Source organism: Panicum virgatum, chromosome 5N, assembly GCF_016808335.1.
Source record: "Panicum virgatum strain AP13 chromosome 5N, P.virgatum_v5, whole genome shotgun sequence".
Taxonomy (NCBI): Eukaryota; Viridiplantae; Streptophyta; class Magnoliopsida; order Poales; family Poaceae; genus Panicum; species Panicum virgatum.
In genome coordinates, this window is record NC_053149.1 from 63557437 (window position 1) to 63814047 (window position 256611).

Consider the following 256611-nt stretch of genomic DNA (forward strand, 5'->3'; position numbering starts at 1 on the left):
CTTCCTGGTCAAACTTCCAGTTTTTCAACGCACGTGCATCGGGGGACAAAGCATCTGTACTCAAATTCTCAACCATTTGATTCATTTTAAGTCGCTCCTTGCACACTGCCAAGTGCCTACGACAAGCGCTTCTACCATTCTCTCGATTAGCAGCTAATAGATCCAAGCAATGAATGCATTTAGCTTTCACAATTAAGTTTCCTTGATAAATTGGCTCAAACTCTTTCCAAACACCAGATCTAAGTTTGCGCTTTCTAGTTGATCTAGGTGCATCTAGACAAAAAGAATGCAAGTACTAATCAGGATGGTGAATTTAACATAGTAACTTGAAATAATGTAGCTGGTAGAGATGGTGAAGTCAAATCTAACCTTGTCCAAGAACACGAGAAGTCAATATTTCTGCATCATCAAGTGGTACTGATTCATCCCTGATTGTTGAAGGGGACCTCAAGTGCTCTGCTCTATAATGGCCCGTCCTCGGTGACATTAGACGCCTCTTCAGTAATGGGGACATCACAATTTGCTTCCTCGGTGACTTCCGTCTCAACAATGATTGTATTCTTGCCACACTCCTTGATGCTGCAGTTGAAGGATCCTATAGTCTTCTTTGCTGCTCTCTTGGCACAACCTGGCTGGTATAGTGGTATATATATTAGAACAAATATAAAGTATGCATAACAAAGTTCTGGTTTACATGTAGCTAGAGGAGCAAATATAATGTCACAATGTTCACATAATAGCTATAGGAAACACATGTTCACAAAGCCCATAATAATTTAGAGTTTAAGAATCAAGATACAGCTAACCATAGATATTCAGAATTGAAGAGTGCAACACAGTAACATACTACAATGGAAAAACAGTAGAAAATTGCAAAGAATGATTAAAAAGATGCAAGGCAATGGAGATTTTGAAAATAGCATATAGATTACATGCATGTTTTGATATACATCAGAGCATGAATATCAATATGACAAATAACTGAAAGGAGAAAGTAAATTCAATGCTACTGATTCATTTTCTTTTTGAAAAAAAAAACAATCCTACGTGTGATCTACAGCTGAGTAAATGCATATATGATGCCTATATTTCATAGCCCAAGTCAAGCACCAAGTCAAGAGTCTTTGCTTTCTTATTAGCTCACTAGAATCTCTTGTTGCTCTGAAACTGCCTAGGTAGTCCAGGAAGCAAAAACCAAATGTAAAAGCTTATGGAAGTACACCATGCAAAAGATGAAGAAATAATTATCAGGTAATACTAGTTCCTCTAGGCAACAACATCCTGCCTAAGATTATTCTCCCCTAGGCTAGAATGCACTACCACACTGGTTTATACACTACCACACTGGTTTATACAGAACTAGTCAAGCATTCAATAACTACAATAACTACAGATAAATATTGCTTAAGGAACTGCTTACACTTCTTGGTGAGGTCGAGTTGGTTGAAGTGGAATCTGAGTTGGGTGAACTCACTCTCCTGTTTGTGATCCCCGTTGCTGAGTTGGGTGAACTGCAGGATCCAATTCGTCGAAGGGGTCCCAGTCAGAGCCCTCCTCCCCATCCTTCCCGTCCTCCAGCACCACCATGGAGGAATGCCAACCGAACAGATCGGCTCCATCTACCGCCTCCATCGGGTGGCCCAGCGAGTCGGCGAACCTCCTGACGATGGAACAGCACCACCATGATGCTTAAAATTCGGATGATGGAACTTATAGATGGAATTCAGATAGAAGAAACCAGGTCGATCCAAATTGATCTGAGCTCCTGGCTGACCTTCGGGTGCTCAGCGAGTCTCCCCGTGCTGCTGGAAGTCGTTGGGCTTCCTGTTGGTGGCCTTCTCCCTCCTCCCCGCTAGTGGCCTCGCCGGCCTCGCGCATGGCGGCGACAGGGAGGCTGAGCGCCCGTATGTTACGCGTCCGCCAGTGGCCTCGCCGGGCACGTTAGCAGAGAGACAGGCTGCGATGAGGAGCCCGTCACCCCGCCTGGCGATAAGGAGGTAGGCGAGGTAGGCGGCGCGTTGAGCCCTGGCTGGACGGCGGAAGCGGCGGAGGGGATTGCGGCGAGCCGGCGACTACGGTGGCGGCGGCCGCCGAGCGACGGAGGGGAATGCGGCGCTGTGGTGACGGCGGCCGCCCCTAGGTTTTGCGGGTCTTGCGGGTTCCCTTCTCTTGTCCATGGCCTTCGCGGGCTGCTAAACATTAGGCCACAAAAGTGTTGCAGCTGGGCCGCATTGGCCACGAGCTTTGTTTTTGCAGGGCAGGTTTGCGGGATCGTTTTAGAACCCGCCCCGCCTACAATCTGAGTTGGGGAGGTAGCAAGAATCAAATATAAGCCAGAATATGCATATGGAGCAGCGGGATCACCACCAGAGATACCACCTGAGTACGTGTGATCTTCGCTTTAACTTTGCAGCGTTACAATTGGAGTTTCTGAAATTGCATCCTAGAGTTAATTAACAGAAACACCATGCTTCTTGCAGTGCAAACTCTCATTTTTGATGTGGAGCTACTGGCATGCAAGCAGAGGAAAGGCTCGAGCAAAAATAGCTGGTGTTTATCGCCTGACGAGCGTTAGCATCGAGACCGATGACTACGAAGCACAGGTCTTGAAATGTAATGCAAATAACAGAATAAAAACATGCAGTGGCGAATTAGATGGATCTATCAAAGCACCTTCTGCTGCTTTGCATATTTTCTCTAATCGTCATCTGTATCTTTGCATCTGCACAAGACTGTTCAAAGTTCTCGAATGGTCTACCGGAGTCTCTGCTGTAAAAAAACATACTCTGCGTCAACTAAAGCACTGCTTTACGGTCAATGCCGAGTACGCCTGCAGACTATTCTGGCGCTGGCGCAGGGTTTCAGCCAATGCAGGGAGTGATTTGCCAGTCCACTCTGCATTGACTGATACTGGCCAGACGAGACGATTGCTCTGCAGGGTCATTCCCAAGGTTTCGTTGCCAGACGAGCTTTGGAACTGTATAGCCATGAAAATGCAGGAATTCAGGTAAGGTGGCACAGCTAAGGCAGGGTTTAGTTCCCAAATTTGTTTGCACTATACCCGTCAAATCAAGTTTTCGAACACATGCGTGAAACATTAAATGTAGTTGAAAAAAATAACTAATTACATAGTTTAACTAATTCATACGAGATGAATCTAATGATGTTGATTAATTTATAATTGGATATTATTTATCAAGTAATAACAAAAACATGCTACAGTACCCAAATTCAAACTTTTTCACCAACTAAACACCCCCTAACAAGTGCCCCACCCAAATCCAAACTTTTTCACCAACTAAACACCCCCTAACAAGTGCCCCGTGCTTGTGCAGTCAATAACTGGTATCAGTGACATTTAGGTGCAGCTTCAGGCTAAACAAGAAATCCCACGAGTGCGATAGAGACCAAGCAGCCTGAGTCTGAACAATTAGGTGCAGGTTATAAAGTAGCTAGTGGTACGTACACATTGTATGTGCAGACAGGTATATGAACATAATATTTCTGAGCAGCCAACTCTATACAGGCAGTCTTGGTTGATCACTCACTATGATGTATGATCGGACAAAAAAGACATTGAACTTCAGAAAACAACAGTATAACATAGCTTTACAACAGACCAGCCTCGAGTTCAGACTGTTCTTTTTTTTGGTATTATAATACAACCCGCTGTAGATTACTGCACAAGCAATGATGACTTCTTGGATCAAGTTTGTCTAACAAAAATGCAAGAAAAATCTAAGTTAGAATTCCTAAATCCTAATTAGCGATTGATCTCACAAGGCTTAAAGATAGCGAAGCTTCTCTTGTTTCTTGAAGTATCCTAAACACATTTTCCCATTGCAGCCCACTCTGCAAAAGAATAGGGCATCCACCACCTGTAGACATCTGGTTTGCATCATAATGGTGATGTCAATGGCGGAATGTCATATGATGTGCGGAAACGAACACCGTTTCCTATGTTCCTTGATATTGGGCAAAGCCAGCAGAGCATATTAGGACCTAGTACCTGTATAAGAAAGATAAAAAAATGTTGGAAGGCGTTTGGTAAATAAATGCTCCCCTCAAGCAATGGACCAACGATTGCAAGAGTATACTCGTAACTCAAGGTTAATATGAAAATCTCAGTAATGAAATGGTTAATGTGAAAAATGACGTAAACACCGTCAAAGATAAGGCTACACAAGCAATTATCTGGAAAATGGCCTGACTTCAGTTAATCCTTTGAATAATGAATAGACAGACAGAAAAATGCCCAAGCCAGACAGAGAAGAAGTATGGATATTATCTGTCTAGCATCTTCAATCCAGGCAAAGATTCTTTATACAATATAATGAATCAAATTTAGAATATTTAGTTATTTACATACTAATGCACTTAGTCTGATTCTGGGGGAAAGGTTCTAAAAAAGAAGTATGGAAAATAGTTCTCACCGAAACAAGGTTCTCATAGACTCCAAGGTTATAAGGATGATGATAAAGGTTTCCCGCCTTTTCAGCCAACCACATAGCTCTAACTCCTTCATGGTACTGCAAATCATCAATGCAACTACCATTAGTCCATTACTCAACATCTACAAACAATAATATTCTCAAAGACAAGTGATACTGTTTCTCAAACCTCAATAGTAGTTTTATTGTGTAAGACGAGGTAAACATGCCAACCCAATAGGACCATCAGTGCCAAAGCTAAAGGGCACAGAAGAACCCCGCAAACAATCTGTACAATATATAACACCTATGTTACTTAATCAAACATAACTTCAAACGAGAATTTCAGTTGGTGTTTGATTTGCTGGTAGCTGAAACATCCTTCCAGGGCTACTTACAATAGATGTTCTAGGAGAATCACTGCCTGGTTGTTCATCTTTAGGCAAATGCATGGCACCCCCTATAATCAGAACCTGATGTAAACATGAATAACTTTATGCACAATCTTTGAGAAGACTTGGTTGCTCAAGGAAAGAAAAAAGAATAACACATACCATAGAATAGAAGCATGCAATTACAGCATACAAAATGAAGACTAGAAAGATTTTGTAGTTCTCGTGCCCAACACAGTTATTGATCCATATACAGTGGTGGTCCTGCACAGAAAAAGGTTCGAAATTGCAGTTAAAATCAACAGCAGAAATAAAATGGACTTGCACATAGTACTAGTCATAGTAACTACCATTCTCAGAACGCATCTTTTGCAGACACGGCAATGGTGCGCTCGAGGAGGTTTATAATGGGAACATTTTTGGCAGTATCTCAAATCACTACCCTGCAATAATAATACATCAAAATTTCAATCAGCAGTTAAAAGGGGATACAACAGATATACAAAGGTATGTTCCTCTATTGCAATGAAGATATCTAGCACTCCAACTAATCAAATTCCATCACAAAGATTCTTCCCTTTTCACATTCATGTCAAATAAAAACACCAGGAAATGTATTTGATTCAGATTCTTCCCTTTTGTGCTTCAGAATTATTGCTGTGAAGAAAAACTCAGACAAGCAAGATACTGTGCCAAAAGTGGTGCTTAATCAATTCACAGGCAATCGCCATGTAGCCGTACACAAATTCCTGGACTAGAATATACCTTGACCAATCATTAAAGTTAAGCAGCAATATAATTATAACCACTGAACCAAGCAAAAGGAAAGACAAACAATGCACTCCATTGTCTTCCATGAGCACTCAACCAAAATATGACACTGATTCAACAATCAAAATCTTGTTCCAGGCCTAATGGGCGATACTGAATTATCGATATGAATTCCTCAAAGTCCTGGAAACAATTTGATTTATAATTTAATTTTCCTTTTAAAAGCTCAACTAATCAGAATGGTACTTTTTAAAGCCATAGCAAAAGATTTCATTTCTTCTTGTAAAATACATGGCGGTTGGAATAATGCATTGCTTATGTCATTGTAAATTCCAATGCTCCCTTGGCACACTCCACCTGGTACGGGATTACTAGTGTTCATGCTTGATCTACACCATAACACCAAAGCTACGCCCGTGGTCAACATAAGGTTCCCACTTGGAGCAATATGCATAAATCGTCGCTCCATTTGCTCAAACCGATTATTGATGATCCGTGGACAGCGCAAGGATTCAGAGCAAAGATCCAATCGCCGAGGATGTCCAGACGTCCAGTAGCCCAGTAGGCAAGGACCTCAGGCGAAACTACCAATTCACCAGATCTTGCTTGCAATTAAAGTCCGAAATCTAAACCCAAGATCTCAACTTTGATACCAAAGTCTCTGACTCTAACGACAAACTGGTAGTACCATTCGACTACATAGATCCAAACTTCACAGCACGCCGCGGCGGCGCCCGCGAGATCTGCAGTGTTCCATGGTCCGGACAGAGGAGGGAGACAGGGGCGCAAGTACCTTTCGCTTGATCTCGTGGATGGGGCTCTCGGCGTCCTCGACGTCGGGCACGAAGGATGCCGGCACGCGGCCCGGGTCCCGCGACACGGCGACGGCGTAGGTGGCGACGCAGGCGGCGGCGAGCGCGGTGAAGGCCGCGGCGTTGGCGCCCCCAGCGGCCGTGGTGAGCCCCAGCCACGCGGGGATCGCGAGGAACACCGTGGTGTAGTAGACGTACCCGATTGCGGCAAGCACGGTGAGTATCGGCACCGTCACGTACCCCGGCCGCCCCATCCGAGCAGCCGCCGCGGCACGGCGGCAGCCTAGTGATCCTCCTCCGTCTGGCCGCGGGGGCAGGGCATTCCGAGGAAAGCAAGCCCTCGCCGGAACCGAGCGAATTGGTTTGCTAGCTGCCGCGCTAGTGTTTCACGCAGGGAGAGAAGCGCGGGGGTGGTGGCGATCGGCCGATCGCCGTCGCGCCGACGGGTCGAGTGAGTTGGGGTTGGTAGCGCGTGGACACCCGGCCCGGTCGCGCGTCTCCATCATGTCAAAGATGGGGGTTTTTACATTTTTACCATTATAACGGATGTCGCTCATCAGATTATCACTCTTAGAATGACACCTACATCTATACCAGCGGAGAGAAGTTTAAGTTACTTTTTTACCACATTTGCTGATGTGGTAGCCACGGCAGCAGGCCACGCGAGCGCCGAGTCCGCAGTGTGCCAACGTCGTGCTCCCGCCGTTACTGCACGCTGGACCCTGTGCTTGATTTTAGGTACCCGCTGACCAGATTCTTGAAAAATCCCTTCTTGCTGAATCCCAGAGCATCAAGCAATGTATCTAGCTCATCAACCCGTAGCATACAAGAAGGGCGGAGGCCATGGACGCCGCCGCGCGCCTGGATCCGGAGGCCAAGTCCATCGTGCCGCGCCGCCAAGGCCACCGTGCCGAGCCGCCATGGCCACGGGCGGCAGGGGCGGAGCGCGGAGGCCGCCAGATGGGGAGGGAGGAGGAGGCCGCCTCGCCTCGCCATGGCCGCCGTGGAGGAGGTCCTCGCCGCCAGCTGCAGGGCGCGCGTGTCGAGCTCGCCGCTAGCTACAGGGCGCCGCTCCTGTTCGAGCCCGCCGCCGCGCGCCTGCTCCGCATCCTGCCCGCGAGCGCCGGCGTGGGCCACGCCGCCATAGCGTCTGCGCCTGCGTCGCCGCCGCGGCCCCCGCACACGCCCGCCGCCTGGCTCGCCGCCGCGGTGCGCAGGCCGCCGCGGTCTCTGGCGCGCACCAGCCGTCGCGCGCCGGCCGTCGCCCGCGCGAGAGGGAAGGGAGAGGGAGGGGTGCGCCTGGCCGGATCCCGGGCGTGGCTCCTCGGCCCGGCCACCGGCCACCGGCGAGATCAGGGCGCATTGCCGCCGCCTCAGCAGGAGCCTTCTCCTCCACCACGAGCTTGCAGGCTTCGTCGAACACCTTCAGGAACGCCGGAAAGGCGCCGGCAAGGTGGGAGACGAGCGCGGCAGCGGCTTGGGGCGAGGGCGGGCTAGAGGACGCGGCCAGGGACTTGAACACGATCCACGCGTCGTCCGAGCGGTCCTCGGCGACGACGGCGAGGAGGTCGGACTCGAGTGCGGCGGCGGCCGCGACGGGGAGCGTCTTTCTGGGGGCGGGGTCATGGGCCGGGGGTGGGGGCTGCGGTGGCGGTTGGGGCCTCTGACGCGGCGCGAAAATGGAGTGCTGGAGGAAAGAGGAGGAGGAGGAGACCCGCGCGGCGAGGGGCAGAGGTAGCCGGCGCCGGAGGCGGAGTAGGGCGCTTATTTGGCGGCGGTGTTTTTGCTGTCGAGGTGTTCTGTCGGAGGGTCGGGCGTACCCAGGCGGGAGTCGGGCCCAGCGTGCAGTAACGGCGGGAGCACGACGTTGGCACACTGCTGACTCGGCGCTCGCGTGGCCTGCTGCCGTGGCTACCACATCAGCAAATGTGGTAAAAAAGTAACTTAAACTTCTCTCCGCTGGTATAGATGTAGGTGTCATTCTAAGAGTGATAATCTGATGAGCGCCATTCGTTATAATGGTAAAAATGTAAAAGCCCCCAAAGATGGAGCCGGAATCTGGAACGGTACGGTACAGCTTCACGCCTTCACCAACTTTTTTTTTTTGCGAGGACACTTACTTTTAATTAATATTTTTCATACAAGTTATTTAGTGGTTGAAAGTGGTTCTTTGTGATTCTTGACAACAACAAAAAATCATGTACGAAAAATATCAACTTCTAGTCGTTTAGGAAGGGTGGAAAAGATGAAAGAAATGGGAACCAATAATAAATAATAAATAAAATAGTAGAAAGAAATAAAAATGGAATAAGGAAATAAAAAGAAAGTCAGTAGGGCCTGCCGAGTGCCTATCTCACCGCGAATAGACAGCAACGATAGTAGAAGGCCCAGCCTGCCTGCCACACGCGAAGACCCATTACCAACAAAACCTGGTGGGCACTCTAAAGAAATAGAGAAAAATTATAAATTCTTATAACAATTAGAAATATCCAACCAATAATCCAACAACTCTAATTATAATAACCATCGGATCTGTTATCTTTTCTAACAAATTACTCACATCTGTTATTATGAAAATAGACTAAAGTAACCCCCTAAACATGTATATAAATTACCCACCTCTGCCATTAAAAAAAATCTAAAGTAACCCCCTAATCTTTCTGTAAATTACACACCTATGCCATTATAAAAATAATACAAATACCCCCTAAATTAGCATATAAATTATTCAATTAAGTCATTATTATTACAAGTTATGTCGGTACCCTGTAGCAGGGATACCTACTCCTACTGCAGGAAGGCAGGACTCGTGTAGTTATCCGCAACTGCGCGCCAAGGAGCTGAGCAGCCGGACCCCTGCTGTCCGGGCTCCACCTCACCAGACCAACGGCCCTGAACCCGCCCCTGCTCGGGGAAGGGTCCGGTGTCACCACGTGTCCCCCGAGGAGGGATGCTCAGCACCAGCGGCCGGAGGCACGGACCTCCCGTGGTGGCTCCGGGACCTCCACGTGTCTCCCGGACCCCCTAAGCGCACGCGCCAGCACTCCGCCCAGGAGGGGTCCGGAGCTGCCACGTGCCCCACTACCGCTAGCGCGGGCGCAGACGCGAGTCTTCCGCCGAAAGTCTCGCCCACCCACCGCATTTAATGCGGGAGGCTAAGGCGTGCTCTGCCGCCACATAGCACGGGGCAGCCTTTGCCAGACTCCACTATAGGTCGCATATTACCAAGGTGCACAGTGCAGCCGCTGGCGCCGCGCACGCGGTGTACGTTAGTCTGCCGCATTAAATGGATACGACGGCATGGCCCTTTCCATCATGCCGCCTATGCCGCAAGCTACGCGGCATGAATAGCATGCATGGCGCAGCCTACCCGGCTAGCTGCAAGCGCCGCACCAACATGACAGGGCAAGACCACGCCGGTCAGAGGATCTACGCCGGTCAGTACATCCATGCGAACGAGACAGCAAAATCCCAGAATAAGATCTTCCTCAGGCGTAGCACCATAATAGCGCTAGGCTCTACGTTATTTAAATACATCCACATTGGGCCCACCTGTCGGGGTTCCAACGGCTATGTACGTGCCTCTCTTTGACTATGAAAGGGGAGCACCACGCTAGTCTCAGGACAAGTGGACTCACACTCTCTCCCTCACACTCTCAGCTCACCAGCTTCTCAGCTCACCAGCTGGAACCACTCTCGAGCAATCTCTTGTGAGCACAGGCAATACAACACACAGTGGATGTAGGGTATTACGCTCCGGCGGCCCGAACCACTCTAAACCTTCTGTGTTCATCGTGTTCTTGCATCTAGATCGGACTAATCCTAGGTACCCCCGAGTTCATTCTCCCTCAGGGCTTAGGCGGGTGCATTCTGCCAACCGGTTGGGTTTACCACCCGACAAGTTAAATTACTCATAAATTCGAATCTAAATTATATAATTATAATAATATATTAAAGTGCACTAATATAAAATTCTAATATTATTATTTATATAAAATACTACCTACGATATATGTACCATATATTCATGTATGATGGAAGAGATAAGAATACCAATTCACAAACAAATAGTTCAACTAAACATATATTGAATGCATATGGAGGTGCACAAAATGAAATCTATTGTAACTAAATAATGAATATATATATTAAAGTATATGTTAGAATATTTAATAGATGAAAAGGGTGTGAGATAGATAATTATAATTACTAACTTTATTTTTATATTAGTTCTAATTAGCCCGTGAGGGAGCACGGGTTGATAGACTAGTAAGATATAATTTATGATAATGAACAGAGTGATGTACAGTAAAGTATATTATAATTTTTAAGTAAAGATACAATGATATGCGAATTTTTGAGTTTTCAATACTAGCCGCGCAAATGTGCGTATTATACACCTAGTCTGTAATGGTAAGATATATTCTTTGGGGAGTATATGGGGCCTACGGGATGCACCATCTGTGCGGACAACACATGTTGCATGATAAGAGCACTATTCCAGGGTTATATAACCCTAAGAATGATAGATTCAAATTTGGGGACTTATTGGTCATCGGAGATGTTATAAAGATGAGGATTCTCGGATGAAAAGGAGGGTTGGGATGATTCTGGTTTTGCTTTTCAATAAAGTTTACATTCCACGCAACATCATCGTGAAAGAAAAGGTAATATTCTTCTTGTAATACACAAATATTCCACAAAATTATATCTTTCTCGGTCAGCACTGATTTATGTACCACTTCTCTTAAATAGCTTTCCATATTTACTGCAACTTATGCCCACCAACTATTTTCCCAAGATATCTAGTATTGAGAAGTTGGAGTACCGTGGCACTGACTTCCTAGAAGCGGCACAAGTAGTGTGCTACCATTTCTTCCATCGAGCTTGAGCAGCAGGAAGGGGAGGCCTCTGTGCCCGAGAAGCGACGTGTACGATGTGGTCTGCGCAACACGAAGGAAGTCGCTCCTGTTCATGTCTGGTAAGCAGACTGGATGCCATGCACCCCGAACAAGGACTGCATCGGCAGCACATCGACGATGGAGAAAAAGTCGGTGGCAAGCGCGACGTTGGATGTGGACCCGTCCGTGTAGGATAGCGACACGAGGCCTCGTTGCAGGACGGCGGTGGAAATAAGATTGAAAATAATTGAAAATATTTTTCGCCGATATCCATCATACCTCACGCTTGATCCACACGTCAGGATTGAGGTACGTGGGGAACAGGTAGACCTATAAAAATTACAAGTTAGAGAATGATTTCTCGTAAACACATTATTTTAAAAAAAATAGTACAAATATTTAAATTAAAAAGGGTTGGAGGTACATCTAAAATCATCTATTTGCGCCTCTAATGTATGTACATATATAGGGCAATATGTACAATCCAAACACATTGATACAAATAAAATTCTACCATCTACACTTATAATTGAGCTCTTTCTTGTTGAACAAAGGGCGGGCGATACTTGCAGGTTCCCTTTTTTGCTCGCTCCCATCTCAAGTGCAGTTCTGATGATTGATCCGGTACGTTGCATACTTGCATCCCTCAAGTGAAAGCGAAGGGAAGGGATTGGAAGAACCGCGTCTGTCTCAAGATAAAAGTGCTCTGCCTTCTTCGATATCTTAAATTCCCAGCCAGCACTGCATGCTTCTGGCTATATTTGATTGGGATGTCCTCCTTGCAAAGTTCCAAGCTGTCTTGTCTGCGCTACAACCAAAGCAGACTCGGGTGTGTTTATATCCGCGAGTACACTGTAGCACTTTTTGTTTGTTTGTGGTAAATATTATTCTATTATAGGCTAACTAGGCTCAAAAGATTCGTCTCGCAACGTACATCAAAACTATGTAATTAGTTTTTTTATTTACCTATATTTAGTACTCCATGCATGGGTCATTTGCTATATTTAATGTTTCGATGTGATGGAAAGTTTGGAGGAGTTTGGAGGAAGTGAACACAGCCTCGATGGAGTTTGAATTTGCAGTACTTGCTCGATCATCCAAGTTATAGGCCTCATTTAGTTGCGCGTGTAAATTTTTTAAAATGGAATCTTTTCACATTTGAAATATTAAATATAGACTAAATATAAAACTAATTACAGAACTCATCTATAAACTACGAGACGAATCTAATGAGCCTAATTAATCTATCATTAGCGCATGGTTACTGTAGTAATTTAGTGTCTAATCATAGTCTAATTAGGCTCATTAGATTCGTCTCATAATTTACAAGCAAACTATACAATTAGTTTTTTTATTTCGTTTAGATTTAATACTCCATATTAGTTTTTTTATTTCGTTTAGATTTAATATTTCATGTATGTAAGATTTTTTTTCGATATGATATTTTTGAAATTTTAAATTTTGCAACAAAAAAAAAGATAGATGGGTCATGGCCAGAACGTTTTCCGAGCACGGCAAGTACGTACGTATCCTGTATCCATCGATTATGAGTTGTTTGCAGTGCTTGTACATTCTCGAAGAGTGCCTATCGCATCAGTGGTTCGGTGTGGCTCAAGAAGTGTTGTTTGTGTGGAGTCACTACTACATAATATTCTTTTGTTCCAGGCCATTTGTCCCGGCAGCCTTTGGGTCTGGAACAATAGGTGCCTTTTGTTCCGGGTCCAACGGCTAGCCGGGCCAGCGGGGGATAGGGGCCTTTTGTCCCGATTGGAGACACCAAACGGAACAAAAGGGGGGCTTTTTGTCCGGGTTGGAACCACCAACCGGGACAAAAGGCCCCCCTTTTGTCCTGGTTGGTGTCTCCAACTAGGACAAAAGACATTGGCCCCCTTATCCCCTTCCCTCTCCCCCCGCCCGAGCCAGTCAGCTCACTTGTTTCTTGCTGTTCTCGGCTCGGGAGAGAGGAGTTTTTGCTCATTTCTTCACCACATTTGTGAAGATCTTTGATTCCCCGTCCATCCATCGGCGCTAAAGGTTTGGGGCTTGTTTTTCTCTTCTTCCTTGGCTTGTATAGCTCATTTCATGCTTTAGAAATAGAGAAAATGTGTAGCTAGCTCATTTCTTGGACATTTAGCTAGATTGCATATGTAGGTGTGATTTTCTTTTAGATTTAGATGAGTATGTGGATAATAGAAATTTTCAGAATGAGTGTAGACAATTCATGTGATGTACTTGTATACATGACCATATTTTGGATAGAGAATTCTTTCAATTAATTAGAGATTTCTTGAGGATTAATGATACATTTCGTCTTTTTTATATGATTTCATTGTTATTTGCAAGAGTTATTAATCTGATCATTGTAATTGTAATAGTAAATAATTTTTGCATTGTAATGGTAAGAATTTATAATTTTGTGGAAAATAAAGATATTTTTCAGTAAAATATGGCTTCAGCAGCTGGAGAGAGTGGCGCCAGTGGGGGTGATCGTTGTCCTTCTGGAGAGAAGGGCAAAACTCGAGTAGGTCGTCGGTCCAAAAAAAACTAGTGCTTTTCATAGGGCAGCGCTCTGTTATTTGGAAAAAGAATAGAGAATGCATGGCAAGGGGCGAGGAACCTCCGTTTGATCTTGAGGATTTATTGCGGCGTTACGGTTCGTCACCACCAAACTCGGAGGTTTCAGCTTCGCCATCTTCTTCTGCGCCATTAAGAAATCCGTTAGAGCATTCTGCGTTCCAACGCAAGGACGGTTGAAAACCTATGTGTTGTTGATCGAATTTTTAAGCTTCATGTATAGTACTCCTTTGTTAAGTTGTGTAATGGATTAAGTACTCCTTTTAATTAATCAAAATGTATGATGGATATTGCATATCTTTTAATTATTTTCATGTTATGTTACATTTAGTTTAATTTAGGTTTGATATATTTTATTTATTCGATACGTGTAAAGAATTCAAATCGATTTATTTAAAATACAGATGGACCGGCAATGGATGTACAATGCTGACCGACGTTCGAAAGAATTCATTGATGGCCTGCATTATTTTTTGTCTGTGGCCGAGGCAAACAAGCAGAATGGTTTTATGTGCTGCCCGTGTGTTCATTGCAACAATAACAAGGATTACTCATCTTCAAGAATCCTACACAGCCACATTTTCGCAAATGGTTTCATGGAGAATTATGTTTGTTGGACGAAGCAAGGAGAACAGGGGGTTACCATGGAAGACAATGAAGAAGAAGATCTTGACGACCACTTTCCCGGGAATGCTGGAATCGGTGCATTCGATGACGATATTCTCATGGAAGAGCCCGAAGGAGATGTAGCAGAAAATGATCCCATCGACGATCTGGGGCAGTCATTGCACAATGTGCAGGCAGACTGTGAGAGTGAAACGGAGAGGTTGAAGTTCCAGAAATTGTTAGAGAACCACCATAAGTTGTTGTACCCAGATTGTCAAAATGGATTGAAGAAACTTGGCACCACTTTGGAGTTGCTGCAATGGAAGGCGACAAATGGTGTATCCGACAAGGGATTTGGTGAATTACTCAAACTTGTTAAAAAAATGCTTCCTAAGGACAATGAATTGCCTGCCACAACGTATGAATCCAAACAACTTGTTTGCCCTTTAGGACTGGAAGTGCAAAAGATACATGCATGCCCCAACGACTGCATCCTCTACCGAGGCGAGTACGAGAATTTGGATGCATTGTCCCGTATGCAGTGCATTGCGTTACAAGATTAGAAAAGATGATCCTAGAGATGTCGAGGGGGAGCCTCCCCGCAAGAGAGTTCCTGCGAAGGTCATGTGGTATTCGCCTATAATACCACGTTTAAAGCGTCTGTTTAGAAATAAAGATAATGCTAAGTTGATGCGATGGCACAAAGAGGAACGCAAGAAACACTCGATGTTGAGACACCCCGCTGATGGGTTGCAATGGAGAAAAATAGATAGAACGTACCCTGAATTTGATTTGGATGCGAGAAACAGAAGGTTCGGTTTGAGTACAGATGGCATGAATCCTTTTGGTGAGATGAGCAGTGGTCATAGCACTTGGCTTGTGACTCTTTGTCTGTACAATCTTCCACCATGGCTCTGCATGAAACGAAAGTTCATCATGATGCTAGTGCTTATCCCGGGTCCAAAGCAGCCCGGAAATGATATTGATGTGTACCTAAGACCATTGGTCGAAGAACTCTTATTGCTCTGGGGCGATGAAGGTGTACGGATGTGGGATGAATACAAACAGGAAAACTTCAACCTACGAGCATTGCTGTTGGTAACGATCAATGACTGGCCTGTTCTTAGTAACTTGTCAGGACATTCGAACAAGGAATACAAAGCATGCACACATTGTTTAGATGATACCGATAATATATGGTTGACTCATTGTAAGAAGATTGTATATATGGGTCATCGTCGGTTTCTTCCCATCAGGCATGCGGTACGAAAGAAGGTCAAGCATTTCAAAGGCCAAGCGGACCACCGAACAAAACCGATGCACCGTAGTGGTAAAGACGTCTTCAATATGGTAAAAGATCTAGAAGTTATTTTTGGAAAGGGATCTGGTAGCCAACCTGTTCCGAACAAAAATGGAATGGCGCCCATGTGGAAGAAGAAATCTATATTTTGGGAGCTACCATATTGGGAAGTCTTAGATGTTTGTCATGCAATTGATGTGATGCACCTCACGAAGAATTTTTGCGTCAACCTGATAGCATTCTTGGGAGTGTACGGAAAGACAAAAGATACAGTAGAAGCACGTCAAGAATTGCAATGTATGGAAGAACGAGATGCCTTCCATCCACAATAGCGAGATAATGGACGACAATACTTAAGTCCTGCCAGCTATACTCTTAGCAAGGAAGAGAAAGAAACCATGTTTGACTGCTTGAGCAGTATAAAGGTTCCATCTGGATACTCATCCAATATAAAAGGAATCTTAAATTTGGCAGAGAAGAAATTTACAAATCTCAAGTCTCATGACTGCCATGTGCTTATGACCGAACTTCTTCCGGTTGTGCTGCGGGGGATTCTGCCTGATAACGTCCGGTTAACCATCGTGAAGATATGTGCCTTCCTCAACGCAGTTTCTCAGAAGATAATTGACCCGGAGAATTTGATAAATCTGCAAAACGATGTGGTGCAATGTCTTGTTGGCTTTGAGCTGATATTTCCACCATCTTTCTTCAACATCATGACACATCTTCTAGTGCACCTTATCAAAGAGATTGATATCCTCGGACCAGTATTTCTACACAATATGTTCCCATTCGAAAGGTTCATGGGGGTACTCAAGAAATGTGTTCGTAATAGAGCTCGTCCAGAAGGAAGCATCGCCAGTGCCTACGGAACTGAGGAGGTCATTGACTTTGTGTTGACTTTATTGATGACCTTAAACCGATTGGAGTCCCTGAATCGCGATATGAGGGGAGACTAACTGGAAAGGTACATTAGGAAAGAAATCTTATGTCTGCACAGATGATTTCTCATTCAAGAAAGCGCATTATACGGTTCTTCAACAATCATCCTTGGTTGACCCATATATCGAGGAACACAAGAAAATTCTGCTCTCCAATTTCCCGAAAAAGTCTGAGGCATGGATTACACTGTGAGCACATGAACACTTTCTGCAGCTGGTTGCGGAAGCATCTAATGCATAACATGGATATAAGTGATCAACTGTTCTTATTGGCTAGGGGACCATCTTGGAATATCTTAACATACCAAGGGTACGAGATAAATGGAAACACATTTTATACGATAGCCCAAGATAAAAAGAGTACCAACCAAAACAGCGGTGTTCGTATGGATGCCACGGACAATAATGGAAAAAAGACACATATTACGGCAACATTGAAGAGATATGGGAGCTGGATTACGGTCCCAATTTCAAGGTGCCTCTATTTCGTTGCCAATGAGTTAAGCTATCTGGAGGAAGGGTAACAAAAGATGAGTATGGGATGACAATAGTTGATCTCAACAATCTTGGGTATAGAGACGAGACATTTGTCCTAGCCCAGGATGTTGCTCAGGTTTTCTACATTAAGGACATGTCCAGCAAGCCAAAGAAGGGGATAAACAAGCAAAAGGATGAGTCTAAGCGACACATAGTTCTATCAGGAAAGAGAAACATCGTTGGAGTGGAGGACAAGACAGACTTGTCAGAAGAATATAATAATTTTGTTGCCATTCCACCTTTCAAAGTAAATGCTGATCCATGTATCCTGCTAGCCAATGATGATGCTCCATACTTACGCCGTGATCATAATCAAGGGACATTTGTGAAGAGAAAGTCTGTTACCGCTAATCCTTCATGTACTTGAATCATTTTATATTATTATATAAAAACATAATCGCAATTCGAATACTTTTATTATATATGTACTGTACAATTATACTTTATGTGTTATATATATTATTTTATATATTTTTCACTTAATTACCAGACTCAATTATAATTTTCATTCAATAATGGATTACTCAACTAATTTTATTTATTTCATGAAATTACATTCACATTAACACACTATACTCTCTCACTAACACACACAATCTCACTAACACAAACTATCTCTCAAACTCACACACTACTCATTAATATCATGAAATTGCTTAATTTTATCAAAAATTCACTTTTTAAACGTTAATATCGTGATAGAATCCACTTTCTGTCGAAAAGCAACAGTTTGAAAAAATTTGTTCACATAATATATTTTTGCATGGTCAAAATAACAAATATGATTTCAAAAAAGTTAGATATTTCATTGACCCAATCACTTGAATGAAAATTAATTATTTTTGTTGCGTGTATCAAGTTTATATAGAGATAAGAAATTTTGTTCCATAATTTTTGGAATCATAATTTTATTAACTGAATTAACAATTGAAAGCCAATTTTAAAAGAGAAGTAAAAAGAAACAAAAACAAACAAAAACAAACATAAGATTAGGCGGGAACGAGGGAAAACGGGCCCCTTTTGTCCCGGGTGGTAGATCCACCCGGGACTAAAGATGGGCCGCGGGCTGAGAATTTTCCCGGCCCGCCCAAAAACACCTTTTTGTCCCGGGTGAAGCCACCACCTGGGACAAAAGGGGGGCCTTTTGTCCCGGGTGAAGCCACGACCCGGGACAAAAGGGCCTTTTGTCCCGGGTGCTGGCTTCACCCGGGACAAAAGGCCCCCCATATATTTCCTTCCTCCTTCGCCCTTCCCCCTAACACTTGGCTTTTTTATAAAACTTCCTTTAAGTTTTGTTTTAAATCCAGTGAACTTTGAAAATAGATAGAAATTCGTAGAAAAATAAAAAAAATACAAATACAAATGTTTTGAGTTCTTTACGAGTAGATCTACAACTTTTCTTACAAAAACTTGTTCATTTGACCTCTGTTTTTAGCTCTAGATTAAAAGCAAGAAAAATAGGGGTTTAATTAGATCTCTATCTAGAAGCTTTGACCACCCTTCTCTTTTGGGTAGTAGCTTGTACATGCAAATTTTAACTCTCTGTAAATGTTTGAGACCCAATGTTACCCTCTAGCTAAAGTTTTTATTTAGTTTTTGTTTTATGCCTAATATTGTAGATCTATTTATATCTCTGTCAATATGTCATGTATGCACTTGAAACTTTTACAACATGTTAGTTGTGTTGCTTATAGGCCACAGAAAAAGTTTGATGATTTTTAGTGGACCCAAACTAGTTAAACTAATTAATGGTTTAAGTAATTGAACTAAATCAAGAAAAATAATTTCTGTGCTAGGAAAAATTCCTTATTTTTACCAGAGCCTATAAACAACTAGTTATGATTGCTAGAAAAATGTGAACACTTGAAGTGCAATATAACTGTTTTTAAAAATCAGTTATGTTTTATGCCTTAATAACTTGTGTTATTTTTCATGTCCTGTAAAGTTATCCATTAAATCTGAAAAATTTGCAGAGAATTCCTAACGTCCGCCATCCCGGCCCGGACCCCGCCGCGCGAGCCCAACGTCCCCGAGCGCCGCCGACCTCACGCCGCCGCCCAGAGCCCCGCGTCCTCCGGCTCGCCCCGCCGTCGCCTGTGCGCGCCCTCGCCGTACGTGCGCCACGCGCCGTTCTGGCCTTGCCACTGCAGCGCCCAGCCGGCGCCGCCGGCCGGCGCTGCCCTGACCCTTATGTGTTTTATTTGTTTAAATTTGTTTAGAAATTTGTTTAAATCAGTTATGTATGTATGTGTAAAGTGAGTTTAAATTTTTTTTAAATATTTCATGTATATTTCTTGAATTACTTAGTGAAAAACCCGTCTAGAATATTTCATATATAGATGATTTCAAGTTTATTTCTTGAATTACTTAGAGAATATTACTCGACCTCGTCCATCGATCGGTACTTAGAGAAAAAACCATCTAGAATATTTCACAGTCGATACTTAGTGAAATTATAGATAGAATATTTCGTGTATATTTTTTGAATTACTTAGAGAATATTTCTCGACCTCATTCATCGATCGGTACTTAGTGAAATTATCGATAGAATATTTCTTTTATATTTCTTGAATTACTTAGAGAATATTTCTCGACCTCATCCATCGATCGGTACTTAGTGAAAAAACCGTCTAGAATATTTCATATATAGAATATTTCAAGTTTATTTCTTGAATTACTTAGAGAATATTACTCGACCTCGTCTATCGATCGGTACTTAGTCAAATGCTCGCAAATATGTGGATTATTTAGAGAATTTGTAAGGGTTTTATTTGTATTCATATTTTAGTTACGATGGACCCGCGACACACAGACGCAGAAGACGAACAGTTTCTGTTGAATATGATTGGCGAAGGTCAAGGAGATGTCCCTGAACAAGCTGATGATGGCAGCAATACCGACATATATTTGAATATGTCCGGTGATGGAATTGAGCCACCATCTACACAGGATGACGCTGCTGCTGAACAAAGTGCTAATGTACATATCACAACTATACTTATTTGTAGTGACAATCATATTTTCATCTGAATCTATATGAATACTATGAATGTTTTTTATAGCCGTCTGGATCATCGTCGCAGCAGAAAAAGACGAAGCGAGGCCCAACAAAAAAACTGGAAGGGCGGTTCATTATAATGGAAGTTGGTCCAGATGGCGAACCGATCGCTCCAGAAGCTGCCGCCAAAAAATTCATAAGACAATCCAGATGTATTGTTAGGGACCACATCCCGATCAGCTTCAGGCTCTGGAAAGCTTCCAATCCAAGCGAGGAACGGGATGCGGTACCCGAAAGAGAAAAAGAATGGTGCTGGCGGGAGTTTAAGAAAAACTTCACGGTTCCAGCTGAATCCGAAGAGATATGCAAGCGCTGGACCCTGAGTAAGATGGCCGAACAGCTGCAATCATTCAAGAAAATTTTGACGAAGAAATATATCAAGACCGGGACCACACCCGTATTTACCGGCGAGCTCGAAAAGCTCAGGGGTCACTGGGATGCATTTGTGGAATACAAGTCTTCAGAGCTTGGGCTTCAGAAGGTGCAGAAGGCCAAAGACAATGCCTCGAAGAAAGTGTACCATCACACTCTAGGCCAAGGAGGCTACAAGCTTGCAATACCCAAATGGGAGAAGATGGAGCAGGATCTGCTTGACAGAGGCATCCAAACTGCAACCATGAACTGGATTGAAAGGTCAAGGACCTGGTTTTATGGTCACGGGGGAAGCTTGGACCCATTGACAGGTGACTGCATCTATGGGCCAAACATCCAGCGAGCAGCCCAGAGATTACAGGAGGCCATACAAGCAGCGGCCGAGGGAACATTCCAGCCGGATAGAGAGAGGGACGAGCTGACTTACGCCCTTGGGAATCCAGAGCATCCGGGCCGCACAAGAGGTAAAGGCGTGGTTCCGTGGAAGTATGGGTTCAGGGATTACATTGAATCATATAGAAGCCGGCAAAGAAGAAAGAATGATGAGCGGGAGCACTTGCGAAGGCTAGAGGAACGGCTCATGTCACACGATCAAAGAATGGAGGAAGAGGTTCAACGCCAAGTGGCCATAGCATTGAGCCAGCAACAGCAAGCGCAAACGGTGCCTCCAGAGCCTAATGTCGCAGCCGATCACCTGTCTCAGCGGAAAAGCAGCTGCGCTTCCACAGACGTCGCCGTCGCCGAGCCAACGGGGATCCAGGCCGCAGTTGAAGCATCGGCCCCGCAGCAATTTCCAGTGGATGAGATCACCCAGCGGACTCCTTGTGACCTGCAGACTACCGTTAAGAACTTAATGTTCACTGTTGCGTACGGTACCGTCATGCCAACCCAACCGGCGCGTGTACCACGGGCAGAAAATTCCGCCTAGATACACAAGAGTTGGCGTGGAGCAGGTGTGCCAGGGTTGGGAGACGCTCGAGCTTGATATTCCTGGAGGCGATGGGGAGAGGACACTAGCAGAAGCCATTCATGGCTACATCCTATGGGATAAGCGCTACATTGTCCTCAAGTCGGATGATCAAACACCAAGACCGGCATCTCAGCATGCCTCTCCAAGACCGGCATCTCCGCAAAACTCCCCAAGGGCAGCACTGTCTCGGCAAGGTTCACCGGCACATTCTCCATCACCATCATCTCATGCGCCGATGAACACTCAAGCATCACCGTCGCCTCCATGGTCACCCCCTCCGCCGCCGGCAAAGAATCAGAAACAGCAGCCGGCAAAGAAGGTAGCTGCACCGGCTAAGGAGCCTCCAAAGAAGAAGGAAAAGGAGAAGAAAACCAAGGAGGCTCCTATTAAACCCTGGGACATGAGCCTTGAAGAATGTGATCGGATAACTCAAAAAAGAGTTAAAGAGCACTTCAAGCCGAAGCCGGAGCCCGAGAAAGTGATAAATCCGATAGATTTGAAATTTTTTAAGGGAATGTGCGAAGTAAATAAGAGAAAATTCATTCCGAGAGACCCCCCCCTTAAGACTACGAACGCACAATTATCAAAACTACTGAGAAAAAGAAGAGACAATCAAAGTCGTCGTCGTCCGACGTTCCACAGCTCGAAGCCCAAAAGAAACAATCAATAGAGCCTCTCGTAGTGGGACAGACGACGCAAGAACAAGACTTTGTTACATTTTTGAAAGAATCAAACCTGACGGCGGCTCAGATTGCAGGGGGAGAAGATATTCCAAAGGCCGATGTGGTCGTCAAATGGACGTTTGAGATGGCCCCCGAAGTAGTGTCTGTGCTTCCAACGCAAATGTATAAGCTGCACCAGCACTACATGCGTGCGATGGCCGATTGCATCTTCATGCAGGGCGCAAAGATTAAAGATGACGATTTCTTACGGGGGGAGGCCATTATATGGATAAACTGAGAAGAAATTTACCAACTATTCCATCAGGAGGCCCTCGACATCTCTATGGTCGGCTTGTGGGTTCTGTAAGTATTTTACTCTCCTTACGTATTGTTTTGCATGATCTCAACATACTGATCTCTTGATTTATTCGGTATCATGTAGAATGGAGATACATACTTGCAGAACAAAGGGATACTCCCACCTCGGCTTCATCGACCCAATTACTTGTAATTGGAGGCTTCTACGTGACAATTCCGATGAGATATTCAAAAACTTGTTCAAGTACATAAGCGTTCATCACAACAAGCAAATGATATTGTTTCATTACAACTTTGCGTGAGTGATTCCTTCTGTCTAACTCTTTCTATTCTGTAATCGAATTGTTTAAACCTTAACTACCAAGAACCGCCTCCGTATAATCTTGCAGTGAACACTGGGTCCTAATTGTCATAATTCCCGAGAAGAGCCTACTCGTGGTTATGGACTCATTGAGGAGACCTCCAGAACAATACGAAAATCTTCTTAACATGATGAAAAAGTAATTCTACCACTACTCCGTCGATGACCGATAATTTGAATCACTTTGTTACTTGACTATAATTGTTCTAATCATGCACAGGATTTGGAAAGAATTCGCTAAAAATCATCCGGGCAAATTTGACAAAGAATTGAAGATCAAGACAGATTTTGCAGTGCGCACTTGGATGATTCGTTGCACGATTCATTAGTTTTATTATATATTCATGTAAATACCTGATAATTTCTTCTCTCTTAAAGTGTATGAGGCAGAAACAAGACACTGTATTGTGCGCATACTATGTATGCGAGAACATCCATGGTGTGGTAGGTCCTCCAAAGGGCTGGACAGATTGGGAGGAGGAAGTAAGTAAAAAACTTGTTAATATTTGAACTCGTATTTTAATTAGTCGAAATTAATTATCCCCTTTTTCCATAGGTCGAGGAGATGCGCGATAAACTCATACCGGAGGAAAAGATTATGGCGATTCAAGAACAATTCTCCGAATTTATTGTTGAGCAAGTCATCGATCCAAAAGACGAATTCTACTATGATGGAATATCTAATATTGACAATCGCAGCAAATATGACAATATACGCGTATATATGTAATTAAGAACGAATATACCTATGTAAATATATATGTGTTTGTATGTATTAAATTTCTATTTATGAGTATGTATGTATGTATTAAATTTTCAAAAGGCGAATTCTACTATGTAATTAAGAACGAATATACCTATGCAAATATGATGGAGTATGTATGTATTATATATATAAGCACTGCAATAATATATATGTGTATATATATATATAATATTGGTCCTAGACATTTTCATATGTAAATGAATTCACATGTATAGATATGTGTATACATATATATATATAAGTGAATTAATTTATATATGAAAACTATCTATGACAAATATTATATAAGTAACTATATATATATGTATATATTAGTGGAGATCATAGACACTGAATTCCAATACATAAGTTTAATTGAAATACAAAAATATAATTGAAATAGAAAAAGAATTGAGAAAAGGAAAACATGAAAAAAAGGACCTTTTGTCCCGGTTGGTAACACCAACCGGGACAAAAGGGTGTGCCAGTCATGTGGGCTCTGGCAGCACCTTTTGTCCCGGTTGGTGTTATCAACCGGGACAAAAGGTCCTCTTTTGTCCCGGTTGCCACACCCGGGACAAAAGGGCACCCTTTTTGTCCCGGACTGGCATTACCGGTTGGGAAACCGGGACAACAGGGGTTTCCCATCCGAGACAAATCAACATTTTTGTAGTAGTGAGTTGAGTGGAGAACTAAAAGCTGACGTTCTGGCTTTACGAGTTCATGATGATAACATTTACTCGGATGCAGGCTGCAAAAGGTTTGGTTAGTTGTTTTCAGAGCTAAGAGAGGCCGGAATCAGCCATGACACATGCGATCTAGCTAGGTTTGATGTGCCAAACATGCAGCTCACTGCTAGCTTGTAGTTGTATCTCCCTTCCCCAGGATACGGCTCTTCCCAGTATATATATGCCACAAAAAACATTATAATACTTAGTATAGATTAATTAATAACACAAGACAAAGAGGCGAAAGTAGAATTTCTCATAGACAAAAGCGCTACTGTAGAACCTTTCTGTATTATACTCAGCACCACAAGCCCGTGTCGGTCGCTTGTTTTATCACATTGTCGGCAACGTGGGATGACACAAGCCCTCCTGAACATTCTTTTCTGCCAGGTCATTGTTCTGTTTCCACGGACCAACAGAGCCCCCAAAACACTCGTTTCCGCACAAACAACACAAGGCGAGGTGGCATCGTCACATGCTCAGATTGTCTTTGCTCTCTCTCGGCTGCAGCAAAAGCAATCTGGTGATACATGCACGAATCCAAACTCCAAGCGTTTCATGTTTGCGTCAGCAATTCAGCAGTCTGCAAATTGCTGCAGAATCATCTGAGATGCAGCACCGGAAGTTCAGAACTAACGAAAAATAAGCGAAGAAAAGTCAAGCTTCACCCCGTACACTGTACACAACCCTACGGGCTCAGTCAAAGAGTGAACACATCAGTACATGGCACACTTAATTTCCAGCTTACACTACAACTGTACATGCCACACACGCACGCAGTAGTAAGGTAGCACAACTACTGTAGCCCACTTTGACCACTAATTAGGTGTATTAAATCAAGGTAATTTACAAAACCAACTCTACAGCCCTGTGCTACTTCATGAGACGAATCTAATACAACCTTTGACCGCACAATTAGACGATGTTTACTGTAGCTCCACTGTATCTAATCGTGGATTGATTAGAATCATTAGATTCGTCGCGAAAAATTATGTCCATTTATGAAAAGGTTTTACAAATAAATTTCATTTAGTACTTCATGCATACAATATTCTTTTTCGTGCTAATAGTACTACTCTAAACCAAACAGGGCCCGTTTGGTTCCCTAAGGTTATACTACAAGCAGCGCCGCAGCGACGGTTCCTCCAGGCCCAGAGCCGTGACCGCTCGCCAAGCCGCGTCACAGCATCAGGCCGAGCCGCTCACTGGCGACGTCGCACTTGACGGGAGCGAGCCCAACGCGGCCGCGCTCCAGGTCGTACTCCACCCACAGGTTCATCTGATGGTGGTGCCCGATCACGTACGCCGTCAGGGGCACCATGTCCGCGTTCCCGAACGTGAGGCACCACACGCCGTCGCCCCCGCGCCGCTCGCCGGGGACCTTGTACAGCAGCCTGTCCCCCGCCACCGACATCTCCGCGCCCTTGAACAGCAGGGACACCGCCGGGAGCCGCGCCGACGGCGGCGGGCGCCCCTCGGGCACGCGGAAGCAGGTGTCGAACGCTTGCTCGAACGCGAAGTTGGGGTCGTCGACCGCCGGGAGGAGGGGCTTGGTTTGTCTCAAGAACTCGGCTTTCAGGGCGGAGTAGGCGTCCCCGAGCAGGAAGGTGAACTGCGTGCCGGAATCCACCATCGTCTGCCCGGCCCCGGTGTGGTCCGGCGCGAGCACCGACGCCGGGATGGGCAGCGGCTTGCCGCCGACGCGGATGCCGAGGAGCTGGACCGAGTAGGCCACGCGGTCGAAGTAGGGGAGCGGCAGGGCGGGCTGGTACATGGGCGTGTAGTTGAGTGGCAGGAATGGGAGGTCGCTGTGGCCGAGCAGCAGCACGCCGGCGTCGTCGCGGTCGGAGATGCAGTACGAGAAGCGCCGCGTGCTGGCCTGCGACACGAAGGAGAGCGTGCCCCGGTTCATGCCCAGCAGCCCGGCCGTCGCGACGCCGTCCGGGGACGAGTCGTACGCGGAGGACATGCAGCCGAACGCGGAGCGCAGCGGCGGCGCGTCGCCGACGGCGAAGACGTCGGTGGCGAGCGCGCCGTCGGAGGTGGACCCGTCCGCGTAGGACAGCGACACGCGGCACTGGCGCGAGGCCCCGTCGCAGGACGGCGGCGCCGGCAGGTCCCGGGAGCTGCACTGCGCGGAGCCGCAGGGCACGGCGGCGAAGGTGCGCGAGGCCCCCGGGCGGAACGACGCGCCCCTGGGGGCGCTCGCGTTCGCGCGGCGGCCCGGCGCGCAGAGCAGCCACGACAGCTCGCTGCCGGTGTCGAGCACCATGGTGACGTTCTGCGGCGGCGTGCCGACGGCGAGCGACACGGTGAGGCTGACGTTGTGGTGGAACCGCAGCTTGCTCGGCCGCCGAGGCAGCGCCCCCGCCGGCACCTGCCGCGCCCGCAGCGGGAACACGCGAGGCCTCGCCGCGGGCCTCGGCGCCTCGGCCGCCACGGACCACGGCCGCGCCGAGACGAGGAGAAGGAGGAGACAGGCGAGCAGCGGGGGCGGCATGGTGGTGAGTGCGACCTGCGGCCGGGTCCTATGCGCGCATGTGATGCGAGGGGTGGCGAGTGGCGACGCGTCCTGGTGTTGGATTCGCGAGTGGGGTTTCACGGCCGGCCCGGCCTCCCGGGGGATTTTTATGGGCGGGGTGGCACGCCGCGGGCGAGGCGGGGGCGAGGAGAGGAGTGCCCGGCGGCACAGTGCACTGGAGTGGTGGCGATTGGTGACGCAGAGAGATGGAACGGGCCGACGGAGACGGGGATGGGACTATGGGAGCAGCCGAGGAGAGGCGCGTGACGCGCAGCTGTCGCCGGGAAGAGGAAAAGATGGAGAAAAAGTCGTATCAGTCATTGTAGCACATTGTAGTATTTTTGTTTTTGGTAAATATTGTCCTACCATGATCTAAGTAGGCTCAAAAGATTCGTCTCACAACGTACATCAAAACTATACAATTAGTTTTTTTTTATTTAACTACATTTAGTACTCCATACATGAATTATTTGCTATATTTAATGTTTCGATGTGATAGGAGATGTGATAGATGTGATGGAAAATTTGGAAATTTGTTGGGAACTAAACACACCCGAAGCCGCGTTCTTTCGCCTGTCGTCTTGTGGGCATCGCTACCTGAGAGCGCCAGCTGGGGCTAGCCCCGCCCTCTATCGCCCTACGGCTAGCACTGGTGCATTTTCACTGCTGCATGCGGTAACCTGCACGCTCCTGGTGCCCACTAGTTTTTACCGCTCCGTGCCATGGGTAATGGTGGTAACGCGACGTGGTCTAGTGGTTTCTTTACCGCTCAATAAGATATTTAAATTATTTAGTTTAAAATTGTATAAAATTACAGTCTGATCTTTTAGAGTCCGGTTTTTAGATTTTCTAGTCAAAATCTTAGTCCCTTTATCACCTCTAGCCATGGTACACACGTTACCTCGTGGACGTGCCAACATCTCAATAAAGGTGCACACGTGCCCCCAAACAATTCGTGTTGGCTGTGTTCGCTTAGCTGTGGCTGGTGGCTGGTGCTGATTTGTTATGAGAGAATAATACTGCTGGCTGGCTGTTAGCTGGTAGCTGGTGCTGATTTAGTACGAGAGAATAGTACTACTCGTTGGTTGATTGATAAGCCAAACGAACAGGACGAATTGTGTTAGGTCCAGCTTGTTTACTGTTGCGTCTTTGGCGCCCTCGGTCCCGAGCATTGGTGGAGCAATTCATATGGCGCGTTCGTGCGTGCGTGCGGACGCAGCGCGCGGCGACCGGCGAGCTTGGCAGGCAATTGATGTGGCGTCGTACTGTACTGCACCACTGGGTGAGCTGATCGCGATCTCGCACAATGGTTGCGTTTCATCAGAATTCAGATGACGAGCCTACTCCGATCCATCTAAACCCGACAGGTTCGACTCGCACTCGCAGACTCGCCAGCTAGTGTGTGTGATCTTTCCGCACGGCCGGAACTTTGGGCGGCTTGTAGTATTATTTGCGCCGAAAACAAGCACCTTTCGCTAAAGCACTCGACTAATGCACATGTACATCCCATGATTGATTCGCCATAGGTACTTGTCGTCAAGAACAAACACAACTCGAAAGATATACATGGCCGGTGTGCCGGGTCCAGGTGTGGCATTTAGGGCACGTTTAGTTGTCAAAAGTTTTTGGCATCTTTTTTCAATACTTATTACGAGTATTAAACGCATACTAAGGGGTGTTTAGATGGTGAAAAAAATTGAATTTGGGCACTGTAGCACATTTCGCTGTTATTTGATAATTAATATCTAATCATAGATTAATTAGACTTAAAAGATTGGTCTCGTGGTAATCAGTTAAACTATATAATTAGTTATTTTTCAACTAAATTTAATACTTCACTAATGTGTACGAAAATTCGATTTGATGGTTATTGTGCGAACTTTTTCGCAACCTAAACGCAGCCTTTATAAAACTAAAGGCCTTAGGCTTCGGCTGCAGTTTTCACAGGCTGTGCTCACTTCCCTCAAACTCCTCTAAATTTTCCAAACTTTTCATCACATCGAAACATTAAATATAGAAAATGACTCATGCATGGAGTACTAAATGTAGGTAAATAAAAAAACTAATTGCATAGTTTTGATGTACGTTGCGAGACGAATCTTTTGAACTTAGTTAGGTCATGGTAGGACAATATTTACCACAAACAAACGAAAAAATGCTACAGTGTACTACAGTGTCCGCTGTGACTTTTTCTACCATCTTTTCGCGGAACTAAACACACCCACAGTGGGGTTAGGTAGAAAAGTGCGTGGAATCCTACCTAAGGAAGCGTCCAATCATGAGTACATCGGAGTTATGCCCTCATGCTGTGTTCGTTTCCCCCAAACTTCTCCAAATTTTCCAAATTTTCCATCACATTAAAATCACATCGAAACATTAAATATAACAAATGAATCATGCATAGAGTACTAAATATAGTTAAATAAAAAAATTAATTGCATAGTTTTGATGTACGTTGTGAAACGAATCTTTTGAGCCTAGTTAGGCTATAATAGGATAATATTTATCACAATTATCACAAACAAATAAAAAGTACTATAGTGTGCTACAGTGCCTCCGATATGACCTTTTCTGCCAGATTTTCGCGTATCTAAACACACCCCATCCATGTATATCCACCCACCACCGGTGTTCGCTTCTAAAATTTCTCTCTACAAACTTCACTATTTACCTAAACACACCCCATCTACCGCCAGGACTCTGCACTGCAGCTGCAGGGACGGACCATCCATGCATATCCACCCACCACCAGTGTTCACTTCTAAAATTTCTCTCTACAAACTTCACTATTTAACTATCACATCAAATCTTTTACCTCATGCATGGAGCATTAAATATAGATAAAAAATGCATAGTTTTGATGTACACGACGAGACGAATCTTTTGAGCTTTAGTTAGGTCATAGTAGGACAACAATTACTACAAATAAATGAAAAATGCTATAATATGCCACAGTGTACGATGTGATCATTTTTATCACTATTTTACAAATCTAAACTGGAAGTTACCAGCAGCGCACCACGTCCCGCGTACGGGGTGCGGTGAATGCGATGCCTGCCTTCCGTCCGTTCCAAGCAGGGGAGGAGGAGGCAGGCAGGCAGCGCATTCAAGCTACGTAACCGAAGGAAGCAGTACTCTGCCGAAGCCGCGCGCGGCGTATAGCGGTATAGGGAGATCGAGCGAGGGAGCCTTTTGCGCGCCGTGCGCAAGGCATTCATTCTCGCCACCCGTCAGCGCGACGCGGTTTGCCGATTCCGGCTCGCCGCCGCCGCGCCGGCCGGACCCGACCCTTTTTATGTGCCCGGCCGTACCCTCACGCGGCGGCGCCGTCCTAGCCGGTGTAGGCCGGGTGCTTTGGTACGTATGTTAGCTTAGCTACAGTAATCATGAGGCTCTCCGCTTTGATGGCGAGCAACTCGCAACTTTGTTGAGTCGGGGTGCTCTACCATTAGGCCGCAAACTAATTTGTCATGGACTCGATCTTGGTTAGCGCGGGGCATGAATTCGAAGAACCACCAGTGCTGCAGCAGCGGTCGAGAAGATTATTTGTCTCCGCTGTTTGTCCTGGCCGGCACGCTTTGGTCGCTGTAAACAAATGAAGCCGCACGGAGAGCGTGCACGCCGGGCACCGGGGTTACAAGCACGAATGGCCTCGGAGACGGCGTATCACCTGTTTCTAGTACGTAGAAAACTGCCGAATGCCATGGGAACAATACAGTGGTAAGGGGGAAAAAGCAAAGGGAATGGGGAACAAGACGCAAGGTTACAAGGACCAAACACATTCATGGTCGGCCAGCGTCGTCGTCACCCACCCAGACCCCATTTTAAGGGGGCGACCTGCGCGCGCTACTAGTTTTTATCAGCCATGGTCATCCACTCAGTCTACAGTAGCACTAGAGGAGTAGCTGCAGCTGGAAACAGCGCGCAGGCCGCAGGCGCAGCTGCAGCATCTCCGTCCGGCGACGCGGATGCAGGATTGCGACACACAGCGGCGTGGCAAGCCTAGATGGTTGTAGGAGGCGCTGGCCACACCTTGTAGGCATATTTGAGCAGTAGTGTACTAGCTCCTTCCTCTTCCTCTCTTTAGGTCGTTTTCATTTTGTGTAATCACAACCGCGTGTTCTAAGTTTTTGAGTGAGTGTGAACCACTCTACGTCGCTGTAAAAGACTTGTAATCATCTTCTTCTTAATACAAAGAAATGCAGCTTTCCTGTGTTTTCGAGAAAAAATGGCGGCGTGGCCACGTGGTGACATGCTTCTTAATATCGGTGACTTCAAATGTTACAGCAGGTCTCGCCCCCTGGTGTTACTAGACGATATCGATTATTCAGGCCGATGTGAGTAGATCGATCATGGTTTCTTGGTTTGGCAGTAGGATCCAGCCGTCCAAGTTGCCGGCCGCCCAGGCCCGCTCGCTCGCCTTGACTTGTCGCCCGGGGCCCCATTCCCCGGCTCCACGGCGGCTGGTCGGAGAGGAAGACGGCGGCAGGTCCCGCGGACCGATCGGGATCACGCCGAGCGGGGATTAATCCATATCGTCGGTCCCTAAACGCCATCAGATCAGCAGCAACTGAGCAGTGCAGAGTGATTATATTCTACTGTCATAGAGAGCTTGGTCTGATGAGGACGAGCTGAGCATCATCAGCTAGGCCCATCTCGTTCTCGTTCCTGCACGGGACCGGGGCGAGCAGCGTCAGGGACACGTGATGCATGCGCTGTTCTCCCAGGATCATTCTACTAGCAGCTGCCTTCTGAATCGGGCCCTGCAGGGGGACCTGCTGGGTTGGTGGAGCAGTGGCGCGGCGCAGCACGGGCCGGCAGGCGCTGCTGCTAGTCGACGGTGCGTGGAGCCATGGATCAGCTCGGTCTAGTCGCACGGTTGGGGGTCGCTCTCTCGCGAGGGCGCATGGCTCATGCCGATGCGCCAGGGGATTCCGGCAATCATGCAGCGGCGGCTGCCCGGCCCGGGGAGGTCAGCCAGCCGCCTGCGCTCATTCATCAGCACGACGCCGTCCGCCGGTTTTCTATCGCCCGTCGTCTCGCCGGCACCTCCTGTCCTCCGGACGCGCCGGTGCTCCACGCTCACCTATGTGCGCTGAGCACGCGGTGCCGGCGCAGCCACACTCGCCCCGCGCGGGCCGTCAGAACCCTAACTAGCTTGCTATCCGTGGCCTGGTAAGATGAAAACCACTAGCTAGTGTTGTACAGTACCATGAGACCATTGACACCAGTGTAGTAGTACGTGTGTCTTGGTTAGCGCGGGCATAATTTTCTTTAGAAAATTGCGGTGGGCAAAGTGACCGCAGTCAGCAGGGCGCGGCAGAGAGCGGAGCACTGAAGAAGATTTGCTCTACTGTCTGTCCTGGCAGTGGCAGGACCCTGATCATCCCCTGTAAACAAAACGCGCTGAAGATAGTCCACCGCTGTCAGCAGGGTTACGAGCACGGATGCCTTTTCTTTTAAGAGCACGGGTAATCCCCCTACTAGTTCTGGTGGGGAACTGCGCACAGGCAGAAGTGTTACAAGGGAAGACGAACCCACTCTTCCAAGACACCGTTTCGTGGGGGCGGCGATCTGCTCGGAAACACCCGTTCTATCCTACCATCCACGGCTACTGTAGAGCGCGGGATACATACAACTACTTCTAGCATCTGCGAGCTACGAGCCCACGGTAGACAGTATAGCTGGAAACAGCAACTGAGCCTGCGGCTTTCGCGGACAAACAAAAATCGTCACGAAACGGAACGCTGCTAGGTCCGGGCAACATGCTGCTCGTCTAGTCCTGTCATCATCTTGTTTCTATCTCTATGATTGAGACTTTGAGAGTTTGAGTCGATAGAGAATTAGCGATCCAGATATTTTCACAAGCACGGGGTGGTCTGGTAGTAGCCTCCAGCTCCGAGCTGCCGGCACCGCCCTTGACTTCCAGCCGCCGCCGAACACCGCCCGTGCCCGCGCCCCGCGCCGGCTCCACGGCGGCCGGCTATCCGGTGAGGACGTACGACAGCAACGCTCGCAGACTAATCGTGGGGGTTGGCAGCGCGCCATCAGCAATCATAACGAACTAAACGCTCCGGAATGATGGCGCCGAGCGGACTCGCTGCGCTAAGAGCAAGTATTATGATTGAGCCGGCTGAGATCCTCCGTGGCAGAAAGAGAAACGAGGAGACAGAGCGTCGCGGGCGTCTCGCGGAGCGCCCGCTCCCGGTCGGCGGAGAGGCAAATCGCGCTTCCCATTGGCTGAAAGTGTTGCAGTGCATTGAATTCTGACGGGACCCACCACAGTCGCACGCCACCCCACCGCAGCTCCCAGCCGGCAGCCGGCTGCCGGCGAAATCATAGAACCTGCTCTAACGCGCTAGCTACGCATGGAGGATGAGCCATGGCTTCAATCATTCGGCGGAGATAGGCCCATCGGACATCGGCACTGTACTGGCGAACAAGAGACCACTGGGGCACTGGCATGCGGCGCGCTGCTCCTCTCAGGATTATTCTAAGGGCCCGTTTAGTTACTAAAAATTTTCACCCAAAAATTTTCAACTCCCCTTTGAACACATATATGAAGCACTAAACTTAATTAAATAACAAAACTAATTACACAGTTTGGATGTACACGACGAGACGAATCTTTTGAGCCTAATTAGGGCATGATTAGCCATAAGTGCTACAGTAATCCACATGTGCTAATAATGCGTCAAAGGTCTCAAAAGATTCGTCTTGTGGTTTCCAAGTGAGTTCTGAAATTAGTTTTTTAATTAATATTTGAAAAACCCTCCCGACATCTGGTAAACACTAATGTGACGCACAACTATTTTTGTTTTTGGGAGCTAGCTTTCTCGGTCGGACACGGCTGTGGTTGGGTAGGTGAAGTCGTAGTGCTGCACAGCCGGCACCTGTGCTGCTGCAATGCAATGCGTGCAGCCATGGATGGACCATCCATCCGCCCGTGCCATGCCAGTGCCACGCCATGCCATGGTCCATGCCGAAGGATGTGGACGGCGGAAGGGCCAAGGACGGTGCAGCCGTGCGGGTGCAGCGCTGGATCGGCTCGATCTAGCTGCACTTGCACAGCTGGGTGTCGCTCTCGCTGCTGCAGCACAGTGCGTGGAGAATGGAGATGCTCTCCTTGCTCCAGCAGTCGAGAGCAGCCCAGGCCCAATGGTTTCCGGAGATCAATCATGGAGAGCTCGCGCTAGCGCGTTTGCGTGTAGATGTGGGCGCACGAAGCAGCTGAGCTGCCGCGGCCGCTGCCCGGGGTCCGGGCGCTCAGAGCTGCCTGTCTGCCTGCGTGCCCGGGCCGAGCATGACACCTCTGTACCGCACTGCTCGGGGCGAGGGGGGCTTAATTTGGTGCCGGCCGTGGGGCCTTTCGCCGTTATGGTGCGCCGCGGCCGGAACGGCAGCGATCATTATGGCCTGCCCCCCTGAAAAAGATCTCACGGGCTGTTGGCTGTACACCCGTACTAGCCGAGTGGTTCCTGATCCCCAACAGGCCAATTGCTCTCGGCTGCCGGTGCATGAACCAGTTGATTTGATCTTGATCCATCGGCAATTCGGCATCACTACGTGATTTGGGCGTGGCACCGGCCACATGACTAGCTTTCTTGGCCGCTCAGCTATGAGGGTGTTTAGTTACTAAAATTTTTTGATTTAAAGGTCACATCGATTGTTTGACCAAATGTCGGGAGGGTTTTTTGGACACTAATTAAAAAACTAATTTCATAACTCGCTTGAAAACCGCGAAAAGAATTTTTTGAGGCCTTTGACCGCATCATTAGCACATGCGGGTTACTGTAACACTTATGGCTAATTACGCACTAATTAGGCTCAAAAGATTCGTCTCATCGTGTACATCCAAACTGTGCAATTAGTTTTGTTGTTTAACTACATTTAATGTTTCATGCATGTGTTCAAAGAGACAAAAAAAAATTTGGCCAAAAAATTTAGGGAATTAAACGGCCCCTATGTACCAAAATTTGATTAATCTAAATTAAGAGATTTGTCAACTGTAAAGCAAGCTGTCAAGATGGCCGAGTTGGTCTAAGGCGCCAGTTTCAGGTACTGGCCCGAAAGGGCATGGGTTCGAAACCCATTCTTGACATGCTCTTTTTCTGCTCTTAACAGTCACATAGCGTTATGTTTTTTTTTCTACACATGGCTGGTTATACATTGCTTGAACTTTTTCTCTCTAGAAGAAGTAGATAGAGAATACATGCTTCAACTTAGGAAAAAAATACGAGAGAACACATGGGCATGGGTTCGAATCCCATTCTTGACATACTCTTTTTCTGCTCTTAACAGTCACATAGCGTTATGTTTTTTTTTTGTTTTCTACACATGGCTGGTTATACATTGCTTGAACTTTTTCTCTCTAGAAGAAGTAGATAGAGAATACATGCTTCAACTTAGGAAAAAAAATACGAGAGAACACATGCTTCAACTTATAAAGAAGGCTAATAAACTGCTAATAAGAAGTCTTCCATAGTTTAGTTTTCTTTTGTCACCTGACGGTTTCATGTGCTCTGACTTCCTACCTTGAACACACCTGGAGCTTCGTCGTAGGATCAAATTATTTCGTTCACTAAAATAATATACCCGCTACTTAAACAGGGAGCTATGGAATTCATACATAACATGTCAGAATGATGAAACTTGGCTATGGCAAAGTTTGCAGCCGCTCCAGTTCTTTTCTAGCGCGGCACTTGCGCATGGGCTGAGCAGATTATTGCAAGCAACAGTCTGCAGAAACAAAACACCAAGGCGTTGCTGTACCAACTGCTCGTTGCGGCGAAACAAGGCGCCAGTTTAGCGTCCTATAAGGCTATGTTTTGTATTTTTCCAGTGGATGATTTTAACATGCTGGAAGCTTGGAACTGATGAACTCTTCTTCCAGATTTAGGCGATGCGTGTGCAGTGAACTAGGGCTACTTGAGATTCACTTTTGGTTGGTGAGTGGTGACGCCTGATGGACCTTTCGATTTTTCTGTCTTCTTGTCCTCAACTGATGGATATTGACGTCAATAGACATTGTATGATGCAAATTGACAATAAGAAAGTTCACAGCTTGTTCAATTCTTTTCCAGTAGGAGTTTACGTTGGCTATTACAGTCATCAGTACTGAGTGAATGCGTAATCAAATACATTAAAATACTTGCTGAAATATCTCTAGCAAAGGAGCATCAGCTGAACTCGGCACACGAATGCGCTGCTGTAGTGCTGTACTCACTGTACATCCGCCACGACCGCGAGGTCGCGGCGATCCAGTGCTCCTTCCTATAGTCCTACTGCCATCCTGGCGCGGAGGCGGAGGCGCACCCCCTTGAACCCGCGCTGCACCACGCGGGGCCGCACGAGCTTCCCGTCCTCGTCGAGGATCCTGACCTCGTAGACGCGCCCGGCGACACGCCGGCCGAGGCCGATCCGGCCGCCGGGGAGATGGCACGCGACGAGGCCGTCGCGGTCGCCGGCGCCGCCGACGGGAGCCCGGCAGAGCGGGCAGGTGCCCCTGGCCTCGAGCCACGGCGCGACGCACTGCGGGTGGTATACGTGCTCGCACGGCGTGACGGCCGCGCTCTCGCCGGGCTTCAGCTCCTCCATGCACACGGCGCAGTCGCGCCCCGCGCCGCGGACCGTGACGGTGGGCAGGGGCGCGGGGGTCCGGAGACCGGCCTCCGGGTGGCAGGCGTGCAAGAACGCGCCGGCGTCCACGACGCCGACGATGCCCTCCAGCGCGGCGACGGGGAGGCCGCAGCGGGTGCAGCCGGCGACGGCCTGGGCGCCGGGTCGACGGAGGCGGCTGCATGCGTAGCACCAGAAAGACGCCTCCATGCCGCTGGTGGTGCCAGGCATCGTCAACGCCAAGCGATCTAAATTCTGAGGAGCGAAGAAATTGACGTTACATCCAAGCGGCCGAGCCCAACATATTATATGGGTTGCAATTGGACTCCGGCTCGGAGAAACGCCAACACATCGAATCCGATTCTGGGCCGGCACGGACACTTTTGGTGATTTCAGCTCAAAAAGGAATTCCGCTCAAAAATATCGGAGGCTGTAAGCGATGCGGGTTGCACGGGTTTAAGGGAAGCTTAACCCGAAGCCATGAACTCCTGCAACATATCCTATCTATCTATCTATCCATTTCTATACTACTAAGGTGCCCGTGCTAACACTACGGATAAATTTCAGACGTACACCAAATAACACATGATCCATATAGTCCAAATTGAGAAATATATGCTACACACAAAGGACAGTTATTATGTTGATTAATTACACAAACACATCCATAGAGTAAAATCACAAACGATTTAGAACTTCTTGAATGTCTTGAGGTATATTATCTTTAGCTTCATTCCCTTTGAACTTCAGTAGATCAATTAAAAATTGGTTCCTTAATGTATCTCCATTCTGCAAATGCATTATCACGATAAATATTAGAAAGCATAGGTAGAAACTAAATGTAGCACAAAACTTCAGAGCAGATTAGAACGTAGTTACCATAGATATTAATGGCAAGCGTTTACCATTCCAATTGTGCATGAAATTAATAACCAAATAGACTGATATGTTCCTACAAAATAACACATGGTTAACTCTATGAAGGCAACATAGCAACTTACCAAGAGAATTTATAGGATAATGGGAGTACCTAAGAACCTTACCAAGAGTAAATTTCAGGACATTTTTGCATGGTCTCAAGAATGGAGCATCCGTACCTGCAAAGATAAGTTTAAAAGCACAATTAGTAAAAAGGAAAAGAACTTGACAAAGAAACAAGTACTTTCATACATTAAGCCTGTTTAATAGCTGTACAATCATGCTCCCTGAAAAAAGAGTTCTCAATCTAAAACCAGAGCATGATCTGTATCATATAAAACAGCAGCAACATAAGAGAGTGCAGGCTGTATTGCAGTATTACTATAACATATCTTCCATGTGTGTTGGAATATAAGTGAATTGCCCACCTCTCCCCATCAGCTTAAGCTTTTGGGTTGAATTGGTCGGTGCATGTAACTCAATATGGTATCAAAGCGACGAAGCCAGAGGTCTCGAGTTCGAATCCTGGTTAGCGCGATTAAATAAAATAATTGTTGCTCGCTCCTATTCCACGTTTGAGGCCTGAGGGAGCCTCCACATGAGGGGGAGTGTTGGAATATAAGTGAATTGCCCACCTCTCCCCATCAGCTTAAGCTTTTGGGTTGAACTGGTCGGTGCATGCAACTCAATAATGTGCACTATCTGTAATTAGCCACCTGGAAATATAAAATCAAGAAGCCTAACTGTCAGCAGTTTCAGGTTTGGCAAGCGCTCCAAAATCCTTGTAGTAAACAGGCAACAAAAAAATGAGTGCAATGTGGGCCACTGCAATTGCACACAAAAACAAAAGAATATGTATGGAAGTAGAGTAATTTGAAAATTGTAGCATACCAAAAATAGAGTAGGTCAAGGTTATATATACTTTGTAATGTCACCAAAGCAATTAGTGTGAAACCGTTTCTTTATGCAGGAGTAAAGTTCAGAAGATGTGGCTCTGATGCTTTCCTATTAAAGCAATCGTGTCTTCATGCAAACAAGAATTCTGGTAGTATAAGACAATAAAATAAACTGGAATTAAATTGTCACATGGAAGCAAACTATACCCAGTTCAACTAAACAGCAAAGGCATAGGAGGCAACTTACTAATAATTTGTAGCTTTTGATCGGAACCAACAAGTGTCTCCTGCTGTCCGTTTGTTGCTCTCCATGTCCTTGTAATCACCTAGCAAACATATGGCATTAGCATCATATCAGAAAACGTGAAACAGAAGAACTCACAACTGAGAGAAATTTGCCAAAAAGAATCACGGCAACCAAGCAGTTGGCAGTTGTGAGGAGAGGATGGCACGACTGCTCCTCTGGGCTTAGACTGCCTTTGTCCTCAGCTGCGCCCATTGTTGGGTGAACTGAACCAAGAGCCTTGCTTGGGCTTTTTTCTGGTGTGGATGTATAAGGGAGTTTCTCAGGTAGAAATGAGATTTTCAGTTTTTAAGAGGATTAAAATAGCAGATGTAAAAGAACTTTAAGAGGATTCCCTGGACACAAAGATCGTCCTCAAGCACAAGCCAAGCATCATTGAGCTTCCTAGGTCATTGTACTGACAAAAAAAATATATATGCAATGAAGTCTGCACCATCCTAATTATCAGATAACCATGCAAAATTTAACACCAATCAAAACACTCCAATCATGACTCTATTTTTTTTTGTATACAACAAACAATGCTTGGATTGTCAAGATCTATCAATAAAACATGGATCAATGGAGCAGCAAAAACAGTGCATTGTATATGGAAAAATAAACACATTGCAGACTTGATGACTGCACCACAAGAACCCCTATCCATAGATTTGTTAGTGCCTGCAGGTGTACTTATCTGCAGGTGTACCAGGGATCACAAGAGTTGTATTAAGCAAGCTGGCCACAGCAACACCATCACAGATCTGCATTGGAAAATATTAGTTAATAATTACGCAATGTAGTCTGAAGATTCTCTGGTTCATGCACTGTCATGAAGCTGCAGAAGAAAAGAAAAAACTACTCAACACTGCTTTTTAACTTTTTAGCATGGGTGAAGCATCTGAGTAGTTCCGCCAGAAGTCTAGTTATGCAGAAATGATTCTAAGTTGCAAAGTGGTACTTCCAGGCTTCGACGCACACCTCTGAAAATCCTTATCGCTGATTGCAGACTTGCAGTCAATCTCACAATATGTGCAACAGACGGTCCCTAATCCAAAAACCAAGTACAATCACCATAGAACAAGTCCGCAAATGTCTTTACACATCGCATCACCACTCCAGCCTATAGTGATTTAGTACAGGGTAGAGCCGTTTCCCTTAAGTTCCCATCCTGGCTTACCATACAAATCCTTAAAGACAGAGAGTGCTAGCTGGTTGTTTATAAGCCTATCTAGTTTTTATTCTGAATTTGTGATCTTAAGTGTGACCAAAATCAGTATATTTTTTCCATAAAAAGAGTAGTGATGCTAACTGGTTACTCTATATCCTGATCCACGAATATTAATCAGCCTTATGCCTTTCACCAAGTTATGGCTTTTCTTTTTCTTTTTTCTTTTCCTTTTCCTTTTCTTTATTTGTAGTCATTAGTCAAGAAAAGAAGCTGGACGGTCACCAAACTTCTATGATGATATGCAACAGTACTATCATCTAGTACTTGGAATATAATAAAGATGAACTAAAATTCTAATGAGGGCCTGAACCAATAGATGTGTCACGGGTGAACTAATTCATCTCTGGCCATGTCAGCTTGCAATTTTGCAATTTTTTGTATCTTCAAAGTTATGTTTGATGCCATTGCAAACCGTTGTTCCAATCCCGGCATATTGTTTACCAAGCTGACTTCAAATCTAAAGAGCTAATGAGATGTTTCCCACAAGTTCCCATCCTCGCAAATCGAATCAGAACAAATCAAATCGAATGGGTGTTTCAGGTGCTGGAACGGAACAGCAGGACTAAAAACCAGGATCCCGTGCTCGTCCCAGGAGGAAGACAAACAGTAAAAGGAACAATTGAACCAACAGAACGCTAGCTTGATTACTCACCGAGTCGGGGGTGGGGGTGGAGGAGCTTGGAGGCGCCGACTGCTCGGAGCCGGCAGGCGCCGTGGGCCTCGCGTAGGGGAGCCGCGGAGCGCTGGGGGAGGCCGGAGGGGCCCACCATCCGGTGCGCTCGGAGGCCGGAGAGCGAGGGGAAGATGGAATCCCGGCACGGATCTTCGTCGGCGGTGAGCGGCGCGGTGGCCGTGGACCTCGCGCGGAGAGCCGTGGGGCGCGCGGGAGGCGAAAAAGCCGTGGAGCCCAGAGGCAGCTGTCCCCGCCGTTGAGCTTGGAGGCGCCACGCTCGCGGGTGGGGCGTGAGGGGCCGACGAGCCCGGAGGTGCCTGTGCTCGAGGTTGGGGGAGAAAGGAGCGAGCGGGAGCTCGGGCGGTGCTTCGCCCAGGCGCCGCGCGCGATGGGAGCGAGGGCGACCGCCGGCCGGCGCAGGCGAGCGGCGGCTAGGGCGGGGGCGCACCGGGGAGGAAAAAAAAGAAGCTACGGGAGAAAAAGTCGCCCCCACGATTCGAACCCGGCTCGTCGCAGCGGAAGGCGGGCGTGAGGACGCGGGGGAGCGGGGCGGGGGCGGGGGATGCGTTGAGTCGGGAGATCCGAGCGATCGTGACCGTAAACTGGCGTTGAAGCCTCTGAAGTGTAATCCGAGTCGTCCAATTCAATGGTGAAGTAATGCTGTGTACAAATTTCTAGGTACACAACGTTGCGGGCATCTCAGCGGGGGTCGATTTTATTGGTGGCCATAGCAAAGTTTAATCGGTGCTTTTAAGGGAGGGATGAAGATCGAAAATTGGCTCCATCTTACCCCTCGCATTGAACCCACATGTAAAGTTAAGGGAGGTGGGAAGGGAGATAGATCAATAATAATTGAAGGCTATAGGATGTTTTTGCCGAAATGTTATTTTTTTTCTCAGTGCCACCGCACCTACCCGCCCGTGTACCCTTACCATGCTTCCCCGCCTTGCGCCAGCCTGGGGACGGTGTGGCCCTGGCCACGGACGCCGGCATTAGCGTCTCTCCGCCCGCTCCACCGGGCACGACGGCGGCAGCCTTCGCGACGATCATCATCTCGAACGACAAGCCCACGGTGGATGCCGAGGAAGACGCCGCCACCGCCGCCCTGCGCGTCGCCGTTCACGGCTTCTTGCCACCCTCAGCTCCACCCCGCCCCCTCTCACTCTTTCTTCAACCTCTCCTCCCTGTTCCACTCCCCATCCATGACCTCGGCGGATCGCTCCCTGCTGGTGGCGGACGAGCGACGCCGACGCTCATCCTTCTGCCAATGCCGAGGCCTCCGATGACATTGAGGGGCTTCGCGGAGCGCCCGGTGCCTGCACGCAGCCGCGACGCATCTGCCACGCGTAGCCGAGCACGTCCAAGCTGCCGGCGACACCTCCGCTGATTCGGATGCATCGATACCCCCGGTCCAATCCAGCTTCACCACGAGCTTCTCCGTCGCGAGCTGAACCTATGGCTCCCTGCCGGTGCAGCGTTCACTACTGGAAAATTTGCTAAAGGTACCGGTTGAATAGGCCCTTTGGTACCGGTTATTGAACCGGTACCCCGAAAGTGGTACCAAAGGCTCAAGTCTTTACCGGGTAAAATAACCGGTACCTAAGGGCTCCTTTGGTACCGGGTCAAAATTCCACCCGGAACCAAAATATTCACGCAAAATATCCTTTGGTTGGGATTTGAACCCGTGACCTCTAGCCTCGTTTGTTGCTCCTTTACCATCTCACCTACGCAACAGTTCTAATTGAGAATGAGATATTTTCCTTTTCAAGTAATCCATGGACGAGCCTTAGGTACCGGTTGTAGGATCAAGAACACCGACTAGAGGGGGTGAATAGGCGATTTAAAAACTAAAACCACAAACACTAGAGAAATTTAATTAGTAAAACAAGATAGCCCTATGTCTTATTACTACTACCTCTAGTTTGGGTTTGCAACTTAGGATGACAAGATAAATCACAATCTCTAGGAAAGTAAAATGCTCAAAGTAAATGAACTAAACAAGATGAGCAAGAGAGATAACCGGGCTTGACACAAGAATTTATCCCGTGGTGTCGATAACTTGCCGGTCACCCCTAATCCACGTTGAGGTGGATTCCAAGAGTCAACCACTCCTCTATCAAGAACCCTCTTGATCTTGAGCCAGCTTGAATCAAGAAACCACTCCACAACTCGATTCCACTAGAGTTGCTCTTCACCACTCCGGTGAGGTGAGCACAAGACCTCTCACAACCGAAATCGGGGCTCCTCAACAATCTCCTTGGAGGTGCTCCACGAAATCCACTTCTCCAAGCCGTCAAGGGAGCGGCAACTCCCAAAAGTAACAAGTCGATGACGCTTGCTTAAAGTTTCTATAGTGCCACAAAGCTCAAACTCTTGATGCAATGCACTAGGATGCTCTCACACTCTCAAAGATTCAATCACTAAGCAAGAATGTGTGTGTGAGAGAGAGAGATGGCTTAGCTCTAATGTATCAAGAAAGTAGTTCAAATGGCCAAAAGAACCTCCCAATGGCCGGGCATTGGGTATATATATATACATCCCCTCAAAAACTAGCCGTTACACTCCATTCTGCGAAATCACGGACCGTCCGCGGTTCAAAAACCGGACTGTCCGCCGTTATAAACCAGTGAGTCAGAGTGCAATGATTGTGTGTCAGAACTAGCCGTTGGAACGCTGGTGGACCGTCCGCACCCAAGGGGCGGACCGTCCGCGGTTCAAAGTTCTGAACCAACGTCTTTGGTACATTTTGAAAAAGACCGGCGGACCGTCCGCGCCCCAGGGGCGGACCGTCCGCCGTTCATCCTTGAAGTCCAACCAGAGATGCAACGTCTCTAGTACAAATCTCTAAATGATAGGCGGACCGTCCGCTCCCCAGGGGCGGACCGTCCGCTGTTAACCTTTCTTTTTCCACCAGAGACGAAACATGTCTCTGGTACAACTTTAGTTAGAGGGGCGGACCGTCCGCTCCCCATGGGCGGACCGTCCGCCCTTCATTTTTCCGCCCCACCAGAGGCAGACAACCTCTCTGGTACAAATTCAAATTATATGGCGGACCGTCCGCGCCACAGGGGAGGACTGTCCGCCCTTAGGCAGTTAGCTCTCAAACTTTAGATCTTTTTCAATCTTTTCAAAACGTCGTTAGCCCTCATGCATGCATCTAGACATTTTGAGCAAAATGGCACTAAAAACCCATCAAGCACGAGTATACGACCCCTCTTGATAGTACGGCTATCTATCCAACAAACCCGGTCATTTTTCATCCACTAATCGCCTTATGACCGGTAAAATACAAAAGCCCTATTTGATACCTTTGCCTTGAACCCGAGCTTTGCATATCATTTCCAAAACTGCATATGATCACAATCAAATCCTTTTCAACCATGGATCAACCTATGCTCATTATCTCAAATGAAATCATTAATCCACAAACCGTTGTCATTAATTACCAAAACCCGAATTAGGGGCCTAGATGCTTTCACCGGTTGGTAACACCAACCGGTTCCTATGGCTCCTAAGGTACCGGTTGGTGTTACCAACCGGTACCTTCGTCTATAGGTACCGGTTGGTGGTACCACCCGGTACTAATGTAAAAGTTACCATCCGATACCTAAGGCTCATTCATAACTTCTACCCACCCCCAAAAGTATTGGTATGAAGATAAACTGTTACCTATGCCGGTTCATCTTCATACTGGTACTTTTGGGGTAGACCTAAGGCTTGTTTTCTAGCCATGGTTGCAGCCATGGAGCAGCTCGAAGCCGACCGCCACTGGGCCGATTCCGACCGGAACTGCACCTTCCCGTCGTAGGTGAGCACATCTGTGGGACCCTCTCATCCTGCTCTTCCTTTCCCCCACCCCAATCGAGTCTCTAGGCCCCTAGAACTCTAGCAAGAACAGCCGCCAAAGAGCTTGTCCGCCATGGCCAGGACCCAGGGAGCTTCCTATGCTTTCGCGAAGAACCCGCTACATAAGTCTGTAATGTTTGTAAGTTGTTTCATGTCATTAGTTGATTTATTAAAAATGGTGAGGACTATGTTGGATGTTGTTTGATTGAATGGATGAGTAGTATTTTACCATAAATATGTCATATTAGAAGGTAAAGAGACATAATAATTGCACTGTTAATTTTAATGTTCAAAGGGATTGTATTGTTGAAAGCTTTTAACCACTAATGGGCTGTGCCTTCTGTGTTGGCTCTAATTAGTTACATTACATCGTAGAATTAGCTTGATGGTTTCAAATTGCATATTTATCTCTATGACGACTTCTATAATATGTATTGCAATTATTATTACCAATGTCCTATTACGATGATGAAATAAAAGTTTTATAATATTCATTTTTGATTTCCTATGTCTAACTCTGAAAATAATAATCGCAACACATCTTGACTTTCAGATTTCAAGACTTCGTGTTGAAAGGCACGCAAGCTGATTTTAAATTCAGAAAATGTGTCTTGAAAATATTGTAGTTCTTATTTTTTTCATGATATCAAACTTAATGTGAAGAACAATAAATTTCTTTTTTAAAAAATAATTTTAATGTGTGTGATGCTAAATTTATTAGATTTTTTTAAAATAAGTGCATACCATAAGTATAAATGTATTATTTATTAGTTTTTTTGTTATTGTTAATTATGTTTTTCAAAATACATGCGCGTCGTACGTACATTTTACTAGTCATCATTAATCTTTAGATTTTATTAAAACTCGTTATTTTTAGATGGGGGCATACTCATATTGGCGCTGAAGCAACTAAAATCTTTTTTTACACGAACTATGGCGAACAAGATGCCACCCTGAACTTTGGCACTAAAAGTGTGGCGAAACATAGATTACAGAGCAGAAAGGTACAACTCAACACAAAAAGAAAAATAACATAGAAACACAACTTGTACAATTCACTCAAGATTCTAGTTCCATGTACCACTTCTGATAACCCCCATGATACTTCTATCGAGTACATTACCTATCTTAACAAATATCGTATCCATGTATCAAATCATAGTGCAATAATGCTTTTTATAGCATCCTAAAGCTGGAAAACGTGTCTAATAAGGCAATAGAAGTCCATAAGATCAAATAGCATCAAGAAAAAACTTTTGTGTCGTAGAACTATGTCACGAACCTGGAAGTTGCCTGCGTCCCGCACGGCGGAGAAGACGGCGGCGCCGCCTCGAGCAGGCAAGGAGAGAGAGAGAGATTTAGGGTTTGCATTGTTTGATGTCCTCTCTGTTAGCAGTTGGCACGTATAGGAAGATAAATGTCTTTCCATACATGGGCTCTCAGCCCAGTGACGGCACGCAAGCCTAATACTTCCATTACATGGCCTCGGGCCCATAAATATTCCATGACACTCCGTCCCCCTTAGCAGCATACTCATCCCCTATTTGCGTGTGATTAGCCACTGAAGTTTGCAGACTGGAGCACAAACACACCTGGAAATTGGCCGCGTAGTGTGTTCATTTTCTCCCAGGATGCCTAGGTGCTTGGCAAATCCTGCCACTGCACCAATCCAAACAACTGTAAGGATCACTGGGGTGTCCGACCCTAGAGGGGGAGGGGGTGAATAGGGTCGCTAATCGCTTTTCTATCCTAGGGCTCAATCTAATTGCATAAGATAAACCTAACACGTCCTACACATGCTAGTTATGACTAAGGTTTATCTATGCTACCCTCTACTTACCCCAAAAGACTTGCAACCTATAGTCAATCCTAAACAAACTAACTAGGAAAGTAAAGGTAAGCAAGAAAGAGTAAATGCGGAAACGTAAAGCGGTAAGTAAAGCGGTAAGGGAGAGGATATGCAAACTCCCGTGAAGACACCAAGACACACGATTTAACGTGGTTCGGTTAGGACACCAAAGTCCCTCCCTACGTCCACGGCCACTTGCTCACAAAGAACAAGTGTGATACCGAGTCTCTTCGCTTGATCACCGTCTTGCCACGCCTCCAAGGCTCCCGACAAGCAAAGGCTAAGTGACACCAAGTCACAAAGACGAGGTCACCGCCACCGTCTATCTCGAAGCGTCACCACGGCACCGTCTTCACTATCTTGGAGCTTTAACACCAAGTAGGGGCCTCCTTCCCCGCACAAAGTGTCGTTGCCACTCCACACCAAGTCGGAGGGTCACACGACGAGTACAAGTGTTTGCTTGCCGCAGCAAGACTTCTCTCAAGGGAGCTCTCGCAAGAACTAATCCCTAATAAAGCACTAAGCACTCTAACAAGTGTGCTTAAGCCTATATGATGTACAATGAAGCTCTATGGTGGTTGGAGATGATCTTTAGCTCTAGTATACTTCTTTGAACTCCAGCACTCTCAAATGACCCGGCCTTGGGGGTATATATAGGCAGCACAAGCAAATATAGCCGTTGGAGAAAAGCTGCCAGAAAAACGCTTAATGCCGGTTAATCCGATGCTCCCCAAATCGCCATCGTCGGTTTAACCGGTGATACTAAACTGCCCACTGAAAACTAGCCGTTACGTGTACGGGCAATCAACCGACGCAATCGACCGGTGTATGTAATGTTAGCGTCGGTTTAACCGGTGAGTGCAACTGTCCTCTGATCCTTGAAAAACAAACTCTCTGGACAACTGCACCGACGCCATTAACCGGTGCATCATCGGTTCATCCGATGTATGCATTTTCCTTGGTCTGCTTCTGCCATTGCACCGACGTATTCAAACTTCCTATCGTCGGTTCATCCGGTGCCAAACCCTAGCCCGCAGGCCATCTCTGTCATTGCACCGATGAGTACATTTTGCCTTACGTCGGTTTAACCGGTGATACTAAAACTTCCCAGACGTGCTCAAGTCAATGCACCGACGTGTGTAATTTGCTTGGCGTCGGTTCAACCGGTGACTTGATTTCTTTTAGGTTCAACCGTAGGACGCGGCCCTTCGGGCCTAGCTTTTAGGTTCAACCGGTTCAACCGTAGGGGCGGCCCTTCGGGCCTAGCTTCGCCTCTCTTCTCTTTGTCATCACTTGAACCTAAAAGCCTGAGTATATCATCTAAGCAAACACATTAGTTTAAGTGTTGCGTGTGTCATCAATCGCCAAAACATTATATTGAAATATGGCATGAGAGGCCATTTTCGCTACAACAACACAAGCTTGTTGCCCAACTTCTGAAATCATTGCTGCAAAACCTGCACTAAAACATACCCACAAGGACAAGATATAAACTGAAGATCATTGTCAGCACTTACAGAAGTATTAGGTGGCAAAGGCTTTCTTCAGGAGCGACACATGCACAATCGGATGTATTTGACTTTGCACAGGTAATTGGAGTTTATAAGCGACGACGCCCACTTTCTAAAGAATCAGGTAGGGCCCAAAGATTTTGCAACTCAGTTTCGGACTCACCCTGCGCGCCATTGATTGTTGGGTATAGGGATGCAAAGTAGACCCAATCGCCTACCTCAAATTGGCTTTCTTGCTAGTGTTTGTCGGCCTGGTGCTTCATGCGTTGCTGGGTCCCTAACAGATTTTGCTTGATGAGTTCACACATTTCAGCTTGCTCTGCCAGCCACTATTCAAGATCTGGAACAGAGTAGTGAGTTGTAGAAGTGATACCGAAGTGTCTTGGTGGATGCCCGTAGAGAACCTCAAATTGAGTCTTGCCATGAGCAGAGTGGGTTGTTGTATTATATCATAATTCAGCTAAAGCCAACCATTGGGACCACTTTTTTGGGCAGGATTGGACCATACATCTGAGATATGTCTCGAGGCACTAGTTTAATCTCTTAGTTTGTCCGTTCGTCTGCGGATGGTAGGTGTCGGGGACCACGATTAGGGGCACCCTAATCGGAGTACTAAAATCACCCTAAAAACGCAAACACATATTAGGCAACTGAGCCCACGAAGGCCTACAACCTCCTTCCAATCTGGAAGAAAGGAAAGAACTCAAAAAAGCCCAGCACGCGGCCCATCCGCACCCCCCTCGGACCCGCGGGGTGATCTCCGTCTCGCTCGAGGGCTCCCATCGACACCCTCGAGCCTACCCTCGGGGAGGCGAATCTTCTCCGCCTCGCTCGAGGGTAGCGAACCTACCCTCAAGCGGGACGAATCGTCTCCGTCTTGCTCGAGGCTACCCCTCGACGAAAAGGACAAACGGCCCTTCCACTCACCCGCCCGTCGTACGGAGGTATTAAATGCCAACAACTCCTCCACAGCGCCCAGGTCAGACGGCGTCAGGCCGCCATTCCCCACAGTGGTTGTGACCGGAGTCCTGTCCTCCAACTCCGGTCACCGCTCCGCCATCCCAAACGTTGTGGCAACACTGTGGGAACCTGCGACGCGGTACGAGACGTGTTCGGCATAGCTCCCATTACTATTCTACCAACTCCTACTGTCCGGACTCCACCTCACCACACCAACGGTCCCGGACCCGTCCCCTGCTCGGGAAGGGATTCGGCATCGCCACGTGTCCCCCCAAGGAGGGACTCTCAGCACTAGCAGCCGAAGGCCCGGACCTCCCCCCTCGAGGGGTTCGGGACCTCCACGTGACTCCTGGACCCCCTTAGCGCACGCGCTAGCACTCCACCCAGGGGGGCCCGGGACCGCCACGTGCCCCACTACCGCTGGCGCACATATATATGCAAGACCCTGGCCTGCAAGGCCCACGGAACGCCGCCACGCCACACCTAGAAGACGGTACACCCTACAGCGATGACCACGCCGCCTGCTGGGGCTGTCAGGATGCCGGTGCGATCTCCGCAAGGCCGAGGACGATGCCCAAGACGATTGCCATGCCCGACGTCATGCCCCACAGTGTACTTCCCACAGTGCTAGACCACTGCACCCCCGCGATTCGGGGAAAAGATGACGACTTCCATGATCCACTGCGCATGTACACCGTCCCTCCTTGTGTCTATAAAAGGAGGAGGCGGGCTTCCTTTAAGGGGGGCGGTCGGCCCATTCGGTAGGACACAATGTTTCGTACTGCTAGCAGAGCACACACGCTCCTCTGAAACCCGATTTTGGCACTCGCCTCAACTCCTTCTCTAGCAGAGACTTGGGAGCTTCCCTCCTTTTCTCGCCTCGCCTGTACCCCCTACTACAGGCACCTCCGGTGCAAGATAGTACAGTGCTATCGCACACCTCTTTGTTGGACGTACGGCCCCACGGCCGGAACCAGGATAAACCCGTGTGTTACTGTATTGCCTCTTGCATCAACATCTGGGACGAGGAACACACAAAATCTGGGTCCGGACCACCGAGTCAGGGCACCGACAGTAGGAGGAACTCATATTTAGGGTAGTATCAGACAACCGAAAAAGCTCTTGCCATAGTGCACTAGTGAAGACTCGATCTCTGTAAGTGATGATGATCTGAGCAGTGGCGGATCTAAAGGGGGGCTGGGGGGCTCCAGCCCCCCTAGAGCAGCTAATCACCTTTTAATTACTATAGCAAAAGCCTCAAATCACTGTTAAATCTTCTTGCAAATTAACATCTCTATTGTTTTAGCCCCCCCCGGTCTCCCATCCTGCATCCGCCACTGGATCTGAGGTAGCCCATGCAACTTGTAAACATGACTGATGTAGAGTTGTGCCACCGACACGGCCAGCTTAAACTCTCTAGTGTGATGTGTGTGTGAACCAACTGTATCACGCTTACTACTGGTCTTAGGTAGATCAACAACAGGGTTATGGAATTTGGGATGTCGCTGCTCACCATTGACCATGGTGTGATGGAAAGAAGAATTCTTCCCATCGGCATGCTGGTAGTGTGTTGCGAACTGGTGGCCGTTGGCCCGCTCCTCTTCGCGCGGCGGTGCCTGAGGCTAGCCCTACAAATGGGTTGAGTGGAAATGGGTTTAATGGGTTATGCTTTGATATGATGTATGTTTAGATGGGTTAAAATGAGTTGTATTAGTTAATAGGATGGGGTGGAGCGGATTCTATGTAAATACGGGTTGGAGTGGACTGAAATAGATAGTTTGTGCAAAACAATATGACTACATATAAATGTTGGTCCTATATTAAGAGCCGAACTCTGGAAATAAAACATCGCGTTTATACTATAAATTTTATCAAAATTGACTGAAATTGATCAAAGATGGCTCAGTATGACTAGTAGCTACTCTGTGCAAAGCAGTGTGATTAGATTACACGTGGGTTCCACATTAAGAGCCGGATCCTAGAAACAAAACTTCATGTTCATACTATAAATTTTATCGAAATTGACTAAAATTTATTGGAGATGACTCAGTATAACTAGTAGCTACTATGTGCAAAGGAGTGTGACTAGAATTACAGGTGGGCCCACGTCAAGAGTCGATCTTTGGAAATAAAACCTCACGTTCGCACTATAAAATTTTATCTAAATTGACTAAATTTGTTGGAAATGACTCAGTATGACTAACAGCTACTCTGTGCAAAACATGGCTAGAATTACAGGTAGACCCCACGTCAAGAGCTAGACCTTGGAAATAAAGCCTCGCGTTCACACTATAAAATTTTATCGAAATTAAATGAAATTTGTAGAATATGACTAAGTGTGACTAGCAGCTATTTTGTGCAAAACAGTGTGGCAAGACCTACACTATAATTTTTTTGGGGAAACAGGTTCTTATTGGGTTGTAACTATAGTTTGGCTAATAGTTTATTACATTATGAGCTGAAATGTTTGGTATGGATTGGTGTGTGGTAGTGGTGGTTTGGAGTGAGGTTGATAATATTAATTTCCCTCATGAGAATGGATTGGTGTGGGTATAATTTGGTTCTCAACCCATTTGCAGGGCTACTTGAGGCGAAGCAGTTACTGCTTTCAAAGCCTCGATGTGTGATGTGAGATTCTTCATCAACGTACTGAGAGCTCGTTGAAGAGTAGATCAGCGTTAACGCTCCATGCATGTGTTGAAGTCGTCGACGGTGGTCAGCAGCTTGAGTTGCCTAGCCTGAAGAGCCTTCACTTCAGTGACCAAGAGGTCAATCTTCTCTTTGACCGTCGTCATCCGTGCCGTCAAGGATGGCGGCTTCTTCCCGCGAGGGCGGTGTTTTAGAGGTGGTGGCGGCAGCGGTGGCTGGCTTGGCGATATGGGTGGTAAGACTGTGGTGGCGTCGATGGTGGGTAGCGGCGCCAGGATCAACTCACCGGAAGAGTAAGGTCACCACGTTCAGGAATTACAGGATTCGACAACAAATTGAAAAAAAATACCCCTGATTCGTCCCCAAACCACACACCACTCCGGTGGGACTCGAACTGCTACACAATGTAGTCGAGGCTCTAGAACCAAATGTCACAAACCTGATAAACTAGAGGGAAGTTGTCGACGCCACGCACGGAGGAGAGGAAAGGCGATGCAGCCTCGAGCAGGCAAGGAGCCAGAGATTAAGGGTGAAGCGTCCCCTCATAAGAGAAGACTTAAATGTGCTACAAACATCAGTCCCAGGAGGCTGATGACACATTTATTATATCAGATGGTTCATTACCGTACAACTCTAGGCGGTAGTGAGCAGAGGAACGCCACTATCGCGAGGATTACAATCCACACACACGCAACGATATTAAAAACAAAGAGAAAATCATCAGAGTCTGGCGCCATGCGGTATCTCCTGCGGGTGACCCTAATCCACAGGCAAGGTTGGGTGCAGGACGGTACCCTTATTCAACATCGTCGGGTACAAAGTCTGGATCTTCCTCTGTAAAAATAAATAATGGGGTGAGTACAAACATACTCAGCAAGTCCAACCACACCCACGGAGGGGGGGTATAAATAGAGTATAATGCACAGGGTAAATCAAGGATAAGGCTAGGGTTTGATTTGCGGAAAGCAATATTTTATGCAGGGGTTCATTTGAAAGAAAACATTTCTAAAACCAGTTTTCTAATACCGAGTAATACAAAGGGTTGGTCCACACGGGATCCAAGTTTTAGACTGCTACCGGACTCCTCATCCGCCGTAGCACACGGCACAATTGCCGGACACATTTCCAAAACAACTCACGCCAAACCATCCCAAAGTAAACACTAGTTGTGAGACCACACCGTAACTCGCCCAGTACCGTGGGCATGGACTATTCGAATAGGTTTCAACTCTGCAGAGATGTGCAACTTTACCCACAAGTGGGGTACCACAACACGATCACCTTAGTGTCGGTGCAGATCCCAGCAAAGCCATTACCCACCTTAGCTAGACCTGACTAGCCATCACGGGATGCACCAAGGGGTCATCGACCTTTCACCTAGGTTTAACCGGGGCATAAGTCACTCGGGGCTTATCCCTTCTCCTTAGTCATCCGTTGCTCTCAGCTCTCCCGATGACTATCAGACTAACCAGTGGGATTTATGCTACGCCGTTGCCCATTCAACGGTCGAGTGGTTTGTACGATAGTGGAGTTAGGTGAGATGTAACACCAACTCGGTCCTTAGGGGTGACAAGATGGATATCTCCCTTCCTTGTCCTGCCACACCGGCACGAGCACACCAAACGGCAGATCACACTGAAATGCCATCCATCCCATCTAGACTCATCTTTTGAAAATCCACTTTTATCTCTTCCCATACACACACCTTTTCTTTATAAAACAAGTTGTATAAAGTAGCAGGTCCTAAGCGTTCTAGTATCGATTAACGTCCAAGCAAAATCAGATATTAATCTAGGTGGTCAAGGAATGGTTATCACAAATCAAGGGGTGGCTATCCAACCGTGTTTTTAGCAGGCAAAATATATGCAAATTTTATAAAACAAGCCAATAGGTTGTGTTTATAAAAACTAGGACAAAACATGCATCAAAGGGTGGGATTGAACTTTCCGTCTTCGAAGCCTTCGGGGAGGTCCTGGTCGGAGCACTGTCCTTCGGGCTCGGGGTCGTGGAACTGGTCCTCATTTGTGAGCTCGCGGTACTGCTCGTCAACAGGCTCTCCTTCATTCACACCGTGGTCTACGACACGTACAAACAAACACACAATCAAGAAAAAGAAATAAAAACTTTATTGTTGAGCTCGATTCAGAAATAATTAAGATATGGAGTTCGGAGTAATATTTTTGGGTGGTTTCTTAATGGCACAACCCAAAACTATATTAGAAAGGTGTGGCAAGGTTTCGGGTCGATCGGAGTTGTTTCGGGTCATGAAATGATAAGTCTTACGGAGGTCTAGGGGTTAAACAAGGAGTTAGGGACCTATTTGTAATTATATTTAAGGAGGCAGGGGCTTGATTTGTATTTTAGAAACTAACTGGGTCATTCTAAAAAGGGTTAGGGGCTTATTTATAAATATGTTGCCCAGTGGAGGGGTCTGTTTGTGAATATCATACAGTGCAGGGATGTTTTTGCATAAAAGCCAAAAGGTGGAGTGATTCTTTAATAAATATAATAGAAGGGAGGGGGTTATGAGCAAAATGCCCTGTCTTCCCCTCTTCCCTCGCGCTGGAAAACAGGGGAGGGGGACGGCACTCGCCGGCGGCGCCCGGGCGGCAGCTCTGGGGTTCGGGAGCGGCCAGGAAGAGGGGGAAAAGAGGGAGACCCAAAGGGTCGATTCCCCCCTTCGATTTTGGGGAAAGAAGCTTGCAGGGCGGGGTTTCATGGTGGTGGCGCGGCAGCAGGCGGCGGCGGTCATGGAAGCGGCACTGCAGGGCTCGTCGGTGACCAGGACCCGGGGGAAAAGGAGGAGGGGATCTCGGGGATCCCAATGCCTACCTTGGCTCGGGCTGTGGTGATGCGGAGAGGGGAGCTCCGTGGTGGCCGGCGTTCGGGAGTGGCGGTAATGGCGGGTGGCGGTGTTAGGAGGTCAAGGAGGCGGCGGCTCGTAGTGGTGGAGCTCGAAGGCGGGGCAGGGGCCTCTTTATAGACCAAGTAAGGCTGTGGGGAGGGCGGCAGGGCGGTGGCCGTGGTGTGGCCGACCGGCGAGCCTCACGGGCGGAATTAATGGCGGGTGGCCACGTTAGGTTGTCGCGGAGTGGCGTGCAGCGGCGATGGCATCGAGGCCGCTCACTGTGGCACGTGGAGGGGGAGGCTGGGCGCTGGCCTTGGCGCGAGCGGCGAGGCGGCGGCTCTATGGCGGCGCTGTTGCTAGGCGACGCGCAGTGCGGCGGGTGAACGTGGAGCAGTGCGTGGGCGGGACCGGGGCGGTCGTGTCCGTGCGTCGAGGCGGCGAGCGGCGTGGTGGCTCAACAAGGCGGGGTCGGGCGGTGCGTATGTGCCGCGGCGTCGGCGAGCGGCTCTGCGGCGTCACGGCGGACGGCGCGGCGGGTGGCCTGGGTGGAGCACGTGGAGGGGAAGGCGGTGGCGGCTGCGCTGCCCAGGGTGGCTCGGTTAGCGAGGGCAAAGCGGGTGCGTGGGCACGGCTCGGTGCGCCTGGCGCTGCGTGCGTGCGCGCGTGCGCGTGCGCACGGGTAGGCCGTGGCGGCGCTCGCACAGGGGCGGGGCGCTCGGGCTGGGCAAGCGGGTGGAAGCAGGGAGCGGCCGGGGTGGCGCGCGGGGCAGGCAAGCGGGGGTGAGTGGCGTTCGGGGCGCACGCGCGGGAGCGAAGCAGAGGAGAAGGGGGGAAGCGGGAGAAGGAAGGATGGGGAAGAGAAAAAAAGAAAGAAAAAAAAATGGAAAAAGGAAAATGGAAAAAAAAAAGAAAAAGAAAAGAAAAGGAGGGGGGAGAGAGGGAGGGCGTGTAAGGAACATGGCACCATTTATGTCATTTCGAGTGATTTTGGTGATCGAATGACAACACAACACTTGGACTAATATGATTGTTAAGATGACAACTCTCAGGCTTTTAGGTTCAAGTGATGACAAAGAGAAAGAAAAGATAGGCGTAGCAAGGCCCGAAGGGCCGCCCCTACGGCCAGGTTAGCGGACGGGGGTCGAGGGGGAGCCGCCCCTCGCGGGTCTCAGGGCAGCGCCTTGAAAGCTCTTCGGTCTGAAGCACCGGAAGAACCGACGCATGAAGCATCGGTGCATCCGATGGTTGTCGGAAGAACCGACGCCATGGCAGAAGAGAATCAAAGCCAAGTCAGCTTATGGGCACTGGATGAACCAACGGGTCAAAAAGGGGCATCGGTGCATTGGGCGTCCTATGTTCCAGAGACGATGTCAAGAGCCCAGGAGAAGATTCTTCAGCACCGGTTCAACCGACGGTGCATCGGAGTATTGCGTCGGTGCAATGACGTCAGCGCCCAGGAGAAGATTCTTAAGCACCGGATGAACCGATGATGCATCGGTACAAAGCATCGGTTCAACCGGTGATCACTGCGTCAGCTGTCAGGAGTTCAACGGCTACTTCGGGTTATGTGTGACCGGAAGAACCGTCGCTACCTCAGCCAGAGGCATCGGTTCTTCCGGTGATACGCAGATTTTCAGCTGACCGTTGGAGCAACGGCTACAAGACTTGGTGGCCTATATATATATCTCACCCCGGCCATTTGAAGTTTGCTGGAGTTGCTGGACATCCCACACACACCCAAGAACATCTCCAAGCCATACAAAAGCATCAAGATCATATCCTTAGCCCTTAGCACACTTTGAGAGTGTTGTGTAAAGGTTAGCTCTTAGTGAGTGTGATTGCAAGGCCTTGAGCCTTTGTGCTGTGGTTCTCTAGTGAACCAAAACAAGAGCTTGGTGCGCCGGCACCTTGGAGCGTGAAGCTCGCCGGCAATGTCATCGACCCTCCGACTTGGTGTGGAGCGGCGACAACATCTTTGTGCGGGGGACGTGGAGACCCACATCCTTTGTGGAGAAGCTCCTTAGTGGAACCCGGGGCCAAGGTGACCGTGATTGTGTTCACGGAAGAGACTTGGTGGCCGAGTAGCAATACTCTTAGTGAGTGCTACAACAACGTGGATGTAGGTGTGCCTTTGTGGCTAACCGAACCACGGGATAAACACCCGCGTCAAGAGTTTTCTATCTCCTATCCCGCTCTTTAAGCTTCCGCATTTATTACTTGCAACCTTTGTGCCTTTACTTTCATAGAGTAGTTTCTTGTTAGAAAAGGCTATAGGGTGCATAACTCTTTTGGGATAGGGGTTTCACACTAGAACAACCTAGTTGCATATCTAGATAGCTTGTTTTAGTTTTAGTTTTGTGCAAACTAGTTGGAGACATAGGTCTAAGTTTTTTAGTGCCTAATTCACCCCCTCCCCCTCTTAGGCTAGAGCACCCGATCACTTTCAGGGCGGGATTCGCGCCGATCGCGGCGCCGACCGCGACTGCTCGCGCACGCACTTCGGTCGGGCGTGGCGCGGCGGTCGGTGGTTCGTGACGCGCGGCACAGAAAAAGAGCGGGCCGCGATAGGGATTGGACATCGGGATGTTCGGAACAGGGACAGTTCCCGAAATAATGGGGTTAGGGATTTAGGGAAAAACTTTGAGCTTGACGACGAAAACTCAATTTTGAAACTAATTAGCGCACGATTTAACTCAGCGAATTTTGGGATGTTACAAAGGACCTGTTTGGGAGAGCTCCACCTTCAAAAAAACAGCTCTGCTCCACAAATTTTACTCCACTTTTGGGCTCCACTCAAGCAATTTCACTCCATCATGTTTGGGAGAGCTCCACTCCACAAATTCTATAGGCCCAGTTCCATTCGCTCCGCTGGCCCAATGTGCAAGCAGTGGCCCAGCTCAGCCCATCTAAACTCCCACACTTCCACGCAGGCCCTGCTTGTCAGGTTATCTTCCCGTTCTTCCTCTTGTTACTGTGTGCAAGTAGATCTTCCTGACAGGCGGCGCCGTCAGCGGCGGTCCTCGGTAGGCGGTGGAGGGAGAACCAGCGCCGTGGGCGAATCTTCCCGGCAGAGGCGGCATCGAGCGGCCCCTTGGGAGGACTGGAGCTCCAAGCTGCTAGCAATGGTGGGGCGGCACGACCCAAGCTCGAGCAACGGTAGGGTGGCGTGACCTCGAGCTCGGGCAGCGGCGGGAGGGTCCCGACGGGCGGTGCGACCCGAGCTCGGGCAACAGCGGGGCGGCGGGAGCAGCTTCGGCGGGCGCGAGGGGCCCCGGTGGGCGGTGGCTGTGCGGCCCCTAAGGTGGTGCCACGGGTGACGGGCGGGGGGGGGGGGGGGGATGTGCGACAGAGGGAGGGCTCCGGCGGGCGGCGAGAGGTGCTCCAGTGCGCTGCGATGGAGGAGACCGCAAATGTTGACTGGAATAGACCAGATTGAAATATATTTTGTGTAATCAGTGGCAGTGATGGATAATTTCACTCAACTCCACCAGCTTCAAGAAATGATGGAGCACCTCTTGAGGAGCTCCAAAAAAAGTGGAGTGGAGTCAGTTTTTGATGGAGTGGAGTGAAGCTGGTAGAGGTGTTTGGGTATATTTTTGTGGAGTGGAGCTAATTTTAGTGGAGGAGAGTGCTTCCAAACACCTTCTAAGGTTTTTTGTTGTTCGATGTCCTCTCTGTTAGCATGTAGAGGAAGATAAACGTGTTTCCATACATAGACTCTCAGTCCAGTGACGGCACGCAGGCCCATACTTACGCCTCCGGCCCATGAGTATTCCGCGACAAACTAGAGCGTTACACGGTCAACATCTTACAGTCTTTGACTCCGTCTCAACTGCATAACTCGAGTGTACCCTTGCTGGCCTTGCAGCTACTCAGCTTCAGAGCCTAATGCATAAGTGTAGCTATCATCACGAAATGGTCAATCGCGTAGACGACAGAAGTTCACAGAAAAGCAAACATAACGTAAGCAAGTTCAACAGGTAATCGGGCTGAAATCAGAATGCCTACTCTAATCCATGTCCATGGTCGCTAATTCGCCAAATAAAAGCGAGCATCACAATATACAATGCTAAAGTTTCGCCGCCGGGTTGATTAACAAGATGCTGACGCATTTGCACAGGACGCGCGGGTGGCATACGCAAAGTGGGCCGCTCGATAGAGGAAGCTAATGCAATCCTGCACTAGAAAACTCGACCATTTCTAAGACCACACAAATCTTGAAAACCTGATGACGAGGATAGGTCAAAGGGTCTTTTGAATGCAGCCGCTGGCTCGTGCTATTTACGTTTGCACCCATATCCAAGGATCATGAAACATACTTACATACGCCATTGCCGTGATCAGTATACACAACACAACCAGGCCAAACCGCCAAAGTTACCTGCAGGGTCATATTTACTTGAAAGGGGAAAAAAAAGAGACGAGCTACGATTATCCAGTCGCTTTCTAAAGGTGAAACGGCACATGGATCATGGTGTCGCGGACCGCCACCTTCCATTCGCGGGAAGATCACAACTTCACAAGACGTCCCTTCCGGGGCTTATCCAGAATTTACCCCCAAGAATGGAAGCTCGCCGCGATTTTCTTTTCGTGGAGTCCACGTCGGGTGCCGCATCTCCCCAATCCGCCTCCGCCCTCGCGGTCGCACGAGCGAATCTAGGGCCTGACACGTGGCGCGCGCCTCCAAGTGCCGGGCCCACTTGGGCTCTCTTTTACCGCCGGCCCCACCTTTAACCCTAATTTCCAATTAAAGAGAAGACTAAGAGCAACTGCAACAGATTGATTTTTCACTTTCCCCTTTCTCATTTTATAGAGGAATCCCCCATTACAATTTTATCTTATTGGGGAGATGTGTTCCAGCATATTGATTTTTCCCTTTCCCCTTTAATTCATGAGTGGCCAGGATCTTCTCATGCATATAGATCTTGTGGCTAGGAATGAATGGATAGAAAGGGAGAAGGAAAGAGAGAATGTGGAATTCCCCTTTAAATAGAGGAGAGGGGAGGGAAATAAAGGGAAAAGGGGAATAGGAAATAGGGAAAATCAATCTGTTGGAGCTAAATTTTTTCCCCTAAATCTCTTTTATGGCTAAAAAGTGGAAAGAGGAAAGGAGAGAATCAATCTGTTGGAGATGCTCTGAGGACTACTCCACCTACTAACCTCGCAGTCTCCCACGGAGTAATTAACATTTTTACCCACCAACTGTTTTGTAAATGAATATACGGGGATAATCGTTAATCTTGATCCCGTTCACTAAAAATAGTTTTTTAAAGATTTTCACTAAAAATAGTAAAAAGACAGAGTAAATTCTTTGCAGGCGGCGGGCCCCGAGGGTCAGGCTGGTGTAATAACTGCGGCGCCATCGTCCGCGATAAAAGTTATAAACCCTAGGGGTTCTTGCGTCAGGGGAGATATCTGCCGTTGGCGTCTAGATCTGACGGTGGCTGCGCCGCGGAGGCTCGTGCTTATCACTCCGCCGTCTCCTTCCTCGGGCTCGCTTCCGCACTGCTCCTTACTCTGTGCTCTCTCTCTCCTCTCCCCCCATCCCCCTTCTCGAGCGGCACGAAGCTTCCGACGCCCGTAATGGCGGAATCGCCAGCCGATCGGAGTCCAATCTGAACCTGAGCGCTCCCGAATCGTGGTTTCCCGTCCCGATCTTCCAGAATCCCGAAGAAATCGGTGGTGGAATGGCGGCCTGCCTACCGATCGGGCTGGTGCCGCTCGATTCGATGGTGCTTTGGCCTGGCGGCTCGGGAGAGCTTCATCTCCTGTGACTGCGCCCTTCTTCTCGTGCTAGTTGGTGCAGGGTTGGATCCTGCAGAGCGCCGCCTTTACGCCGCGAGGAGGTAACTGGGCTGCGGTGTCTGTACGCGCTTTCCATTTGGGGTTCCGGTTTGTTTATCCTCTCATTCTGTGCGATTTGTGTTCTTAGGGTTGGTTGGATAATGAGCGCCAGCGCCGTGGCGATGCGTGCGGAGATGGGCGGCGGCGGTGGGGAGGAAGAGCTGGAGGATGAGCTTGACGCGCTGCTTAGTTCCGGAGCCGGTGGTCAGAGGCGGCGCCCGGTGGATGCGGGCGAGAGGGAGAGGGAGCGGGAACTCAGCATGTTCAGGAGCGGGTCGGCGCCGCCGACCATAGAGGGCTCCCTGAATGCCATCAGCGGCCTGCTCCGCGGCGACGGGGAGGTGGCAGTGACGGCTGCTCCGATTCCTGATGCTGAGGCGTCGAACGGGCATGGTGGACTCCTCTCGGAGGAGGAGCTCCGAGCTGACCCAGCCTACCTGTCGTACTACTACTCTCACGGAAATCTGAACCCGCGGCTGCCACCGCCGGTCCTGTCCAAGGAAGATTGGCGGTCAACCCAGCGCCTGAAAGTTGGGGTGGTTGGGGGGATTGGGGACAGGCGGAAGGCGGGGCAAGAGGACGCGGGACATGGGACGGGGATTGCAGGGGGCAGGTCTCTGTTCTCACAGCATCCTGGTTCTGAGCAGGAGGATGAAACCAGGAGTGACGGAGGTGGTGCTGCAGAGTGGGTGGATGGTGGAGGAGATGGGCTCATTGGTTTATCGCTTGGGCGGCAGCGTAGCTTTGCAGATATGCTGCAGGTCTGATCTTATTTAGGTTGCAAAAACCTTCTTTATTTTGTTTCTGTTTTATTATATCTTGAGTGACATTGAGTTTAGTTATAAAGAAGAGTTAGGCTTAATAGCTTCTACCTGGTGCATTGTTCTGGTAGCTACACTCAACTAGTAGTTAGTTTAGCGGTATTATCCATGTGAACTTCAATTTGGATGCATGGTTTTGAATTATTTCTAGATGGTTTAGGCTGATATTAATAAATTTCTGGTACATGTTATTCTTATTTGTGGAGTAGCATGGGCCATGGGGAGTTTAGTACTTTTATTGGTAAGTCTACACAGTTCTGCCAAATCCCATTTTAACACATTCTTGAGATTTTGTCTGTATTTTTTTAGAGATTGATATCAAGTTTTCTCATATAGTTAGAGACCAAATAAAGCATATTCTTGGTACTTGAACCCGCATGTGTGTCCTGATAGTATTTGCTATTAAATAACTATTTTTAAAATTTTCATGTTAATGTTTGTAGTGTGCAAGCTTGAGTTTCTATAATGCTAGTGCAAACATTGTACATTATTACCACGTCTAGTTTATAAATTTATGCTTCAGTCTACCTGTGCCTTTCTGTGCCTTTTATTGGACATGCATCATATTTAGTTTCATATGGGTTGTTTCAGGATAATATTGGCCGCAGAACACCTATTTCAGAGCATCCCTCCCGGGCAGCCAGTCGCAATTCTTTTATTGACAATCAAGAACCAGTGAACTCTGCTGAGAACCAATATTCTATGCATACTGATATTTTGGATGTGCATCATCCTGCTGGGAATTTGCAAAATGTCAGTGGTCTTCACAGCCTTAATGCATCCACCTCCCAAACATTTGCATCTATTCTGGGTTCATCTGTTTCCAGAAATGCTACTCCAGATCCTCATTATGTTGCAAGGATTCCTAGCCCTGGGCTTCCACCTGTTGGTGTTAGGATTACTTCCAATGAGAAGAAACTGAATTGCTCCTCATCGCCATTCAACACTGTATCTTCAAAAGCAGTTGGCGCTGATGATATTTTATCTGCATTATCAAGTTTGAACTTATCAAAAAGCGGTACTTTAAATGGAAATAACAATATCAGTCGATCAAATTTTCAGAGAGAGACAATTGACCAGCAGAAATTTTCTCTTGACTCGCAAACTGCTCATGTCAATAATAAGCAGCACCCTGTGATGTTAGAAACTGACGATGAATATTTGGGTATGCCATCGATGTCACAATCATCCAATTCTTCATTTGCTGACGTTAATAACGGTGTGGCTGGTCTAGCAGAGTTAAGAAACAGTACCAACACAAGGTTAGATGGGCATTTGGAAATGCAAAGATCTTCTACTTTATCTTCTCGTTCATATCAGAAATCCCCATCATCTTCTAATGAAAGCCGAGGTGGTTCTCCTGCTCAACATCAGAACTTTGACACTATAAATTCAGCCTTTTTGAATTATGGGCTCACTGGATATCCACTCAGCCCAGGTTTGCCTTCTATGATGCCTCCTTTGTTTGAAAGTGCTGCTGCTGCATCTGCTATAGCTTCACTTGGTGCAGATTCAAGAAACCTTGGAAACAGTATTTTATCTTCGCCTACATTGAGCCTAACTGATATGCATAACCTTGGTCGAGGTGGTAATCAAGTTCCTACAGGTCTTCAGTCTCCTCTCTCTGACCCGTTTTATGCGCAGTACTTGAAGGCAACTCAGTATGCAGCACAGGGAGCTGGCAGCTATGGTGATCCTTCCTTGGAAAGAAGTTACATGGGTAGCTCATATGCTAATTTAAATGCAGTTCAAAAAGCTTATATTGAAGCTTTGCTTCAGCAGCAGAAACAATATGAAATGCCACTTCTAGGCAAATCAGCTGTTTCAAATCATGGGTACTATGGCAATTTACCTTTTGGCATGGGCATGCACCCAGGAAGCCCATTGGGTAGTCCTGTCGCTTCTCCATCTGGTCCGGGCAGTCCACTTAGGCTTGTTGAGCGGAATATGAGGTTTCCGTCTAACCTAAGAAACTTGGGTGGCTGGAATTCTGATCCAAGTGGCTATATTAACGACAACTTTCCATCCTCGCTTTTGGACGAGTTTAAAAGTAACAAGGCCAGAAGTTTTGAGCTTGCTGAAATCGCGGGGCATGTGGTTGAGTTTAGGTATGCTTTGTCACATAGTATCATTTTTTATTACAGATGTACACCCTATATATCTTAAATCTAATAAATGGCTCGCTAGTATCTTGATGAGCATGGTCTTGTATTTATTGCCTTCACAAGTCGACATGTTCAGGAAAGGTCAATGCTGCAAATACACCTTGAGTTTTCTTTAAAAAGAATGAATCTGATGTAGAGTTTGTGACCACTATGCTTACTAGCTGAACTTGTTCTACTAAAGGTAGTTCTAGACGTCTTGGATGTGATATGTGCTGATCTTCATTGATTTTGCAGTGCTGACCAGTATGGAAGCCGTTTCATTCAGCAAAAACTTGAAACTGCAACAGTCGAGGAAAAGAACATGGTCTTTGAGGAGATCATGCCTCATGCACTATCGTTGATGACTGATGTATTTGGAAATTATGTTGTACAGAAGGTATTCTTTCTTACACTGAACTCTCTGTTAGGATGAGAATACTTATTGTTTCACCATTTTCTCCAAACATGTTCCAAGGTTGATCAAGGATTCAATCACTTACACGTGTTATTTTCCTAGTTTTTTGAGCATGGGAGTGCAGAACAGAGGAGGGAGTTGGCTGATAAACTATTTGGACATGTATTAGCTCTCAGTCTTCAGATGTATGGATGCCGAGTTATCCAAAAGGTACTAAATGATTCTTGTCTTGCTACTTAGCCACTCATACAATCAGTGTTGCAAAGAGTTATCTTTCCTTAAAAAAAACACATCGGTTATAATAATTACCTGACCCAATCTATATGCACATCACTGAAGGCAATAGAGGTGGTTGATTTAGACCAGAAAACTAAGATGGTTACTGAGCTTGATGGTCATATCATGAAATGCGTACGTGATCAAAATGGAAACCATGTGATCCAGAAATGTATTGAATGTGTCCCAGAAGATTCTATTCAGTTTATAATATCGACATTCTATGGTCACGTTGTACCATTATCCACCCACCCTTATGGCTGCAGAGTCATACAGGTATACCTTTAAGTTCTGCGCCTAACTGTAAGTTTCTTCCCTTCTCGTGTTGATGAGATTCACGGTTTTCTTGTCGCTATACAGAGAGTACTCGAACACTGTGCTGATCCAAAAACACAGCAAATAGTCATGGATGAGATATTGCAAGCTGTTTGCATGTTGGCACAGGATCAATATGGAAACTACGTTGTCCAGGTTAGTACTGCTTTCTGATTTTTTGAACTGGTAGTTTTATTTCCAATCCTTAATAGCTATATATAATTTTACGTATTCTGGTTCTTGTGTATGAATAAATATTTGCATTATCCTTATATGCTTTTTACACAAGCATTTCAACTGGTGACCTGTACTTATATCCTTTTCTAAGAACAGCAGGGGAGGCCCTGCTATTTTTCTCTTGTTACATTTTTTAAAGTTAAATCCACAAACGTCTATAAAACCAGGGTTGGAGTAACAAAGACACACAAGGTCTACAAAGCTGAAAGGAAAGGATTGGAATAACTAGAGACATAACAGTAGAATAAAAAAACTAGTGTTCTTAATGCACGCATATTGTAGGCTCCTTCCCTCCATAGATGCATATCTGCATAAATCATTCTCTTCCAAAGGTGTTTATTTGGGAAACTTTATCAAAAGATGCATATATTTATTTGGAACCAAATATGGAAGTCCAGAGGGATTTGCTTTTTGAACGCCTTTTTGGCAGGTCAGGTTATCTCTGTTAGTTGGTCCAGAATTAGTCCTTTTATCATATGTGAAACCACTTTGGTGGTAAAAAATTTACAGCTAGAGACTCAAGAGAATGATGTTGACACGTTTCAATATCTTTTAGTACTGCAGCCTTGAACGAATACATTTCAGATTGGCTGAATGGGTGTTGCACTATTTATGATCTCTCTAGGAAAACTGAGATTAGTCTATGCATATATGCAATTGCATGGCTAATTTTACTCAATTTATTACCTTAGATAAAACATGCTATTAGAAAACCTCATGTGCTTGTCGCCAGCAATCACTTTCAACTTGTAACATACTGATATACCATTCTTATGCAGCATGTTTTGGAGCATGGGAAGCCTCATGAGAGATCCATCATTATAGAAAAATTAGCTGGACAGATCATTCAGATGAGCCAACAGAAATTTGCCTCTAACGTTGTTGAAAAGTGTCTAACATTTGGCGGACCTGCAGAGCGAGAAGTTCTCATAAATGAAATGCTTGGAACCACTGATGAGAATGAGCCTCTACAGGTTTGAATTTTTCTCTTAACACTCAACATGATCATAACTTGAAATTTAATCTCTATATGGAACCTTCTTTCAATGGAACAAAATGGGAAATTTTTTAGAGGAATTGTTTTTTATTCTTTGTTGTTGTAGCATCACTGGCGGAGCCTGAACCCGAGGGGGGGGGGGGGGGCAGCCTTTGTCAGTTGAGCTGCTAAACCAATGAACAGCATCACAATTACTGTTCAACTAATAGAAATTTTGCATGGCAAGAGGGGGCCATGTCCCTCTATGGCCCCAATGAGGCTCTGCCACTGATTAGCATAGTAATTGCCGCCTGGTCCCAGACATGAAAGAATTTAGTTCACACCAGATATGTGTGAAAAATAAATCAAATGGTCAGTAGGATATTCTAAAGCATATTGAACCCATGGTCACAAGGGAATTGTTTTAATCTCTTTTGAAAGGCATGCTAAACCCACCAATAGCCTTTGAATGTTTAAAGCTTTTGAAAACACCGATCTCAAGAATTGTAGTACAAAATTTAACATTTAGGATTTGAGCTCCTAAATTTTCTATGCTAATAATTTAGCAACGCTGCATAAACAAATTGGATAGCTAGATTATTGCAAATTAGCCTTCTTTTTTTAGTTAGGTAGCCTATTTGCTAGCTATGGCAGCTTCTTTGATTCTGAGTAAGGATAACTCAAAATCCTTTTTCTTTTAACCTATTATACAGGCAATGATGAAGGATCAGTTCGGTAACTATGTTGTACAGAAAGTACTCGAGACATGTGATGACCAGCAACGTGAGTTGATCCTTTCACGGGTAAAGGTCCACTTAAATGCTCTGAAGAAATATACATATGGGAAGCACATAGTTGCTCGTGTAGAAAAACTTGTTGCTGCTGGTGGTAAGCTTCGCTACCCAACTGCATTCATCACTGAAATAACTAGCTGCAGTATTTCTTTCGATTAATCTCTTTGCTTTTGTAATTTTTGAACTGTTTTAACATAGTTCTCCTTGCAATTTAAATCCAGAGAGGAGGATTGGACTTCAATCACAAATTCCTTCTTGATGGCGTAAAAATGACCATGTACAGCTAACCATGGCTAGACAGATGTATCTTCTGCCTTCTGCTTTGGGCTGCTACAAGCCGAGCTTAAAAATAAACATGTTGTACTAAGAAGTCTGTACATTTTGTAGTATGAGCTTATAGTTATGCCAAGACGAGGCTCAGACAAATTAATCTTTACCTGATGCTGCTGCGGAGAATAGGCGTTCTGTATAAGTTGTAGGTGTAAAGAGAGGAGGAAAGTCTATATTTTGCGACGAGACTGTACAAATCTGCGATCCTGCAAGAGTTAGCGTCTGCTTAGGATAAGGTTTCATTGTCCTCCATGTTTATCACTAATGGGTTTGTAATACTGAATAACTGATGTAACAATTCCAGCTTCTAAAGCCAGATGCGTGTTTTTGTATGGAATTCCTCTTATCATGAGCTCGTGCTGGGTTAGCGGCATGCAAGTTTCTTGTTTCGTTAATTCCATGAGGTGTCATTTTCGTGCTGAAGTGTTGAGCCCGTCAATTCTTCCCACCCTATTGGCCCTATTGATTTTTTTATAGATGCCCTATTGAATTATTGATTGGGATGTAGTAGGTGTAAAACTTTTGACATGGTTGTTTGTGACGCCGGAGTATTTGTTTTATCTTGCTATATGATGCTATCAATCATCAATCTCGGCTCATATAGAGAAGCAAGAGATAAGGTAGAACTCGCATCACTAAACATGGCTCACCAGTCAGCTGAAGCAACAGCAATGTTTCCTTTTCCCTTTCCCAATTTAGTAAGGCTAGCGCATGGCTAAATGCCAAACCCTTTTCGTGGCCACATTTCAACTCTACCCATCCGCGCGACACGGACTTGAGTTGCGTCTGCGACACCAACGCGCGCCATGTGAAGTTTGGCGACGGCGCCCGTTTTCGGGCAATTCGGAACCATCCCTTCTCTGCTGACGCACCAAAACAAACCAGATCGTACTCAACAAACTCGTCAGGATTCCAAGAACGGGCTCTCCTCGGCTCCTCACCATCTCCGCGCCCGCCAAAACTCCCTTGCGGTTCGGCCGAGACACCATGCGTGCCCCGAGCGACCCGCTCCGCAGAGGACGCAGCGGCGCCGCGCCCACAGATCACCGCGACACCGTCAGAAACCCGAGCCTCCTCGGCCTAGGGTTGAAAATCCGTCCCGACCGGCTCTATTTACCGTTTAAATCGATCGTAAATCGTTTTCGTGGAAAAAATAGGAAAATAGAAAAACAAAACGGGAAAACAGGCGGGAACGGGAACGGTTGCGGTGTTTTCCCGACCGTTTTCACGGTTCCCGTTTTCAGCCGGGAAAATTCCCGCGGGAATTCCCGTATTTATCGTAGTCGACTGTGTTACCTGTGTTGGAAACGTGAATTGTTGTTTGCATGTGTTACAACGTGAATTGTGAATTCGTGATTCACTTTACCCGTGTTTCTTAGTTATACAAGTCTTGTTTCAATGTTATTTATGCATAGTTGTAATTATTTTATCGAGTTAAATGTTTGAAGGGGTTGTATGTATTTTTCTGTTTTGAGTTATCGATTCCCGATCGTAATCGACATGTTCCCGACCGATTGATTCCGTTCCCGATATCTCGTAATATCGATTTGTTTTTCCGTCCGTTTTTTCCGTTTCTGTTTCCGTTCCCGACAAAAAAATATAATTGCGGGAATATTTTCCCGAAGGTTCCCGACTCATAGCTACCTCGGCCGCGCCCGCCCCGCCACGGCGGAATATGTTATGTTATCCCCACGCGCCGGCCGGCCCCACGACGCCCGCGCCCGCGCCCGACCCCTCGTCTTCCTCCTCTTCGCCGCGCCACGCTGACTGCATGGGCGCCGGCTCCGGCGCGTCCGGCCGCGTGCTCGAGTGGGAGGCCGGCCTCCCCGACGCCTCTGAGCTGACGCCGGTCTCGCACCCGCTCATCACCCCGGCGCTCGCCGCCGCGTTCCGGATCAACATCGCGGGCGGCGCCTTCCCCCCCGCCGCCGCCTCCCCCCTCGACGACTCCGCCCTCGCGCACGACTCCCCCACCTCCCACCTGTCCTTCCACTGCCACGAGGAGGAGGACGTCGAGGAGGAGGAGGGGGGGGGGGGGGGTGGGAGGCCGAGGACGCCGCCTCCGGGAGCGGCGCGTGCCGGGGCGGGAGGGCCGGGAAGAAGGCGAGGATGGTGTGGACCCCGGAGCTCCACCACCGGTTCGTCGAGGCGGTGGCGCACCTCGGCGACAAGGGCGCCGTGCCCAAGGCCATCGTGCGCCTCATGAACGTTGAGGGCCTCACCCGCGAGAACGTCGCCAGCCACCTCCAGAAGTACCGCATCTACCTCAAGCGCACGCGCAGCCCCCCCCCCCCCCCCCCCACGCGGCAGCCGCCGCCTCCGTCCTTCCTGACGGCGTACGGTTCCCCCTTCAACCCCCACCCGCCTTCTGACGCTTCCAACCAGAGAGGTTACTGCTCGTTCCCCTCCCGCGACTGCGAGAAGCTCGAACGCGACCACGCAGTAAGTCCTACATTATGGTTTTCAAATTTCGAAAACGCTTTCCGTACAAAAGTGAAACCACTCGAAGGAGATCCAGTATCTCGATTCATTTCTATTTCTTCATGTGAAAAATGATATTCTCGTCTGTCCAAAGGCAAATATAACCTGTGGTAAGCAATTCAAGTACAGAACTGCAGATACATCTGAAACAAGATAGAAACGACACTTGTTACACTGCGTTCGTCTCAAAATTTATCAAGCCATGGCCAGTGGATGTTTGTTCCAAGTTCCATAACACACTTACATTTGGGTCTCGTTTGATTTTCTTTGGATGTTCGGAAATAGTATCGTCTTCCTCTGCATTAAACTTGCTTCCGTTGCTTAACACAATTATAGTGAAGGAGCAAATCTGTTTGCTGATTTATTGGTACCAGATACTCTAAATCTAAAACTTAATCGTTTCAAAACAAAAATCTAACACTTATGGCAACCTTCTACTTTGTGAAATTAGGAAGCTAACTTTTATGTTTGGCATAGATGGCCCATCATTGCCAAATCAAAAGTGTATCAGTTAGAGCATCTCCAGCAATTTGGCAAATCGAGTTGCCATCTTTGATTTTTGGCAAAAACGTTAAAAATACTCCTCCAACAGTTTGGCAAAAGACTTGGCAATTTTTGGCAACTTGGGAAAAATCAGCCTCCAGCGCGTAAATATACGCGCGCGGTGCGCGGTTGGCATTGTGGTTTCTAGTCAGGTGGGAGGGTGAAAAAAGAAATAAATAACAGAGAATGGTTCCTGATTTAAGTTTTCAAGATGTGGAAGGGCATAAATATAATTTTGTTTTTCTCTCAGGGTTCCTGATGTAAGTTAGATTGGGTTTGGCAAGTAAATTATGCCAAACTGTTGGAGATAAACTCTTTTTTTATTTGGCATATCTTTTTAGAAGTTAGCAAAATATAAGATATGCCAATTAAAATATGGCAAACTACTGAAGATGCTCTTAGATAGCAAATTTTAGTAGTACAAAGTGGTGGGCAGATAGCGAACCAACTTTATGCCCACTACAAACTCGTCTCAAAGAGCATATTAGACTAGTATTAGTTATTCGAGTTCATTTTCTGGGAACTTGTGTCGCCTTTGTATGATGATAATCCGGATTTTGTTAGCTGATGTTGATCTGATGGGTGTCTGGCTGGTGTCATGGGTTCAATTGACTAGAAAATTGGTCCCACAACAGGAATGGGGCATGTTCTAGTTTCTCTCAAAAAGGGGATCAGTTTCCCGACATCCGTAGTTAAAGAATTTTGGAATTCCTATCTGAAGATTTGAGGTTGGGTTATTATAAACTAGAAGCATTCCTGTGTAGAAAAAGTTTTGGATCGTTTCGTTTCAGGTTTCCTGGTTGATCAATTTAAATAATTTTGTCATTTCGTTCGGGGTTGTTCTTCTGCAAAATTTTCCATGCTTACTGATGCTCTGCTTTGCAGCAATCTACCACTGATGTTTTGCTTTGATTGACAATCTTTTGCTTTTTACATAGCATGCACTTTTATCGGATTAAAATGCCTAGAAGGCAGTACTTTGCTGATATTGTTGTTTGCGCTGCTGTCAATGACCCCACATGAACCTCTTTTACTTCAGCAATGCCTCCTTTCTTTTGAAAAACCGACACACATCATGGAGGTAGTAGCCAAGGCAAAGTGGCTAATCTTATACTTTTCCTTCCTTTTTTTTTGAAACCAGCATTTTAAGTGACTGATTCTCTTTGCCTTGATTTTATACCAATTGTTTAGCTCCAGGCTATGGGATGGAAGCGCGCCAAAGATGCGTAGTGACAAATAGCTTATGGATATGAGTACGCCATGTTGTTCAGTTAGCCCATAGATGTTTCTCATGAGGTATTACCACAGTGGAGTGAATGAAGTGCAGCAAATAAACGACGACGGTGCCAACATCACTAATGGAGCACCTGCCGGAAGACCACAGTTTTGTGTGAGTTTCTAGTGTTTGTTCTCAACATGTGAAAAGTGAAATTGTGTGCCACGGGGTTTGTAAATTCTTCTTCAGGTCTTGCAGCGTGGGACTCGTGTTGGAGTACATGTATCCTGATGCAACAGTACGATGCTATTCTCTTTGAGTTGCTGGCAACTCTGCTTTTTGCCAATCTAGATAGATGGATTCTGCAATCTACAGAAGTTGTATAGCATCTGCAAGACTGCAACATGGTGATCACTGATCACGTACAAGCTTGAAAACCATTCCAGGTAGCTGACCACAATCGAGACACACGGATCATTGCCTTCTGGACTGCATGTTGCCACCCGATGATCGCCTCGTCTCTGCTGTCAGACGCGGCCGCGGTGGCCAGCGGCAGTTGGAACACGGCAGAATCAGTTTAGCTTTCGTGCGCGGCCCGGGACGGGCTCATCCAAAGACCTCGCGTTCCCGGCAGATGCGCGACCGGCGCCGTGCGCTGCATGACCTGGGCCGGGCTGGAGATGCCCGAGGATGGCAGAATCAGTAGGGGCCTGATTGGTTGCTCGCACGCCGGCTGGCCAGGCTCTCTAGATGCAGGCTTATCCTGTTTGGTTACCTGCGCCAGCGTTGGAGCCTGGTTCTGCACATGCAAAAAGCAGGCCAGAGCCTGGCTCGCCCGGAACGCAGCGAGCGGCCGTTTCCGGCGGGCCTGCCTCGCGCCATGCATTGCCTTGCACTGTTAATGATATAATTAATATATTATTAGTATATATTAACTGATATTAAGTATGTTAAAGAATATTAAGCTATGACCAAATGAATCAAAGGCTATTGGACTATAGTCATACAAATAAATATTGTGGTGATAATTATTTTACTATGTTTATCTTGTGCAACATGTCTTTATGCGGGCAACCAAACACCATCTTCTTTCAATCTGGTTGGAGTGAACCATGCAACCAAACAAATAGCTCTTGCATATGCACAGCCTGGCTATGAGGAGCCTGGTACTCTTATGCGAGCAGTGGCGGAGCCAGGGGGGTGCTGGGGGTGCTCCAACCCCCCTACTCCCATGGAACCCATGGAGCCCCCCAAAGCCCTCCCAACATTTTTCAAGCATGAGTGAAGAAGAGGAAGAAGAAAAAAAAAAGAGGAAGAAGAAAAAAAAAGAAGGAGGGAGGAAGAAGAAAGGAAAATGAACTCCCCCTCAATTTAAATCCCAGCTCCGCCACTGTATGCGAGCCAGGCTCTCTAGAGAAGAGAACCAATCAAGTCCAGCTTCCCTCACCCTCCCCGTGATCCCTGCCGTGCTCGAGGGTACTATGATTTGTTTGGGAGTACTCCATTTCAAAAAAAAAAATCAACTCCACTTCATCAATTTTTTCCATTATGTTTGGGAGAGCTCCACTCCATAAATCTCATAAGCCCAGTTCTCTCCACCTTGCCAGTCCAGTGTGCAACCAGCGGCCCAGCTAGACCCATCTAAACTCCTCTCACGCGAGCCCACTTATCAGGTCATCTTCAACCTCAACCCACTGTTTCTTTCTTCCTCTTCCCCTGGGAGCTAGCAGCTGATGCGGGCGTTGCCGGTGGTGCATCCCAGTGGGCGAAAGGCGGCGCGCCCCGACCGACGGAGGAGGCGCTGGCGGCGGCACAACCTAGCGGGCGGAGGCAGCGCACCCCTGTGGGCAGCGGCGGAGGACCTCATGTGGCGAGGTATGGCAGCAGCCATACCTCAGTTATCAAAATCTGTGTAACTTCCCTTCAAACTCGAAAGCATGTGAGGCGCAATGGTGCGGCTGTGCCTCTCCAAACACGAGGTCGCGGGGTCAATTCCCCATCCTGTGCGCATTTCCTCCTTTTTTTTATGCTCATTTTATGTATTTTATTCTCTTCCTACCCTGAGTTTCTGCTAATTTTATGTGTTTTATTTTTTTTTCTTTTTTCTTGCCATACCTTAACTTTCAACCGTCCTCCGCCACTGCCTGTGGGCGTCGGCGGCGTGGGGGCGGGGCAGCGCGAGTCTGGCAAGCGAGAGGAGGGGGAGTGTGGCAGGCGGCGGCACGAGCGCGGCTCGGCAGCGGAGGGCGCGACGGCGGCGGGGCCATGGGCAACGGAGGGTGCTGGAGACCGAGGGAGGGAGAAGCGTCTATTAACTTTGTCAATTTTTCTTTGCTGAAGGGTACGGGATACACATGTCCAGTGGCATGGTGGGTAATTTTCACTAAATTCATCAGCTCCAAGAATTGGTGGAGCACCTCTTGCTCCATAAAAAAGCTAGAGTGGAACTAGTTTTTGGTGGAGTGGAGTGGAGCTGAATAAGATATTTGGATATTTTTTCATGAAGTGGAGCCAAATTTGATAGAGCATAGTGCTCCCTTCTGTTATTTGTTAATTCAGAGCGAGGAGCCACCGTCCGCTGATGGCGAGCGGGCTCTAGTCCACCTTGGCCGAATCCTGCTGCCGAGCGACGACAAAACTGTTTCGCCAGCCGCCGCAGCGGCGAACTTCCCTGGTCAGCTTCCGGCGGCGTCTCTGAAAAGCTTTAGATCCAGCCCGCCCGGTATAACCGAAGGTCTCCAAAACACAGCAAGTCATCAGCGACATGCTGAACTTTCTGAACGAAATAGACGATAGCGCCGGTGAATGTCAGAAACCAGCTGTCTAGCCTGACGTTACAAGCAAACACGAGCCCTGAACATGAGTTCGTCGGATCTAGCTCTCTGGCCTGAAGCCCTAAAATGAGCGTGTGAGTGTGAAGCGATTGAATCTGAGGCCACAGGCATGTGCAGCTTGGTATCATGACTTGTGGTTCACGTCGTAGGCGCAAACTATCCGGATCTGGCTGGCGTTCCGTTGAACTGCGTACGTGGGATGAGATGCAACCAACTGCGTGACGAAGGAAATGGAAAAGAAAAGAATGCAATGTTGGAAGATCAAGAGGTCAGTAACCTTTATCTATCTTATGTGGCCAATCATTGCTCAAAGATTGCAACGTCTTAACCACTCTTTGACTAGAGAAAACCGGCAACTACAAGGGTTGGCCAAGCATTGCAAGCTGGACATCGATTTTTCATGTAAGGCGGATTATATTTCTTAGAGCTCTAATATTCAAACACCTGGATTGTGAGCTGAGAGTGAGAGGTGTCGCCCCTCTGAGGCCGATGGTTGATGATGAGTTGACCTGGTGTTGTAAACAAACGACACGATCGGATCCAGAGTCTGTCCTATCCTAATTTAGGCTATGAGATGTTTGCAGCCATGCCATTAGCAATCGGTCACAGTAAAAGCACAAGTTGCTTACACCCCCGTATAGTATCAATATCTTCTGTACTACATGATTTATATATTTTTAGTACACCACCGAAATTCGGTGCCGACTAGGTCCTCTGTTACGCCTAGATCCTCCAACTGAAACCAACCAAAAAATTCAGTAGTCCCAGTACTGCCTTCCAGGGCACACTGGAAAGAAGAAAAGAAAGAAAGAAACTAGAGGTCAGCAGCTAACTGATCATGCAGGGAGGGAGCTGAATGATTGGCGGGGGCGGGGGCGCGGGCGTGAGTTGTATGCGCATATTTGCATCTGCGCGTTTCCCTCGAGCCGCCTCCTGCTGCCCCTCCCTCTGTCCTCTTTCCTACTGCTGGTCATCCTCCTGCCTGCCGTTCCCATCCATTTCTTTGGAGTTCTGCCCGTCAACTGCACGCAGCCTGACCAAGAACACCGCGCCTCCGTCCGATCGGTGGCCACCGAATGCGGCGGGCGCCGAGTTGCCGACTAGGATCCTTACCCCCAACTGAAAACCAACCAAAAAATTCAGTAGTCCCAGTACTGCCTTCCAGGGCACACTGGAAAGAAGAAAGAAAGAAAGAAACTAGAGGTCAGCAGCTAACTGATCATGCAGGGAGGGAGCTGAATGATTGGCGGGGGCGGGGGCGCGGGCGTGAGTTGTATGCGCATATTTGCATCTGCGCGTTTCCCTCGAGCCGCCTCCTGCTGCCGTCCTCCTCTGTCCTCTCTTCCTACTGCTGGTCATCTCCTGCCTGCCGTTCCCATCCATTTCTTTGGATTTCTGCCCGTCAACTGCACGCAGCCTGACCAAGAACACCGCGCCTCCGTCCGATCGGTGGCCACCGAATGCGGCGGGCGCCGAGTGCGATTTGACGAGCCCAGGGATTATAAATTATGTTCTTCAAATAATAACGCAAAGAGATAGGGCGAGTTGACCGAACCCCAGCTCAGCTTCAGCACGATGCGTGGGCAGATAATAAAGCCTTCTTTTGCAAAGAAAAAAGAAAATAAATTAAGAGATAAAGCCTTCACACCCACAGGATCAATTCATTAGCCACGGCCAATCACTGTTAGGGTTTAGAAAAAGCATGCCCCTGACCTACCTACTAACTGGTAGCCTCCTCCTGCTGCTGCTGCTTTGACTGAGGATTAACTTTCTCTGAGGCGTGGCCAGCGTATTACAGTAATTGGAGTGGGGCATTTCTTTTTTTTCTTTTTTCCTTTGCTAGTATTAGGTTCTTTCGAGATGCCTTCAGGAATGCATATTTAGGCTGGCCTAATCGCTTAGCTGCCCATTTGTTTATGGCCCTGTACTGCGCAGAACTACCAGGCCTGCTGTGATTTGTATAAGCTTATTAGCGTGTCAACATCTGCGGTGTTCGGCGCCACGCCATTACGAGCAGGGGAGGACGGCTGCCTGTAAACGCATTCGTTCACTTGGTAGGTCCATTACGAATCTCGTGGTGTATTCGCTTAACGCAGACGATGCAGTAGCAGTGTTTAGTTTTCTCGTAGTTGACGTCTGCTCATGACATGATTATATGTCATTTGCTGGTATGCATGTCAGTATGTGTCGTCTTAATACGTCTGCTATTGAGTTAAGTCGTCTGTTTTTTTGGGGTGTACTATGATTTTAAAAGGCCAAAGTTCAAAAAATTGATCAACAAACAAACAAATTGTATGCAGAATACTGTGTAAATGTTATATTGGTATATTCGTATCTACAACATCCATTAACATAAAATTAATTTTGCAGAAATTACCAATGCATTGTGAAATTATTAACAGTCAAAGTGTACCTCGAACCACTTTTTAAACCCAACGCCAATTTTATGTTGTACTCTCAAACCCAACACCGATTTTAGCTTGCACTACCAATCCGAAGATTTCATTCAAAAAGTGTTACATCCAACATCTTTCAACCTATTCGGCTGGCTAGTGGCTAGTGCTGATTTAATTTGTTGTTAAGAGAAAAAATACTGCTGGCTGGCTGATGGCTGGTGCTGATTAGGTATAAGAGAAAAACACTGCTGACTAGCCGAACAAAGTGTTTCATCCTACCACACGATCGACCACCTATATAGACGGTTTTATAATGACAGACCTAGATGTAAAAAGGCAGATCTTTGTTAGATATTAGATATGCGGATGCAACACTCCTAATTTGTTTGTTCTTTTAGAACGGTTCCTAGTTTGTTTGAAACGGGCACTTCGGTAACAATTCATATGGATAGGTTGAGAAAATAGTCTTTTCGCTCAAAATTTTGTTAACTCACGTTTTATACTATGTTTTATACTATGGATGGTTTTTTCTCCTCAAACGACCAATGCAAGCTCAAAATGTAGATTCTTGTGTAGCCACGAATGGAGGCTTTCGAGGGGAAGCAAAATCGTCGCGCGTGAGCATTTCGACGGCAGGGTACAAATCTGGTACTGATACCGGATGAATTTCAAAGAATCAATCGCAGTATGTATTATATTACACAATCCTTCCTTTCGCGTGACATTATGTATTGTACACCGGACTCTGTCACCGGCGTGAGACCGACGGGAGAGCGGGGAGCCCCACATGTCGGCGTCAGGCCGCTGACAGCCACCCCACGCGCAAACCAATCAAACGACTTTAATTTGGTTTCAACTATTGCTGCGGCTGCTACCTTCGCTCCTACCCGTTGAACGCACCACCAAACCATCCCTGTTCTAACTTCTACCACCCCAAAAAAAAAATCAACTCTCCAAATCAAAGCTTTGACAAAGCGCACGAGAAGAGGAAGAGAAGAAAGAAACGGCGTTGAACGGTTCAGCAGCCGTGGCGGACGGAGCCTCGCCGGCGCTCCTCGTACCAGCAGATGCAGCTCAGCGCGACGAGCACCTCCACGATGGCCGCCTCCGCCTTCTCCTTGTCCGCCCACCGCAGCGTCTGCAGCGCGTACACCCGCGGCGCGCCGTCGAACCGGCGCGTCCGGTCCATGTTCCGCTCCGCCTGCCACTGCGCCGTGTCGCGCGCCATGGGGCCCAGCCACGCCATGATGCGCTCCACCGCGTCCTTCCACCCCCGCGCCAGGCCCTCGTCCAGGGGGCCCGGGTCGCGCCACCACTCCCGCAGCTTCGACCGCACCGCCGCCCGGAGCTTCGCCGGGAGCATCTCGTACATCTCCGCGCGCTCCGCGGCGGCCTCTTCCTGCCGCCCCTCGGCCTCCATCCGGAGCAGCTCCTCCGCGGACACGATCACGTTCGCGTACTGCTGGTCCAGCCCCGCGCCGCCGACGGTGCTGGGCGGCGCGTCCAGGACCTTGCGCCGGTCGGTGGGGGATTTCTGGCCGGACGGGCGCACGCCGATGATCGGGCACGAGTTGCTCATCGGCGGGTGGACGCGGGATGGGCCGTCGCGACGCGTGATCGGACCCGACGACGCCCTCGCCTTCCCCGACCGCGGGTGCAGCAGCTTCGATAGCCGGGTCTGGACGCTGTCCGTGGTGGCCGCCGGCAGCGGCGGCGGGAGGCCGGGCACGAACGGGCCGAAGATGGTGCAGATGCGGACGAACACCGCGCAGGCGGCGCGCGCCATGAGGCCGACGGCCTTCTCGTAGCTCTGGTTCCACAGGGACTCCTCCTTGAGACGCTTCACCTTGAGCCGCTGCGTCTTTAGCTCTTGCCGGAGCGACTCCGCGCCGATCGAGTCCCCGGCCTGCTGCTGCTGCGCCGCTGCCACCGCCGCCGCCGCCGCCGCCGCCTGTGGGTGCTGCGGGATCGGCCCGCTGAGGCGGCTCCATCCCCGGACGTTCATCTTCCGCTCGGTGGACTCCATCTCGTCGAGCGCCTCCATTTCGGAGCAGAGCTTGGCCGTGGCCGCGACGAGGCGCTCCATCTTCTTGGCCTTCACCCTGAGCCCCTTGGCCAAGAGCGGGTCCAGCCGCGCGTCGTGCTGCCCGTCCTTGAGGGACCGGTACACCCCGCCGAAGTCGAGGCCGCACCGCAGGCCGAGCCGCGCGACGGCGGCCGCCGCAGCGTCCAGCGACACGACGAGCTCGGCGCAGGCCAGCCGGAGGAGGAACGCCTGGTCGGTGGAGTTGAGGTAGGCGACGCCCGGCGAGCGCATGGCGTCGGAGCGCAGGCGGGAGAGCTCCTGGTCCGACAGCGACCGGTGCAGCGACAGCAGCTGGGACATGGCCGCCGCCGCCTCGAACGCCAGGATCCCCAGCGACGCCTGCGGCCCCGCCGGCAGCCGCAGATCGACGGGCAGCCACGGCTTGTGCACAACCATGGATGAATGAATGAGACGAGTCCCCCCCTCTCTCTCGCAGCTCAATCTCTTGTTCCTCCTGCAACCACCCCGACCGAAGCTCCCCTCTCCTCAATGACTAGCTAGCTATATCACCGGACATGAGGAAGAGATTCCGCTAGGCAGAGCTTCACCGCTGTTCGCTGGTACTCCACGATCCCCCAACCTCCACGCGGTTTTGCGCGGGTACCGGTTTGGCTGGGTCGGTATGGGTGACACTCACTTTTATACCGCCGCTGGTGGACTGGTGGTGATCTAGCCGCTAGCTCTTTCACGCTGGCCCAGCGATCAGCGACGGCGCGCGCGCATCCAACTTATTGCCGCTGCCCCTGGAGCTGGAGAGATAGCAAGGCGGGGGTGGCGATGGCGATGGCGATGGCGACGGCGACGGCGTCGCGAGTTCTGATAAGTAGCCGAGCACGAGGACGACACGGACGCCCCGTGGGAATGCCTGGCCCGGATGGTAGGCGCGCGCTTACCAGACGATGCAGCGTTGGTTGGATCGTCTTGATTGGGGGAGCGCCGGCTTTTGTTTATTTATTCCTGGGATCGGGTGGGGGCTTCGCGAGCGAGCGAGCTCGTGTTATTTTATTTTAAAGTAATTCAAATCACAAAGCCGGACGGGGATGAGTTTGGCCTGGCCCGGTCCGAGGTTACGGACAAAGCGAGTTGCTTAACCCACTGGATTCGAGCGTTTCCACCACTAACCAATCAGTCGTCGGTCTCTGGGAGCGAAAGGATTCTTATCGGCGAAAAAATTGACATATTAGAACTGTAAATATTAACCACTCACGGGTATGTCACTTTCTGTGAATGATACTGTGGGACTGTCTATATCTATGAAATATGGTTCCGATGGCAAAACTGTAAAGACCAAAATTTGCAGTTCCATTTTTTGCAATTCCAGACTTGAATCCCGGAGAATTTGTGCCTTTCTGGGGCTGAGCCGTGCCGGAACGCAAGGCGCAAGGTTGACCATCACCTGGGACAACGGCGGGAATTCGGAGGTTTTACTACGGGTTCGTTCAAACCGGAATGCGCGTTGAACGTCATCGGCTTGCTTCGCGAGTGAAGCTATGCGTTTATGGCTACGAGCCTAGGCCATGGCTGCGTTCACATACCGCCGAAAAAAAATGTTGTCGCCCATCCTTCTCGGTCTCCTCTTAAAATTCTGAAAGCCGGAGGGCATGCACATGGCCGGGATCAGCGTTCAGCTGAATCTTTGCATATGCAGCAAGGCACCTAGGGTGGTGCGTGTTTTACTTAAGAATTAAGTTCTGATATAATTTAGCTAGACAGTTAGTACGGCTGCATGGAAGAAAATTGCTGTGATGAATCTAATATAAAGTCTATAAATCCGTTCCAGCACTAATGCTGCTTTCCATTTCTGTTCCGAATAAAAGTTATAATAACGCCTAGAATTGTGTAGGCTACTCCCTCGATCAAAAAAAAAAACAAGTCATCGTAAGAATTCTAGAACAAATTAACAAGAAGGTAAAATGATAATATTTGTCTCTATTTATTCTCATATTTAGCACTAATTGATTCTTACATTCACATGCACTTTCTAAATAAAGTAAGATGATTTATTTTTAAGAATAAATTTTCAATATTAGAATGACTTGTTTTTTTAGAAGGAGTGAGTACAATATAACAGTGACCTCAAGGAGTGCGGTCTCTCGCTTTTCCACACGCTCACCCAGGAGGTAGGCGCTACAGCTAGCCCTGACTCCCTGAGAAAGTTCAATGTCAAACCCGATTACGATAGATAAAAACAAAATATGATTAGCTAGTAACAGCAATAAAATGTTTTACGAATCTTCATCATACTTTGCATACGAGATCATTTTTCCAACCGGAGATTTTACAAAGAAAAAAAATCAAGGTACCCCTGCATATCGGCTATTTTATTCTTTTCAAATAATAAAAGTCATTTAGGTTATGAGAGTTGTTTACCCATACAAGTCAATTAGCTTTACCATAGCGAAGTCAACTTGTGACTGAGCATGGCTCATCTGTTAGATGTCTTAAGGTGGAATTTTCCCACTCAAATTCAGGTCTCTTATTCAACATAGAAGCTTGTATTTACAGCTAACTATTCTTTCGCTAGCTGGTAAGCGATGAGGCCGTCAACAATAACATAATTGAGGTGGTTTTGTCAATCTCAAGATCTATCAATACAATCCATCAAGGTATTCATAATAGTAGTGTGTACATGTATGTGTGTTTGTAGGGATAATTCTTACTTCATAAAAAAGTCAAACGAACAGTACTGCCGTCAACAATAACATAATTGACGTGGCTTTGTCAATCTCAAGATCTATCAATACAGACAGCAGTATTGTTCTTTACATAATTGATGTGGTTTGTCAATCCCCGATGCTATGTTCGCTTGGAATCCCCGATGCTATGTTCGCTTGGCTGTGACTGGTGGCTGGTGCTGATTTATTATGAGAGAACAGTACTGCTGACTGGTTGGTGGCCGGTGCTGATTTAGTATGAGATAACAGTACTGCTGGCTGGTTGACTGACAAGCCAAACGAACAGAGCGACATATTAATCTAGTAGCTTCACAAATCACAACAAACACACGTGGAGTGATAGCATTGGGTAGGAGTACCAACAAAGTCTACTGTATCCGCGTCTACGACTAAATTTCAACTCCCGCGCATTCCGGAAATGGCATTTATTCATTAACCTTGTAGATCGGTTCATTTTCTCCTCCAAGTCCAGGGTTCCATTTGTCCGTTTATTATTTTGTAAACGTAGAAACTTTCCACTTGTTTAGTCAGACCAGCTTGTAGCCTGCCTTCGTTAGTGGATCACGTGTCCCTGAGAACTATTTTCCGCCATGGGCTAGCATTGAAAACTTGTAAAAACATGTAGATATTGAGTAGAAGATTAAGAATACGTTGTTATAATCTAATTCTCCTTTTGGTATTAGTACATGGTTTCAATGTAATATTTTAAGATGAAATGAGCGTGACTATTAGTTCCTGAACTTGTGCAGATATCTTACCCAGCCCTAAAATTACTTTCGCACTTCCTTAAACCTGTACGGCCGTCTAAATTACCCTCAAACTTGCATTCTTTGTCAAACCTAACCCTCTAAACTTTGTTTCCGTTCGAGGGGCTAGGTGAGACAGCTGTGTAGTAAGTTCGAGGGCGTTAGGTGAGTCGCATGCAAGTTCAAGGACTGTAAAAAAAGTAAGCTGCAAGTTTTGTGCAATTTATTTTGTTTTAATATATGTAAAGATGTTTAAGAAACAAGATAGCAACGATTAAGCAACCATGATAAACCAAAAAAAAAAGGTTTGCGATGTAGACTGAAATCATTTGAGTAGAACCTCAGAGGTTGCTAGAGATTGCTGCTTTCTCGCAAAAACATCAATTAGAACCCTTCTATTCTCGCCGCATGTAAGCTAAGAATTTAATTTGTTTTTATGTAATAACCTTTCCTCTAACCGTCTATGAGGAAACTAATTGCGTGAGATACATATTTGCTGCCCCATGTATATAGTGCTCGTGCTCCTTCCATACGACGAAGAGCCACACGTGGCACGACTATTATGTTTTCTCCAAGATTCTCATCAATCAAAGAAACTTTATTTTAAAAACGGGCAGTGTCAATTAGTTAGTTGTTGACCTGAAATCAGCATGGTCAGGAACTCAGGATACACACCGTGCGTCATCTGAACTTCATGGTTTCGAGCTCCGAGTTTTGTATAGTGTTTTCTCTTTTGTACTCGTTCGTCGGGCACCTTCCTTTTTAACATAGAAGACAGCTCTCGTGTCGGTTCGTTAAAAAAATAACTTTATGGTTTCATGCTGCTTATGACAGCACCCTACCAACTAAGGGTGTGTTTAGTTCATGAAAATTTTTAGATTTGGGCACTGTAGCACTTTTGTTATTATTTGGTAATTAATGTCCACTTATGGACTAACTAGTCTATCAACTCGTGATCCCGCACGGGCTAATTAAAATTAATATAAAAATGAGGTCAATAATTATAATTATCTATCTCACATCCTTTTCATCTAGGGAACATATCAGGTGCAAGCCAACCTCTCGTTGCAAACCGTGTAAACTCCAATCTAGACCACCGAATCAACCAATCTAGGCCACCGAATCAACATTCAAGGGGCATGTGGGGATTGAGTAATTTTACAATTAACCGCCCGCTATTGGATTGGGTAATCACACTTTTGCAAATGCCTCCTTCCACTCCCTCTGCGCCTCCCGTTGGATGTTCATCCGGTGGCTCAGATTGAAGTTTGCAGGGTTTGCACAAAGAGGTTGGTTTGCACCTGATATGTTTCCTTTCATCTATTAAATATTCTATCGCATACTCTAAAATATATATTTATCATTATGTAGATACAATAGATTTTATTTTGCATCACAACTCCATATGTATTTAATATATGTTTAGTTGAACTATTTGTTTGTGAATTTGTATTCTTATCTCTTCCGTCATACATGAATATATGATGACATATATCATGGGTACCATTTTTATATAAAAATAATATTAATAATAAATTAATAATGATAGAAATAGTAGTTTAGAATTTTATATTGGTGCACTTTAATATATTTTTATAATTGTATAATTTAGATTCAGATTTATGAGTAATTTAACTTGTAATAATAATGATATAATTGAATAATTTATATACAATTTAGGGGAGTATTTGTATTATTTTTATAATGGCATAGGTGGGTAATTTACACAAAGATTGAGGGTTACTTTAGTTTTTTATTATAATGGTAGAGGTGGGTAATTTAGATACATGTTTAGGGGATTATTTTAGTCTATTTTCATAATGACAGAGGTGAGTAATTTAATAAAAAATAATAAATCTGATGGTTATTATAATTAGAGTTGTTGGATTGATGGTTGGATGTTTCTGATTTTTGTGAGAATTTATAGGATTTCTCTATTTTTTAAGAGTGTCCACTTAGAATTCAAAGTGGCTTCATGTGGAGGCTCCAAAGAATTCATCTCGTCATTGCCAATTGAACTGTGTAGTTAGTTATTTTTTTAACTATATTTAATGCTCCATGTATGTGTCTAAAAATTCGATGTGACGGATACTGTAGAAATTTTTTGGAAACTAAACAGGACCTTACCGAAGCTGAATTTATCGCCGTGGTTGCACAAAACTGTCGTCACGTCGTGTGGTGTCCAGGGACGTGTCTCAGCCTCTCAGGCGCTAATGCCTCTGTCTATGCTAACTTCTGATGCGATTCGTCTGATCATCGATCATCGGTAAAATTGAAGAAGCTATCAACTCCGTTCACTTCACCAGCTGACAGCTATGAAAAAGACAGAGGGGGTGTTTAGTTGGTGAAAAAATTTGAGTTTAGGTACTGTAGCACGTTTTGTTTTTATTTAATAATTAATGCCCAATCATGAATTAATTAATATCATTAAATTCATCTCGCATGAATCAATTAAACCGTATAATTAGTTATTTTCTCCAACTGCATTTAATGCTCTATGCATGTGTTCAAAAACTTGGGCTGTGTTTAGTTCCAAAAAAAAATTGCGCAGTACCCGTCACATCAAATTTTTGAACACATATATGAAGTATTAAATGCAGTTGAAAAAATAACTAATTACATAATTTAACTGATTCCTACTAGATGAATCTAATAATGCTAATTAATTTATAATTGAACATTAATTATCAAATAACAACGAAATATGTTATAATAGTCTAATCCAAACTTTTTTATCAACTAAACACCTCCTTGATTTGATAGCTGTTGTGCGACAAAATTCGAGATCTAAACGCTGCCAGAGTCTGGACGTTGGAGCCTGCTCACCGGAAAGGATGGAAATCGGAACACTCGTCGTTCATGGGCCCGTTTGGTTTGGAGCAGTAGTTGTAGTACAAAAATTTTGACTAATAATTAGAAGTACTAAATAAAGGTAATTTATAAAACTAACTCCACAACGCTGCGCTACTTCGCGAGACGAATCTAACGAGGTCTTTGATCGCGTATTTGGAGGACGGTTACTGTAGCATCACTGTAGCCAATCATCGCTTAATTACTATCATTAGATTCGTCGTGAAAAATTACACTCATCCGTGAAAATATTTTGCAAATAAACTTCGTTTAGTACTCCATACATGTGAGATTCTTTTCTCAAAAATTGTGTGTGATAGTTGTGATAGATAAACCAAACAAGACCATGACTGTCATGCGTCACATCAAGCCGCAAAGATTTGTCCGATCCCCACTCCGTCCTGTTTCCTCGATTTGACCCGACTTATTTTTGGGCGACTGCGTCTGACGCCCCGTTTAGTTACCAAAAAGTTTCACACTATCTGTCCAATCAAATTTTCGGACAGCATAGAATATTAAATACAATTAAAAAATAATTAATTATACAGTCTAACTGATTATCACGAGCCGAATCTTTCAAGATTATCCATAATTTAACATTATTTATCAAGTAATAATGAAATGTAATATAATACCAAAACACAAATTTTTTCACCAACTAAACACACCCTCTGGTAGAGGCAGAGGGGAGGACGCGGGGGAGAAGAACGCAGCAGAAGCAGCTGGTGTCACTGCTGCTCCTACTGCTTTCGCGCCTTTTGTCACCCAAAGTCTCAAGCCCAACAACGTGTGGGCTCCCCCGACCTGCCAGGTCGTTGACGCGATTGGAAACGGGACAGAGGCTGTGTTGTGTTTAGTTCTCCAAACTCCTCCAAACTTTCTAAATTTTCCATCACGGGTGTGTTTAGTTCACAAAAAATTCGCGAAAAAGTTGCTGTAGCACGTTTCGGTTTTATTTGACAATTATTGTCTAACCATGGAGTAATTAGTCTCAAAAGATTCGACTCGTCATTTACAACCAAACTGTGCAATTAGTTATATTTTGTAACTATATTTAATACTCAATGCATGTATCGTAAGATTCGATGTGATGTGCGTCAGTGAAAAATTTTGGAAACTTTTCACGGAACTAAACACAGCCCACATCGAAACATTAAATATAGCCAGGGGCGGAGCCAGGATTGAAACATAGAATGGGCCAATTTACTAATTCCGACAATCAGAAGGGGCCACACCTTGTTAATGAGCAACATTAGTAATGAGATTAGGAAATTTTATGTGTAGTTACACCAACGTTAGGGGGGCCATGGCCCCTGCCCGCCCCTTTGTCTCCGCCTCTGAATATAGCAAATGACCCATGCATGGAGTACTAAATGTAGATAAATAAAAAAACTAATTGTATAGTTTTGATGTACGTTGCAAGACGAATCTTTTGAGCCTAGTTAGCCTATGATAGAACAATATTTACCACATACAAACGAAAAGTGCTACAATACTTTTCACAAACACTTTTCGCATCCTTTTCGCAGCTAAACACAGCCAGGTTGTGTTTAGATCCGTAAAATGGTGGTAAAAAGAGTTACATCGGACACTGTGACACACTGTAGCATTTTCGTTTGTTTGTGGTAATTGTGTCCTACTATGACCTAACTAGGCTCAAAAGATTCGTCTCGTCGTGTACATCAAAACTATGCAATTAGTTTTTTTATTTATCTATATTTAATACTCATGCATGAGGCAAAAGATTTGATGTGATAGGTGAATAGTGAAGTTTGGAGAGAGAAATTTTGGAACTAAACAAAGCCCACAGCCCGAGAGGAATTCGTACGCGGGGACAGAAAAGCGCGGCTGCCATGATGCTGCCTGGCAGTCCGGCCACTGACAGTGACGGCGGGACACAGTGACGGCGGGACTCCTTGGCTGTGTTTAGCCTGACCACAGCGGAGGGAGCGAGAGCAAATTTGCTCCCTCCTCGTTTCCCACACCCTCTCTGTCTACAGTGCTAAACAGTGCATCTACAGTGTCAAACAGTGTATTTGCTCCTTCATTTGCTCCCTCCACTGTGGACGGTCTTAGTTCCAAAATTTCTCTTTCCAAACTTCACTATTCATCTATCACATTAAATCTTTTGTCTTGTGCATGGAGCATTAAATGTAAGTAAATAAAAAACTAATTGTATAGTTTTAATGTACACGACGAGACGAATCTTTTGAGCCTAGTTAGGTCATGATAGGACAACAATTACCACAAACAAACGAAAAATGCTACATTGTGCTACAGTGTCCGATATGACTCTTTTTACCACCATTTTACGGATCTAAACACAGCCCTTGTACACTACTCCTACGATCGGTATCAGTGACCCATGATTTGGATCGTACTCCTTTTTTTCAAATTATAGGTTATTTCGAAAATTTTGAAGAGTCAAATTTTTTCAAATTTGACTAAATTTATATAACAAGGTAATAATAATTATGTTACCAATTAAATATCATTAGATTCCTATTTTCATAATATACCTATTTGATGTCATAAATTTTGTATTTCTCTCTATAATTTTGATCAAACATTGAGATGGTTTGATTTTCCAAGATTCCTATTTTCCAAGATTCCCAAAAAAAGTTTGCGCAATACCTGTCACATCGAATTTTTGGACACATGTATGGAGCACTAAATACAGTTGAAAAAAATAACTAATTACATAGTCTAACTGATTCCTACGAAATGAATCTAATAATGCTAATTAATACATGAGTGGACATTAATTATTAAATAACAACAAAATGTGCTACAGTAGTTAAATCTAAACTTTTTCACCAACTAAACACCCCTAATTGAAAGCTGAAGCGCATTCGATGCGAAAGTACGCTCACGCTGGCAAGTAGTGCTGCCAGAGGTGAGAGGACGGACAGGTCAGACAATCAAACAGATTTACAGTCTCCGGTTTCACGCCGGTCAGGGTCAGGTCGCCGCGCTCCAGCCTCCAGGCAAAAATAATTCCACGAGCGACGGCGGCACGAGCGTACCTCGCACGTACGGACGCCCCGTACCACGTCAGCGTTTGCGCGTGTCCCTGGCCACCCAGCGGCACCGCAATAATTCCGTCGCCCTCTTGGCGTCTCATCTGAAAGCGGGAGCGGTTGAACCGTTGCTTAAGTAGTAGTAAACGCCCCGTCGCCGTCGGACCGGAGCCCGCGCGGGGACGCGCACACACGGAGTTACGTAGGTCGAAAACGAGTGTGGAGCGGCGGCAGCGAGGTGGTGGCCGACGGGGTGCGCGTGCCACCGCGGGGGTGGGCGGCGGAGCCTTCCGTGGCATTGCGGATTCGCGCGCAGGTCAAAGGCGAGCGGGCGTTTCAGACGGGGAGAGCGACGGCGGCGCACGTCGATGCGCGTCGCCGGGGTGCCGAGCTCCGGACCGGAAACCCCGCGCACGCAAGTGGACCGCTCGGAAGGCAACGAAACCAAGTTGCGCGGCGGACGGTCAGGGGAGAAGCGGGGATTCTGGCCGGTTCGCGGCGTTACGCTTACGACCTGGTGGAAATCAGAGATCGCAGTGTGGCTCGTCGCATTGGACTGGGAGTCTGGGATACTGGGTTAGTAAAAAAGTAACCAAGTTTTTTCGTCGTCGTCGTCGTCGATAGCTGCTGTGGCGAAAGTGAGGTCCAGGGTCAGGCGTCTTCAGACCTTTTTTGAGAGTGAGGGACTCATGCCCAGAAGGCCAGAACCGGTTCAGCTTGATGAGGAGCAAGCTTGTAGCTAGCTACTTCAAGTTGTCGTGCGTGCAACTTCGCTTCGATTGCCGGTTGGGAACTTGCTGGAGGTACACTGGGTGGTCTTCGACGGTTCGCAGCTGACCCTACTTACTCTTGACTGTCCCAGGCTTTGGCTTTGCATAGCGCATACGTCGACGGTCGACGACTGAGTCCCGAAGCCTTCCGTACCGGAGACGGAAAGCTGTGGGTTGGCACTTGCCTTGCCATCGTATGAGAAGTGCGTTTTTGGTAACTCAGAAGTGGTTTCGGCAAATCAAGAGGAATGTTACCTTTTTTTAACATCATAAGGCAAGTTTTTATTGATCATATAGGACGGTTACATCACGTGCAACAACACTCAAAATAAAATCTAGAGTTTCATCTAACCAGGTACAAGAAGTTTTAGAAATAAAAACTTGCCTAGCCAAACCATGAGCGACCATATTCGCTTCACGGTCACCATGTTTGATGGAAGTTTCAGTGAAGTCTCGCCACATTCTCATGCATTCATCATAGATTGCCGCAGCCGGGGTAGCTGAGAAACCCCCATCTTGTATTGTTGTCACCACTTCAAGGCAGTCAGTCTGACATACAACTTTGTTTGCACCAATGCTTTGAGCCAAGAACAGACCATCATACAAAGCTCAAGCCTCCGCCATATGAGTATCAACCACATGAGGTAGGAACTTATTTGAAGCAGCTATAACACCTCCATGGTTGTCTCTGATCACGACTCCTGTACTCCCACCGTGTGAGTACTCATCAAAAGATGCGTCAGTGTTCACCAATAGTTGTCCTTCAGCCGGAGGCACCCATCCTTTGTCTGGTCCTTGCTGCTTTTTTCATTGACTGCTTATAATTCATCGTTAGTGCAACTATAGACATTGCCGATCTATGCGGGCTTTGAACTTGTTCACCATGGACAATTTGTCTTCTTTCCCACCAGATATACCAGCCACCAGTTAATAATAGCTCGGTGAAACCAACCTCAAGGCCGTTCACCATCCAGACTCGGCTTATAACAGAGGCAAGAATTTCCGATGCCGACTAAAGATTACCCGACAATAGCTCAATCTCCCTCCAAACTCCCATAGCCCGCCAAACAGCTTGTGTCCGACCACAGGTGAACATCATATGCTTAGTATCCTCCTGATCTGATGAGCACAGCGGACAAGACAAATCATCACCAATGTGTTTCCCAGTGAGGACTGCACGACATGGTATGTGATCATGCAAAATCCGGTGCCCATGAATCTTGATCTTCCCCTGGACATCAGCTTTCCATAGCTTTTTCCAAATTTCTCTCCGGCAATCTGCTCTATGAGCCTGGCTGCCTCCCTCATCAAATTTTTGTGTCCATTGGCAGTGATATGCCGATTTTATTGAGAACAACCCATTCTTGTTGAAGTGCCACGCCACTAGATCCTATCTTTCATGTACTAAAGGAATCTGTAGTATGCGGTGTACATCAACCGAGCTGAAGATTGAACTCACCAGATCAACATCCCATTGCCCTGTTAAAGGGTCTATCAATTCATTGACTCTTGTAATAATAGTTCTTCCTCGCATAGTTTGTACCTTCAAGTTTGGACTGTTAGGAATCCACTTATCCTCCCATATATTAATTTTTGATCCATCACCCACTCGCCAAATATATCCTTGCTTGAAGCACTCAAGGCCATCCAACACACTTTGCCAAGTATACGAACTCCCTTGTTTTGGTTTAGCATTCAGCAAATCTCCATCCGGATAGTACTTGGGCCGAAGCACACGAGCACATAAAGATTCAGGCTCGGCCCTGAGCCTCCAAACCTGTTTAGCCAACATTGCAAGGTTAAAACTTTGCAAGTCCCGAAAGCCCATGCCTCCTTTATTTTTTGGCATGCAGAGTTTCCACCATTGTTGCCAGTGAATGCGTTTCTGTTCCTCACCATCGCCCCACCAGTACTGAGAAATAGCATCTGTCATCCCCTTGCATACTTTATTTGGGAGTCTGAATACCATCATCGCGTAAACTGGGATCGCTTGAGCAACAGATTTTATCAAGATTTCCTTCCCTCCTGAACTGAGCAACTTCTCTTTCCAACCTGATATTCGAGCACGCACACAATCAATCAGTGCCGGAAACAATCAGTTCTATCAACCCCGACCAAAGCCGGTAAACCCAAGTATTTGTCAGAGATTGATTCAGTCATAATATTAAGACTATCACAAACTTCTGCCTTCTCCTCTACATTCATGTTTCTGGAGAAGTAGATACTAGACTTGCATTCACTTATTTTCTGCCCTGAGCTATCACAATATTTAGTCAAGATACCATTTAAACATTGGGTCAGTTGGATCCATGCCACTCCAACTTCTTGAAATTGGATTTCATGTTGAAATCCATGCCATTGAGTGGCATGATTTTGAACATGAAACCCAATTTCACGGAGTTGTGGTGGCATGAATCGAATTTTCCCTTAAACATTCTGCATTCCTCCTATCCGTCTTCATGAGAATTAATGAGTCATCAGCGAATAATAAGTGTGAAATCTGAGGACTATTACGACAGACTTTAACCACCTCTAGCTCCCCTCGATCTTCTGCTCTTCTCAACATACAGGATAAGCCTTCAGCCACCAACAAAAATAGATAAGGGGACAGGGGGTCACCTTGACGTATACCTTTTGTTGGCACAAAAGATTATGTTTCCATTTCATTAAACCTCACATTATAAGAAACAGAGGTAACACAGGCCATGATCAGGTTCACCCACTGCCTGTGAAAGCCCAGCTTCAACATAATTCTTTCCAGATAGTTCCATTCAACTCTGTCATATGCCTTATGCATATCCAGCTTGACAGCACACAAGCCAAATTTCCCCGTCTTCCTCTTTATAAAATGAATGCATTCACAGGCCAGAAGAATATTATTTGTGATTAGGCAGCCTTTCACAAATGCACTATGTTGTTCACTAATGATATCAAGCAAGATCAATTTGAGTCTGTTTGCAAGCATTTTGGATATAACTTTGTAAACAACATTACACAAACTGATCAGCTGAAACTGTGCAACCGTTTTTGGATTCTCCACTTTTGGGATCAGCACTACAATAGTATTATTCCATCCGCTCGGTATCGTGCAAGAATTAACAGCTTGTAGCACCTCAGTTACCAAATCATCACCAAGCATTGACCAAAACCTCTGGTAGAAAATAGCATGCAGGCCATCTGGCCCCAGGGCCTTCAGGTCGCCAATATTAAATAAAGCCTCTTTTACTTCCTGTTCCGTATAGGGTAACAATAACGCCTCATTCATATCATCAGTTACCTTACATGGAATAGGCTCTAATACCGAGCTGTCAATCTCTCCATTCTCTCTTGTAAATAGGTGCGCAAAATAATTCTTGACCATTGCACACATAACACCATTATTCTCTTGTTTGACGCCATGATCATCTATCAGACCCTTAATTTTATTCCTTCTCCTTCTCATAGATGCGTATCTCTGGAAGAAAGAAGTATTACGATCACCATGTTTTAGCCAATTAGCACGCGCTCGCTGAGCCCAAATCAGTTCCTCTTGCTCCATGAGAAATTCAATCCTAACAAGAAGCTCTTTTTGGGCGGCCAAATTTTCATCCGTCATCGGGCCTCTACGTTTTTGTTCTAGCTCTCTTTTAAGCTTCTTCATTCTTCTCATTGGACCTTTGAGTGTTTCTCGATCCCAAACATGGAGTTCGTCATGAACCAAGCTTGTTTTCTGCATAAAGCTCGGCCCCTCCTCACGGGCAGATGTGTGTGCCCATGCCGTCTGGATCATGGCTTCCACTGTCTCCTCTTTCAACCAGCGGGATTCAAAGCGCTTAGGGCTATGCTTCACACCATCATCCTCCAACCCCTCAGTGTCCAAAAGAATCGGTCGGTGGTCAGATTTGACCATTCCTTCATGAGTCAATTTTGCGTTCGGGAAGAGCATATTCCATGCTACATTAGAGAGACCACGGTCTAATCTTTCCCTTATTTTCTCCCTCTGCCAAGTGAACATATCTCCATGAAACCCTAAGTCCGAAAGATTACAGTCCCCCAGAGCCTCATGGAACGCCTGCAACTGACGATCCGTCCTCGGCCTGCCTTCTTCCTTTTCATGATTGAATAGAATTTCCTTAAAATCACCAAAAAAACATCCATGGTACCTGTGAAACATCATGCAGGGATCTAAGAACTTCCCAGGTCTTCTCTTTGTGCTCCCACCTCGGTTCTCCGTAGAGACCCGTCAATCTCCATTCCCTTTCCTCCTGCACAACAGTGTCGATGTAATTCTCCGCCACACCAAACACCCTGATTTTATTCTCACTTCGCCAACACATCATCAGACCCCCACTCCTGCCATCACTCTCGTGACAGGCAAAACGATCACAGCCTAGCTTCCTCATCAGAGTCTCTGCCTTAGCTTTTCCCAGATGTGTTTCATATAGAAAAAACACATCGGGTTTCGTACTCCTCTGAACATCTAGAAGAGCACGCACTACCCGGGCACTTGCGAGCCCGCGACAGTTCCATGCTAGGATTTTCATTGCGCCCGGTCACCCTCCTCGAAGGAGAGCGCCGATCTAATAGTAGAGTTTTTTTGTCTCATCATCACCTCCCCCATTCCTCCTAGGCCTCTTCTTCTCCTGCTCCTTCACCGGACTCACCTCACTACCTGGCACTGTTGAACTTTCTAAAAGATTAACCTGCATCGCCACACGTCCACTCTCATCCCGTGCGTGTGCTTCTCTTTGTTTCGCACCCTTCTCATCAGCATCCTTCCCTGTCCCATGGAAAAAAACCATGTCTGCCACATCATCATCTGCCCAATCACCACGGCCAGCAAAACGACCTGCTCCTCTTTCCCGACCTCGGCCCCTTCCACCACCTCTAGCATCATCTCTCATAGCGGCCAGAGAAGTAAAGGGGACGCACAGCCAATCCCCCCACTCACAATTGGATTTGTTATGAACACCATCACCACATTCAGTAACTTCATGACCAATCATGCCACAGTGGAAACAAAATCCAGGGAGCTTTTCATACTGAACTAAATACGTCATTCTCTCCTTTAGTGTGATTGGAACCACTCGCACCAGCGGTTTATCGAGGTAGAACCAAACCCTAGCCCAAAGAATGTTACCTTTAGTGTGTGTATGCCAGTGTGTGTGAGAGAGAGCGCTTGCTTTTCTTATTATTTTATTTTTTAGGGTTTTCTTATTATTTTATTAGGGGAGCCGCATCTGCTAGCTGATATATGCTGGCCCAGGCCATCAGGTCAGCTTGCAGCCCAATTTGCCACTTATGGGCATTTCCCTGCGCATCCATCAATGTCGCATCCAGAGTCCATGGATCGTGATGGGCCTGAGTACATGGATCGTGATGGGCCAAGAGCTGGGGGTTGTACCAAAAATAGTAATGCACGTACGGGGTCTTCGGCCCCAAAATGCCCGAAATACGACCCATCATATTTCCGTCTTTCACTGGATGGGTTCCCTCTCTCTTTCTTTAAAAAGCTGGGCAAGGAATCACTTCAAAACAAAGAAAGCAGGATAAATAAAAAATAAAATCGAGACCTTTCAGTTTCTCCCGCATGGTGGCGTAACAACATCGAGTCCTTTTAATTCGTCCTCTGCATACTGCGACGCTCTCTCCGGTGTGTAGCCTTCTGGAATTGGATATCGAATACTTGCGCTTTTGGTTGCAGTATTATCAAGGGGTGTGGGGTTGATGTAATAAACTAATAGTGCACTTAAAATTTTGAATGTTGCAGTTAGACAAATCCGATCGGGATTTGTTGGGTACGTGCCTTGCCTTCTTTCGTTTGCAATGCAATTGGAGGTTCGTCATCATTTTTGAACAAGAACAACCATGGTCCCTGGATCTACTACCACCCAAAAACATGGCGCTGGCCCGACCGATGTTCTTTTGATGGTGGCCGCGACAGGCTTAAAGTGCGGTTCTTGTAGCACCGAGGGGCTTGATGCTTGTGCAATATAGTTAGTCTCTCTTAATAATAATTGCGTTTTTTCTATGGTTTATTTATTTGTCTTTGTCTGTAAGTAGTGATTGTCAGTTTTTTTTAGGTAGTGGCTGCCGTCTTTGATTGAAGAAGAAAAGCAGTAGGATTTCTACATGTCTTTAGTTTCATGTTAGGTTCTTATGTTATAAGCTTTGTGCTTTATATTCTGGTCGTAGAAAAAAGGTAGAAAAGGACGGAGATAAGCAGATTCAGCTCATCAAATGATTAATTATATATATATATATATTTAGCCCACATATTCCGTAGACTTTGGGATTGCATTTTATAGGGATAACATAAAAATCTGAAACCCATAGCGCTTAATGTGCTTTAGAAAGTTGGAGCAGTGGATTGTTTAGAATAGTAGTGAAGCTGCTGATCTAGAGAGCCACATACCGATATGGGGCTCTAATAATAACATAAGCTAGCTGTCTAGCACATCGCTCTCAGCCAGTTGTTAAGTGTTTGGTCCCAGTTTCCCACTGAAATGTAGGAGTATAGCAATAGCAACTTAGCAAGTCTCTCTTTCCCCTCAAAAAGCACGACCTTATGTTTTTTATATCATCATTTGCCTCCACGAGTCGAAATTGAAACATAATTTCTGAATTTTGAGTGGAGAAAGCAAAAGGTAGGCAGGCGAACGTGCATCACGGCGTCGTCACTGACAGTGATTTCCTACGCGTCAGACATGATCTTAGGGCTAAGAAAATCGATAAATCCTTCTTCGGGGCCCACCCTCCTTTCTCCGTACGTCACGCTGCGGCCGAGAGAATTGAATGCCGTACGTTGTGCGTGTGACAGCGATCGCGGCGCATACATACTACCCACGGAACGGGCGCGCTCGCTCCTTCCGTGTATGCATAGGAGTATGCTTGAAAGAGTCACGAAACGGTTGCCGCGCCATCAAGAAAGGCTCAATGCAATGCTAGTAGACGCTAGTGGTGCTGCTGGCACTCGGCGCCGAGCATGATCTCCATCCAGTCAAGAAAGAGCGGCGCAGGTCAGATCAGGTAATCAGGACTTTGGTTTTACTTGGCCGTAATTGCCTCGATGCCGTGCTAGCCGTGCACGTTCAAGCGTGGCCTCTCTGCCAAACTCTTCGGATCGACGACGTGCACTCCCATGCACCGAGATACGGCGTGTGCGTACGGGCAGCGTGGCCCGTCTCATCTGGACGCGTGGCCGCGGCGGCGCGTGGGGGGTGCGCGCCCCGCCCGCTTCGAGCGAGTCGGCGAGTCCTCTCCACGCCGGCCGGGCGGGCGGTGACTCAGCGCCGGCCACGGCTTTCGGCGCGTGGCCGCGTGCATGCACCGGCAGGCACACGCCGCGTGCGCCACACCACACCGGTCACCGGAGCCCCGCAGCGGCAGGCAGATCTCGGCACGGAGTGGCTTCTCCCTCTCCCTCTCCCTCTGTGCGCTCGCTTTTCCCCAGGTTCACCTCCCCTCCTCGCCCCCGCGGCCTCTCACCAACGTGGCCACGCCAGCGCCCAACCACCGCCCGCCCGCCCCCGCCTTCCCCCCACGCAAGCCCTCTACACGTGTCCACCCGTGCCGCGACCGACCACCCTCCCACTGATTGCGACCGCGTGTCCCTTCTCCTTGACTGCACCGTCCCCTCCCGCTCCGGACCTGACTCTCTCTCCCTGGCAGGTGGGCTACGTTTCGAGGTGCCCCACGTGTCATCGGTAGGGCAGAGGAATATGGAGCCCGGATATTTTAGTGAGCAGCCCGAGAGACAGAGCCCATGTGGTGGGGACCGCCCCAGGCATCAATAAATTAGCTGCCGAGCCGGACTGCCCCACCGGAGAGCGCCACGTGTGTGACGCGCGTCGTGGTCGCCGTTAACATCAAGCTCCCCGTGGGCCCGACCCTGCCCGCCTCGGAACCCGATGGCCACCACGTGTCGCCCACGCTGACCGGGATATCGCCACGCGTCCAGATCGGGCAGGGGCGGACGGCCCCGATGCGCCGGGCCCGGACCACGCCGCAACAACTGTACCTGTCGAGGCGCTGCCCGTGACGGTGACGGGCACGGGCACGGGCACGGGCACCTGCCCCTGCCCGCCTTGCCTCGGCTCCTCCTCATCTTCCTCCCCCGCTCTTCTACTGTCCCCGAAGCCTTCTTGCCCGCGTCGCCTCGCGCTTGCGCTGCCTCCTGTTGCCGCCGCTTCTATTGCCATTCAGTCCAGTCCGTTCCTGGGGAGGAGGAGGTGGAGAGGGCGCGCTGCTTCGCGTGGCAAGCTTGCTTCGTTTAGGCCTTACGAATTGCCGAGGGCGACAGCGACGTGCTCGTCGACCGGGCAGAGAAAATCTAGGGAGGCTTGGGCTCGCGAGACGCGTACGTGCTCTGTGGGAGACAGCCACTTGCTCTCGCTGCCAATGGCTGAGATCTGCTGCGAGGAAGCCAAGTCCACGCCGGCCACCGCCGTGGCCGCGGCTGCAGCGGCCGCCGTGGCCGTCGCCTCCTCGGCGCTAGAGAGGAGGCGACGCAGGTTGGAGATGAGGCGGTTCCGCATCGCGACCGATCTCGACGCGCCGGCCGAGGAGGACGTCCGCGCTGGCAAGCGGCTGCGGCTGGCGCGCACGGCGTCCGGCTCGTCCGCCGACGCCGTCCCGGATTGCAAGAGGCCGGCCCTGCCGGAGCGGTTGCCGAGGTACGGGGTCAGCTCCGTCTGCGGCCGGCGCCGCGAGATGGAAGACGCCGTCTCCATTAGGCCGGACTTCCTGCCCAGCGCCAGCAAGCACCACTTCTTCGGCGTCTTCGACGGCCACGGCTGCTCCCACGTACGGCAGACTTATATGGGGCCTGGAGCGGTTTCTATTTCTGTGCGGAGTTCAGTATGCTGATCGCAGTTTTCGCGCTGTTGCTGTAGGTGGCCACGTTGTGCCAGGACAGGATGCATAAGGTCGTCGCCGATGAGCACAACAACGCCGGCTCTGGCGAAGTGGCGGCGTGGAAGGGTGTGATGGAGAGGAGCTTCGCGCGATTGGACGAGCAGGCCACGAGCTGGGCTAGTCGTCGCAGCGGCGACGAGCCGGCCTGCAGATGCGAGCAGCAGATGCCCTCGCGGTGCGATCACGTTGGGTCCACCGCCGTGGTCGCCGTAGTCAGCCCCACCCACGTCGTAGTCGGCAACGCCGGCGACTCCCGCGCCGTCCTCTCACGCGCTGGCGCGCCCGTCGAGCTTTCCGTCGACCACAAGGTACGGTGTGCTCGCGCATCACGGGGCGTTGCGCCTCTTCCCCACCTGCATCCTTGGTAACTTCCATCCACGAGCTTGGCGTGCTGATCAATTTCCTGATTCGTTCAGCCTGACCGGCCTGACGAGCTGGCGCGCATCGAGGCGGCGGGCGGTCGCGTCATCTACTGGGATGGCGCCCGTGTTCTCGGCGTCCTCGCCATGTCTCGAGCCATAGGTAAGCTCCGGTTTGAATCGCCCGTCACGAAGTCGTTTGTGCCACTCGCTGGATTTGAACTGACCGGCGTACGGGCGCGCAGGCGATGGTTACCTTAAGCCGGTCGTGTCGTCGGAGCCGGAGGTGACGGTGACGGAGCGCACCGACGAGGACGAGTGCCTGATCCTGGCTAGCGACGGCCTCTGGGACGTCGTGACCAACGAGATGGCGTGCGAGGTCGTCCGCGCGTGCTTCCGTAGCAACGGTCCGCCGGCGCCGGCCGCTCGGCCGGACGGCGCGGCGCCGCCCGCGGCCGACGCGGACGCCGAGAACGGATCCGCGGTGGTCAAGGGCGTGAGCAAGGCGGATTCCGACAAGGCGTGCTCCGACGCGGCCATGCTGCTGGCGAAGCTGGCGCTGGCCCGGCGGAGCGCCGACAATGTCAGCGTGGTCGTCGTGGATCTCCGCCGGGGGATATGATTCTTGGAGCAGAGCAGAAATCATACGCTCCATGATTGCTTGCTTTAGCTCCTTTTTTTTTTTTCAAATCCACAATCTAATTCTTCCCCATTTTAACCACCCTTCCATTTTGATTTAGTCTTAATAGTAGTAGTTCCTGACCAGATGAAGATGAATATAATAGACGCTTTTCTTCTCTCAAACGAGGAATTGAAGCTTTAGCTGGAACAAGGAACAGGAACGGCGAAATGCTGATCTAGGCCTAGCAGCATTGCAGCAACCATGTACTACCAATCGATAAGCACAACCTTTTGGTCGTAGATTAACATGCCAGAAAGTGTTGATTCGATCCTCCGATAAAACTAGGGCCATATTTAGTTGTTTACATGTAAACGCATGTTTAGTTTAGTTCTTTACATGTAAACGCAACAACGTCATGTTTAGTTTTTTACATGTAAACGAAAAACCCTGTAAACGCATTATTTTACGACGGAATTTTGCTAATTTGAAGTATTAAATGAAGTCTATTTACAAATTTTTTTCATAGATAGGTTGTAAATCGCGAGATGAATCTAATGAGTCTACTTAATCTATGATTTGCAATAGTGATGCTACAGTAATCATCCGCTAATTATTGATTAGCCATGAATTAATTAGCATCATTAGATTCATCTCGCGATTTACAATTCATCTATGTAAAAAATTTTGCAAATAGACTTCATTTAGTACTCCAAATGATCAAGATTCCTTTGCAATTTTTTTTTGCAAAATGAACGACCCTAATTGATCAACGGGGAGAAATGGCTACAAAGTTGGGTGGGAGCGTGAAAAAGGCTAAGGCCTTGTTTTGTTTGAGGGATTTTTGTTGAAGTCCCTAAGACTTATGGCACTTTGAAACCAAACAGGTGAGATTTTTAGGAATTTTTTTAGAGTAGAGATTTTTTTTAAAGAAGACTCATGAGGAGCTTTTTAGCAACTGTTGGCTACAATTACACCTAATGCCCCCTACCCTATCCAGGCCCCCTCCCCACCCGATGCGCAGCCCCGCACTCCCCACCCGACGCGCAGCCCCCCACTCCCGTTTTCCTCATCCACAACGTCTGCCTCCCCGTTCCCCTCTCCCGCGCCTAGTTCTCGCCGCCGCCGCCACCCTCGCCGCCCGCCTGGGCCTCCGCCGCAGCTGCTCATCCCTCCACTGCCCGCGCGTCTCTCCGCCGCCTGGGCCGCCGCCGCAGCGCATCGGGAGGTGGCCGCTGCGCAGCTAGTCCCGGAGGAGGCCGCGCATCCCGGATCCGGCAGCCGTGCGTCCGCCATGGCCGGCAATGACGAAGAGACAATGGGCTTCTTCTCCCAAGCACACTCTCACCAGAGATTCGACACCGACGCTGTTGACGTCGACTTCTCCCAAGCTTCTTCTGCACATGCTGGAGGTTCGCTCGGCGGCCTTGCCGCGGGGGGCGGTGGGTCTCGGTGGCTTCGATCTCAACTCCGGAGCCGATGACTTCCCGGATTTCGATAGGTACGCACAAATCTTGCGCCCTGAAGATGGATTTGTGCACGGCCTTCCACCAATTCGCCCCGGCAGCAGATCCAGCGGTCTTCGCGGAAAAACTGGAAGAAAAGCACGCGGAGGAGGAAGTGCAGGAGCAAGCGGAAGCAGATCCCAGAACAATGGCGCGGGATCAAGCCGATCGATGCGGGGGTCATCCCTCCCGGATCTTCTCTCGGCACAGCAGTCCCTGGCCGTTCTTGAGGAGGTGGCCGGCAGACCTCCATGGGCTACGGCGGCGATTTCTCTACCGGCCTTCAGTCCCCCATGTGTTACGCCGGGGACTCCTCTGCCGGCCGTGGCTTCTGCATGCCACCCGGTGCTTCACTTCCCAGAGGTCGAGGCCGTGGAACGTCCAGAGGTGGAGGTCGTGGCCGCGAGCGTCCATCATCATCCGCAGCAGATGCAAGCGACGCCGACGATGATGAAGACATCGAGGACGAAGATGAGTGTGGACCTGATGGAAAGGTAAAGATTTAGATAAATTTACTGGGTTGTTTTGAACTGAATTTCATTATGCCTCTGTTTTGAACTTATGAACTAAGTTTTCTTTACTAGAACAAGTTTGACAAGGCTAGATGGACAGAACAAAATACATTTATATTATATGAAATAGTTGTTGAAGAACTTAGGGATGGAAAATGTGTGAAAGGAGCTTGGACAACTAGAGGGTACCAGAATTTGAAGAACAAATATTTTGAGAGGGCTGGACTCAAACATACAACCAAACAAATTAAAAACAGATTCACTACGTTGAAGACAACTATGTTCCACTTGCTGTACCAAGATCTGAAGGAATTGGTACAAATGAAAGTGATAGCGCCGTGATGAACCTATTCCGGGATTGGGTTGCAGATGGTTTGTGGAGTTTGAAGTAGTAGTGCTTTTTGTGGTTTATTCGTGTTGCGGAAGACATTATTTGTAATAATGAGCACCATTTCATTATGGTTTACTTTATTTGTGATTTGTATTAACATTTGTACTGAAATAGTAATGCATGCAATGCATGGCGCGCATGGAGAGGGTCTGCATGCAGTGCATGGCGCGCAGGGAGAGGGGTGGCGCCTGGGCACATGCATGTAGGGAGAAGGGGTAAAAATGTCTTTTGAACACACCATTTAATGAAGTTTAGTCCCTTGCCTTTTGGAAACAAACAGGGTGGGACTTTTTTTTAGACCCAGGGTCTTTTGGAGGGGCTAGAGTCTTTTGTAAACCAAATAGGGTCTAAAATACTTCGGGAGTAGTAGTGACCATGACGGCAACAGCATGACTAGTGGTGCTTCGAGCACGTTAAGCGGGAGCCGATCGCGATTGGTTTGCCACGGCTGGATTCGGGGACCCGAGCGGTAGATTTTTTTTATCACCGTCACATGTGGGTATAATGCCCCGCCTTCGCTGTCCCTTTCCCACGTTTGGATCTCACTCTCCTGACCTCCCTTTCCTTCCTCTCTCTCCCGGTCCTCTCCCCATTCTTCTGCTCCAAATGCATCCCGGTGGGGCCGCGACGGGAGGAGCGGATCCCGGCAGGGTCGGCGGCGGGAGGAGCGGCGAGCCGGCGGCAGGGCCGACAGGAGGCGCGGAACCGACGCGCTGCGGGCCGGCGGCGGGAGGCGCTGCAGGCCGGCGGAGGGGGGAGGCACTGTGGGCCGGCGGCCGGGGAAGGCGCTGCGGAGACGGGTTGGCGGCGGGAGGCGCGGCGGCGCTCGCCCCCAGCGCCGCCCCGGCAGATCTAGTTTTTTTTTCATTTTTTCTTTTTTTAATTCATTTTTTATCTGAGTTTTTTTATGTAAAAAATTTCTCTTGTAAATTTTTTTGAATTTTTTAATTTATTTCATATCTTTTTTCAAATATTTTCTTGAAGGTTCCCTCTCCCCTAAATTTTCTTTGAAAAATTTCTGCTCTCTAATTTTTTTCTTGAAAAATTTTCTGCTCCGAATTTTTCCTTGAAATTTTTGCTGCTGCTCCAAATTTTTTTTTGATTTTTCTCTATAATTTTTTTTCAAAAAATGACAAAAAACTTTCTATAAATAGAAAAAATGCATGGTCGACCGCAAATTAGCCTGTCCCATTCGGGGACAGATTAGCAAGCCACAGGCAAGATGCTGATCGATCCGTGGGGCCCGGCGGTGACAGGACCTGGCCGGCTGGATGAGTGAACGGGAATGCTCCGAAATTCTCGTTTACGGAAATATAAAAACGGTCATCTTTCCGGAGGCCGGGGCCCTGAATGATGCAACCGACGAGCAATGGTTGGGGCCGACGTGTCCAGCCTTTCGCTTTCGCCCTCGGCGTGCGCTGGCGCCCGGCGACGACGCAGCACTTGCCTGTGTATGTTGGGGTTGGGGGCGGCGATTGACCGGTGGTCCGTTAGGCGCCGCGAGGCCATTATTGGAGGCCCGCCGCCGCGACGCACCAGCAGCAGCGCCACACGCGGCTTTTGGCCCGCCCGCGACCGCGACGGCCGCGAGCGGAAGGAGCGTCGCGGCGGCGGCGTGATGGGCCGGGCCGAGCGTTTCACTTACAGGTTTATACCCCTACCGCCCGGCAGGGGGACGGCAGGGGGCTGGCCGCCCGTTTGCGGGGCGGCCGGCCCCCTACCCCCTGTCGGGCGGTAGGGGCTTATATGTAATTAAAATTTATGTTTTATCATATGGAGGCCCCTACCGCCCGGCAGAGGGCGACAGGGGGCCTACCGCCCGGCAGGGGGGCGGCAAGCTCCCCCCAATATAAAAGCCGAGGTCCCCCCCACTTGCATTTGCAGCAAACAACATCCATATAAGGAAAAAGGAGAGACGTGAGGTGAGGGAGGGAGTTGCAACAGCGAAGCCCTGCCGGATTTTGGATCCGAACCGCAGGTAACCAATATTTTTCAATTTTGTCATTCTAAATTTTTTGTATTTTTAATTCTATAATTAGTGTTTTTTTATAATTGTAACCGCTTAGGGTTCGGATTAGTAGTTATAATTGAAGTCGTACCATGGTTTTAGAAACTGATTTAATTAAAATTAAGTCTTTGGATGGCTAGATATGTCGAGCAAGGTGGCGTTTCAAGTTCATTACGGTGATTTCTATAGAATTACTCGTAATTCCTATGGAGTAAATCTATCAGCATTGGAACGAAGACAGTGCAGTCTAGATAAACCCCTAGAGAGGAGTTTTGGTTCCATACGCAAATGGCTTCACGGGAAGTTCAATGTGAATCCAAAGACTCATTTGCTTACGGTTCATACCGTGACTTTCTGGGAAACAAATGGGGATTTATGAGAGTTGACGCTTATAAGTAGTACAGAAGAATGGAAACATTACATGCACGCAGCTCTTCAAAGAAGGTGGCCTCTCGCAATGGTAACTCAGATTCACCAGAAGGTCGGTGATTAAGGTGAAGGATCCACACACACAACATATGACTGGAATGAAGAGTTGGAAGAGGATAAATAAGAAGAGAACGTACAAGCTACAGAACCAGAACCAGAACCACAAGGTTTAGCAGATGAAGGCGAGCGGATACATGGAATTGTGGAGGACATGGAGAAAGAAGACCAGGATGCACAAATAATAGAGCAATGTGGGAACTCATCGGACGATGAGAACGATGAGCGCTACCCAGTGCTACGTGAATGGCGTGAAGAGGGTTTTGGGAATCTAGAGGTACAAGATATTAGATGTCCGGAGTTTGAATACAGAGTGAATGAGGTCATACAAGGGGCAAAGTATCGTACCATTGAAGATGTGAAGGATGTTGTGAAGGTCTGGGCTATATCTCTGAGGAAGGAATTCAGAGTGTTGAAGTCTAGCATCAAAGAATACGAGGTGAGGTGTGCAGATAGAGACTGTACATGGCGAGTGCATGCCTACAAGGGAAAGTTCAAAACACACTGGGAATGTTCAATTGTTACACCATATACTTGTTGTCGGTACCTCTGGACTAGGGTACCCCCTCTTACTGCACAGCTAGGCAGGACTCGCGTAGTTATCCGTAACTACGCCCTAAAGAGCTGAGCAGCCGGACCCCTGGGGTCCGACTCCACCGGACAACGGTCCCGGACCCACTTTCGCTCGGGGACAGGTCCGGTGTCACCACGTGTCCAGGAGAAAGAAGTGCTCAGCCAAATCAGCCGGGGGCCCCGAACCCCCCACGGGGTCCCCGGACCCCCAGATACTATTCGGACCCCTCAGCAGGGAGGGAACAGACAACCCGCCCCGGGGGGGGGGGGTCCGGAGCCGCCATGTGTCCGCACGCACAGGCGTGAGCGTGGCCGCGAGGCTTCCTCGGGAAGACTCGCCCACCTACCGCATTTAATACGGAAGGCGTTAAGAGCGATCTGCCACAGCAGAGCCCGAGGCGACGTTTGTCAGGCTGTACTGTTGATCGCGGGTTACCAAGGCGCATAGTGTAGCCGCTGGCGCCGCCCACGCCACGCGCGTCAGTCTGCAACGCCAGTTAGACACGACAGCTCGGCGACGGAATATCATAACGCCTACGTGGTAGACCCAACACTCTACGCCGCAACCTACACCGCCTCAACGGGCACCTCGCCGATGGGACAGGTGAAGACCCCTCTCGGTCAGAGAGTCTACAGGGCGATGAAGCGTATCTAGAAAGAGATTCGCAAGGCACTGTTAATGTCTTTTTGATGGTAAAATATGCATCCTTGTTGGGCCCACCTGTCGGGGTCCAATGCTTGTATACGCGTCCTCCTTGCGCTATAAAAGGGGGACACCCGTTAGAGGACTCAAGTCTGAAAAAGGGGCTTGGAGACAGAGGATAGACTCATCCACGAACTCTAGAGCAATAGAACTCTCAGTGGACGTAGGGTATTACGCTCTGGCGGCCCGAACCACTCTAAATCCTCGTGTGTTCGTGTGTTCTTGCTTGACGAGTAGATCTGAGGAATAGCTTGCACTTTCCCGAGTAACCACCCTCTGGGATTAGGCGGGTGCACCACGCCACCCGGCTGTGGCCCTCCTCTTAGTGCCACAACATCTGGCGCCGTCCGTTGGGTTCGCGCAAGCGTTGGCCAGATCTTCGCTCACCTCCTGGTTTCTGAGGTTAAGCTCATCCTCTGCTACGATGAAGAGAAGATGAAGAGTGGCACGGCGTCACCTACGCCGCATGCCCTGGCACCGAGGCAGCAGTGTCCTCGGTGTGGTGGCGCACGGCAGCGGCGCCTGCTGTGCGTCGCCACGGCGACACCTCAGGGCCGGCACGGTGGCGCGCAGGGGCGACGCCTGCTGAGCGTCACCCTGCGACACCTTAGCGTCGGCTCAAGGTTTTCTCTCAAGCAACCACAGGGGGTCCCCTGCGGCGGCTCGGCGTCGTCTCAAGGTTTCCTCTCAAAATAGAACCTGGAGCCGGCGGCTGTGGCTCGGGAAGGGTGTCTGTCGCCTTCTCCCTCGCCTTGGAGCTGCTGCAGACAGGCGTCGACCTCCACCACAAGGCGCGGGGGCCCTGTGCCAGCACCAAGGTGGAGTCGGCGAACGACCGCCCTTCTCCACGCTCCGTGCTCGTCCAAACGAGCACCCGCCCTTCCGCTGCGACAGGGCGGCAAGCCAGCTTCAGCACATCGAGAGCAGCCATCGGGCTGGCTTCCGTCGGCAGCTAGCAACGGCAAGGCCACTCCTATTCAAAGTCAAAGAATTTGTTCCCATGCTATCTGAGTGTGGGACAGTTCTTGTGCAGGGAAGAGCCCCGCAAGCTCCCGAGGTGATGCTGGATGAAGCTGAGCAAGCACGTCCAGGGCGCCTTCGCCCCCAACGATTGGGAAGAGCCCCCAAGGTGGCAGTTCTACTACGGTCAGGAACGTGCATGCCCTACAGGGCGACAGATGCAGGTTACCACTAGATAGGATTGAGTATGTTTCTCCTTTGTAAATGATATGGTGCCTACGTGTGGTCTAGAGCGGTAAAGGTCCGCCCTTATAAACCCGACCTCTGGCTTCATCGCACAAACAGGTGACATCAGCAAGTGGTCCAGAGCGGTAGAGGTCTGCCTTCGTAATCCCGACCTCTGATGTACACCACGAATCAAGTAATAAAGGGGATTTGCTTCCTCAGTCTTATCTTTACATTAACTTAATTGCACTCGCCCGTTCAGCTTGCATGTTTTTCCTTCTCCCGTGCGGGGTCTTTTCTCTTTTCGCTAACAATCCAAATTGAGTTACTGGCTTGTGATCAGGTTGGGATGCCCCTTCTAGCTGGAAGGTGGTCTAAACTCCTAGGGACCTGCTCCGGAGAAGTGGTGCTTGTATCCTGGGGTGAAGAAGTTTTGCGTAGCCGCTTAGCCTGGTAATGTACCCTAAGCCTACGCACTTCACTGCCCTGTTACGAGTACCCTAGTATCCGAAACTGCTGTACCTAGGGGTCCGGACTCTTTCTAGTATAAGGCGTGGTTTCCTGTGCCTTACCACGAGGTCCGGTGTCGTGTCTTGTCGGATTGATGGCGACAGTCACCTGGAGCCGGGTCCGAGGAAGTGGTGCTCACTCCCGGGGCGGTTCAAGGTCCGTGCAGCTGCTCAGCTTGGTTCCGTACCCTAAGCCTGCACCTTCACCGCCCTGCGGAGAGCACTCTAGTACCTGGACCTGGCAACAAGTGCTATGACCTTTAGGGGGTCCGGAGCACCCGCTCTCGACATGAGCGTGCCAACGCAACCAGGTTTGCGTCGGAACACGACATGAAAATGGCCCCATCTGCGGGTTCGTACCTCTCCCGATGCGGGCCCGGGGGCCACTGTCGGTACCTCTGGACTAGGGTACCCCCTCTTACTGCACAACAAGACAGGACTCGCGTAGTTACCCGTAACTACGCCCTAAAGAGCTTAGCAGCCGGACCCTTGGGGTCCGACTCCACCGGACAACGGTCCCGGACCCGCTTCCGCTCGGGGACAGGTCCGGTGTCACCACGTGTCCCGGAGAAAGAAGTGCTCAGCCAAATCAGCCGATGGCCCCGAACCCCCCACGGGGTCCCGGACCCCCAGATACTATCCGGACCCCTCAGCAGGGAGGGAACAGACACCCCGCCTGGGGGGGTCCGGAGCCGCCACGTGTCCGTAGGCACAGGCGTGAGCGTGGCCGCGAGGATTCCTCGGGAAGACTCGCCCACCTACCGCATTTAATACGGAAGGCGTTAAGAGCGATCTGCCACAGCAGAGCCCGAGGTGACTTTTGCCAGGGTGTACTGTTGATCGCGCGTTACCAAGGCGCATAGTGCAGCCGCTAGCGCCGCCCACGGGATTGATGGTGCACCTAAAGAGAAGTGGTCACTTATGTATGACACAGATAGGAGGCGTTATGGGATCGAGACGACCAACCATGTTGAGTGTTACAATATGGTAATACGTCGTGTTCGTGGATTTCCTCTTGTTGGCATTATTGAGTTCATCATATATGGACGTGTAAGGTATTTTAGGGAGCGGTACGCATCAGCCGCTTCCTTACTTCATGATCCAGGAGTGCGTTTTTGCGGAAGGGTCAATGAGTACATGGAAAAAAAGATGGAAAATGCTCGATTTCACTCAGTTATATCGATGGGCACAAAAGAGCAAAGGTTTGAGGTATCATGCAGGGACAGGACCGGACAGGGTGTCCGCAGACAAAGGGTAGTTCAAGAAGTTTTGATAACCATTGACGGGAGGGTGTTCTGCAGATGCCAGAAGCCAAAGGTGCATCACTTACCATGCTCCCATGTCATCGCGGCTTGTTCTGTATCTGGGTTAGATGCTGCGTCATATGTTTCTCACTATTTCACAAAGAAAGCCGCTGCACAGATTTGGTGTCATGAGATATACGACATCGGTATTCTAGGACCATTCACTCAAAAAAATTCCCATCCAATGCTCATCCCAGATCCAGCTATGAATAGGGGCATAGGCCGACGACAGACGCGTCGTATCCAGAACGGAATGGACGAGTCCGAGGTTGGAAAGAAGAAAAAACGTTGCAACTTGTGTGGAGCAGACGGACACACTTACAAGGAGTGCCCAGAGTTTTCAGTACCCACTGCTGCTGCCGAGGCTAGACCTTCCAGGAATCCGATGGATGGATCGGCTCCACCTACAAGAATTCGCCGCATCTAGTTGTGCACGTAACAGTTTGCAATGTATTTGTGTGTACGAAACTAAGTATATTATGTATATACTATGTCTAGATGTCTTGTTTAATTAGTTGGCAGTGTGTATTTCTCTCGAATTTGGTTGTAACGAATGAAACCTTCAATGTAATATGTTATGTGGTATTTTGTTTAACGTTTTATTTATATTTCGTTCATTGTATCTTATGAGGTATTGTATCATAGAGCCACACGAGGTTCAAGATTCATAAATAAATATAATCATTGCAATCAAACATAGCAAACATATAAGTATTGCAATTAAAGGTACAGGAGGTCTGCCGTCCTGTCACAAGTTACATCACAATCTAAAACCGATGAACATCATATGTTATAGATCATGTCATGAAATCATCTAGGTCGTCATCCCAGTTGACAGATGGTGGAGGTGCAGGTGGTGTAGCATGACTTGACGAACCTCTCGACTTTCCCTTCTCTCTTTTCTGGTTCTAGATTCATGTACAGGGGGACAAACATCATGTGTTGGAGGCCATAGTTTTGGGGGCATGAAGTCATCCATATCGTCATTCCAGTTAACACAAGTTGGTGCTTGAGGTGGTGCAGCATTACTTGACGAAACTCTTGCCTTTCCCTTTCTCTCTTTTCTGGTTCTAGGTTCGTGTACAGGGGGAGGAACATCATGTGTTGGAGGCCATAATTTGGGGGGCATGAAGTCATCCATATCACCATCCCAGTTAACACAAGTTGGTGCTTGAGGTGGTGCAGCATGACTTGATGAATCTCCGGTCATCTGTTCTTGCGGAGGCCAAGAACTATCACCCGAAGATCTTTTTCACCTCCTTCGTCTAGTTTGCGGCATAACTCCACCGAAGATACATACCAATTTACGGAAATTTGGTATCGATTTGTTAATCAACTCCGTGTCCACGGGGTAATCCTAGCATATAATTACACAATAATTTTACTATTTCGTAAATATGGATTACAAATGACGAATTAGAACTGAATAAGAGTTACTTTAATGTGCATCTCATACACCTCTGACCGCATCCATATCTTACAAGTACTTTGTAAGAATCCAATAACATTAGGATGATTCGCTAGTTCACATACCCTCATGTATATCTTCTGACGTTCTAACAGGTGTTCTTTTACATCTTGCGTTGTAATACCTCGAAACAATGTGAAATCTTTAAACTGAACTAATTTTGACAACATCATCTCTATCGTACCATCCGCTAATACATCCAACTTCTTACTGATTACAAGATGTATCATGATCTCAAGTATTATACTAGATTTTTCTTCGGTCCATGAAAATCCTCCAAAATTGGAGACAGCCATTGCCTTATGCTGCAATATTTAGAAACAAGTTTAATACTATATTTCACTATCCAAAACTTAATTATATTTTAATTTATAATTCATTTAGAAACAAGTCTGTAATAAACTTAAATTTTAATATTGAACTGAAATTTTAATACTATAGAATTAATTAAATTAAATTATTTTACAATATTAATAGATTCATACGTAACTTACCTGCAGATCACAAGTGCGGAATCCGGCAGGGCTTCGCTGTTGCAACTCCCTTTTTCCCTCTAGGGATGTTGTTTGCCGCAAATGCAGGTGTTGGGGGGGACCTCGGCTTTTATATTGGGGGAGCCTGCCACCCCCTGCCGGGCGGTAGGGGTCTCCATGCGATAAAACACAAATTTTAATTATATATAAGCCCCTACAGCCCGGCAGGGGGCGGCAGGGGTATAAACCTGTAAATTGTGAAACGGAAAATATATTTGTGTAAAAAATGATTTTGAAAAATATAAAAATAAAAAAATGACGCGGCTGGCTGAGTGTTCCGGGGTGTTGCCGCTAGTGGCGGAGCCGGATCAAAGAATTAGGGGGCGACCTTTGTAATTGAGGTGTTAAACTAATATATAGTATCAAAATTATTATTCATCTAATGGAATTTTTGCATGGCAAGAGAGGCCATAGCCCACTTTGGCCCACGCTCGGCTACGCCAGTGGTTGCAGCGACGGCTACGGTGGGCGGTGGGGTGGGTGACTGTGTGCTGAGTCGGTTCACGTTGAATTATTGGTTCCCGTACGCGTCCTCCGGCGGCATGCCGGCGGGCAGCGCGCTCAGCTCCCATAGAAATCGGCGCTGGAGCGGGGGAGGCGACGACCATTTTTTTCTGGCTCCCCCTCCCGCGCCGCGAAGTGCCGGGCACGACGGGGCTGGTGGTGGCGAGGCGGGCGTAGAATTGACACAAAAGTGAGCGCATCGCCGTTGGAGATCTAGGAACGGAAGATATCGCATGGATATGTCACGGCTATCTACGGAAGATATCGCATGGATATGTCACGGCTATCTACGGAAGATATCGCATGGATATGTCACGGCTATCTGCCGATCGCAAAGGCTTGATGGGATGGGAAAGGAAGGGAGGCCATCGACCCATCGTGCTGCCGAAAAGCGGGTTTGGGACGCTCCTGGCTCCCGCGTGGCTTTTCTTCCCGTTCGGCAGTGGCAGCGCCGCTCGCCGGGTCGGCTCCAGCTTCCAATCATGCTTTTGTTTCCACCATTGGGCGGTGACATATGTGCACTTGCCAGTTGGGCACAAAGCCACTAGGGAGAGCATAGACTCCGATGCTGCTCTCCTATGACCGAGGCTGCTGGTGTGACTGTGACCGACTGACCGTGCCAAACAACAATGGGAGCCAGTGACTCTACGTCTCTACTGTCCTGTATGCTGCTAGTACTTTTTGAGAACCCTTCTCAAACCTGTGTCCTCCCGAATAATTTCTACCTTCCGTAGTTCCGTTCATCTTTCGTTAGACAAAAGGCTCGGCCTCGCTAGAAGTACTCTTTGTTAATTGGGTTTCGTAGCTGGTGAATATAGTATTCAGAAAACTATGAGCAGGAGATGCTGGAGTTGATTCAATTATTCAGCCCTTTTTATTCCTAGTCTAGTGGATCGCGTATCATTCCGTCTGCTTCCATTATGATTATCTCTCAGTCTCTCTTGGAGCAAAGCTGAGAAGCTTCCTTCCTTCCTTCCTCGTCGTACAGAACTGGTAGATCAGTGATTGTTGGGCCTCTACTACAGAGTTCTCATGGTCTTTGTATAAGTGGGCTTTAGAGGAAAGAGGCCTACTTTTATTGAGCCTCTACTACTTTTATAGGCAAGTCAGGTCAAGTCAACCAAAGCAGTGAAGTCTCCAGCTACTCACTTTTTGAAAGGGATGACTCAACTAACCGAGCTATATAAACCTTTCCACATATGCGGATGGCAATTCGAGAAAAAGGAATTAAAGGAAAGGTGATAGAGCCCACTGCCCACATACGCCTGATTAACATGTTAAATAAACCTTTCCAAAAAAAAATATGCATATGCATTTGATTAGGATGAGAGAGTTGTAATACTATAGGACTTAATCGAATTCTAGCAGTACTTCAATATAATAAAATCCGTACCCTTTTTGGATAAATTTGATGAGTTATCATACATGTTGTGATGGTAAAATCACCATATAGATGAATGGCAAAACAATTCCATGTAACTTTAAAAAAATCATGTTATTCATAATTCCATGTATAAATTCGATTATTCATCGCTTACTTTTATTGTTAGAGCATACTATCCGATCATAGGTGAGATTTTATCCTAGGTTCACCTAGCACCTTGTGCAATCCTACATGATTTGGTGGGGTGATCTGGCCAGTGGTGGATCTAGACTTTAAAAATCAGGTGCACAGAACCTCTGAAAAATATTTTTTTGCATTTAATCATATTCTAAAAAGTTATTATGGCTAGTTTGAAATATATATTAGTTTTCAAGTTAAAAGTCATAACTTAAACATACATTCTATCTCTCTTTAAACAATAGCTTCTCAAGATTAGATTATAAAGATTTGGCATGTCTTATGTATGGACGTATACTGCTTTATTTATAGCTTATGTTAGTTATTATGTAGCTAGCACATAAAATATTTATATGTGTGATATTTTGCTCCACTATATGATTTGAAATGTTGCAGGATATGATTTCTAACACTGAGGTAGAGTAAGACTTTTTTAGCTAGAACAATTTATTATGATACTAGTAAATATACATGTGCATTGCTACAGGTGATACTGTGAAGCATTTATTAACCTTATCGGTTTTCATCACGATATAATTAAATTTCACATGACAACATCTTGATTAAAATTCTTTTAAAACAATTTTTTGACCTCTAGCACTTCTTAATATTTTCATACATGCCACCCATCCCTCTTCCCAGAAATTTCCCTATTATCCTTCATGATGCTGGCGTTCGCAATCTTGACTTTAGCAACGAGAGTGTCCACCATATTAGCATGCGCGCTCGTCACGACAACTTGGTCTGATGAGCGAGCTAATCCTTCTTTTGCTCACCAATTGTTCGCTCACAATATTTTCACCAACTTTTTTGTGTGGTTACCTTGTGAAGGACGTCTTCGTGTTAGTGGTGCGCTCTACCTCATCCTCCTCATGTTCTTTCCCTTCCTCTCTTACTAATCATCTGTATATAAAGAAGATAAGGCAACATCGATTCCAAATCAGAGGAGACTACAATCTAGACGTTAATTTTGTCCACTTTCAGTTCTATATCTGATAAAAAAATTTAATGATCAAAATCAATAATAAATTATGAAAATAGTTTGATATTTAGAAATAAGTAGAGATATTATTTAAAATGTTAGAAGCCAATATTTAATAAAATTTTATGATTAAGTTAATATAATATAATTTTTATACTTTATGTTAAAAATATATTCATTTTATTGCAAAGCACTATGATTAAAAGGTCAATGCTAGTAAGATGCTCCAAATGGTGGATCATAAGGTGCCAACTTTTTAAATATTTTTGATACCGTCAATCGAAATATCATCTGTTATAAGCACTAAATCAGACAGTTCGTATCATTACTTTTTTAGTCACATTTTGTAAGCCACTGTCTAAAGTCGAGTTGGAGAAGACACCCTAACTTGTTTGTTAGATATATATTTTGTAGATATGTGACATTTTTCTTGGCGGAATTTTGCTGATTAATGTTTATATGAAATGCTATTTTCTCACTTTATTTGCTAAAGTTTCATATTGTGTACCTATGTATGATTTGGATCAATAACCAAGATTGAAAAGATTTGGTCCAGTACGATAATAATTAGATGAGAGCTCAATTTAATCGGTATAACACATTTTTAGCTACATAGGATATCATTAAAAGGTGATCAATTAATTTTTATTATTCATCTATTATGTTAAAAGAAAAGATATTAGACTAAAAATAAAAGGAAAGACAATTATTAAAATAAAAGGCATCACAATTAGCTGATTTATATCTACTGAGCATTCACTGTTCACTCTTATTCTTAAGTAAGGTTATCAGAAAAGCTCAAGATTTACGAGCTATTTATAATTGATTTGCTAAAATTCAATTCAAGCTAAGCTATACTTAGAATCAAACCAAGCTTGGATCTAATCTGGAGTTTGGGGGATCCAATGATCTGAGATTGAGGTACTCAATGAAACTTTGAGTATTTCGGTTTGCGTGGATATGCATGCACCCTACTACCTTTATTAATTAAATTTCCAACCATCAAAAGTTAAAATAATATAGCTGTAGGCTAGATCTATCCATTAGCTAGTGAGCTACTGTGTTGCACAAACTAAAATAGGTACAAAATAATACTCCCTCTATTCTCTTTTCTATTTTGGTAGTTCTGTTTTATCTTGGTACAATTATCAAGAACAAGAACTTTACTTATCATCTTATTAATCACGATTCATCATTTTCGATGTTATCTTATACTTACACTAATATTTTTCAAGAAGTTACTATGCACGCCGTACTATTTCTAGGATATCAATTGAAATGAGAATAATTTAGTTTTAAAAATATAAGTATCAAAAGAAAATAGAGAGAATAAAGCTAATATCCAGATATACTTTATTTATTTATCTATTAAACTAAACTTATCTTTTGGACTAATCTTAGTTTATAGTTTTTGGAAAAACTGGTTCTGTACCGTTAAAAGATCTCAAAGTTAGATATATACCATAGTTATCTCACTGATATGTGAGGCTCACATAAATCAATGACACGTGGATCACAATAGTATATATATAATTTTGGGTTTTTTAATGATACAGATCTAATTTTTCCATAGTTTTATTGTGCTATTTCTAATCCTCTAAATTTGGTAACCGAACGATGACTGTTAGAGTGTCCTTGTCATTGTCAGGCTCGAGTTCTGCTCATTGCCGGCCTCAGGTTCATCTCCTTCCTCCGTTTCTCTTCTCAAACCTTTCCCTTCTCTCGAAGAGAAACTCTCTCCCTGAATCCTGATCTCCTCCCTTGCTCGAGATCTTCCTTCCCTGGCGGCGACGACTGCGCGAGCGGCGGCCCAGCCCTTTGCCGGCGACGAGCGCACCCTCCAGGTATGCCGCGCCCGCCCCCTCTCTTACCTTGTGCTGTGCGAGACGGAGCACCCCAAACCCTAACAAAACTATCTGTATTCGGATCTGAATCCAGTTACAATATATTGAGCTACCTACTAACTTGGATTTCGTTTGCAAGAACAAGAATTATCGGGTGTACATGTGTACACCCATGTCTTATGTTGGGTCCGCCCCTGCCAGCAGCCAATGCCCGTGTTAGGATTCTAGTGGTTATGCAATGCGCTATGCATTTAAGGTTTCTCGATTGGTACTTTAGCGCCATGGTACTCCTTGTTGATGTTAGACATGGCACACCACCACACCGGCACAATTGCACATAGTGTGCTTTTGCGTAGACGTATAGTGGGCCACTTAATCATCATTTTTTGTGTTAAGTGCTGGGGTGCTTGTTTAGACTTTCATTTTCTACACACTGCAATTTTTTGGTTTATCTTTTGAAATAACCTTCTCTTTAACAGTGTCCAGGCAACATCACTTTTCGCACCTTGTTTGGTTACATACATGTTACTTCATGGTCATGGCTGCAGGATTTCATCATGATTGATTCTGTTCATGACAATATTGTGCTGTACAACTGTGTCAAGGACATCCTTGCACTAATCAAACCAGTAGAGGACGATAGAAGCAAAAGACTATCCACAATTCAGGAGCTGGAAAATTGCATCCAATCTCTTGCATCCTTAACAGGTAACTTACAATTTTTTGCGATTACAACCAAAACCTTCTCGATTGTGTTTCAACTGCAACTCATAATCCTGATATAAGTTTAGGTGCACTTATAATCCTGAAGATAATTCTTTTCACTGTGTGTGCATGTTTTATCGTGGAATTTGGAGGTAGAGTACTGAAAGATACTCATACTAGAAAATATTTCTGGAAGCTAATCACATATTCTGTTGTGTTCATAAAGATCTTCCAGGTTATGTATCGACACAGTAAAGAGTAGAATAGCCATTTTCATCCCTCAGGTTTCCCTTGATGTTCTAATTCATCCTTTAACTATTGGACTTGCCACTATACATCTTAAACTTTCCATGGTCTCAACTCCACCCTAGTCTCACGTGGCATATCGTGGTGTACCAAATGTTAGCGAACTCTCCTCTGGCCTAATGTTGCCTGTCTGGCATGCCCTGGCCCTGCATGGGCCGCCTACCCTGCACACCCGCACATGCCTGCCATAACAAGCGCGATCACATAGGTAGTAGGTGTTTGTGTTAATGAGAATGGAGCTGCACAAACAGCAGACGGTGGACTTAATAAGCTGAAAAGTTCTTGTACTATTCTTAACAAACACATCAGTTTTTGGAATATCTTGGTGACAAAGGATAAGTTTTGTACATTTATGATGATAAAGTTTCTATGTCTCGCTTTAACGAATTTTCTGTTACAGGTGCTGCTGTCAAACCATTTGGGTCCTTTGTATCAGATCTTTACTCAAAATCGGGTGACTTAGATTTATCTGTTGAGTTCGGAAATGGTTCAAACCTCCCTATAAACAAGAAAAAGAAGCAGAATGTCTTGAGAGAAGTTAGGAGAGCTTTACGAGGTAATCTTTGTTATATTGCTTCTAATATAGATAAACATGTATGCTATATTGCACATCAAGCATCCATGAAATAGCTTTAAGCATAATAATGATATACTTGCGTTATCCCAGATTTTTTGGTAATAATGTGACAGTTTTATTCCTTGTTTGCTTGATTTGCTATTATAAGCACCATCATTATGTGATTCCAAACTATTATACAACTGTCTAATTCAAACTTGGTTTTATTGCTTTTATTGTGTTCAGGTTTTGCTGGATATATTCAGTTCATTCCTCATGCAAGAGTTCCGGTCCTTCAATATGTGAGCAACCGCTATGGCATATCCTGTGATATATCAATCAACAACTTTGCTGGTCGAATTAAATCCAAAATCTTCTACTGGGTGAATACTTTAGATGAGCGGTTTAGTGATATGGTTTTGCTGGTATGAATCGAGTTAGCTAAAGTATTTGCTGCCACATTTTTTTGGTAAGCTGAATGCTCAGCATAATCTTTCCTTCCAGATCAAGGAATGGGCAAAAGCTCAAAACATTAATGATCCAAAGAGTGGGTCCCTCAACTCCTATTCCCTTTGCCTACTTGTCCTCTTTCATTTTCAGGTATTATTTCTTATGTCAATATCTCTCATTGTTCTTGACTTATTTATGGTTTCACTAAATGTTTTGCTTATTCTTGCACTTTTTACATCGAATTTTTTAGACATTGGAGCCACCAATTCTACCACCTCTGAAGGAGATTTATGAAGGGAACATTGCAGAAGATATTACAGGTTAAATGAAATTTGCTTTGCATTTGATTATTATCTAGCATAATTGCATGGCAGCGCTAGTTTTTTACTCAGTCCATTCACATGCAGAAGCGGCATTCTATAATGAGCAACATCTCGATGAGCTTTGTGTCACAAACATAGCAAGATTTAGACTCCAGAACAAGCGCCAAAGAAATGAAAGTTCTCTTTGTCATCTACTTGGGTCTTTTTTTCAAAAGGTACTGAACATTGAGAACCCACTATGCTGATTAAGTCGTCATTTTGTGATCATTGTAGGTGCTACCTTTTGCTGTTCACATCTTGGTAAACCATGATGTTCATGTTTCTTAATGTTATATTCCTTTTATCTCTGTTAGGCCCATTGACTCATCTGCTAGCCCATGCCCATCTTGGGTCTGTTTTATGCTCTTCATCATCATTACCTTGATACAAGAGTTGAATATGTCTTCTCTTTTGGGGTGAGGTTGGGAGGGTAAAGAAGCTTATGTAGGGTGATTTGTTGTTCTTGGAACATTTCTTATTTGGCATTGTGGTGGTTAACTGGTTATCATCCATTCTGCCTCACATTGCATTTCTTTATCCTTGTTGATTTGTGTACATTTGTGGACCTGGCTACTTCAAAAGTCAGCATTGACAAAATACCCTGGTTCTAAATAAAATTGAAGTAACTCATTACAAATATTTTGTAGTTATAGTGCACACATTTTACTAGAATTGGTTAGATTCTCCTTGACCAGCAAAATTCTTCAGCATAGCGTAGTGCAACAGCCTGTTGCAGGGCTGCCCTCGATTTGCCAACTGAGGTTATTTGTTTAAATTTAGGGGTCGACTAAGCCAAGAATTCCACAGATTTTTTTTATTGTGGGATATCATTTTTTTTTTGCCAAAAGAGCTAATCCCATCTTATGCTATTAGTTTATTTTGATATGTTAAGATATTGTTGGCATAAAATATGTAAGTGATTTGTGACATCTCCTTCCAACATTATTGAGTATTATGTATTTCCCTTATCAAAAGTGTACAACTGTTCAATCAAAAGGAACTACAGCATTTCTTTATTTATTAACCAAAGAGAAACAAGTTTAGCTGGTTAATATCATATTCTGATTAGTGCTTTCATTCCTTGCAGTTTGCTCATATCAGTGCCTTTCCGGACAATGTCATATCTACTTATTCAGGCCAGATCGAGCGAATCCAGGACAACCCAAGTTGGATGACCAAATCTTACCATTTATTTGTAAGCCTGCCTATGCAGTTGGTGGTTGTTGCTGATCTTAATCTTAACCTGTATACTTACATCCCCATCTGTTTGCCATGTTTTGTTTAGGTTGAAGATCCAGTTGAGAGACCGGATAATGCAGCTAGAGCGGTTAGTATGAAAGGTCTTGACCGAATTGCCAGTGCATTCCATGATGCTCGCCGCAAGTTGGACTCCCTTGAGCATATCGACCGGAATGAATTATTGGCACTGTTGTGTACCCCTGGTGTTTGCTCGAAGCTTGGTGGGAGAGTCCTAGCTAACTCTTACACAAAAATTCCACAAAGGAATCACCAGCATACAAGAACAGGAGGGCGCACAGATCGTGACCAAAATCTCCAGGTATCCAGGTTTACTGGAACCAGAACAGTTAACAAAACCACCCCCCAGGTGGATACTACAACGCACAAAGCAACAGTACAATTTCGTAACCATGGGCAGGTTACATCAGTACGGAGAACAGCGGCTGCACACCTGAATCGCAGTCAGCAGAATTATACCACAGTACATCAGACGGCACCATACCAGAATCATAATCTCCCACAGGTGTATTCTGCTCGGTCCCAAATGGCTGTACCATACCAGAATCACTATCAGCAGGTTTATGCTGCAGGGTTTCAAACTGAAGGACCATACCTGAGTCATAATCAAGTTTATGGTACAGGATTCCATACACCAAGACCATACCAGAGTCATAATCAGGTCTACCAAGCAGGGTTCCAACCAGCAGGAACATATCAGAACCAGAGCCAACAGGGGCGTACTCCAGGGCTTCAAACCTCGGGTCCGAACCAGAATCAGCAGCGGCAAAAGGGATACGCATCGAATCAGCAGGCTAATAGGCGTGCTGTGACAAGAGTGAGGTACGAGCCAGTTCGTGGACAGTTCAACAATGGATCAATGCGTGAATCGCAATATCAAGCATCAAACAGTGCAGCTTCTCAAAGATAGGGATCGATGCCGATAGCTCACCAGTATAGGTAGACTCAGGAGTATAGTAACAAACCTTCTGACTTTTGCATTGCAATATTCATCAATGAATACCATCTTCAATTTTGCCCAACAACGGGTGTCAACTTTATGATATGAAACATGGCTTTTGCCTGCAATCTCTGATATAAGCCTTGTGTTATGTGGATTGAGGCATCACAAACTTGTATTCCTGCATGACTCTCCTTTCGTGTAATCTTGCTGTAAATTGCTGTTTACTTCACTACTTCAGCCAGCTTACTTTGGATCTACGTAGAGCCTTTCAGAAAAATTCATCTACCGCATATGATATACAGTAGGTAGAACACAGGCTCATTTATATTTTATAGTAACCGTTTATCCAAGTCGTTAGAGACTTTGCATCATGTAAATGTAAACTATTATGGGGAGCAGGTCGAGAGAGCAAACTAGTACACCACATCGGAAGCTCGACATAAAGAAAATCAGAACTATTTTACAACAAAGTCACCAGACTGAGATACCAGGCACGCGTAGACGACGAACAGCATACTAATTAAAGATGCCAAGTCACTGACATGACAATCGATGATGGCACGATAACACTAGACCTTCATTCCTTCTTTCCCATGCCATGGGACATGTTGTAGACGCCTCTTCCCTGCGCATCAAGCACGCCGGATGCCTCAGACACGAGAAGAAAAATGATGTGCTAGCCTAGCTAGTGGTATTAGTAGCAGCATGCTAGATTTGCTTACGATGAGGAACAAGCTGGAGGCGGCCAGGGCGAGGGGGATGCCGACGGACGTGACGGCGTCGTACCGGCCCTTGAGGTAGGTGTGCTTGTGGACGTTCTGGAAGTGCCTCTGCAGCTCCAGAAGCTTCTCCCTCGGCCGGAACGGCGGCTCCAGCTCCGGCATCCTGCAGACGAGCAAATCCGCGTCGATCGACGGACCAAACCAAATCATGGGGGCATCGAGTTGCACACTGGCATGCCTGGTAGGGAGTGTGTACCTGGACTCCTGGAGAGCTGTGAGACGATGATCTGTGTGTACCAGGGGCAGGAAGAGCTCCAAGTATAGCTCGAGGAGGCAGCAGCGAGCGTTGCCGAGAATCACTTTCAGGGCCCCGGTTTTCTGCTGGAAGCTCCCGGAAGCAACTGGACGAGACGACAGACGACGACAGACAGACAGACAAGTAGTATATATTTTGCAGTTTTGCATCTGGGCCATCAATCTCGGAATGTGGACTAAACTCACATCTCAGCCGTCCGGTTGGATTGGCTTAGCGCCAGCGTTGCTAGCCCAGGAACTGCACTTTTTGCCTCTGCCGGTCTTTGCTGCCCGCAGCTTCGTCCGAACTTCCCGTTATATGTCCACGAGATAATAATTATAATTAGTATAGTAAAATCTTTCACTAATTATATTGTATTGTAGATTTTCAAAAAACTTAATTTTATTATTGGCAGGGGCCGCGCGAACACGTACCCCCTCTACTATAAATTATGACGTCCACTCTCCTACTTGAGGAGATAGTAGGCGAGAAATTTCGATATTTAACCCTAACTTCGCAGGCCTCACGTGTTCTAACACTACGTTCGCAAGCCTTTCGAAATTTAACATCGTGCCTGCGAAGTGTTTCGAAACAGGGGTTTTTCACCTATTTTCCATTTTCCCTCTATTTCCATTAATCTTTGCCTTTCCCAGCCAGCCTAAAAAGACCTATCTACCCTTTGCCTTATACACTTGAATCGATCAAGAGGGATCGAAGCCATCATTCTCCGTACTTCAGACTACAGATCTTACAGGCCTTGTTTTTTCAAGTGGACTGATGTTGTTTTCCCCCCAAAAAATTTTGACAGCATATGGCCATAATTTTTTGATTTAGGGATGACAAGTTGCATGATATATATATAACATACAATAGCACATAAACATTGCAATATATGTAGCATCAGATAGCATTAGGGGCCTCCTAAATAGCACATAAACACATGGTCACAACATCATCCAGTTCCACAAAAGCAGCCATGAAACATAGTATTGGGGTTCATAGTTCCCAACAAAACCAGCAAGACAAGTTTAGCTAAACATAACAGTTTTGCATGAAGAACATCATTTTTTTTGCCTTCCTTGGAGTAATTCTTCTTCTTCACAGCTAATTGCTTCCTCCGAAGGGGGGTGACTGCCAGTAGTAGGAGAGGTCGCAGTAGTAGTAGGAGAGGTCGTAGCAGTAGTGGCTTCACCTTCCATGGTTAATGCCAGCTGCTTGAAAACAGTAGAGAATTTTGCAATGTAGAGATGACAACTCATAGACATGAAATTTTAATCTTATTAATTTGTTAAATATCTGACTTCGAGTCATAGGACCAGGACTTGTGGTGATAGTAGTTCTCTGTATGTTGGCACAAGGACTTGTTTGGACTTCCAAACTTAAAGCAGTTTGGCTACAAAAATCAGGTTACGTGAAGCTAGGAAAAATATAGAAACAGTAGGAATAAGTCAAGAAAAATTCAGATATGTATCACCTCCTTGTGACAGGACCAGGACTGTTGGTCATAGAAAAAATATGTCCAACAGCTTGCGGTTCAGCAGCATTACTTGTCGCTTGCTTGTGCAGGATCGTCTTGTGATGCAACCTTCTTCCTCTTGCTGCCACGGCCAGGGGGGCCTCCCAACATTCCCTTTGTTTTGCACGGCTCTTCCTGCAAGAGTTAAAATAAGAATTATGAGATGTGCTTTTATCAATGTACATGAAAATGTAAGAGATTACCTCTTTTAGTTCCCGTTTAAAGGGCATTTCGGTGAGGTAGATCTGTGGCCAAATGCTAGGCATCCCTTACACTGGACCTGGTACAAGCCTTTGCCCCTAGGCTTGTTTCCCTTATCCTCCATAAAGCTAGGAAATCTGTTCTTTTCTTTGTCTCCCAACTGTCTCTTGGAAGAGGTGGCAACAACTTAAACCCAAGTTCCACACGTGGCCATTGAGACTTGTCAGGGAAATGGTCTGATCACCCCAGCATATGCTTGTCTAAACATTCTAACAGAATAGTAGTCGTGAAGGTATTCATCCCAAGGAGGATTTTCTTATTGTGGTAATTGTGCCAAGCATGTTGGCATGGTTTTCCTGACACTTGCCACTCTCTACAAGTGCATACATGGTCTTTAAGGTTGACTACATGCCTTATGACTTTGTGGGTTGCAGTGATCTCAGTGACTTCTGCTTCATCCCTTGCACCTTCTTTGACCTTTAAGTGTTTTGAGCTCTCTACTCAGTGCATTAAGTTGACGAACTACACTGGTAGCATGATATTGCCTGCAAATTTTCCCCCTATTCTTCTCCTTTTTGCATACAACACCATGAACTTAGATCTGAGGCTATCTGCAATATCAGTTATTGGAAGGTCCTTAATATCCTTCACCCCATTGTTCCACACCTCAGCCACATTGTTGGTAATAGCATCACACTTTATCTCTTCTGAAAACATGCTCCTGGACCATTTTAGACTATGGTTTGTTCTCAACCAAGGCGCCACCTTGTCACTAGCTTCACAAATCTTATTCATCAGGTAATCATGATAATCTGGCTGACAAGTCCTAGCTGCAGGATACATCCTTCCAAATGCAGGACCTTGAAATTGTTTCACAAATTCTTCATCAAGTGTAGAAAACATTCCCTATGCTCTGCCCAAGGAAAAACTGTTTTGACAGCATTTGCTAATCCCTTGCAAGCATCTGAACTTATACACAGAACTGGGGGGGCAACCTATGGCCTTTTGCAACCGTTCCAGATTGGCCTTGTTGGGTGGTAGTGTTCTCAGTTAGCTTGTTGTGTTTTTTTTTCGCTTCTCTGTAGGTGTGAGTGTTGTTTTTGGTCTCCCACCCTTATTAGGGAAGTACGTCTGTACTTGGTCCATTTTCTAGTCTCTTTCAATATAAGAATACACAGCTGTCCTATCATCCTGTGCATTCGAGGAAAAAAAATGTTCTGTATATAACAATGAAATATCTTAAGCCTTAATCACTTATTGTTACCGATATAGCTTTTGTGGGAAAAGAATCCTGGCTTGTCTAAAAATAAATACACTAACATGTTTTTTTTTGGAGCTATTCAAGAACTTAATCTTATTTTTATGGTTACTTCTTAACCAGTTGCTGTGTTCTGCTTGGTGCTTGGTTGCCCTGTGAAATTTAGTTATGGGAATCTTTGCTTATCCTTGACTTACCAAAACTAATAATAAGTGGTTTAAAAAAGAAACCGCTTATTGCAAACAGAACATCAGTAAGAGCTTTGTTTTCTGCCCCCTTATTTTTTTTACTGAAGCTCTTTCTAAATGCAATTTCGATTGCTTATTCAGGTGTTGCTAGATATATGGAGTTCATTCCTAATGCAAGGGTTCCAATAATTCAGTACATGAGCAACCAATATGACATTTCCTGTGATATATCAATTAACAACTACCCTGGTCGGATGAAATCCAGAATCTTCTACTGGATCAACACCATAGATGAGCGCTTTGGTGATATGGTTTTATTGGTGAGCTTTATGTAATCAAGTGACTTTCTTTCGCTGCTACTTTTTGAAGTCCTGGATTCACTCAAACTGTTTCCTTGCAGGTCAAGGAATGGGCAAAAACTCAAAATATTAACGACCCAAAAAATGAAACCCTGAACTCATATTCTCTGTGCCTACTTGTCATTTTTTATTTTCAGGTGTTATTTCTTACTCAAGATGTTATCGAGCTTTTCTTTACTTATAGTTCCATCAAATTTATAGATTAAAGCCTACCTCTTATTCTTTACTTTTACATCTACCAGAGATGTGAGCCTGCAATTTTGCCACCTCTGAAGGAGATTTATGATGGGGATGTTGCAAAAGGTAAGTCTGATTTGGCTTCATCCTGATGGTTGTCTGGTGTGTCTGCGCCTGGTAATTTACTCATAGCATTCACTTGCAGAAACGGTGTTTTATGATGAGAAATATGTTGATGAGGTTTGTGCGGCAAATATAGCAAGGTTTCTACACCAGAACATGGGACAAAGAAATCAGACCTGTCTTTCACTTCTGTTTACATCTTTTTTCCATCAGGTATCTGAATATATGCTCTACAATTTTTGCATATCAACTTTATCCATTTCTACTAAATTCCAAGTATTTCCTTGTGTCATTCAGATATGGGACAAAAATACACTGTCCATACTTTTACTGTGTTTCCTTTTATCAGTAACAGAAGTTGACTGTTTTGGCTATCCTACATGAGCTCTTTGCCATATATAATTGGGATAAATAACTGGCTTAGGACTCCTGTCAGGGATGCACAAGTGAAGAAACTGGGGACCCGGGAGTGCAGGCTTAGTGTTGCTTATCAAACTTCCTCAATCTACTTCAGTGGGTTATAAATAAAATGAAGCCAACTTGTATAAAAGCCTAAACTAAGTCATGCAGAACTGCATTATTATGTTGTTGGCAAATGAGCTAATTTCTCAACTTTACAGAACCAGTTCTCTTTTCTTGCAGCTCAATATCTTTTCAGTAAATGTGTGTTTAAGATTATAAAAAATGTTTAACATAGCTAATTTAAGAACACACTGTAGTACATGTGTCTTATTCCTTCACCTGAGAGAAGCAACATCAAGTGATCTTATATTACTTATAGTTTTTAGGCATCAGTGGCCTTTCAAGTAAGGTTATATCCACTTATACGGGCCGGTTTGAGCGAATCCAGGACAACCCAAGGTGGATGGCCAAATCATACAGCTTGTTTGTAAGTATTTCCTTCATGGTGTAGTCTGTCTGTCTTGGTTGATTTTGTTAAAAATTTCACATATTCAAATACCACCTTTTTTCTCTATTATTGCCTAGGTTGAAGATCCGTTTGAGAGACCTGATAATGCCGCTAGAGCAGTTGATGCGGAGGAGATGGAACGTATTGAGCGCGCTTTCAATCATATGAGCAGTAGGTTTGTTGGTGGTGCACTCAATGACCGGGACGAATTGGTCTCACTGCTGTGTACACCTGCTGTTGGATCTAGTCTTGGGAGAGTCAGGGCCAACCGCTGCACAAATACTCTGCCAAGTTGTCAGCTGTATTCACCTGCACCAGCCAACCAATATGACAATCAACATCACCAGCAAGCCAGAGGTTCTACGGGAAGCAGATCAGGCTCACAGTCACAGGGGTATGCTACAGGACACCAGACGGCATGGCCTGACCAGTATCATAAACAATCGCAAGCCTATAATGCAGAGGGCATGACAGCAGGACAATTTCAGAATGTCCATCGTCCAGAGGCTTATACTGCAGGGCTTCAAACAGCAGTACCGCTCCAGTACAATGATTATGCACGGTCACATGCATCAGGGAGCCGAACAGTAGGCCGATACCGGAACCAGCAGCAGAGAAGGGAGTACTCGCCATACCAGTATGCTGGCACTACAAGGCACGAGCCTGCAGGTGGACACTGGTTCCACGATGCACCAGCACAGGAATCTGGGTATCAAGCCTCCTCGAGCAATACAGCTTGGCAATGGTAGCAGCCATTCTGTCAAGGCGCCAGCTGCATGAACTGACCAATAGAGCGTCTCAGGATAGCAGCAGTTCATCTTCAGCTTTTGCGTGATGATATGCATGTATTTATGGTATTAGCATAGCTTTTGCCTGACTATGCATCAACTTATGGGTGCTTAGCTCATACCGTAATGATGCTGATATGTTAATTTTGAACCTATCCCTTATCGCAGTAAAGCCTGGAACTTGATATCTTCAGTCAGTGTAATATACGCTGTAGACAAGTTGCAGTTTCATTACTCGACTATGTTTTTACGGAACCGTCTCAAAAATCTTGCATTCAGATTTCGTCAACCACATGTTAATGATTACGCAGAGTGTGGGCAATTCTGATTACGCAGGTTCTGCTCCTGTGCCTCTTTCAACCTAAAACAAGTTTGATTGAAACTTAAAGGTGGCCCCCTAGTTTATTTATTTATTTGATATTTGATATTTTTCATTTCATTCAATTTCAATAAGTAAAACATTGGTTATAATTTTTATGATACAAATTGGTAGGGGCCGCGCGAACGCATACCCCCTCTGCCACAAATTATGACGTTCACTCTCCCATTTAAGGAGATGGTAGGCCAACGCTCTTCCAAAGTGCAATGGAAGCCGTTAACCTAGGCCATGAGCCTTCTTGATCACCCATAGACCCCGTCAAGGTAAGTATGGCTCAAGGTTGCATCCAGCTCTTGCTTTGTAGCCCCTTTGTGTTACCACCAAGATTAGGGAACCTATACGGGACTAAACGGATGCTAACCCCCGTCCTTCCTACAAGTTGTTTACGGCAGCCATATAGCGGGAGATCCTCGACAACATGATCCAGTGAAGTTCTTTCGTTATTCCGCCTGTTCCTTTTGGGCACCAAAGCCCATCGCAGTTGGTTAAGTCCGTGGGCTAAAGGGGATAATATAGTGCAAGCCCATTGCAGTTGGGTTAGTGTTGACACGGCCGAAATCACCTACTGTAGCACTTGAAGCTGATTTTCTCTCTCCTATCCCCCTCACTGGACCACAAGAAATTCTTAAAAAAAAAGCCCATTGCGTGCATGTCGTGGGCGTCTATGTTGTACTGTGTAACTCTAAAAAAAACTAGACCACAAGAAATTGCGGCTCCATTCATATGAAGCGAATACTGAACAAGCTTGCGTGGTCCTTCTGTTAAAGTTGATACATCATCTATTTTTTCTGTACACGGATGGGATGGGTACTTTACAGTTGATACTTTGTCAGTTGATACAAAGTAAACGCCTGGTGCATATACAAATCTAAAACATAGACTGACAAGGAAAAGATATGTGAAAATAAGGCCATTGTCACATGTAGAGGGGGAAAGGTCGTCGTTCTTGCCCCTGGAAAAATAACTCACTCTATTCCAACTTTTACTATGCTAATACAACAAAAAGGAAATGCCACGTATCAGAAATTACACTGGCCATCATTGTACACATGAATATCACCAATCAAATTATAGTTACAATTTTAGACCTTCACCGATCCTATCTACGGAACAAATGTTAGTCTCGACCAGGGTTAACGAAACCGGTGGGAACCGGTCCGGGGTCCGGTTTGACTGGTTACCGATCAAACCGGTCCGGCCCGGTTACGGTTCGGGCCGGTATCAAACCGGCCCCAATTCAAAATTTAAATTTGAATGTCAAAAAAATAAAATTCTCAAACGGTCATACCGGCCGATAAACCGGTCTACCGGCCCCAATTCAAAAAATTTAAATTTGAATTCAAAAAAATAAAAAATTCCCCAAACCGGTCATACCGCCGGTAAACCGGTCGGTATACCGGTCGGAACCGGTTTTGCCACATGCGATTTTGAATTTGAATTGAATTCAACCGGTTTCTGGTCAAACCGGTCCGGTAAACCGCTACCGGAGGGCGGCGGTTTGACCGGACCGGTCGGATTTGGAAACCCTGGTCTCGACAGCAGCTCTTGTGGTCAGTTCTAACGGTGCTGGAAAAGTTTTGATCTGCTGAGCAGTTTGAAACTCCAAAGGTGTCAGCTAATGCACCATAGGCTTGTCACACATCAAAACCTTCCGACTCACGTATGGGCCTTCTGCAGTGTCACGTATTGTACCACGCCACCCCATGGCGTTTGTTATTTCTTTGATCAACCTGTATAATTTCTCTCCGGTCACGAATGTAAGCCCTACCACCTGGTCTGAGTATGCGATCCATCTCCAGCAAGATGCTTGAGATGTTACACCTATAAATCAAAGAGAACATTGTCAGATGCTGATCAGATATCTTACATACCAGTAAACTGGTAGGGAAAAGCTTCCTAAGTACCGATATACCAGAGGCATATTTACAAATTTAGTTTAACTAGATGTAGATCATGTGTCTTAACATTCACCGGTGTTCTGTTAGAGCACAGAGTTCCTTTTTTCTGTTTCGTCACGGAGTCGGATGAAGCAAACAGAAAAGACGCAAAGAAATTCATTATGAAATGAAATAATTAATAAAGGACTCCTACCTTTTCTGTTCCTTTGAGAAAAGACCGGATGCATGCAGTAGATCATACGTCCTCGGGTATGTGTCAAATGGTTCACACCTGTTCATGCAGATGGTAAAAAAATGGCAGCATGAGATTCAACTCATGACAAAACTTTCAATGCTTTTAACTAGTAGCCACATAAAGTAATGCAGATATTGCCACTTAGAGATAGTTATATTAAAAACAAACAAAAACTTGATAATCATTCTAATCAGACGCTGATTTGGATCTACCGCAGTAGATAATTTTAAATCGACAGAAAATAGGAATCTTATTTAATCATCCCAGGATATAAAAGTGGATACCAGTCATGTGCCACTCCAAGAAGCCCCCGATCATAGATTACAGGCAGTGTATTTGGCTCAGTAACAGGAACAACATTCATCACCCAACAATCAAATTTCCGGTTGATCAGGGCAGCTGCAAACCTATATAATGAATTGGCAATAAAAGTAAGAATGGGAGGAATAAACAAGATCACAGTACATAAGCGAGTCCATTTTCATTATAGTTGCGTCTGGAAAGTGCAGCTAGCCAACACCAAAGTGAATGAAATACAAAATATAAAACGAATATCCAAGAAAGCATTGTACTAATGAGTTCTCCGATTGTAAACATTCAACCTCAAAAGATCCAGTTGCATTATGCAGGTTATCAGTAACTCAAGTGTATGGACATTTGAACTAAATATAGCACAATGCCTTGAAACATTTCCTTGAGAAAAACTTAATTTTGAATATTCAATTTCCCGTTCAGAAACATCCTTGTTCAGATAATCTTCTTTATCACCTACAGATTTTGTTTAAAATGCCAGTGACTTTTGAGGAAAATAACCAATAAAGATGTGCTTAGTTGCGTATTCTAGCTGTTATTCTTTAATTAATCCTCAAAACTGTGCCAGAGCAATTAAAAGGAAGAACTTTGAGCAGAAAATTACCCTCCAAATCCAGCCCTCATGTCCATTACATTCCGAAGTTTAAACTTTCTCCACTTAAAAATGCGAATATAACCTTCAAGTATGTCATCCCAAAATTTTGTTTCTGCTTTAAAAAGCTCATTCTTTGATGAGTAGGCATCCATTTTGACGCCTTGAAGCCTCTTTGGAGGATCCATTAGACGTGCAGGCCACTGGGCAGGAGTTAGTCCTTTGCCAGTTTCAGGAAGTCGACTGATACATGCTTTCAGATTAACATACCTGAGGCAAAATAGAATATAAAGCATGGCAAGGCAAGTGTCCTCAAGAAAATACATAAATACATGAATAAGTCCCTTGTGAAAAATGAAAAAAAAAGACAGAATATGTCCATATAAACTTCAAGATAGCATCAGTGTTGCTACCATGCTACCAGAGCTGATATAAAAAATAGAACCAGCAGCAAAGAGGACATTAAATTGAGATTTCACTAGCAAACAAACAGGTTAAGATGAGGTACACACATACCAGACGTCATCTGGGTTATCATCAGTATTACAAAGTGGAGGTTTGACAGCCGGATCACGGTTCATGTAGCATGTGTTGTTTACAGGTTTCCTCCACATAGCAATATAACCCTCTTTCTTGACAAGCTCCCAACAAAGTCGGGCAGTGAGGTCCTCCATCTCTACACATAATTTTGTCTATCAGCAACAGTTTCAGGACATACCAACAAAAAATCGCATACCACTAATAGTAAGACTATCAAACTGGTGAAGCATGAAATCCAGGAAGAAGCTCATAATTGTGTGTATTCCATAAATGCTTGCAGATATTAGATAACATCTAAGAGGATTAGCCGTTTCATCTTTTTATGCATCCAACTCTTCCAAACACTTTACATGAAGACATTCCTCAGTCGCAAAGTCAACTTAATCAGGTAGCTTTTTCATCTTATATATATATATATATATATATATATATATATATATATATATATATATTATTATAAAGACCATCTTGAAGTTAGGAGGCTGCTAATGGGTTAGTGGATAGTCAGGACAATGCATCAAGCTAATAGCCTAATACTTATCATGTTGTTTGCTAATTTATGTGAGGCCACCTAATAGTTACAAGATGTTTGGTTTGAGGAATGAGGTGATCCATCACCTTATCAATCCTCACATTTTTGTTTGGTCTGAGGAATGAAATGTGTCGATCCATCACCATCTCATCCCTCACAAGGGCGTACCCAGTGCCGTAGGCTTCCCGTACTGTGCGGGGTCTGGGGAATCCCTCACAAGCATATTCTTAATTGAATTATGAAGAATGGAGTCATCCCACCAAAATTCATCGGATGACCCCATGATGGACAATTCCATTCTAGATGAGGTGATCTCTCGAACCAAACACTCTATTAGTGTAAAGGATGAATTCAGGTGAAAACATATACAGTGCAAAAAATAACCACTTCACATCAACAAAAACAAATTATGTTTATGGAATAATAAAATGAGTTTGCTTATGGAAAATCTTGAACTTCATAGTTCATACTAAAAGAAGAACTACTGAACTCAAAACATGAGTACTATTTTATCATCCTAATAATGAAGAACTACCACAAGAAAGTATAAAATACCTTTCCATGCCTCTTGCTGGGCCTCTTCATGCTTATAAACAGGTTGGGCTGCCCAAGCAAAGTAACCGCCAGCTCTAAGCAGTCTATTAACCTCCAGGAGCAGGATTCCATCTTTAACAAACAATTGTGATAAGAAGGCGTAGGCAAAATCAGAAACTGTATAAACAAGAGGCATATCTATGTACGGAGTCAAGTTTAACTGTAAAGTATTCGCATATGCTTAACAATAACACTTATCCTGTATTCTTTCAATAGTATAATGTCCTTTAACAATAACAAATAACTCCAAAGTTTAACAATGGTGAACTTTCTTACTACAATAATATCATCCTCATAGACTAAGCGAAAAACTTGGGGGAAATGGGTCAGAGGAGAGATAAGTAAGCATTCAGCTTGACTTCAAAATACAGCATGAAAGGTGACGCAAAAAGAAAGAAAGAAAGAAAGATGGAAGTATTCAGAAAAATAATATTGTGTCACAATCAGAGCTCACCATCACGAGTCCAATTGATTCGACAACGCGAGCAATGAATAATATCAAAGCTTGGCTGGGATATAATAATCTGTGTGTTGCAAATGCTGCTACCATTGCAGGCACACCACGTTCAAGAGCAACTGTATCTGATTTCATGAAATCTTTTGGAGCTATGGACAATGTCAAGACGTCACGTGAAAGTAAATATGCACCAAAACTTGCTACTCCACAGCCAACATCCAGGACAACTCTAGTGAGATCCAAATGCAACATCTGGTATCATCTGGATTGACAGAGAGAAACAGTTGCTCTACTTGAGTCAGAGTCGTGAGTAAATTTCAACCAACTTTAAGAGTTTCAAAACCAAACCTGGGAAATCTGGTCTAGGTATTGATTTGCTCCATGAATAACTGAGTTCCTCCTCCAGGAAATCTGAATTTATCTTAGCCTTGGTAATCCAATTCTGCCCTCCTTTGTCGTCAACCAATCGTGTGTGAGGAACATTGCTAAACCACACCTGCCACTTATCCTGTATTCTTTCAATAGTATAATGTCCTTTAACAATAACAAATAACTCCAAAGTTTAACAATGGTGAACTTTCTTAATACAATAAATATCATCCTCATAGACTAAGGCGAAAAACTTGGGGGAAATGGGTGAGAGGAGAGATAAGTAAGCATTCAGCCTGACTTCAAAAATACAACATGAAAGGTGACGCAAAAAGAAAGAAAGAAAGATGGAAGTATTCATAAAAATAATATTGTGTCACAATCAGAGCTCACCATCACGAGTCCAATTGATTCGACAACGCGAGCAATGAATAATATCAAAAGCTTGGCTGGGATATAATAATCTGTGTGTTGCAAATGCTGCTACCATTGCAGGCACACCACGTTCAAGAGCAAACTGTATCTGATTTTCATGAACATCTTTTGGAGCTATGGACAATGTCAAGACGTCACGTGAAAGTAAATATGCACCAAAACTTGCTACTCCACAGCCAACATCCAGGACAACTCTAGTGTGAGATCCAAATGCAACATCTGGTATCATCTGGATTGACAGAGAGAAACAGTTGCTCTACTTGAGTCAGAGTCGTGAGTAACTTTCAACCAACTTTAAGAGTTTCAAAACCAAACCTGGGAAATCTGGTCTAGGTATTGATTTGCTCCATGAATAAACTGAGTTCCTCCTCCAGGAAATCTGAATTTATCTTTAGCCTTGGTAATCCAATTCTGCCCTCCTTTGTCGTCAACCAATCGTGTGTGAGGAACATTGCTAAACCACACCTGCAGTTAATCAGATTATATTTTATTAAATCCTTTAGCTTGGAAAAATAAAGTTTGTTCAGCAAAATAAGCTAAGTCAGTTCAATTTGATCAGCTGTACACACATTTGACACATCAAATGCACCATCAAACATGTACCAGTTTTTTTAGGTTGCTGACAGAATCAGATGAGAAGGCCAGCCATAATAATAAGACAAAACAAGACCAGAGTGAAATCATGTTACTGACACATAACCATGAAATTCGATACAAACATAAGCTCCGTGACCATTAAAAACAAAGGTTCATCCTCAATTCTCGCCTAGATTGCAGATGAAGGTCAATTTTACTGTATCAGTATGACAGTATCTACTAGTAACATTTTATAACTTAAGCACGAGCTCAAAAGTGTTACTCCTAATTTATCTACTATTGAAAATTCAAGAGTGAACACCAACGCGTGCTCACCTCGTCTCTGCTCTGAGGCCAGGGAATGGGCGCTTTGTACCCCTTGGGTGCCGGCACGAGGCAGCTGAGAGCCTTGTCCTTGGCAGGGCAGTGCCGCTCGAATCGCTCGCCGCGCTCCGTTGAGGGCAGCCGCTTGATCTCCTCCTCGTTGTCGAGGCAGGGTATGTACTCCCCCATGCTCTCCGGGCAGAGAGGGAACCTCCCAATCCGCACCCTGGGCCCGCCGCTGCCGCCGCCAGCGTCGCCAGGTTCCTGCGGCGCGGCCTCGACGGTGGCCAGATCGGAGTCGTTAGCGCCAACGCTGCCGACGTCGAAGTCGTCCCGCATCGCGCCGTCATCTCCGACGATGCCGAGGCGCGCGGGCGGGGGTGGGGGAAGGAGGGGAGGCGGCGGCGCTGGCGTCGGCGGCGGTAGCGAGGGCGGGGGCCAGGCATTGGGAGTAGGAGATGCAGGCGGGGCGGTGGAGGTGACGGGGATCAGGGACGGGTCGAAGGAGATGTTGGCGTTGGGGGAGAGCACAACGGCAGGGGAGCGGGAGGAGGAGCCGGTTGCCAGCGAGGAGGCGGCGGAAGAGAAGAAGATGAGGCGCGGGGAGGCGTCGTGCCAGTGGTAGCCGACGAGGAAGGCGAGCGCGACGGCGAAGGCGAGGACAGCGGCGCGGAGGACGTGCGGGCCACGGAGCATGTCAGCGCCGTGCGCGGCCAGGGCCTTCATGGCTGGGCCCTCGGGCCTCGGGGAGTGGTCGGCGCGGCGCGGTGCCTTGCGTCCCCCGTCTGCGTTCGTCCCGGGACGATGCCGGACGGAAGGGATGGGATCGCCGAAGGGCGGTGAAGTCGGGAAGAGTGAACTGGGCCACTGCAATATTATTCTTTTTTCTCGAGGACCCAGCTGTCAGCAGGGGATACGGATATCTGGCAGCCGTGTTACACGGGCCGTACGTGTATGGAATGCTCGTAGATCTCGGCGGCGCACGATCGGTGCTGCCGTGCTGGTGCTGCCGAGCTGGTGCTGCTAGCGCCGGCGATGGTCTCCTCGGCGGCGTAGCGTTGGTGGCTCTCCGTGGTGAACTGGGGTCGCCGACGCCGGCATGTGGATTTGGAAGAGGAAGACAAACGACGATGGGCCAACTTGCCGACACTTGAATCTGGGCTTGTGAATGTCGTGAACATGAACGGGCCCACAAGTCTAGCAATGTGTATCACTAGGCCCATCTTTATTAGGCCTGGATCTATGGGCCAACGTCTATCGCTAAATTTAGGCTTTTTTGTTGTTACTGAGCGTAATGGGATCGTATCTGCAGCAGCTTTGTGTTTCTAGGGTCCGGTCTTAAGCTGCGCTTCTGATTTGTGTTCTGCATGACAGCATGAACATCTCCCTGGGTCCTTTGCATCACTAACGAATCCTGTCTAAAAATTAGAGAGAAAATAAATGCGAGCTTGCATGTTGGATCGGATATTTAGACATCGAGTTGCAAGAAGTCGGTTCTACCCAACTTCATTTGGTACCGAATGAAGTTTACATTCCCAAATGAAGTTGCCAGGGAAGTTTACGTTCCAACCGCACTAGTTTGTTATATACTCTCTTATCCTAAATTACAACTCGTTTTGGCATTTTTAATACATAATTTTTACTATATATTTAGACATAGTATACATCTAGATGCATAGTAAAATATATATATATATATAACCCATAAAAACAAATTATAATTTAGAAAAAGAGTAGTATATTTAACATGTTATATACAAAAACAAACAGAGATAGACACCCTGTGACCCTCGACCCTAGGCAGCCTATTAACTTGTAAGCTCAAGCACAAGATCCGTCAAATCTGTCATGTATCTAATGTGGTAGACATCAGGGGCGAAGCTAGAAAATATCTTCGCCGGTATCAGTGCAGAGAGTAGACATCAGGGGCGAAGCTAGAAAATATCTTCGGCGGTATCAGTGCAGAGTACTTAACACATACTTATGATAGTGTAATTCTACAATTCCATATATAATATAATGAAAAATAAACAGTGATATATATCATATTGTTTTACAATAGCATTCCCTTTACAGCTTCAATTTCTCTCTACGATTATGGCCATCCATCTTGTGAAAATGCACAATAACATCATCATTTGGAACGGTAGCTAGAAATCCTTGTTCCACGAAGCATACGATGCAATCATTCAAAAATTCATCACGAATCCGATTATGCAGTATGGTCTTCACAATTTTCATCGCTGAAAAGCACCTCTCCACTGATGCAGTAGCGATAGGAAGAACAAGTACGAGCTTCAGTAGACGATATACCAAAGGAAAAGAAAGATGTTTAGTTGTCTGCACCATCATCCTACCAAGCTCTGAAATACTATTCAATTTGACAAATCTTTTATCAGCTCTCACATTATCAGTGTAAATAGGAAGCTCACGAGCAACATCTTTTAGTTGTGTTGAATCAAAATCTTCTAGGTATGACTGAGCCAACTCCATCAAACTCTCAAATTTGTAAGCATCAAAAGAATTCATGGGATTAAAAGAAGCGATCTAGGTAAGAAGTTTAGAGTTCACCTCATCAAAACAATCATTGAACTCTGCAAGTTGCAAGTCAATAACTGGGTTTAGACAGTCATATCTATAGTGTTGATAATTTGTGCGGTTAGTCTTTTTCCCTGGCTTATGCCGATCTATATAGTCCTCGTCCATATCCAACTTAGGTATTCCATGTTCTTTACTCTCCAATAAAGATTCCCAACTATCATCTCTAATTTGTTGAAATTTCTGCTTGGTTAATTTCACTTGTATCATAGCCTTTAAGATATCTTTCAGCCTGTTCGGCTGCGATTGTTTGGCTGGGATGGAGCCAGCCAGCGCTAGTTCCGTCCTCGCACTCGAGTCGTGGTTGACGAGTGAGTGACACCGCCTGTCTCGCTGCAAGTGACATCAAGGCGGTTGCGGCTCTGCCTGTGGCGACATGCATGTAGCACCAGGCAACCAGCGCTAGACGGAATCAGCGCTGGCTGGCTCCAGCCCAGCCAGCGCAAGCGCAGCCGAACAGGGCATTTATCTTTCCTTTGCAATGACAATGATAAAGCATATGCATGTCCTAAAATAAGCAACATCAAATGCAAGTGGAAGACAAAGTCAAAATCCTTAAGATAGTCTATGAGACCACGAGCTTGACGTCTCTCCGCATCATTTGGACCTTCTTTTTCAACATATCGCAGCACATCAATAACTTCAGGGAACAAATTGCATAGACTCTTAAGGGTTTTATAATGAGAACCCCATCATGTGTCTCCGGCTCTTTGAAGGGACTGTTCTTGATTTAATCCAGCTTTGTATTCGCTCTGGCTCCATTAATAACAAAGGCTGGGCTAGGAAATAAGATCATTATGTGTACAAGTCAGGAATAATTGTTTTTCATGAGTTTACTATAGTTATAAGGATCAGTTCACCAAATAAACCCCTCTTAACTCCACTCCTGATTGATAATATGGATCCGCCATCGAGACAAAATATAAGTATGGGCGCCTTGTATACCTAAAGGACAACATATTTTTCATGTTGCGTTCATGCTGTTACAAATTCTAGATCACTTTACTCTAAACAATATTTCGATGTAGAGAAATTATATCTCTATATCTAGATAATAAAAACAATCCATATAATCTAAAGAATCGAAAGCTGGGTTCATTCCCTAGCATGAGAGTGCGCCACGTCACCAGCCTTTCTCGGCCGTCCGATCAGGTGCGCGAACGGTCCAGATCGCACATTTCACAGTCATTTTTGCAAAAAAAAAACTTCTTGAACTTCAACAAAATAAACTAGCAGTCTATCATCCTCTCTCATAAATTTTTTTGAAGAAGCCCTCAACTTATTTTAGAATCAACCCCCGCAGTCCAACCTACACGGTTCAAGGAAAATTACAAAGACAACCTTAAGTTTTCAAAATATCAACACATCATCTCGGTACTCTCTCAGGATTTCTTTCAGGAAAACCCTTGGATTTTAATTAAATCAAAACACAATCCATTCCATTCGTTACTTCTACGTGAGCAGCATAATATTATATGTACAATTTGAACACCAAAAAGCATTTAAATCAAAAGTACTACAACATAGCATTTGGTTAAAAATCAAAAGTTACAATTGTAAGCATCTAGGCCCTCTAGGTATGTTTCGGTGATTAATGACAACCATTAATGTGACTAATGAGTTTGTGCAGCTTAATGAAACATTATCGCTCATTTGGTCATTTGTTAAAGAGGCCCCTCAATTTCGTTATTCAAAAAGGCGATCTCGGTATTCAACTCAAATATGTATCAAGACTAAGGATCTTTCTAGTCCTAAGTGTCGTAAGGTTAAGAAGGACACTTAGGTTAGTATAGATTTTATAGTTTTGTAGTGATCGCACTATTAAGAGGGGTTAAGGCCAAGTAACTTGAGCATGGACATGGTCAATTAAAAATGGATGCACACTATGGTCACTCAGGTTCTAAGAAGTTCAAATAAGTGGTTTTCAACTTATATCTCAAGAATATTTGGATTTCATTCAAAGACTCAAATCAGAAAAGGCAAAATCAGAAAAAGTTTATACACCGGTTTAACCGACGACTCAACTTTTCTATACGTCAGTTAAACGCAGTTATCAGAGTCTGGACAGGTTCTATATACCGGTTAAACCGACGATGTTTGAAATTAACGTCGGTGCATTAGTCCAGAGTTGGTTTTTTCAGGGTGTTCCAAGTTCTATACACCGGTTAAACCGATGATGTTTAAAATCAAACGTCGGTGCAATAGACCAGTGAGATGGTTTTTTTGGGGATTTCAGAAGTTGTACTCACCGGTTAAATCGACGATGGATTTGAGTTAACGTCGGTGCAGTTGTCCAGAGAGTTGGTTTTTCAGTTGATCAGTGGACAACTACACTCACCGGTTAAACCGATGATATGTCGGTTAATCTGCCCAAGTTGTAATGGCTAGTTTTCCAAGTGGGCAGTTTACATTCATAGGTTAAACCGACGCTGGCTATTGGAGGTTCGTCGGATTAACCGGCGCTAAGCAGTTTTCTGGCAGCTTTTCTTCAACGGCTCTATTCGTGTGAGCTGCCTATATATACCCCTCCAATGGGTCATTTTGCTCTCTCTTGACACCAGGCAACATTCATACACTATACTATTATTGAGACCCACCTTGAGCTTCATCTTTCACACATTTGTTCATTCAATCACTCAAGAAGCAAGACTAAGGACTTGAGTAGAGAGAAGCTTGTGTGCATCCATTCTTGGTGATCGGTTCTTACTCAAGTGAATGCCCTAGCTTGTTACTCTTGGTGATTGGTAGCACCTAGGCGATCTTGGTGATTGAAGGTGTTTCTTCCGGAGCTTGCCAAGGATTGTGGGAGCCCGAAGAAGTTTGTACGTGGCTTGAGCTCCACCACGCCGGGATGGTGAATGGAGACTCTTAGTGAGCGCCCAAGTCTCGGTGACATAGGAGGTGATGAAAGGATCGATGGACCAAGAGGGGGGGAATTGGGCCTCTTTCAATTTCTAAAACAAAATAAAGCAACCTTAACCTATGCAAAGCTAGTAAGGCACCAATTCACCAACCGGATAACTAAGCTACCTACACAAGCTAAGAGAGATATAAAGAGAAGTAAATCCTAGCAAGGTAGAGCTAAATTATGATCTCTAAGTCAAGCACATGAATAAATTGCATAAAAGAAAATGCTTGAATAAAGAGAGTGGACAAGAGACGACCGGATTTTTTCCCGTGGTGTCGATGTATTGGCACACACCCCTAATCCACGTTGTGACACTCACTAAGAGTCTTGTCACCTTCCAAGTCACCGAGACGAGGGTTCTCACTAAGAGTCTCCGTTCACCATCCCGGCGTGGTGGAGATCAAGCCACGTACAATATTCTTCTCCGGGCTCCCACAATCCTTGGCAAGCTCCGCGAGAAACACCTTGATCACCAAGATCGCCTAGGTGATGCCAATCACCAAGAGTAACAAGCTAGGGACTTCACTTGAGCAAGAACCGATCACCAAGAACAGATGCACATAAGTTTCTCTCTACTCAAGTCCTTAGCCTTACTTCTCGAATGATTGAATGATCAATTTGATGGAAGATGAAGCTCAAGGTGGCTCTTGACTATTGTATAAGTGTATGGATGTTGCCTGGTGTTAAGAGTAGCAAAATGGCCCATTGGAGGGGTATATATAGGCATCTCACACGAATAGAGCTGTTGGAGAAAAGCTGCCAGAAAACTGCGTAGCGCCAGTTAATCCGACGATCCTCCAATAGCCAGCGTCGGTTTAACTGATGAATATAAACTGCCCCTTCTGAAAACTAGCCGTTACAACTTGGGCAGATTAACCGACGTATCATCGGTTTAACCGGTGAGTGTAGTTGTCCACTGATCAACTGAAAAACCAAGTCTCTGGACAACTGCACCGACGTTAACTCAAACCAAATCGTCGGTTTAACCGGTGAGTATAATCTTGAAATACCCTGGAAAAACCAACTTTCTGGACAACTGCACCGACGTTAATTTTGAACATCGTCGGTTAATCCGGTGTTAATACTGTCCAGACACTGATCACAACGTTTAACCGACGTATAGAAAAAGGTCAGCATCGGTTAAACCGGTGTATTGAACTTTTTCTATTTTTGCCTTTTCTAATTTGAGTCTTGAATGAAAACCAAATATTCTTGAGATATGAGTTGAAAACCACTTATTTGAACTTCTAAGAACCTGAGTGACCATAGTGTGCATCCATTTTTGAAAGATCATGTCCATGCTCAAGTTACTTGGCCTTAACCCCTCTTAATAGTGCGACCTCTACAAAACTATAAAACCTATACTAATCTAAGTGTCCTTCTCAACCTTGTGACACTTAGTACTACAAAGATCCTTAGTCTTGTTATAATCTTGAGTTGAATACGAGATCGCCTTTTTGAATAATGAAATTGAGGGGCCTCTTTTGACATATGACCAAATGAGCGATAATGATTTATTAAGCTGTACAAACTCATTAGTCACAATAATTGTTGTCATTAATCATCGAAACATACCTTGAGTGCCTAGATGCTTACAGGTGAGTGTCACAACGTGGATTAGGGGTGTGTGCCAACACATCGACACCACGGGAAAAATCCGGTTGTCTCTTACCCACTCTTTCATTTCAAGCACTTACTTTCATGCAATTATTCATGTGCTTGACCTTAGAGATCATAACTTAGCTCTACCTTACTTAGTTTCACATCTTGTTGTATCTTTGATAGCTTGTGTAGTTTGCTTAGTTAGCCGGTTGGTGAATTGAACCTTACTAGCATTGCATAGGTTAAGGTTGCTTTAATTGTTTTAGAAATTTGAAAAAGGCCCAATTCACCCCGCCCCCTCTTGATCCATCGATCCTTACAACAATTTCATTGTACAGCAAAATTTCAAATTCAAAATACTTTCGCAATTCGTTTACACAAAAGCTTGCATACGATCCGTCGTACCTACAATATGGACACAAAAACATCTACCAATAAAAAATTATTCAATACAAAAGTTGCTTAGAATTTCAAAATTTATAGCTTTGTTATATAATACAATTCCAAATTCAAAATTCTTTTATAATCCATCCGCATAAATGTTTACGTAGGATCCATTCTACCTACGATTCGGACATCGAAACGTATTTACGTTAAAAATTTGAAGTAAAAAATACTCAAAATTTTAAAATATAAAGCTTTGCTACATAACAAAATTAAATAATATCCTATTTAAATAGTAGCATCACGATAATAGAGAGTTCAAAATATATATCACACATTATTGGAATTTGTACGACAAAGGAACCTCTGCTGCACGACAACTCTTGAATTTGATAGATAATTAGTATTTCTAATCAACAAAAAATATATACATACATTGACAAGTAATCCACTGGCCAACCCAATCTGGCGCGACAGGTTGATCTACTGTACTATGGTTCAAACACTGAAACGTCTTTACATAAAAAAATTGAATTAAAAAGTTTGATCAGAATTTTTAAAATATAAAGCTTTGCTACATAACAAAGTTAAATAATATTCTATTTAAATAATAATATCATATTTAAATAGTAGCATCACGATAATAGAGAGTCCAAAATATATACAATGATTATTACAACTTGTATGAAAAAGGAACTTATGGTCCATGACAACTCTTGAGTTTGATGAATAATTAACATTTCCAATCATACAAAAAATATATACATCATTGACAAGTTGGAACCCAACCTAGCGCGGCAACGCCGAGCCCCAGGTTTTGTAGTAAACTACTAACGACAAAGAGCCTGTTCGGCCGATCGGCTCTCGGCTTGTCTCGATTTGTATTCACAGATCAGCCGAGCAGCCTCAAATTGCCGCACACGTCCCCCCCCAACCGCCTCGTGACCAACTTGCGCGCCACCCCACAACCGTACACACGTCCTGCAACGCTGCCCTGCCTTCTGCCTAGGGACCAGACCGGGCCACCTCAGCGGGCGAGAGGCACGAGCCACCCACGCCGCGCGCCGCTTCGGCTGGTACATTTTAGTCTGCTCTTGGCTGCTCTCGGCTGGAGCTCTTCCAGCCAGAGGCAGTAGTACAGCAGCTGTGCTGCTGATTGCAGCCGGGCAACGGAACGAGTGAGGGGAATAAAGAAGAATGGCCACCGCCGGGTTCGTACCATCCGAACGGTTGCTGCCCACCAGCCGAACGGGGATTTTTTTTCTTTTTTATATTTAAAAAAATCAAAATTTCAAAAATATATGTCCGTTTTGAAATATTTCAAAACTACCCCCCGGTCGCCCTGTGGGGGGCGACAGGGGTCCAGTCGCCCAAGCCACGGGCGACAGGACCCAAATGTTTTTTTTTGGAAATTTCAAAGAGGTCCCTGGTCTGGGGGAGAGAGCCTGTCGCCCCCCCCCCCAACGGGCGACAGGGGTCTGTCGCCCACCCCAGGGACGACAGGGTCCTCCCACCCTATATAAGCCCTGTCCGCCATTCTCTTGTCATTTGAGCCTAAAAATTCAGAAAAAAAAGAGAGGGGTGAGGAGAAGAAAAGCGGCGAAGCTCTGCCGAATACCGCACTTGTGATCTACCGGTAACTTCCGTATGAATCCATTGATATTGTATAATAATTTAATTTAATTAGCGGATTAGCTGAATTAGATTTGGTGCTTTAGAACACTCGTTTAGTATTACAATTTGAGTACTATTACAGACTTATTTTTAAATTAATTATGCATTAGAATAGAATTATGACAGTACCTTATTGATATTGCAGCATAAGACAATAGAATTATGACAGTACCTGTATTTTCACGCATCGATTTGGTTTACGATATGTGCATTAAATCATTGTTCGTCATTTGGCGCACCACACTATAGCGCCAATATCTTCGTCAGGATCAACCTACATTTCGTGGAGCAAGTGTGAAGCCACCGTACCTGAAGGAATTGATGTGCCAATGTGCTTCTGCGGTTCGTTATGCAAGTTCATGCAATTTGAGGTTTTAGGAGATGACTACGGCATGAGGTTCTTTATGTGTGAGAACTACGAATATGATCCACCTAAGCAATACGGCAAAGACCGGGCCAAGGTAGCAGGACAACATACGCTATTTTTCTTTGTGACCTAACATTGAGTTATGATTCTAACTTTTGTTGAACAAAATCTCCTCCGCCTCTTTGTGATTTTATGCAGTGGTTCGACACCGTGCAGTCGCAGCAGGCAAAGGACTTTGTGGAACAACAAGTAAGGTGGGCTGCAGAACGTTGGCGCCGAATGAAGCACGAGGAACAGCAAGAGGAGAAGCGCAAGAAAGAGCAAGAAGAGATCCGCAAGAGGATGGAGGAGATGGATCGTAAGGCGGCGGCGGAACGTGAAGCTGACAGGGAGAGAAAGCGAGAGAGGGCACACCGTGCGAAGGAAGCCGGGGCCGAAGCAATTAGGAAAGGCAAATATCCTCGGTGCACTCAGTAGAGTAGTACCATGTAATATCGGCATTTTACATTCCATAAGGCATAGTAGGTTTAGATGCAACAAGAAATTACCTTATCGCGTGCACATGCCACTGCAATTAGTTATTTATGTTTTCAGTTGAGAGCTTGACTCTGTGTGTTGTAACTTTTACCATTAATTTACAGTTGTAGCCGGGAATCTATGAAATCTTTGAACTTGTCCTTAATATTTTTGGAGCTTTTCATTTCACTAGAATACTAAAAAGCACACATTTAATTAATATAACAATAAGAAATAAGAACTAAGAAATGCATTAAATAATGTGAACCATCAAGTTTACATCATAATACAACGATAATGAAACACACATCACACATGCAGTGGCATGGCAGAACCCGTTGCAAACTACGGTAAACAGATTCTGGACTAACCTAACATGCCTTAGGTAATTTAAAAAAACCTCTTAAATATGTTCTTAAGATCCTTGTTCTGTTGATTTTGGGTGCACAACCTCTTAAACATGTTCTTAAGATCCTTATTCTTGAAGTGGTCATAGAAGTTTGCACCCATATGCCTAATGCACCACCTGTTTTGGACATCGGCCCACAATGGAGGCGTTGTCGCAGTTCCACATTGCAATTTCAGTATTGATTGCAGCATATCTGCATGCCTATCACTAATAAGGCACACATCTGGACGTGTAGCAACAACATGAACCTTCACTCGTTCAAGGAACCAATACCAACTGTCTAAGTTCTCATTATCAACAAATGCAAATGCGAGCGGAACTATTTGGTTGTTTCAATCTACCCCAATTGCGGCGAGTATCTGACTTTTATACCTTCCAGTCAGAAATGTGCCATCAATGCAGATCACCGGAAGACAACACTGAAATGCTCTAACACAAGCACCTATGCAAAAGAAGACTCGTTGCAGAATTCTTTGCCCACTAGTCACGGCTGGTACGAGGTATGTGTCATAAAAGCTTCGAGGATTTCTAGCAGCAAACTGGGATAACATACAAGGTATGGTATCATATGATGCCTCGTATGTGCCGAACCGCATCTCGAACACCCTTTGTTTAGCCCGCCATGCCTTCAAATAACTAATGGTGTACTGGTAAGTCTGCTCAATGTGTCGAACAATCATTTTTTACTCATAATTTAGGTTGTCCATAATCAACCCATATATTTGCTTTGCAACAAAGTCGCATGATATATTGCGATGCGAGGGAAGAACTTCTGACAGCAAACAAGTGTGCTCTGTCACAATGGAACATTTCCAGTTCGACTTCCATTTTCCCTTGAATGCATGTACTCGCCATGGACATCCATCATTCACACACTTCACCTCATATTCTTTACTGCCAGACTTTACGACTCTAAATTCTCGTTTCAATGATATTGTCCATAGTCTCACAGCATCTTTTACGGCTTCAATGTTTGGATATGTTGCACCTTGCACTACCCCATTCCCTCTGTGCTCTCACTCCTGATTTCGTACGTCTTCTGCGACATGACTGCCAAAACCATGCTCCTTTCACTCCTTTAGCAATGAGTACTGCTCGTCATCAGATGAGCCCTCATATTCTTCCATCTCTATTACGGTTTGGTCTTCTGCCTCTATCTCGTCCACAATGCTATGTATCATCTCTCCCTCGTCAGCAAGGCCCTGTGGTCCCATGTTTTGGTTCTCTATCTCTTCTGACTCATCTTGCTCAACATAGTTGGTCTCTCTTCGAATACTCGGAGTTGCTTGATCTGCACCATGTTGGATTTCATTTTGTGTCTTCTCCCGGATTTGAACAAAAATGGCCAGAGGCCACCCACGCTCTAGAGCTGCTTGAATGTACTTCTGCCAGTCATCAGTGCTGTGTATCATCATCAATTCCCATAAATCACTTTCTACCTCCCAATTAACAAGAGACTGGACGGTCATCACATGTGTCAACGGATCAACACGGAACCCACGCTGCAGCCACTTACATATGGAACCAAAACTCCTTTCCAGAGGTTTATCTATGATGCTAGATGTGCACTTAAAGGCAGAAATGTCTACTCCATTTGGCCCATACAAAATATTGTAGTCACCAAAAAATACTTGAAACTGCATCTTGCTCGACATATCTATATATCACAGAATACTTATCGAGTTATACTATTTACTTCACTACCTTATTCAATAATCCGTAAAAACTAAGTATGCAATTCAACTACAACATATAAGTATTCATAACTACGTGATGACACTCAAATTCTATACTGCACATGTCAAATTCTATTCTAAATCGTAATTAATTTATAAACACGTCTCTAATAGTACTGCAATTATAATAATAAATACGTACTACTAATTTTCTAAACTAATTTACTACTCGTAACTAAAAACTAAAGTATCATTAAACTCCTACTTAAATGGTTCTATTATAGCACTAATTAAATAAAATTACTCTACAATACCAATGGAAAAATACATAAACTAAATGTACTAACCTGCAAATCACAAGTGCGGAATCCGGCAGGGCTTCGCCGCTTCCCTTCTCCTCACCCCTCTCTTTTTTTCTGAATTTTTAGTGGAATTTTTGGGCTCAAATGAGGAGGAGATGAGGGTAGAATGCTTATATAGGGGAGGCAGCCCCGGTCGCCCGAGGGGGGGCGATAGGCCCCCTGCCGCGCCTGTGGGCGGGGCCCTCCGGTCGCCCGAGGGAGGGGCGACAGGCCCCCCTGTCGCCTTTTGGGGGGGCGACAGACACCCTTCATTTTTTTTCCGGCCAGAGACCTCGTTGCAAATTTGAAAAAAAAAATTACATTTAAGACCTGTCGCTTCTCATAAAGCGACCGGGGTATATTTTTGAAATATTTCAAAACGGACATTTATTTTTGAAATTTTGATTTTTTTTAAATATAAAAAAGAAAAAAGCGCGCCGAACGGCTGCTGCGGTGGAGCCCTGCCCGAAACAGCCAACCAGCTGGCTTTCAGCCCATCCGAACGGAGTGGAAGACGAGAGGAGTGCAGCAGGGGAGGACGGCCAGGGCCAGCCAATGAGAGGGGCAGGGGCGTCGCTATCGCCCTGGGCCGGGGCGTCGCCGTCGGCCGCGCGAAATCAGGCTCGCTCGGTTACGGGCACTCAGAAACAGGTGGGTCGGCGCGCGACGTTTTCCGCGCGCGGCTCCGTGCCGGGACATCGGGGGCGGGCTAGGCCGCGCCGCCGCGGTTTGGAGACACCGGGACAGAAGGCCCTGTGTTCTCTTTCTGAAATGAGACTTTTGTTTTTCCTCTTGGCTAGTTGTGAACGCTCGAAGAAGCTTCTAGAGTTTGGCCAATCGCTGGGCTTGCAACTTACCCCGGGCCCGGGCCCGGGCCCGCCACGATTGAACAGGGAGGGTTGGGTGGGTTGGTGAGTCTTTCCGCGGCGGATATAAGACCGTCCACAGTGAAGAGAGCAAATGAAGGAGCAAATGTACTGTTTGGCACTGTAGACGCACTGTAGACAGTAAATATGTGAGGGGGCGTGGGAAACGAGGAGGAGGAAGAGCAAATTTGCTCTTGCCGTTGTGGATAGCCTAAGAATCTGAAAGTGCCTCGAACTTCTTCCTGCATCCTGATGCTCCGAGGTCTCGTTTGGTTCGCACTACAATTACAGCGTGTTAGGAATAGTAATAATTTTGATCATTAATTACGGTGTCAAATAAAATCAGTTTACAAAACTAATTTCAAAACCCCCGCGCTAGTGATCCTAAAAAATCTAATGAAATCTTTGGCGCGCAATTAGAGGATGGTACTGTAGCATTACTGTAGCTAATCATCGATTACTTATCGTCATTAGATTCGTCGCGAAAAATTACACTCATCCCTAAAAAGATTTTACAAATAAATTTTATTTAATACTTTATGCATACGAGATTTTCTTCTCGGAAAACATATGCGCTAGTTTAGTTGCCAAACCAAACAACGCCAAACCATCAGCAGCGCCGTGCGTGTCGCACCACGCGGGCTAAACGAGAAAGGTGCAAGGGAGAGGAAGGATGCGCGCTAGAATGTACACGGCCAATTGTTCGAGGCAAACAAGAGAGCTAGAGTAGCACGGGGACTCGGGGAGTGGACTAGTGGAGCGTGCCCGTGAAGTTGGTACTGATTCTCTGGTGTCTGGCCGTCACGAGTGCAAAAGAAATTTTGGTTTTATGTTTCGGACTGCTTTCAACCAGGACTTGAGGAACGGAAAAAATGCAGAGCTGAAGATGCTTATGGACACAGAAAAACAACGTTGCGAAATACAGTCTGGACGAAATGCATGGAAATTTTACCTTTTTTACAGCAAAACAGCGTGAGAGACCTTTCTCTCTCTCTTTTTCTTGCCTTCTGTTGTGTGCTTTAGTATGTTTATCAATGATGTCCGCTTCAAATTATTTCATAGTTCCTCACAACAAAATATATTTCATATAGTTGAAAAAAACAATGGGCAAAATACAGTACTATGAAGTAGGCATATTCCTTCCAGTCTTCATGCTGTGCATATGTGTCCCCTACTGCAAATACAAAAATACACACACATACACCACGACCTATATAAAAGGATTAAATGCAAGCGCATGCCTTAAACATTATTAAGCAGAGTACAACTAGACACACCCGATTTATTATTTATTTATTACCCACATTTGCAGCTTCTGCATGTGAAGTAAGCCACAATATAGGGGCCGTTTAGTTCCCAAAAATTTTCACCCAAAAATTTTCACCTCCCCTTTAAACACATATATGAAGCGCTAAATGTAATTAAATAACAAAACTAATTACACAGTTTGAATGTACATGACGAGACGAATCTTTTAAGTCTAATTAGTGCGTGATTAGCCATAAGTGCTACAGTAACCCACATGTGCTAATGATGCGGTCAAAGGCCTCAAAAAATTCGTCTCGTGGTTTCCAAGTGAGTTCTGAAATTAGTTTTTTAATTAGTGTCCGAAAAACCCTCCCGACATCCGGTCAAACTAGCGACGTGACATCCAAAAATTTTTGTGTATGGAACTAAACGGGCTCATAGAACTCGTGATAAGTACTACTCCACAAAGGGGCCGTTTAGTTCCTAAGAATTTTTGGGGTCGTTTGACCGCTAATTAGAAGTATTAAATATAGATTAATTATAAAACTAATTATATTGATGGACGGAAAATCGCGAGACGAATCTATTAAGGCTAATTAATCTGTCATTAGAGGTTGATTACTGTAGCACAATATTGTATAATTATGTAGCTCTCGCGATTTCACACGGGGGTTATGGAATGAGTTTTGTCAGTTATCCACATTTAATACTCTAAATTAATGGTCAAATGTTGCAAGTTACTGTAGTGCGTGAAAATTTTTGGAAACTAAACGGGCTCAAACACAAATGTTGTGTTTAGTTCCCAAAACATTTTGTACAGTACCCGTCATATCGAATCTTCGAACACATGTATGGAGCATTAAATGTAATTGAAAAAATAACTAATTACACAGTTTAGCTGATTCATACGAGACGGATCTTTTAAGCTTAATTAGTTCATAATTAAATATTAATTGTCAAATAACAACGAAATGTACTATAGTACCAGAACTCAAACTTTTTCACCAACTAAACAACCTAAAGTAACCTCATCATCTCAGCGTGTAGTATTTTAGGTAGCCTGGGGCTCTAATTCTAGCGCGAAAGCTAGCCATCGGTGCCTCACCACCATTCTCCAGCATTCTTTAATTCGTGGATGCGGCGCGCGCCGCTGGTCAAATCGCCGCCGGCCACGTCTCCCCGGCACCGGCCCTCCCACCCTGCGTCTCCTGGCTCCAATTCCCGCGACGTGGCCGCCGCTCGGGGCCGACACGTCGCCGGGCGAGGGCCCCCGGCTTCTGACTTCCAGAACCTTCCTGCCGCTTCCTGGCCACGAATGCCTGTCTCGATCCAGCGGCCCGCCGAGCGCCACATGTCGGGTCCCGGCCACGTTGGCGTCCGATGTGGCGCCCCCGCCCCCGAGAAACTGATACGGCGCAAACCTCGCGGCTCTCAGCCTCACGCTCGGGAAAGCAAGTGGCCGCCGCTTCCCATTCCGCCGCAACCAACAACACCAGCGCCCTTGCTCGCTCGCACGCTCCGCTCCCTTCCGCGGCCCGGGCAGCCAGCCATCGGAGATAGCGGAGGAATCGGCGGTGGATTCGGAGAGGCCGGGGTTCCTCAAGGAGATGAACGGCAGCGGCGGAGGAGGGGGAGGGGAGGAGGAGATGGAGGAGGACGGCGGCGGCGGCGGTGGCTGCGGGCAGGGGGTGGGGACGGGGAACAAGGAGCGGGTGGTGCTGATGTGGGGCTACCTACCCGGCGTGTCGCCGCAGCGCTCGCCGCTGCTCGGGCCGGTCCCCGTGAGGCTTCCCCCGGCGGCGGCAGCGGCCGGCGGCGATGGGTGGAGGGACGTGTGCGGCGGGGGTTGCGGCTTCGCCATGGCCATCTCCGGTGACGTCACCTGCTCTCTTCATCATTGTTCGTGTGCTTGTGTCCTGAGATTTTCAGTTCGTTGGTTCTGCGCGAGGGCTGCTTTAGATCTACTTGGGGGGTCGGCCTACGCGGTTTTCGTGGCGAATTGCATAGGAACCGTTGGGGGGTCGGGTTTTGGATGTGCGAGTTTGGCGAATTTTTTCAAACTGATGAGTAATTGATGGTGTTGAGTTGCTGGCCTAAAGTAGCTTTGTGAGGATTTGCCAGTGAATTGGCAGATGGGCATTTCCGAGACGGTTTGAAACAGCTGATTGCGAATATGGTTTGTGGAACTTGCATTGATTCGGGTTTCTTAAGACCTTGGTGGTTCGTGTTCAGGAGGGAGGGTTCTGCTGGTTGAATTGGTGCATAGCTCAGTGTGGTTTCTCTAGTCTGATTATTTCGGAATAAGAATCTCTTAGGGGGTGAGTTTCAATCTGAAGTAGGGATTTGCTTCTGAGTATAAAGTAGTTTCAATGCTGAAGATGAGCCCGCAGGAGCCAAAGCAACATTGTTGAGTAAAGTTTCATTCCTTAGATTTTGTGGAACCCGATTCCTGTTATTCCATAAGGATCAAAGAGTAGTGGCACTCCGTTATCATGAATGGAAATGGGGTGGAGTCTCGTGTCGAAAAAATAGTAGCGGCATTGACTAGAGAGTAGAATGAACAGGGGTCTTGGAATGCCATTGCCTCTAAACATAATGACAATCTTCCATAAAATTCATTAAATGTCCAAGTTTCATGTCGAAATTGTCAGTTCTAGACTTCTAGCTACAAATCAGAGGGCTCTATACGTTTGTCTTATCATATACTAATTCCTGAGTTATTGTTGCTGTCATCAAGTTTGACCCATCTCTGAACCCTTCTTTTTGGGTTTCCATTTCCCAGAGTCTGGAAAACTCCTCACTTGGGGTTCTGCTGATGACATGGGCCAAAGTTATGTGACTGCTGGGAAGCACGAGGTAAGAAACAGTATTGATGCTTTATGCTTTCCTGCACCATGAGAGAAAGCTCAGGATCTATCACTAAAGATAAAATATTATATCTCTCAGGAGACTCCAGAGGCATTTCCTCTTCCTAGTGGTGTTGCAATAGTGAGGGCAGATGCTGGATGGGCTCATTGTGTAGCAATAACAGGTATTAGCGATCCAGGTTTGTAGTTTTAGTCTACATATCGCTCATTATTGTGGAATCATCCTTATAATTGTTCTGTTGGAGCAGATGATGGGGATGTCTACACGTGGGGTTGGAAAGAATGTGTTCCAACTGGAAGGGTCGTTGGAGACCAATCTTCAGTTGGAACTATGGAGAAGGATGAAAGACAGATCGCAATGGCCACCGACCAAGGTGGTGATGCTTACTTCCTACCTCACCTCATTCCTGCTTAAAAAATATAAGCTTCTCTACATCAATTGTTTACAGATATAACAAAGGAAACTCCATTACAGTGAGCCCCAGGTCACAGGTGTCTAGGACAAGCAGTGGAGCAGCATCTGGTCCCTCTGAAAGCAGAAGTACTGATGATAGCTCAAAGCGACGAAGGTTGTCTTCAGCAAAACATGGACCTGAGAGCTCAACATCTAGTGATGAAAGTCTTTCAGCACCCCCTTGTGTTGTGACATTTAATACAGGAGTGAAAATAGTGGCTGTAGCTGCTGGTGGTCGTCATACATTAGCACTATCAGGTAACCTGCATTTGTCATTATGGCACTGATATTTTCCTTTCAAGGAAATTTGCTGACTAAAATAATGTTTTCTTCGAAGCATCAGATTTAGGTCAGGTGTGGGGTTGGGGATATGGAGGAGAAGGGCAATTAGGTCTGGGTTCTAGAATCCGAACGGTTTCTTCTCCTCATCCTATACCGTGCATTGAATTAGCACTATACAGCAAGGATCGCTCATCAGCTATGAAAGGTAACAAGACCGCTGAAGGGCATATCAGTAAAGTTATGGGAAATTGCGTGCGGGCTATTGCTTGTGGAGGCCGTCATAGTGCTGTAGTAACAGGTCAGTTATGTTTTTTAGTTCATTCCTGTAACTTCTTTGCCATATTCATGTGAAGACATATCAGCCCTTCTGGATCTTGAAATAGTTTGAAAGTTGGGTATAGGTCTGTAGAAAATAAATACCCAAATCAGCATTTTGTGTTTGCTCTGAAACAGTATAGCGTAGTATTTAGTCATGCACTTTGACTTTTCACTATAGTAAATATATTTTGCCAACTTGCTTTGCAAGGTTGTAGAAATGCAGGAACTCAGACCAAAAGGTGTTCATGCTGAAATATTATTGTAATCCCATGCAGTACTGCTCCTCCTTTCTAAGAGAACTATTATCTCCAGAACGAGCGTGATATATTTATTTGCTTTCTAAACAAAAGAAAATATAACTATTAAGTTTAGTTTGAGCTTTTGTTTTGCTAATAAGAGGGCTTTCTCAGCTCAAATCACAGTGCTATACCTCAAAACATCCTGCAACTTTTTAGTCGCCAGATTGCAGCCCAGGTTTAGTTTCATTTGAAGTTGAAGTTTTCCCAATAGATATCTGCAAGTTTAGTCAAGATTCCTGCTGTATTTTTAACACCCAACTCCTGCTTGCAGATTCAGGAGCTCTTCTTACATTTGGATGGGGGCTGTATGGACAGGTTAGCTTTTTTATCTGGCCACTTTTGTTTGACCAACCAAATTTGTGAATTATTAAACCAAACAAACACATTAGAGTAGCTCAGAAAGGTTGGAAGCACTACACCCCTCCCCGTTCCTTTCGACGTCGCCCCGCGGCGACCCGGGCAGACCGCCGCCGTCCACCGCCCCTCCCCCTCCCTCCCTACCTCCTCGCCGCCGCCGGAGAGCCCCCCGCGCGGAAGTCTGCCTGGGCTCAAGGACGGCGGCGGCGGGGCCTCCTCCCACGACATCTTTCCCCCCATGGTTTTCCTCCTCCATCAGCTCGAAGGCAAGCCCGGTGGCCGGGAGGCCTCCGGCGCCAGCGGTCGGCGTTGCGGACTAGTGGAGGCCAGCTCCGTGCCGTACCCAACCGGATCTGGTGCGCCCTCCCCGATATCTCCTTTGCATCTCGCCAGCGGACATGGCGTCTCATGCCATAAATCCGGCACGGGTGCCTCCATTCGCGAGCTATAGAGGGCCCAGCTCGACCTCCAGCTGCCGGATCAGGGCCACCCCGGGCCGGATCTGGCCGCCCTTGGTCGCCTTCGGCGGGTGCTGCCGTCGTTTCGAGTGCTCCTCTAGGAACCGTGGGGCGCCGCCGCTTCGGGACCTCCTCCAGGCTAAGGGGCACCGCCGCTACGGGGGTCCCTCCGGGAGCTGCACCGCTTCCTCCGCGGCCGCCTTCCTGGGCCCTGCCCACAGGGCGTCTCCGGGGTGCGGTGCGGCGGCGGCGGCTTCCTGGCTGCTCTACGCGGCCACACGGGCTCGGCGGAGGCGACGGCAGTTGCTCGCACGGGTGCTCCACGTCTGCTCGGCGGTGGCACCAGGTCACGTCGCACGCGCTGGTGCGGTCGTGCGCGCTGGGGTGGCCATCGGAGCTCTGGCGGTCATTGGGTCTTGCTCGTGCTCCTCCGGTGATGCCTCTACGGTGCCCAGACTGCTGGTCCTCCTACACTTGAAGCCTGGGCCGTGCGTCTGGGTCTCAGGGAGCACTAGGCGAAAGCCATGCCCGGCACCCTGCCGGTGCTGACGACGGCGACGTCCGAGGGTGTCGTTCACCTTCTTGGAGGCGTCGTAATTGCTCTCTGCCCAGCAGTCGTGGTATCTCTCCGGGCGAAAGCCCAGCTCTTGTCTACCAGACCGGCGGTGGCGGCGTCTTGACGTCGCGTCCTACCTGTAGGCATCGTCGTGGAGGAACCCTTCCTGGCATCATCACCATGTGCTCTACTTTGGCCCTTTGTTGGCGCTGTGAGTATCTGGTGACCGTTTCTTCTCATGCTCTCCTCAACAGATTTGGCTTCTGGTGTTAGCCCTCGTGTTGGCTCCCATTGTGGTTAGGTGGGTGCTTTTTGCTGGCGCCTTTGCTTCGTCTTCGGGCTCCTTGTTGACGCAACCATCAAATCAAATGCCGTGTGCGTCCATGCTTACTGGCCATCCCTCCTATGTGGATTCCTCCCCACAAAGGGCGTAGGATGGTGGTTCGTGGAGACCGAATGTGCTCTTAAAGGTGTCTATGTCAGCTTCAAGGGAGATCGACGTTGTCCGGCTCGCAGTGACCAGCGTGCTTCCCTCACTCTTAGTCCCCATCCTGTTGGGCGGCCCTTTCGTCCTTCAGGATTCCTCCCCTGTTGGAAGGTGGAGGGTGACAACAGGGCGGCGTAGCTACGAGGGGTGGTGTGGCGGTGCAATGGCCATTGTGGTGAAGGCAAGCATGCTGTTTGGTGATGACGCTTCGTTTTGATCGTTGATGGTTGTCTTCTACCTGTTCAAGATTAGGGCTAGTCTGTTGATGTTTGTTGTTTCCTTAGCTCTTGGTGCTTTTCGCCTCCTCTTGTTTGAGCCTGTTGTGCCTCGGGCTTGCTGTTTGTAATATGTGGTCTGCCACGATCCTTGTAACCATTGATGTATGGGCTTCTGCCCGACTTTTATATCAATGCATTCAGGTGGGGATCCCCCCCCCCCCCTGGTGACCATTCAAAAAAGAGTAGCTCAGAAAAGATATTTGCTCGGCGAGTGGCATTCTACTATGTCTTAGTATTGGGTCAGCGATTCAACTAGTTCAACAAGATGGAGAATTGATTATTAAAAAGCTGCCACCTTCATTTGAATATGGAAAATATAGTTGTCTTGTAGCTTCGGTCAAATTGACAAATGACACATACTCCCTCCGTCCCAGTATATAAGGCGTAACCACCTCTGGTTCAAAGACCAAGGAACTTATTTAATGCTCTCTATCAACACTAGTATTAGTGCATCGATGTACGTGTCTCTAGAGAGAGTGTGCCTTATATCATGGGACTTGACTAAAAAGTGGTTACGCCTTATATCTTAGGACGGAGGGAGTACTTCATTTTGTTTGTAATTTGCACATGTTGGAACTTGTATATTTAAAAACAATGGCTACCATATTTTCACCATTTCCCATACTGTAGCATACTCCATGTTCTGTGCATTAATTTCATTAGCTTTATATGTTCTGTAGAATGATTCTGTATCGATGTACTTCATTTGTCACAACTGTGCCTTTTCTTCAGTGTGGACAAGGGAACACAGAAGATGTTTTAAGTCCAACATGTGTATCGTCTATCCTGGGAATCAAGATGCAAGATGTTGCCGCAGGTTTGTGGCACACTGTATGTACATCTGTAGATGGCGATGTCTATTCCTTTGGAGGAAACCAGTTTGGGCAGCTTGGCACTGGTTCTGATCAAGCTGAGGTATGAAGATTCCCATGTTAATAGATGCAACTGCATTCCGTGCAATTTTGATTCATAGAGATGCCCATAGTTGTCCATCAACTTACCTACATGGTGGCCTTTAACAATTGTTTTATTTCGATGCAGACTGTTCCAAAATTGGTAGATGCTACAAGCCTGGAAAATAAGAATGCCAGATCTGTTTCTTGTGGAGCTCGCCACAGTGCTATTATAACAGGTTCTTTTTAGTTCTTCTATCTTTGGTTATAGTGATCTGCATATGTTTAATGACTATATTGCTCTCATATACCCCCTCCGTTTCAAATTGTAGGTCATTCCAATTTCTTTGGAGAGTCAAACTATTTTTTATGTTTAACCAAAATTATAGAAAAAATTACAAAGATTTATAGCTCCAAATTGATATACTATGAAATAAGTATCATTAGATTCTTCATTAAATAAATATTATTAAATATTGTATCATGCTGTTAAATTTTAATATGACTGCCTTGTTGCAACTGAACATAATGTTATCTCACCATAGGCTCTCGTTTGGATCTAGAACAATAAATTACTGTGCTTAATCATGGGCTGTGCTGATTATCTTGCAGCCCAGGGGTAGAGTATTTCTTTTGATTCTGTCATTAAGTGGTTCTTGGTGAGATGGGAGAAGTAGATCAGACAAAGAACTGCTAACTAGGAGAAAGGGGCCCTCACTCATTTATTCTTTCATTTAGTGCTTATTATGGCATCTGAAAAATTGTCCATCTTAGACCAGGGAAAGAACTATTATTTTGTGGCATCTGACAAGGGTTACTTTTTTTTTTTTGCAGATGAAGGCGAGGTGTTCTGTTGGGGATGGAATAAATACGGCCAGGTGGTTATGCTTTGACTCTCATTTTACACCTTTTGAAATATAAGGTTAGCTGCGGTTTCTGAATTGAGTTTGTTTTCGCAGCTCGGCCTCGGCGACTCGATGGACAGGAACGTGCCTTGCAATGTTCCCGTGGACACGTACCACCCGCTGAACGTGTCATGCGGCTGGTGGCACACCTTAGTGCTTGCGGAGTCCCCTACCTGAAACCTGACAGAAGAATTACCGTAGATTGACAATTTTGTTAGGAACATGTAGGCTCCTGCAGGTGCGGTGATGCTGCATTTCATCGTGTACATACATGGCAGTGCATACAGATGTGTGTATTCATTCTTTCCAGTGCGCTCACAAATGTGTGCAACGTAGACAAAGCTTGTGTCGCCCTGCGTATACAGTTGAGTAGGATTGCCTGTACAATTACGCTTAAAACTGGGTTCGCTGACGCTTCTCAAGCGGTTATGCGGCTCCCTCATTGCTAGAGGAAAATTTCTGCCGGATGACGGGACAGGTAATCGGATTAGCAGATTGCTTACTGGAATGGAGACGCACATGCCCTTCTCTACCAAAATAAGGCATGATGTACCTCTCTACGATTGTTAATAGTCCTGTTTGTGATCCTAGCAGTTGCGGTTTAGTACTATTATTATTTAAGGCATTCAGCTTTGATTTGAAGCCTGAAACGGTATGCCTCCGCCAAAACTGCTTAATTGAGACCAATGTGTTTGCAGTGCACAGGTAGAAACGCCCAGTAACTTAAAATGGCATCGAGCACACTTCATTAATTATATGTTGCGCTCACTTAAGTACATATTCACCTACATAGCAACATCAAAACTGGAGACGATGATGCCCCGTTGCAAAAAAAAAACATTTATATACAACGGACGGGGCATTTACTGCACAAAATGAAAAAAAAGAAAGAAAAAAGTTAACAGACGAGCCAGGTGGAGGGTCTGTCGGAGACGATCGGTCAGTCAGCAACTGCTTTCCTGTAAGTACACAAGCATCTGCGGTTTGCCACATGCTCATGGATTTATTGTGCTTCCACTTGCAAGCAATCCTTGTGTTAGAGCCTACTGGCTGTTTCCATTTTGATTGTCCTGAAAACTTCAAAAGGCTAGTTGTGAGAACAATCAGAAGTTGAGCACATAATGTGCCACACTCAACAGATATCCAATAGACAGATTGTCAAAATAGAGCATTATCGATTCAGTTTGTTTAGTCCTGGAATTACTAGTGGCCCAGGAGTGGTACCAGATCATACCCCTACTGCCCTCTTCACAATCCAACATGGTAAAGCACATTGTACACTAGATAGTTTGCACAAACTGCATTACTCTGAGACCACAAAAAAACTTGTTTCCATTGGCCATAAAATTACCAAATTTGGGTGTTAACAGCTACAGATAGGGACAAATATATAGCAGAAAAATGTGATTAGAAACTAAACAGCTGCTGAGATAGCAACCACTAGTAAACGTCATCCTTTGTGGGAGCATTGAACTTATAGAACATTCCATCTTGAGCAGTCAAAAAATCATTGCACGACCAAGGATTACCATTGAAAAGTATTGATGGACTTACAGGAAATTTTCCTTCAAAGGAGAGCAGCATAACACTTAGAAGCGGGGGGCTTTGGACAGGGGCCCCGCTGTTGGCATCGCTGAAGGCTCTGCAATGGGAGGTCTTATTTGATGGTTGACAACCGAGTTATTAGCCAAAAGTTTATTGCCTGTGCCTCTAATACCGGTAGCATCACTTTCTGGTTGTTGCGGATCTACCGAAGGCTTTACCTGTTGCAACATTATCATTCAATCAACCTTTTGGTCGAGCACAAGTGTTCCAGGATACAAGTTCCAATGTAAATGTAAAAATAACTTGAAAATCCTACAAAATACACTCAGCAAATTCACTATGGTAGTCAGGATATTACTGTGAATTGGGTCCAGGGGTTCACTGTATAGCAACAAAGCAGAAATACTTTAAGGTAAAGGAACAATAGAAAAAAGGATTACAGCTCCAATCAAAGACAGGTTAATATTAACAAAGTAATGTGATCTTACAGAGTTTCTTTGAGGATTCTTATCCTCCCTTGAGAATCCAGGAACAGACAAATGCCAATTTTGTTCTGCAAGATATATTGAAAATTAACAAGCAAAATGAGATGTTGTAGCACATTTCCATGAACATGTGTGCATGAGAGCAAGGTGAAGCAACTGACCCAAGTGCAGCAACACATCCTTTGCTTCCACAACGGATGATTTCCTGTGCTTTGCCAAGCTGCACGCAAATGCAGTCACCTAAGGGCAAACCCATGTCAGCTGAATTACAAGATATCTCCAGCAGATAACATATGATCAAATTTAGAAGATGAAGGTACTCTGATTCTGAACTTGACAGGAAATCATACTCTCTAAACAGATAGCGAGGCAGAAACAATTACCGAGTCAATGAAGTCATCAGCAATTTCTAAAAGTAAATCTTCCACCTCAGGGTCAACCTTGCCTAGGGGATCTACCTGTAATAATAAGACATTATGGTTTAAGAACAGACCAAAGTATTATATTCAACTAAAATAAGAACCTTTTCTAGAACAATAGTGTGTGTATTAACATTGTTGAAATCAAAGTAACATGAATTACAACATCATGAAGAAGTTTTTAAGAGGATAGGTAAGAAAAGATCCAGGCCATCACCTGTGCAACCAGATCTTGTATCTTCCTTTTCCCAAGAAGTTGGCTAGTTCCTTCAGCTCCCTGACTTGCACTTCCACCAGTCATAGTTCCACCGGACAAAGGTGTACCCGGCTGTGATCCTGTAAGGTTCGCAGACTTCTGCGAACCAGATGCTGAAACCCTTGGAGATTGGAGTGGTTGCTGGTGCTGAAACTGCTGGAGAAAATGTTGCTGCTGAATCAGTTGTTGGGCACTGAGATGCGGATGCTGTTGTTGAACTTGTGCAAGTTGCTGTTGAGTCAATCCCGTTTTCTGCTGAAGTTGCTGCATTAACATGAGTCTCTGTTGGTGCTGAAATTGTGGAGAAACTGGTGAGCCCATGGATGACTGCATTTGCTTCAACCACTGCTGCTGCTGCTGCTGTTGCTGTTGCTGTGGCATAGACATTGCTACCATCTGTCCATTTTGCGATGATCCAGGTAGTTGTGAATTTAATGCTGTAATTGACGCTGTTCTCGACAAGCCTTGACCGACTACTTTCTGTAAACCCACAGCACATAAAAATAATGTTTATGCCTTCGAAAATAACAGCTACTACATAAACATCATACATGAGAAATGTTTTTCTAATGCAAGAGCAGGTAATATGTAACAACTTCAGCATGTACCATGTACGGCTGAGCCCCCCCCCCCCCTGCGTCGTCTCCCTGGCGACTCAGGGGGCGACGCCGCGCCCCCACCCAGCACCTCCCGTTGGCTGCCGCAGGGGGCCGCCACTGCCGCCGGCGACCGGCCGGGCGGCGGCGGCGGCCGGCAGCTAAGCCGAAGTCGGCTTGGTTTGCCCCCTCCCCACCTCCTCCCTTCCCTTTTCTCCAATCTCGTGAATCTTGACCCTTTGCCACCACCGCCGGCCGCGCAGGTCCAGATCCGGCGACTCCCTTGCCGGATCGGGGCTTCCCTTGGCCGGATCTGGCCTCCCGCGGTGGTTTTGGCCAGGGCCGGCCCTCCACTCGCTGGGGCTCCTTGTCGGCCGGCGCTCCCTTGCCAAGGCCCGCCCCCTGGTGGGGCGTGCGCGGCGGTGGTGCGCACGCCGGCGTGGTGGCTCGGCTCGTCGCGGCCCCTGCTGGGCATGCACTAGCGCCGCGCGTTGGCTGCTGCCACTGGCGGCGGCGGCGGCGACGCGGGTCTCCGGCCCTCCGGCGGCGCTGGCGGGCTGGCCCGCCCCTAGTCCGGCAGTCGCCCCGCATGTGCCTTCCTGTGTGCTGCTCCTGGTGGCCGCGGGTGGGCTCTCCTGTGTTGTGGCGACGTTGTTCGACCCTCGGCTCTGGAGTAGGTTTGAGGTGGAGGCGAAAGCCTTAGGTCTCCTCGCGGACCAATGATGACGACGCCTGCGGGCGCCGTTCACCTTCTTGAAGGCGTCATCCTTCCCACCTCTTCCCTCTCCTCCGTTAAGCTTTCCGGGCGGAAGCCTTGACCTTTTTGGTCGGACGACGACGGCGTCTTTGGCGTCGCTCCCTCCCTGGAGGCGTCGTTTTGGAAGCTCGGCTTGCGGTGGTCGTCTACTGGTGGTGGTCGCTGGCTCTCTCTGGAGTCTCTGCTTCTGCGCCTGCCTTGGCTAGCATCGTCAACTTCGTCTAGGTTGCATTGGTCGTGTTCTGGCGGATGCTTTGCCGCCCTGTTCTGGTGGATGCTTGGCCACCGCCGTCGTCTTGGTGCTCGTTTCTGGCGGATGCTTTGCCGCTTTGATGGATCGGGTGGATGCTTTGCCACCCTTGTCGTGTTGTCGATCCTTGCACCCTTGGCGTTGTAATATCCTGTTGCAGGTTCCAGTTGCGGTTGTTTCTAGGTTCGCAGGATTGCCTATGTCTTCCCCGTTTTTCCTTGTTGTATTTGTTTTCGCCTTAATAGCCTCTGCCTATTAAGGTTTGTACTGGTCGTATTGCTTTCTTCTTAATGAAATACGTGCTCAGGCACGTTCGCAAAACAAAACAAAAAAGCATGTACCATGTGCAAGTCTGGTTTGTTACCAATTAATGGGAAATAGGGATAAAGGGTACACAAGTTGCAACTCTCAACCAGTTTTACACGGTGGATTAAAGAAAGATCAAACAATGTTGTCAACAGACTGTTTATTACTTGTTTCAGCATTTGCATATAAATATATGTTCTTCAAGAAAAGAATCTTGACACACTGCAGCGTTCCTTAACATTAGAGCGGCCAGAAGACAATGTATAAAAATTGCTGGGAGACTACTTTTTCTTGTATAGTCCTTATAAAGTGTTAGTGTACCTGCGGAGATAGTGCAGCTTGTTGGGATGCCTGAGGTCTCATTTGTGCATGGGCAAACCGTTGTTGAGCACCATAGGGGATAGTTCCATTCGGTCTCATCTGGTTCATCCCCATAGTACCCATGACTCCCATGGGCTGCATCCCTTGCAGAGCTTGAGCTGTATTAGCATTATTCAATTGAGTACCTTGTACCATACCCTTTTGCCTTGCCTATAGGGGGGAAAAAAGTCAATTACTCTATTAGTAGCCTCTAAAAAATAAAGAAAATAACTCTTATTAAAACCTGCTGGTTGTAGCTACCATAAAATGAAACACTTTTCTCTCCCAATCAAAATTCCAAAAGGCAAACTCAGAACAGCGTCATTCCTTTCAACAGGCCATCAATCCATTGTGTAATTTTTATCAATAAAATGAAGTATTTACAGCCACAAATAGAACTATCTACTAATAAGTATTAATGTATTATTGGTAAGAGATTTCAGATAATTTATTTCTTTCCAGTCTACCTTCAGAATGAAGAGTTTAGAAACTTTGGCCCTTTCCTTTGCCCGCATCATGATCTCACAGATGCAGTAGATAACTTCAAAAGAATTAAATATTCTGAATTCACTACTTATTTTCTTTTAAAAGAGCAGAGATGGCTAAAGGAAACCTGTTCGACCACGCTTAATAAGCTTTGACTACCCATGTCTAATCTTGCGTGATTTTATTTCTACAGGCATTTTACGAAGCTGTTTCTACCCATCAAAACCAACCTGATTGAACAGAATAAAAAACAAGGAGTCCTAACACCAAAGTAAAGTGCATAATAATTGTGACAGCTTCTAGCATGAGTCATTCGCATTTAAAAGTCTTCATTAACATTTTATCCTTCCTGTTATATTGACTCTATGCACGAGATGCAAAATTCAGTTTACTTGTGGAGCCCCGACCCTCCAAATTGAGGAATTCACCTGCACCATCATCTGCGACTGAATCCCAAAATGTGCCGCGTTCCCCTGGCCTTGAAGCATCCCAAGCTGGCCCTGCCCAAGCATGGGCGAACGCCCCGCCAGCTGCTGCTGTTGCTGCTGGCCCACCAGCCCGCCGCCACCCGAGAAGTTCATCTGAGCGCCGTATATCCTAGCCGCCATGGCGGCGTACTGCGGGAGCTGGCTGGCTGTGGAGATGCGGGAGGTCGACCCCGAGCGGTGGATCTGGCCGAACCCCCCGGCGCCGGCCCCCGCCTGCGTGGGCGAGGGCGCCTGCAGCTGCGGCGGGCGCGGCGGGTAGTCCATGGATCCCCCTCCGCCCGAGGCGGCAGCGGCCGCTGCCGCCGGGTCGAGCTGCTGCGGGGAGGAGATGTGCGCGGAGAGGTCGGAGACGGTCGGGGACGGGGGGATTTGCGGGGAGAGGAGGGGGTTGGGGTTTTGCGGGGTGGAGACGGAGGCCCCGGCGGCGAGCTGGTCGGGCTGCGCCGGCGACGCGGAGGCGGCCACGGGCGGCGGATCCGCCATGGCGGGGGGCTGTAGGGTTTCGGCGGCGGGGGTCGGACGGGGACGAGACGATGCGGTTGCGTCGGGTCGGGTCGGGGGCCTGGCGGGGCAGGTACGGGTTCGTGTGGGACAGTTTGACGTGTGCGCGTAGTCTTTTCGGCGGTTGAGTCAGAAGGAGGGTTAGATGGTGTTCGGGTCGCTGGCGGACGGGCCCCACGGGATCATTTCTCGGATAACAGGCCCTGTTCAGCAGCTATTCCGGCTTGCGGCTTTGCCGTTGGACAAACTTTTCGGTTCATGCTGATGCACCACACCGTGCGCTACCAACTTCCAAGCATTGAAGCACAAGCATGACAGCAGCGCGCCTCCATGCGCCTCGTCGAAAAAGATGGTCGTGCCTCTGCACGATGCTGCGGTCACCCTGGCATCGGAAAAACAGCATTCGTGCGAAGCTTGTGGGTTCAGGCGTTCAGGTGATGAAAAAACTGGCATCACCCCCAACCCACACACCCGATCGTAAGCCTAGTTCAAAGTGCAGTTAATTTTCCGCTTAGTATCAGTGGCGGATCTAGAATCCAAGTAGGGGGGCTGAGTTTCCCATCTTCTTCTTTCCTCCTCTCTTTTCCTTCTTCTTTCTTCTCCTTTTCTTTTTTCCTCTCCATTCATGGGTAGAAATTGTAGGGGGGCTCCAATGGACTGCATGGGGTAGGGGGCTCCAGCCCCCCCTGCTTAGTATTGCTAATTAACACAAGTAGCATGGTGATCACAAGATCACATAATCTAAGAGTATTGATCATATTGAATTGATGCGGAATAAGCTAAGGTGGGTAAATCATTGTACCAACTACCAACTTAGTAGTTATTATTAGTGTAGACGTAGCAGGCATGGTGTAGATGTACACTTAATCTTCACCAATTTATGAGCTTGTTGTTCTTGATTGGTGAAGAGCTTGATATAGCTGCAATCCACGGTGAAGTTGATATCTTGAGCTCTTGCTCCCTCTAGCGATGAGGGTTTAGATGTACTAATCTTTTCACGTGAAGTTTTACATCGTCGAACTCTTAGCATTACCTCGCAAAAAAAGTACTCTTAGCATTATATAAGCGATGTGATCATGTGAGGTAGGGCGGAGACCATATAAATTACGCCAGGTGTGCTTACTGAACAAAGCACGGAATGAAATCCTAATTAGACACGCTAAGTGGATTTCTTACGCCAAAAGAAGCTCTTGATTGTTACGCCGAGATCACAAAATTCCCAGCATCTCCCCTGTCCCTCCTCCGCACTGACGGCCGAACGTGCCAAGAGTGTGATCATAGGACGCTGGAGAGCAGCAACAATTCATCTGCTCGATTGGTCCTGCACTTCTGCTCACTGACACACGGTCCAGGTCCATCGCATTAGAACATCCTCGGCAAATCCGAGACCTCCTCTATCTCTGCCTCTCCATCGCCGCCGACGAGCGAAGCACGCCCGGCACGTCGCATCAGATTCAACTCACCGCCATCCACGTCTGGCGCCCGGCCAGACACCGTCGCCCGGCGGTCACGCGCTAGCCCCGTAGCGTAAGCTGCTGGCTCCAAGACGACCGCACAAGGTCGACGCGCTCTTGGCGGCCAGCGCAGCTGGGGCGTGTGGGTGGGGCGCGACGGGCGGCGCCACGGGGGAGCCAAGGCCTCGGCGCTGGGTCCGTTCCGTCGTCCAGAGGACTTGGCCCAGGTAAAGACAAGCCCGCGCTGGCCGCTGCCTCTTTTCCAATTCCAACCCCGTTCCGCGTCGGCAGTGGAATTCGTCCGCCTGCCTGCGCAACAGATACCCGCGGGCCGCGGTCGCTCCCGGGATCTCTGCTTCCGGCGGGCAGTCGCCTCCTCCGCCGCGCCCAGCCCCACCTGGAAACGGTCCAGCACCTGGTAGCCCTGGGCAAATTTAACCGAAAACCGAGGACCGAATCGAACTAACCGAGAACCGGAACCCAAAGAACCGGAACCGAGAATTTCGGTTCTCTATTCGGTTCCCAATTCCCAGGAACCGAAATCTTCGGTTCGGTTCTTTGACTCGGATAACCGAAAAACCGAGCCCATTGCAATTTAATTTCATAAAGCCCAAGTGGCCCAAGTTGGCGGCCCATTTAACAACCCTAGCCCACGTTCTCACCCACTTCCAGACTTCCCACGCCTCCCCTACCCCCTCTCACGGAGCGGCACTCCCCTCCCCAATCTCCCATCCTGCCGCCCCTACCTGGCAGCTCGCCAGCTCCTGCGGCCCCCGCACCACCAGTGCCCGGCGCGACCAGGAGAGCACGCCGGCACGCCGCCCCAACCCCCGTCCATCCCTCGTCGCCCCCGACCGCCATCTCCCTCCCTCCCGATGCAGCGGCACCAGGCTTGGCCGCCGTCTTCCTCCCTCCCGGCGCGGCGGCGCCAGCGCCACGCTTGGCCACCTTCTACCTTCCTCCCGGCGGGGTGGCGCCAGCACGGTCGCGGGACGGGGCGATGGCGGCGGCACCGTGGGGCATGGGTGGATGGCGCGCTGCCACAGCCCACGACGGCGGCGGCGCATCTATGGCGCACGACTGCGGGATGGAGCGGCGACGGCGGCCACCGAGACGGCGCAGCGGCGCGACTTGCGGGACGGTGCGACAGCAGCACTAGCACTCCTGGAGAAGAACTCGGTTAGTTCGGGTATAACCGGAACCGGAATCGAAACCGAACTAACCGAAACCGAACTTCCTCGGTTCCTATATTCTAAAAGAATCGATCGGTCCCTGATTTCTAAGAACTGAACTTTATAGGAACCGAAGAACCAAACCGATCGGTTCGGTTAGAACCGAATGCCCAGGGCTAGCACCTGGCCACGCTCGTCAATCCTCCGCTGGCAGCTACGGGGGCGTCTATTTATCGCGTTCTGCGATTGGAACCCGTCCAATCGCAGAAGCGAGCCGCACGGGAAAGATGAACAGCGCCCCCCGCGGCCCCCGGTGGCGCCTCCGCCGCCTCCGCCGCCGCCCTCCACCGCCGCCACGCTAATCGAGCTCGCCGCCGCGCGCCGCGCGCCGCCGCCTTCTCCTCGCCCCCGCCGCCGGCACCGCCCACCGGTTGTCCGGCCCCGCCCGGCCGGCGTCGCTCCCGCGCCGCCTCGCCCTCTGCCGGCCGAACCGCCGCCACCGCCTGGCCGACGCCGCCCCCGACCCCCTCCTCTATGGCCGGCGGCCATGGAGCCGCCCCACCCCAAGCAAATCGGAATCATAAGGTCGCCGCCGCCCTCCACCACCCCGGCCGCCGGCGATCTCGCCGGCGGCCGCTCCGCCCACTAACCACCCCTCGGACCCCGGCCACCCCCCTCCCCTGACCCCGGCGCCAACCACCATCGCTGGCTCGAGGTTGAAGAAGCACAGTGCGCGCACGGGCCCACCTACCAGCGAGCTGCACCTCCCTTCTGCGATAGCTCGACCTCCAGCAGCGCGCGCGATAAATAGCCTCCCCGGGCAGCTACTCCCTCGTCCCTCCATCCCAAATTATTAATTATTTTATTTTTTCTAAACACATTAATTTTAATGTATACCTGTAGATGATAGCTTCGACTACGACACTGTGGTGATAACTGACAAGCTCGGCACCCTCTCCTCTGTTCATAGCAGAAAAAGAAAATATTTGGATCCCGGACGTCTCGGGTTAACGTTAATCCACTGTATTCAGTTTCCAGTGGATCACGCCACCCGGGCAGTTGAAGCTTTCCACTGACTGCGTCCGGATGTACGTAACTGTCGATCGACGTCGAAGCAGTAATGATCTTGAAATGGTCTTCTTCTTTTTTTTTTCTTTTTTTTTTTCTAGCGGAGCAGGTACGCTTTAACCTTCCGAGCTCTGAAAAAAGCGCACCGCCGATATGATCATCGTCCAATCTGAAGACTCGTCGTGCGAGACAACGCGACCAATCTCTTCGAAACGTACCTGGATTGAACTGCCCGGTAACCCATGGCGCTGCGCATTCCGCGGCGACGAATGAAACCGTCAAACCGTCGAGCTGTTGATCCATCAGACATGCACATCAAGAGCTCAAGGTTCATGTCGTCAGTCCGAGAACAGCAGCAGCGTTAGCATTCAGAGCGGTATTGGATCCATTGTTTGGGTTCCGGTCGGTCTCCGTCCGAACAGTACTTTCCAAAGTCTTTCTTGCTGGGCTAATTGGATTGGTTGTTCATGTCCCTTTCCATGGCGACTTTGCCCGCCCTTTTTATACCCCCGTCGAGCGTCCTTGGCCGCACTACTACTCATCATCCCCATCCAGCAGCTCCCCCGATTTTACAAGTCACTGGCAACTAGCTCAAGTAGTTTCTGAGATTTCTGAAACCACTCCAGCACTCTTGCTTCTGAAACTTCAACCCATGGAGGGTGTCATCCCGTTCATCTTCAAGGTCATCGCGCAGTACAAGGAAGAAGGGCAGGCCTCCTTCGGCGGCTTGCTATCGGATTCTGACGAGCCCTCGCCGGTGTCGTCGTACGTGCTCCTGCCGGGTGATTCTGACGGCCGCCACCGCGACGAGATCAGGGATCAGCAGCTCTGTCCGACGTCCGTGCACGCCGAGGTCGTCACCACCTGCACCGCGCGGGCGTCTCCAATCCGATGCCCGACGCTGCGGCGGCGAGCGTGAAATTTGGAGGTCAAAGTGGCAGGATTGGTGACACTGAACCTAAGGTTCCTTGCAAGATGAACAAGTATGGTACGATCATGTGCAAACAGCGAGCAATAGCATGAACTGGAAAAGAACAGACTGGTTTTCAGGTTCTGTATGCTTTTTACTAGCTTTCATACCTTTTTTTTCCTCTGACGCTGGAGCTTGCTAATGAGGCAAAATAAGTCTCAAGGAGGTTTTGCAAGTTAAGCATCAAGTGTTCTGTAGTGTGAAAAATAAACAGGTAACAAGTAGCCTGTATGTGCGCAACAGGACAAGAATAACGGTGCATGTTGTACAGGATGGTTAATTATGTCATTTTGTGTTTTTTGGGAACATTCTGTCATCTGTCTCATTGCCTCCTGTCTCGAGTCATGCATGTCTACTCTCTCTCGCACACGACACGATGGCACGACGCATATTTGCTGGCCCAATTGAGTATGTTCCACGAGTACTGGGCCTAAGGAAATTAAGCCCAATGGGCCATGAGTCCTGAGATAGTTGGTTCCTTGATTCGGAACATCTGAAAAGTAAAGTAAAAAATCTGTTTTACCTCCTCCAACTATCATGAAAATTTAGTTTTTCTCCCGCAACTACGAAACCGGGTACTTCACCCCCTCAACTTTTCAAACCGTGGCATTTTACATCCCTCGAGTGATTTTGAAGGCCGTTTTGCTACAGTAACCGAGGTTGCTACAGTAACCATAGTTTTGTCTTTTTCTTTTTCAAAAAAATTTCAATTGAATCTTTGTAGACATAGAAAAATCATAAAATAAAAAATTCAATTTTGTTGGACTCCACATGAGAAGATCTACACATTGAACATATAATATGATATGCTTTAGGCTTTAGTATAAAGTTTTTGCTACGAAGGTTTTGTCTTTGTCTCTTTTATTTATTGGGCTGAATATATGAAAAATCATTATAAATCATAGAAAAATCTAATTTTGTTAGACTCCACATGAAATTGAATTTACAATGATTTACAAAATTAGATTCCACATGAAATTGAATCTAACAAAATTCAATTTTGTAAATTCAATTTCACGTGGAGTCTAACAAAATTAATTTTCTATTTTATGATTTACAATGACTTTTCATAGATTCAGCCAAATAAATAATTAAGACAAAGACAAAACCTTCGTAGCAAAAATTTTATACTAAAATATATCATATTATATATTCAATGTGTAGATCTTCTCATGTGGAGTCCAACAAAATTGAATTTTTCATTTTATGATTTTTCTATAATTTACAATGATTTTTCAAAGATTCAACTGAAATTTTTTGAAAAGGGAAAGACAAAATTAGTGTTACTGTAGCAAACCGTGGTTACTGTAGCGAAACAGCCTTCAAAACCACTCGAGGGAGAAAAATGCCACGGTTTGAAAAGTTGAGGGAGGTGAAGTGTCCGATTTTATAGTTGCAGGAGGAAAACCAAATTTTCGTGATAGTTGGAGGAGGTAAAATAGACTTTTTTTCAAAAGTAAAATTAATTCACCTTACTATGTCTACGAGTATTGGGCCTAAGGAAAACAAGACCAATAGTCCTAAGAAAAGGAAGCTTCACATTTTTCTTGTTCAGCATCTGACAAAGAAAAATAATTCACCTTACTATGATTTCCAAGTCCATCCTGTGAAGCCCGAAAAAGTTCATCACATGTGACATATAGCCGATTAGCCGGGGAACAAGACATGCCATATTTCAGCATATTAACTCGTGGTCCAGCTCCCAGCACAATCAGGCAGGGTCTAGCAAAAGCTAAAAGAAGGATAGCTGAAAATACACTATCCAGCTAGTTCAGAGTTCAGACAATGGCGCCCCACAAGATTGAGTATTTATTCTGTGCAAATGAAACAAAAAACAGAAATAACCAGCACTATTTCAGAATCAACAGAAACACAGAGGAAATCAGCGCCCAAGCGCCACCAATTTCCCGCCACGCGCATCACGTTGCGGATCCACTCTCAGCCCCCGTCGGTCACAGGCTCACAGCGCTTGCTCTCAGCAAGCAACCCGACCGGTTCCTTGGATTCGTCGACACCGCAGCAGGTTTGAGTGACCTCAGAAAAGCCCGAGATCTGCCGGGTTTCGCGAAGCGCTAGGAGGTGCGTGCACGGCGTTATTGCCAGTCGCATCGGATAAGATAATGGCAGACCCATCACAGCACAGCAGTACAGCACAGGTGGCCCATGGCGTCGAGGAATCAGCTTTGCTAGCAGAATATGCCGAAACCATCAGTGGACTCGCGTGCTCAGCACTTGAGCTCGGCTTCACTCTAGCCTACACATGCGCAGAGCAGATAGGATGCCAGCCCGGTGCCTTGGTGCCGGGAAAGTGGCCATGGCGACCGGGACCGGAAGAAGCAAGCAAAGCGCCTGCCTGCTTTCCGTCGAGGAAGGAATGTGCGCGGTGGCGCCTCTGGCCGGAGAAGAGACACGCTGCTCGTGAATTGTGATGGGGGGAAAACCCGACGCCGTTGCTTCGGCAGAACGCCGGCGATGTCTCGTCGTCGACGGCGCAAAGCCACTCGCGAATGCCAGCCACGGAAGATTTGGGTAAGCGACAGCGTTGCAGGCGGCGGTAGCATCGGTCCGACGTGTGACGAGCGGAGAGGATAGCGCCAGCGCCGCACGTGCTGACGTGGATCAAAAGGGCGGGGCCCGGAGGCCGTGGGCCCTATAAATCGGACCCAGACGCTGGCGCTGGGCCTCTGAGCCCAACCGTTGAGGACACTGCCCAGCCAATCCAATCGCCCAGAAGCGGCAGGCCGGCAGCCTCTCGCTCGCGGCGGTCTGGTCTGGTGCCCTCTTCGGTGGGAGAAGGCCGGAAGGAAGGGGAGGGGGAGGACGCAAGGCGAAGCGAGGCGACCGGCCGACGCAGGGAGAGAGAGTGCCGCGCGAGCGCCCCCCCAAATCTCGTCCTGCCGTCCCCCGCGGTAATTCTTTTCTGCTCGCAAGCAGCCCGAGCTTGCTCAGATGGATTATCTCTCCTTTCAGTTAGTCGCCAATTTGTTTGGCTGCGAGATAGATTAGGCTCCGCTTCCTCGGCGCGCGAGATCGATTGATGTCGGTTGGCGCGGTTTGGTACCTAGGGGGCGTATCTGCCGAAATAACCTGGAGGGTTCAGTTAAAGCTCAGTGCAGATCGGTTATGCGCATTTTCTGTTTTTTCCTCTTCTTGATTTGATTTGTGATGCGGCCAACAGGGATTTAGGGAGGAAAGGAACCAAGTGGTTCACCATGAAGGCGCTCATTCTTGTTGGGGGTTTCGGAACCCGCCTGCGCCCTTTGACTCTCAGCTTCCCAAAGCCCCTTGTTGATTTTGCAAACAAGCCCATGATTCTGCATCAGGTAATTACTCCTAAGCTGATAGGGTATGAGCATTCTAGTATATTCTTCTGCTTTTTTCTTGGGGGCATACGAACGTTCTGATATGATATATATCCTGTACTGCGCCATTGTTTTTTGGTAGTCTGTTATCAGTTGCCTCGAAATTAATACTGGGCTTAATATGATGGTTTATAGTTAGTTGCTTTGGTATTTTTGAACCCAAGTCCACATCATTTAATCATCTATCATCAGTAGCTTTTGATTGTGCCTGTCCCTGAAGTTAGCTCAGAAACAATTTAGCCATGCAACTGTTGCTTTCCTTGGTAGTCTTCTGTCATTTTTTTCCCATAAAATTTATGCATCAACTTGGGAAAATAATTGGTGTATCACATACATTCCTCTCAAAAAAGCGGAATTTTGCTTTCTGTCAATGTACATATGTAAGGATCAACAAAGAGCTCTTTTTATGCGCGGGAAGAAGAAACATGGTTGGAAGAATTAAAACCTGCTCATTTTATGCAGATTGAAGCTTTGAAAGAAGTTGGGGTCACGGAGGTGGTTTTAGCCATCAACTACCGCCCAGAGGTAGAAACAGACCATCCATCTTTTCCAATGTCATATTTAAGTTCTATGATCTAATTGGTACGATCTGTATCTTCCAGGTGATGATTAACTTCTTGAAGGACTTTGAGGATAAGCTTGGCATCACAATTACATGCTCTCAAGAGACCGAGCCCTTAGGAACTGCTGGCCCACTTGCTCTAGCAAGGGACAAGCTTGCAGATGGATCTGGCGAGCCATTCTTTGTCCTCAACAGCGATGTCATAAGTGAATACCCATTTGCTGAACTCATCGAATTTCACAAGAGCCATGGTGGTGAGGCAACAATTATGGTCACTAAGGTAAATTCTTGTTGGCCACTTTCTTGTGGATTTTTTTTTGTATGCATGAGCTGACTTTTCTTTTCAATATAGGTGGATGAACCATCAAAATATGGTGTTGTGGTTATGGAGGAGGCAACTGGAAGGGTGGATAGATTTGTAGAGAAGCCAAAAATATTTGTGGGCAACAAGATCAATGCTGGGATTTACTTGCTCAACCCATCTGTCCTTGACCGCATCGAACTGAGGCCAACATCAATTGAGAAAGAGGTCTTCCCTCAAATTGCAGCTGACCAGAAGCTCTATGCGATGGTTCTTCCAGGATTTTGGATGGATGTTGGTCAGCCGAGGGACTACATTACTGGATTGCGGCTTTATCTAGATTCACTTAGGAAGAAATCAGCTGCCAGGCTTGCTACTGGAGCACATGTTGTTGGCAATGTGTTGGTGCATGAGAGTGCCAAGATCGGAGAGGGTTGTCTGATTGGTCCTGATGTCGCTATTGGACCTGGATGCATTGTGGAGGATGGTGTGAGGCTTTCCCGTTGCACTGTCATGCGTGGTGTTCGTATCAAAAAGCACACTTGCATCTCAAACAGCATTATCGGGTGGCACTCAACTGTTGGACAATGGGCACGGATAGAGAATATGACTATCCTGGGGGAGGATGTTCATGTATGCGATGAAGTATACAGCAATGGCGGTGTTGTCCTCCCACACAAAGAGATCAAGTCAAGCATCTTGAAACCTGAGATCGTCATGTGAGCTATCCAGTTTAACTACAATACATTCTTACCAAGGGAGGATCCCAAATCCCCCTTTTACAAACGATCTCTCTTGGTGTCTTTGTCCTAGTGCAAACAGCATGATACATGTTTGCTTGTTAAATTATCGACAATGTATCCTTGTTCTATGTTGAAAAAATTTAGTGTGTAATCATGAGTGACAAATCACAAGTGACTGTGCTCTCTTGAGTTACAAGATTTTGGACTCTTTGGTGTCTGGGTCTGCAGAAGTTCAATAACATAGCAATAATAAGTTGAGGAAAAAGATTGTGGCCCAAGGTGACTTTGAGTGAGATTAAGTCTCTTTGTGTTCTAATTGCTAAATGCTAATCAGTAGAAATGTACACAGAAGCCTATATGTGTGATGTAACCGAATATTGTGCACATCATTTATACCAATGAATGTACTGTCGGTCTGCTAACTTGTCTATGGCTCACAGCTCTTGTTTTCTTTTTCTTAAAATAAAAAAATCCTGGCATGAGCAGACTAGTGGTAGTGGTGGGCATAGACTCATAGAGGTAGGTCTTGTTTTAATCCGGCAGCTGAGGGCTACGCTCTATGTTATATATAAAAATGCGTTCTCAGTTTCAACAATATGCTGGAACAATGGCATTATGCACGAGATGTTGCTTAATTTCTTAGAAGGCCTTATACAAGTAAATGACCACAACTTCGTTTGTGGAACAAACATATCATTCTACTTGTCTTGCCATGATCCTCCGAGAAATTGTGGATTGGAATTCAATTATTTTCTAGATAGACACCAGAATTGGCTACAGACATACATAATGTGGCCTGGAGAAATGCATCCAGTGAACTGACTATGAAATGCAGCTGCATAAATTTTTATCGCATTCCCCATCAACTAATGCCTATTATGGGAAATCATATAATGGTGTCTATGGTAGAAAATTGAAACAGCATGCCTTTCCATTGCAATCCTTGCCTTTGGAATCTTTAGAAAAGACCTGTTAGATTTCTGTCCATGTCATATTGATTATAAAATTATCCAGGGACTTTTGCTATGCCTGCTAGAAGAAAATGGGAGAAAGAATATACGAGGTCACTCAATATGTCATTCTCCAGGACAAAAACTGGGACCCAAGCTACTTTTTGTCCAAAATACAAAAAAAAAGAGATGTATTATGGAAGAACTTGCAATTGTAAAGCATTTGGAAAATGTTTGAAGTTGTGCCAATGGGACAAATATTCTTGCACAGAAGGGCGCAGGAACTCAATTCCCAGAAATTTTAAAAAAATTCATTGTGTGGTCTGCCTAAAAAATGAACTCATATACAAAGAGGCATTACAGACAGAGCTTATACAAAGTTATTCACAGCGAAGCAAGGAGCCAAAACATTACAAGAGCAGATGCAGCACTACATGCACAGGAAAGAAATGCAAATGCAGTTGCAACTTCAAATTTTCCACAAGGGAGTTGGGGATCCCTCTTGCAGAAGTATACATCCCTTTCGAAAAGTACGACTACAGCTCCGGCTGAGCACGCTGCAGCAAATGAAAGAATTGCTGCTACCTGCATTGAATAGAGCATTCTTTCAGACTCCAGAATCAACGTAATGTTAGGGGTATAACAGGTTTCATAAAACGAGTCCATTATCAATGGATACCATCCTATTCTTCACAAAAGAACTTGTGTATAAAACAACATAAATTACTTGCAGATCACAATTTCACAGGTTCAAATTAGTTCTGATGATGATTTGGATGACTCAAAATGAAACTAGGAAAAAGAAGCTTCAACTTTGTGAACATAAAAGCAAGCCAGAGCTATGTATTGTACAAGGTGCCTGAGATTCTAAAAAATCTGCAAAAAACAAACAAACAGTGGGATAATTTTGTCTCTTAATATGTAATGTGAAGCATGGACAGAAACCTTCCTAAAAATGGTTGCCTAACCAGATACTTTCATCCACACCAGTCAGATGGGATACCACAAATGAACATATGGAGTTTATAGCCAATATCTAAATTTAGTAGAAATGAAAGCACATGCTAGAAGCTTAATAATTAAATTAGGGCATATTTAATTATTTTAATGTTTCCTAGAATAATAGTTGGTAGAAAAGTATGGTTAAGCAACCTGACACCACCTCCAATTACTGGTCAATCAACTAACCAGTTCACTGACCAGATCCTGAAATTTAAGGTGCATACACATTTTCATTCAGTTTTCCCAAATGCACAAACTGCATCAATAAATGAGTCATCTTGCAAATGAATACTCCAGTAACAATACAAAACAAGATGCCCACAGGGAATCCGATTGTCACACGTCTCCACGCCTAATCACGCGGTAGACGGCTCAACACAAACAACTAAAAGCAAGTAATCAGGTAGAATAATCATGCTGCTACGAGCAGATCTCGTCACCACAGTACCTTTAATCGCAATATATACTTCCTAATGTTCACCATCATCTAGGCGCAACGCTAAGCAAATCAGGGTTCACACGAGGGTGCAATAAGGCAGGCTGGGGCAGTACCAGAAGGCGGTGTAGTTGGTGAATCCGGACGCGGAGGCCATGGCGCAGATGCACGCGGCGGCGAAGACAAACTGGCCTACCCGCAGCACCAGGCCGCCCGACGTCCCGGGGCGGCCGGGCATCTTCGTCATCTCCCCGGCGGCCGCCTGATTAAAAGATGACGCTTTGGCGGCGGCCGGCGGCCATATGGGCAGACGAGGATGCGTGCGGGTTTCGGTGGGCGCCGACGAGGCGTGGGCGAAAGAGCGGCGAAAAGCTGGTGCCGGGGGCCTTGGATTGAACAGGATTTGGAAACTTCAGAGAGCTAGAGACGTCGTTGTGGACAGGAGAAAAGGTGGCGCGTTTCTGGGATCGGCGGCGACCAGACGTTGGTGCAAGGCCATTTGGGTCAAGCAATCTGGGGGAAGGGAAGGAGGCGCCGGTTAACCGTCGGCCGAGCCCGCAGGTCGCAGGCAGACCGCAGCTCGGTGCGTCACTCAGTCAACTGAGATTTTTTTATATAGTATTTTTTTTATTTTACGATTTTTTTTTAAAAATATACATCCAACCAAAAAATTTGCAGATTTATACCACTACAGCCAAATGAGCTGGCTATAGCCAGATGAAACGGCGGTAAGTGCACTTTAGCAACGCCCATTTATCCGGCGGAATTTCCCTAATAAGACAGCTCAATTTCAAAAAATCATAACTACTATATATGAACTCGGATAAAAATAATTTTTTTATAAAAATTAGATCTCGATGATATCTACAACTTTATAATTCAATCATTTTTCATTTGGAGCCATGTTGGAGCTCAAATAATCGGTACTAGAGATTGCTCATGCGTCATAGGCATGGTTGTTCCTAATTAAACAAGCGGGGTCATAGCTTTGCTGAAGGTCATCTTGTTTGAGCGACAACACAATTCAGTACTGTCAGTCTGAATGTTCTCATCTGCCTCTTTTCGATCTTTTACTCTCTCTTCCTCGGATTTTTTCAGGAAACAACACCTCTAGCTGTAACAACTGCCAGATGCTAAGGTGAACCATGAGCTCCGACATCAGCAATAAGAATTAAAGATCAAGTTTGTTGTTGTCCTCAAGTGTCTTCTCGCTGCTGCCAAGATGCTTCATCTTCAGTTTACAAGAGAAGAAATGCACGAGATCAAGCAAGAGGCAAATTACAGTAAGTTGGCCTGGGGGCGCCAGAGCTTTCTAGTTTTAATGATTAGTTGTTCTCTTCTCGAGCTTGAGTTTTCATCTTTTTATGTAATAGTAACCTTGTAAGAATTCACATGCTTCTTCTTAAATGACATAGCGGTACTACCGCCAAGATTTCAAAAAAAGAAAAAAAGAAATGAACAGAGTACGCAGGAAGCATAGGCGAAAGCGAGTGCGAAACACGATTGTAACAAAGAAAAATCAAGATACCAGACAAGTTCTATGTCATTTTTTGCCTGTGCCAATACTGACGGATGCATAGTCACTGGCACGTTCCGGGAACGTTGTTCTGCAAATGGGAACAGGGAATATTTTCATCTCTGCAGTCTAAAAATCCGTCACAAATGTTGTTCCACGTTCCTCGATCTATCATCCCGAGAGCTTCGGTGACCATGGATGGATACCGTTGTCAAGGGCGTCCCGGCCAAACCAGGGACCCAATGCGAAATATTAAGACGGGACTCTAGCGACAGCGGCATCTAGGTTGCCGAGTGTCATGGCCGTGGTCCGTGGGCATCTCACTACTCACGTCTAGCGACTGGAGTCGGCGAGTCGACATCGCGACAGCCAGGCCCGAGTCCGTTCCGCCTTAGCGAGGCGCGAGTGTCAGTGCGCGTCAAGAGATTGTTAGAAATTTAGGCAATTTCGGGCACAATTTAATTCTAAAATTAAATGTATAAACTAGCAATATTTCTATGACTTTAAGGAGTAAAATAAAACATGTGAACATGTTTATACTTATCACACATATAAGCATAAACAATATAAATAACCAAAGTTTCAGGGAGTACCCTGAAGCGGGGCCGTTGCCGGAGGCATTGGCTGCGCTGTTACCAACTGGAGTAGACATCTACTCGGTTGGCCTCAGTCGAAGTAGTCGAACTAAATCGGTGCAGGAAGAAGTTCGCAGTGCAGTCCCGCGAACGGTCACCAAGATGTAGTCGACGTAGTCGTTCGGCCACCAGAATGTAGTCGACGTAGTCGTTCGGCTCGTCCACCAGGAAGCAGTCGTTCAATCGGGCAAAGCCTTAGTATTTTTGAGCAGTCACGCGAAAGCGTTACCCAAAAACCTGATTGCCCGCCTATTCCGTGCAGGATCTCAAGGCGAGCAAGGTTTCGGAGGCCTGCTCACGCTAATTCTGTGCGCGCAGAAATTAGCGTTGGGGAACTCAGTTGTTGCAACTGGAGAGGGAGAAGAGAGGAGCCGAGTTGCCTCAGTGCTCTGGTGCAGAATGGATGAGGGGAATGACACTCCTTATATAGTGACTCAGGTGCTCAGGATCGTTGAACCTGGACACCATCAGAGTCATTTAGGTGATGCGGTTATGACCATTAATTACAGATTTAATTGCACGTTTAATCGCACGATTAATTGCTGTCAACGGTAAAATAGCCATCACATCGCACCACGCCGCACCGCACCTGCACGTCACGTCCGGCCGCGCACGCGCACCGCCCGTCCGGCCGGCCGCGCCGCGCCGCGCCGCGCCTCGCCTCGCCTCGCCACGGCCCCGGCCCCGGCCCCGGCCCGGCCCGGCCCGGCTCGGCGAGGCGAGCGAGCGCGCGCGCGTGTGGTTCACCGTCCTCCTCTTACCGGCTTCACAAGTGATGTACATGAAGTCCACCTTTTAAGTCGGTTGAGATCCTCCTCAATTCCCGGTACGGAATTAAGCATTGATTCCCTAGCATTAATAGTGGGCTTTAAATTCTTTTAATGCTTTAGAATAAATGGGCCAAGCCCATTACTCCAACAATCCCCACCAAGAAATTCAAGCCACACTAGAAATACCCTCATTCCCTTATTGATATACCAGTATTCGACAGAGACTGTTAAGTTGAACTTCCATTTAGGACAAAGGCTACACTTATTCACAACTGTGCAATGGACTAAGCCTTGAATTGCCAGTTTTGTGCAAACAAGTTTGACCAGAGCCATACACTGGTATTAGGCTGCAAAAGCATCCCCGCGGTTTGAAGCTTATAAGTCATACTCCAGGCCCTTCATGAGTTTCTAGAGAATACCCAATTCTCATAGACCATGACCAGTGGTCAAACTCATATAGGTGTGTTCCTTTCAGATGTTCTGTAGGACAACATCTTTGTTTTAAGAAAACAACTCATTTGTTTAAAAGAAACCACCTGGCACACATTAAGGTATAGACCAACCTGCCATACAGATTAGAAGAGAAATGCACCTTATACACGGAATGAGCCCTTTTTACAAAGGTTCTCTTCTCACTGTCAGACTTTAGTTTGTTTCACCATCCTAATTCACGGGATCTCCGATCACATAGGACAGGTTTCCACTATAGAATGACTCACGTGGGTCTCAAGCCCAATTCCATAGATGCATTGTCTATCACATTTCGTGAAAGACCCTTTATAAACTGATCTGCCAGATTTTTAGCAGTCTGAACATAGTCCAGGGCTATAACTCCGGAGTTTCTCAATTTTCTAACAGATTTCAACCGCCTTTTTACATGCCTAGATGACTTCATGTTATCCTTTGAACTATTCACCTTGACAATTACCGTTTGATTGTCACAGTTCATTAGGATTGCCGGTAACGGTTTTTCAACTATCGGCAAGTCCATAAGGAGCTCACGAAGCCACTCAGCCTCAACAGTGGCGGTATCTAATGCTGTGAGTTCTGCTTCCATAGTTGACCTCGTTAAGATGGTCTGCTTGCAAGACTTCCAGGAAACAGCTCCACCACCAAGTGTAAACACATATCCACTTGTGGCCTTTATCTCATCAGCATCAGAAATCCAATTTGAATCACTATACCCTTCTAGTACCCTTGGGTACCCGGTGTAGTGAATTCCATAGTTCATTGTCCCCTTCAGATAGCGCATTACTCTTTCAAGAGCCTTCCAATGATCATCTCCCGGGTTTGAAATAAACCGGCTCAGTTTGCTTACAGCAAACGAGATGTCAGGTCTTGTAGCGCTCGCTAAATACATTAATGAACCAATGATCTGAGAATATCTCAGCTGATCTCGCATTATCCTTTTGTTCTTTCTAAGAATTAAACTGGCATCATATGGTGTTGAGACAGGTTTATAGTCGCTATAACCAAAGCGATTTAACACCTTCTCCACATAGTGAGACTGTGTAAGAATCACCCCACCATTGATCTCTTTTACCAGTTTTATATTAAGGATAACATCAGCTTCTCCCAGATCCTTCATCTCAAAATTTTGAGATAAAAACTCTTTGACTTCCTTAATCACATTAAGGCTAGTGCCAAAGATCAGTATGTCATCCACATACAAGCACAAAATCACTCCTTCAGCCCCACCATAGCGATAGTACACACATCTGTCAGCTTCGTTCACAACAAAGCCGGCAGAGGTCAAAGTTCTATCAAACTTTTCATGCCACTGCTTAGGCGCTTGCTTGAGACCATATAAAGATTTTAACAACTTACAAACCATTCCTTCTTGACCCTTTGATACAAACCCATCCGGCTGATCCATATAGATCTCCTCTTCTAACTCTACATTGAGGAAAGCCGTCTTAACGTCCATCTGATGAACGAGAAGACCATAAGAGGTTGCCAGGGAAAGTAACACTCGAATTGTGGTCAATCGGGCAACTGGTGAATAAGTGTCAAAGAAATCTTCTTCTTCTTTTTGGGTATAACCCTTGGCCACAAGCCTAGCCTTGTACTTTTCAATAGTACCATCTGGCCTAAGCTTTTTCTTGAATACCCACTTGCATCCAACCGGTTTACATCCATAAGGACGTTCAACGACCTCCCAGGTTCCATTAGACATGATAGAATCCATCTCACTCCTTACTGCTTCCTTCCAATAGTCAGCATCAGGAGATGAATATGCCTCTTCAATGATTCTGGGTGTATCATCTATGAGGTATACAATGAAATCATCACCAAAAGACTTTACAGTCCTTTGTCTCTTGCTCTTTCTCGGAGCATCATTGTTATCCTCCTCAGGATTTTCTACAAGTGTATGTTCATTGTGTTCTATCGGCTCAGCAGAGCCATCATCCTCGATGAACTCTTGCCTAGATGAACTTGTTTCATCTCTCATGGGAAAAATGTTTTCAAAAAATGTATCATCTCTGGACTCCATTATAGTACCAACATGCATGTCAGGTACTCCAGATTTCACTATTAAAAATCTATATCCAACGCTGTGAATAGCATAACCTAGAAAGATACAATCCACAGTTTTAGGTCCAAGCTTACGTTTCTTGGTTATTGGCACACTCACTTTTGCCAAACAACCACATGTACGTAAGTATGACAGTGTTAGCCTTTTCTTCTCCCATTCCTCGAATGGAGTTATCTCTTTATTCTTTGTAGGAACACGGTTTAGGACATGACATGCAGTCAATATAGCCTCACCCCACCATTCCTTGGAAAGTCCCGCTGTATCTAACATGGCGTTAACCAAATCCGTTAGAGTGCGGTTCTTTCTTTCGGCAACCCCATTTGACTGAGGTGAATAGGGAGGCGTCCTCTCATGAATAATACCATGTTCCTCGCAGAATAAAGTAAATAAATTTGAGAAATACTCGCCACCACGATCTGACCTAACTCTTTTGATCTTTCTCTCAAGTTGCTTTTCTACTTCAGCTTTATAGATTTTAAAGTAGTGTAAAGCTTCATCTTTTGACTTCAATAAATAGATGTAACAAAATCTAGTACTATCATCAATCAAAGTCATGAAATATTTTTTACCACCTTTTGTCAACACTCCATTCATTTCGCACAAATCGGAATGAATTAATTCTAAGGGTGCCAAGCTCCTTGCCTCCGCGGTCTTATGAGGCTTACGAGTTTGTTTTGATTCAACACATACATGACACTTAGAATTTTTGACAAAAGTGAACTTTGGAATTAAGCTCAAATTAGCTAAGCGCATCATACAACCAAAATTAACGTGACAAAGCCTCGAATGCCAAACATTTGTTTCATCAACGTTAATAACATTGTATGCAATTTTATTACAAACATCTGACAAAGAAAGACGGAACAAGCCTCCGCTTTCATAACCTTTTCCAACAAAAGTACCAAACTTAGACAATATACATTTATTGGACTCAAAGACTAATTTGAAACCATCTCTACACAGTAGAGAGCCGCTGACTAAATTCTTCTTGATAGTGGGGACATGCTGCACGTTCTTCAGCTGCACGGTCTTCCCCGAAGTAAACTTCAGATTTACCGTACCAACACCAAGAACACGCGCATGTGATCCATTCCCCATCAGCAAGGAGGAAGTCCCGCCGGTCTGGTAAGAAGAGAACAAAGAAGCATCAGCACAAACATGAATATTAGCACCAGTGTCAACCCACCACTCGGGTGAACCAAAAACTGAAAGAACAGTAGGTAATAAATTACCGTACCCCGAAGTTCCTCCAGGCTCGCTAATAACCATGTTGGCGGAGTCGTTGCCTTTGCGGTTCGGACACTTTGCAGCAAAGTGATCCGTACTAGCGCACACATAGCAAGCTCCCGTCTTCTTTTTCTTCTTAAAAGTGGTTGTCTTCTTAGTCTTTGGTTGGTTCTGCGGTGGCTTTTTCTTGTTCTTGTGGGAGTTGTTCTTCTGAACAAGATTGGCACTTGAAGCACCAACAACTCCTTTCCCACGTATGTCCTTTGCTCTCGCCTTCTCCTCAACATCAAGAGTCCCTATGAGTCCATCTATTGTGAACTCCTGTCTCTTGTGTTTTAGATAAGTAGCAAAGTCCCTCCAAGAAGGTGGCAGCTTAGAGATTATACCTCCAGCCACAAACTTATTGGGTAACACACATGGAGACTCTTTGCTGCAATTTTTGAGATCTTTTGCCAGAGTATGTATTTCATGAGCCTGTTCCACTACAGAACGGTCTTCGACCATCCTGTACTCAAGGAACTGCTCCATGATATACAACTCACTCCCGGCGTCAGATACTCCATATTGAGCCTCAAGAGCATCCCACAATGCTTTGCCAGTTGGCAGCTGGATATAAGAATCCACCAGGTTATCACCGAGAACACTAATGATCAAGCCTCGAAAGAGGATATCAGCCTCATCGAACGCACTCCCTTCCTTTGGAGAGAATTGTTCAGGCTTACCCTCTTTCACATGGATCACTCTCGATAGTGTTAACCACAGTATAAGCCGCTCTTGCCAACGTTTGTAATTTGAACCATCAAAAGGTGGTGGTTTGATTGATGCAGCAAAGCTAGATACCGAAAGCCTATTAACACAATTAGGTTTTTGGATTGTTAGAAATTTAGGCAATTTCGGGCACAATTTAATTCCAAAATTAAATGTATAAACTAGCAATATTTCTATGACTTTAAGGAGTAAAATAAAACATGTGAACATGTTTATACTTATCACACATATAAGCATAAACAATATAAATAACCAAAGTTTCAGGGAGTACCCTGAAGCGGGGCCGTTGCCGGAGGCATTGGCTGCGCTGTTACCAACTGGAGTAGACATCTACTCGGTTGGCCTCAGTCGAAGTAGTCGAACTAAATCGGTGCAGGAAGAAGTTCGCAGTGCAGTCCCGCGAACGGTCACCAAGATATAGTCGACGTAGTCGTTCGGCCACCAGAATGTAGTCGACGTAATCGTTCGGCTCGTCCACCAGGAAGTAGTCGTTCAATCGGGCAAAGCCTTAGTATTTTTGAGCAGTCACGCTAAAGCGTTACCCAAAAACCTGATTGCCCGCCTATCCCGTGCAGGATCTCAAGGCGAGCAAGGTTTCGGAGGCCTGCTCACGCTAATTCTGTGCGCGCAGAAATTAGCGTTGGGGAACTCAGTTGTTGCAACTGGAGAGGGAGAAGAGAGGAGCCGAGTTGCCTCATTGCTCTGGTGCAGAATGGATGAGGGGAATGTCACTCCTTATATAGTGACTCAGGTGCTCAGGATCGTTGAACCTGGACACCATCATAGTCATTTAGGTGATGCGGTTATGGCCATTAATTACAGATTTAATTGCACGTTTAATCGCACGATTAATTGCTGTCAACGGCAAAATAGCCATCACATCGCACCACGCCGCACCTGCACGTCACGTCCGCACGCGCACGCGCACGCGCACCGCCCGTCCGGCCGGCCCGGCCCGGCCCGGCCCGGCCCGGCCCGGCCCGGCCCGGCGAGACGAGCGAGCGCGCGCGTGTGGTTCACCGTCCTCCTCTTACCGGCTTCACAAGTGGTGTACACGAAGTCCACCTTTTAAGTCGGTTGAGATCCTCCTCAATTCCCGGTACGGAATTAAGCATTGATTCCCTAGCATTAATAGTGGGCTTTAAATTCTTTTAATGCTTTAGAATAAATGGGCCAAGCCCATTACTCCAACAGAGATGAAGCGACATCGGTCTTGCCTTCGGTGTCGGTGATCGATTCGAGCGCCGCTACGGCTGCCGAGCGGAAGGCCGGGCTTTGGGCAATCGATAATCGGAAATACGATGTGTGACTTCTAGGTGCAATTTGGATTTTGTTTTGCTGCGGACTAGACTGCAAATTAATAAAATTGAAGTCTCCTATATTAATGTACATAAGATATACTTCATATTTTGAGGGAGGTTTTCAAATTTGGGGACCTGTGCGTTCCCACGGTCCGCACGGGCCAAGGACGCCCTGCAGTTGTGGTCCAGTTTCTTCAAATCTGTGCACTTCATAATTACATTCATCCTGCGGTTCCTCAGGAGAAACTACATGCACATATTTCCCATTCCTCAGTTCCACAGTTCCCCGCTTAACTCCACAGAAACCTGTCTTGAAAGCATGATCACACCAGAATCATTGATAGGAGCTCTCGCATATATATCCCGGAACAGAGAAGAACAACATCTTCTCCTTCCTTCTTCTGGCTTTTCAAAAAAGAAGAAGAGCAACAACAACAACTAGCCGTGCACTGATTGCCTATGCGATGAAGTCTGGGAGCACGGGTGTCTGCTGACACGGATCGTGCTGTCTGCAGCGCCCGTGCTGCTTTGGCGATGATTTGTTAACACTTTCAGCGCCGGCCGTTTCTTTCATGTTAGGCCTTGTTTAGTTCCCAAAAAAATTATACAGTATTCGTTAAATCGAATTTTTGGACACATACATGAAGGATTAAATATAATTAAAAAATAACTAATTACACAATCTAACTAATTAGCACGAACTGAATCTTTTAAACCTAATTAGTTTATAATTGAATACTATTTGTCAATTAACAACGAAATGTACTATAGTACCAAAAACTAAATTTTTTCACCAACTAAACACAACCTTAGGCTCAATATTCAAACCGGACCCGTATTCGCTGACGCGTCGCTAGCTCTTGGTAGTAGTAGTACTCAGGCCGTGTGTGGTTTGTGCTACTCTAGGAGTAGCATAAACTTTGACCGTTAATTACTAGTATTAAATGAAGGCAGTTTGCAAAACTAACTTTACAACCCCTGCGCTACTTTGCGAGACGAATCTAATGGGGCATTTGACCGCACGATTAGAGATTGGTTACTGTAGCATTACTGTAGCCAATCATCAACTAATTACCGTCATTAATCGCAAAAAGTTATACTCATTTCTAAAAAAAATTTACAAATAAACTTCATTTATTACTTCATGTATTGAAGGTTATCTCGTTACGCTACTCGTGCTACTCGTAACCTATCACGACCCGCTGCCTCATCAAATAATTAATGGTTCGACGAATCAAAGCTAGTATGTCCACTTCGTCCTTCAGACGGAGATGCCGCCAGATCGAATCAATGGGGGCGGCACGAGCGACAAGGGTATAGCTAGCTATCCATAATTATCGTACACGGCACTGGACACCAGCTGGCCAGCCTAGTAACCGCCACCACCGCGAAGCCCTCGGACGAACGAACCCGCCGCCGCCGGCCACCATATATACCGGCGCACACAGCTACCTCGACCAAGCGGCCGGTGTGCGCGTCAGTGTGTCAGTGCGTGTGCGCAGGGTGAGGCGGAGGAGATGGCGAGGCACTTCGTGCTCAACACCGGCGCCGAGATCCCTTCGGTGGGGCTCGGCACCTGGCAGTCCAAGCCTGACGACGTAGGCGACTCCGTCTACGCCGCTGTCAAGGTTACATCTCTTCAGATTACTATACTTCTCCCTGCCGCCATTCTCGTCTCTGCTAGTGCTAGCTGAACTTTTGGTGATCCCATTTCCTCCGAGAGAATCACGAATATGATCAGATTGTTTCCGAGTCGTGCAGGCAGGGTACCGGCACATCGATTGTGCCAGGGCTTACCGCAACGAGAAGGAGGTAATCACGCTCGCTCCTGCACTCCAAGCATCACGGTTACATGCTTTGTGTGCAATATTGTCTAGAACTAGATTCAAATTGAGCAACAATTATTGGAGCATGGAAACGTAACGTCCACCTTTGTGAATTCAGATTGGTTTGGCTCTGCAAAAGCTGTTCGAAGAGGGTGTAGTGAAGCGTGAAGACTTGTTTATCACCTCTAAGCTATGGTAAGATAAAAGCTGTGGGGTTACTTTGCAGTTCATGTTTTGATGAGTATTATTATGCTTGTTTGGAGGTTTTAGTCCATGCATCATCTCTATCTCATCTGTAATTGCTTTTAGGCATGATCATCATGATCTAGAAGACGTATGAGGTTTTAGCCCATCATGTCTAATTGATCTGTATTTGACTATTTTCTTTAGGCATGATCATCATGCTCCAGAAGATGTGCCAGAGTCGCTAGGCAAAAGCCTGAACGACTTGCAGCTTGAGTACTTGGATCTTTACCTTGTATGCATCTTCCATTTCAGAATCATGTTTCATTACCAGTTTTTTTTTACTGAGTTGGCCTTTGAGTTCATGCTAATCAGTGTACAATTTTGTAGATCCATTGGCCATTTAGACTCAAGAAGGGGACTGACTGGAGTAACCCTGAAAACTTTGTCCCACCTGACATCCCTGCTACTTGGGGAGCAATGGAAAAGTTATATGATACTGGCAAAGCTCGTGCAATCGGTGTGAGTAACTTCTCAACAAAGAAACTGGGTGACCTTCTTGCTGTAGCTCGTATACCACCAGCTGTTAATCAGGTGGAATGCCATCCGGGTTGGCAGCAAACTAAGCTCCATAACTTCTGTCAGTCAGCTGGTGTTCATCTTTCTGTAAGTCTGCAGTATACCTATATATTTCTGTCACTTAAAAGGGGCGGCTTGCTTATGTTAAAGAACTATGTTCTTATTGCATTTTGCAGGCGTACTCACCACTAGGTTCACCTGGTTCAGCTTGGATCAACAGTAATGTCCTTAAAGAACCAGTCGTTACCTCAATAGCAGATAAACTTGGGAAAACTCCTGCACAGGTGGCCCTGCGCTGGAACATTCAGATGGGTCACAGTGTACTACCAAAGAGCCTGAATGAGCGAAGGATAAAGCAAAATCTTGATGTTTATGATTGGTCTATTCCAGATGACTTGCTTGCAGAGTTCTCTGAGATTAAGCAGGTTTGTTGATACTCTTTACATAGTATAATACTTAAATGGGAACAACATTGCACTGAAATTTTATTTAAATCAGGCATCTTTACAGGATAAGATGATTTGTTGGAATATCACCATTTGGATTCATAGGATTTGACTTTATACTGACAAGATATAAAGAAATCCATCCTTATAGTCTCTTCTTCGTTGGAGCATGATATTTTGCCAGAATCAAAACCTCTACATACGTCGTCCTTTTTTTTGTTGGAGCATGATAAAAATAATCCTCTCCCTTGAATTACCAATTGTTTTATTGAAGTATAATCATAACAGAATTCCAAAAGTTTCATGCAGCATATGGTTTTGCTGCATACTTCTTTCTCCAGTCAATCTTGCTCAAACTTCAGATGATCTTTTTTTTTGCGGTTTCTGAAAATAAGTCCCAAGGGTTCTTTCTTATTTTCTAAGATATTTTTCAAGAGAATTTTTACAATGATTGAAAAAATAAGAGCCGTCCATCTGACAAAATCATATGGTGGTCAAGGTAGGAAGTACCTAGACTAAAGTACCTGGTAGTAAAAAAATATGGGACCAAGTACGAAAAAATGGGACCGAATATTAATTTAGTTTAATTTTTATAAATACCTTCCATTGATCAACGGCTAGAAAAAAAATTCAAGGCAAAAATATCTGAAAGTACCAATTGGTACTTTACAATCATTGTAACAAACCTCATTATTCAAACCAATGGAGCAAGTTAGGCTGACTACCTTATCTTATGGCCCTCAGGTTAGGCTGATCAGAGGCGACTTCACTGTTCACCCGCAGAGCGTTTACAAGACCCTCGAGGAGCTCTGGGATGAGGAAATTTAGGAATGAAATTGGAGTTCATCCTGAGCAGAGAGCAACATATGTAGGATCCGGGCACTTCATATATGCTCCTACCACCATATTTGCTGGTTTAGTGGGCGATTCAATCACTAGTGTCACCCTAGATGTTAGTTCTCTGTTCAGAGTTGTTTGTGCAGTTAAAGTATCTGGCAGCATTTTATCCTGTGCTACTATTACCAGCGTGTATCTAAACCAGAGAATTGGCACCATTCATCCTTTAGTTTATCTATCCCTATGAATTTTATCAGAATAGTATTGTGCAGCACCATGATCATTGATCCTCCATTGGTTTCTTCTAAAAAATTGCTGGCGTGGCGGGTCTTTAGCCACGGGGGCTGATGGTGGGTTTGGTTTCGGGTTGGGATCAAGCCTAATCTAAAGAAAAGCCGGTTTAGTCTAGACATTAGGAATCGCACAAGCATAACGATATGAGTGTCTGAGTTATACTATATAATCTTAAAAAAAATTACAGCTTGCTCCAGTTACCATCTGCCGAGTTCTCGGATGAGTTTGAACAGGATGTGGGGCCGGTTGGAACTCGAAGCCCCAAGCATCGGTTCGCTTCTGCTCAAGTGGCTGGCGACTGGCGTGGCCGCTAGTGAGCCTGACGCACCCGGGATTCTAAGGCCGATACGTTGCCATCGGCGATAAAGGTGTGCCGGACTTTTCGATCCCGTCACTGCTTACGCTCATGGAGTCACGGTGCCGATGAATCGCCGCCTACTCCAAGTTCGTGAGGTCTGACTGTCTGAGCACCGGTGGCGCAGACGATGCCCATGCTCTTCAGAAGATGGACGTGGTTTGGTGACAGCCTCAATCAAATGGGTCCGCAATCTTGGTCCTCGTGGCCGCGTCGCTCGTGGGCCATCCAGCAGCCACGGGCGCGACTCGCGATGGCGCAGGCGCCGCTATCCCGTTGGGTTTGGGAGGGACAGACAGGTTTCTCCACTTCGCTCCCGTGTTCCGTCTCTACTCTCTACTCTCCACTCTCTAGGCGGGGCTGAGATGCCAACCGATGATCCGTTCCCCGGGGTACGGCGCTATCGACAAAGAGTAGGTAACAACAATTTGCATGCTGGTGCTGCCATCGTGTCGTCCTCCACGAACGATAAGATATTTGAGTTGGGAAACCATGGAATGTTGCCGAGCTTGTAAAATGGAGTATCGCTGCATGTAGAACCACCTTCCGAAAAGGAAATCACGGCGATTGGAATGCTCCGGAGAGAGAGGCCAATGCCGAACGTTTTTTTTGGCTAGTCAAAGATCCGATCAGAGTGAGTGGTACTGTGGTAGTGTGGCCCGTGGCCGGTCTTTGTCACGGCCGCCGGGGAACCAGAAGCCCCGGCAAGACACTTGGCGCAAGCGCACCAGCCTAGCCGGCAGTCGCAATCGCAACGAAGGGCCCCGAACGCGCGAGCCGCCGAGCCGGCCTCGCCGGCCGCACCCGCCGCCCCTATATAGGCAGTTGGCACCACTCCCTCCTCCTCCCCCGCCACCACCGCTGCTACCCGTCTGGTGTCGCGCCCCTCTGCGTTCCCCAATCCCCGTGTGACTGAGCGCCCAGTAGCAGAGAGACTGAGAGAGGCGGCGATGGCGAGGCACTTCGTGCTCAACACTGGCGCCAAGATCCCCTCGGTCGGGCTCGGCACCTGGCAGGCCGACCCCGGCGTCGTCGGCGACGCCGTCTACGCCGCCGTCAAGGTACGCGCGCGCATTCGCTTCCGTCCGCCCACGTGCTTCATTATCCAGACAAAAAATTTCCCCTTTATCCCTCTGCATAACCTTTTCCTGATTTAGTGAATTTTTGGGAGATCCCTTATTTCCCCTAGACGATCGAGAATATGTAATTGTTTTTTGTTCGTGCAGGCGGGGTACCGACACATCGATTGTGCCAGAGCTTACAGCAATGAGGAGGAGGTAACTGCTACTCACTAGGTTCACCTAAAGCTTTGAATCACTTCTGCGTTGGCTGTCAGTAGATTTCCGTATGTGTGATCCTGCTGTTGCATACAATTTGCCAGTTATTCTCGTGTAAATACAACTTGAAACGTATACATGGATACATACAATGTGAATTATGCAATTTGCAAGCCATATCCTTTTATCCTAGCAACATATTGTTATACTATTCTTTTTTATGTATATCTATTACAACATTTATTTGGGCAGAGAATATCTCTCTGTGATATGGACTTATAGTGAACCTATTGAGGAAATAAGGGCCAATTTTGGAACTTCAGTGAACATATTAACATGCCATTCACACCTCACAAGGAGCATTTACCCCTCCTAAGTCTTATTCATTATGTGCAAAGCTGTCTTGATTTTTAATCGCAATTGGGTTACGGAAATCCCGACATCCATTCTTGGAATATCCAGGTTGGTTTGGCGCTGAAGAAGCTATTCGCAGAGGGTGTAGTGAAGCGCGAAGATCTGTTTATCACCTCCAAGCTATGGTATGCTTAAATCTCTGGTGATATTCCTGTAGTTATGTCTCTGCAGTTCAATCTGAGTATACAGAATTACAGATGCCTACTTAAGTGTTTGATCATCAAACATCTAATTGATTTCTGGATGGCTTTGTTTCCAGGAATGATCACCATGCTCCTGAAGATGTGCCTGAGGCACTAAATGAAAGCCTGAATGATTTGCAGCTTGATTACTTGGATCTTTACCTTGTACGCACCTTCCTATTACAATTCTGATTTTATCTGTCTTGGTCTCTATATCATTAATATCTTGCTTTGTGTCATTGTGTGTACTGATATCCCTACTTTTATATATTCATTTTATTTATTTATGTTTAACAAAGACAAGTCTCCTCAGTAAGCAAGGAGCATTTGTCTGAACTATATTATATCTTAAAAGTCGATCAGAATTACTGGCAGAATTCTATTATCAATGCTAGTCTGCTGTGTGTTATTTCTATAGTTTATAATGTGGAAGGTGGAAATATGGTTTTCTCTGTCGTTTGTTGGATATGTGAGCTCCGATTCCCTGAATCTGTCCATTCAGTTAGCCATATTACATCCATGGATGTTTCTCCAATCTTATTTGATATTGCCTGCCATCGAATTCTTGATTTCTGGTGTGAAATTGTTTCAAGTGCACTACTGCTGTTCGTTTTTAGCATCCTGAATACATTGCAGAAAAGATTGTATATGTTCAATGATTTTTCTTTTATGTTTTTCAACATTTCTTTCCTGTTATCTTCAGCTTAGAGCTAGATGATTAAATGTTGGAACTGTTTATCGTGGTCTTCATGAATAAATTGAAATATCTGATCGTCTCTTTATTTTGTAGATCCATTGGCCATTTAGAGTGAAGAAGGGAACAAACACCAGCCCTGAAAACTTCGTTACACCTAACATTCCTGCTACCTGGGGGGCAATGGAAAAGTTATATGATGCTGGCAAAACCCGTGCAATTGGTGTGAGTAACTTCTCATCGAAGAAATTGGGGGACTTGCTTGCTGTAGCTCGTGTGCCTCCAGCTGTTGATCAGGTGGAGTGTCATCCTGGCTGGCAGCAAACTAAGCTCCATAACTTCTGTCAGTCAACTGGTGTTCATCTTACTGTAAGTCTAATTATCTCATATATTTCTATTTTTTTAATCTGAAATTCTGAATACCTTGTGCATTTCTTTATCTCTAAAAGGGCTGCATTGTTTTTGTTAAATAATTTTTTTTTTCTGTATATGTTTTGCAGGCTTACTCGCCACTAGGTTCACCTGGTACTAGTTGGATGAACGGTAATGTCCTTAAAGAACCAGTAATCATCTCAATAGCTGAGAAACTTGGGAAAACACCTGCACAAGTGGCTTTGCGCTGGAACATTCAGATGGGTCACAGTGTACTACCGAAGAGCACAAATGAAGAAAGGATAAAGCAAAACCTTGATGTTTATGATTGGTCTATTCCAGATGACTTGCTTGCAAAGTTCTCTGAGATTAAGCAGGTATATATGCATTTGATACCCTTACAATACTTTAATGATGAGAAAATTGCATTGGCATTTGTTGATAATAATTAAAAAAAATATAGGATAAGTTGATATTCAAAATTGCTCTGTTATGTTTCTCTAAAATCGTATGATTTGACTTCATCCTGATAAATAAACCCATGTGTAAATCTCCTTTAGAGAGTCTGCTCACCTGGAGAATGCTAAATTGATAGTGAGTAGCATCTATAGTTCTTCTTAGCTTTCTTGGAGTTGGAAAATCGATGGTTCTGTGACAGGTTTCTGGTAAGGGTGTCTGCTCCTTTCTTCCCCTTGATCATGGTTGTGCAGAGTAACATATGCAGCTGCAATATTTACTATAAATATATTATTATAAATTTTAATGTGATTATGTTTTAGTGAGATGCTGACCCATTCCCTGTACGCACCTGGATACGGACCAGCTGAAAGTGTGTGTTCAACTTTGGCTATTATGTGCTGACACCAGCCTGGATGGAGTGCTGTTTTATTCACTGTCACTGGCAGTATTAGCTATATCTAGGGTGGAACCAAATCCACCGCCATTGTCTAATGATCATGATTGATTGCTACATAGGGCAATGCTACGTTTCCTTGGCTATATTATTCAATATACACAGCTTCATGTTCCAATGGATCCACAGAAAACACTAAAAACTCATCTTGGCTCCAGTCATCAATCTTTTTTTTGGAACAATATATTGACAGAGGTCTTGATCATATATACAGCACAATGTGCATTTTCCATGTTTCACGCAACTCATGTAGCAATTTCTTGACTGTTTTCGCAGTCCATTACTATCTTGCATATGTTTTCCCTTGAAGACCTTTTCACACCGCAAATATGAGCGTCTGATAAATTTTATTTTGTCATCTTCAGGCTAGGCTGCTCAAAGGCAACTTCATTGTTAATCCTCAGAGTGTTTACAAGACCCACGAGGAGCTCTGGGACGGTGAACTGTAGGAAGGATACCATTATCCTGAGCAGGGACCAGGGAGCAGCATACATTAGGGCCTGTCAGTCAGTTCATTTTTATCTCTGAATTTGCTCGCGTCACGAATGAAGGTTCAGTTGTACGAAGGCTCCAATTAATTTCCTGCATCGCGAACTACGGTTTCACCTTGGATCTTGGTTTTCTGATGTCTGTGAGCTGTGGCCTACGCAGTTAATCTGCTGGCATTATGTCACACCCTGAAATTTTTGAATTTCAAGATGTGATTAAAATTAAAAATAAAACAACAATTTTCTCACAATTTTAAAATTTTCTCAACATTTATTTTTCTTCACAGAGAATTTAGTGTAAAAGAAAATAAATATTGGTTGTTTTTCAAATTAAATGAAGTTGTTCTTCTGAGTGATGCATTCATGTTACATGTAAAGTGTTGTTGAGTGTGAAAACTTTTCAAAACGTGTTCTATCATCAAAAGTTCTTCCTGGGAATTTTCCGGAATTTTCTGGATTCTTTTCCCATTTTTCCCTAGAGCAAACTCTAATTTTTAAAGGCTCTTCCAAATCTTCTCATGAGCTCCAAATATTTTATTTGAGTTCGTTAGGTCCCAATATATTTCTAGGATTTTTCCTAGAATTTTCGTGCCATTTGGAATATTTTTCGGACTTTAAATATGAATTCTAGATTTTTCTAGAATTATTTTAATTTCGAAAATAATTAATTCCGAATTTTAAATGGGCTAAGTCTATCAAAAATACATAAATCTCTAATGGACCTCAAGGGCCCATTCATGTGTTCCCTAATGGGCTAAAGGCACGTAAAACCCATTAGCATGGGAGGGAGGTTTAGTACCACATTGCTAGTTGATGTGGGATGGTGAGACTTTTCTCCCTGTATATTAAACCAACCTCTCATGACAACTCCACACAAAAATATAGACTACCCATAGGGAGGCTCCTTGTTTGGGAATCCCTAAAATAATCTTTTCCCCAGAATCCCACCATACTCCGCATCCGTGCATCTTTGGTGAAATCCGACACCATCCTAGTGCTCAGCTTGTCGTCATCTTTGTCGTGGTGTCTTCCTTCTCGCGAGTCGTCGCCATTTCGCCGTCGACCCCGTGCCTTCTCCTCCAAGTTCACCGCCCCAGAGTTTCGCAAGGTAGCAAGGGAGCTCTCCGACCCCTTTTCCCCCTCCCCTTCTCGCTCCTGTGCGCGTGCCCGCGCCCGCCGGCTCTGCTCCGCCGCCGCTCGCCACAGAGCCGCCTCACCGCCGCCGATCTGCCATGTAGAGGCCGCAATCGCGTTCCTGGCGTTGTGCGCTACCTCCCCGTGCAAAACCAGTGTTGAACCGATCCGGAATTGCGTTATCGTGAAACGCCGGCGAGCCCCCGCCGCGCTCTGCTTGCCGCCGGCGCCCACGCTGCCGCTCCGTGCGCCGCCGCGAGCTCCGCTCCGCCCGTTCTAGCTTTGCGCTGCCGCCCTAGATGAGTTGCTCGTGCCGCGCGCTTGCCCCTAGTGCAAACCGCACTCGAATCGAGCACCGGACGGCCGTTTCGGCCAAGTCGAGCGATGCGCCGCCGCCCCTAGCTCGCCGCCGGTCGCTTGCGCCGCCGCCAGCCGCCCAACCCATCCTGACCGTTAGATCGCGATCGGACGGCCACGATTAGGTCCAATCCAAGTCAACTAAACCTATACCGGTCAACCAGGGTGCGTTTTGCAAAAGAGCCCCTCTGTTTTGTTTAAATAAACCTACAGTCCTCCTGAGTTCAAAAGTATTTCTGTTTTAATCGAAAACTTTTTAGAAAACCCCTCGAACTTTTCTAATATAGAACCCGCCGTCCTTAGCCTGTAGTTTTTCAAGTTAGCCCTTGAAGTTTAGGTTTAATTATGTTTAGACCCCGGGTTTCTTCAGATTAACCCATGGAAGCTCTGATTCTTCACAAATAAGCCACTAGATCCTTGTTTTGGCTATAACTTCTTCGTTTTAACTCCGTTTTCATCGATTCTTGCGCTCACGTGATCCTTGTGACGTGTGCAATAGTTTTATCACCTTGTTATCCTCTGTGAGAACATTTTATTGTGTCTTACAACTCTTTTCTGTTAGTCCTTAACCCTTTTGTTAATCGCGACTAGATCCCTGAAGCACCGTTTAGTCTATAGGATCACCGTTTTAGTTCCGTTTTTTGCGTTTCTTGCGCTCTCGTAACCATAGCAACGAGCCCTATCTTTTAGTGCTATCTTTTAAAGCTTTTCTTTTGTTTGGTGTATTGTTCTTAGATGTATCTTGTTGTTTGCTTTGTATGTTTTCCCGATTATTGTTCCGAGTAGAAGGATCATTGTTCGAAGATTGAAGAATCAAGATTTCCAAGTGAGCCAGAGCTGAAGAGCAGTAAGAGTAGCTTTTCGTTGGAGAAAGGCAAGTGACCCTAATCATACTTCTATCTATGCTTATTTATGAGAATACTTGATTTAATTGGAACATGGAGAACCACCCAAGAAAACAGTGCAACCACAATACTATATGGCTCTAGTCTTGGCTAAGTAACTAGATGATCTATATGTCGTGCCTGGGGTGTTTGATTGGTGGATTTTTGGGTTATTGAGCTTTGAGGATTGTGTCGGAAGCTTCGTCTTCTGAGGTACCGCAGAAAAAGGGATCAGTGCGTACATATAGTGATTCTTTGGAAAAGCCTCGTAGTGAATCCCTAGCCACTCACCAAAGGAAGTGTTTAAGGGCTTTGCAAACCCGGGCGACATGGGAAACACGAATTGTGGGTAAAGTGTACAACATTTGCAGAGTGTAAAACTGATATATCAGCCATGCTCACGGTCAAGAGCGGCTTGGACCCTCACATGATTAATAAACTTAAAGATGGATATAAATCACATTCTGGTTATTTCTTGTGGCCTTGCTGAGTACCAACCATAAGTGTACTCACCCTTGCTTACTGCTGCTCAGAAGGAGAAGGTGTATAAAGATTTCTGAAGATGTTGCTGACTTCTAGGCGTACGCAACCCCCAATCGATTGACTGTGAAGTTGGAAGCCTTCGTTTCCAGGATAAGCTATATAACTCTGATAGTCTTTTAATTGTTTTAGTTTCTCTTTTTCGTGATACTGTTACTGATTATTCACTTATAATGTCTCTGTATGTATGAAATTTGATCTTGATATACATATTTTTTTTTTGAAACCATTTGGTGCACTTTATTGATCTTGGAACATTGTTACATCGTTCACCAAAGCTTCTAGGATGTTCCTAGGGGGTTCATCGACCCAATTACATGTCAAATTCGAGGCCATTGCCATTCTAGCTAATTCATCGGCTACACAATTTGTTTCTCTATTACAATGCTCTATTGATATCGAAATAAAATCTTGCCAAATCTGGGCGCATTCGTCGTAGATAGGAGCACTTGCTGTTGCAGACATGCCACCTTGGTGGATTGTTTCCACGACTTCCGCGCAATCAGATTGAATCATCAAACGTCGACACCCCACTTGATAAGCTAGTAACATTCCTTCTCTGAGAGCCATCGCTTCTGCCATGTGAGCATCAAGCACATTATCATAGTATTTTGCGGCAGCAGCTACGAACACACCCCTTGCATCTCTAATCACCGCTCCTGAGCTTCCTGTACTCTGTTCATAGTTATAACTAGCATCCACATTCAACAATAGAAAATCTTCTGGTGGCCTCTTCCACTGCGTTTTGATTTTTATATTCTTCTTCTCAGCCTTCATATAGTTCGTCGTCAGTGTAGCGATAGACATAGCAGATTTTGCCGGATTTTGAACAGTATCACCATGAACTTGTTTTCTTCTCTCCCACCAGACATACCACCCTCCGGTTAGAAATAATTCAGCCAAACCCACCTGATTCAGATGCTTAATTTGTTTTGACTGTTTAATTATATCAGCCAACAGTACAGACCCCGATCGATCCGTATCAGAGAGTCTGTTTAATTCATCTGAAATGCCCAGCACTCTCCAAATCTCCTTTGATCTTTCGCAGGAAAACAAAATATGCTTTATATCCTCACATCCTTGTCGACATATAGGACAGCTGCTATCCTCTCCAATGTGCCTGTTAGCTAATATGCCACGACAAGGTAACAAGCCATGCAGAACTCTCCAGCCGAATATTTTTATTTTCGCTGGGACATTCAGCTTCCACAAGGTTTTCCATACTCTTTCTCCCCCTGAACTTCCCGCATTCAGATCCACATTGTTATCCCCAAATTTGTGGAGCCATTGTGTATGGTATGCAGAACCCACTTAAAAGTATCCCTTTCTGTTATAGTGCCAGGCTACCACGTCCTCTCTTCCTTGTACAAGAGGAATTTGCAATATTCTGTTTGCATCAATATCCCAGAACATGCTTTTTATCATCTCTTCATCCCATTTACCTGTCACTGGATCAATCAATTCATCCACTGTCGTGAGCAGGTTGTGACCCCTTGGGGTTAGAACTTTCAGATCGTGACTAGCCGGGACCCAACTATCTTCCCAGATGTTAATCTGTGACCCATCTCCTACTCTCCAAATGTACCCTTTTTTGAAACAATCCAGTCCCGCCAATATACTTTGCCAAGTGTATGAACTTCCACTCTTCTGTTTAGCATTTAATAATTTTCCATCCGGGTAATATCTTGCCCTTAGGACTCTTGCACATAAAGATTCTGGTTCAAGTAATAATCTCCATACTTGTTTGGCCAGTAAAGCCCGATTAAAGGTTTCTAAATCTCTGAAACCCATCCCTCCTCTACTCTTTGGGATACATAACTTCCACCAAGCTTTCCAGTGTATTCTTCTCTGGTCATCGTCATCACCCCACCAAAATTGTGATATGGCATCTGTCATCCCTTTGCAAATGTTTTTTGGGATTTTGAATACCATCATCGCAAAAACAGGTACGGCTTGAGCAATTGACTTAATCAGAATCTCTTTGCCACCCATGCTTAGTAGTTTTTCTTTCCACCCTTTTGTTTTAGAACGAACTCTGTCGATCAAATGTTTGAAGCAGTCACTACGATCTATCCCCACCAAAGCCGGCAAGCCCAGATACTTATCACACAACGATTCTGTGACAATGTTCAGGGCTGCACACACCTCCTCCCTCACTGTTACTTCTGTATTTTCACTGAAAAAATGCTCGATTTTGCATCGCTCACCAACTGGCCGGAATTTGCACAATATCTGTCGAGCAAGCTCTTCAAGTTAACAGCCTGATCCTTATTAGCTTCCATCAGGATTAAGGAATCATCTGCAAAGAGAAGATGTGAAACAACTGGCGCATTCCGGCAAACTTTCACCCCTTGTATCTCTCCTCTTTCTTCAGCACCCCTCAATAAACTTGATAATCCTTCCGCAACCAATAGAAATAGGTAGGGAGAGAGGGGGTCTCCCTGCCTCAAACCTCTGGTTGGGCTAAACAATTCAATTTCCATGGAGTTGACCCTGACTTTGTACTTTACAGATTTAACACAAGTCATAATCAGATCAACCCACCTTCTAGCATACCCCATTTTCAGCATAATTTTCTCCAAAAAACACCATTCCACTCTATCATAAGCTTTGTGCATATCCAGCTTAATAGCACAACAACCTTTCTTTCCACGTTTCTTCTTAATGGTGTGAATACTCTCATAAGCTAACAGAATGTTATCAGTAATTAATCTACCCGGCACAAAGGCACTTTGGTTGTCACTAATAACATCTGAAAGAGTAGCTCTGAATCTATTCGCAAGCATTTTGGAAATGACTTTGTACACCACATTGCATAAGCTTATCGGCCGAAACTGAGATACCATGGTTGGATTTTTTACCTTTGGGATTAGAACAATTGTCGTATCATTCCATCCATCCGGTATTTTGGCCGAATTCACAGCATCCAGTACTTCCTTCACCAGGTCATCTCCCAATAGCTCCCAAAACCTCTTGTAGAAAATTGCGTGCATTCCATCTGGCCCCGGTGCCTTAAGATCACCAATTTGAAATAGAGCTTTTTTCACCTCCTCACCGGAGAAGGGTTTCGTAAGAGCTTGATTCATGTCGGATGTAACATTGGGCAACACATCTGACATTATATTCTGATCCACCTCCGCAACCTCCGACATAAACAGGTTCTGAAAATAATCTTGTACGATATTACACATTGCCTCCCCATCTTCTTGCAGCACACCATTACTATCCACCAGCCCCTTGATAGTATTCTTCTTCCTCCTTTTTGACGCATAATTGTGAAAAAAACTGGTGTTTCTATCCCCTTCCTTGAGCCAATTTGCCCTGGCTCTCTGTACCCAATAGATCTCCTCCTGTTCAAGCATAAGTTCTAGACGGACCATAATCTCTTTCTGTGCTTCAGTATTGGCATCCGTCATGGGTCCTCTTCTCAATCTCTCTAGTTCTCTTTTTAGGTTGGCCATTCTTTTTTCAGGCTTCTTCAACACCTCTTTATCCCATTTATGCAAATCATCATGGACATCCTTAACCTTCTCTGCAAAGGAAGGACCTTGGCCCCGCGCCTTTGCTCTAGCCCAAGCCACCTTTATCATCTCTTCTACAGTATCTTCCTGCAGCCACCTCGCTTCAAATCTTTTTACACCTCTTTCTCCTTGCATTGGCGCTAGATACTGTGTATCTATCACTATGGGTCTATGGTCCGAACGTGTCATCTCACTGTTGATCAACGTTGCTTGCGGATACAAGTTGGACCACTGTAAATTAGCAACTGCCCTGTCCAGTCTTTCTCTGATTTGACCCCTCTGCCATGTATAAATATCTCCTGTAAAACCCATATCGTTTAGTTCACATTCTGACAGTACGTCATGAAAAGCTTGTAGTTGCCTCTATGATCTTGGTCTTCCTCCTTCCTTTTCTGAATTGTACAAAATCTCATTAAAATCACCCATAATTAGCCATGGTGCAACCAAGTCCTGTTTCAGTGACCTGATCGCCTCCCAGGTCCTCGCTTTCTGATTCCAGTCTGGTTCACCATATAGCCCTGTAAATCTCCAACCACCCTCCTCTTCTACCACTACATCAATATAATATTTCGTAATATCTTTCCTGCTGATTTTGATCTCCTCCTTCCACATTAACAATAGGCCTCCACTCCTCCCATCGCTCTCATGCACCAACATATGATCAAAACCAGCCCTCCTTCTCACATCACCTGCCTTAGCATTGTCCAGATGCGTCTCAGACAGAAAGCACACATCCGGCTTTACACGCTTCCGGACCTCCAGAAGCGCTCGAACTGCACGGGAGCTCAAGAGCCCCCGGCAGTTCCAGGCGAGGATTTTCATTGTGCCCGGACACTCTCCTCGAAGGAGAGCGCCGATTTTGCATATGGGGTTTCTTTGTTATCCTCACCATCTTCACTCCTCCTTGGCCTCTTCTTCTCCTGTTCAGCTAACGGACTGACCCCTTCTCTATTCTGAGTGGAATCCTCCAGCATCGGGGTACGCCCAGTGAGATTAGCCGACCTCCCCTCTGCCTGCAACTCAACATCATCAGCCTCCGTTTCCACCGATATGTCCATGCCATAAGCTTCATCATAACCTCCGCCTCCTCTTCCAAAACCTCTTCCCCGTCCTCTCCCTCTTCCTCCTCCACGACCACCACGATCATCCCTTGGTATCATTGCCGCCGTGAAAGGAACTTTCAGCCAGTCCCCCCACTCACACTTTTCTTTCGGATGCACTCCATCTCCACATTCAGCAACTTCATGGCCCAAACAACCACAGAAGAAGCAGAAGCTAGGTAATTTCTCATATTGAACCAAGCATATCATCCTCTCCTTTAAAGTAATTGGAACCATTCGTACAAGAGGCTTGTTCAGATCTATCCAAACTCTCGCCTTCAAGTATGGCGTCGAATTAATCTTTCCATCATTGACTAACAGCATGATGGTCTCCCCCACCTTCTTTGCGACCTTCTCTGCCAGTTCCTTCTTCTTCATTAGCATCTCCGGAACACCCTGGATTCTAGCCCAAATTGGGATTTTATCCAATTTGTACGCCTTGACATTGGAGTATCCATCGTATTCCTCCATCACTATGGCCGCACCTCTGAATAACCACGGTCTGCCATCCATGACTCTCGTCCAATCCCTCAGACAATGAAACTGGACTACAAACAGATTTGGTTCCCGAGCTTTGAAGGTCACCTCTTTCGCTGCCGCCCAAGCATTGCGCAAGGCGTTGAACAACGCAGCATGACTGAAAGGTTTCGTCGTATGAACCCTAAACAGGGCAAGCCACCGGACCTCCTTCACGAGTTCCTCGAAATCCTCGGAGAAATCAAGGTCATCCTCTTCTTCCCCATGAAGCTTCATCCCTTCCAGGAACTTCTCCAAACTCGCAGCCCCCTCTCCCCCATCCTTCTCCTTCCCCTTCCCCTTCTCGCTGGAAAGTTTTTCCGCCATGCAGAGCTCCGCCCGAGCGCCCTCTACCCCTGCGCTTGAGATGGCAGGATCGTCGTCGCGATCTGTAGGTAGGATCACGTCGAGTTCGACGTGAGAAACTTGTGACTCCAGCGCCGCCGCCAGAGGATAGGAAACCCTAGGTTAGGGGACAAATCAAGTTGATGGTGGGCGTGATTAACTATCGCTTGAGGTGATCTTGATATACATATAGTTATGCATTCGGTTTTGTTCTTGAAACCGGGTGTGACACATTATTTATCCTGTGCTGCGTGCTAGTTTGTATCAATCACTGGAAATTGCATCTTTTGTCCTGAAGACTTGAGCTATTTTCTTATGCCCTATTCATTTTTTTCTCTCTCTGTGAATTTTATGGACGTGCTATGCAAACAAACGTGTGAAAGCAACCATGGTGGTGAGACCTGGTGACTGGTGACCGGATGCTGCCCGGCAGCGGCGCGAGGAGAGCATCCGGCTCCGCCCTGCTACTCAGGGAAGGTTCGGCGCACTGGCGCGAGAGCACGGGCGGCAGGAGCCGAGCGGGCGCGACGAGGGCATGACCTGGGCCTGCGCTCTGAGACTGAGTGGCCAACCGGTGAGCGTGAGCAAACCGCAGGCATGCAAGACGGCGCCTTTGCTTGCTCTGGGTCTTGTCTCGGCACACCGTTTGCTTCGCCCCGCGAAGTACACGTGACCCGGCACGCGCGTGCGCCACAGCACCTACCGCGCATCGCGCACGCGCTCGGCCGCCTACTACACAGCAGACAGCACGCACCACGCGCCACTCCCTAGCTCATCTCCGCTCGTTCCGGTGCCTACCACGCCGCTCCCCGTCCTCGATCGTGTCCCAGTGGTACGGCCGCGGCAGAGACCGATGGTGAGCACGAAATGGTGAGGCACTTCGTGCTCACCATCGACTGTAACACAACTTCTGCTCTGTGTGTTTGAGTCTGATGAACGCATCGACGCAGGCTGGGTACCGGCACATCGACTGCGCGAGCGACTACGGCAACGAGGAGGAGGAGGTAACCGCATGTTTCTAGCTCTGAGCTCTGAATAACTGAATTTCTCCTGAGTTGTGAAAGCATCGCTGCGGATAGACTACGTATGATCATGCTGTCTATGCACTGCATATATATACAAACTTGCAAGGTTGCAAGACGATGCAACTCGCTTTATGTGGTCGTTTCCTTGGGGTTTCTCTTGAATCCGAGCCTCTGCCCTGTAGGGCTCACCTGTCAGCGTACCAAACGTAGTCCCTGCTCACGCAAACTATTAAGCAAGAAATGGATAGAACTTTCCATATTCTTATCGTTCTCCCTCAGTTCCCCTCTGAATTTCAGCTTCATCGCTAGTTCCCAATTCACAGCCCGAGTAAGGAGAAATTAAACATCCATCTTTGGGTTATCCAGGTAGGTCTGGCCCTTCAGAAGCTGTTTGCAGAGGGTGCAGTGAAGCGAGAAGATCTGTTCATCGCCTCTAAACTGTGGTAAGCACAAATTTCTGGTGGCTTTATTTGTTCCTATAGCATCTCTCTATGCAATACGGATGTAAACGGATCGGATACGGACGACTATTACTGATATCGTATTTATTTTCATATTTTTGTTCGAATACGGAGTCAAATACGGATAGTGCTAGTTTTTGCCGAATAAGATTGCAATGGATGTCGACATCATAAAAATGTAACTTTTGAGTATTCGGATACGGATCGGTTACGGATATTGAATACTCGGAAACGGATACGAACGGATAAAAACTTTTTACAGACCGGATCGAATTCGAATACAATCGAAAAATATCGGTACAATTTACATCCCTACTATGCAACCAACTTTGGTGTGGACTAGATGTCATGTCTGCTGCTTGGCCGCTTGGCGCTATTGATCCTTCACGTCCAACTCATCTATCGCTACGTTTTCAGGTGTGATCATCGGTTCATCACGCATCGATCCTGTGCCGGGAACATCAGGGAGCAACAATCACTAGGGCCAGCCAGCCAGCCGTCGCTTTGGAAATCTTGTTTTTCTGCTAACTCAATAAGCTCTGTTTGGTTTCTTGATTTTTCCCCTTTATTTGCTTTGTCTGCTTTTAGTTTATTTCCTCTTACGTAATACTATTGAATCATCAAACCGGCATTGATTTTTTTTCTTAATTGATTCGATTTTTTTTTTTTTTGCACATGCGGCCTGTGCTCCACCCGTTCTGCACCCTCGTGATACGCGCTTAATGGCATCTTCCCCTCTGGCATATATACTATATACAGGCTAAGCGTGACTGACATGTGGGCCCCGCTATTGGGCCTCTTCAGCTCGTTCTCCTTGGCCAGCGCGCCCCACTGACCGTTCTCCTTGGCTAAAGCGAGGAAGGAGATGGCCACCTATTTCACGCTCAACACCGGCGCCCGCATCCCCTCGGTGGGGCTCGGCACCTACAAGGCCGGCCCCGGCGTCGTCGGCGACGCGATCGCCGCCGCCGTCAAGGTCTTCTCTACCCCCAAAATAGTTTCTGCTCCGAGTTTCACATCAGCGTGCTGTTCCGAGTTTGTTTTGCTCACAAGCTTGCTCTGCGTGCGTGCTGCTTGAGTGCTTGAACCCTGGCCTTGATTCTGCTTGCTTGCTCCTCATGGCAGGCCGGGTACCGGCACATCGACTGCGCGCGCCTGTACAACAACGAGAAGGAGGTAGTACTAATTTATCCCGTAAATCGCGTACCAAAGAGCCACCTCACTTTTACGGTTTCCTGTGGCATCTCTGTTGGTTCAAATCAGTACCTTCTTGTGTCCCACGCCCTAGATTGGTGTTGCTCTGAAGAAAGTCTTCGATGACGGCGTCATCAAGAGAGAAGACATGTTCATCACCTCCAAGATATGGTAGAGTTGACCCTGAAGCCTCAGGGTATTGATTCCCTAGCCTCTTTATCATGTCCATCGATCTCTTAACAACCGGAGAATCAAGCTTTGCAGGTGCAGCGACCTCGCACCCGAAGACGTTCCGCTGGCAATCGAAAGCACTCTGAATGATTTGCAGCTGGCTTACCTTGATCTGTATCTGGTAAAGTAACTATTTACACTGCGACATTGGCCGAAAAAAAAAGAGGTAGCCATTTTGTTTTGGTACTAACAGGTGACAAATATCAACTGTGGGATTTCTGTAGATTCATTGGCCCTTTCAGATAAAGAAAGGCAGTGAAATTAGTCCTGAGAACTTCGTCCAGTTTGATATGCCCAAGACTTGGCAAGCAGTGGAGAAGCTGTACGATTCAAGCAAAGCTCGCGCGGTCGGCGTGAGCAATTTTACGACGAAGAAGCTGGCCGATTTGCTTGCTATAGCCCGTGTTCCTCCCGCCGTAAATCAGGTGGAGTGCCACCCCGGCTGGCAACAGGCGAAACTCAGAGCGTTCTGCCACTCCACTGGATTTCATTTCTCTGTAAGCCAACATAGTTTCAAGCTTGCTTGGCGTGTAAGATTATGGGCTTTGTTCTCATGTTCTAATTCAATCTGTAGGCGTATGCGCCTCTGGGAAGGATGAAAGTTGTAGCGAATAATCCGGTGGTGACATCAATAGCCGAGATCTTGGGGAAGACCCCGGCGCAGTTTGCTCTACGGTGGGGAATTCAACAGGGTCAGAGCGTGCTTCCTAAAAGTGCCAATGAGTCAAGGTTGAAGGAGAACATTGACCTGTTTGGTTGGTCTATTCCTGACGAACTGTGTGCCAAGTTTTCTGAAATTGAACAGGTAAAACCCTTTTGCAATTATTTATCTGAGGCGCAGAAAATGCAATATTCACGTCAATTTTCACTTGTTCAATCTGGATATTTGCAAATCTGCATATATAAGTGTTGTATTTTGTAACATAGAAGTACTTCAGTCAAACTATCATTACTACACTGGAGAATGCTGTTGCACATATGACTGCTTTGCTTGCTGATTTTGCATGAGAATTGACAGAACTGACACTGAAATATGTCTTCTTCATGGTGAGCAGGTTAAGCAAATCAGAAACGATTCATTTGTGCACCCTCAGAGTATGTACAAAACAATTGAGGAGCTGTGGGAAGGTGAGATCTAAACGAAAATCATCACCGTTATGAAATCAAATCCGTGACCAGAGTTGACATTCATGCCATGAAATTGGCACACTTTTTACCTTTGGAGGGGAAAAATAACGAAATAGGAGGCATCATGCCATCGTTGTGAAGTTCGTTCAGAAAGAAACGAACATGGTGCGGATTCTGTTGCATTTTTGACAGGATTAAGTCATGTCAGTATTGTTGCATGGTCTTCCTGAAGATCCAGTGGTGAAGGCTAGGAACAAAGCATAGGAAGCCAAGGAAGCCGACCCGGTGACGGTACTTCAACTAATAAAGAAAGAGGCCGACTTGCGTTTTAGGGCCTGTGGAACCCCGGTGATCTCTAGTTTCTGATGTTATGCTGCTTACTTCTGTTGCCACGAGAGTATCCAAGTCTTTTATGTAATAGAACATATGTAAAACTCTGTATTCTTCTCCTTCTAATATGATGTGGCAGTGCTCCTGTTGTTTTTCAAAAAAAAACAAAGCATAGAACAAACAAAATTACAACAAATCTCTCTCTTTTTTTTTCTTTTTTTCTAGTGCACGTTGTTTGTGGATGCCTCTGTAGCTTTGGTCGTCGTTTTTTAAACAATTGAACAAGTCATTCACAACCACTTGCAGTAGTGAATAGTCATACCCCAATCTGTGGGTTTTGTCACGGCCCACAGGCTGACTGGGTCGCGCGGGTTACGGTAGCGCACGGTTACTGTAGCGCCGCAGCACAGGACCTTTATTCCCACACCGGAAACAGTGAGAGAGCCGAACCAGCTTAAATAGCCGATCCTTGAGAGGCTAGTAACTCCGGTTCGAACTTTTTGCGCGAAGCGAGGATGAAAGCGCAAGAGAGTTATTTAGCAGGTGTGGTTTACTCAACGTGTAGAGTATATCTTAGCCGTTATCTCGGACCGGGTCGTTACAGGGGTATCAGAGCCATACTCTCGCGGTTTCACGCCACGTACGGGCAGAAGTGCGCGTACATGAGCACGTTGTGCAGAGCCATACTCTCACGGTTTCACGCCACGTACGGGCAGAAGTGCGCGTACATGAGCACGTTGTGCGCGTGGGAACACAGATGCCACCGGCATGTGGACAGACACACATGGGCTGCTGGCAGTGAACCCACGGACGTGGCACATGGGATCGTTAGCACTAGAAGTATGGGACGTGGCCAAGAGAGGAGATCCTGCTCCTTTGTCCTGTCTGGGTAACCTGGTTCGACGGGGTCGTCGAATCCTAACGGGGGGAGATTGTCACGACCCAGGGCCGACTGGGCCGCGCGGGTTACTGTAGCACACAGCTACTGTAGCGCCGTGGCACAGGACCTTTAGTCCCACACTGGAAACGGTGAGGGAGCCGAACCAGTTTAAATAGCCGGTCCCTGGGAAGCTAGTAACTCCAGTTCGAAACTTTTGCGCGAAGCGAGGACGAAAGCGCAAGAGAGTTATTTAGCAGGTGTGGTTTACTCAACGTGTAGAGTAGATCTTAGTCGTTATCCCGGACCGGGTCGTTACAGGTTTCCACTCGGTATTGGAATTGTAAACTCTTTTATTTTTCTGCTTAATATAATGATGCGCAGCTCTCCTCCGTACTCGAGAAAAAAATATCCTGGCCTGACCAAGCTTTTACTACATTATTTCAGCACATGACTGATCACAGAGCTTTGAGCATAGTTTAGTCCTTTATTCCATAAACTGTTAGAAACGATGAGAAAGCATCAAGCAGCAGATGACCACATCCCAAGCTACGCAAGAGCAGCTGCAGGCGTGCAGCGGCGCTGGCAGAAGTTGGTGACCAACTGACCATGTCCGCGCACCGGTAGAAGGGTGGTTCTTTCCTGATGCCACTGTCCGCGGTGTACTTGACACAGCTCCTGCACTCTGGGTGGCACCCGCGCTCGGAAACGTCCAGGCAAGTGCACATCGGCGGGTACATCCGGAGGCACAGGCCGCACTTGTCGCAGCACGGCCACGTCCTCGCGTTCGTGCCCTCGGCCAGCGCCGCTCTTCCTTCCTCCAAGTTCCCTGCGGCAACCAGTTGAGCGAGCCAAACCATGCCGTCCTAGGCTCCTAGGTAGCAACAAGAGGTTCTGAAAATTTGGAGGAGAAAAAAATCTCCCACCTTTGCCTAGTGGCAGAGTTGCGAGGAGGACAAGAATACCCAGTGTGACGAGTAGCACCTGAGGTCTCATGATTCTCTGATTGTCTACCTTCACAACAACAACTGCCAGTGTGGCAACTGGCAAGTCTTTTGCTTGGATCTCCTGCTCCTGCCGGGTCATCTTATAGGAGGTGCCTGACTGAGTGACACAGCTGTGCTGGCCGTTTGCTTTGCGCACTGAGAAGAGAGCAAAATGACAGATCATAAAGAAAACAATGCTTAGATGAGGACGTATTACACGTCAACAGTCGGGACACGAGAAAGAGCAATGATGCAATACATCGTTCCCTTATCCATAGACCTTGTTTTCCCCCAAGAACCATCTCCCCCGTCGAGGAATTCATTTTTAGAAAAAGGAAATCGTTTCCCATTGAGGAATTCTTGGTTATAACATATGATTTTTTTTCCAAATACGCCAATAATCCTTTGCTTCCCTACCGCTCACCAACGTCGCCTCCTCTAACCATGGCCTAACCAACTCCATCCCTACCTGACCACCTCGGATGAAGATATAATACGCACAGATACCAGATAAGGGTTCTGAATAAATAAACATGAGGTGCTACTGTCAACGAGTATGGTGTGCATTTTGCTTCATTGGCAGGATTGGCGTTAGCAGTGTTGCATGGCATGAAGATCCTAGTGACGAGCCCAGGAAATCTCAGTTTTTTTTTTTTTTGGTTCAATCACACAAGACAAGACGATATAGCTGCATAGAGCGTTTGATTACATTATTTCAGCGCAGAGCTGATCACAAAACTATGAGCATAGTACAGCCCTTTATCAGAAACGGTGAGCAATCCCCACTTATTAATTTGATCTCTGCATCTTCAGCAAGTATTATGCACCAGCAGATCCAGGCGTGCATCGGCGCTGGCAAACGTTGGAAATGAAGTCCGTGGATTGGAAGAAGGAAAATATCTATTGCAACACCATGTAAAAGGGTTTCTTTTAAATTTTAACTGCTAGCTCTCATAGTCCAGATCCAAATTAAACCCCAGGTCAAACTAGTGAAAAGAGATGCATTCAGTTATTACTTGTAAAAATGGTGGGTTTTTTTTATATAAATGTGCAGTTGCACAAGTCTGAACTCTGAAACAAATATCCTAGCCTGTACAGTTGACCAACAGTCTGAACTCTTGTCACCAGTCACCACCCTCACGGCCCGGTCGGGGAGATCCAAAATTTCGCATAAAAAAAGTCGCATGGAATATTTGACACATACGTAAACTATTAGATAAAATCTATTTATGATTTTTTTGCACGGATGGATTGTAAATTGTGAGATGAATTTAATGAGACTACTTAATTAATAATTTGCAACAGTGGTGACATATATCATGGGTAGTATTTTTATACAAATAATAATATAAATAACATATTAATAATGATAGAAATACTAATTTAAAATTTTATATTGGTGCACTTTAATATCTTATAATTGTATAATTTAGATTCAGATTTAGGAGTATTTTTTAATGGTAATTTAGGAGTAATTTCTTTTGTAATAATAATGACATAATTGGATAATTTATATGCAAATTTAGGGGGATATTTGTATTATTTTTATAATAGCATGTGTGGGTAATTTACACAAAGATTAGGGGTTACTTTAGATTTGTTTATAATGGCAGAGGTGGGTAATTTAGATACATGTTTAGGGGGTTATTTTAGTCTATTTTCATAATGACAGAGGTGGGTAATTTATTAGAAAAGATAATAGATCTGATGGTTATTATAATTATAGTTGTTGAATTGATGGTTGGATGTTTCCAATTTTTATGAGAATTTATAGGATTTCTCTATTTATTTAGAGCGTCCACTTAGGATCCTAGGTGGCTTCATGTGGAGGCTCCAAAGGAGCCTCCAATTAGTAATAATAAGATTATGAATTAATTAGACTTTTTGGATTCGTCTCGCGATTTGCAATTTATCAATGCAAAAAAAATTATAAATAGATTTATTTAATACTTTAAATTAGCAATATTTCTTTTCAAAAACTTTTGGCAAAATGATCTAAACATTGCGTCTGAGATCTGACTCAAAATGCACGTCGAAATTAGCCACCGGCCTTTGGTTTGGGCGAGGGGCACGGCTGCGAGGACGGCCACCGCCGGGACCAAAGAAAAAAAAAGTTGAATATGAGAACCATCATCAACGAACGTCGGAGGTCAATCGGGACACCAGTGCCAGGTTTGCCACTCACCGGCTGACCCCATCTTAAGCAGGGTTTTAAAATCCGACCGGACCGGCCTAACCGCCGCCCTCCGGTACCGGTTTACCGGACCGGTTAGGCCGGTAACCGGTGGAAACCGGTTGAATTCAAATAAATTCAAAAACTCCCATGCAACCGGTTCCGACCGGTTTACCGGCCGGTTTGACCGGTTTACCGGCCGGTTTTACCGGTTTACCGGTCGGTTTGACCGGTTTGAAATTCAAAAGCTCCCGTGCAACCGGTTTACCGGCCGGTTTGATCGGTGGGCCTTCATGGGCCGGCCCATTTTTTTTCTTTTTCTTTTTTGATTTAACTTTAAATTCCCACAAACTATACTAAATGAATGAATTTTTGAGAAAATTTGACACCATTAGATTCATCACACCTTGAAGTATTTTTAGGAATTTTTCATTTTTTGAATTCAAATTTAAAATTTGAATTTTGGTCGGTTGGGTATGCCCCTTATGCCTAGGCATACCCAAGATTTAGGGGAAAATGTCAACATGTATTTATAGATGTATATATTCTCTTCATTGCACAAAGAGTGTAGTTTTAGAAAATTCAAACACATTACTCATTCAAAAAAATGACTTTGTTACCCATAATTATTTCTACCAATTGTGATTGAAAACTGTATTATTTATTTGGGTTTCTGGATCCTTAATGAATGGATAGACATTGAAACTAAAAAAATAATATCTACTGAATATTTGATTCGCTCTATACGTTCTTTTATGCAATGCTTTCTTGGTATACTTGATATTGCTTTAATTAGATGTATTTTATTACAAGCTAAAACTGCATTCTTTGTGGGACAAAATTTGAATGCCAAAAACTATACTTATTTTGGAACGGAGAGAGTATCATATACAACTTATGGACCCAATTCAACAAAGCCTAGTAAGGAAGTCCCAAATGCAAAAGAATCATTCTCTCCGTCTCTGATCGCAGCTCGCCCTGAGCCCCCCTGGCTTCGTGTTCGCCCCAGTGCACCTCCGGCCCTCAGCTCTGAGCCCTCCGCCTTCGGCCCTCGGCCCTTCGCCTGTCCCCTGGATCGGTGTCTGGCGGCACTCCGGCGACGGGCGTCCGGCTCTCTCATCCTAATCACCTCCCCAACTCAGCAACGACAACTCCGGCAGGGGTAGGCCGCAAGCCCCTCGCCGTCCCAGTGCCAGCGCCCCAGCATCAGTGCGAAGGAGGCCGCCACCGGTTGTTATTCGCACCGTTCAACTGCACTATTGTTGCACGCTCAGCTACAGCTACCGCGTGTTGCGGCAGCGCAAAATGGCGGTGGCAGGTGCAACAGTAGCCGAACGGTGCGATTATGAATTTGTTATGCAACTTATCGTCAACTATACTGTGTATTAGCTTCGAATTTTTTTATGTTTGGCATACCCAGCCGCAAATTTTTGGGTCCGCCACTAAGGCAAAGTCATGACGTCGGAGAGGTGCACGCAACGGCGCGAGAGAAAGAAGGGGAGGCCGGGGAGATGCACGCAACGGCGCGAGAGAAACGAGGTCAGGAGCGAGGCGGCCAGCGGGTAGGAAGGGAGGAATAGGGATTAGGGTGTGAAGGTGAGAGTGGAGTGTGTATGTGTGAGAGCGTTTTCTTAAATGTTAAATAGGTCGAATTGTATTGCCTATTAGCCGTGCTGGCACTGCACACTAAATCTATCTTTGTGCGTGGAATACGGGTCCTTATGGGTCTTTATTCCAGAAACAGTATGAAATCCATGAGTCCATGACCAGAGCACCAGACCTTAGGAAAATACAACAACAACGACAGCACTGATTTTTTCTCCCCATTCAGAGCAGGATGCAGAGGGAACACTGGAAGACTGAAACCAAAGGCAGGCCGGAGCTAATCGATCGGCAGCTGCCGGCATTATTCAGGTGACAGCAGAGCAGGATCCCGGCGTCCAACCAATCACGCGGCCGGCTTGCAGCTGCGCTTGCAGAAGTTGGTGATGCGGTCGGCGCAGCGGAAGACGTCGCTGCCGCCGGCGGTGGACTTGACGCAGTTCCTGCACGCCGGGTGGCACCCGCCGGGCGCCTCGTCCGCGCACACGCACCGCGGCGGGAGGGACCTGGTGCACGAGCCGCAGGTGTTGCAGCACGGCCACGCGCTCGCCGTCGCGGCCTCCGCGCCCTCCCCGATCCCGTGCCCTGTGCAGCAACCCAATGCAAGGGCGATGATGAGCTACGCTGATCTACCCAGCTATGCATGAGATCTTTTTATACGGACCTTTGCTTTCGGCGAGGGGCAGAGCTGCGAGGACGGCCACCGCGACGAGCAGCACCTGGGGCTTCATGGTTGTTTCTCTTTTGCAAGGATCAGTGGCGAGTTACTCTACTTGTTTGGGACGAGCTCGTCAAGCTTGGCCGGGCTATCTGTGTGATGCTAATGGGATGGGATGGAGGCCTTTTTATAGGAGCGGAGCAAGATGAGTGACCAAGATGAGTGACCACCGCATGCCGAACTGAGAAGATAGCAAAAGTGACAACAGATAAATGAGCAACTAGTCCTAGAAAAAGACGGCAGCACGAGCCTAATGTGGATAGCCTGATGGTTTACGCGCACGCGCAACAGCATGACCGCCCCAAACGGGGTGTGATCTGGGGTCTGGGCATCTAGCACGACCTGGATAACGAGTGTGTTTCATGCCAAATCCCTTTTACGCTTTCCCTTAGTGTACCATTATCCCGTTCCCGGCATCTAAGGGCAGTCCTAATGAAAAAAATCATAGTAGTTTCTACATATATAGGATACTGTACCAAGAAACTACTTTTCCCAACCTATGATTTCTATAATAATGTACATACACAGGTAACTTAAAGGCAGCACAAAAATTAGGTAGATCAACTGTGACAACTATTTTTGCAGTAGCATAGCAAACAAACGGCAAAATTTCTGGGAAAAAGTCTATATCACCCCCTCAATTTTTGGGGATGGACTACATAACCCCCCAACCTATGAAACGGTCTATATCACCCACTGAATTTTCCAAAACCGGTCAAATTATCCCCTAAATCAGTTTTGAAAAATCATAAAATGGAAAATCCAATTGTGTTAGACTCCAAATGAGTAGATCTACACATTGAACATATAATATGGTATGTTTTAGTATTTTTTTTTGCTGTAGCTTTAGATCTATGCTTTTCTTCGTAACTGTAAAAAAATGTACTGAAATATACCATATTATATGTTCACTGTGTAGCTCTACTCATTTGGAGTCCAACACAATTGGATTTTTTATTTTATAATTCTTCTATGATTTACTATAATTTTTTAAAACTGCTTTAGGGGATAATTTGACCGATTTTGAAAAGTTTAGATAGTGATATAGACCGTTTTATAGGTTAGAGGGTTATGTAGTCCATCCCCATAGTTGAGGGAGTGATATAGAATTTTTCCAAATTTTTGCGGTTCAAAGCAGGATACTCATCCGGCAGTAGTTACATGGTTTTGCACGGAAGCACCAACAGGAAGCCACACTTGAGCTCCGATGGGTATCCACACGCATGCTAGGCCATGGGAGCTCCGTCGAGCAAGTTCATCAGGCGGCCCCGAGTTCCGCTGAGCGAATCCGTCAAGCGCCCGCGAGCTCCTCCGATGCGAGTTCGTCAGGCACTTGAGTTCCGTCTGGCAGCCGGGAGCTCCGTCGAGCAGCTGCCCGCAGGGAGGCGGACGTCGAGGTGACTTCCAAAGCTTTGCTGGGCGTCCGCACACTAGTACAGAATAGGGCTTTAGTCCCGGTTGCCAATAGCCTTTTATCCCGGTTTTTCAACCGGGATTGAGCATCCGGGATAAATGCCCTTTGTCCATTTGTCCCGGCAGCTCACGATCCGGGACAAATGATATTTTTGCAAAATAAAAAAAATCTCGCAGGCCCGACCTCGCCTGCGGTTCGCCCACATGCAGGCTCCCACTTTTCCAAATCTTTTATTCTCAGTGACAAAATCATTCACGAACCCAATCACAATCGAAATCCACATACAAATCATGTGTATAATCCATACCAAATCATTCACATAATTTCAATTTCAATCCCAGAATCATTGAAGAAAAAAAAAGAAAAAAAGAGGAACCCCGTAGCCCAGCGCCGCCTCCACTCGCCGCGGCCCCGCGCCATGGCCACCGGGCACTGCTCGCCGGATCCCGCGCCGCCGTGTCGTCCCAGCGCCACGGCCGCTGCTCCGTCGCGGCCTCGTGCCGCCGCCGCCGGGCGCTGCTCCGCCAAGGCCACGCGCCGGCGCCGCCGGGCGCTGCTCCGCCGCGGCCTCGCGCCGCCGCCACCGGGCGCTGCTCCGCCGCGGCCCTGCGCCGCCACGGGCAAGCGGGCGCTGCTCCGCCGCGGCCTCGCGCCGCCGCCACCGGGCGCTGCTCCGCCGCGGCCCTGCGCCGCCACGGGCCAGCGGGCGCTGCTCCGCCGCGGCCGGGCGCTGCTCGCCACGAGCCAGCGGGCGCAGCTCGCCGTCGCTGGCCGAGGCGCAGACCCAAGCCGCCCCCGCTAGGCTGGCCTGGACGCGCCGGCAACCGCGCGCCCCGCCGGGCCGAGCTTGTGCCCGCCGCCGGGGCCTGGCCGCGCCCTAGCTGCGGCTCGCCGGCCCCGCCCGCATCGGGGAGGGAGCTGAGGGCCGGAGGGAGGGAGGAGAGAAGGCAGCTGAGGAAGGGGGCGCGTGGGAGGAAGAAGATAAGGCAGAGAGAGAGGAGAGAGGGAGAGAAATGAGAGGAGAGAGGAGCCAGCGACTTAGAAAATATCGGCAGGGGGAGACGTCGGTCGCTTTTTGTCCCGGGTGCTGGCTCCACCCGGGATAAAAGGCTCCCTTTTGTCCCGGGTGGTGGCTCCACCCGGGACAAAAAGGCCACGGGGTCTTTTGTCTCGGTTGGAGCCACCACCCGAGACAAAAAGCTCCTTTTTAATCCCGGTTGGTGCCTACAACCGGGATAAAAGACCTCTATCTCCCCGCTGGCCCGGCTAGTCGTTGGACCCGGGACAAAAGCCACCTATTGTCCCGGGTCCAAAGACAGCCGGGACAAATGGCCTGGAACAAAGGCCGTTTGTTATTTAGTTTCAACCTTTTCATAGATATGGAGTTGTCAATGAAAAAGTTAGAACATATAATAGTTTCAGATATGGATATTATATAATAGATCACCTTTTCAATCATCAAACATTCATTAGCAAATATACAAAAGACTTCAAGTATAGAGTACCATTCATTTATAGCAAATTCTTTTGTATACTTATTCTCAGGCTGCACATTTATGATTACGAAAACAGAGGCCATGGGAGATCAAGCTAAGAAGTAATAGTGTATCTCATTATCTTTATCTATGAATGATGTGTTGGTTAGAACTTCGAAATCCTCATTGTGGTGGAGTAACCAAGTTTGGTATTGTTGCTGTCAGTAGATTCTTGAAACCTGCAGTAGAAAATTTATGTTTAGGTACTATGCAAAAAAAATGACCATGATGGAAATAAAGTAGAGAGAAGTTGGAAGAGGCATACTTTTAAGCTCTGCTTAGAAGTCAATGTCTGCTAAACTATGCAAGATTCTAGCTTTGTCTTGCCAAATTGCCAATCAAAGCTGCTTATATCATACAACTACTTATAGATCACCTAAAGACAGGAGAGGGTGCAGCTGATCAATTTAGTATACATATCATTATCATGCCAGGATTATCGCTTCACTCCAACTCAGAACTGAATAGCTGATCTTTTCAATAGCTGAGCTACAAGGACCAGGATGTTATATTCAAATAATCGATGAGCATGGCAAAAAAAGGAAAAAGGAGCATAGCCTCTATATTAATTATATAGATATATCTCTGGTTACAACAAAAGTTATTGCTGTAATTGAATTGTGCATATTGTTCTGCTCTCTCTTGGCATTAGTGTTGTGAAGCATTTGCATATTGTTTCTAGTTGTATAGCATATTGTTTCTAGTGGAATAAATCAGCTAAGGCCCTGCTTGGATATCAAATATTTTTCAGAGTTTTTTATGGTTTCTAAGATATACTTACTACTTAGCATGCAAAATTTTTCAGTGTTTGGTTACATGCTTAACAAACTGTAGTATTGCATCCATGGTATTTTTTGAGTTTTTTTAAACCATCTGTCACTTTTTTTCTCAAAAGAAAGCACGCCTTGTGTCGGTACCCCAGGACTGGGGTACCCCCTCTTGCTGTGTCTAGGCAAGAGCCTTAGTAGTCATCCTTGACTACAACCAAACAGCCGGACCCCTGCGGTCCGAAGTCCTGTCCTCCCGACAATGGTCCGGACCCGTTCCACGGCTGGGGAAGGTCCGGGGACGCCACGTGTCCCAGGAGAAACAGGCGCTCAAGCGCAAGCAGCCGGGGCTCCGGACCTCCCGAGGAGTCCGGACCCCCGCGGGGTCCCGGACCCCTCATAGGGTCCCGGACCCCCCGCATAGCGATCGGACCCCTCTCCAAGGGAAGGTTTCGACGCCCCGCCTCAGGATGGTCCGGGGCTGACACGTGTATGAAGCCCTTGGTCTCCATATTGAGGTTCACCTACCTTCGCATTCATTGCGGTAGGTGGACGTCCGCATTAATATAGCAGAAGCCGAGGCGTTTGACTAGCCAGGAACACTATTGATCGCGTATTACCAAGGTAGTGGGGGGACTAGCGCCGCTCACGCCGCGTCTGCCAGTCAGCCGTAACAGATGGATGCGACGGCTCGGCTTCGCCCTTTATGACGCTACATAATAGCCTCAGCAGGCCACGCCGCAAGCTACGCTACTCCAACGGGCACCTAGCTGACGGGACAAGAGAAGACCCCCCTGTGTCAGAGGAGCAGCAGTACGCATATCGGAGGAAAGATTCGCTACCACTGTAGCCACAGTCACGTTGGGCCCACCTGTCGGGGCATCAACGTTCTATGTATCCGCTCCCCCTTGATCTATAAAAGGGGGGGCGCCGCTAGAAAACCTCAGGCTGGGCAAGAGCCAAGGCCAGCAGAGGATAGGTTGATACACCCCAAGAACAATACATCTCCCAGTGGACGTAGGGTATTACGCTCCGGCGGCCCGAACCACTCTAAATCGTGTGTTCTTGAGTCCTTGTCCCAGCGTAGATTCAGCCCCATCGCCTAGTACTTCCCCGAGTACTCCCTCACAGGGAATAGGCGGGTGCGTTCCGCCACCCGGCTGTGGGTACCCCTAGAACCCCCACAACATTTTGGCGCCGTCCGGGGGGATCGTCAGGCGTTGGCTGGATCTTCGGGCTTCTGGGCCGTGTTCATCCTCTGCAACGACGAGCGAGAAGATGAAGGAAGGCAGGGCCACACTCACTCCACCTGTCTTGGCACCGGCGCGGCAACGCCCTCGGTGCGGCGGCGCACGACAGCGACGCCTGCTGTGCGTCGCCACTGCGACACCTCGGAGCCGGCGTAGCGGCGCACAGCGGAGGCGCCGCTGGGCGCTGCTGCCCCTACGTCGACTCAAGGTTTTCTCTCAAGCAACGGCCACACCTCCTCTGCGGTGGCATGGTGTCGGCTCAAGGCTTCCTCTCAACATGGAGCCTGGAGCCGACGGCCATCCCGGAGGAAGTGGAGCGTGTCGTCCTGCCGTCTCCAGCACCGGAGATCCACCTCAGCGTTGCTCGGTGCTGCCGCAGACAGGGCCCCGCCGCCTCGCGCGGGGGCCCCTGGCGCTAGCACCAAGGACAAGCCGGCGAACGACCGCACTTCTCCACGCGTCGCACCGGTCCATCTGCTGCGCAAGGGCTCTGGTTTCCATCGGCAACGGCGACGGCAGGGGGAGGGGGCCTCTTCCATTCAAAGCCAAAGAATTTGTCTCATGCCATGTAAGCATGTGACAGCTCTTAGGCAAGGAGGGGTCCCCCGAGCTCCCGAGGTGATGCTGGATGATGCGGTTCAGGCACGTCCAGGGCGCCTTCACCTCCGAAGAACACGCTGTATAGCATGCAGCCGTAGGTTACTCCTAAGAAAGGAATGAGAGATTTTCTCCTTTGAATAGCGTGGCGTCTACGTGTGTGTCCAGAGCGGTCAAGGTCCGACCTTGTAAACCCGACCTCTGGCCCTATCACACAAACAGGCAAAAGCGGTCCGGAGCGGTGGAGGTCCGACCTCGTAATCCCGACCTCCGATGTATACCGTGACAACCACAATAATAAAGGAGATTTTCTTTCTCAGTTTTACCTAGGCTCCACCCTGATTACATTTATTCGCCTTGGTTTAACTATTCTTTCCTCTTGACCGGAGTTTCCCTTATTGCTAACAATCCAAGTTAAGTTGCTGGCTTGTGGTCAGGCGAAGACACCCCTTCTAGCTGGAAGGCAGTCCGGACCCCTAAGGACCTGCTCTGGAGAAGTGGTATTTGTATCCTGGGGTAGAGAAGCTCCGCGTGGCTTAGCCTGGTAATGTACCCTAAGTTTACGTACTTCACTACCCTATTACAAGTACTCTAGTATCCAGGACTGCTGTCTTTAGAGGTCCCGGGCTCTCTTCTAGTATAAGGCTTGGTTTCTTTGCACCTTACTATGAGGTCCGGTAACATGCTTCATCGGATTGTCAGCAACGGTCGCCCCAAGTCCACTCCGGTGGCCCGCTCCGGCGGAGACCGCTCGCCACGGTCGCTCCACTCCAAGTCCACTCCGGTGGCCCGCTCCGGCGGAGACCGCTCGCCACGGTCGCTCCAAGTCCACTCCGGTGGCCCGCTCCGGCGGAGACCGCTCGCCACGGTCGCTCCAAGTCCACTCCGGTGGCCCGCTCCGGCGGAGACCGCTCGCCACGGTCGACAAAAGCCGGGTCCGGGAAGTGGTGCTTGCTCCCTGAGCGATCCGAAGTCTGTGTAGCCGCTTATCTTGGTTCCGTACCCTAAGCCTACACCTTCATCGCCCAATGGAGAGCGCTCTAGTACCTAAACCTGGCAACAGGCATACCGGCCTCAGGGGTCCGGGATGCCCGCACTCTCCAAGAGCACACCAACGCAATCAAGTTGCGTAGGAACACATCACGGTGGTGGCCCCACCCGCGGGTTCGTACCTCTCCCGAGGTGGGCCCGGGGGCCACTGTCGGTACCCCAGGACTGGGGTACCCCCTCTTGCTATGTCTAGGCAAGAGCCTTAGTAGTCATCCTTGACTACAACCAAACAGCCGGACCCCTGCGGTCCGAAGTCCTGTCCTCCCGACAATGGTCCGGACCCGTTCCACGGCTGGGGAAGGTCCGGGGACGCCACGTGTCCCAGGAGAAACAGGCGCTCAAGCGCAAGCAGCCGGGGCTCCGGACCTCCCGAGGAGTCCGGACCCCCGCGGGGTCCCGGACCCCTCATAGGGTCCCGGACCCCCCGCATAGCGATCGGACCCCTCTCCAAGGGAAGGTTTCGACGCCCCGCCTCAGGATGGTCCGGGGCCGACACGTGTATGAGGCCCTTGGTCTCCATATTGAGGTTCACCTACCTTCGCATTCATTGCGGTAGGTGGACGTCCGCATTAATATAGCAGAAGCCGAGGCGTTTGACTAGCCAGGGACACTATTGATCGCGTATTACCAAGGTAGTGGGGGGACTAGCGCCGCCCACGCCGCGTCTGCCAGTCAGCCGTAACAGATGGATGCGACGGCTCGGCTTCGCCCTTTATGACGCTACATAATAGCCTCAGCAGGCCACGCCGCAAGCTACGCTACTCCAACGGGCACCTAGCTGACGGGACAAGAGAAGACCCCCCTGTGTCAGAGGAGCAGCAGTACGCATATCGGAGGAAAGATTCGCTACCACTGTAGCCACAGTCACGTTGGGCCCACCTGTCGGGGCATCAACGTTCTATGTATCCGCTCCCCCTTGATCTATAAAAGGGGGGGCGCCGCTAGAAAACCTCAGGCTGGGCAAGAGCCAAGGCCAGCAGAGGATAGGTTGATACACCCCAAGAACAATACATCTCCCAGTGGACGTAGGGTATTACGCTCCGGCGGCCCGAACCACTCTAAATCGTGTGTTCTTGAGTCCTTGTCCCAGCGTAGATTCAGCCCCATCGCCTAGTACTTCCCCGAGTACTCCCTCACAGGGAATAGGCGGGTGCGTTCCGCCACCCGGCTGTGGGTACCCCTAGAACCCCCACAACACCTTGCTCTGCTCTCTGTTGGCATTAGTGTTGTGAAGCATTTGCCCACCTTATTACACGAAGTACTATTAGTATATTTCCCTAATATGATGCACTGTGCAATGCTGTGCTGTTTTGGATACATTCATTTTGGGTTGCTAAAAAATAGCCTATTCTGATGTACCACATATATGTAAAGTATTTGTTATATATATCAAAGCCAACTACTACCAAATGCTACTTGTGCATGAAGCTTTATTTGATTTTTCCTGTGGTGGATAGATTATATTATGTAGTATGTATCCATCAAACTTTATCATGGTTTTCCTAAATACTGTAAAAATGTTCTTGTTTCCACAAACATAGTTTATTCCCCTTATTTAAGAAGTACAAATTCAGAAACTCTGATTTTGAAATGATCTCATATCCAAAAATGCCCCAGCAGTATTGAAGTTATGCATTACAAACGATGAAATGAGTCTTAATAGCATTAAATTGCAATGTATATCCATGGTGAAATTCACTTATTAATATTTTTAATAATCCTTTATAAAGTAACTATGAAAATTGCTTGCCATTGCACCAAGGTGATGAGGTGTGAGATCTCCTATTATGCTTCATGCAGGCATTGTTAGACTTATAAATGAAATGTCTTTCTCTCAGTATCTGCATTCATATCAGTTGCTACTGGAAGCAGAAAGTTGTGAAGGTTTCGGTTTTTTCCTTATGTATGCAGCTTATAGATTAAGTGTGTCAACATTGCTGGGAAGGATGTTGATTGAAAGAGTTGGAGTGTGGCACTCTTCTGCAGCAATTTGCATTGTCTTGTCATGCTCTTGATATTAATCAGTTCTTTAAGTGATATGCAACCCCACCACCACCAAATGATATGACAGTGAGGCAAGTTGCTGACAAATTAGCAAGCTTTGTTGCCAAAAATGGGAGTCAGTTTGAGAATATTACACGGCTAAGGAATCCTGGAGATACACTATTTAAGTATGGCTGTGCTGCTTACTTCTGATCAACAGCATATGCTTTATGTGGTGTTTTTTCCTAATGTGAGAAGATCTTTAGATTACCTTGTCTTCCAATTTTCCTTTCATATTCTAAAAACATATGCTGCCACGCAGAGAAAGGATAGAATTAGGTCTCATTGAATTAACGGAACTTCATCTCTATGGCATAGAAAGTGTGGTGAACCTAGGTGTTAGAGCACTTGGAATGGACTGTCTAGCTGCTGGTGGCTCTAGCAACATCCAATTCTTTCTTAGAAATACTATAAACATCAAATTATTTTGTGATGATAATTTGTGGCTTTATATTATTATGAATGGATATCATGTCTAGAAATGTCCATAACAGGTTCAGAAAATTGTGTAGATTACATTAATAAGTAGTGCAAAACACTGGCAAGTGACAGAAGCATAGAGCGTCGCATCATTTACCTGAAAAGGGCGGAGAACCAGATCATCAAACAACCCATCTATTGCATCTGCAGCATCAATGGAATAGACAGCATTTCTTAACCCATGCCTAGCAAGATAATCCTTAGTTTCTTTACGCAGAGAATAGCCTTTGTAGACAGTGACAGAAGGGTCGCATACCTAGTAGCAGGGAATCATCAACAAATGTAACCTCTCACCTCTGTGCATGGTAAGGTAAGGGAAGGAATCCTTCCTTCCATCCCAGACTCGAATCATCCATCCATCTCCATCTCTCTTATCTGCAAACCTAGCCCACCAACTTATATGGGCCGAGGCCGAATGGCGGCGCCAGGGGGCGAGAACAAGGACGTCGATGCCTTCCCGGCGACGCGGTGCGCCGTCTCCCCCCGCGCGGCTCCTTGACGGTCGATGTCGCATCTGCCACCTCGGCCCCACGAGCGGCAAGCGCTACTGGTAGCGATGAACGACGCTGCGCGTGATGGCCCCGCACTACATCACCGCCACCTTGCGCGAGGGCCCGGCCGCGCCATCTCACTCAGCGCGCTGCAAGGCGTGGAGAGCCGGACGGCAGCCAGTAGCGCCTGTTGGAGGCGACGGTGCTACCGGCGCCGCGCCGCAGCGAGCCGCGTGGAGGCTAGCGGCGTTGGGGAAGATGGGGAGGGTGAGCTGTTGCTGTAGCGGAGGTGCGGGGGAAGGGGGCAGGCGGCTGCAGTGACGGGATGTGGGGGAAGGGGATGGGCAGCGGGGTCGGGGGCGGCGTGGTGGAGGAGGAGGCCGAGTTTTTTTTTCAACGGGCCGAGAAGCCGTTCATCTGGCCGATCGGACGGCCGAGAATTCGCTGGCGACGTGGCCACGCTGGTTGGCCTTCTTTTGGTCCAAGAATCGTAGGGAAAGATTTTGCAGTCTCTTTTTTTAATTCCTATGCCACATCAGCAAAAAATTGAATTGTCAAGGTAATTAATAGATATAAAAACTATCATAAATATGCCATTGGGACTGACTTAAGGAATTTAGTCAGAAGCTTTTCTTTTTCTTAAAGAACAGTATTACTTGGCGACAAATAGTAGTTGGTTGCAGCTTTGCTTTACTATCTTTGGCTTTTCACGTGGGGTGTCAGTGTGACAACTCAGGCTGCCTCCAATAGGCGGCCATGTATTTGGACAGGCAAAGCTAATTTAGCTGGCCGAGTGGTACTGTAGCGGCTTCAATGGGCCAGCTATCCACAGCATGTAAATTACATGGGAAGGGAGAGAACCGGCAATATGCCTGGCTAGAGGCTCGCGAGGCATTTGCTCTGCACACAACCATCGGCTCGGACGTCGCGAGGGAATCGGCGGACAGTGGACGTAGCTCGGCAAGATCTGCGGCGGCGCGGCTCCGTCGGCGACCAGGTACGTCCCCAGTTCCCTTCCTCCTCTTTCCCCATGGATCTGGCGCCATCAGAGCCGGGTCAGGCCGAGGGCGTCCAGGAGGAGCACGTCGGCGGCGGACTCCTTGAACAAATCGAGCAGGTCGTCGATGTGGTCGAAGAGGTCGCCGCAGGTGGCCTCCAGGACGCTCTGCTCCCTCATCATCTCCTCCACAAATCCAGCGTTCGCCATCGATTCAACTGTGTGCAGTGGCGGATCTAGAAAAAATATATACGGGGGCTGGTACATCAAAAGGAGAAACAAGAAAAGGCTCTCCGCCGTCCTGCAGGCTGCAGCAGTGCGCGCCCGCTCGCCGGCCGCCGCCGCAGCCGCAGTCCGCACGGCCACCGCGCGGCGCGCCCGCTCCGCCGCTGGGCGCCGCCCGCTCATCGGCCGCCGTCGCCTGCAGGCTGCAGCAGTGCGCGCCCGCTCGCCGGCCGCCGCCGCAGCCGCAGTCCGCACGGCCACCGCGCGGCCGTCTTCTGGGTAATCTTGCGGACCATGTCAAGGAATAAGGACTTCCTCATTCTAAATCTATGCATGAGAAGACAGTATGTTAGCAATTACTTTATAGAATTTTTACACATTGAAAGAGGCAACAGCAAAGAGTGCATACCGTCGCCGAAAGTCCTCTTCGCTGTACAAAGGATTATCAACAAAGTAATCCATCATGATTTGTGCAAAAGCTGCTTCTCTATTGCGACGCTTAAATTTATGTCCTGGAACCGAACCACCCCTCCTACGTTTAGAAGGTTCCAAAGCCGCGATAATCGAAGCTACCATGCAGTGTTCATCTTTCTTCTGTTTATTCTGCCTAAAATGTGAGTCCTTCAGGCAGGACCAAGCTGTCATGTTCGAGAAGTCTGAACAAAATAGATTACACAAAGTTTTAGTACACAGATAATACAAATGCTTTTGTGAAATCATAAGCAATTGGGGACATGTTCAAAGCATGAGCACAAATATAGCAAATGTGTAAAGAACCGGACCTTGAGGGAAACCAAGGCTTTGCTAGGATTGAGAAATTTGCAAGGATTGAGCAATACGTGTAACCATACTTAGCTCTTGACTTGGCTGTTGATGGCCTGACCTAGAGATTCTGTGTGCGAGCGATGGAACCCAAGGCCATGCCCCAAAATCAGAGCCAAATGTCAGCGCCGAGGCAACCACATTGCCGGAGTTGAAGGCCGTGCAATGAACCGTGGGCTAGAGGCTGCGAATCTCTTCTTTCACTGACCGGGCGCTGCGTGGGGGCTGCCGATGCGTGGGAGGCGACGGCGGCAGGCGGCGGTAGCGCTGTGTCGGGGCTGCCGATGCGTGGGAAGCGGATGCGTGGGAAGCGGCGGCAGCCCCCTCGCTACGTCGGGGCTGCCGATGCGTGGGAAGCGGCGGCGGCACTGGACGGGTCCTGCCTCGGGGCTGCCGATGCGTGGGAAGTGGCGGCGGCGGCGAGGAAGACGCAGGTACACGGTTCCGTGCGAAACTGGCATCGAAGCGAGGGAAAATGAGGAAGAATTCGTTCGTTGGCGCGAAACCATATTGGCCCAACGGCTCTAGCTATTTTAGCTGCTCTGTTGCAAACAAGAGACCCATGGATGGCCAGGCAAAATCTCAGGGGCAGCTAAACGGTGAAATGGCTGCCGAATATAGCTGCCCGTTGTTGGAGGCAGCCTCACAACGCAAAAGTTGGTGCCTGCTTTGATCTGACTACTCTGTGTTTGTGATGCTAAAAGCACCAGGATATGTCGGTTTTGGTGGGGCTAATAAGACGATGAGAACAAGTTGCATTGGCTGTCTAGGGAGCTTCTATCTACAAGAAAGAAGAAAGGGGGTTCGGGGTTTAGTGATCTACACCTTTTCAATCTTGCAATGCTGGCTAGATAAGGTAAGGTTGGAGACTTATCATGAATCCTGACTCATTGTGCGCTCGGGTTTTACGTGCTAAGTATTTTCTGGATGGCGAGCTGATGCATGTGAAAGAGAAGTCAGGGATTATGCACTGAAAGAAGGCTTCATTTGGCGAGTAGGGGACGGTTCTTTGATCAACGTTTGGTCTGATCCTCGGATTCCTGATGGGGTGACGAGACGTCCAACTCCACGGGGTCACACTTTGTTGACAAGAGTTTCAGAGCTGATCGATGCTGCTACAGGAACTTGGGACAAGTAGCTGATTCAAGAAGTGTTTTGGGAGGAGAATGCTGACAGAATTCTTCAGAGACCGATCAAGCATGACATAGAAGACCTGTTGGCTTGGCACCATGATAACAAGGGGGCTCTTCTCGGTTGAATCCGCTTACCATGTGCTTCATGATCGTAAATCACGAAATAGCAAGAGGCAGAAGGGAGAGAACAGCTCAAGATTCAACCAGCTAGCAACAAATGATGGTAATTGGAAGAGCATCTGGAAGTTGAAGTTCCCACCGAAAGTTAGACATTTTTTTCTGGATGTTCACACAAAATAGTCTGCCACTCAGGTGCAACATATGCAGGAGGGGCATGAAGATCGACAACTAGGTGCCCGGTCTGTCGGAGGCTGTATGAGGATGGGGGCCATTGCTTCGTGAAGTGCAAATTTGTTAAGCATTGCAATGTTGGCAAGCTGCGGGGCTGGAGGAAATCAGGGGCACACTCAGTAACCTGTCGTCAGCTAAGCTAGTTTCTGAACATATATTGGTCCTGAAGGATGAAAAACTGTTGGTCTTAGGCCTGCAGCCTGCTGTTGTCGTGGTGGGATGCTCGCAATAAAGTAAATGCTGGTGGACAGCTTAGATTGGTGACTGGAATTGTCCATAGAGCAAAATCGGTTATGATTCTAGATGGTGATGCCGGGGAGGCAGGTAGGCCTGCGGCAGAAATGCAACAGCAGCGATGGCATAACCCGCCTGAAGGAGTATGGAAGATCAATGTCGATGGTGCTTTCTGGCCTTCTGGGAACACGGGAGAAAGGGTGCATGGGCTTGGGGTGAGAGATGACCAGGGGCATGCTGCTCTGGTTGCTGAAACGCATGCCTGCATTGCCGCTCTTCAGGCTGCTGCAGATCATGGTCTCCAGAATATCGTGCTTGAGACAGACTCACTGACCCTTGTCAAGGCGCTGGAATCTGACGCGTATGACCGGGCACGAGGAGGGATGCTCTTCAGAGAAGCCAAGTATATTATGGATTAGTTTCAACTCGGCTATAGCTGTGCACGCGCCGCGTTCGTGCAATGTTATACTTTGGCTCAGTTTAACGTAACCGCGACCCGGATCATCCTGTTGTTTGGATGTATCCCCTCCCTGATTTTGTAAACGTTTTATTGGTTCATGGTCTCACTGAACCTATGGTGCATTAATAAAGAACCGAAGTACTATAGAAAAAAAAACTGTGGTGCCTCGTTAATTCCGGGGACTCCTTCAATAGAAAGCAAGCCCACACTAGAAAGGCAACGTGTGCTATGAAAACCAGCCTATTGTGAAAACTCGTACAAATCACAACAAAAAAATCGTCTAAATTCATCAAAAAAATCACATATGTAGATGATATGATAATACACAACCTTGTAAATATCCTGTAAAAATTTCTAAAATTTGTTATTTTTTATCTCACAAACAAAGTCAAATTTGTTAGAAGTTTATAAAATATTACACGGGTTTTCACAGCAGACTGATTTCTATAGCATACGTTACCCGCTAAAAAACCCAACCCAATTTTACCGCAATGCACACCAACTCCCTTCGGGCCAATGCTTGTGATCGCGTCACATTGACGGATTGCCCTGATCAGCCACAAATGTCACATTACCTACTCCTTCCATAGCTGAATATAATACACCGGTCTCAAAATTAGATATTGATGTATAATTTTTATGTAATATTTATTAAAAAAACATAACCATTATAGAGTACTTTCAAGTACGACCTCCATCCAATAATATCACTATTGTATAAACTGTTAATTGAAAATTGTGAAGTTTCAATCTTGAAATACTCGCACCTTGTAAAAATAAATGGTGGGAGGAGTATAATGTACGTGTTGAGCATTCACAACCAAAAGTTACAGTTGGTAAATGCGAACCAGTTTACATCCAGCATCTGAGTATCTATGTTATAAAGCATAAAAGCACATATAGCGAACCAACTCATGAAATCAACACCAATAACATAGTCACTATAAAGACGAAGCTCGAAGCAGACGATTCAAGTTAAAAGCAGCATCTTCCTAGTTCACTCGAGAATAGCTTTATACAACCTTCACACATACAGGTTTCCTCCAAACATCGGAAACAAGGCACAAGCTAAAACTAGGGTGGAAACTGACCCTGAAACTCAAATATTTCACCACCTAATGATATCTACATAGTTGCAATCCAACAAGAAGCATTGCAACAAGAAGCAAGGAGAAAGGACCCTGCGAAAATCTCCCAAGAGAAAAAGGCCTAGAGACAGCATTGGAGACAGATTTGACACTTGCATCATTCTTTATGACAAACCTGCATGGCGAAATGAGCCCAAGATAAGCAAGCAGGAAAATGTAGGCTGCTCCATCATATACCACTGCAAGGTGTCCACCAATAGCCAGCAGGCATTTCCGCTGTGATGCACTCACATAACACGTTGCAACATCCTACAACTTGAAGCTGTCTTGAAGCTAATATTGAGGAAGGCACTCACATGGAACAACAAAGACAACTACAGCTCACTGTAATTCCGCCATACTGCTCGAAATTCCTCCCTGAATGTGTTCAAACGTGCTTTCAAATTAGGTGTTCTGAAGCTGGCATGGAGCAAGGTTGCTGCAAGGCAGAAACTCAGCTGTCAGGCATAGCATGGTGTATACATGATTTACTTCAAAATTCTAAACATGCAGCTGTGCTTACCAAGCAGACCAATAAGTAGGGCCCACAAAACCGTGAGGAGGCTGCACGAAGTTAACCAGAGCATGCAGCTAACTGAAACACGCAGATGATATTTGATTTTTCTTGGTCTGTCATGACTGAATTTTCTAATCTAGGGTGCACAATGGTATGTATCAACATATGAAGGAAGGTGTGCTACCAACCTGCGGAAAACAACACGACAAAGACCCACCGAGGTCGACCACAGATATGAATTGATCTTCTTTTACTTGGTTGGCCTCGGATGACAGGCCTGAAAATGTCATTTCTAATAGCATTAGCATATCTTCCAGAGATTCATGGCCAAAGAAGAATACCAAAGAGTTATTAAAGGGGGAAAACAAGATCCTCACGTTATGGGTGGCCTCATCTTTGCGGCTAAATGTGGTGAAAATTGTCTGACGCTCCTTGTGACTTTCTCATTGAAAGTAACTGCAAAACTGCAATCTCAGATATGAGCAAATAGTCAATAACAGCTGTCCTGATGAGAATTATCATTTTTGTCAGCGCATAAGAACATTCTGAGAATATGGACAGGCCAGCTCTTCATTTTGGCATATGATGTATAATGATAACAAAGAAACAATTATTCTGCAAAAGTACGCACTAATTGTATCAAACAAACTTAAAATGCTGCCTTTCAACTTTCTTTTTAACTCCAAAATTGAACGAGATTACAGATTTTTATGTTCAAATTATTGTTTGGAGAATGTGAATTTGATGTTTCCTTTTGGACACAATACAAAGCCTCACATGGGAATAGAGAGATAAAAGGTATCAAGTCACCTGAAGCTACATGGCAACTATCCACTAAAATTTGTAATACCAGGTCACTTTAACTTAAACATTCAGTTGAAAATTATTTGCTGAACATTAATATGCGTTTTCCAGACTTACAGATCACGGGGGAGAATAGAGTATAGAATTAAGAACACTCCACAAACCATAGTGAAAGTATAATATGAGTGTTTCAGCACAAGTCAAAATCACCTGTCATTGAGAAACGCAATGCTGAGACCAGTTGCTAAAGCAGCAAGGATGGCAACTGGCTTCCTAAGAAAGCCCATTCCTGTAGATGCAACAGGCGGGAGGTATTAAACAAACATAATCCAACCCAAATAGCAGAAGTAGAGCAATTCTGCCACACATAGGTCATAGGTGTCTTTACCTACCAAGAATGAACATAACCAAGATGAAGTAGTTCGTCCTATAACTGTAAAGAAGCAAAACAAAGGGAAAGGAGACTTGATAAATAATGGAATGGTAAGAATATGTTTTACAAATCAGTTCATGATTTTAAACTAGCTTGGAAAATCCCCAAGCTTTCCCCATGTATCTCAAAGCTTAGAAATGTCTTCTAATCATTCATCAATATAATCAAAGTATTTCTCACATAAGAAAACATCTTAGCACAAGCTTACAGAGAAAACATTTTAGCACACATAAGAAAACTTCAAAGCCTACCATTGTGATAAATATCTTATGGCAAGTAGTTTAAGGCCCATCTAAGTACCAAACTCAAATTTAAGGATCAGCCTCAAATGGACCGTACTCATATTTTATACTATATTTTTTAGTTAAATTAAGGACTAAGCTGAATTGTGAAGGGAGCATTAAGACCATGATCCATTACCACCCCTAACCAAACCACACTATAACGATGTTTAGATTCAACATGCTGATCTACTGACTAGTACTCGCCCCAAAGCAGGTCAACACCAACAGTCGGATATGTACATCTACGCACCAGCTACCATTCGTATGATGTATAAATTAGCAACGGTTGATAGCTCATCGTCGCCCCTAACCCAGCAACATCCATGTGAGTCCGCAACCGCAACCCACTCTAAATCACCCAAAATTATAGGAGATGGACCAATCTACCTCGGCGATTATTCAATTGATTGTAAGAGATATAAGCATCGAGCATACAAGCGGGGAGATTTGGGCGCCGGATCGTACTAGTAGAGGTTGCACTTGAGGCGGCTGGTCCACTTGGAGTAGGATCGGGGGGCGGTGAAGCGGGAGAAGAACTCGGCGACGGGGCGCGGCGGTGTCGACCAGTCCACCTCCCGCAGCGCGTCCACCAGATCTTCAGCCGTCACAGAGCTCCAGTCCATCGCCGCCGCCGCCGCTCGTGCCTACGACCTCGCCGTCGACTCTGAGGCGGCGATGCCCAGACCCTAGCGAGGAGACGGCGACGTTTCTAGATGGTTCGATGGGAACAGGGAACGGGTAAGGTGTCCGTCCGTGCCGAAAAGCTTCGGCTCGGCCGGACAATCCTAGCGCTGTGATGACGAGAAGTACACACGCCTGCACGCATTTCTGGCCGTTCAATCATGGATCAGCGGTCCAGATCGAGGGTGAATGGGAGGGCCCACTAGGCCATATTTAGTTCCCAAAAACTTTAATTACCCATCACATCGAATCTTGAGACACATACATAGAGCATTAAATATAGTTAAAAATAACTAATTAACAGTTTAATTATAAATGACGAGACCAATCTTTTAAGCATAATTAGTCTATGATTAGACATTTATTGTCAAATAATAACTAAAGTGTTACAGTATCAAATCCAAAAAAATTCGTGAACTAAACAAGCCCTAAGATATTTGGGCTGAAAAAAAGAAAGAATTCGAAATCTGGGCCAGTTCACATAGATGGAAGGTACCCCCTCCATCTTTATAGTTGTAATAATAGCTATATTTACTATTGACATAGGTTATAGTAATAAATAGTACTAGTAACAATGAATTCTTACGTCCTGTTCGGATGGCAATAACCGGCTGGGTTGGAGCGGAAAGCGGAAATGAGAGAGAAGGACCAAAACACGAGCCCGAACGGCGGCCGATCAGCCCAATCGACTGCTCCCAACCATCCGAACGGGCTGCTAGTTAAAATATTGGAGAATAAAAAAAATTATGTTACATTTATGATATGATACGTAATGTTATTTTTCGTTATTATTATATCAAAGTGAAATATAGTTATCAAAATATAATGGAGGGAGTACATCCAAACAAAGGCCTAACATTCGTTTTTCCCCTCTCGTTATGACATATAGATGAGGACACGAATTCCAGAAAAAGCCGAAAAGGTAAAGACAACTAGAGCTAGTACATTATTAAAGGGAAAAAAGCATCAAAGGTAAGACAAAACAAACCTTAAAACATTAGGAAAAAATAATCAATACTTTATCTTAGCCCAGTTCGGGCTGGGGAGCTTTAGTATGTGAGACTAACATGATACTAATTGATAACCAACTACACAATTTAGACGTTTCTGTAGCACGAATTACAATATTATATTAATAGTGACAAGAAATGATTCTCTTTGGATCTTGTTTCCCAGACTACCGTATACTCCCTCCGTTCTAAATTATAATCTAAATTATAAGTCATTATAAAAATCTTGGAGAGTCAAACCATCTCAAAATTTGACCAAAATTATAGAGATAAACACAAAAATTTATGACATCAAATATATATACTTTAAAAATATAGCTAACAAAGAATCTAATAATACTTAACTGGTATCATAAATTTTATTATCTTGTTATATAAATTTAGTCAAATTTAAAAAAAATTGATTCTCCAACAAATTTGAAATGATTTATAATTTGAAACGGAGGGAGTATGCCCTAGCATCAAAAGATCGAAGCTTAGATGACGGGTGCGTTAGTTGGGCAGTGTGTGTGTTAAGGACTTAAGGTTGGTAGAGCTGCTAGCTAGCTCCCAAAATCCACTTGTCGTCAGCCGCGTACGCGAGGAACCTTTCCCGCAGGCCATAGCCAGGCGGCGCCTGATCCTGCCGAATCTCGCGAGGCAACGTGGTGCGCGCATGTGCACACGGCTCTGGCGTCCGCAGGACTCGGGACCTGGGCTGAGCAGCAGATTTGCATGGTGATATTTTCTTTGATTGATGCCCTACTGATATTTTCTCCATGATTAGTGGACTGTGGACAGTGGACTGCAAAGCAGTTCAACAAGTGGAGCTTGCAGTTGTCAGTTTGGCTTTTCCTTTGTTTCCTTTCCTTCAGGTGTAATTTCTTTTTTCTATGTCATATATTAGCTTGATGAATGGTGAATACTACTACTAGTACTGATGGGACTCAACCACATGACGTGTTTTTGTTGGGACTCGAAACACCATCACTACAGCACATACTATGCCGTGTACTAGTTGGACTTCTCCTTGCCTCCTTGGTCATTCCCTGCGCCTTGTAAGCCAGAATAATAGGATCTTGAGACGTTACTAATATAACAGCTTAATAACCACGCGGCGTTTATCCAAATGGTCCCTACACGGCTACACCTAACGTGTTGCGCGCTATCTGGTTTGGAAACGTGAAACTGCTATCGTGTGGACGCCAGATGCTTAGTTTCAGAAATAGGTTGATGAGAGAAAAACAGATAGATTACCACAAGTAGCAATGAGTTTGATCTTTATCGCATCTCAAAGGAACTTGTGGCGTCATGTGACACGTTGGAGCCACAGAGCACTCATGCACCCTTGTATGCTTGCGCTCGTGACCTCCTGTCGAATGGCGGGGCAATAGGTCACCCCGCACAGGACGCCTCAGCTGAATCACTGGACCGCAATGCAACCACCTGCCCTCCGTCCTAGGTGGGCGATAGTCACACGTGGTGGCTGGATGCCTCGATCCCCTCCGCGGGGCGAGCTCCGCGAGCGGTCGCGGGCCGCCACGGGCCTTGCGCTCCGCAGACGATCCAGGGGGCCAGGCGGCGCGCGGCCGATCTCGCCACATGTGTGGCCCGTGAGGGAGGGGGATGGGGCGACGCGACGCGGCCTTTCTTTATAAAGCCGAGCGCCCCCCTCCAGCAGAGTTCTCACGCCCGGGCACCCCGCACAGCGCGCCTCCTCTGTTGTTGTTCGGCGTCGGCCCTCCGCACCAGCGCCGGCGGCAACACCGCGGGGAGCCACTCGCGTGCGAGGGGAGAATATGGGGAGGGGAGGGATCGGGGGCGCGGCGGCCATGGAGACCGCCGACTCCACCCGCGCATTCGTCAAGGACGTCAAGCGCATCATCATCAAGGTATGCGTACATACATCTTCTTATCTTCCGTTGTTTCTCCCGTTTTTTTAATCGTCTCGTCTCGTGGGGAATGCCGCCGATGCTAAGTCCGATTGCTCCTGTCGCGCGGCCGAGGGATTTTTACTCACCGGAATGCGAGGGTGGAGAATTCGATCTGTCTGATCTCGCATTGTTTTGGGGCCAATAATGTTTTTTAGAAAATATTTTGAGAAAAAATTGGTACTTTTTTTTTTTGCATCCTCAATTCAAAGGGTTGTTTTGGCTTGGGAATCTGTGACCCGTAAATATGCTTGTTGGAAACGGAGGACGTTTTCATGTCTATCAGGTGCTGATTGACACGCGACCGGTAAAACTCGGGATGGGGTTTAGATTTTGTTTTCCTAAGTGGCAGGACAGTCATTCACAGACTGATATTTTTGGCTCCATCACTAAACGATGAGACTCACTAAACAAAGATGAGGATTAAAATAAGCTGGAGATATTTTTTTCAAACAAAAAATAATAATAGCGAATTTTTGTCACCAGCTTCATCTATTTACCATGTCCTGTTGCAGGTGGGCACAGCTGTTGTCACTGGGCAGAATGGCCGATTGGCTATGGGCAGGCTTGGGTCTCTGTGTGAACAGGTAAATGATAATAATATGCTTTCACCCCTGGTGTTTGTGGTTTCATTCTTTCAGCCACTAAATAGTTAACTTGCTTCAATATTCAGGTGAAGCAACTGAATTTTCAAGGGTATGAGGTGATTCTGGTAACATCAGGCGCTGTTGGTGTTGGGAGGCAGAGGCTGCAGTACCGGAAACTTATCCACAGCAGGTTTCAGAGAGTTTTGCTCACACTCTAATAACGGTTTGCCAGTGTCCTCTGGCTCAAGTATATTTTGCTTACCGCTCTCCTTTGCTTGCAGCTTCGCTGATCTGCAGAACCCGCAGATGGATTTTGATGGAAAGGCCTGTGCTGCCGTTGGTCAAAGTGGTTTGATGGCGATCTATGACACGTTGTTTAGCCAAGTGAGTCTGCTTGATCTGACGAATTTGTATCTAGTAATAAAATCAGTTCTATGTTACTGTGTTTCTAACAGGTTGCTTATATGATTGCAGCTTGATGTAACATCATCTCAACTTCTTGTAACGGACCGTGACTTTAAGGATCCAAATTTTGGGGACCAGCTTCGTGAGACTGTTTTTGCGCTATTGGATCTTAAAGTAATACCGCTATTTAATGAGAATGATGCCATCAGTACCAGGAGACAACCATATGAGGTGTGTTTCCTTAATTTTGTTTCTGCAACTAGGAGTTTAATTGATTGCCATACATCAACCTTCCAATCCTGATAATACGACAACAAGATAATAACAACAATGAGCCCTTCTTTACGTTTCTACTTTCAGATTGTAATAATGAACTTAACTTGCAGGATCCTTCTGGTATATTCTGGGATAACGACAGTCTGGCAGCTCTGTTGGCAGCAGAACTTAGTGCTGACATTCTTATCATGCTTAGTGACGTGGAAGGACTCTATAGTGGTCCACCAAGTGATCCTCAATCAAAGATTATCCACACATATGTTAATGAAAAACATGGGAAGTTAATTAGTTTTGGAGAGAAGTCTTGCGTAGGAAGAGGTGGCATGCAAGCTAAAGTGGTTGCTGCTGCTAATGCTGCATCAAAAGGCGTACCTGTTGTCATTGCAAGGTGAGTCATACTCTTTGATGTTATTTTAGAATGAAATGGAGAAATGTTCATAACTACTAAATATTCCACGTCACCTCCTGTATATCCATTGTTAAGAACCCTATTTTCTACTACTTATGGTAATTGTGGTTTCAAGCGGCAGATACAGTGTCATTTTCTTTGCAAAGTGCTTAGACGCTGAGTAGTCTAGCTAATCATTGTATTAATAGGGTAATTTTGAAAATTTGGAAATCATGGAGTAGCCTAAAAATTTGCATTGGATATCTAAGGGGTCCCAATTTTTGCAAGACTATATTGCATATTTAATTGCATGGCATTCTAGGCATCAAATCTTGAATCTTGACATTTCTGCTTGTAATATTAATACTTGATTGCTTTTTGAAGTGTTACGATAGGAGGGGTGGTACTGTTCATGAAGTGATGTGATCATCTATCAAATACTAATTTATTCGTAAATAAGCAAGCACATTGCAATTTTTTACCCCTATTGATGCCTCAACTCTTAAAAGCAGTTCTGTGATTACCTGTTTGCGGTACAGCACATTTCTGCGATGTTTACTTTTAGAACATTTACAACCTCTTTATATCTTATTTACTTTATATGAAGTGGATTTGCAACGGATACAATTATTAAAGTTCTCAAAGGAGAAAAAATTGGTACACTTTTCCACAACGAAGCAAATTCGTGGGAATGTACTAAGGAAGCTACAGCTCGAGAGATGGCAGTTGCAGCAAGAGACTGTTCAAGATGCTTGCAGGTATATATTTTTTCCTTGCAACTATTTGGAATATCAAATCATCATAACATTTCTGGTTTTCTGGTTACCCTAATTAGAGTTGCACGTTCCACCATAACAGAAGTTGTCATCAGAGGAGCGCAAGAAGATTTTGCTAGATATTGCTGATGCTCTAGAAGCAAATGAAGATGCAATTAGGAGAGAAAATGAAGCTGATGTGGAGGCTGCACAAGATGCTGGTTATGAGAAATCATTGGTTGCTAGGATGACCCTAAAGCCAGGAAAGGTTGTTCTCGTTTTTCATTTCTTGTTTTTTTGCTCATATGGAATATTATCTTCTGAAACTTACTAATATCAGATGATATATATGTGTAGATAACAAACCTTGCAAGATCTATTCGTGCAATTGCTGACATGGAGGACCCTATTTCCCACACATTGAAAAGAACAGAGGTGAAATTAATGGGAAAAAGATGCATGCTGCGATAGGTTAGATGATAGGCTCCTGAAATTCTATTTTTTAACCAATCACGAACTCCTTTTGTAGGTTGCTAAGGATCTAGTTTTTGAGAAAGCATATTGTCCTTTGGGTGTTCTCCTCATTATTTTTGAGTCTCGCCCTGATGCATTGGTCCAGGTAAACTTTGATTCAGAAACACAGCATATAAATATTATCTACAAAATCAATGATTATTCGCGATTTCTGGTTTAGATTGCATCTTTGGCAATCCGTAGTGGGAATGGCCTTCTTTTGAAAGGCGGAAAAGAAGCTATGAGGTCAAACGCAATATTACACAAGGTAATGTGGATTTAGCTAGTTCTCTGGAGTTAATAGTAATGTAACAACACCTTAGCTTAGATGAGGTCCAAGGTATTAATTTGTTTTTTGTTTGCTAGGTCATAACAGGGGCAATTCCAGATTCTGTCGGTAAAAAGCTCATTGGCCTTGTGACTACCAAAGATGAAATTGCTGATTTGCTAGCAGTGAGTATTTGATGTGATTCTTTTGATATAATTATGTGCACAGATATGCCTAAACATGACTTTTTCAGCTTGATGATGTGATTGATCTTGTCATTCCAAGGGGCAGTAAGAATCTTGTCTCCCAAATCAAAGCAACAACTAAGATTCCAGTTTTAGGTCATGCTGGTAAGCTATTTTTTAACAGTATGAAAAAATTGTTTATATTAATTCATAAGTTAGAAAGTTACATCTTTGTGGTTTTATAAGACTGAATCAAAGTTTTTCCATTTCTTCAGACGGTATCTGCCATGTTTACATTGATAAATCAGCTGACATGGATATGGCAAAACGTATAGTATTGGATGCAAAGGTGGATTACCCAGCAGCGTGCAATGCAATGGTACATCTCTAATTTAGTAGCTTACTGATGCCATAGTACATATTTAGTACAGTTACAAGCGGGCACAAATCTTCAATGGCCATGCTCCTCCTTAAACTAATTTAGTAATTTACTATTGTCCAGTGGATGCTTTCCTGAAAAGAAGTCCATAGCCTCAGAATACACTTTTCCTTATCTACTTTTTGTGCTCTCCCTTTTAATGTATTTTTTATTTTTATTTTTATTCTACATCATACTTGTTCTTTAGCCAAATTAAGAGCACACGTCTTTTTACTTCTGCCTAAAAGACAAGTTTTGCCCAGGGAAATTCTATGGCTTTTCCTTATTATATATTTACTGAAGGAAAGTTATTATTATTAATTGCATCATTAAATTAAAAAAAGTTACTGGCCATTTTTTCAAAAGCAACACCATTTTGTGGCATGCAGCCACCAAAATGAGCTGTTAAAATCCACATATCATGAAATTGTATTAGCTACTTTTAAAATAATTCTTAAAATAACTTATTTTAGGAGAGAACATATCTTTAGAAGCTATTTGTTGTTTGAGAATGTAATGCGGGTTCTGTAATGTACTTTTTGCAGGAAACACTACTTGTTCATAAAGATCTGAACAAGACCGAAGGCCTTGATGATTTATTAGTGGAACTTGAGAAAGAAGGTCTGAACTCAAAATATTATTACTGTCTTTCATTTATTTAACTAAAGGTGGATGAAAAAATGATTCAGAGGCGCACTAGTGAATACTGAATATTATGCTCATTTTATCATTATTGTCCGTATTGCAGGAGTAGTTATTTATGGTGGGCCTGTTGCACATGACAAATTGAATGTACCAAAAGTAGATTCATTTCGTCATGAGTATAGCTCAATGGCATGCACCCTTGAATTTGTTGATGATGTACACGCAGCAATTGATCATATAAATCGTTATGGAAGGTAAGTAGGTTTTATTTTGAGCATATCAGCTTGACAATTGGCTACTTATGACCAAACTTGGTTTCTTTGCAGTGCTCATACAGATTGCATCATCACAACTGATGAAAAGGCTGCAGAGGCTTTTCTGCAACAAGTTGAGAGGTATCGAAACTTTCTTTCTGCTGTTCTTGTTGTTGGAATTCCTTATGGCAGTATCATTTGTTACTGAGTGACATGACATTTCTATTGAACTGCAACAGTGCTGCTGTGTTTCATAATGCAAGCACAAGGTTTTGTGATGGGACTCGCTTTGGTCTAGGGGCAGAGGTAATTCCTATTGGCTGTGTTTTCTTAATGCTTCTTCCATAGTATACTTGTTAATTTATAGCATGAACAGATTGCTTTTAGATGCCATGGTCATTTGTTTTGATTGCTCTTGCTAGTGACTAAGATTAGCTTGAAACCTTGAATTGTTCAATTATCTGTCAAATTAACAAAATGTGGTTTGTACTTAAAGCCAGGAGCTATTTGTCAATCTAGTGAGGTAATATGGTTTGTCAATCCAGAAGGACCATAGTGAGGTCTAAAGCCATCACGTAGAATTTTAGTATTAGTAGTATAAGTGTGTCGTTGTACAAATGTTATCCCTTAACAGCTAGCCATAGATTTTGGATAGAAGTAAGATTCTAATGCACTTTTTTTTTTGACCTTTCCAATGGCCTGCATAGGTTGGCATAAGTACAGGGCGCATACATGCTCGTGGACCTGTTGGTGTTGACGGGCTTCTTACTACCCGCTGGTATGCTTTAATGATTGGGATTTATGATTTTATCATGATTTCTATATTTGATTGGGAGATTTTTCTTTTTCCCCTAGTCCTGGTGCTTTATCACCACAAGAGGAAAAGAATCTAATTTGGCTCACTGTTAGTGTGCTCACGTGATACTTATGATCTTTATCTTTCACCATATGTAGCATCCTACGAGGCAGTGGACAAGTGGTGAACGGTGACAAGGGAGTGGTTTACACCCACAGGGATCTTCCTTTGCAATGAGGCAAGTAACAGTTCACGAGGCTTCAAAAGAATGTTTTACCACGGTCACTAACCATCAACTTGCGTCTTCACTTTTCTACGGTCACTAACCATTAATTTGCGTTTTTTGCAGGCAATGACCCTCTGGTGCCGAAAATCGCTGAACTCCCCTTTAGTACCTTTTTCTTAATTCCATGCTACAAGATAATGCCTAGTGTCGTTAAAAAAAAGAGGGGAAGGACCTGATACTATCTAGTTCGGCGATGCCTGCTATGTCATTTCATTATATTGGATTTGCTTAGATCATTTTGGTACGAGGCCTGTGTGGTGTACATGTTCCTTGTTGTGGACTTGCCGGTGTAACAGTGGAGCTTCCTTCGAGACATCTGTATTAGAGATGTAAGCTAGAGATGTACCATGGCTCCGGCTGAAGTCTAGGTTATGATAGTATGATAATGCATGTGTGATGCACGCCTGAAATCTGTCAACTTGGATCCGAATGATTATGCAATGATGCCATCATACCGTGCCGTTCGGGACCTTTAATGCCTTGGCCCAGATTTGAAAATGGGCGCTGGGGGGGGGGGGGGGGGGGGGGGTTCGCGAGGATTATTCTGCTGTTGCATCTGGCACGAAATGAAAAGGAAAGAGCTTCGGCTATCTGTGAACAGAAGATTGACTGGAGATGTGGGATTGGCTCACGGCACCCCCAGCCCCCAGGAGGCCAGACCCTTCCCCAGGCTCCGGGCCTATTTCCAACCATTTCCCCTATCCAACTCCCTCTATATATAATTTCTACTATATTTTACTACCTCCCTCCAAAAAATTCCTCCCTCTATAACTCCTTCTCTCCAACCATTCCCCCATATCTATTCCTCCTATATATTATCACTCATTAACTAACTATTTATTTAATATTTTTGAATTTTAAAAAAAATCATATAGTATTTATATTGTCATAATACGCATTATCATCATGTTACGGAGCTCAAACAGGATTAATATCGCGAAGAAACGATGTGATTAAAAATATAGGGAGAGTTGAAACTCACTCTATATATGGGGGGAGTTTCAACTCCCCCCGTATACAGGGGGAGCTTTGGGGGGAACCGTTGGATCGGATTTCCCCCCCAAACCTCCCCCTACGTGGGGTGGGGGGACGTATAGAGGGCACCGTTGGAGGTAGCCTCACTTCAAGACAGTCAAGAACTAACATATAAATATCAGCGGGAATAAAGAATTCGTCAACACAACAAATCTCACCAGACCATCAGGTCTCTTAATCTCCAGTCGACAAAAAAATTCTGAATGCAATGATCGCTCATTGTGCAACTACATAACATAGCAGATCAATAAAACTAAATAACTGTCTAAATGGTCTGCACCTTTATATCACAGGCACATACAAGAATCACATCCATTGTCATTTCCATGCATGGTTGCCGATTTAGTTTGCAAATGTGACGTGGACAAAGACTACGAAGATGTGTGGAAAGGGTTATCATTACATGTGTCAAAATCGTCTGGTATGAGTTCCACATTTCTCCATACTCAACAATCAATCTGAGGCCTTTCCTGAAAAGATATCACCATGCCTAGTCTAATCAAATATGTTAGGCTGTACACAATGGTGTCATGAAAACAATGGTGCCTACTTCTTCAGTGGTCATCCAGTATAATCAGTAAAGATAACTATAAAGAGGAGTTGCCAGCATCTTCACCAATAGTCCCTGCATGAGCAAACTCCATCTCTGAATTGGTGGAACCGATTAACATCCCTCACAACAATCTCCCGCTCTGTGAATTTCGAGATGAACTTGGTGACTGAATGACAGTCCTGGCAAAGCCTCAGGTTCTTGGTGATCCTGATAACCTCTCCCCTGCCTGTGTTGATAAGCCCAAAAGCAACAGCCAACTTCTCACTGTGGCCAAGCAGAATCCTCTCCTTTTCCTCTTCTTCAATATCATACAGAACAGATCCTGTGTCAGGGACATAACCTTCATTCTTCATCTGTGTCACAAACTCGCCTATCAGGGCTTGCAGCTCCTCCATCTGCGGGTTCTTGTTATCCACAGAGACAAATGAGTACAGCTTCTTCTTCACCTCTATCCAGCTACAACCTGGCACCTTCTCCAGGGCATGCTCTTCAAGTAGCTCCTTTAGCACATCAACTTGGTTCTGCAATTTAGCTCGAGCATAAATATCTGCCAGGAGGACATAATTTCCAGCATTTCGAGGCTCAAGATCGAAGAGGTGAGAGCATGCCATCTCAGCATACTCAACATGGCCATGAATCCTGCAAGCTCCAAGAAGTGAGCCCCAAACTTGAGGGCTTGGTCCAATACGCATGCTCTGTATCAGCTCCACAGCTTCATCCAAACGCCCAGCACGACCAAGAAGGTCGACCATGCAAGCATAGTGCTCTGCGCGAGGTGTGACATTGTACTCTATCATTGATTCAAATAGCTTCTTTCCCTCCTCCACAAGTCCAGCATGGCTACAGGCCCCAAGGACACTGACAAATGTGATGATATTTGGTGAAACGCCCTCCTTTATCATCTCCTCAAACACTTTGACTGACTCACGGCCGAAGCCATGCATTCCGTATCCAGATATAAGTGAATTCCATGACACAACATTCCTTCTGCGTCCTATCAAATTGAAGATGTGCCGCCCAACTTCAAGGCATCCGCATTTCATGTACATTGCCATCAATGCATTGAGCACTGAAACAAGTGAGTCAAAACCACTCCGAAGGATATATGCATGCAGCACTTTGCCCTGCCCAAGCGCATTCACCCCAGCACAAGCATGCAAGACGCTAACAATTGTGATTGAGTTTGGTACCGTGTCTGCATCAGAAGCCATCATCTCCTGGAAGAGCTCAATCGCATCACCAGGGCGCTCATTCTTGGCGTAGCAACCAATCATGGCACTCCATGACACAACAGTCCTCTCAGGCATCCAAGCAAACACACGCTCTGCGTAGGTGACAGTCCCAAGCTTCGCATAGCAGTCAATAAGAGTGGTGGCGACATGCGTGTGCAATCCATAGCCGCGACGAATGGCATGAGCGTGCATCTCCCGTACACGGGCAGAGGCCGGCACGTGCGATGCCGACGCTGCAATGCAGGCCTTAAGCCCGTGCGCGTAGCTGTAGCTGTCGACAGAGACGCCGAGCCTGCCCATGTCGGCCAGGCGCGCGAGCGCCTCCTCGCCGTGGTCGGCGAGCGCGAGCGCCTTGAGCATCGCGTTCCACACGAAGATGTTCTTCACGGGCGCCTCGTCGAACACCTGGCGCGCGGCCGGGAGCGCGCTAAGCGTGGCGTAGGCGTCGATGAGGCGGGTCGACAGGAAGGGGTCCGAGCGGAACACCGGGTCGGACTCGAGCCGGCGGTGCACGGCGGCGGCGAGCGCGGCGTCCCCGGCCCGCGCGGCGGCGAGGAGGAGCGACTCGTAGGTGCGCTGCGTGGGCGCCGGGAGTCCCTGGAGGAGCGCCGCGGCCCGGGAGAGGTGCCCGTGGGCGCAGAGCGTCTGTATCAGATGGTTCTCGTTCGCCGGCGAAGCGCCCGCGAGCGACGCGAGGCACCTGAGGCGCGCCCGCCTCGGCCGCCCGGGCCCGAACGGGCAGTGGGCCAAGTGGAGGAGGGAGGTGTGCGGCGAGGCGGGGGCGGACATGGGGATGGAGCTGGGGCGGGGGCGGAGGCGGCGGACGGCGAGGAGGGGCTTCAGCGTGCGGCGGCGCGGGGGATATTTCAGGGTGTGGGTTGGGTCGGAGCTCGGACGGAGCAGCGGGTGGAGAGGAGGCGGAGGCGGAACGAACGGAAAGGACAGCGCCGCGCGTAGGTCACGCGCAGATTTTTGCGGGATATTTGTGGATTGGCAGGCCAGTGGGCTCATTTTCTGGAGCGGCGTGGTATGTGTTTGGGCTGGGCATGGGCCAGGATGGTGGTTCGGCTTCGGCAGCGGATGCTGGGCTGAGATTTTAGTCAGCATACGTTGCCCATTTTAGTCGCAGCATAAAGGTGCCTGAAATTTAGCCGATAATCCTATATATCTTCCGGAAGTTAAATAATTATATAACTTCCGTTTTAAGATCCGTTTTTATACATGAATCTGATGGCTAACTCGTCCCGACTACAACCAGCCGCAATCCCATCCAAGCGACCGAGCTTTTCATGTGAAGGAAATGAGATACGTGGCAAAGTATGATTGGAGTTGCAAGTTGTGAAATCTTTTAGCAACCGAACATTCAAATGACCTTATATCTCAAACCATGCATCTATTTTAGATTCCTTTTGAACCTAAATATTATTTAGAATTAATACAATAAAATAAGATCCAATTTCAATATATTTTTGTATTATTTGTACTTTTTTAAAAAAATCAACAAACTGAATATACCATTTCAACATTGTGAATATATTGTTCCAACATTTTTGACATACTTTTCTCAACATTACCATGAGATGTTGAATTAGTTGATTTGAAATGTTGAATTAGATATGAAGAAATGTGGAAAGTATTATTTCAAAATGTTGAACATATTGACCATGCTTCTACTCATGTTCTTTTTAAGAATTGAAGTGAACACCATCAACTTAAAGTAGCATACAATGAGACCGAGAGGGGAAAAAATGTTAACGTGCCCATGTGGCCCAACACTCCTGTGTGTTTTCGTTGAAGCAGCACATCGGACTAAAAAAAGTAAGGGCCAACTGTCATGGGCTGTTTTGGGCTGCTTGCTGGGCTTCTACTGGATTATAGATATACATGCTAACTATCTACCGGAAGGCAGATAGGAGCCCCCGAAATTTAGCAATATCACAGCCGATGGATGACGGCCCTCGGATGCTCATCCAACCGTCTATAGCAAACAATCGAGTGCACAAGACTTCCCTTTCCACCGCTGTCCGCGGGTCCGCCGGAGACACTCCCGCGATCTCGCCGCTGCCCAGCATCTAGCAGTCCTCCATTCCCAACAATTTCTCAATACAACTTCCTTTTTTCCAATAACTATTGGAATATCTCAATATTTCTCGCCCCATCTCCCCTCAAATAAAGGGAGGGTTCATGCTCTTCCAATATATTATTGTATTGGGATAAAAGTATTGGGAGACTGCAAAAGCAACTCTCTTAATAATTTTAAATTTTTTATTAGAACATCTCTCAATACCAGTTATTCGGGAAAAAATATTAGGGAACTACTGAAGAGCTCTAACCTCTCTGTTTTGCAACTCACCCACTGGGCATCGTCCATTGTCCAACACCTCCACCGGCCCGTGCCTCCCAAATTTCCATCTCAAAGCATGGAGTCCGCCTGAAACCGACTAGCCTAACCAATATATTGCCAACATTCCCACTGGGAGTTCCACCGTCCATTGGCTCCACCGGCCCGATCCCAAAATCCCCATTTTCTTTAAGCACCGAATCCGCTCAAGATTAGCTAGAAATCCCCAACACTAACTCCCCTCCCCTAGCCAATCCGTTGCCACATTCTTTTGACCGCCACCTGGGAGTTCCATGATTTTCAGGTAAGTGAAAAACAGTGTTCATATTCACCTCCATACCGTCTGAAAGACTTCATTCTGTCCGTCCATTTCTCACCTGGACATTGTTCATATTCACCTCGCACCTCCTCCTTTCAGCCAGCTACCCAGCAAGTAGCAAGCGCCGAGCGTACTACTACGTTACGTGCTGCTAGCCTACTACTACTAGATACAACTAGTGCTACCACCAGTAGCCTACCAGCCGGTGTGCCGATGACAGCGGTGGATTAGCTCATCATTGGTGGACACCTGAAAAGAGCATCGTCACTTCGTCAGGCCACGAAAAAACTCAGCTCGCGGCAGTCCGCACTAGCAGCAGGCACTCCCAGTCGAAAGGGCGCGCGCCGATGGGAAAGCGAAAGCGATGGATAGATGGGTGCCGCGCCCCACGGCCAATCCTACACTCCCCCACTGCTCCCCGTGTCATTTCCGATGAAAGCCGCCAGTTTATTCTATGCAGCAGAACAGAACAGTACTACCTCCGTCCCAAAATATAAATATTTGTTGACCTCTGTTGATTATGTTTGACCATTCGTCGTATTCAAAAAAATTTGTGAAATTGTTATTTATTTTGTTATGACATGTTTTATCATCGTATATATTTAAAGTATATCTTAATTACTTTTATTTTTTCTCAATTTTTTTGAATAAGACAAATGATTAAGTATGAACAAATACTTATATTTTAAGGTGGAGATAGTATGAGCCTGTCATTTCCGAGACAAAAGCAGGTGATGTGCCACCGCCAGTGCCAGTGGCGTGTAGTGGTGGGAGCAAGCGGCCGCGGCAGCATCGGCAGCTAGCTGCAGTGAGGAATGTTGAGTACTCTATTCTAATTGTATGAGTGAATTGTCAACCGTGCGGTGTGATCGTGCACTTGGTCTTTGGATTGTAGGTACACGGGCGTCGAGTGTCGACGGGGAGCTGCCGTGGAGGTGCTGTGGCCGATGGACCGTGCGGTGGACGGCAGTGAAGGGCAGCCGGGACCGGAGCTCGGACCGGGCGGCAGCTGTGGCGTCCACTCCTGGATCGAGGGCGCAAGCGGCGACGGAAGACGGGTTTCTTGGTTTGCACCACAAAACCAAGGAGGCGGACGGCGGTTGAAGACGCCAAGTCGTGGAGGCACGGGCGTCGGTCTCGGGACTGACGGAGGCGACGGGCGTCGACGGCGTCTAGGGCCTCGCTGCGGGCGAGGAGGTGACGGGTGTCGGGCGGCGTCTAGGGCCGTCAGAAGGCCGAGGCGGGAACGGCGTCTAGGGCCACGGCGTGGAGGCGGGAATCTTCCCGCGCGTGAGGTTTTGGCGGTTTTCTCAAAACCGGCCACCTACCCGGGTTTCGCGGACTCTCCAAAACCGCGGACTGGATCTTCATCAAGACGGCGGCATCGCGGAGAAGACTTCGTTTCGAAGAAAGAACCTCGGCCGTCGGATGAGATCGTTGTACAGGGGGTGCTGCAGGCCAACCGGTCTGACCGGTCCCTGGCACCGGTCTGACCGGTCTAACCAACCGGTCTGACCGGTCCAGCGTACCGGTCTGACCGGTCCCGTGAGTATAAATACCCTTTCACTTGTGTTAGGTTAAGGGGGCTTTTGTAATCTGTTCGTGGACTCTCTATTTCTCCAGGCCGCCGCCCCTGCGTCTCCCTCCCTCTGTTTCTCTCTTTTGAGTTGATTTTGTCCATGGATTGTTGAAATCTTGTAAGGGATTTGATTGGGAAAGGAGGCCCTATCCTCCTCGTGCCCTCTGGGCTTTTGATTCGATTCAATCCCCTGGTTTTGTGCCTTGTGCAATGGATTTTTGATTTCGTTCTTGGCACACTTGATTGAGAGGAGGCTACGAGTTCTTAGCTGTGATTCCCGTGCATCTAGCCCTGTCCTACTCCCTCTGGAATCACGAGCTCTTTCGAATTCGAGTTCTTGAGTTTTAGAGAAAACCCCAACCCTTTTGATCTCCTCTCGAATTATCAGGAATCGTTGATCTTTAGGACGAGATCTTTTGGGGATATGTTCACGGGGTAGGGGCGAAGCAATCCCCCAAGTTTCACCGATTTCCGTGGTCGTTTGCTCGAGATTCAACGTTTGAATCCAATTTCTCGGGGGTTTTCTGGGTGCTACCGGTCAGACCGGTAGGCACGACCGGTTAGACCCGTCCAGCGCACTGGTCAGACCGGTCCAGGCAGATCAGTTATGCAGTTTTCCCCATTCGCTTCCGATTTGTTTTGTGGTTTCGCTCGCTCGTTCGAGGTCTTTTGTGTTGGTTTAGCTTTTCCATAGCTATTCCAAATTTTGGCTAGAACGCTTGAGGGTTCGGGTGATTTTCGGGATATAGGCCGACGGTTTGAATTTCGGAAGAAATTTTAATCGGCTCCCATTCACCCCTCTCTGGTCGCCGGCTTCGGTCCCACATGCAGCTGCGCCACTGGCTTTGCCTCATCGCTCGCATTCGCATCGGACCCGGATTGGCCGACGCCCGGCGGGAATTCCACCTCCAGACAGCGCGGGATCGGGCGAGCATTTTTAAAGGCGCTCCAAATCCAAACAGGAATCGGATCAGCCATATCTTAGGGTGGAAACTGGAGACGGCGTATGCTTAACGAGAATCAGCCAGGGCATCATCGATCGGGTTACGGGGGAGCCCTCTCGCTTTTGGTTATGTGCTCCAGTGCTCGCGTGTGGCTGGCCCTGCCCATGGATGCCTCCCGGTCCCGGAGATATGTGCAAAGGCAAAGTGGTGGGGACAGAACAAAGCCTTGCTTTTGAGAGGCATGTACCTGGAGGAGGAAGCAAGCCGATGGAGAGATGGAGGCGGCCTCGGTTTACTGAAGCTTTCAACGGCGCCAATGGTGAGCCAAAGAGCTGGGAGATGGCATAGGTTTCACCAATCATGGTATGCCATTACTTGAGTTTCATATGCTACTGTAGCTGCAGCTGTGTGGACTTTTTTTTTTTGTTGGGGGTGGGGGGTGGGGAGTGAACACAGCACGAACTACTGTCGCTGTTACGGCAAAGACAGTAGTACAAAGAAATTCGGACAACAAGATGAACACAAAGAAATTGATCTTGGTTGATGTCCAGAGTTCAGTTTCTACATGACTCGTGACAACTTTTGTCCTGGTAATTCGTACGACACCAATTTTCAGGGAAAAAAGGAAAAGGAACCGTACGGTACCAACGTGTAATGTTGTCAGTCGCTATTACGCTATACTCCGTACTCCGTAGGCCGAAAGAACATTTTACGCACCCACCCCCCAACCTGACGCCTAAAAGAGGACGCGAACAGTATTCTTTTAAATATGAACAGTGGCTACAGCCGTTGCTGCGCTTTCTTTAGAGGGTCCTGACTCCTGAGAGCAGTCACTGACATGCATGGATTCCTTCCAAGCAAAAAAACAACGGGCATGGAGACAGGAGCCATGGATAAAATGGACCCCCTTGAAGAAGCCTATCTTCTTTTCAAAAAAAAAAAGCCTATCTCCAGGTACCATTCTATATTGGCCAAAATCATGCTGTAAAACCAAGAATTACACCTACTGTAACACACTAAACAACGCATGCCCCGGCAGCATGGTTGCGTTGTCCAAGACAAAGCAGGATCCATCATATCTTTGTCATTTGAGGTACGGTGACAATAGTTTAATCCAAAGGTCAGAAGGTTAGCCAATCAGCAGCTGACAGCCCCAACATAGTCTGTTAGTGTGACAAAACGGGCTGCTAATAAACGTTAGTGGGCAAATCATACTTTTGTCCAGGCTTTAGGAGGCTACCCCATACAAGGATGCAAGATGGATCCCAAAATGTCTGCTTGCTTAGTAGTTTAATGCGCACAAAAGGCTAGCAAATCAAGCTGAAAGACCAACTGGCGTTGGTCATGTTCTACAGTGACAAGTTAAATCTTCAGAACAGTATACAGTAGCAGCATCCTTGTTTTTGGCCACGAACAAGAGCTGAAGCCGGCCCTGCCAATGACGCGGGTCTTCCAGGCCTCCCCCCCCCCCCCCCCCCCCCCCGCCTACTGCCATTTGAAAACACACACTTTCTTTGGGGGTATGTGGCAACACTTGAATTCACAGTACAAGGTCAGAGGAACAATGTCTCACCATATATTGAATCTTTTTTGAAACAACACCATATATCAAATCTCATATCCGAGCAAACACGTATTGGGGACTAGTGAATGTATTCTCATGCTCTCTATTAGCCCAGCAAGTCAAATATTTGGCAACACACCTGGATCTACAAGAAGGGCTGACAAGTCAGCAACGGGTTTTTTTTCTCCACCCTCCAAAGAAATCGATTCAAAGTGATCAAGCCAAAGCCACCAAGTGATCCACTTATATACCATTCTAACATACTAGTAGTGGTACAATACAAGGTTATGCCCCATCAGAAAACTGACAGATGCAGGAGCACCAATCGCACTAGCAGCCATATCAGCCAACAAAATCATGCAACAAATGGCCACCGATCGCCTTGCCAAAATGCCGGTCCTGACCTCCAAACGAGCCCATCACGTAGGCGTCGCTAACCTCCTCCAGGCCGAAACGGTGGGCAAGGTTGGGCGGGAGGGATGCTGGGAGTGGCTCGGCGATGCAAACCCTGTTGTTCTGGTGGAGTCCAAGGGTGAGGGACACACCACCATTCCCCGCCCCGCCGATGCCGCTCATTGATCCAACCTGCTGGTGATGCTGTGACGACGCGAGGCTGTGCTGATGCTGCGGTGTCGACAGCCCGTTGTATGCGAAGGTGACCTGCCCCTGCTGGATGGAGTGGGACATCTGGGAGAGCTCATCCGGGAAGCCCTGAGAGGTAGGGATGCCGTGATTCCGAGTGATGCTGCTGCTTTGGCCGAGCTGGGAGTCAGAAGGATCTGAGGGCTTCCTGCTGCTCTCAGACGAATGCTGGGTCTGGTGATGCATGGAGAGCTGGCTCTTGTCAAGGGCTGGATGCTTTTGGACCTGCCTCATCTCAAGGTTGTGGATTTCTTCCACCATCGGTTTCCATAGCCGGACTCTTGCATTGATGAACCAATTCGATACCTGCAGTGTGTGTTAACATAAGCCATCAAAGGTTTCAGGAACAATAATACATACCAGAGCTACCAAAGTATTTGAAACAAGTGCATAATAATCACTATAATAACTAATAAATAGAACATGAGATACTACTACTACTACCCTATCTATACCAAAATCCAACAAGCAGCATGGTCATTTACCTGGTTCCGCGTTAAGCCTGTCTGTTTAGCTAGCATTTGCTTGTCACCATCAGTAGGATATCTGGACAATTTTATTATGACACTGAGATGAGTACAACCATTGGAGCTTGCTAAAAGGCGAATGAATCAAAAATAGTCAACGAAGGTGCACATATACAACAATTTGACAAAACAACAAAAGGAACCAGGTGAAATTAGGTCAGCGTATCAGACCATTGCAGTGGTCAAGCGCCTGTGTCTTTACTATTCCCAGTTCCCACGGTGGAGCAATGTGGTATGCTTATGATAACGGAAGGCTAGACATCAAGCACTGATCCATATGGGATCTAACCAAAATTGACTAACTGGGGGTTGGAAACCTTTTGCCACCTCATGCCAGGAAAGACTAGTACCCATAATTATGAAATTGACTGAACTCCAGATATACGCTCTAAAGTGAAAAATTATCAGCAACTCAGCATCTTGAGGTTGTACCAATCAATTTGATTTAACCGATGATACAGAATTTCAACTTTTAGATCAGACATCATGTGAAGCGATTGTACTATGAAAGCAAAACGTAATCTGCAGAACGAACAAGCAAATCATTGGGTTTTAGTATAGGGTGGTACTCTTTAAATTTGGTTGGAAGTAAAGCGCACTTTGGAGTTGTCGTGACTGTGCTGCCATACCCATCAGACATAGGGTCCTTACCAAACCATTCTAACAGGACATGTTACCGTACTTCGAAGTAATGAAGACTGTCTAACAAAGATTGCAACGGCGTCCTTAGATCCCTAAACGGAACGCTCCTACATATTTTTTATGTGAACAGCTCAAAAATGCATTTCACGTACAGGTATAAAGCCTGGGCATCCATCATGTTATAAGCTCCAACGCAATGATTTGGAAGCCATGGCATTCTATCACGCAAGTTTAACACAATGATTCAGACAGCCAGGAATGCCAGCCGTGGTGTCACCAAAACATCTAATCCCATACTTTCTCCATGCATGTATCAAATCACAAATCATCATTTGAGAAGGCATCATGGCGCCATGTCCAGCAAACAGGCTCATCATGAATGTTCAAGTTGACAAGTCTCTAATGCCCCACTAGCTATCTAGAGTAGCTTCGGATTCCAACCATCATTAAAACAAGTAATCTAGGAGTAATCGCAACGCTAATAATCCTTATGGCCATCATCATCTTGAAACAAGCGCACCGTAATGAACGTAGTCATGTCCTAATGACATTTCATTTCCATATAAAAATGAAGAGTTTGAAAAGCGCAAGATGACTTACGGATGCAGGAAGTGCTCAAACAGCCAAGAGCGGAGCACAGAGACAGCACGCTCTGGGAGCCCTCGCTGCGGCCGCCAGATGTTGTGCGGCTGGCCGAACGCCGCCACACTGCCCGCTCTCTGGAGGACGGCAGCGCTGCCACTGGCGAGCCCGAACATGGCGATGTCCTTGCTGAGCCCCTCTTTCCCGGCAGCAGCCTTGGACGTGTTCCGCAGCTGGCTCAGTATCATGCCCTTGAGGCACTTGAAGTGCTTCGCCATGGCCCTCAGCGCCATCGCGGCGAACGGGGCAGCGTTGCTGAACCCGGCGACCGTCTCGGACGAGTTGATGACAGTCTGGACCTGCTGGTAGTACAGGCGGTACCTCTTGCAGACCTAGGGTAAAAAAGGGTCGTAAAATAATTGTATTACAACTCAATAAGCGAGGCTGCAATCATCATCAAAATTAGACAGCTAATAGGCTCTTAAACAAAGAAATTCCAAGCTGGGTAAAGGGAGCAGGTTGCTTTTGTTTGAGAATGAAGACATGACATCAACAAAGCAGGCCTGCTTCCCAATTATGGAAGCGAGATGCCATTAAAGAACCCTGCTAAACACAATCTGCTACTCAGGGTTCCAAAAATAGAAGCTAGAGACATTTGTACGTGGATGCTCGTGTGTTGCTGCCCCCATGCTCCCGGTCGCAGGGGACGCTACGACGAGCCAAGCAAGGACGAATCATCCGAGAAGATATCAAGAGGAGACGCCATTTTTTTCCTTCCCTCAGGTGACATCAAAAAGAGAGTTCATAGCAGTTAGTCGTATTCAGATTCCTAATTTCATGTAGACTACTAGCCGATCAAAATCCTATCACGTTGACAGAATCGAACGAACACAACTGTTCATGGAACAGTGGGAACTGTAAAAAGCTCACGAGCACGTAATCAGTATACAAAAAAAAACTCGGAAAGATGTACCGCGAGTATCAACAGCAGAGGAAATCATCATCAAATCAAAAGCACATGCAACTACAGTGAATAAAAGCAGGCCATGACTGCAGTGGTGATGTGACCTCTACAAGCAAGATTCTTCTCCACCCAGCAGGAGAGATAATTGCAATTCCGAAACTAGGAAGAAAGGATGATGGTGCATGGAGCATGGAGAATAGCACAAGAGAACCTGGAAGGAGGGGCCGAAGCTGAGCAGACTCAGGAAAGTAAGCAGATGGTAGCTAGAGCGCACCTCTTCCATCATGGAGATGAGCCTGGTCTTCTTCCACTGCTGCTCGGCGCCGGAGATGGGCCCGGCGTCGGAGGCGGCGCCGTCCATGTCGTGATCGATGCCCTCCATCGGATCCGCGTCGAGCAGGGCCTCGTCGGAGGCGGTCCGGTCCACGTGCGGGGCCGCGCGCCCCACGTCGCAGATCTCCTCGAGCAGCTTCTCCGCGGGGGCGAGGAACCGGGAGCGGCCGAGGACCGCCGCGTAGCCGGTGAAGGGCCCGAAGGGCCCCGCGGGGGCGCCGTGCGGGTGCGGCCTCCTGGGCTGCTGCTGCTGCTGCGGGACCGGCGGCGGCGGGTTGGAGGACGAGGAGAGCGAGAGCGCGAAGTTCTGCGTCGGGATCTGCGCCGCGAGCGGCGGGGCGGGGCCGTGGCCGTGCGCCGCGACGTGCGGCAGCCCCTTGGGGCTGTGCGGGGAGTAGGAGGACGTGGAGGAGGACGCGTAGGAGTAGAACCCCGGCGGGGGCGGGGGCGGCGGCCAGTGCTGGTGCGGGGCGGGAGCGGGGGCGTGCGGGGGCGAGCCGTCGTCCTGCGGGTACCGCAGCTTCTCGCGGCGGCTGTGCTGCGGCACGTGGTAGAGCTGCTGCGCGGCGGCCACGTGCTGTGCATGGTGGTGCAGCAGGAAGTCGCCGTGGCCGTGGCCGTGGCCGTGGCAGTGGGGCTCGGCGCCGCTCCCCGTCCCGCCGCCGTACCCGCCCGCGGCGGACGACATGGCGCGAGAGGGCGATCGATCAAGCACGCGGGGCTTCGTTCGTCCCTCTCTTATCGGGGCTAGCGCGCGCTACCACCACCAGCAGCAGCAGCGATCGAGACTCACCTCCCCCTGGAGCGCGAGGCGTGGGCGAGTGGACGGGCGGAGGCAAGCCCTGGAAGAGGTAGCTAGAGGGGGGAGACGAAACGGCTCCGCACTTTCCGAGCGGCGGTCCTCCTGCTATCCCGCGGTGCGCTGCGCTCTGCTGCTGGCCCGCCTGGCGCCGCTGTAGCCTTCCCCGGCTCCCCCCTCCTCCTCTCCACCCCCCGCCTTTTTATCCCGCCCGCCTTTCCACCCTCCTCATCCCCCTACCGCTTTGCCCCGGACTCGACTGCCGCCGCTGTCGTCGGGTTCCGGGTGCCTTTCTTTCGGCAAAGCCGAGACCGAGAACTGGGCAGGGCCGCCGCTAGCTACTCGCTGCGGCCTGTGCCCGCTGGAGGGGTATGGCGGGCGATGGATGGCGAGCCGCGAAAGCGAAAGCCGGAAGGGCAGAGGCGACCAGGTGAGGTGCGGCGGCAGCAGCCAGCAGCGGCGGGACGGGTAAAATAGATAGACGACGGACGCGGAGCTCGCTCGCGTCCAAGCCTGAAGTGGGCGCCCCTGCCAGCGCCCCGCTTCCGGACCAGGCCGATCCGTCCGGCTCGCCCTTGGCGCGGCTTGCGGCTTGCGGCGCGCGACGGGCACGGACACGGTAACTGTGGGTTTCCGTTTTACCGCGGCCTGGTTGGAGCCCTGTTACGTTTCACGGCCGCGTGCGTCGGTTTGACCATTCCGGGGCGGGGGAGCAGTAGAAGACATTCCATGTGCAGCGCGATTAAGGCCCTGATCTTTTACCCGTAAACCCTATAAACAAAAAAAAGTCACATCAAATATTTGGAAATATTTGGACATATGCATGGAGTACTAAATGAAGTCTATTTATAAATTTTTTTGCATGAATGGGCTGTAAATCGCGAGACGAATCTAATGAGTCTACTTAATTTATGATTTGCAACAGTGATGCTACAATAATTATCTATTAATCATAAATTAATTAGTATTATTATATTTGTCTCGCGGTTGCCATAAACCCAGCGAAGAGGGACGAAAGGAGGAGGGATTTCAGCCAAAGCAACCTCATCGGATGACCACAAACCGAGCCGCTGCTTCGGCTGCTTGCGTGGGAGTCCTGGCCTGCGACTGCGAGCACATGATGCGCTGCGTGCCTGCCTGGCGATCCCAGCTTTCTTGCCTTCCCCCCTTGACGCGAGCAGCGGCAGCAGGGGCGCACTGTAGCACGCAGGAGGGGGAAGCAGCAAATCATTCAATGCGCCCTCCCAACCAAAACCAAGCACGCCCATTGGGCACCGGGCGCGGGGCCCACGGGTCACTCATAATTGGGCCCGAGAACAAGCAACAATCAACCCCTCCCTCCTGGGCCCCGCCCCAGCGACAAGACCAAACATAGCACCCTGGCCCACGGCCCAGCCGGCCGCTACCCACCCCCGCGACCGCGAGAGCGAGACGCCGACCGGCGGGGCGCCGGGGCCTCGGCCTCGCCTTGGGCGCTTCCCGGGACCGGGATACGGGGGGCTCGTCTTCCTCCTCCCTGCCGTTCGTTCCCTTCCGGGCCTCCCTCCTACGCGCGGCCGACGTCAGCCGCCCGGCGGGATTCCGTAGCGTAATGGCCGAGGGTTACGATGCCTGTGCAGTGCTTCACAGTGCAGCTAGGCCTGGGAATAAGACGTGGCAGCTGCCTGCTGCCCTTAACTCCACATCCAACCGTCCATTCGGCGGATCCGGATGCAGGGAGAGTTCGAGACAAAAGATGCTCGCCGCGCCGAGGAGTGAGGAGTAACTGTACGAGTGGTAGTGGTACGAGAGGACGGTCCTGGTTGAAGGAACCACTCCTCCGGCCGGGGTTATGCTTTTGTTGTTACCGTAGAGCCAGGGGTGTAGGCTGGCTACTGATGCCTAGCCATAGCATCTGCGTGACTGCATCAACAGGCCAAAGTGGAGTGGGAGAGAACCCCTGGCCCCTGGGGCGCTACCGCTACAGTCGAAGCACAGTGAGTGAGCGGAGCCTTTGTGCGACGGGCCCGCCCGGCAGCGTCGCTTTAGGGCACTGTGCGATCTTTCGTGTGAGCACATGCACGGGGGGCGAGGTATGGGCATGCTAGCTACTCCATGTTTCGCGTAGGGCAACCCCCCACAGGCCCGCACGCTCCAATGATTTGCAGCCAGTTTTCGGTAAAGCATCGGCTTGCTGCTTTGTATGAAATGTAAAACTGGTAAAAAGGAAAGGCTGGACTAAATTATAAGTCATTGTAAGAATTTTAGAGAGTCAAAAATTTTCAAATTTGATCAAATTTATACAATAAGATAATAATATTTATGATACTAATTAAATATCATTAGATTATTTGTTAGTTATATTTTTATAGTATATCTACTTGATGTCATAAATGTTTGTATTTCTCTCTATAATTTTGGTCAAACTTTGAGATGGTTTGACTCTCCAAAATTCTTGGAATGCTTATAATTTGGAACGGAGGAAGTATCCTTAGCAATGGAAAGAAATTGAGAATGACAACAGTGGCCATGTCGACCAACACATTGAAACAACAGTACGTACATTTGGCCGTCCGTCTCGAAATTATAGGAATACAGAGTCTCTGGTGATCGGGTTGCTTAGGTTATTTTGTGTTGGAGATGGAAACCGTTTTGGAAATGCATTTCCAACAGATGGCTTCCTAGGGAAGAAGTTGTTTTCCCTCTCGGCATGTTTCGCCCGCTACAATATTTTGCCAACTTTTGACCCACATTGTTGTCAGTTCATGCACAATTTCTCAACTCTAGACCATTGCCTGTCATAGGCTTAATCTTTAGCCAAACTTTGTTCAAAAGTGTGGCTTTCAAGAGTTGACAAAGCGAGTGGGAACCAACCGTGGATGAGAATCAAACAGGACATGAGCCTCTTAGGGCGTGATTGGTTCATGTAGCAAGGCAGCCTGGTTCGCACGACAGCTGCAGGCTCTAGCGGGCCTGGCTCATTGGGTGCTGCAGCGTTATGTTTGGTTTACGTCTACATTCAGCCAGGCTCATGGGAGATTCCGTTTGGTTGGCCCGACCAGTGCTCAACCAATTCACTTTTTTATCTCAGTGCACGATCTCCAATGTGCATCTGTTGTGCTCGCACGAGCCTGGCCGGCCAGATACGCTCATTTCTCTCGTATCTGCGGAGCCTGGCCAGCAGACCATTTTTGCACCGCGTGAGCCAGGCCCAAAGGCTCGTCTGGGCAACCAATCATCAGCAGCTTGCATCTGGAGAGCCTGGTTCGGCTGAAATCAGGCAACCAATCAGGCCCTTATAGATTTACAGGCATAAACCAATAATTTCAATAGAAATGAACCTCCAGAAACATTGAAAATAGATTCTCCTACTCTAAAAAATATGCTAAATTATTGCGCGTAGCATAAAAGATATGTCTAGGTACATTGTGAAAGTAACATGATTACGTCAAAATTGTGCACGACGACAACAGTCAGCCACTCATACACGCATGTAGGTAGCATCTCTGAACGCGATTGAAATAGGCTCTAGTCCAGTTGGTTAGCTCACTTTGTGTTGGAGCTAACAACCTGGGCTGAAAACACACACCCTAAGGAAGAGGTTGGGCCTAACCTAGCATATCCGTCATAGATGCCTAGCGGTTGATAAGAAACGATCGCTTCGGTTAATGTCTGCCATTAACCGATGTGGTTGGAATTCCTGTGTTTAGAAAAGGTCACGGTAAATTATTTTTTGCAGTAGTGGTTTCATTTAAAAATGTCCATGCTATATGACAATTGTAATTTTAAAAACTATAATCTGGAGTGAACCGAATTACTTTTTCATCCACCAAACAATTACCTCCGTTCCACTAGGAACTGGACTCATAACCCTACAAAATCAGGAGCAGCAAACCTGCTGGCAGTCTGGCACAATCCATCTACACTCATCAATCTTCACCTGTCACTGCCGTACCCTTCGACAAGCCAGCAACTAGGAACGACTCCTTTGTAACGTACTCAAGCTAGATGGCGCGAGGGAACACCACTAAAACGTTTATCATTTCTTCCCTTGCATTGGTTTGACAAGTGTTGAAACACTCACAAACGCAATAGTCCCTTTGTTCGCTCATACATGTGTCATACATTTGATTTTTAAGAAAGAACAAGTTTTACTGCTTGTGACCAATAACTGGTGATCTAGTGTACAAAATCTATCTATTATCTTATTATTTGGCCAACAAACAGAGCCTCCACGTTTGCTCTCAAGGCCTAAAAATTTCCACGTTAATCGGAAAAAATAGAAAAATAAAAATTACCCACCACTGCCATTATAATAAAAATTAGCCATACCCCTGTGCCTAATTAAAAATCACCCACTAATGTCATTATAAAAGATTAAATATAAAATATCATTTAACTATGTATCAGTTACAAACATTTACTATTAATAAAAACTAAAGCTAATCCACGTTCGCTCTCAAGGTCTAGAAATTCCCACATTAATCGGAGAAAATAGAAAAATAAAAATTACCCACCGCTGCCATTATAATAAAAATTAGACTAAAATACCCCTGCGCCTAATTAAAAATCACACACCAATGCCACTATAAAAAATTAAATATAAAATACCATTTAGCTATGTATCAGTTAAAAACAAATACTATTAATAAAAACTAAAGCTAACAACAATTAATCAAAATAAAATAAAAATAAGAATAATTATATGCATAATATTATTAGAGCTCAACAAATCAAATTGTTATTACAGGTAGATCATATTTGAATTGTTTTAACCAACAATAAGACATAATTTACGATAATGAATAGGGTGATGTATGGTAAAAAAATAGTATAATCTTTAAATAAGAATACAACGATGTGTGAATTTTTGAATTTTCAATACTTGCCGTGCGAATGCGCGGGCTGTACGCCTAGTTTGCATTGAAGTTATTTTGCCCTCGATGTACATTAAAAAGGTAAAAATATCAAAATGGACTAGTTTTGAATACTTTGGTCTCCGGTGAGCCGTGTTTAAGGCACACCTTGCATGAATGGAAGAAGAAAGGGACACCATTGTAAATTTATACTTGCAAGCGCAAAAATTTATACTTGCAACCGAAAAAAAATGCTCCCAAAGTCGTCGTGCTAGTACCACAGAGCTTTGCGTATGGGATGACTCTTAAACAGTGCCTTTCTTATTTCGTCATGAATGAAAACGACTCGCAGTCTGGACATCTGGTAGATTGCGTCTCTCTGTAGTCTGTGGAACCTGCACAAACTGACGGATGCATGAGAGTGTACGTATCTGCTTGGTTCCTTCTCCCTTCCGGGAACTTGGCCAGTCACAGTCCCGTCTCTATCCGTATTTGCGATGCATGTACTACGTCAGTCTACTCCTACGCGGCAGTAGCCGTAACCTTCATTCAGAGCGCAACGCGATCAAGGTGTTGTTTAGTTGTCTTCAAAATTCCAAGATTTTTCGTCACGTCAAATCTTTAAACGCAAGCATGAAGTATTAAATATAACTAAATAAAATAATTAATTATACTGTTTGTCTATAATTTGCTAGACAAATTTTTTTAAATCTAATTAATCCATAATTAAATAATAATTATTAAATACAAACGAAATTACTATAATATTTTATATCTAAAATTTTATGCATCACAAGTGCCAAACGATCTCTCCGACGATGCCTGCCTCCCTGAAAACCCTGCCCCCTTTGCCTGGAGGGCGGAGGATTGGAGTTGGAGGAAGCCGGTGAGCCGGCGATGGTGGTGGTTGTACTATTTGATTGACATGAATGCAGGTGGTAGCAGCACTACTACAGCAGTGTGTGTTTGCAGCTTGCCTACGGATGTGTTTAGTTGGTTAAAAAATTTGGGTTTGGATACGGTAGCACATTT

The 256611-nt window shown here is 46.5% G+C and overlaps 22 protein-coding genes, 3 long non-coding RNA genes, 2 other non-coding genes and 3 pseudogenes across 40 annotated transcripts; 14 read left to right on the top strand and 16 right to left on the bottom strand.

The window, feature by feature from the left end:
- Positions 1 to 3550: 3550 nt before the first annotated feature.
- Positions 3551 to 6883, bottom strand: LOC120675540 (probable protein S-acyltransferase 16). The gene is made up of 7 exons (XM_039956737.1): positions 6387 to 6883; positions 5173 to 5265; positions 4985 to 5086; positions 4829 to 4903; positions 4621 to 4719; positions 4434 to 4529; positions 3551 to 4009 (listed from the first exon to the last, which is right to left on the bottom strand). Exons 1-7 carry the CDS (start codon positions 6657 to 6659, stop codon positions 3899 to 3901), a joined length of 849 nt encoding a protein of 282 aa, XP_039812671.1. The 5' UTR covers positions 6660 to 6883; the 3' UTR covers positions 3551 to 3898.
- Positions 6884 to 25084: 18201 nt separating this feature from the next.
- Positions 25085 to 27206, bottom strand: LOC120675211 (aspartic proteinase PCS1-like). The gene has a single exon (XM_039956320.1). It carries the CDS (start codon positions 26976 to 26978, stop codon positions 25659 to 25661), a length of 1320 nt encoding a protein of 439 aa, XP_039812254.1. The 5' UTR covers positions 26979 to 27206; the 3' UTR covers positions 25085 to 25658.
- Positions 27207 to 35019: 7813 nt separating this feature from the next.
- On the top strand, positions 35020 to 35100 carry TRNAL-CAG. Its single transcript has one exon. It is a non-coding gene; the product is annotated as a tRNA-Leu (tRNA).
- A 940-nt stretch (positions 35101 to 36040) lies between these two features.
- LOC120673637 (E3 ubiquitin-protein ligase RDUF1-like) lies at positions 36041 to 41119 on the bottom strand. 2 transcript variants are annotated; one of them, XM_039954582.1, is made up of 5 exons: positions 40598 to 41119; positions 38679 to 39478; positions 37661 to 37714; positions 37497 to 37569; positions 36041 to 37406 (listed from the first exon to the last, which is right to left on the bottom strand). In XM_039954582.1, the coding sequence occupies exon 5, from the start codon at positions 36846 to 36848 to the stop codon at positions 36273 to 36275; it is 576 nt and encodes a 191-aa protein (XP_039810516.1). In that variant the 5' UTR covers positions 36849 to 37406; positions 37497 to 37569; positions 37661 to 37714; positions 38679 to 39478; positions 40598 to 41119; the 3' UTR covers positions 36041 to 36272. The 2 variants fall into 2 exon arrangements, 1 of the variants encoding a protein (XP_039810516.1); XR_005674710.1 differs by lacking the exon at positions 40598 to 41119 and adding an exon at positions 39696 to 39714 and having other exon boundaries at positions 37179 to 37406.
- An 18622-nt stretch (positions 41120 to 59741) lies between these two features.
- LOC120676700 (pumilio homolog 2-like) lies at positions 59742 to 66782 on the top strand. Its single transcript, XM_039958029.1, has 10 exons — positions 59742 to 60127; positions 60214 to 60886; positions 61538 to 63054; positions 63346 to 63487; positions 63608 to 63715; positions 63845 to 64057; positions 64142 to 64252; positions 65113 to 65307; positions 66023 to 66197; positions 66325 to 66782. The coding sequence occupies exons 2-10, from the start codon at positions 60227 to 60229 to the stop codon at positions 66360 to 66362; spliced, it is 3159 nt and encodes a 1052-aa protein (XP_039813963.1). The 5' UTR covers positions 59742 to 60127; positions 60214 to 60226; the 3' UTR covers positions 66363 to 66782.
- Positions 66783 to 68113: 1331 nt separating this feature from the next.
- Positions 68114 to 71043, top strand: LOC120676701 (annotated as a pseudogene).
- A 5509-nt stretch (positions 71044 to 76552) lies between these two features.
- Positions 76553 to 78783, bottom strand: LOC120676397 (protein PSK SIMULATOR 1-like). The gene has a single exon (XM_039957662.1). The coding sequence runs from the start codon at positions 78383 to 78385 to the stop codon at positions 76922 to 76924; it is 1464 nt and encodes a 487-aa protein (XP_039813596.1). The 5' UTR covers positions 78386 to 78783; the 3' UTR covers positions 76553 to 76921.
- A 17345-nt stretch (positions 78784 to 96128) lies between these two features.
- Positions 96129 to 98256, top strand: LOC120674150 (probable protein phosphatase 2C 9). The gene is made up of 4 exons (XM_039955285.1): positions 96129 to 96834; positions 96924 to 97253; positions 97362 to 97467; positions 97550 to 98256. Exons 1-4 carry the CDS (start codon positions 96430 to 96432, stop codon positions 97924 to 97926), a joined length of 1218 nt encoding a protein of 405 aa, XP_039811219.1. The 5' UTR covers positions 96129 to 96429; the 3' UTR covers positions 97927 to 98256.
- Positions 98257 to 98687: 431 nt separating this feature from the next.
- LOC120674151 lies at positions 98688 to 100436 on the top strand. Its single transcript, XM_039955286.1, has 2 exons — positions 98688 to 99922; positions 100013 to 100436. The coding sequence occupies exons 1-2, from the start codon at positions 99680 to 99682 to the stop codon at positions 100280 to 100282; spliced, it is 513 nt and encodes a 170-aa protein (XP_039811220.1). The 5' UTR covers positions 98688 to 99679; the 3' UTR covers positions 100283 to 100436.
- Positions 100437 to 113770: 13334 nt separating this feature from the next.
- LOC120673133 (protein HESO1-like) lies at positions 113771 to 118825 on the top strand. Of its 2 annotated transcripts, none has more exons than XM_039953828.1 (9): positions 113771 to 113991; positions 114471 to 114699; positions 115403 to 115558; positions 115805 to 115983; positions 116063 to 116158; positions 116259 to 116328; positions 116416 to 116546; positions 117458 to 117565; positions 117656 to 118825. In XM_039953828.1, the coding sequence occupies exons 2-9, from the start codon at positions 114549 to 114551 to the stop codon at positions 118535 to 118537; spliced, it is 1773 nt and encodes a 590-aa protein (XP_039809762.1). In that variant the 5' UTR covers positions 113771 to 113991; positions 114471 to 114548; the 3' UTR covers positions 118538 to 118825. The 2 variants fall into 2 exon arrangements, with proteins under 2 accessions (XP_039809762.1, XP_039809764.1); XM_039953830.1 differs by having other exon boundaries at positions 114540 to 114699.
- A 1173-nt stretch (positions 118826 to 119998) lies between these two features.
- Positions 119999 to 120172, bottom strand: LOC120677145 (annotated as a pseudogene).
- A 2686-nt stretch (positions 120173 to 122858) lies between these two features.
- Positions 122859 to 125357, top strand: LOC120675542 (protein HESO1-like). 3 transcript variants are annotated; one of them, XM_039956740.1, is made up of 6 exons: positions 122859 to 123070; positions 123151 to 123246; positions 123352 to 123412; positions 123492 to 123622; positions 124198 to 124298; positions 124397 to 125341. In XM_039956740.1, the coding sequence occupies exons 1-6, from the start codon at positions 122906 to 122908 to the stop codon at positions 124485 to 124487; spliced, it is 645 nt and encodes a 214-aa protein (XP_039812674.1). In that variant the 5' UTR covers positions 122859 to 122905; the 3' UTR covers positions 124488 to 125341. The 3 variants fall into 3 exon arrangements, with proteins under 3 accessions (XP_039812674.1, XP_039812673.1, XP_039812672.1); XM_039956738.1 differs by having other exon boundaries at positions 122861 to 123070; positions 124191 to 124298; positions 124397 to 125357; XM_039956739.1 differs by lacking the exon at positions 123151 to 123246 and having other exon boundaries at positions 124191 to 124298.
- A 239-nt stretch (positions 125358 to 125596) lies between these two features.
- Positions 125597 to 125757, bottom strand: LOC120677123. The gene has a single exon (XR_005676186.1). It is a non-coding gene; the product is annotated as a U1 spliceosomal RNA (small nuclear RNA).
- A 624-nt stretch (positions 125758 to 126381) lies between these two features.
- Positions 126382 to 133262, bottom strand: LOC120675825 (annotated as a pseudogene).
- Positions 133263 to 148354: 15092 nt separating this feature from the next.
- On the top strand, positions 148355 to 155583 carry LOC120672365 (ultraviolet-B receptor UVR8-like). 7 transcript variants are annotated; one of them, XM_039952725.1, is made up of 11 exons: positions 148355 to 148811; positions 149722 to 149795; positions 149886 to 149985; positions 150055 to 150183; positions 150282 to 150518; positions 150598 to 150840; positions 151431 to 151474; positions 154028 to 154210; positions 154337 to 154427; positions 155023 to 155066; positions 155148 to 155583. In XM_039952725.1, the coding sequence occupies exons 1-11, from the start codon at positions 148547 to 148549 to the stop codon at positions 155268 to 155270; spliced, it is 1533 nt and encodes a 510-aa protein (XP_039808659.1). In that variant the 5' UTR covers positions 148355 to 148546; the 3' UTR covers positions 155271 to 155583. The 7 variants fall into 7 exon arrangements, with proteins under 7 accessions (XP_039808659.1, XP_039808656.1, XP_039808654.1 ...); XM_039952722.1 differs by having other exon boundaries at positions 148368 to 148811; positions 149886 to 149970; XM_039952720.1 differs by having other exon boundaries at positions 148369 to 148811; positions 150604 to 150840.
- Positions 155584 to 155822: 239 nt separating this feature from the next.
- On the bottom strand, positions 155823 to 161642 carry LOC120672364 (transcription initiation factor TFIID subunit 12b-like). The gene is made up of 8 exons (XM_039952718.1): positions 160982 to 161642; positions 160029 to 160238; positions 157760 to 158278; positions 157507 to 157581; positions 157285 to 157363; positions 157127 to 157191; positions 156648 to 156856; positions 155823 to 156170 (listed from the first exon to the last, which is right to left on the bottom strand). The coding sequence occupies exons 1-7, from the start codon at positions 161522 to 161524 to the stop codon at positions 156683 to 156685; spliced, it is 1665 nt and encodes a 554-aa protein (XP_039808652.1). The 5' UTR covers positions 161525 to 161642; the 3' UTR covers positions 155823 to 156170; positions 156648 to 156682.
- Positions 161643 to 165780: 4138 nt separating this feature from the next.
- Positions 165781 to 166512, top strand: LOC120672015. Its single transcript, XM_039952297.1, has one exon. The coding sequence runs from the start codon at positions 165889 to 165891 to the stop codon at positions 166153 to 166155; it is 267 nt and encodes an 88-aa protein (XP_039808231.1). The 5' UTR covers positions 165781 to 165888; the 3' UTR covers positions 166156 to 166512.
- A 2362-nt stretch (positions 166513 to 168874) lies between these two features.
- Positions 168875 to 171452, top strand: LOC120673100 (probable mannose-1-phosphate guanylyltransferase 3). The gene is made up of 5 exons (XM_039953790.1): positions 168875 to 169115; positions 169385 to 169529; positions 170031 to 170093; positions 170171 to 170410; positions 170483 to 171452. The coding sequence occupies exons 2-5, from the start codon at positions 169419 to 169421 to the stop codon at positions 171152 to 171154; spliced, it is 1086 nt and encodes a 361-aa protein (XP_039809724.1). The 5' UTR covers positions 168875 to 169115; positions 169385 to 169418; the 3' UTR covers positions 171155 to 171452.
- An 884-nt stretch (positions 171453 to 172336) lies between these two features.
- On the bottom strand, positions 172337 to 174133 carry LOC120671844. The gene is made up of 2 exons (XR_005673889.1): positions 173679 to 174133; positions 172337 to 172709 (listed from the first exon to the last, which is right to left on the bottom strand). It is a non-coding gene; the product is annotated as an uncharacterized LOC120671844 (long non-coding RNA).
- A 9454-nt stretch (positions 174134 to 183587) lies between these two features.
- LOC120673108 (NADPH-dependent aldo-keto reductase, chloroplastic-like) lies at positions 183588 to 186469 on the top strand. 2 transcript variants are annotated; one of them, XM_039953797.1, is made up of 7 exons: positions 183588 to 183943; positions 184077 to 184127; positions 184260 to 184336; positions 184532 to 184619; positions 184715 to 184990; positions 185080 to 185328; positions 186094 to 186469. In XM_039953797.1, the coding sequence occupies exons 1-7, from the start codon at positions 183833 to 183835 to the stop codon at positions 186175 to 186177; spliced, it is 936 nt and encodes a 311-aa protein (XP_039809731.1). In that variant the 5' UTR covers positions 183588 to 183832; the 3' UTR covers positions 186178 to 186469. The 2 variants fall into 2 exon arrangements, with proteins under 2 accessions (XP_039809731.1, XP_039809732.1); XM_039953798.1 differs by lacking the exon at positions 186094 to 186469 and adding an exon at positions 185402 to 185689.
- Positions 186470 to 187547: 1078 nt separating this feature from the next.
- On the top strand, positions 187548 to 199888 carry LOC120673109 (aldo-keto reductase family 4 member C10-like). Its single transcript, XM_039953799.1, has 8 exons — positions 187548 to 187896; positions 188062 to 188112; positions 188575 to 188651; positions 188786 to 188873; positions 189499 to 189771; positions 189903 to 190151; positions 191053 to 191351; positions 199805 to 199888. The coding sequence occupies exons 1-7, from the start codon at positions 187786 to 187788 to the stop codon at positions 191134 to 191136; spliced, it is 933 nt and encodes a 310-aa protein (XP_039809733.1). The 5' UTR covers positions 187548 to 187785; the 3' UTR covers positions 191137 to 191351; positions 199805 to 199888.
- Positions 198430 to 199554, bottom strand: LOC120675055. The gene has a single exon (XM_039956148.1). It carries the CDS (start codon positions 199552 to 199554, stop codon positions 198430 to 198432), a length of 1125 nt encoding a protein of 374 aa, XP_039812082.1.
- Positions 199889 to 201887: 1999 nt separating the features above from the next.
- On the top strand, positions 201888 to 204094 carry LOC120672526 (NADPH-dependent aldo-keto reductase, chloroplastic-like). Of its 2 annotated transcripts, none has more exons than XM_039952961.1 (7): positions 201888 to 202034; positions 202184 to 202234; positions 202347 to 202423; positions 202517 to 202604; positions 202708 to 202980; positions 203058 to 203288; positions 203539 to 204094. In XM_039952961.1, exons 1-7 carry the CDS (start codon positions 201924 to 201926, stop codon positions 203620 to 203622), a joined length of 915 nt encoding a protein of 304 aa, XP_039808895.1. In that variant the 5' UTR covers positions 201888 to 201923; the 3' UTR covers positions 203623 to 204094. The 2 variants fall into 2 exon arrangements, with proteins under 2 accessions (XP_039808895.1, XP_039808896.1); XM_039952962.1 differs by having other exon boundaries at positions 202708 to 202908; positions 203539 to 203754.
- Positions 204095 to 209674: 5580 nt separating this feature from the next.
- Positions 209675 to 210460, bottom strand: LOC120672528 (Bowman-Birk type trypsin inhibitor-like). The gene is made up of 2 exons (XM_039952966.1): positions 210244 to 210460; positions 209675 to 210164 (listed from the first exon to the last, which is right to left on the bottom strand). Exons 1-2 carry the CDS (start codon positions 210308 to 210310, stop codon positions 209926 to 209928), a joined length of 306 nt encoding a protein of 101 aa, XP_039808900.1. The 5' UTR covers positions 210311 to 210460; the 3' UTR covers positions 209675 to 209925.
- Positions 210461 to 213124: 2664 nt separating this feature from the next.
- On the bottom strand, positions 213125 to 220214 carry LOC120672529. The gene is made up of 2 exons (XR_005674194.1): positions 219531 to 220214; positions 213125 to 213622 (listed from the first exon to the last, which is right to left on the bottom strand). It is a non-coding gene; the product is annotated as an uncharacterized LOC120672529 (long non-coding RNA).
- Positions 220215 to 221418: 1204 nt separating this feature from the next.
- On the bottom strand, positions 221419 to 222165 carry LOC120672530. Its single transcript, XR_005674195.1, has 3 exons — positions 221929 to 222165; positions 221556 to 221802; positions 221419 to 221473 (listed from the first exon to the last, which is right to left on the bottom strand). It is a non-coding gene; the product is annotated as an uncharacterized LOC120672530 (long non-coding RNA).
- Positions 222166 to 225046: 2881 nt separating this feature from the next.
- Positions 225047 to 228088, bottom strand: LOC120672527 (PRA1 family protein A1-like). 2 transcript variants are annotated; one of them, XM_039952965.1, is made up of 8 exons: positions 227777 to 228088; positions 226987 to 227027; positions 226805 to 226883; positions 226168 to 226254; positions 225979 to 226067; positions 225797 to 225868; positions 225591 to 225712; positions 225047 to 225409 (listed from the first exon to the last, which is right to left on the bottom strand). In XM_039952965.1, exons 1-7 carry the CDS (start codon positions 227932 to 227934, stop codon positions 225609 to 225611), a joined length of 630 nt encoding a protein of 209 aa, XP_039808899.1. In that variant the 5' UTR covers positions 227935 to 228088; the 3' UTR covers positions 225047 to 225409; positions 225591 to 225608. The 2 variants fall into 2 exon arrangements, with proteins under 2 accessions (XP_039808899.1, XP_039808897.1); XM_039952963.1 differs by having other exon boundaries at positions 225047 to 225712.
- A 2586-nt stretch (positions 228089 to 230674) lies between these two features.
- Positions 230675 to 237140, top strand: LOC120673121 (delta-1-pyrroline-5-carboxylate synthase 2-like). The gene is made up of 21 exons (XM_039953818.1): positions 230675 to 230873; positions 231428 to 231499; positions 231586 to 231689; positions 231781 to 231883; positions 231974 to 232135; positions 232291 to 232568; positions 233176 to 233326; positions 233427 to 233591; positions 233681 to 233758; positions 233853 to 233942; positions 234018 to 234104; positions 234203 to 234289; positions 234358 to 234454; positions 234565 to 234668; positions 235253 to 235328; positions 235456 to 235606; positions 235679 to 235747; positions 235846 to 235912; positions 236314 to 236384; positions 236561 to 236640; positions 236752 to 237140. The coding sequence occupies exons 1-20, from the start codon at positions 230781 to 230783 to the stop codon at positions 236637 to 236639; spliced, it is 2184 nt and encodes a 727-aa protein (XP_039809752.1). The 5' UTR covers positions 230675 to 230780; the 3' UTR covers position 236640; positions 236752 to 237140.
- Positions 237141 to 237862: 722 nt separating this feature from the next.
- LOC120673694 (pentatricopeptide repeat-containing protein At3g46790, chloroplastic) lies at positions 237863 to 240457 on the bottom strand. The gene has a single exon (XM_039954662.1). It carries the CDS (start codon positions 240295 to 240297, stop codon positions 238336 to 238338), a length of 1962 nt encoding a protein of 653 aa, XP_039810596.1. The 5' UTR covers positions 240298 to 240457; the 3' UTR covers positions 237863 to 238335.
- A 5790-nt stretch (positions 240458 to 246247) lies between these two features.
- Positions 246248 to 251164, bottom strand: LOC120672716 (BEL1-like homeodomain protein 9). The gene is made up of 4 exons (XM_039953268.1): positions 249887 to 251164; positions 248667 to 249040; positions 247383 to 247443; positions 246248 to 247203 (listed from the first exon to the last, which is right to left on the bottom strand). Exons 1-4 carry the CDS (start codon positions 250631 to 250633, stop codon positions 246598 to 246600), a joined length of 1788 nt encoding a protein of 595 aa, XP_039809202.1. The 5' UTR covers positions 250634 to 251164; the 3' UTR covers positions 246248 to 246597.
- Positions 251165 to 256611: the final 5447 nt, after the last annotated feature.

Coding starts and splice junctions, on each gene's coding strand:
- LOC120673637 (XM_039954582.1), bottom strand. CDS start 36,848: ATGCCTGGCACCACCAGCGGCATGGAGGCGTCTTTCTGGTGCTACGCA.
- LOC120672365 (XM_039952725.1), top strand. CDS start 148,547: ATGAACGGCAGCGGCGGAGGAGGGGGAGGGGAGGAGGAGATGGAGGAG. Junction 149,986..150,054: donor AACAGGTATTAGCGATCCAG/GTTTGTAGTTTT, acceptor CTGTTGGAGCAG/ATGATGGGGATGTCTACACG. Junction 150,519..150,597: donor TCATACATTAGCACTATCAG/GTAACCTGCATT, acceptor TTTTCTTCGAAG/CATCAGATTTAGGTCAGGTG.
- LOC120674150 (XM_039955285.1), top strand. CDS start 96,430: ATGGCTGAGATCTGCTGCGAGGAAGCCAAGTCCACGCCGGCCACCGCC. Junction 97,254..97,361: donor AGCTTTCCGTCGACCACAAG/GTACGGTGTGCT, acceptor TGATTCGTTCAG/CCTGACCGGCCTGACGAGCT. Junction 97,468..97,549: donor CGCCATGTCTCGAGCCATAG/GTAAGCTCCGGT, acceptor ACGGGCGCGCAG/GCGATGGTTACCTTAAGCCG.
- LOC120675055 (XM_039956148.1), bottom strand. CDS start 199,554: ATGGCGGAAAAACTTTCCAGCGAGAAGGGGAAGGGGAAGGAGAAGGAT.
- LOC120673100 (XM_039953790.1), top strand. CDS start 169,419: ATGAAGGCGCTCATTCTTGTTGGGGGTTTCGGAACCCGCCTGCGCCCT. Junction 169,530..170,030: donor AGCCCATGATTCTGCATCAG/GTAATTACTCCT, acceptor CATTTTATGCAG/ATTGAAGCTTTGAAAGAAGT. Junction 170,411..170,482: donor CAACAATTATGGTCACTAAG/GTAAATTCTTGT, acceptor TTTTCAATATAG/GTGGATGAACCATCAAAATA.
- LOC120672527 (XM_039952965.1), bottom strand. CDS start 227,934: ATGGACTGGAGCTCTGTGACGGCTGAAGATCTGGTGGACGCGCTGCGG. Junction 227,028..227,776: donor CTCAAGTGCAACCTCTACTA/GTACGATCCGGC, acceptor GCTTCTTTACAG/TTATAGGACGAACTACTTCA. Junction 226,068..226,167: donor AAGATGAGGCCACCCATAAC/GTGAGGATCTTG, acceptor TGACATTTTCAG/GCCTGTCATCCGAGGCCAAC.
- LOC120675211 (XM_039956320.1), bottom strand. CDS start 26,978: ATGCCGCCCCCGCTGCTCGCCTGTCTCCTCCTTCTCCTCGTCTCGGCG.
- LOC120676397 (XM_039957662.1), bottom strand. CDS start 78,385: ATGGTTGTGCACAAGCCGTGGCTGCCCGTCGATCTGCGGCTGCCGGCG.
- LOC120673108 (XM_039953797.1), top strand. CDS start 183,833: ATGGCGAGGCACTTCGTGCTCAACACCGGCGCCGAGATCCCTTCGGTG. Junction 184,128..184,259: donor CTTACCGCAACGAGAAGGAG/GTAATCACGCTC, acceptor TTGTGAATTCAG/ATTGGTTTGGCTCTGCAAAA. Junction 184,337..184,531: donor TTTATCACCTCTAAGCTATG/GTAAGATAAAAG, acceptor TATTTTCTTTAG/GCATGATCATCATGCTCCAG.
- LOC120674151 (XM_039955286.1), top strand. CDS start 99,680: ATGGGCTACGGCGGCGATTTCTCTACCGGCCTTCAGTCCCCCATGTGT. Junction 99,923..100,012: donor AGTGTGGACCTGATGGAAAG/GTAAAGATTTAG, acceptor TTTCTTTACTAG/AACAAGTTTGACAAGGCTAG.
- LOC120672716 (XM_039953268.1), bottom strand. CDS start 250,633: ATGTCGTCCGCCGCGGGCGGGTACGGCGGCGGGACGGGGAGCGGCGCC. Junction 249,041..249,886: donor TCATCTCCATGATGGAAGAG/GTGCGCTCTAGC, acceptor TTTTTACCCTAG/GTCTGCAAGAGGTACCGCCT. Junction 247,444..248,666: donor TTTGAGCACTTCCTGCATCC/GTAAGTCATCTT, acceptor AAAATTGTCCAG/ATATCCTACTGATGGTGACA.
- LOC120672526 (XM_039952961.1), top strand. CDS start 201,924: ATGGCCACCTATTTCACGCTCAACACCGGCGCCCGCATCCCCTCGGTG. Junction 202,035..202,183: donor CGATCGCCGCCGCCGTCAAG/GTCTTCTCTACC, acceptor TCCTCATGGCAG/GCCGGGTACCGGCACATCGA. Junction 202,605..202,707: donor CTTACCTTGATCTGTATCTG/GTAAAGTAACTA, acceptor GGATTTCTGTAG/ATTCATTGGCCCTTTCAGAT.
- LOC120675540 (XM_039956737.1), bottom strand. CDS start 6,659: ATGGGGCGGCCGGGGTACGTGACGGTGCCGATACTCACCGTGCTTGCC. Junction 5,266..6,386: donor TCCACGAGATCAAGCGAAAG/GTACTTGCGCCC, acceptor TTATTATTGCAG/GGTAGTGATTTGAGATACTG. Junction 4,720..4,828: donor ATTCTCCTAGAACATCTATT/GTAAGTAGCCCT, acceptor TATATTGTACAG/ATTGTTTGCGGGGTTCTTCT.
- LOC120673109 (XM_039953799.1), top strand. CDS start 187,786: ATGGCGAGGCACTTCGTGCTCAACACTGGCGCCAAGATCCCCTCGGTC. Junction 187,897..188,061: donor CCGTCTACGCCGCCGTCAAG/GTACGCGCGCGC, acceptor TTGTTCGTGCAG/GCGGGGTACCGACACATCGA. Junction 188,874..189,498: donor ATTACTTGGATCTTTACCTT/GTACGCACCTTC, acceptor TTTATTTTGTAG/ATCCATTGGCCATTTAGAGT.
- LOC120673133 (XM_039953828.1), top strand. CDS start 114,549: ATGATTGATTCTGTTCATGACAATATTGTGCTGTACAACTGTGTCAAG. Junction 115,984..116,062: donor TTAGTGATATGGTTTTGCTG/GTATGAATCGAG, acceptor CTTTCCTTCCAG/ATCAAGGAATGGGCAAAAGC. Junction 116,547..117,457: donor TTGGGTCTTTTTTTCAAAAG/GTACTGAACATT, acceptor CATTCCTTGCAG/TTTGCTCATATCAGTGCCTT.
- LOC120672015 (XM_039952297.1), top strand. CDS start 165,889: ATGGAGGGTGTCATCCCGTTCATCTTCAAGGTCATCGCGCAGTACAAG.
- LOC120673121 (XM_039953818.1), top strand. CDS start 230,781: ATGGGGAGGGGAGGGATCGGGGGCGCGGCGGCCATGGAGACCGCCGAC. Junction 233,759..233,852: donor ACACATTGAAAAGAACAGAG/GTGAAATTAATG, acceptor CTCCTTTTGTAG/GTTGCTAAGGATCTAGTTTT. Junction 235,913..236,313: donor GCTTTGGTCTAGGGGCAGAG/GTAATTCCTATT, acceptor TGGCCTGCATAG/GTTGGCATAAGTACAGGGCG.
- LOC120673694 (XM_039954662.1), bottom strand. CDS start 240,297: ATGTCCGCCCCCGCCTCGCCGCACACCTCCCTCCTCCACTTGGCCCAC.
- LOC120676700 (XM_039958029.1), top strand. CDS start 60,227: ATGAGCGCCAGCGCCGTGGCGATGCGTGCGGAGATGGGCGGCGGCGGT. Junction 63,488..63,607: donor GAAATTATGTTGTACAGAAG/GTATTCTTTCTT, acceptor TTATTTTCCTAG/TTTTTTGAGCATGGGAGTGC. Junction 65,308..66,022: donor ATGAGAATGAGCCTCTACAG/GTTTGAATTTTT, acceptor CCTATTATACAG/GCAATGATGAAGGATCAGTT.
- LOC120672528 (XM_039952966.1), bottom strand. CDS start 210,310: ATGAAGCCCCAGGTGCTGCTCGTCGCGGTGGCCGTCCTCGCAGCTCTG. Junction 210,165..210,243: donor GCCCCTCGCCGAAAGCAAAG/GTCCGTATAAAA, acceptor GTTGCTGCACAG/GGCACGGGATCGGGGAGGGC.
- LOC120672364 (XM_039952718.1), bottom strand. CDS start 161,524: ATGGCGGATCCGCCGCCCGTGGCCGCCTCCGCGTCGCCGGCGCAGCCC. Junction 157,582..157,759: donor TACAAGATCTGGTTGCACAG/GTGATGGCCTGG, acceptor TTATTATTACAG/GTAGATCCCCTAGGCAAGGT. Junction 157,192..157,284: donor GGATGTGTTGCTGCACTTGG/GTCAGTTGCTTC, acceptor TATATCTTGCAG/AACAAAATTGGCATTTGTCT.
- LOC120675542 (XM_039956738.1), top strand. CDS start 122,906: ATGGAGTTCATTCCTAATGCAAGGGTTCCAATAATTCAGTACATGAGC. Junction 123,247..123,351: donor TTGTCATTTTTTATTTTCAG/GTGTTATTTCTT, acceptor TACATCTACCAG/AGATGTGAGCCTGCAATTTT. Junction 123,413..123,491: donor TGATGGGGATGTTGCAAAAG/GTAAGTCTGATT, acceptor ATTCACTTGCAG/AAACGGTGTTTTATGATGAG.